A 288,358-nucleotide genomic window follows, 5' to 3' on the forward strand; every position below is an offset into this window, starting at 1 on the left:
TTGAGACTGGCCCTGTCCAACTTTCAGGCACACCCAGGATGGTTTTAGTGGTTCTTTTCATACAGACCCCTTGCCTTGGCTCAAGCTGCAGACTTTTCTAGGGTCTATCAAAGATTCGCAGAACCCAGATAAGCAGCATCTGGCTTGAGTATGTCCTGTACCTCTAGCTGAGCAGTACTAAGCCAGCACTAGCGGCAGCCGGCCTTGATTTGCATTTGGCCTCTCAAGGTGCTTCCAAGCACAGCACGGGCAGCATAGATCTACGGATTTCTTTCTGGCTCCTGCTAGGTGGCTGAAGTAGACCCACAGTGGATCCCCTCCAAGGTGGTCCTGGGGTTGGCGCCCCTAGTGGCCAGCTTCAAAATTAGCTGGAGCATCACACCCAAGGGGCGGATTGTGCAGACGCCAGAGTCCTGCTGAGAGTCCTGCTGAGATCAGTCCCTGCACAACAAGTCTTCCACTGTAGTCAAGACCAGTCCTCACAACCAGTGAGCCCAAGTGTCAGTCCCTCAAATTGATGTGCAATTATCAACCAAGGCTCAACAACAAGAGGAGGGCACACATAACACACACAAGGGATGCACCTGGAGCACATGGCTCGGGTAACCTGAAAGACTGTGCCACTGAACCCCACAGCACACCTACTTCATAAGTCCACTCTGCTAAAACCGGAAAACAGCAGCCCTACATAATGCATGGAAACAAACACAAGGAGGCAGCCAAAATGGGGAGACAAAGAAACATGTCCCAAATAAAAGAACAGAACAAAACTCCAGAAAAAGAACTGAGGGAAATGGAGACAAGCACTCTATCAGACACAGTGTTCCAAACACTGGTTATAAGAATGTTCAATGATCTCAGGGAGAACTTCAACAGAGAGATAGGAAGCATAAAAATGGAGATGGAAACCATGAAAAAGAACCGGTCAGAAATAAAGGATACTATAACAGAAATAAAGACTATATTACACGGAATCAACAGTATATTAGAGGATCCAACCAGCGATGGTAGAAGATAAGGTAGCAGAAAACACCCAACCAGAACAGCAAAAAGTAAAAAGAATCCAAAAAAATTGAAGAGAGTTTAAGGGGACTACAGGACAATATCAAGTGTACCAACATCACATTATAGGGATAACAGAAGGAGAAGAGAAAGAGCAAGGAATTGAAAACCTATTGGAAGAAATAAAAACAAAAAATTTCACTAACCTGGTGAAGGAAATAGACATACAAGCCCAGGAAGCATAGAGTCCCAAACAAGATGAACCCAACAGGCCCACACCAAGACACAGCATAATTAAAATGCCAAAGGTTCAATACAAAGAAAGAACCTTAAAAGCAGCAAGAGAAAAGCAGTTAGTTACCTACAAGGGAGCTCTCATGAGACTGTCAGCTGATTTCTCAACAGAAACTTTGCAAGCCAGAAGGGATTGGCATGAAGTATATTCAAAGTGATAAAAAGCAAGGACATAAACCAAGATTACTCTACCCAACAAAGCTATCATTTAAAATCAAAGGACAGATAAAGAGCTTCCCAGACAAGAAAAAGCTAAAGGAGTTCATCATCACCAAACCAGTATTACAAGGAATCTTAGAGAGACTTCTTTAAGATGGAAAAAAAGAAATAAGATTAAAAATATGATGAATAACAAAATGGCAATAATTACACTTCTATCAATATCACTTTAAATGTAAATGGATTAAATGCTCCAATCAAAAAACAGGGTGGCTGAATGGATAAAAAAAACAAGACCCTTACATATGCTGCCTACAAGAGACTCACTTCAGATCTAAAGACACACACAGACTGACAGTAAAGGGATGGAAAAAATATTTCATGAAAATGGAAACAAACAAACAAATAAAAAGATGGGGTAGCAATACATATACCAGACAAAATAGACTTTAAAACAAGGACTGTAACAAGTGACAAAGAAGGACCCAGTAACCCCACTTCTGGGTATTTATCTGAAGAAACCCAAAATGTTACTTCTAGAGGACCTGTGCATCCATATGTCCATATGTTCATTGCAGCATTGTTTACATTGGCAAGATGTGGAGGCAGCCTGGGTTTCCGTTGATGGATGAATGGATAAAGAAGGGGTCATGTGTATATACAATGGCATATTGCTTGGCCATGGAAGGGAATGGGTTCTTGCCATTGGATGGACTTGGAGGGTATTGTGGCGAGTGGAGTACGTCAGGTAAAGACAGATACAATGTGATTTTACTTATATGTGGAATATGAAGAACAAAATGAACAATCAAACAAAACAGAAACAAACTCATTGATGCAGAGAATGTTTTGTGGTTGCCAGATGGGAGGGAGGTTCAGGGTGAGTGAAAAAGGGGAAGAGATTAAGAAGTACAAATTAGTTGTTACACAGTAGTCATGGGGATATAGTGTATAGCATATGGGATATAGTCAATAATATTATAATAACTATGTATAGTGTCAGATGGGTACTAGATTTATCAGGGTGGGAGGGAGTTTGGGGGACAAGGTGAAAAAGTTGAAGAGATTAAAAAATACAATTTGGTAGTTACAAAATAGTCACGGAATGTAAAGCACAGGGATTATAGTCAATAATATGGTAATAACTATGTATAGTGCCATGTGGGTACTAGACTATTCAGGGGTATCACTTCTTAAACTATATAACTGTTAACCACTATGCTGTACACCTAAAATTAATATAAAACAATATTGAATAAATGAATAAAGTGTAAAAAAATAAAAATATAAAGAGTACATAAAACCAAATTAAAAATAAACAGGACAAGAGATAACACATGTTGGCGAGAATGTGGATAAAAGGGAAACTTGATAACTGCCGGTGGGAATGTAAATTGGTGTAGCCAATGGAGGTTCCTCAAAAAACTAAAAATAGAACAAGGTTCAGTAATTTCACTTTTGGGTATTTATCCAAAGAAAATGAAAATACTAACTCAAAAGAATATATGTATGTTCATTGCATCATTATTTACAATAGCCAAGAGATGGAAACAACTTACGTGTCCATTCATGGATGAATGGGAAGAAAAAGTGGTACTATCTAGGATCGAATATTATTCAGTCACAAAAAAGGAAATGTTGCCATTTGTGACAACATAGATGGATTGAGAGAGCATTATGTTAAGTGAAATAAGTCAAAGAAAGACAAAAACCATACGATTTAACTTAAATGTAAAAACAAACAAACAAAACAAAACCCCAAACCCAAGCTTATAGGTATAGAGAACAGATTGGTGGTAGCCAGAGGTGGGGGTAGGGGAGTGGAAGAAAAAGGTGAAGGGGTCAAAGGTATTAACTTCCAGCAACAAACTGTGATGCCTCTTCAAGATAGTTTGCAGAGCTATGAAATGCATAGTTCTAATATTTATTAGTTGTGTAGCTTTGTCTTTCATTAAATTTCTTGGGTTGGGAGGAACTCTTTATTCTTAAATCGCCATTATCTAATCAATTTCTTTCCCATAATGCTAACTTGTTTCCTGAACTAAATTGGGTGGATTAACAATGTGAGATTCAAACATTTGATGTGCTTGTTCAAGTTTTATATCTCTTCCCTGTATTTCTTTAAGGATGCAATCTGCTGTGTAGGTCAGAGAGCAAACATATAATTAATTGATACCTGCACTGGGAAGTAAAAAAATCCTGTGGCAATTAAACATTCAGAGCACCAAGCGGAACTTTGCAAAGGGTTACCTTTTTATAGATAACACTCCCCATGTCAGTGTGCACCAAACATGGGAGCTACATACATAATAACTATCTGTGGTGGTTTCAAGTGATTGACTAAGGATAAGAAAATCCTGTTGCAGTTCAGCAATTATTTGAGAATCCATTAAAGTGCCGGATACTAGGGAAATAAAAATGACAGGTTCTTTTCCTCCAGCGGAATGGAGTCTGACTGAACCTCCTATGAAAATGCATCTCTTGGCTGGGAGGGAGTTCGGCTGTACACAGAGATCGAATTCTCTCAGTAAAGAATCAGTGCCCCACTGTATTTTGTAGGCACTGGTTTAAATTTAGGCATTTTAAAAATCAGATTGCTCCAAAGTGCCACATGATTCTTGATGACTGAAACATCATCTTTGAATCCTCCTACCATTACGAGAATATCTGCGGACATAACCTGAAGGTAGTTTACCAGAAACAGAGGCTTTTGAACTGTGAGACCTGTGTGGTTGGAAAGGGTAGTTCTACGGTGATAAGAAGGCCTCTGTCCTCCAAATCCCAACGTGGTATCTCTGGGTGATACTGCACTGTCTTACCTTCTGGTCCCAGGATGCACCTGCTGGAGAAGAGCAGCATGCAGAGGTCAGAGCAGGTGCTCTCGCAGTGTAAAGATTGTCAGAGAAATGCAGGTAATCTGGCAAACTCAGAGCAAACCACCCTTGGACAGACAGACTTCCTGAGAGTCAGAGGTGCAAGTTCTTTCAGCTGCCACGCACTAACCTGACTCAGGCTCTCGTAAGTGGATGAGCCTGGGGCATAAGGTGACGTCAATGGTAAGCTTCCTGCCATGATGTAAATGTAGGTAATCAAGCATGCCTAGCAATAACCAGCTCTCAGTACACATGATGTATAACAATTTATTTTAATCATATGATTGATTAGAACAACAACTATTAACATACAAAGTACCATTCAGCTCAATTGCAGGAATGGGCTGTCACAAGTATCTAATTCGTAGAGGCTTCACTCACACAACCTGTCCAGACACATTAACCTAAGGACACATTTATAAATAGCAAACCCGGTTTTCACATTGCAGCTTTCTCAAGCACATATACAGGTGTGTAGTCTTGTTGATATGTCGTTTCCACAGTTCTTTCTGTTCTTGATGCATTCATTCTGTTCACATCGGTAGAGGTATTGCTTTCTGCAGACTAGTTTTTTTTTTTGTCGTCCACCATTTACAATACTCTGGGAATTAGTATTCCTCTTTTCACTTTTGTAATATTTGAACTGGAATATCTCTGCAGTACCATTCCTTGTGTCTTCTGGTAAGTTCCACCTTTGTCAAAGAGCTTTTGGTTGTAATCACTCTCTTGCAACAACAGCCCAACTCTACTAATGGGTTTCAGTGTAACATACCCTCTTCATAGCTTGTGTTAACCCCTGGCTTTGAGTCCTGTAAGGTAATGAGGGTGTGGTGTACTGTGTACTGACAATCAGTACAATTCCTTATCACTATTTACAGCCATTCAAAATCATGCCGTGATTAATCCAAGTCTGACATACCTTTTCTGAAATGTTCACAGTGCAGTATTTTTATGGCCTAACAAAAGTTATCTTGTATCATTAAAAATAAACATTTTTATAAAAATATAATACTTTAAATGTTCATATAGACAAAATCACTAGAGTATCCTGTGCCCCGTGCACTATACAGTAGTAAGCACAAACTCTCACGGAACAAAACGTCACCAAGTGCTGCTCAGGGTAACAACTGTTCATCCCGGGGAAACAGCCAGAACTTTGAATTGCCTTTTTTTTTTTTTCTACAACATGTTTTGCTTAACACAGAACATGTCCTAAAGCAAAACTAGACTCCCCAAAAGTTTTATTGTCTCCCCTTGTTTGTGGGATAGGAAGTTGCCACCTGAGAGAGAGGCTAATACTTCCAGTCAGTTGATCATTACTTTGCCATACATATGATCTGTGATTAGGACCAATAAACCTTTCAGTCAGATGCATTCTGCTTTACAAACATGCTAAGTTACCTTTAAAAACACATCATCACAAAGTACTTGTTTTATTTTCAGTCTCCATTTAAAAAAAATACAGACAAAACATTTAAATGTCCACATCCATTAGATTAGAATAGCATCATTCTCAAGTTGATTTTTAAATGACAATTAAATATTTCATTGTGACTAAACTATTTTATGAAAACCTTCTCAATGTCATCTATGTACAATTCGCAAATATCCCTATTAAATTATAAACATTTTGTGTTGAAACACTAACTGCATTGTCTATGGATATTTCGCCAATAAAAGGAATGTGTATGCAAAATTTAAATGGGAATGTTTGCCTAATGGGCAAATGACAACATCAGTAATAAAAAATGTTAGAGACCATATAACACATGAAAGCTCTTTGAAACACTAATTCTAAATGAGTGGCCCGGTCCCATGGCTGCCGTTTGTCCTGGACATTACCACTTCTGAATTTTCTGTGATCACGAAGCCCTCAAAATTCAATGCCTCAGTTCCCCATATAAAAGCAGGTGGGATCCTGATTTTTAAAAATTTCAACCCAGAAATCAGGTTTGGGCCTGAATTCAACAGGAGGGTGATCCCAGCTACAGGGTTGCCATCGGTCACTGGTCTGTGGGACCAAGCTTCTGGCTCTGATGCTGTGTCAGATGATAAATTCCTCACAGTCTAGTCATTTAAAATAGCAATATAAGGTCCTATAGTAGTGCAATTTTGGCAAAAGCAAAAAATATCTGGTGGCCTTTCAATGGCCAGGCAGTGAAAAACTATCGGACGAAGTATGGACTGTTGTTTGGATAGTTCTATGATGTTTCTCAGAAGGGGCTTGATGGTGCATCCATCCGTCATGTATCTCCCTCACCATCAACGTGATCTTGTGATGACAACAGACAAGGGTATGGAGCGACACATTTGACGTTCACATAAGTGGCATTCACGTGGACATAATGCTCCCCGATGAAAGCAGAGAATATCGCTGATATCCTGGAGACCAGCTCAGCAAAGGAAGGGCGCTGCTCGGCTTTCGGGTGCCAGCATTTTAGCATCACTTCATACCTGTTTCAGAAAGGAAGAAATGCTGTGAAAAACACTTTGAAGGCACGCATTTCTGTACAAGTAAAGAATATAAGAGCTACCAAAGATTCTGAAGGAATTCCTACTTACAAGGGATCTGGGCAGTACTCGGGTTGCAAGAGCCTTCTGCCTTGCAACAAGTAAACTGTTATATCAAAGGTGTTGACATCAGGATAAGGTGGGGCACCTCTTGTCATCAGTTCCCAGAGGAGCACGCCAAAGGACCACTGGTCAAACAATGGAAGGGAGAATCCAGGTGAGAAATATGAACACACAAATAGGAAAGGTGATCAGTAGAGCTTAATAACTCAATGTGGGTTAGTGTAGTCAATACTCTTGCTGTTTTCAGCAAAAATTTCCTTAAAGGCAATTAGTAAACCATACATTTTATGACTTGTTTAAATGAGATTTGGATAAAGTTTAGATTACAAGTAAATGTAACATTTTCAAAAAGAATACCAGAAGTCCCATGGTGATTAAGATTTCATCTGTAGTTAGCACAGCAGGATTTCCAAGTTCTCTCGTGTAGAGTCAAGCATTAACAGGTTTCTATCCTGCTCTTTTCCAATAGCTTCACTGCAATTTTAGACTATTTGTAAAAGAAGAAGACACATAAGCCTTCCAAAATTTAAATTTTGGGGATTTCCAAATGAATGTAAATAGTCTTTAAGAAATGCAACCATATCTAAAAGTTAATGTTAAAAAAGAAGATCTAAGTCAATATAAGTAAAAATCCATATTAAAAATAAGAAATAACAAAACTGCTAGGCAACAAGGCTCTCTATTGAAAACAAATTTTAATAAAATAACTGTGATTTGAAAATGTTAAAAGAGGAGATTAATAAAAACAGCTGTAACTGTACTTGATAGGAGACTGCAGGGACATGGAGAGATTAAGCGACTTGCTAAAAGCTCCCCAATAAGTCTGAATTCACACTGGGATGAACAATTAAGAGCTCTTGGCTCCTGGGTCTTGCTTGGTCTACTGAACTTCACTAAATATGCAATTCCTTGATTTAAAGCACGCTACTCGGAATACATCCGGTCATACACATTATTGCCTCCTGGACATGCACCAAGGTGAGAACGACACAAACAGAGTAAGTCAGCATGTGCAGGTCACCTCTGGGCAGAGGACCCAGGAAATCAGTTCTTGTTTAGCCACACTCCCAGGACACTTACACACTAGGACATATGTGGGGGGAGAAATGAGGACCCAAGAAAAAGAAGTTTGGAGGACGAGAAGGATGCAGAATAGACGGGTGGAGTAGGAGAATATGCTCTTAAGAGGCACGTGTGGCTCGTAATATTCAGCAAGGAGAATAAAACATGTCTTCAAACACTGTGGCTGACAGAACGGAAGCAGGTAGATGCTGTGGTTGATGATACAAATCTCCAGTAATGGCTTGTCCCCTCTGCCCAACTGCAAGAACTCTTCAAGGCCGTTGCCGGCCTCAATCCAAACTGAGCAAAGAAACTCCTCCCCAGCTGGGAACTAGGTAACTTTGCTGCCTTCTACAGTGTTTCAAAACCAGTTTTTAAACCTGAAAATCATGAGTCACTCCTGACAACTCCACTGTGTTAACCTTCAATTTCCAGAATTTGCATTAAAATTTAAATCAATGTAACAAGCACCTAGTGACCTTGATGGCGCACAAGTAGGTTACTGTCCAAGTGACTAGATAAGCCCTAAGGCTGATGTAACAGGGTTAAGTATTATGCAATTAACTGTCAAGTGGAACAATAAGATATAATCACCATAATTTAGAGCAATAATAGAAAGGAGGTACAAATGTTGTGCAAAGTCAAGGAGATAATAGTAGCGTACTGAGAACGCTTCAGGAAGAAAGTGACAGTGAAATGGATCTTGAAAAACAGGGAGCATTTGTGTTCTAGGTACATGCCATGTGAGAGAAGAGAGAGTTACAGAGGGAGTGGCCACTGCCCAGGGCTGACAGTGTATGTGTGCTCTCAGTGAACTGCAAGTACAATAGGTCACTGTGCCTGGCGTGTGGACCATGTGAAGGGATGGGGGATTGGTAGGTGGAGAGGGGCCATGCTGTGGGGTTGGTGAAGGTCGAAAGTGGGCTAAACTGAAATCGATGGGACATGACTGGAGTTGAGCTCCAGGAGGTTATGTCTGTAAACACTGTGCTTTAGGCAAACAGGAGAAGCTGAGGCGCAAGGCAGAGGCCAGTTCGGAGGTTTCTGAACCAGAGGTGAGGGTTGCTGCCCTGACAACATGAGACTGAACTCCTGAATTAGGTGGAGGGAGAGGGTGTGTGTCACATAATGAGCTGGGTATGGGCATCGCACCTGCAAGAAAAGATGATCTTGTCTAATCCTTATAAACCCCGTTAAGATCCTGTCATTGGTTTTGTAGATGCTTACGGATGAAGAAACCCAAGTTCTGAGAGGCTGATTAGTTGTTTGTGATCAGGTCTCCCGAACCCGTAGCCTAGGCTGTAGGTTTATTTGGGGGCAAGTTCACAAAAAAGGACAGAGTTGGGGAAATTTCTGAGCAATAATGTAGATTCAGAGACGAGTTGGAGGACTCATGGGACAAGAGAGGTGAGAGGGGGGCAGTTCCCAGGAAAAGCACTGTCCCATCTGCATTCCAAATTCCGTTTAAGGACTTCGGACTGACAGGATAATGGGGGGAGGGGGAGCAAAGCAGGAGAATGATGCCAGCTGACAGAGGCTGGGGGGGTGGGCAGGAAGGAGGGAGAAGGGGAAGTGGGGGGAAGAGAGAGAGAGACAGACAGACAGAGAAGGAGGTGTGCAATACGTGTGCATTAGGAATGATGGCAATAAGTTGGTTTTAGTTTCAAGGCAGGAAGCTCTACCATTCACAATGACTGCGTGGAGGGTCAAACAATTCTGAACATCAGCACCAGGAGTGAGCTCATCTGAAGAATCTCTGCCTAACTTTATAAACGGTGAAGATCAAAGCAGTTATTAGATGTGAGATTGTTAGAAGCTATAAAAAGTTATAAAAGGTCACTGCTGAGGTGAGCAGGGAATGGGGACAGCTACAGTTGAGCATTCAAGAGTAGGTAAACTGAGATACAACACAATCGTTACTGTCTTTTTTGTAAAAAAAAAAAATCACCATTCATAAAAATTGATACATTTTCAATAAAAGTATAAATTTCTGCTCTTTGATACTTGTAAAATAATGAAGAGGCAAGCCACAGACTAGAAAAATGTATTTGCAGAAACACGTACCTGATAACACATACCTGCACCCCCCAAAAATAAAGAGCTCTCAATAATTCAATAATTAAAAAACAACCCAATAACAACAACAAAAAAACCCAGAAAATGAATTCTAAAACTAAAAAAAAATGGGCAAAGCATAAAAAAAATAGGCACTTCATTAAAGGAGGTAAGAGGACAGCCAAGCAGCACATGAAAAGATGCTCAACATCATTAGTCCTTCGGATAGTAAATGGATAAACAAAATGTGGTACATTTGTACAATGCAATACTACTCAGAAACAGAAAGGAACCAATTACTCTGCTATGGAAAACAGTACAAAGTTTCCTTAAAACATCAAAAATAGAACTACTATATGATCCAGCAATCCCACTTCTGGGTATATGCCCCAAAGCACTGAAAACAGAATCTTGAAGAGATATTTGCACACTCATGTTCATAGCCACATTATTCCAATAACCAAGCAACCTGAATGTCGAGCCACAGATGAACAGATACAGAAAATGTGGGATGTACACACAATGGAGTATTACGCAGCCTTAAATCAGAAGGAAATCTTCCCAAAAGCTACAACACTGATGAACCTTGAAGACATTACGAGTATATACACTAAGTGAAATACGCCAGTCACAAACAGAGAGATAATACGTGATTCTACTTATGGATATGACGTATCTAAAGTAGTCAGACTTTTAGAAACAGAAAGTATAACGGTGGTTGCCAAAGAGGCTGGGGGAGGGGAAATGGGAGCTGTTCAGTGGACATAGAATTTCAGTTTTGCAAGATGAAGAAGATCTAGAGATCTGCGGCACAACATCTGCACATAGTAAACCCAACTGTACTGCGCACTCGCAAATGGCTAAGCCAGTCAGTTTTGTTATGTGTGTGTGTGAATGAATCACTGACACAACACCATGGATAACTGTCAAGTGCATTATGGGAAGTGAAAGGAGACAGACCCAAATGCTACTTACCGTACAATTCCATTTACATGACACTCTAGAAAAGGTACAACTATAGTGACAGAAAACAGACTAGTGGTTTCCAGGCCCTAAGCGTAGGTTAGGGGTTGACTACAAAGGGGCACAAGGAAATTTTCCAGAATGATAGAAGTGTTCTACGTCCTGGCTGTGGTGCTGGAGGTAGTCACACAGCCTTGGTAAACTGCAGAATGGTGATGCCATGAGTAGAGATAAAGAAGTGAGGAACTGAGAACTGGCAGGAAAGAATTTGACTTTGAACATGGTAAATTTGTGGCACTGATTGAGAACATCCAGGAAGAGAGATTTCAGAGGTGAATGTTGATGGGAATGGTTGCAATGGTTAAGGGAAGCTGACACCCAAAGACCAAAATCCTGGGGGCTAGTTGCATGCAGGATGTGAGAGAAGGAAGAGAAGTCATTAAGGGTAAAGAAAACAACCGAGAAGCAAGAGGAAAACCAGGTGGTGCAGTGTCCCAGAAACCAAAGGAGGAGGAAATTTCAAGAAGGAAGGAGTGGTCAAGTGTTAAATGCTGCAGAATGCTGAAGCAGGATGAAAAAGCCAGCTGACTGAACACCTGAGAAGCCAATACTGACTTTAATGGAAGCAGCTGTGCTAAGTGTGAAACACTGTACAGGACTGGATATGAGGAACTGAAGTGTAATGACACCCCCGTTTGTGTGAATAGGTCTTTGGCCGAACTCCCTCTGGGCATCTGCAAGAAAGTGGACCTTTCTACAAGCAGCAAGTTTTCGCTTGTAGATTTTAATATACATACAGCTTATTACATGCTTTCGGAAATGTTCCATGCCAACATTCAGAAGCTCGTGCTATCCTGGACATGAAACTTCATGCAAATATATCCATGTAATCAATAACTACTGGCCAAAGCAGCGCTGTGATGGACAACCCAGGGCACCCATTATGTAGTGCAACGAGGGAGGAGACATAGCACTTCAGATCTGCAGAAGCCTACGTACACTTCCAGTCAAATATTTGAGTGACAGTTGCTCTGTGAAAAGTGGTGGCCTCCATGTGGTCTATGTGTATTTGTGGCGGTAGTGGTGTGTGTGTCGGGGGGAGGGGTTGTCAAAAAGCTCAGAATCATGATGTATTACAGAATTGTACACCTGAAATCTATGTAATTTTACTAACAATTGTCACCCCAATAAATTTAATCAAAAAAAAAAAAAAAAAAAAAAAAAAAAAAAAGCTCAGAATCATAACTCTCACCTTGAACATCCAAAATTTCATCGGGCTCTTTTTGTTTTGTTTTAACAGCTTTGATGAGGTATAATTTATATATCATAAAATTTGCCAGTTGTAAGTGTATACTTGATGATATTTACTAAAGTTATATAGTTTTGCAGCTACCATCACAATTAAGTTTTAGATTAATTCCAACACCCCAAAAGTTCCCTCATGCCCGTTTATAGTCAATCTTCACTCCCACTATCAGCCCCAGGTTCTACAGCTTTCTGTCTCTATAGTTTTGTATCTTTCTAGAAATTTTATGTAAATGGAATCATTCAACATGTAATCTTTTGAGTCTGCCTTCTTTCACGTAACATAATGTTTTTGAGGTTTACCCATGTTGCAGTATGGATCAGTAGTTCTTTGTATCGCTGAGGTTCCACTCCTATTGTGGATACATGCCGTATTTTGTTAGCCATTCACCAGTGGATGGACCTTGGGGTTGCTCCTGCGTTTTGGCTATTATGAGTCCTACTACTGTGAATATTCATGTATCTGACTTTGTGCGGGTGCATGTTTTCATGCACTTATTAGCTAGCTTATCTTCCATCACTTTGGTAAAATGTCTATTCAAATCTTTTGACTATTTTAAGAAATTGAGTATTCTCCTGATTGAGTTGTAAGTTAGTTCTGGCTCTTAATGGTAGACTAACTGTTGGGTCTGAATGAACAGTATGCTCTTTGAGGATGGGTTAAGTCCCTACCTTCTGCCTCTACCTGCCACCATCACAAACATGTCCCCAGCCGACCTCTCTAGTATCCACTTCTTTCATCTGTTTCAGAGCATTTCAGAACCAGGAACTCAGGCATTTGCTCCACCATGTGCTACCACTTTCTCTTAGCAGTCTTGGCTGCCCTGAAGTCCCATTCCTCCACCACGACCTGTGACATTCTTATTGAAAACAAACTCCCCAGTCACCTCACCTTATTTCTAATGTATCCCCACCTCCTCATAGTAACTGAAGCTTGGCTTTCACTTGAAGATCACGATTTCTCTGAAACTCTCACCAGTAGAGGCCACGCCTCTCCGTCTTGCTAACCCAGAGGGAGGAGGGTAAGGTGGTTTCTCGCTTGCCCATCCAGGCTGCATTTCAGTCCCGCCCCTCGCAATCTCTCAAGAGCTGCCAACCCTTTCTCTTCTGAAGTCCATGTTCTCCATCAGCATTAGTTTTTGCTGATGTCATGGGTTTGTACTTTTTCTTTTCCAGTTGTCCTCAAAGGCCGAAACGTCAATGCTTCTCTACGTGCAGACATCGGTCTTCTTGGCTTATCGTGTGCAGACAGAGACAGAATAAGTGCACTCTCCCCCAGCTGACCCCCGGCCTCCCCTCACACCTCGGCCTCTGCAGACCCCAGCTCCTGAGGCACCCTTGTCTGACAGCAGGGCGCCCTGCTGAGCTTCCTGGCTCTGCTTCAAACTTGCTCTTCTCTGGCTTCCCTAACAGCCTCTGCTCCTGGATCTCCCACCTCTCCGCTTTCCCCCCTCACTTCGTAGATGGAGGTTCTCCCAAATAACTGCTTTCACACTCTCAAAAGCATTCCAACCTTGATCTCTGTCACGGACTGAATTGTGTCCTCCCCACATTCGTATGTTGAAGCTCTGACTGTCAGTGTGAGGGTGTGAGGAGGTGGGGCTTTGGGGAGGAGGTGAAGGTGGGGCCTTGTTGCTGGGATCAGTGCCTGTGGGAAGAGATGGCTGAGATGGCCGAGACCTTGCCCTTGCTCTCTCCTCACAGGAGGACACAGTGAGAAGAAGGGGGCCATGTCACGTCAGGAAGAGGGCTCTCATCAGAAGCGAACCACGCTGGCAGCCTCCAGCCTCCAGAACTGTGAGAAGTAAATATGTGTTGTCTCAGCCACCCAGTCTGTGGTGTTGTGTCAGGCAGCCCAGAGAGACTAACACAATGGCAGAGGCTGCACAGGCGGCAGCTCCGTATGTCTCACGGCGTGATGGACCCCTCGGCCTAGCTTCCTGCTGTCACGTCAGACTCAGCGCGTTCCAGGTGGAGCTTCCTGTCTTTCTTCCTGAACCAGCTTCGGCTCCTGCGCTTCACGTGCCTGTTCCTGCACCAGTGCATGACTCGCTCATCTTTAACTTTCATCAATTTCTTGCTGAATAGTGTTGATTTTACCTCCCAGGTGCCCTTTCCTTCTTTTCTAGTCTCACAGTTTCCATGTTATTTCAGGTTCTGTCTCTCACTTTCTCTTTCTGTATCTAGCTCCTCCTCAGTCATTTTACAGAATGAAGAACGTCTGTAGTAATCTAATCTGATTACACTTTACTGTTTGCTTGTGACCAGAGGATACATTCCAGACTCCCTAGCTGGCTTTCCAAGGACCTCTATGATCTGGCATGAATATATTTTTCTTACTTTATTCTCATAAGTCCCCTGTGCGCCCTGCATTTTGGCCAAATCACCCCGTTTACTCTTTCCCTAGAACTTGAAAGGTGTGTACACTTTCCTGTACCTTCGCCTCCCCTGGATTGGTATTGCTTAGCTCATTGCCCATTCCATCCTTTAGGGACCCTTTCGAGCACTGTCCCTTCCACCAAGGGGAAGGGCAGGTGTGGCTGGCAGGTGAGTGTCTCCTGCTCTCAGTACTCAGGGCATGCCTTCTGACATTTGTTCTGAGGGGAGGATGATCCTCGCAGACAAAGGAAAGCATGTTTCTAGCTAGTGCGGGAATAATGACTTCCCTGCTGGACCTGCCTCAGCGATGGCCTCCAGCTTGAGCTATGAGTGGCTGGGCTAATCCCAGTCCACTTTGTGACGGTTACTGATGGCCACGCCTTCTTCCCTGCCGAGCTGACTCCAGGTTCACACCTGGTTCAGCACTGGGCTTGTCAGGCTCCAGCCTGGGGCTCTGCCGAACAAATGTGTTTGAATGAATGAATTTATGGAAACGTCCTATGGGTGCCTGTCAGACGATCCAGCTTTTACTTATGAAGAAAACTAAATTAGTAGCATTAATGGTTTCTCCTCCTTATAAAAATATTAAGTAGCCATAAAACCACTAAAAAAGTTGGGTATGCAAGTGAAAGAGGAGAAAGGTCAGGGGCGATCCGTGCGTTACCACATCTGACTTGGTGGTGAACTTCTGAGTCTGCAGACTTTCCAAAGCCATCCACTTCACGGGCAGCTTGGCGCCTGTTTTGTTGTGGACACTGTAGTATTCTTTATCATACACGTCTCTGGCAAGACCAAAATCAGCAACCTTGACAGTGAAGTTTTCATCCAGCCTACAGAAAGGACAAAAATTATTGCTGGTGGCTGAAACAGAATAATTTACAGCGATGCTGCATAGCTCTGGATTAGAACAAGCGACTTCAGTATTTGAAATCCAAAAATCTGTAATTTCTGCCGTGAGGCTTCCTCTGGCCTCAACTGACTAACACTGAATTACAGAGGAATTCTTGAATAAAAATGCTTGGCATGCCCATTACAAATTCAACAGGCCAAGGAAAGAGACCATGAATGATGTGGCAGAAGAAAATTCATTTGGCTTTAAATCTGGGGAAACGGTAAAATTGGACCCCTCCCAGCTTTCCTTCATTGCTAAATCAAGTATGCCACCTGACTAACCAAAAGCAATGGCCAATATTCACTTGTCAACTACCAGTAATACTTAGTTTTATGGGACAAACATGACAGGGGACTGTTATTTTCCTTTTTCATTCTCAACTGCGCTTGGTTAGTACATAAAACTGATATATCCCACCACTGAGGGAACAGAGAAACAGGATGCATAGTCAAGGCAGTTCACTGTATCTGAGGCTATGAATCCTTTGCTTAAGCCAGCTTTTATGTTGTTACATTGACCAAAACCAAGGTAGGAAATTAACAGCACGCTCTCTCATTCACACACACGGTGAGTCATGAACCAGTGCTACGCACCCAGTGCTGCATCAATAACAGACTGGACTGCTGCATTATACAGCCCAGGCAGCCAGGTGCAAAGTTCTTCTGTATATTCATTCCCAAACACCATTTTTGGTAGGGCGTCTGCAAGCTGACTTCAGATCCACCCTTGGGAAGTGACAATAGGTTGGTGTTTGTGTTATCAACCTTTTCCTTTTCACTGTAACAGGCTGAATCAAATTCTACCTCCCAATGCTAATGCAGCGTGAGACCACAACACTGGGGGCTACTTTGGAAGAACGAAGAAAAGCGAAAGCACACAACAGCTGCTCAGATCCCCTCTGGAGAATCTTTTAAATTCTCCATTGACAAAGCCTGAAAGGGCCGCCTACATCTCCTGTGCTCATACACCGATTTAAAACTGCAATGGAAGCAAAGAGTTTTGCAGAAGAAGAGCAAACTTCCTTGCTAGCCTCCACCAGTGGGACCCACATTCCTCCCGGTCACTTAGTTTGGACGGTGGGCATCGAAATTCTGATACTTACATACAGTTTCTTGCGGCCAAGTCTCTGTGGACAAACTTTTTGCTTGCAAGATATTTCATGCCTTTGGCTACTTGAAGACCAAAGCCAATAAGATCTTTTACAGTTGGGTTCTGCAATCAAAGAGAATTGGAAACGCATAAACTAAGCATCTACTGTGCCAGCTATGATCTCAGAATTCTGAAATGTTTATAAGAACGATCTTGCTTCAAATAATAACTTGTGCCCTGTTGATGACAGCAATCATTGATTAAGTATCTACTGTTTGCAAAGCACCAGGCTAGATGTTTTTTAAAAATAAATTTTGGCTAATCCTTATACACGTCTGTAAGGCAGGTTATAGGGGCTCCATTTTTCAGATGGGACATTGAAGGAGTTTTAAAATGTAGGTTTTGTTATTATTTAAGTATGTTGAGGCCAACCGATGGGAGACAACTGCCATTGAAAAGATAGTTTGTTACAATTCCCAAGGGAAGGGGACATGCCCTGCCATGCGAGTGCACACAGGAAACACTCGGGTTGGGTTGGTCGGGAGGAGTCTTTACTGGGGCTTCTGCGGGAAAAAATGGGCAAGGCAGGGTAAACAGGCACGTCTGAATGATTTCAGCAGGCAGGCTTCGGGGTGTAGGGCTGTCCCTGGCTGTCTGGACCCTGCCCTTAAGCGATTAGGGCAGGTGGATAGTGACAGCATGTGAGAGCCCTTTAAAGGAGGCAGCTGGGGTGTAAAGGAGGTAGCAGGGATTGGCTGGTTTGCATGCTCTTTGAAGGTGAGTTGTTTACCATCCCTGGGAATTTGCCAGTCCTGGGAGGGCCAGTCCCGCCAGAGCCAGCAAGGCCCCAGACGTCTGAGCATTGGAAATATGTGGTTAATACAGGAAGTTCAGAATGGAAGAAATCACCCCAAACCACTCAGATGGTAAGTGGTGGAGTCAGGATTTGAACCTCAATCTTTTAGGCTCCAAAGCCCACACCGCAGTGAAATCAATCACATCAGACGCCCTCCTCATGGTACTGAAGCACCAGCTCACCACCCGGGGGCCTGCACCTACGTGGAGAACAGGAAATCTCATACTTCAGAAACTCCACCCACAAAACTGGATGGACAGAGGAGTGCCTACAGTAACTAGAAGAAGAGTATCTGAAGTTGTACCCATGTCACCGTGGCATCAGCCTGGCTGAGGCCTGGCCATCAGGAACAGCACATCTCTTCCTCAGCAGCTGCTGTGGAGTTCGTGAGCCCAAGAGCCGGACAGTCGGGGTCTGCCAGGAAGGCTGCAGCCCTGCTTAGTGCACACTGTGTGGAAAGGCCAGCTCCCTGCATTTTAGGATTCTCTCTAAGACGCATCTACGTCCATGGTTGTCATCAGTATGGACTCCCTGGGTTCTAACAGGCCATGGAACTGCACAGTAAGACATTTCTATCATGTTTTAACCCTGGGGGAATAATACGCTAGAGAAGGCAGCATATTCAACCAGATGGGCTTATCAGGGTAATGACAAGAATTAAAGTGGAAAAGTGGGACCTGTCAGGGCAGCTTTGTACTTCGTCAGGTCAAGTCACCCATCACAAACATTCACTGCCAGGGAGCTTTTTATTATTGTGGCTGAACACAAGTATGACTTCCTGTGCCATCCCAGAGCTCCTTCTTCTGAAAATGCCCCCATGTTTACGAAGTTGTTTTCCACCAAGAGTAAAGCTACCCCATTAACTCCTCCAGGGGCCTGAACACAGGAGCCAGAAAGGAGCCCGAGGCCCCTGGGACTTCAGTTCGGGGCACCCTTTTCTTCCCTCTCCAGCTCTGCTCTGGCCATCACCTGCTCACCCTTGAGGTGCCATAAATGTCACTAAGAAACTCCCACTTGCAGGAGCCTATGAACTTCTTTTGTAACTCTGAGCTAAACATGTTCACTAAGAGTTTACGTGCCAAACACTATTGCAAGTGTGGGGGCCACAGCAGAGAATAAACACACAGAAGGCCCTACCCTCATGAGCCGGTATTTCAATGGGATGTGTGTATGTTTGTGTGCACACATCCATATATATATATGTATATATATATATATATATATATATATATATATATATATGCATGTAGCTGTTATTCATTCATTTATTGTCTAGTGCAGCAGTGTTCAATGGAAATATAATGCAAGCCACAAATGTAATACAAAATTTTCTAATAGTCATATTTAAAAGTAAAAAGAAACAGATGAAATTAATTTTCATTATATATTTATCAACCCACATATCCAAAATATTATCATTTCGATAAGTAATCAACAGAACCAATTATTAATATTTTACCTTTTTATACCAAATATTCAAAACCTGGGATGTAGTCTACACTTACAGCACATCTCAGTTTAGACTGGCCACATTTCACACGTGGCTCATGGTCACAGAAATGGACCGCTCAGGCCTCAGCCCTAGTGTATAGAAAGATAAGTGTGTTGGAGAAAAATAAAGCAGGGGAGAGGAGACAGATGGAAGGCATAAGGATGGGGTGAGTCAGGTACAATTTTAGACAGGTCAGGAAAGGCTCATTTTGAAGATCAGATTAGGGCAAAAAGCTGAAGTTAATGAGTAAGTGAGATGTGTGGATATTTTGGGGAAGAGTGGTTCAGGCAGAGGGAACAAGTGCAAACGTCCTGAGGTAGGAGAGTGGTTGTTAAGTTTGAAGACTAACAAGGGACTCATTTATAACTAATTCTTTAATGTCTTTCCTTCTAGAGTTAAATCTTCATGTGGGCTGAGGCTAATGTGCCTTTATGTCTCCTGTGCTGTTTCTTGCACACAGTAGGTACTCAAAGATGACTAAATGTACCAATGAGGGAGATGGTAGAGGAAGGCTGTTTGCAGGCTGGGAAGAATCATGGACCCTGGGGAAACCCTGCTAGGTATTACCATCTTCCCACCAGAATATTTGCAGGTACAACTGAGTTGAATCGGTCTCTGTATACTGGAATGTTGCTAACATTTTACGGGTACTGCTTTGGCTAAAAGCTTTTAAAAAGGTTCAAAACAGGCACCTTTTGGAAGGCTGCCTTACAGCTAGTTCATCAGTTCGTTAGCTTGGTGATATACTTACATGAGTCTCATTTCTAATGAAATTTCGAAGATCTCCATGTTTCATGTAAGGTAAGACCACCAGTGGGGACCCCTCACTGCGAAGGCAGATTCCCAAGAGTGAGAGAACATTGGGATGACTGAAATCTTTCATGATGATCCCTTCAGTCAGAAACTGGGAAACTTCTCCTATGTCAGTGATTCCTGAGAAAGCAGCAGAGAGTGATTTCATTACGGAACAATGAATATTTTGTCATGTTTGGATAGGGAGAGCAATGGGATGTAAACCCACAGGGCTCCACCCTCACGGTGTTTTTGCAATACATTGAGTACCATGTTTTGCCGTGTATAATGTGCTCCTGTGTATAATGCGCACCCACGTTTTTGGCCCAAACTTTCACGGAAAATTCTTTCCTTGTAATTTTTCAATTGAAATTTTTATTTGTTTACATTTAGGTACTTGCTTTTGTATTATAAAGAATTTTAGCATTAATTTTTAACATAGTATTTTATAAGAAATGTTATGTAGCAAATAATTACAAAACACAAGAACAGATACAAGGTACAAAAAATTTTATGTACCAGTAACACATTTTCAATATTTACACATCATAGAAGGCCAAGAAATCCTCATTATTCCAAATTCCTCATAAGTTCAACAAAACCAACTATCATATTCCAGGGTATTATTCTGCATACGGATATCGTTATTGATTTCTAGAGTTGCACTTTTAACTCACAAGCATAAGTAAAAGAATTAAAAACATTTATATAGATACAGAATTAGTACTACCCATGTATAATGAGCATCCTTATTTTCTCTTACAAATTTTGGGGAAAAGGTGCGCATTATACACGGCAAAATATGGTACGTGATGTCACCTTGCATTGTGCCTTCCAGGCACCACCTACTCCCAGTTTCGTAAACAGTTTGTCTCCTAGAGAACCAGTCTGTCTCATACAGTAAAACGAGAGGGAAGCAGGCCAGTCCGTTTCTGTAGTGACTGTTGAGGGCAGGGGTGGGCAACTTTTTTGTGAAGAGCCAGATAGCAAATGTTTTCTGGCTTTGTGGGCCATATGGTTTCTGTTGCAAATACTCAAACTTGCCTTCACGGTGCAAAAGCAGCCACGGCAAGAGGCAGCTAAGTCTCAATAAACTTTATTTCAGAAACCAGGTAGTGGGCCATAGTTTCCGATCTGGGGACTGGGAGGATTTGAAGACCAATCGCTGTCATATATCTAAGTAGATTTTTTGTTTATTTGTTTGTTTCTAATAGTTTCTAATCACTTCCAGACAGAGAGCCCGAGGGCTTGACACCAGTCAGTATTAATGAAGAGTGAACAATCTTTAATTTATTTATCTGACTAGTGTCAGTGTTGGTGATGATATTCTTTTACAAATGCAGTACATTCTGAAACCTGGAAGTCCAGAGAGATCAACACACCCCAGGGACAGGGAAAGCTTTCTTGGCATCAGGACTGTCCTTTGTATAATTGGCAGTGATGCTCTCTCATGAGGCAAATTTATTGACAATCATACTTAATCCATCACAGTTTGTTGTTAGGTTTTATATAAACTGTCCCTTTTATCACCTCCTGGTCAGACTTCCAACCAAATCAACCATATAGAACATGAGATTTATGTGTAAGAAAAGGCTGAAATAGTTCTGACAATAAAACTTATCTTGCAGAAAAACCTTTCACTTGTGCATTTAAAGCTTATTAATTCCAATGTAAACTTGTAATGTAACTGGCTAACATTTTTCAGCATACTGCAAATTTTGAGCACAAACTTGGACATTTAGGAAACGCCAGAAATGACTTGGCGTGTGAGACCTATCAGCAAAATGGAGCCAGGAAAACGCTAGAATGAATACATTGGGTTGTCCAAGATAGTAATTCATGCCACAGTTATGGCTCTGGGTCATCAGTAAAGTCTGAGTTTATGTTTGGAAGCACTCTTTGTTTTTTAAGCAGAGTATGCATTCCATTTAAAAAAGATTTTTGCTAAAATTTGAGAAAATGTTCTAGCATTAAAAGGGGGGTAAGTTTCACTTGTTTAGGAAGTTCATTTACGTGGAATACCTCACTCCCTAAAAATGCGGATAAATGAGGTATTACCACATTTTCAATTTTTCAATTTTCTGCCAGCATATTGTTCTCCTATTTGTCTTATTTCATTTTTTTATCTTTTTAATGGAAGTTGTGGTGAAAAAATAATTATAGTAATGCCTCTGGGTAAAATGAGTCATTACTATTGAATGTGCCAACATGCTTCCAATACTTTCCATAAATGTCACTTGCATAACAAATATTATAAGCCAAACAGAGTTAAATGATACTTAGCTCATCCAGGAACCTCATTTCTCCTACACAGACTTATGAGGGCTCTGAGGGACAATTTCTGAGGAAATATTTCAATAAGAATTTAGACCAAAGTTTCAGGATTAGATCCATAATTGCAGCAGTAGCTGATTTTTCCACAAGGGAAAGTGTAAATTTACACTTTATTATGAACTATCAGTTTGCAAACCACGAAAGTGTACTTAAATAAAATGTGACTTACTATTCAAGGATTTCACAGCACAGTGAATTTTCTTGTCATCATTATCCAACAAAGTCCCATGATACACACAACCAAAATGTCCTACATGAAAGAGGGAGTTTGGTTAGTGCTGCATTACTTTTAATTATGCAATAATTATTTATGAATCCCTTTATGATCTTCATTTCTTTTTCTACATGACAAAATGGTATATATATATTTTTTCTACTTTTCATTAACAATATCACTCTGTGTGTGTGTTTGTGAATACATGTAGATGTAATACATTTTACCCAAAGTTACAAGCAATGTTATTCAATACATGACAAAAATTTAGATGATATAACTGCTACTAAAGGCTATTATAATAAAGTATTCAACAAGTGAAACCAGAGAAACAAGAGTAACATCTGCCTCATAAAAAAATTTATTATTTTTAAGGATCAAAAAATATCTTTTAAATGTAAAAATAAAATTTTACCCACATGAAAAAATGCAATAAAATAAGCTCCCTATATTCCAATAAACTAAAATGAAACAAAAATTTTTCTCCTGTTTGTCTTATTGTGACCATTGGAAATAAGATCAGCATTATAGAAGGATTTCCCCCCTTAGTCACCAGTTAATATGTAACCCAGGTTGGCTGAAACTGAAAGGAAATTGCCCAGATGAAGCAAATTCACTCTGAGTCACTTCATCTAGTTCTGTCTGGCTCTGGCCACATCACTTTCCCAGTAGTAACCTTTCCTCGGGTGGCAGTAATTTTCCCCAGAGGTGCCAAGCATTGGATAGCTGTGTAAGTCATTCATTAATTAATTCATCCATCCAGCCAAGACTCCCCGAGTGCCTGGTATGTGAGCGTCAGACATTGGTCTACCCTCTCGTACTGCAAAGATGAATGAAATAAAACCTACGCTCTCAAGGGCTCACATTCTACTGAGGAAAAACATGAATAACCAATAGTTAATATTTATAGAATCGTGAATGATTATTCCTTTGTAAGAGAAATAATTACCATTTTTTTGCACCTTCATGATTAAAAAATAATTCTAATTTTACGATATGCAGAATTAGAACATAATTAGTGAAGCCACAGGCTCTAAAACTGGTGCAGTTACTGGAATTTCTAGGCTGGTGACAGAACTATGCGTTCCTCTGCTGTGAAACATGTTTACTGACAGCGAAGCTGCTACCAGGGGCGGGGAGCAGCTGAGGACGGAAGTCTGGAGTGTGTGACGAGGAACGTGTGGCTGCTGTGGCAGCAGGGGATGGGCAGACCTGGTGCTCATACAGGGCAGCCCGCCTGCCTCTGCATCGTGCTGCCCAGGCCTGTGCGAGCTTTGGCAGCACAGGTTGAATAAAAGGGATCAGAGGCCAGACAGTATGAAAGGTAAAAGCTTTTTAGAAACCAGGGAAGAGTGGAGTTCATTTTCTGGCTTCTGGTGGCTACTCTTGCCGCTCTGTCTGGCTTTACAAGTATTCATTCCCCTCCGTATAAAGAAATTGAAGTGCATTGTAGAGATGATATATGGTGTGTCAGGGTGGGAGAATGCTATAAATTCCCTGCCTTCTGATGCCGCCCAGAAGGGTACAAACTGCTACAAACCAGGACTTCAGAGTCAGTGTTTTCAGAGTAAAGAAAGACTGGAAGGAAGTAGGAGTAAAAATATTGAAACGTAAAAGAATGATTTATAGAAAGAGGTAAAAGGTACCTTTCAAGAAATTAGAATTGTCATTATGAAAAAGGTGAGGAAGGAATGTGACTTATTTCTCGTGTGTTTGGGAGATTATCAAATTGCCTCCAGGTCCAGGGGCAAATCCCCATGGCTATGATTTGCAGGCCTGTTTTTCTGCAGAACAGAGACCAAGTGCCCTTGTTATCACCGTCCTGTCGGTTGCTTTCACCATTGTCTAAGTCTCTAATCTGCAAAGGCCGAAGACAAAATGCTGACTGGAAAATCGTCTTGAACAAAGAGCTGAGTGGAAACACTGACCTCTTCCTATGACCTCATTGAAATGCACAATCAGGCTGCTAGGCCCAATCACCACGTGCTGGACCGCCTGAACCAGCTCCGGATTCAGTGCGCTGAGGTCAATGCGAACGGTATTTTGCAGCAACGGACTGGATATGTCAGAGTCTCCACCAGGCAGGATGGGGGAGAGGTCCATCAGAGGGCACTGCACTTGTCTGCAGGATCCATTCTGGGATGAGTTAGCAAATTGGTCTGCAAGATAAAGCAAAGTATTAGAAAACAAGAGCAAAAACTCACTGCAACAGGGAGAGGTAGCAAATTGAATTAATAATGAAGCCTGAATTTTAAAATGACAGAAATGACGGTTTTATCATTGACTGAGGCTAGGAAGAGCGTTTACAAAGGAACTGGTTTAATAAAAATGGTAAGTTGGAAAAAGATGCTGCCTTTTACACACACACAGACACACGTTTTAAAAAATGTTTATACATTTTCTTTTAAGTAGACTAAGCACTGACTTTGACAGTTTGTTTACTCTCATTTCCTTAGACTTTCCTTTTTATATATAACAAAAAGCCACACTTGAGGTTTATTTTTAATATACTATATTCTTAAGAATGGGAAGCAGCAAAAGTAGTCTGCCTTTTGAGAGACTTAGTGTTTATTAATGGAATTAATTAGTGTTGCTCAAAATCTAGATGGTTTCCTGGCCAAAGAAAAACATGTGTAATTAATTATTTTACATATATATGATTAGAAATATAATGGCTAAATTTTCAGAACTGAAAAATTTTCACATTAGCGGTCAATTGTCCATCATGTGATGCTGGCAGATTTAGTGTTACGGCTGTTTAGAGAAGGCAGATTAGAAGGGGGCTAGTGGGCCATCGGCACAGCTTAGCTGAGGGCATTGGAAAGGGCACAGCATGCCAGTAGGAGCCTTTAGGCAAGGCGTTTCATTTCAGGGTGGAGGAATTGCAGGGTTGACAATAAATTTCTTAATGTCAAATAGGGCAGAGAGGCCACCGGTTGCTTTCCCCTTTCCACTGGGAACCCATACACTTCAGGGAGAGGGTATCACGTCCACAGCCACACACCTGAGATAAACAAGGCAGAGCACTGAACTGTATTAGTACATAATGTGGGGAAAGGGCCAGGGTTATGTGGGCAGACCTCATCGGTACCAAAGAGTATTTGTTTGCAAAAGAGCAGGAACATCAGAACTTGAGAGAGGGGCATAACAAGGAAGTTCACGGCTCCCGGACTATTCCTAACCCCACTTAAGCAGTTTTCCACATTGCACAGTTTGGTTAATAACAAATCAATTTGGCCAGAGCAGGAAATCTCAACAGTGGTTCAGAAAAGCGTCAGTGCCACCTGTAGTGACAGTATAATCACTATCTGGAAATCAGACAAATGCTACCTGAAGGGAAGGATGTACAAACAGGCAGAATCTCTGAATGTTGGACGGGTGAGGGAAGAGGAGGGCCTAGCGGCCTGCCTGCTCCATTAATGCCAAAGTCAAGGTCTCCAAACCCTCCCCACAAAGGAGAGGCAGATGAGCCTCTCTAAGCTCAGTCCCTTCACTTTCACTCCCCAAACCTGGAGATCAGGGAGTTTGAGGGAAATTCTTGGTGAGACATGGAAAAAAGTCCTTGGGCGTGGAAATTCTACCGACTCTGGGATTAAACGTAAATACGTGTGCAAACCACTGAAACCATTAATATGTGATTCTGGTGTGACCCTGCAGAGAACCCTAGGTCCCCATAAAAGACTGATGAGAGGCTGGCCCCAGCAGACAGAAGCTCTGTACTCGTCTCTTCCTTAGGTGTGCGCTGTGCATTCCCTTTCTCTCTGGATGACCTATTCCTGCCTGTTCACTTTTCCATGTCTTCAAGGGTTCAGTGTAGAAAAGAGGATGGAGCTCAAGCTTCTTAGCAATGATGACAGAGGTCTGGTGAGCAACCAGGTTGAAAGAAGATTAAGTAAACTTCAGAAAAAATTACTTGTGAATTTTAATGATCTCAGATTAGAGCTATTACATGTGAATACGAGATAATCAAAGCTCTAAATTTCAAAACTGTAAATTGGATTTGATCTGTCCATGGATTTTTAAAGGCAAAAAGGACTCAGGTGGGCAAAGACAATACTTACGTGTATCTCTACAGAACTAATAGAAACTTCAAACAATAAGAGGCAGTCAGTGTTAAAAAAAAGTTAAAATGTTAAGTGCCTTACTGCTCTTGTATTTATTTTGAGGAGCAACTTCTAAGTTTTCCAGTATCCTCAACCGTCTGTGACTCATTTTATTTGTCCAGTGGTAAATATTCAACCAGGGAAATGCTTGTATTTGACTCACGTCCTGTAACTTCTAAAGATAATGGAGCAGATATGATATGGACATTTTGCCTTTACCAGGCGATTTTAGATAAAACAATGTGAAATGCTCTGGTTAACCTGACCATAAGCAGATGACGCTAACACCTCCTTTTTAAATAGCATAACTGAAGGTTTTTATTGGATAAGACTCAAAATGGATGCAAGTGCTGGAATGCTGTGGGTAAAAGGTTGTGTACTAACAGTCCACTGAGATTCCTCCGAAGGATTACTACAAGTATAGTTTAAATGTTTCAGGATCAACATTTTGAGCTAAAAAAAGTAGCAGTGCCCACTTTTATTTATATAAGTTTTGTATCTTAATTCTTTCTGGGTTGCTATAGAGAGCATGACAATTTCTTAACATTGCACTCACACGATAAACACCTGCCTTTGCTCAAATGATTTCAATATTAACCTTTTTGTGAGAAAAGAATCTAAAAACCTAACATAATCGGTAAATATGTTCATTTTAAAATAAAATCCCTGTAATTCTGTGTCAATTTAAATACTTCTTTGGCCAAAGAGGAGGTAAATACTTCTTTTATGTTTTTATAAAAATATAAAGGCAAAACCCAAAATAAGCAACAATGCCACAACCCACTGAGGTATATGCACAGGTATTTCTCAGAACAAAAAACTGAAATATACCTTCTGGAAAAGTAGCTCGGTAGTCTACAGATTCATTTGAGACCATTTCTGTGGTTGGGCTTACACTTCGGGCACTTACGAGCCTATCCAAGTGAGGCGTGTGTATTCGTGCATCATAGCGAACTAATTCACTGCCCAGATCTTAAAACAGAGAGAGAGAAAGAGCTCGTTAAAGACTTGGCTAGCATGGGTCCCAGCAGACCTGGACCAAGTGACAGAATTCATGGATTTTTATGGATGGCATATATGACAGGGCACATGAATCTATGACAAGTTTAAACTCTAGTGACTGTATTCTTAAGGTAACTCCTTAAAACAAGCAAGTAAAAAAAACGTACCTTTAATTTGCTTTCTCCTTTTCAGCCACAGGAAAAGCCCGAACAATAACGAGAGTAGTACCGATATGGAGATAACACCAACAATCAATCCTGTGAAATTCTGATCTGGTTGCACTATTACTTTTCCAAGGACAGTCGAAGAAACTGCTTGCTTCCACTAAAAATGACAAAGAAAAGGCAGCATTTGGCTGGCTGTTTTAGATCGACACAAAATACGCCGCACAGGGAGGATTAGTCTCCTGGGGCCCCACACACGACCCGGTTACTACTGTTCTAGAAGTGATATGAGCGCGTAATAAGACTCCTCGATTCTGCTTCAGAGTTTGAATAAGTAGGAGCTACTGCTCTCTGAGGGACTTACATAGCACTTACCTGTTTGTACTTGTCATTAGCTATTAGGGAGAAAAAGATAAACAAAGAGTTGCTGATCTAGAGGAACTGAAGTGTTAAAAGGGGAGACAAACACATAAACAGATGATTACAATTCAATGTGATGTGTCCCGTAGATGTGTAAATAAATACATCTATTTATACATGTAGTATAGTAAGAAACACAGACAATAGGACATTAATTCTGTCGTGGAGAGTGGGGCAGAGGGCAAAGGAGACTTCCCATAAGAAGTAAATAATCATACTATTAAGGGATAATAAAGTCTCAAAATACTTTAATTTCAGTTTTGATACATAGAAGAAATCTTAGAGGTCCCTTCCAGCTTTAACATGGTATAATTTTTAGGATTCATGGCCCTTCTGAATTCCAAGCCCTGATCTCGTAATTCAGCATTAAACTTTCCAAGTTTTTCTGTAGTTTTCCATTTTATAACTTTTTAGAAGATTTCAGGAACCCTTTAAAAAGCACTCATTCTTGGATAAACCAAATGTGGTATACAATGGAATATTCAGCCTTAAAAGTAATGAGGTTCTGACACATACTACAACATAGATAATCCTGAAAACATGCTAATAAGCCAGACACAAGACAACCATTATACGATTCCATTTATATGAAGTGTCCAGAACAGGCAAATTCATAAATACAGAAAGTAGATTAGAGGTTCCCAGGGGCTGGGGAAGAGGAGGGAATGTTACGGCAATGCTTAATCATTCCAGTGTTTCGTTTTGGGTAATAAAGTTTTAGAATTAGATAGTGGTGATGGTTGCAATTAAAGTGAATGCAATTAATGCCACTGAATGCAATTAATGCCACTGAATTGTACACTAAGAAATGGTGTACAATTGTGAATGTAATTAATGCCACTGAATTGTATACTAAAAAATGGCTAAAATGGGAAATTTTAATCTTATATGTATTTTCCACAAATTAAAAAGAAATAATAATGTAATATACCCCAAACCACTGAACTGTACATTTTAAATGTGTTAATTATATGGTATGTGAGTTAATCTTAATAAAGCTCTTCAAGGAAAAAAAATGCCAAAAAAAAATTACTCACTCTGGTTCCAGGTTATCTGATTTAGCTGTCTACATGCAGAAGCTATTGTCATATAGTTTAATTTCTCTTTTCTTTTGTCTAGTGCATACATATTCTTTTCTTATGAGGCCGAGGCCCATGCCTTTGAGATCACTGAGGATGGCAGTGGGATGTTAGCTCCAGCCTCCTGGGTGGTAAGAGGTAGGGGAGGGGCAATCTTGGATGTGTCCTTATCGCTCCTGAGAATGATAGCAAATTTTGGCAAGAGTGTGGCATGACAGAGAGGGAGCGTTGCTAGGAAGGGCTTTTGAGATCTATCCTCTCGGGCTTGGGAAGGAGACAGTACAACAAAAAACTCACTATTTCTAAAATAACAACTAAGAATCAAGGCTGAGCTGATGAGCCAAAGCCAACACACAAATGAGCTGTAATGATTTATTTTAGGTCTGCAAGTGACATAATTACACTGGCATCTTTATTTACATCATGAGAGGAATGCAGGAATCCCACCTCTATATTTAGCTCGCTGTTCAGCTTCAGCAGGTCACTGGGGACGGTACACAAAACGGCTTCCGAATGTGAGTGTATATTCTCACAGCTCTTATTTCCCACTTTTAACACCTCACCTTTAACTGCTTCAGGGTCAATGTCATTTCCCTGGAATTAGAAAAAAGAGGTTGTTAACACTTCACAGTTTTGCAGGAATGCTAACAATTGGGAAGGAACATAAACAATTGGGAAGGAATATAAATACGCTGCAAACAGGGCTGTGTTGTCTGCCAAGGGACATGATACTCAGTTTATGACACTCTTTTTCATGGGAATTTGGACGGTTGAGAGAGCACAGAGAGCACGACCATTTCAGGGCACTAATTAGTTAGGAATCACAGCATATAGCTTTTCTATTGAATTGGATTTTAGAGAAAAGGAGAGTCTTGGTTCCCATCCTTACATGGAATGACCTATTACCCATAATCACCTTATTAATGTTTTCAGGGGTGTTGATGGTTGGCAAACAGGAAGCAATTTAGAGATTCAGTTGTTGCACTGCCTAACACTTCCATGACGTAGTGATACCCAGGTTTGGCTTCACCTCTAGAATCACAGTAAGAACTTAATAAAATACTGATGCCTGGATCCCATCTCCAGAGATTCTGATTTCATTCATCTATGTTCATATATTCCTTTTGTGTTTGAGTGGGGCGGTTTCTTTTCATCGTACTTGCACAGTTAAGTCCTTTACATAAATGGTTTCATTTTTAGAGAAATGATTGCAAGATGCCATGTATCCTGCATTATGATTTGAGGGCACGAGTATGTTATTTTGAACAATTATAAAGGTACCTGAGGATTTAAAAAACTTATCCAATGTGACATATTCAGTTAACTGAAGTTACCATTAGGCATTTGTGAAATATTAATGTTTTGTTGAAGAAACCAGTAATTAGCCTTGGGAAAGAAGTGAAAACAGAGGAACAGTTTTTCATATCAACACTTAATGAGCACAGTTATTATTAAAAAGCCATTACTTGGAGGAAAGACTTATCCGAACATATCACTGTTTTCCTTATGGACACAGCAGCCAGCAACAACCACACCGTAGCTCCTCTGTTTTACATGACCTCTAATACTCGGCAAACTGCTTTTACGTTCATTGTTCATGGATCTTAATAGGTCAGTAGGGCAGATATTATTGTAGGAAAAGAAGGTGGGAGAAAATACTTTTTCCAACACGAACCTGGAGTTTAAGAAAAAATAGATACAGACAAACCCTGTCCATATGCTATTTCTAGAGGCAGCGTGGGTGCTGCATTGAATCAGGTCGGCCATACAGGGCAATTCAACACACAAGGACGTAAATCTAATAGGTCACTTTGGGGCTTCAGATGACAACTTGTTGGTTAGGTCTGAGGAGGATTAAGGCACTCACTCACAGACTGGAGGGAATTCAGGGGATGACAAAGAAAAGAGATTAAAGAGCTGGAGGGCTTGATTTATGAGGGAATGACTAAAATGTGTCCTGCTTGCTTAGATCATACCAAAGCTGGGGGAGGGGTGGACATCCTGCATGATGTTGCCAGGGCTCCTTTTGGGGTCAGGAGCTCCTGGAGGCTGCGTAACGGCTTCCCTAAAACAACACAGCCGTACAGCCGAACCCCTTCTCATTGGTGCCCACCAAGGAACATGTGCCAAGCAATGACTTCCATAAGAAATCACTATCGGCTCCATAGGTTTAGTAATTATCTTAGAAGTCACAAACCCAAGGTATCACAAAAGTGACACCAGCAGCCCACCATGATGTAACAGAGGGGCTTGAGTAAAGAAAAATATATAAATTTTTATCATTTAAAATAAACATAGCTTTATGGAGCTGTGGGAAGAAAAGGTATATATTTAGAACTTTCATTATTTACTTTTTCACTATTTAAGTATTATCAAATAGAACATATTTACAAAATTGGCTCAGTTCTTCAGTCACTGAAATGGCAATATATGTGTTTTTAAATAAAACAACAAAGAAGAAACTTTCTGGTCTTGAATCCCCCCCACAGAGCAATGTAGAGGCAAAATGACCCCATTTGATCCTGTAAAGACACCCTCCTGAGGTCAGTATTATTGTTACTCGTGCTTTACACATTGAGAAGGTTCAAGAAAGGATCTGATCATGAAGCAAATCTAATTCCATTTGATACAAAATGTCCTTGCTACTCACTCACTATGCATACCCCTAACCTTAACCCTAACCCTAACCCTAACCCTAACCATAACACTAACGAGAATATAAAGGGGAGGACGGGTAGCTTTCTCTCACTGCGGTGTTAGCACGAATGCCTTTTTAAAGTGAAAACGAAGCACTCCCAATGTGTCAGCCATACCAGGATGTTCCTTGTTCCCTCTCTTCCCAACTCTTGCCTGGTGTGACATCTTTCTATGTGGGATTCAGGCTCAGGGACCCAGGGGCAAGCTGCACACAACAGGGCAGATGGGAGTGGAAGCGCGTGGGATATGGAGAACAGCTTTGTAACAGAAGGGGCCTTGCAAGTTTTCATACATCAAGGTGGCCACAAGATTGAGTCTAGGGAAGTCAGCTAAGGGGGTAGGGGGTACAAGCTGGTACAGGACTCAGCCAGGCAGCAGTCCAGAGAGGCTGGCAGGAGAGAACCAGTGAGTTGGTGGCCGTGGGTCGGGGGGAGACTTATACGTTATCCAGAGGACATGAGTCCCTCGGCTTAGGAAGCAGGCCAGAGAACCTTTACAGAAAGCTTCAAGCCGAGTCCACAGGATGCTAATAGGCCTTTGGGAAAAAAGTTCCCAGGTCATTTGAGAAAAGCTGGGTGAACCAAAATGAAACTGGTTTCTTCAATGGCTACTTGGGCACTGTGAAACCACAAGTACTGCCTATGTGCCCTGGAATTAAAAAAAAAAAAAAAAAAAAAAAGAATATATATATATATTTAACAGAATGCACATTAACATGCACAGTATAGGGAACTACTAGTTTATAAGTACCATCAAGAAGAATAGGTCTTGACCTTGGGCCAGATGACCTCTAAGTAAAGAGTCCTTCACCTCCATCCTGCCTGGAGACAGAATTGTCCTCCGTGGTTGTGGTGGGGCCTGGGCCTATAGTTGCAGGTAAATTAGTCAGCAGGGTGAAGAAGCCAACCTCTGACTGGCTCTGGGCAGCAAGTAAGCTGGGTTAGCTCAGAACTACGCTCCCTTCTAGACACTTCTTACACCCAGACACTGACGCAGGCCTCTTCCTGACCCCCCACCTTTGCTCTTGAACTCGCAGTTCTATACCCGAGACCCTGCTCCCCCCTGAGCTGATCTTCCTGCCATCTTTTTCCTGTTTAGTTGACTTCTCCAGACTGAATTTCTGGAGGATCTCTGTTACCATCTACACCCATACGCTACAGAATAAGACAAACCCCAGGGCAGTGTCAGACGGTACTTGTTCCAGCATTAAATACTGTACTTCTCTAGTTCTGTAAAATATGCTCATACACAAAAAGTCATACAATTAGGGAAAAATAGAGGGCTCCTTTAAACAGAATTGATTTTTAGATATTTGTAAAGAATTTAGAGCTATTTCATTTAAAGAACTGTGTAGCTAGATAACTACATATACCATGAAAGAAAAGTTTCTCTATTATGAAAGGTATTTCAGTATACATTAAATAAAAGTTAATATGAAAGCATTGTAATGTAGTGGAAAGAAGACCAAATTTGGAATCAAGAAACAGAGGGTGAGCCCTAGTTGTTTGCCCCCCAGGTGACCCAAGACCTAATCTTTTTAAACTGTTGCTCACTCATCTGTAAATGGGGATTATCATCACTGACCTCCCAAACCTCACAGGCACATGTGACTCTCAGATGAAATAATATAGGTCAAAGTATTGTGTTAACACAAATGCCACCCACATGTGAGCTGCCTGTGACATAAACTTGGTGCCCTCATGTGAACTGCTGAGGAGATGGCGACTTCTGGCGACCACTGCTCACCACTGGGGTGGGCAGACTCGAAGCTCGGTCAGAAGCTCCCTCCCACATTGATGAGGTTTCCGATTTGCTCTGAGGAGTGGCTGATCCTTGGTCTCTATGACATTCTCCAGATCCAAACTTGGCTGACCCCTGGCCATGGAGTAGTCACTGGGCCAACTGCTGACTGAGGCAATTCTCACAACTCGGACTGGAAACTATCACCGTCTCTTTGCAGCCAAGGAATTCTTGTCCGCATGGCTGCTCAAGGAGCGTGAACTCTTCCAGGCAACAAGGGGCCAATCTCACTGTAAACACGTGCTTCTCTCCAGAGTGCATTCATTGAGAGCATACAAACATCCTTCACACTCAGGTTTTGAAGGGTAATTGAACAAGCACAACGGGAAGTAAAATGGTATCCTTTCTTTTGGAAAAAACAGTCCACTGCTTGTCCAGAAGAGGACTTTTCTTTTCTCATGTTTTGCTTTCATTTGTTTTTGCCGTAAGAGAGGTAAAGGTTTTAATGGGATCAACTTTAGAGACTGATAAAGGGTTAAACTGCTGTCACACAAATGTTCTCTTATACCTTAGATTTTCTCTTATACGAAAGGAAAATGAAGTATGGGAAAAGACTGAATCATGATACCTAAATAGTTCCTAAACTGGCCCTTTTCCCCCAAGATTGTCACTCCGTAACATGACAGGTGTTACACACTTGTTAGAGAAGGGAGTCATTCTCTATAGAGGGAGAAGAAGAAACTGTTTTGTGCCTGTTTCCAGACACCCCTTGGGCCATGTTGGGAATAGTACTGAAAGGCTGAGGGTGATGGCAAATCATGTTTTTCTTGGTGCAACAATTTTGCAGGACATTGAAAAATGGATACTTAATTTACAGGAAAAGAAGTGTTCTCAATGTCAGACTGTGTTTGGAAAGGTAGATAAAAAGCCATTTATTGCTAATCCATCCATCATAGATACAGGAATAGAAAAATAGAGTTTATCTGGGCATAGAAATATTTGCAAATAAACCTTTGTTTTCATCAAGAAAAACCAACTGGAATCTTTCAAATGGCAAACACAGTAATTGTTGAAAGCAAAAGGTCACACTAGATTAGTTTTATTGAAAAAAAGAAAACGAGGAGAGATAAAAGCTCTTTCTCCCTTTCTAAAACTAATTAAAGAAGTAGATGAAAGATTCTGCTGTGGTAAACATGCTGTTCGTTGAAGCAGGCTTCCATTTCATTTCACGCTGGGCTTGCTTAATTATTGTACAAAACACAATTGTGAGATTAGTAAACTTGTATGAGTGTGAATGTGTGCATGGGTTTGGCTGTAAATAAAATCTTGTTGAAAAATAAAATTTTCAGTACAAAAATATTATTGCTTTGAAGACGATCTATGAGAACATATATTACATCTAAGTAAGGACTATCCTATTACTTTGTGTTTGTTCTTGTTTGCATCCTGGCAATCGTTTAGGGAAAAAAAATTCTAATTGTCTCAAACATGTTGAAGGATAATTTTGCTGTTTCTAGCGGAAGGCTATAGATAATGAAGGTCTTAATAATTTTGCCTGTTTTATTACTATTTGAAGACAAAATGACTGAAGCGACATAAGAGAGCTGTATTCTAGTCTTTGTTCTGCCACTATTTCATCACTTGTCAAACTTCTCTGGGCTTTAGTATTCTTTGTTTGCAACCGGCTGGGTTAGAAAAGATGATCTGCTATTCTCCAATTAAATTGTATTTAGAAGCTAATCTATTCCTAAGGTAGAGGAAACCCAGCTCCATTTATAAATCACCTTAGAAATAACCACACCCAGATACAAAATTCCAAGTGTTACAAGGAAGCACAGACCCATAATTGCTGCATTTACTTTCATGGCTCTTCCCTTTCATCTTATAATGAGCACAGTTAGGTGTCCAGGAAAATACGTACATAATATTGGCAGGATAATGCATCACAGGCAGCCTACTTAATGGATTTGTGTTCTATGTTTGCTACTTAATATACACACAAAAAGAGCTGTTAAATGCTTCATTAAAAAGCAGTCCACAATTATACTTACCCTTTAGTCTTATACCCAAATGATTTGTTTTTCAGAGCTTAGATATTTGCTGATGTAGGATATGATAATGACCAACAAAGTACAACAATTCTATTCCCATAGCTATAAAGTCAATTAAGTGCCAGCTGATGATTTAAGAGAGCATTTAAAGCATTTCTTACCTTAATTTCCAGGACATTTTCATTGCCTATTGAGATCATCACTGGTTTTTCAAAAAGCTTAAACACAGGATCGTGTACGTAAATGAGATCAAAGTATTTGGAATGGATCCCGTCTAACATGAAAAAGGCTTTGGTTGTCAGGGGGAGCTGCAGATCCAGCTGTTGGAGTGAAGGAGTTGTACAGCAGATTATCTCGGAATTAGAGCGGTGTTGACATGCCTATAGCGAGACACAATTATCCACCGTAAACACGATACAGCTTGACAACAGCCACAGCAACGTTCATGTTTCACTGCTTTACACCATCAATCGAAAGATAGAATTTTTGAAAAAAATCTGCCTTTAACTTCCTAAGGTTGAAGAACACATTTCTGGAAGCACAACCAATGCAGAATTATCCAAACAGTGCAGATTGCAAAGAAACACAGAGCTTCACTTCTCCAGAACAAGCTAAGTTGGTCTAGGCTGGCTCCCTCTCCATCACTCTGTCTTCCTTAAGAAGACAGGACAGTTACCTGCAAGGACTGCTGTCTTGTTTCTGAGACAGCTTTGGCAGAGAGGAAGCTGAACTTTGTGCGATGAGAAGTCCTCATGCACATCCTAGCTTTAAACCAAGCTGTGAGAATCAGGGCAAAACCCTTATTAGAGACACAGTGTCCTCATTTAGGAAATAAGATTAAAGCATCATTAACAGTGTGGGACACAACATGGTAAAGTTCACCTCACGGTTTACATTATAGCTGTGTAGTCAGGTCATGTTATCAGCATGTTTTAAGCTATTAATTACTTAGTGCCAGGTTTTGTGCAAAATATTTTACAAGGTTGGTCTCAGTTAATTCTCACAATAATTCTGTAAGGTATGTACTATGATTACCCACATTTACGGATGAAGGAACTGAGCTTTTCGAGTTTGCGACATCAAATCAGGCCACACAGCTTTGAGTGGCAGAGTAAGAAACATAAATCTTGGGCCATTGGCTCCAAAACTCAGTCTTAACTCCTATGCTGTCCACACTGCTTCTTGATCACTCTGTGTCTATGATGGCGAATCTTTTCCTATGCTCTCTATTTTACAAAGGCTCTGCTGTTATTATTTATGCTCTTTCACCTCTCATTTCAAATCTCCCCCTTTGGAAATCTGATTTATGGAAGTTTGGAAAATCTGGTTTCCTCTGGATTGTGCTTAGACTAAACCAGCAACACAAAGTGGCACATTTAAGGTTAAATGGTTGTGGTTTTTCTTCCTTTTTTTCCCTCCCTTAAGGAAAAGACAAACAAGCAACAACATCCCTTAGATTTCCTTTTCTTTGACAAGTAGAGTTGGAGATGAAACAATTACTTATGCCCACAATAGAAAAAGGACTCAGGATATACATAAAAAGCACAAACAAAATTGGGTATTTGATATTTTTTAAAAAAATAATTTTCTAAATTATCCTACATTTTAAAGTGTACGCTGTAAGCAGATAAATAAAATTGATACACAAATATAATATGAATAAAATATCACTTAGTTTTATATCAAATTCATATTATAATGCTAAAAGGGATTTATTCCCATCATCCTGAAAAACGGAAATGAACAATTTTACTGCTATCACAATCATTCTGTACATAACAAGAAATTTGAAAACTATAGATAAAACTGCTGGCTTCTGAGATATAATGTACATTAGCAAATTAATATACATTCTGTTGAGCTGATTAATATTTTTACTTTTAAAGATTCAAGTTGATTGAACTTAAAGTTATTATGGCTGGATCAATATATCTAAATCAGACCCCAACAAGAGTTTTTACTTATTAAATAATGAATGGATTCAATTTATCACAGTCAATTTTAAATTCTACGAGCAGCAGGGAACACGGAAGGAATGCAAATCTCTTTATGAAGTAGTTTTCACAAACAATAGTCAAAGAGACCCACTGAATTTTTCATTCTTGTCCAATTCTTATGCATAGTTCTACTGTACTAATATGTTTGTGCCTAAACAAACAACAGAAGTTTACATTTCCAGATATGTAAACAGATAACATTTTTATCTTCTAGCATTGTTTGAATCCCCCTTGGGATATACCACTCTTATGTCTCACACCTAGAAGGTTTTTAAATAAATATTTGGTTACAAATGAAAGAAGAAAGCCAAGAGGAATTCTACATATTATAATGCTTGTGAGAGAGAAAGAAGGAAATTTAGCCATCTTTTTATAACATAGGCTTAGTGTGAATTAGATAAACTAATAATTTCTCAGAATCTACTTTAAAAAGTCACATGCTAACACCAAAGAGGGTTCTTGTCATTCTTATTTGGACAATAAAATAATGTTACACTTGGTTATGGAGAACTGGTGTCCTTCAATTTCATAGCAGCGGTATTCTAACTTGGTTTGTGGCCGTGTGTGGGGATGGTTTCAATGCTCTCTACTTCATACCGTGACTCCCTGGAGGACAATCTCTCAGGAATATGATAAAAATCTAATAACACTCTTTAGAGGTGATGCAATGTGGCTGACTGAGCAGGTCAAGAAAAATCTCATTTGAGGTGACCTTAGTGTTTGGTGATTTGGCTTGACATTTTCAGCCCCAAATTGTTTTTTGTAATTAAAGAACACTGGCCTTACTCTTCAAGAAATATTGAATGGGTAATCTAAAAGAAAGTGCTGTCATTCAATCTATTACCTGCCCAATGAAAACCCTGCTGGAGAGGAGTCACTAGGTAATTTCATGTCAAGTTGAGGGCACAAGCCCAACAAGCTTATGGTCTTTTATGCCAGAGAAAGACAACGAAAATATGAAATCTTTGTAAATAACTTCAACTTTCTTAAGGTCTAAGCAAAAACTACCATTTTAATGTGATCTATATAGTTAGAACACAAAATAGGTCAATCACTTTTTAGGAGGCATTCCCTTAAATTTTACTTGCCCTTACAAATAAAAGAAGGTGGAGAAATACCAAAGAACATACACCCTCTAAGACATGGCAGAAGTATTCTAATGCTCATTCTCAGGACTTGATAAGTGTTAACAAAGGGACAAGAAGAATGGTAAGAAGAGGGTGTAAGAAAATGTCGTGTGCCTGCCACTTAGAAAGACAAAGATGCTGCTGCAAGACTGGACACTTTACCTGTGGGTTTTATTAGCCCCAAAGGGTTGATGTTCCATAGGACATTAAAAAAGGGGCGTAGAGGAATGCTATGAACTGAATATTTGTGTCCCCCCTCTCCCCGCACTTCATATGTTGGAACCCTAATTCCCAATGGACTGGTATTTGGAGGTGAGGCTTTGGGAGGTAATTAAGTCATGAGGGTGGAGCTCTCTCATAGTGCCCTTAGAAGAAGATACAAGAGAGCTTGCCTCCTCTTTCTCTCTAACCCACGAGAGGCTACAGAGAGAAGATGGCCTTCTGCAATGAGGGGAAGTGTCCTCACCAGATGCCTGGATCTGCTGACACCTTGATCTTGAACTTCCCAGCCTCCAGAACTGGGAAATAAATGTATGCTGTTTAAGCCACCCAGTCTATGGTCTTTTTGCAATAGCAGCCCTAACTCACTAAGACAGGAAATGATGTGGTGTGCACATGTACTGACTGTCTTTAAAAACACTGCCTCAAGTTGCTAATCATCATTTTTGTCTAAACGTGTGTGTATTTTTTTTTTTACAATGTTAGGCCGAGACTAGATAATTTTAGTTGTTGAATAAAAAATATTACTTGACCTACACTGCAAGGAAGGTGCAAACATTCAAGGCAAACTGAAACATCCTATGAAGCATGGTAGAGGCAGAGAAGCAGAACTTGAAGCATAACTATCACTCAAAGGACTTACCACAGTAAAGTTCCTTCCTGCTTCACGCACACTTATTACCATCCTCAGGCCACTAACTGAATTCAGGTTTTTTCCAACACCTGTTATTGTGCTCCCACCACTAGCAAAATAAAATAGAAAAACAACATTAAGAGGTCCTTTTCCTACCAAGTATTTTAAGAGAGAAGTTCAATTAAATGACATGTAGTGACTGCAAGTTACAGCCACAGCCAAAGGCAATGGGAACTCTTCTTTGGAAACTTATTTAACTTGAAAATATTTTTAAAAATTTATATTTGGTAAGCTGAAGAAATAGACTTGTCTTTTTAATCACCAAATATGCAAAAGAAAGCTTTTATCTCGCTGAAAAAAATACAAAGAAAAACAAAATTCACTATTGTTGCTAGACTGATAGAATTAATGGAAACAAGACAGACTGAACTGGGTCCAAAGAGATATTGATTCAAAGGGACCCTGATATAAGTAACAGCTGTGTGTAAAGCAGGCAGGACAAAAATTGACACGTACATAATGTAAGTGCATAAATATTATGGTGCCACGTTAAATTGTTTTACTGAAATCCATTCAAAATGTAATAGAATAGGATAAAATGCTTCTTGGCATGAACTAGCACTGATAACGTCAAACTGCACTCAGGACCAGAATGTAGTTTTCAGTCCGGAATTGGAAAGGCAGCCTTTAAAAGAAAAGCAACAGCATCAAAGTCACAGATAAAACTACAACTCGTCTTCAATACTTAACAGCCAAATCATCCTTACGTTCATTATTTTCTTATACCTATAAGAAGTTTTTACTTACCTAATAAAAGATTTGGTTGGATGAATTTCATCGACAATGGGGTCTTCCCGGTAACTGAAGCTGTTCGTCTCTCGGTTGGCTAAGTCAATTTTTAATTTAATAGGAAACTCAGTTGTAGTGGTTTGGGCTGGGGTATAACATTCAAGAATATTCTCGGACACACTGTACAAAAATTTTAAGAAAATGGACCTTAGCTATTAAAGATACACATATTCTAAAATTATATCCATAATAAAGAAGATGTGCTACATATACACAATGGAATACTACTCAGCTGTAAGAAAAGATGAATTAGTGCCATTTGCGACAATATGGATGGATCTTGAGATTATTATGCTAAGTGATATAAGTCAGACAGAAAAAGTCCAGAATCATATGACTTCACTCATATGTGGGATACAAAACTGAAAGCAACAAACAAACAAGACAAGCAAGCTAACAAAAACTCATAGACACAGACAATAGTTTAGTGGTTATGAGAGGTTAAGGGGGAGAGGGGTGGTAAAGGGGGTCAAATATATGGTGATACAAGGAGAATTGACACTGGGTGATGAAAACACAATTGATATATAGATGATGTATTACAGAAACGTACACTTGAAACCTATGTAATTTTACTAACTAATGTCACCCCAACAAATTTAATTAAAAAAAGTCAAGAAAAAAATTATATCCATAAAAGGATATCACTCAGTGGCTCCTACATGGGAATTTCCTGATGAAGTCTAGAAAACAGCTCTTTCTAATGTAGCCTGTTTACATTTGACTAGATCCCAAATTTAGTCTTGTCTGGGCAAGCCATCCTTTAATTCAAAACATTTAGGATTTTAAGCAATTTAAAGGTATCCTTTTAGTATTTGATTAAAGTGAGCTCTTCCAACTCTATGAAGCAAAAATATCTTCCCTCCAAACCCTATGTTTCCCATGTTTCTCACTTCCCCAGAATGATTTAGTCTAATTGTAAATCTTGATGGAAATGTTTATTTTAATTAATTGTCAATTACCCGAATCTCACAGCTTACGGCGTAGGTAGGACACTAAGATATAACAGGAGAGAAGGTGAATGGAAAGATAAAACTCAAAAGTGGGATTAATAAACAATAAGGTAGAAAAATGGCAAAAGGGAGTAGATGGGCTTGAGAAGGAAGAAGTTTTATCAGCAGGAGAGTAAATGATAAATATCTTGATTTTTTGCTACAAAAAAAGAGTAAATTTTTTTTGATTTGTTAGATGTAGATATTAATCCTGCATTACTGATGCAACAAAAAATAAATTTACACCACCTTTTTAAAGAACATGTTTTTCCACCAATTGAGATGTGTCTAGAATTCCCACTGTTTAGGTACTTTCCAGTTAAAGTAAGTAAAGTGCCACCAGTCTTAGGACCATAACTTGGAGAAATACTTGCTATGATAGGATCCTGAATGAGAGATAAAAACAAAAAGACCAATAACTTGTTAATTTGGTAACTCTAAATAGATTAAGTAGCAATTAAATACCCCACTTCATGAGAAAAGTAACGCTGAGACTTACCACATAAGAAAATGCAGTATATTGTGCTGTGCCTCTACCGCTGGAAATAATTATGGGCAGATTGAGGTGCTCGCTCATTGCAGGACCAACTGTGCATTTCAACCTGAAAAAAAACCCACAAAGTTTAATCCATTACAAATCCAAAGCCAGTTTCTGGTTTGCCTGATTTATATGAAGGGACATTAACTCTAAATCGTGAGCTGACTTCTGACTAGCAAGCAGAGTTTTGTGGTAAACATTAGGACTGACAATTGTATAATTATATTCCTATATTTTTATGTTAAACTTCATAGTAGTAACGTGTTATATTACTTCTACAGACAAAACAGGAAATGGTAGACCTCATCAATGGAAAAGTTCGTAATAATCTAAGTCTAATCCTATAAAACTGTAGGCATAATGTTTGGCATACTTAACTATAGACTAACAGTATGTCAACAGCATATGAAACAATGGTTGATTATAAATAAGCCAAATCTCTTCATTAAAGTATGTCAACAGGTACAGTTCTATGGTTCCAGGCTCCAATTTATAATGCTATGAGTAAGAACTTACAAAATTCATTTCCAGAATGAATTTGTTTTGCCATTCGGCTAAACAAGTATGACATTAATGGATGTTTTGGTCTCAGTAAAATTAATAGATTTAGACCTTTGTGTAACCCTTAGAAGAATTCCACTGCGTATAAAATACCCACTTGATAGGCTAGGTTCAACCATAAAACTTTAAATGTTTGGTTGTTGTTACTACATAACTAAAAATTTCTGGATTCTCATTCATTATGGGATTCAGATTTTACAGGAGGTATGTGTAGCATACAGTAGCATGAGCACGGGTCTCAGATAAGGAAAGCTGAGTTCCAAGGCCTGCTCAGCTCTTACTCTTGGGATTACCTCTGGAACCTATACTCCACCTCTCTGAACTTCCGGAACCACCTTTGTGAAATAGGACTGGTATTGCTACCTCCTGGGATTTGAGAATGGTTAAATAAGATACAGTCCTTACATTACAGTGCCATTAAATATCAGCTGAATGTAAATTTAAACTCATCAGAAAAATGAGTCTCAAAAGTGTGATTCAGCTGCTCCACTCACAGGTTTAGAAAGTGAGTGTAGAAGAGAGGATCCATATTGAGCTATTTACTGATTTTTATAGAAAAAGCCATTGGATACTATCTTTGAAGACTTTAAAGATGGAGTGATCCCAGCCAGTGCTTTCAAATCTACCCAAATAGTTTCTGAAGAGTTGTTACAAAATTGGCTGAAAAAATCCGATGTTGGATTCTTCTTTTCTTCACCCAGGTAATGTCACCTTTCTCTCTCCTGAATCCTGGTAGTAAATAGGATTCAAAAACAAAACAGGACAAATCCACAAGGATATGTCATAGGCCAAAACTCTTTTTAATTTAAGAGATGAACTTTTAGGGCAATTTTTACAAGCACTCATTCAAAAGCAAAACCTGTTTTCCAACCACACCCCAGGGAAGCATTCAAGTTCCTTACATATTTGCTGTACTCTCACTTAAGGTCAAGGTGCAGCTCTCATTTCCAAGGAGAATTCTGGTTTTCTTTAAATCAAATTTATTATTCCTCCTAAATCCAAAGTCCCAGCCACATATTGTCAGCGTTGTCCCTCCTTCCAGGGGGGCAGTAGTCGGGAAAACCTACAAGGACAACACAGAAGTTAAAAAACCCAATATATTCTTTCATATGTGTTGAAAACAAACAAAATATATATCCTCAAATAGTCTGAAATTCTTCCATTCTCCCACTACCTAAAGAAATGTAATTTTCACTAAAGGAATAATGGTCACAAATGTCAGATCACCTGGAACAAATATTAAAACTCTCACATGCTGATGAAATGCATTTTCAGCAGACCCAGTGAAGGGATAGAGAGCAGATTGAGCCTGGGCGGGAACGAAGGACCTCTTTGCGCCACCCTGAACTGAATCCATCTTCTAGGCAACTCCTGGGCTGGAGAAGACACACTTTGGGCCCCGACTTTTACATGCTGATAACGTTGATTATGACTCATTCACGGGCCTCCAGATCAAACTCTGCTCAAAACCCCTTCATGGGCCCTAGAAGCCAAGTGCCAACCTATGCCTCCCTCTGCGTACCATCTGGTCCCATGCCAGCCGCTGTGGTAGCCCCACCCAGAGAGGAAAGTCACAGGGTCAAAATACCAGTGGCTTTCCTACTATCGAACACACATAGATGGTATTCAATACATACCTGCCATTTATTCATTCTTTGTCTATTTATGTATAAATCATTTATTATGTGCTAGGCATCAACATACTCGTATGAGTAAGTGACTCTGTGTCTTTATACTTGTTAATTCACATTTATTACTGATTTACGATTTTTCTTTTTTTCTTTAAATATGGTCACTATTTGATATGTACAGTTGGTTGGTTGATACACCCAGCCTTTAAAAAATGATGTAATATTTAATACATTCAATATATTATTTCGTTAGAAAGAGATAAACACAGGACCAGAGAGAGCCCCAAGTGTGATCTGCAATTGTAGTAATGTTTCTAATTATCTCCCTTGGTATCATTTTACATCTCATTTCTTGGACAGATTCCCCCCACCCAACCTTGTTCAATGTTAAATAAATAACATGTTCATTTTATTATTGCAGGTTCATTTTCAGAGTGTTAAAAGTAAAATTTGAATTTATTAGTAAAACTCTGGCAACTGTAATATAAGACAGCATTAGGCTCTTAGGATTCTATAAGAAAACAATTCTTGTATTAATACTAAAACTATTAAAACAAAACAAATTTCCAAGTTAAAAATAAGCTTCTCCTCAGCAGCTTTGTGACAATTGAGAAAGGAAATGCTGTTTTGGGAGGACATATTGTAAATTGTGCTGTAAATTACAATGGTGGGAAAACATAACACCACTACAGAGACAACTCAAAAACCAGTAAAGGCATTTGTTTAAGGCTAATTAGTGAAAGTCTAAAAGTGATTCTTTTACAACTTAAAACGGCTTTTAGCAAAATTCAAATTTACAAAGATTCCCATCCCTCCCAAGTAAATAATCACAAACCAAAGTCTTACCTTTTGTTTACCACACCCCTTTAAAGTCTTAGCTCAATGCTTTTATGATGGCTAATTTACCCATTAAAATACATTACACAGTTGTGCCTTTCATGAAAACTTACCTCGTCTGTGTCTAGTCAAATGAGAACTGCTAGGGAAAAAATATGTTTATTATTACGTTAGAAATCCAGTAGGAGATAATAAGACACCTAACCTTCCCCGACTCTCTTCAGCCTGAGGCAGTCACACAGCTACTGTTTTTTTTTTTTTTTTAAAGATTTTATTGGGGAAGGAGAACAGGACTTTATCGGGGAAGAGTGTGTACTTCCAGGACTTTTTTTTCCAAGTCAAGTTGTTGTCCTTTCAATCTTAGTTGTGGAGGGTGCCGTTCAGCTTCAAGTTGTTGTCCTTTCAGTCTTAGTTGTGGAGGGCGCAGCTCAGCTCCAGGCCCAGTTGCCGTTACTAGTTGCAGGGGGCGCAACCAAGGTGCCGTGTTCAATCTTAGTTGCAGGGGGCGCTGCCCACCATCCCTTGTGGGACTCGAGGAATTGAACTGGCAACCTTGTGGTTGAGAGCCCACTGGCCCACGTGGGAATCGAACCAGCAGCCTTCGGAGTTAGGAGCATGGAGCTCTAACCGCCTGAGCCACCAGCCCGGCCCCCTACAAAACAGCTGCCCAAGGCCTGATCTACTGCCTATATCCTCGCACCTTCTGTATAAAAATTGAAGTCTGTCCCTCTGCATACATCATCACTTTCTATCCAAAGCAAAGGGATCGGTGACAATTTGAGAAAAGACACTGAGAGGTGTTCAACTGGTGTCCTGGCAATAGAAATGGATTTTATAAAAACTCAGCTAGACCGTCCATGAGGTTTCGAAAGACCAGCTCTACTTAGCTTTTCTCTCCAGGCTGAAATACTAAAGGAGGGAGTCTGAGGATTTTTCCTAGCTTACGGGGTAATGTTCACTCTTCCAGGGAAAAAGGAAGGAAGCAGGATTGGACTACACACCCTTGCACAGAACTAACAAAGGGCCAGCAAATTCAGCTGTACTGAAGGGCAGAGGAACTCTGGGAAGGAAATGAGTGTCTGGCATAACGCTGGGTCTTCCACCTGTCTGGATAGGGGAGAAACAGCCACAAAGGTAGCGAGCGTCCTCTCACAGGTGAAAATGATTTAAATGATCATATTTTCAAAACCTATGAAGATAACACACAAGAAAACTAGAAACAACAAAAAAGCCTTGGAAAATTAAAATGGGCAATGTATCATAGTAATGTAAGGTATTAACTATAGGGGAAACCGGGTGAAGAGTATATAGGGAAACAACAACAAAAGAACTTGGAAAATTAAAATTTGCCTCTTCAGTAGGAAAAACGTCACAAATACATTGGTGGTAGTGTATGGCCTGCATGACCTCTGCCCCCATAAGACGGTGCTTCTTATCTGAGTCGTCTCATCAATTAATAAACTGTTTTACTGTCTCACTGGGATGGAATTCAATCCTACAAGAGATGACAATTTTATCCTTATAAATTCAGAATACATTCGAAAGTGCTCTTCCTTTTCAGAAGCATTTCTCATTGCTCTTTAAGTACAAGATCAGATAACATGTTTGACACAAAATAATGGGCTCGCAATCCTGAAATCTCTCATTTGTGCAACTGCAAAGAGTTTCAGCCACCAAACATCATGTGCCTTGAAAAGCAGGTTAACTTACATTTATTGGAAAGTGAAACTCTATACATTAGCTGGGTTTTGTGCCTCTGGAGTTTAAGACAGATAAGGAAAAGATGAATAATCTGTCTTATTTTTTGCAGTAAGAATGCTGAATGTCACGCTCTAGTGCAGCATGAAATCTTTCTAACAACTATGAACCGCACAGCTTGAGACTCACCGACTTGTGCATGATACAACGCAATCTTTTAAAATTGCCAACTAGAGCGTTGGAGTTGGGAAAGGTGAAAGAGGAGGAAGATGCAAACCTTAGGAAAGATTTTCTGGTTCCAGAAAATTCTAAAATATTTACTCTGTTTTTTAACAATGTTAACATAGCTTGACTAATAAAAGGAAGCACATTGGTCAAAATTTAATGTTTCATTTATACAGGTTCTCAACCTGCTTTTCATTTAAAACACCAATGTGGCTATTTTTGATATCAAATTGTGATTTAACTACACACACACACACACACACACACACACATACACCTCATATCTCTTACATGGAATAAATAGCTCAGCTCAGCTTTCTAATGTCTCAAGTTGCCAAGGCTGTGTGTTTAAAAGAGTGTAAAATTGCATGTGGTTTTAAAAGTATATTAAAGAACAACAAAAAGGGGGTACATAAACACTACAGTACAGATTTAAATTTGTTTTCTTATTATCTTCTAGTTTATTCTCTGGCTAATCAAGCTAAGTCTTAATAATTGTCACACCCAACAGAAACTGATTTGGTTGAAAACCCAGTCACCCCACAAACCGTGTCCCAAACCGTAACTAAATGAAAACAGCCATGCGCTTGGAGTGGTTTCCTGCTCTGAATCGTACACTCTGTTTACTTGGGCTTGAACCAGGCGTCTACGACCTTTAACTTGAATTTTTCACAAGCACCACTTACTAAAGTCCAACTTTTCTACATGCAGGAAGAGAAAATACACACTGGGTCCTCACCAGGAAGTATTTTCAAGCAAAATGTATTGGCATTAAGACATCTTAAAGAATTGTCAGGGAGATTTTCATTGTGCCAAATACAGAGGGTGCTAACAAAATGTATACATATTTTAAGAAAGGAAAAAAACTGTATTAAAATTGTAATACTCAGTATATACCAACAACAAAAGATGAATACAAGTCACATTTGACTTCTGCAATTATAAGAGGTGCTCAAAGTGGTGACCATCAGCGTCTGGACACTTCTGATTACCGCGAACTACTGCTAGAGCAATGTTGACCAAAGTGTCCACTTGTATACACTTTTTTTTTGGCATCCCCGGTATATGCCGAAGGAAGTAGGGCAACAAGGAATGATGGTGGCTGCAGTGTCGTGGCTGAAGCCCACGACTGGAAGCTCGGTTCTCTGACAGCAGAAGGTACTTGGCCCTGTTCTGACTGGATCTCCCCAGTGTCTGGGGAGTGCCTGCTGGGTAGTATGCACTCAGTGTATATTTTTGGAATGAATTAAAGAATGGGATGGGATGGCTCACAGAGAAGAGATATTAGTATAGTCAACAGCTGCACCCTTATGGCTCTTCCAGGAATTCTGAGAGGAGGTGCAAGCCACCCCTGGGTGTCGACCAGCTACACTGCCCTGGGAAGTAGCCGCCAGTCTCACCTGTGATGAGACAAGGCTACCACCCTGGCATCAGACAGAAGAAGCCTTCTGTCCTGTCTGCCCCAGCACGGCTGGGCCCTCCAGCTTCCATGGTGCGCTTAGGGTTCTGGGTGATGCCATGAGCAGATCTCTGAGCATAGAGGAGCTCGCGTCTGGGCACCTGGTATATGAAGTAGGTGGTAAGGAATTAGGGAATGGGTGAGTCAGGGGGAACAGGTCCCGTGGGAGGAAGTGGGGTGTGATGCGGCTTACTAACCACCACTCCTACTCACAGAGCACCAAGGAGGCACAATCGCCCAAGGACAGAATGTACCTAGTGAGTGTGAAGGAGCATGTCAGGAGAGACTTGGGGGACGGGCCCAAACGCCAGCCAGAAGGGGCACCTGGAGGGAGGGGGCTTTGGCTGAGGTCTCACAGCTCAGTCAGTAAACTGATTTTTTTTTTTTTTGCATTAGTGAGATGTGTGTTTACCAAGAAATACTGATAGCTGCCAGAGACTCTTACCTCGTAGATTGTAGGATGACAGACATCTTGAGTCCATACTCCACTGGGGCATTCCTCCAATCGCACACATTTGTTGTGGCACCAGCCACACTGCACAAAGGGAGGGGCGGAGAGACACTGGCTGCAGGACTGGAAGTGTTCACAGCCCAGCCCATTCAGCGGGATCTTGGTGATCTGGGAACAAAAGGGATGGAAATAGCTTCCAGAGGGGTTTTGTTTGTTTGTCATATAAAACTAAACACACCAAAGATACAAGTAAATACAATTTTCTAGGATCTACTAGAGATAGCACCCATGTGTGCAAATCATGGAATAATGATAAAGTGAAAAAAAAAAAAATCAAACCCCTTTCTTCCCTCTACTCTTGGCACATATGTAATAGAAGTTACCACTACCGACCAGTGAATGCAAGCACTGTCATGCAATGCTAGAGGTTCTGTTTCGTAGGGACATTTTGCTCTGCCTGGGACGATTTTAAAATAACAAGAGAGTATAATTTAAGCAGCTGGATAACACACTTGAACCCCAGGGACATTCTAAGTAAGTTTACATATCATTCTGGTATCGAGATGTACATCCTTCTCTCAGAGAAAAGGGGTTACTGGCTGGTGTCAGATTCCAATATGAATTTTAGGATTTATCTGCCTGCACTGGAGTTCTTCCCTTAGGACTGTAATTCTAATTCTCTGTGTTTGTTTTTCTCATTGAGAAATATAGGACAAAAGGAGAAGCACACATTATGAGCAGGCCCTCCCTTAGGTCCAGTCTTCCCTAAATAAAAATTTAAAATGGTTTCAGAAGATCTCTGAAATACTCAAGAAGGAGCTTGCTAGAGGAGAGGTGAATCCAAGATAAAGAGAGAAGTTAAACAGGACCACGTGGTACTGGCTATAGCTACCCACATAGGAAGAATTGTGTCTGTGGCATCTACTGTGGGAACTCGGCTTACCGTCTTCCCAGTGACGACTAGTGTGTAGCCATTTTGGTTTAATGGGTGCTCCACAATCATTTCTGGAGACACGGGGTGGGAATCCAGGCGAAAATTCACATGAGGGGTTGATGATCCTGATCGAAAAAGCACAACCTGGGAAACGAAACAGAAAACACCTTTGTTCCAACAAGTTCAGTTTAAACATAAGTGGAAAATGTGGACAATAATGGTGGTAATAGATTAGGAGAGCTTGTGGGTGTTTGAACTAAAGGTGTTTAGTTTATCTCATTGTAAATCAATATGGCATCTTCTAATCTCCTGCCTTGAAGACAATTCATCTGAACCCCCAAGACAGACTTTTGCTGCGATCTCTTAACAGTTTCTGGGGAGGGAGGTCTCCCAGTCAATCAGCCAGCACATGCAGACAAACCCTCATGATTGCTCTGGGAAACTGGAGGAGCCCAAACTCTCCCCAGAGCAGAAGACCTCACTTATGCTACAAGGATTTTGGATTATTTTTTAATGTATCCTCCCAACCCTCCCCACCAGGCAGCTTCCCTTGACGTAATGGGAAGTGCAGTGGACGGGGATTCTGGAGACTCGAATCTAGTGTCAGCTTTGCTACTCTTAAGCCATATTTATAGATCTTTGGAGGTGAAAATAGGCCCTCAGCTACTTTGAAATGATGTGCTGTTGTTTTTATAAACCATTGTCCCAGCATCTGCTTTTACTTGGATTATAAATAAAGTTCTGCTTCTCAGTCTGGTTTTATAATAAGGCCTGATGGTTTTAACAATGCCTTGGAAATGAGGCTTGATAACTGGTGTCATTCTTGCTTACAGGTATCTCTAATTTGGGATGCTTCTCAACTATGTAATTTTCATCTGGCCTGTTGCAAAACTCAGCAATAATGAAATCCAGGGGTCAAATCAGGATGATGATCTGAAATGAACACTAAGACTCAGGGAGAGTTGAGTGATGCTCAGAGAAACGTTCGTTCTTAAACAAGGGTGTAGGAGGCTGAACACGGCTCTGGGCTTGAAATTCACTTTGTGAAATTTCCCCACATCCCAAATACCCTCGTAGGTCACACTGAAAGTGTATGTATTTGCCATGGGTATGAAATCACAGGACAAACATGGGCATGTGTGAGACTAGGATTAAATAACCACTCCTTCTACCTTAGCTTTCTCATGCGTAAAATGGGAGAGAAAATTATAGGAGTAACTGACTGCTGAGCACATTAACAAACTCACACACAACATATAAATGTTCTGGGGAACCAGCAGTACATTTTTCCTTCAACACAATAAAGGAGTCAAGTAGCCTGGAACAATTTGGGAAGATTCCCTAATACCTAATTTGCTCCAGAGAATGGACCATTGGTAGAGAAACTAACGAAGCTTTTATAGACCAGACACATGAAGCATCATGACATTTTTTTCCTAACATTTGTTACCCAAAATGTTCAACACCTTCAAAACAGCTCTACTAAGCATGGTGACAGTATTTGCACAGAAGTTAAATGACAGACCAAAGGTCATTTGGTCAGGATGAGAAAGGATGGAAATTATTATTTCTAAATTGGGGGCCAAATAGGTATTTGTGACTTTTGCAGGCAAAGTAAAAAGAAGTCCAATGACCAGTCCTGCCTCCCTCTGGGTTCTGGTTACAAGCAGAGAATCAGGACTTCAGTCTTCTAAAGCTTCCATCCCAAATGATCCAGCTTTTGGTTATCCAATTTTCAATCTTAACTCACTTCTGGTGTTCACCACCTCTCGTTTTTCCTACCCAACCCCATTTTAAATATTTTCATGATGGTTCCCAATTACTTCAAACTGCAAAGATTAAAGATGAACAAACAAAGCACTCTTTTTCTCACACACGTGTCAAAAACAAAACAGAACAGCAGCCTCTCTTACTACCCTGACTGTCTCTGCCTCATCCCTTGCTTTCCACTTCACTGACGATCCCTGGGAACCTTCCTGGGATAGCTGCATTTTGTTTCTGTCTCTCTTGTATCTTTCATTCTATTCAGACCTGCTACATAACAGTTACCTCATAGTTCCCTTTTTACCCTGTCTTCTTGATCTTTTAAATATCATTTCCCTTATCTATAATAAGCAATCTCTTAATTACTAGGTCATCATCCTTGACTTTATCACATATCTGACCCCCATGCAAATACTCATTTCCCGAAGAGAGTTAACCTTTCCCTCTCTTTCCCTAAAGAATCTCTTTGCACCTCTAACACTTGGATAGGTTCATTTGGTGCATCCCTGTTAACATTCTGTACCTGGTAAACATGAAACAAACAAAAAACAAAACAAAACAAAACAAAACAAAAGACTTTTTGTCTGGAGAGCACCATAGAAATGATACTCTCATAATAGGTAACTGAGCTAAGTACCTTAAATGTATATTTTGCTTACTTCTTACAATAATCCTCCAAGGTTGGTACTATCATTTTCCATAAAGAAAATACGACAGAGAATTTTAACTAGAAAGTACAAGAGTCAGGTTCCCAAGGAGCTTTACCTAATGTTTGAATTGTGTGCTTGACCTCTCCTTAAACACTCAACTGCTACACTCTTGGAGCACCAGAGTCAATACCAATAAAAAGCTTCAACTCTGAGCTTCTAAGAGCCACTCGTGAGTCAAAGCATTAAAACAAATTTCACAATATTTTTGCCTGCCAAACGCTCCTTGTTTCAGTAATATTGGCTGCACAAGTTAAGTGTGCCTAAGGAGAAAGACTCCACATCTGAATAGCTTCTGAGGGCACAGGGAATGCCACCAGCACAGCTGGCAAGCTTTACTTTTGATCATGAGCTGGGATGTGTGACTTGGTACAGAACACAAAACTAACCAGAGAAGACAGGAAGGCAGTGTGGAAAAGTGAGACGACTGTTTGGAATTTTGAGCAGAGGTCATATCACAGATGCAAATACCTTTTGAGTTGATCATTAGCCCTTTCTCTGCAGGAATACCTACGGCTATACAATGCCAAGAATGCTTTTCTATCTGTTAATTCCTCACTTTCTCTCATTTCCCGAATTCTAAATAGAGTAACCACTTTAACTCTCACAATACCCCTGAAGCAATGTTTGCAAGAAATTAGGAGTTTCTTTTGGTTGTCATAGAGATATTTCTAGGGACAGAACTGAATTTAGCGTCTAAATTTAATTCTTATGACAAATCACCTGGCAATCTTAGGTCAATTAGTATGAAATAGAACGTTTTGAGTTTCTGCGGTGTCGACAACCAATCTTTAGTGTTTAGGTCTCAAAATCTTTTTCTTTAATGCTCTTGAAAACATAAGACTAATACACTTTGGGGTGGAGGAGTAGGGAGGAGTCTGAATTTACTTAATTGTGGTGGTGATCTCAAATTACCTAGGACAGGACATGGGGAAAAAATACATGTACAAATAAAATCAAACCTTTGCGGCTGGGCCCCAAAATTCATAGCCTGAACAAAGTAATTTTGTGTGATTTAGCTACAAATACAAAGGCTAGAGACCCTCATCCCATACATAGACTTTTGTTTTTAATTAAGCTGTTTTAGAATTTAATTTTCCTTAAGAATGATGAGTTTAACATGAGATATTTTATATAGCTTTGTCTAGTCTCCCCATTTCTTAAAATAGTGGATTGTTTTTGGTATATTCACATATTTGTGCAACCATCACCAAAACTGGTTTTGGAATATTTTCATCACCTCACCCAGAATCCCACACCCCTAAGCCACCATCCCCCAGGGCCTCATATCCTCCAGTCCCTGGCAACCACTAATCTGCTTTATGTCTCTATAGATTTTCCTATTCTTGGCATTTGGTGTAAATGGAATTCTACAGTATGTGGTCTTTGTGTCTGACTTCCTTCACTCAGCGTAATGTTTTCAGGGTTCATCTGTGTTGGAATGTGTGTCAGTACTCACTCCTTTGATTGCCAAACAATATTCCATCGTATGGATAGACTATATCTTATTTATCCATTCATTGGTTGATGGATTTCTGGGTTGTTCCCACTTTTTGGCTATTGTGAATAATGCTGCTATGAACACTCATGTACAAATTTTTGTGTGATTATGTATTTCCACTTCTCCTGGGTAGATACCTGGGGTGGACGTGTTGGGTCTTATGGTAACACTGTTTAACCTTTTGAGGAACTGTCAGACAAGTTTCCACAGGGGCTGCATGATTCTACATTGCCACCAGCAACGTATGAGGGTTGGTTCCAATTTCTCAATATCTTCACCGGCATTTATTTTCTATTTTCTTCATTATAGCCATCCCAGTGGGTGTGAGCGGTATTTCATTGTGGTTTTGTTTTTTATTTCTCTGCCAAATGTTTTATTAAATTAAGGAAAAGGTAAGTTTACTTCTGGAGGTTCTACAGCCTTCCATTCATTCCTTCTCCCCGAGACTGAGTAGTTGGTTGGCATCACCTGCTCAGCCTCCCAAACAGTGTTCTAGAGAGCAGCCCTCATGGTCAGACTGGACTTTTGTAAAACAGGGTCCCAGAGAGGCTGGAGGTGAGGGAAGGGCACAAGGAACAAACATGGATTCTCACTAGAAGAACCAGTCAGAGTGGGAGATGTACCACACTCCCCAAGAGCCACTGTTTTTCGAAGATCAAAGTGAATTTTCCTTTTATTCAGAAAATATGCTGAATGGGACCTTTGCTACTAATTTAGATTGATTTTTAATTTAAAAGTTAAGAAAAATAGTGGATTTCTATGAAGGAATAAAGAAAACTTCATTTTTAATGAAAGATGGTGCAAATTATTGGAGAAAAAATGTGAGCTGAGAGGGAAAAATGTGAGTGAAGGTGATGACACCACTCAGAAACAGACTGGGTTATAACTGGATACCATCTTAATCCAGGGAAGGGGTCTGCTTTCCCAGCTCCCAGTAAAGTCTGGCACATACTAGATCCCACAGGATTACCTATCGCCTAAATATATGAATAGATTGAAATAAGCTCACTTAAGCCATAATGTCTTCATGGGGTTTTAAAATATTTCAGATATTTAAATAACCTTCATGAGTTTGATGTGCATTTTCAAATCATGGCTCCTGATGCCTCTTGCTTCTTGCTTGCTACAACAGACTGAATGTGTCCTTCCAAAATTTATATGTTGAAATACTAACCCCAATTTGATGGTATTAGGAGGTGAGACCTTTGGGAGGTGATTAGGTCATGATGGTGGGGCCCTCCTGAATAAGATTAGTGCCCTTATCAAAAGGACCCCAGGAAGCTCTCTTGCCCTCAGCAAGAAGATGACATTCTATGCACCAAGAAGCAGATCTTCACCAGATACCAGATCTGTTGGCACCTTGGGCTTGGACTTCCCAGCCTCCAGCACTCTAAATGTTTGCTGTTTAGGCCACCCAGTCTCTGGTAATTTGTTGTAGCAGTCTGGACTGACCAAGACCTTTCTTTGGGTTTACTATTTTCTTCAGTACGTGAGAGACATTGGTATTTGTTTAGAACAAAATCCAATGTGAAGAGTTATTTGTTTCAATCAAGCTAAACATCTAGTTTCCTAGAATAGAAAAAAGATAAAACATGAGAAGAAGTAGAAATTCCTGATTGGTACTGTAAACTCAAAATTAAAAGTGGTAAGACAAAATATCAGGTAGCAAATGTTGAATTAAATGAAGCTTTACTCCGTTCTTTGCTTCACTCTTTTTGTACAGGGCACAAGTGTTTCTACACCAACTTGATACTACAAAGGAAAGGTACATACAAAAAGCAAAACAATTTTCCTTACTATTATAATACTGATATGTGTGTGTTTCAACTTTTTGAAATGAGTCAAAGTGAGTCGAAATGAGTCAATACCAAACTAAGCCCTTTGTAAAAAAAAAAAAAAAAAAAAAAATCAACTATCTAAAAACCAAATAGTCTAGTAAATTTCTAAAAATTTAAAAACAACTAATACTTTCAAATCAATATTTCAAATACAATGATTGTAGAATTAGCCAGTCTACACTCAGAGTATATTTGTTTCTGAATTTTAAGTGATAAAATTTAAAAGACTACTGATACATATATATCTATATCTATATCTATCTATCTATATCCATAGATATATATATCAGTAGTTTTTAAAACTATTATATATGATATATATATAAAACATGATGTATATACATATATATCTGTATACATATTTATATATATCATGTCTTAAAATGTCTCTCCACTCTTTCAAAAAAGCACCCAAACAAGAAATCTGGGCTATTATATCCTAACCAAAACAAACACACAAAAGTTTAGCGTTTTTTCATGGTTTCAAATATTTATAATGCTTTAAATTTCTATGCATGTAACGGTGTATAAGATAAATGTATTTGAAGGCATGCATTAATGCATTTTAGTAGACTATTCATGAACTGGGTTTAATTTTTAGTTATGGATATAACTGAAATTATTATTTATAATAGGTTCTTTTTTGCACAAAATAATTTCAGAACTTATTAGTATCTTTTCTTCTAGAGAAATATACTAAAGCTACCATTCTTTAGGGCTATAACTAAGTCAATAACATGAACATTAAAAAAAGGCTGATGATATTTTTATCTGAGCGTTTTATAAAGGAGACAGACAGGTAAGTCAGCAATCCATAAAGAGAAATGTTGCTCAAGTTCAAACTTCATTTGGCTGTGTCTCTTGCCAGATGCTCACAGCATTGATGAATTAATGATCTGTGTCTACATGCACTAAAACAGCAGTAATCCCAAACGTAATGCATGCCACCGGCTTCCAACACAGAGCATTGATGTGCCATGATGGTGGCACAGGAGCTGAAGGAATCTGGATAGGAGGTCAATAGATGCATTGATTCTTGTTACTGGAAGTGAGTACTCTCAAGTTTACTGATTACTAACATAATCCTTTCAGTAATGGGCATGCAAGGTAATGATCACGACCTAAGGGTGTCTTTTTAGGTCATCCCTACCTCTTTAAATTTCTTGCTTAAGACCCAACTAGTCCAGTAAAAAAGCACAAGAGAAACGGGGTGATGCATGGTAAGAGCATTAAAGAATTGGGGATAGGGAAAAAGGGGATTGGAGAAGAGCCAGGAAGATGCCCAAGGGCCTAATGACAGCTGTGATAGTGCCCAGGTGGCCACTGTATGTGCACAAGGTAGCTGCCCAGTGCGTGTTAGTGGAGCTGAACTTGAAACCAGTCTCGAATGGGACTCCCCACCCCCAACCCATCCTGACCCACTCACTCTCTGGCCTGACAGTCATGCACAAATATTTTAATAGCAATGCCTCACATCTAGAGATTAAAGCCCTTATATAAGTGCTGTAAAAAAATCAAGCAGGCATTGTTTTTGGATGTAGATTAGACGAGGAGCTCAGAAGGGGAGACGCGGGCAATCCCTGTGATTAGTCCCGTGGTCTTCATGCGGCTCCCTCCCCTCGCCCACGTCGCTGCGCACGGCACTAATGTGCCTGAGCCTCGTTCTCGTCTACATCCTCCCCCTTCAAAGTGTAAGACAGCGCATTCTCCTTGTTTATTCATACGCTCGAATATTGCATATCGTGTTATTTTACTTCAAAGCATCCCAAGAGAGTGATCACAAAAATAAAAACTGTTTCTGAAATCTATATCTATATCGACGTAGCTCTACAGATAGGCTTGGATATATGTACCGATCAGAGTATTTAGACGTAGCTGCACCTGCATGAGATAAGTTACACCATGTTTAAATGTTAGAAACATGTCAAAAATGTCTTCACTGCCATATATAATATTGTTAGCTAAACAATATAATTCTTTCTAATCAAATAACCACTGTGAAATACCTGATTCACTTTGCACCCGACAGCTGGGGCTGTAGCTTGGATTCCCAGCCGGAGCTGAACAGAAGCACAATAGGAAAGGCAGAAACAGCTGCAAACTCTTGGGAGAAAACATTTGTAAAGCAACTTTGCCTTTAGGCTTCAGGCTAGGAAGGAAGTAAAATCATTTTTCTTTTCCTTTTCATGTATGGCAGCTGTTTTTGGAAAAAAAAAAAAGTCTATTCTATTTTGTAACAGAAACTCCACAGTATTATTAAAATACAAGTTGTGGAAGCTTAGGCCTGGCCCTAGATTTAGAACTTTAGGGCAGCCAAAACATTTACAGAGCTTGGTGGGTAGTTCCGTTCAGCTAGATTAAGCTGGAAGGTCCTCCGGTCTGTGCTCAGAACTGACTCCTCCCCTAACATTATTTGCTGTAAACAAACATGATTTCAGTGATATTGACTGTTTGATCCTTCCAATGCGTTAGGTTTATTTATGTAAAATTTCATGGAATGGGATTCTCTTTGGCAGGTGTCAGAGAAATAGATCCTCTGTGGCTGTCAATAGTCCTTTGTGCGCCATTGTTTGCGGTCTTTGTATCAGGTACATGTTTTCATCTCCTCTACCACAATTTTAGTTCCTTAAAGGCAAGTTCTGTGTCACTTCTTTCCTTGCTTCATTTATTTGCCTAGTAAAGCAAAGTTAGTAAGTTCTGACATATATATTTGATGAATTAAGAGCCACCTGAGTTTTTTTAAAAATCAGTAATACTTTTCATAAATAAGTATCTACTTGTTTCCTTCTTTTTATCTTTAATGTTTTGGATGCACAGGTAATGGGCATACTATAGCTTCTTCTATGAAAATGCTGAGAGACAAGAATAAAACATTTGCCACAGCGTTTCTGTGATAATGAGCCTGATGTATGACATAACACTTGGGTGGAGGAATCTGTCACACAGCAGAATTTACTCAGTGATTAAAGCAACCTATCTAAAAATGGGATTTTATAAGAACTGTAGAATCTGGAAATAGGCCAGGAACCTTTTGATGTAAGAAAGTGTCAGATCTAAAGTGACTGTAGAAAGCTTATTAATATGGAACTGGATTGGCAAGGTAATAGACAATTTAGAAAAGAAAAGCAGAAATAACAATAAAGGGAAGCAAATCGACACAGCGAACACATTGAGAATGCAATAGATGCTAGCTTCTTCCATCCTCTTCCAATTATTTTGGAATTCTATAGAATAACACCAACATAAACTGAGAAAAAAACACCACATAAACACAACATAATACCACACATTTTACAAGGATAATAGATGCGGCCATATTTCAAGTATGTTCAAGTGCTTGTCTGTGTGGGTGGGGACTGGGCATTCCTCCTTCAGATCTGAGGAGTTTAGGACAGAATTAAATGGTCTGAGGTGGGTATATAAAAACATTAGGCTGGGAGCCGGAGGGACGGGGGAGAAAGAGCTTCGTTAACTGTGACCCATGGGAGGAGGGGACTGAGTGTGGGAATATTTAGATAACAGGGTCTATATGATTCACTTTGAGCTAGGAAGGATTTATTGACATGTTTTAGGCCCGAAAAAATTCCACCATGCCCACTAGTATAAGAAAAACATGATTTAAAATGTGGCAATGATCACCATGCAGACTGCTACAAAGACAGTGGTAATTAAAAAAAAATATGTTTGGAAAAGAATACTGAAAAAGGATGTAGAGCCAGGCAAGTCACAAGAAAACATCATCCTCAACTGGTTCACTACAAGTCATTGTCTGACTAGGATGTTAATTATGTCAGATACTTATGAAACGAGCATCACTTTTTAAAAGAGACTTCTAGTCTTTGTAGGAATTCAGCCTTTCCACAGTATTATTAAAATACAAGTTGTGAATAATATAAGAAAATACAAGAATCACAATAGATGCCATTGTGATTCTGCGTTAGTTAAGAATCTGATGAGGAACTCATGTTGAAAGCACTAGGCCGTAACTATTAAAGCAGTAAAAGAGCCAACACAAGAGCATTTTAATCTCCGCAAAGTGCTATGATTCTTGTATCTAGGAAACACAAATTCTGAAATGTGAACTTTTATTGGATGGAAACACTGTTGCTATCCATTAAAAGCATTTCTTAACAAAATCCAGATTTTTTTTTAGTATTTGAACTTCTTTGTATCTGGCCCCATCGTTTTGCAGAATCAGGAGAGTTGAAGTTACAATGGGATTTTGATGATAACGTCCCTTCCTAACTGCTGCCAACATTTCTCAGTGATGTGAATGTTTCTTCTCATGGAGACGCGCGGTTCACACAATAGCTTTCCTTTGATGTGAAGCTTCCCTTGAAATAGGAAAACATCGCCTGGAAGTGCTTTAATTGTTTCATTTTATTTTCCAATCATGTGATAGAAATCATGAATGGAAAAGGGAAAAAAATACCAACAAACCATTTTTGGCAAAGGAATGAAAAGCAACCACATTTAAATCGAAAGCTTCAAGAATTTAACAAAAATAGGCCATAGACTTCATAAAACGTAAACCAGCCTTCTTTGTTTGGCTTTCAGTTTTGTCTCTAGCTTCTATTATGATCCCCACTTTACAATATTTGCAAGTATTTTACTGCAAAACCAAAAACCAATTAAGTGCAGGCTACCAGATGAAATTGACACGGCCGGGCTCAGAAAGCACTTACCTGCATGAAGCGGCCCTCCAACGTCCCGAGGTTGGCGATGGTGAGGTCGCCTGCAATGAACGTCGACACAGACGTCAGGAGGACTCGGTTGAACTGGCCCATGAATAAGTCCACCCGCTGCAAAGCGGTGGTGAACTCCGTCCGATACTCGTTACTGCGCACTTCACAGCCTGATGGAATTCTCAGAAGCGTCTGGAATAAAATATGGTCCTGGAATTAATGCGAGCAAGCTGGTAAGAAACGTTTCGGTGTGTCTTTTCAGAGCTTGGAGGGGGATGGCAGGGAGAACTGTGCCAACAGACCAAGATGGCCAGAGGCATTCCCAGGGACCTAAGTGGCTCCAGCATCGTCAGGCACCTTCGCACGTGTGTGGTCTCTGAGCTGGGGCAAACCATACCGTCCTGGTTCGAACCACGGTTCATCCCGTGCTGAAAGATGGAGCTTAGCTGGTGCAATTTAAAGGAAAATAAAGCTGTACATGTCTCAGCCCTTGACATAAAGATAATGCTTCTTAGCAGGCAAGTCCAATGAGATGAATTTTACCTGGAATAGTCCTAAATGTTAGAGTCACATGGGGACAATATATTTTAACATGTGTGCCCGTGTGCACCTGTGTGCGGGACGGGGTGTGATGGGTCATTCTGGGGAGGCTCCAGGGTGCAAACCCCAGGCCCGAGTGTGCACATCCCATCCCAAATCCAATCCGGGAGCGGGTGCTCATTTACTTCCTGGAGTCCTGTAATCTGTCTCCATCTGTGAAATTCATGTTATCTGTTTCAGCTCCCCATCTGTAAAATTGAGAGCATTATATGAGTGTGCCTACCTTCGAGAAAGAACTGCTGTAAAGATGAAATGAGCTGCTTCCTAGAAATCTCTAACAACAGAGCCGAGTGTGCAGAGAACACAGCACCACCTATGTATTTGTCATCATTACTTGGAAGGCTCAAAAAATGCCAGTGTTGAACATCAACTACATCAGTAACCAATGCACTAAAAGGCAATCACCACTCAATCAGGTGTTTGTGCTTTAGCTTCAATGTTGAATGGAAGGATTTTAGAAAATATTGTTAGTAACGTGTGACAGTTATGCGCTGTGGGTCCTCCCTCCTCCTTGACACTCCAGTCTCCCACTTTCCCTTCTGCCTTCTGGCTGCAGTGTCTGTATCTCCTTCGCAGGACAGCTTGCTCTTTCCACTCTCCCAGGGCGATCAGTCTCTCCAGTGCCGTTCAGTGATATTTAGTTGACACCTTTGTACCTCCAGGCTACCCCTCAGCTCTGAGCGGACTGTGCCTACATTACACCATTAAATCTGCTCGCAGATATCTCAAAGACCTCAGGTCAACATGGCCACCGTAGAAAGCACAGCCTTTCCCTGTTCCACCAGGTGCAAAGTCAGAAACCTAAGTGTCAGCCCTGACTCTCCCCATATACTGTCCATTACCAAGTCCCTTCAGTATCTCCTGGGCCCATCCAGATGTCTCTTTTCCACATCAACCTTCATCCTAGCTGTTCCCACCCTTTCCTGGGCCACTACGATGGCCTCCTCAGTGGACCTGCCACACCCAATCTCATCTAATCTCTTTCCAGATCCAGTCTCTAGAGTGCAGCCAGATTTTCTTTATAAAACATAAATCTCATCATGTCCTCTGTTTAAAACACTTAGTATGTCTCCCGTTGCTCTTCGCATAAAGGACAAAAATGTCAACAGTACCCGTGGAGCCCTGCATTATCTGGGTCCTGACCAGCTTCTCCAGACTCGCCCTGCACCCGCTCTCCTGTGTCCCCTGAGCCCCAGGGAGCTGGCTGCCTTTCAGTTCTCCAGCTATGCCACGTGTCCTCCCATCGCGGGGTCTCTGCATACCGTGCCCTTTGCCTGAAATGCTCCTTTCACCTCCATGCACCTTGAACCGCGATGCCTCCTTCAGATCTCAGCTTGTCATCATTTGCGCAGGAGGTCTGTCCTGACCCCAATATCTAGGTCAAATCCTTCTATTATTTATACACATATGTATTATGTTATAGCCCTTGTTACAGCTGCAACTGCTACTTGGTTGTACGATTATATGGCCGACGTCAGACTTCTCCAAGTGGCTGCCTGGGATCGGGGAGCCTGCGTGTTCACTGCTGCAATTGCTTAGAGTAGATGAAATATCACACACAATAAACCGTCGGTAAATATTAATTCAATGAATGAACAACTGAATTAGTTACAGGTAGCTGGGAAATGGGTGTGGAGATATGAGCCAATATTACTAAAGTTATCATTTTCAGGAATAGAGGTAGCTAAGAGTTTATAAGGGACAAATACAGTGTATGGCTCCTGACAAGAGAGTTTTGAATTGGTAAATTTGGGGCAGATAACATGGAGCAAGAGGAAACTGAAGGCGCACTTGGAAGAAAAAGAGAAAAAAATTCATTCTTATACGTCTTTGTGTATAATTACAACTCCAGAAAAGGATTTGAAAATTAGATATGCTCTATTATTATCCTACTATAGCAATTAGAAAATTGTCATACTATATTTCAAACCAACTTAGTTTAAGAACAAATTGAAATACAAACTTTAGTTATCCTTATATAAAATAATCTTCTCCGTAAGGTCAAACTTCTGTCACATGGACTGCAAAAGTCTTACATCTATTGACTTTTATGTTCAAAAATCACCTAAAATACTGTTTTATATAGCAACTCCGTCTTCATTTTAAATGGTGATAAATTAGCAAACGGAATCTCTGAGATGCCAAACCTACTGACTCATAATTAATGAAATGTTTCAGTTCTAGACATTTATTTTGATATATTAATGAGTGCTATTTCGCTATTTAATTAGAAGCTTTTTTTCACCAAAGTACTATAGATTGCTCTGAGGAGTAGCAGATAACTGAGATGTACCAGCAATTCAATAGTAACCAATTAATTGGTAATTAAGTTTCTATTGGTGATCAATCATCCATTTCGCAGAGATAGCCAGAACTAAGGGAATCTGCTTAAAGGATTCTAAATCAAAGGCCATCGCAAGTATTCTGTTAAAGAGGTGACTCTTTTCAGGGTCAGTTTCTGTGGGTATTTTGTTCCTTCTCTTGCTTGATCTTAGCCTTTTTTTCTATATCTGGGTGGCATCCTGGGAACTTTAAAGCCTCAAACTTGACCCTGAGTTCGGTGCTGGCAGAGATGTGATGAATTCATTGGGATATGAAACAGTTTGCTGTGTGTGGAGTCGTCTTTGACTGTAAACTAGTAGCAGCCTTCTATCAACAAGAGACCAGGAATTGTCTTATTTATCTTTTACTCCCCACGGTGTTTTGTGCCCAGCACACGATCCGTACTTAACCACAGCTTGCTGAGAAATGAGGGCATCCGTGAAGTAACCAGACTTATGGCCCCGCTGCCCCCCAGCTCGCTCTGTGGTCTGCTTTGCTGACCAGGGCCAACACGAGCATGAGGTGAGACAGATCTGTGTCTGTCAACCTGCAGGGACTTGCTAGTGTTTTTCAACTGAAGGAAGAGCAACACGACCAGAACGTTAGGCGCTTGTTTCCTCACGTGTGAGGCATAAATGCAGAACTCTGCATCAGAGTTAAAGAAGCGTTTATATTGTGCACCTCAAAATTTCCCCTTCAGGAAGTGGTAAGGTCTCCAAATGGTACCTCCTCAGCGACTGCTGGGATGAAGTTATGTCTCTCTTTGGCCCCCAAACAAAGTCCTAAGTATAGGAACATTGCAACTACAGAACTCCTTGATTTTGAAAAACTGCATTTTGGAGCCCCAAACCAAATATGATGTCAGGTTCAGGTGACATTCATAAGTCAGGGGACCCCAACCTTTTTCTTTTTCATTTTCTCCCTAACAGATCTGCAGGAGATGGGTTAGGGGCATTAGCTTCCAGGAAAAAGTAACATTCCAGGGTTGACGGCAGGAGAGGTAACGACTCCTTGCCTCTTCCTGTTGAGAATCCTGATAAACTCGACCACTGGGGTCAGGGTGACAGAAACTGGCTCCCGCAGCTGCATGCTGTCTTCAAGCTTGGATAGTAGAACTTTAACTATTAGAGAGCCTCAGTTCCAGCTCTCAGCAACGCAAAGATAAAGCGCTGTGCAAATGCAACTAAATCTCAGCCGGAGGAACCGTGTCCCTTAAAGACAATGAGTGAATGCGTTTGCTGCTTGTTTGTACAGGAAAGGTGGGTGGGGGGGGGAGGGGGTGTCTTCACAGTGCTTCAGACAAAGTTAGCTCCTGGCTATGGCATTTGGGGTGAGGCTGGGTCCAGCTGGAAAAGCAACTACAGACCTGCTGCCAGGGGTCTCCTTGCCACTCTGACTTCCCTCAAAGGCATGAGGTCTGGAAGCCGGGCTGGTGGAAGCAGTTCTCTGGTATGGCAGCTGCTTGGGGCACCACAGAGGTTTCACCCCAGCACTAGTTGGGAAGCCAGACTAACGCTCTCCCTTTAGTAACAAAGGGAGGAAGAAGGAAGGAAGGAAGGAAGGGAGGGAGGGAGGAAATCTATCTTTTTCCTGCACCTACACTGTGCCAGGCACCGAGGTGGGCATTTTCCCATACAGCCAGACTCTCAGCAGCCCCGGGAGCTGCCGTTAAACTCAGTTTTCAGGAGGAGGAGACTCACCGGGCCCAAGGTGCGGCCACAGTGCCCGGGCACGCTGGAACTGACACACTGGGGTTTAGTTCTCCCTGATTTTCATGGTCATGAATTTCTTTTGCTACTGCATACTATTCTGGGCAAAGTTCTGAGAATTGCACAATTGGAAAAGTGGAAAGGGCCTTGGAGACCATCTTATTCCAGCCCCTAATTTATTGTGTGAGAAACTGAAAGTCAGGAAAGTTGTAACTGTCAGAGTTGGAACCATTAAACAAAAGTTTACCATTTAACATAAAAAACCTGTAACTCTTGAAAGTAGGAAATGTAGATTCACCCGTCTCTAATTCCTTTGCTGAGAGAAAGGCTGGAATTAATCATTATTTTCTGGATAATGGCACAGAGATGACCACTAGCATTTTGGATTGTTCTAATCAGCTTTGCTATCAAATTTACCTGTTTTTATTACTTATTTTGTTAATTAACATTGCTCTCTTTTCATCCAGGTAACTTTAACGTTTCAGTCATTACTTCTTTCTCTAGCATTTCCCACATCCCACTAGGTGTGAAATCCCACTAAACCCCTTCCATGCACAGTGTCTCTCCTGTCAGCCCCCCCCCACACACCTGCACCACTGCCCCAGGCTAGGTGTTTCTTCTGTCTCCCATCTCATCTGCCCTGAAGCAGTTATGAGTTGTCACTCCCATCTTTAAACCTCAGTTGCTGCCCAAAGGCCTACAGGAAATGTCTAAATTCCTTAGCAGGGCCTGCCTTGACTTACATTTTTAGACTTTTTTCCATTAAGATGAAAGGTCAGGTGACCATCTAAGATGCCAAATGAATCTCAAGAGTGGCTCTGACACATGACCCTCCAATTCCTGGATTGTTGCATTTGCTCTGGCAATTGATGTCCCACCTCCAGGTAGGTCACCGACACCCACTCCTTGCTCAGGTCAACCTGAAGCCTGACTCTGCAAAGTCTCTGTCTATAAGGTCCTTTGAATGACAGAAGTAACGTGTTTTAATGAGTGAGGGAGGGGACATAGTGACAAAGAATGAGGTGGATAGTATAAGGGTACAGGAAGACACCACACAGCTTGAGATATTTGAGTCAAGAGGGGAAAAGAAATAAGAAAAACAAATTCTCCCAATACATTGTTTAGGTAGAGACACTTGTGTGGTACAGCTACACACAAGGGAAAGATGAACCAACACTGCACGACAGTTGTTCATCCACTTCTCTGGGCTGGAGAGGGCATCTGACTGGGGTGGGACACACAGTGCCTTCACAGACCTGGTAACGTTCTCTTTTTAAAGCCCAGTGGTAGAGAAATCAGTATGTGTTTAATTTTTCATACACACACAGCACAATACATATGTATAGCACGTGATTCTTTTGTGTATATGGCTATAGTTTAATAAATTTTAAAGAAAACAATGAATAAATAGGAAGTGAGAAAGTGGAGAGAGCCTATTTTGAACTTCTCCCCACCCCAAGTTCTCGATGTCCTAAGCAAATTTTAAACATTCACAGTTTATCTCAGCTTGTAGGAGGTCCCAATAATGTTAAATAACTTCTGCAGAGCGGGTCATAGTTTTCAAAGTACATTACTTCATTGGATCCTCTCAAGTTTGTGGGCTGGGCTTGTTATGGTCATCGTATTTCTATATATGAAGAAACTGAGGTTCAGAGAGTTGTCAGTAAATACCACAGCTTGAATCTTAGTTGTTGGTTTCAAATCCTATATTCTTTACCCTGCATCATGCTCTTATTTACAAGCTCCTACAGTATTTCTGAGACAAACACATGCTCCGGGGCTGGTCTGGGACCTGGGAGAGAAAAGAAGCTAGCACCCGACAGGACTGGTTCCACCCCAACCAGGATCTGATGAGTTGCATGACCTCAGGCAAATCACTTGAGCTCTCTGGGTCTGAGTATTATTTTACTATTACTTAACAAACATGTACTCATAGTGTTTACGACGTGTCACTGTTCTAAGCACTTTCCGAATATTAATTTAGTGAATCCTCATAACAGTCCGGGAGGAGACTGAAGCACTGCGTGGTTATATAACCAGCACCTGCAGAACCAGGACCAGACCTCGGCCCCCGGGCCCCAGGGTCTTCACTCTAGTACCAGGCTATGTGCTTGTCTGTACAGCAAGGGGTTGGGTGAGCTGACCTCAAAGTTCCCTTCCAGCTCTTCCAAGCAATGGGTCTATGGAGGGCTTCCCAAAGACTCCCCTGAGCCCGCAGCCGGAACAAATGAGTGCTCAGGATGTTCAGGATATCAGGAGGAAACAGTCCCCCAACCACCAGAGGTTACTCCAAAACACAGATTCTGGATACATGTGTCTAGTCTATAAGAAGTTTAGAAAAACATTTATTTTTTTCAAGGTTTATCCTATTTTAAAATAATTATATGATGTCAACTCTGAGATCCAATGATAAACAACCTGTTGTTGTTTTTTTAATTTTTAAAACTTGTTACAAATTGCTTCCTTAACTCAAAAGCTTAAATATTGTCAGAGGGCTAACTGCAAGGTGTGATCAAACAATATGGTTAATGTTGAAACAAACAAACAAACAAATAAAACTTACGGTAAAAGACACATTGCCATGAATCCTCCTCAAAGTACTCCCCTTCACTTCAAATACACTTATCCCATCATTCTGGCCACTTTCTTAAGCAGTTCTGGAAGTTCTCTTTCATGAGTGTCTTTAGTTGCGCTGTCATGGCTACCTCGATGTCCTCAATCATTTTGACTTTGGTGAAGAGCCAGAAGTCACATGGGCCAGATCCAGTGAATAAGGTGGATGAGGACACACTGTAATGTTTTTATTTGACAGAAATTGTGGTATACCAGAAGTGACATGTGACATGGAGTGTTTTCATGATGGAGGATGAAACCATTTGCCCATTTCATGTTAATGCACTGTTCGTAATCCATGATTTATGGCGCACTTTAAAACACACCTTCTCTCAACTGTAGCTCCCCCATGACTGACTGCACTGAACAAGCTGAAACTTGTCACACACGGTTACTAAAGTTCAACCTGCTGCTTCTGGTAGTGAAGATCCCTGCTTTTCTGTTGGACGGCACACGGCAGTGGCATTCACAGTATGTTTTGATCATAACGGAAAGGCTCCATGTCACACATCGCTTCTGGTATATGGCAATTTCTGTCAAATAAAAACATTATGGTGTGTCCTCATCCACCTTATTCACTGGATCTGGCCCATGTGACTTCTGGCTCTTCCCCAAAGTAAAAATGATTCAGGACATTGAGGCAGCCACGGCAGCGCAACTAAAGACACTCATGAAAGAGGACTTCCAGAACAGCTTCAGAAAGTGGCAAGAATGATGGGATAAGTGTGTTCAAAATGGGGGTGGGGGGATTTTAAGAGGGATTAATGGCAATGTGTCTTTTACTGTAATAATTTTTTTATTTAAACATTTACTGTAACTTTTGATCACACCTCGTAATAAGAATTACTCTACATTTTGTAAGCCTTGAAATAATACTTTAATTATTCTAGTCTTTCTTTGCTTTTTCATGAATACTTGCCAGACTTTTTTACTTGACTCAGACATATACCTGTTTTATAAAACGAAAACTGTATTTGCTTCAAAATGTTTCCCCTAATTAACATTATGATTCATGCAGTGAATATGCAATTACATTTAATTCAGTATAATTAAGGATGTGATATATTTAAAATAGTGATTCTTTTAATTGATCTATAGGACAGATTTAGCTCATCTATAGATAATTTAAATCAGTCTTGCAGATAGAATTTTTTAAATGTACTATCTTGTAAAATCTTTACCAGTTCACTCATACCAGCTCTCTTCCCTCCTTGCCCATGACTAAATTAACAGAAGCAATTTAACATAAACTTTATTCATAATTATACTTTGTACAGACTCTGTGGACATGTAGTTATGGCTTTCAGGGGGATACATATTTCAAAATGGAAAAGTCCTCTTTGCCCAGGGCTTTTCATATAGTTGGCTAAAAACTCAACTGCTTTAATTTCAGGAATTCCACTTAGCATATTTATCTAAATTTTAAGTATGTCCTCTCTTCTCTTTACTAAGTGGGATTGGGAGAGTGGTGGTCTGGAACTGACAACAGACTGAGACATAGAGCTTTGAACTTCAGTGTCAGGTTATGTTTCTTTCAGAGCTATTTTTAACTTCTCTGAGTCTGTACTCAAATGTCTAAGATAATCAACATTGAAGCCTGATTCTTTGTAAAATGCAGAAGAGTCAGCTCTCTTGGGCAGACTGCTAGGGTGCTGTGGTCAAACCCTGAGAATCTGATTAGGTTGCTTTGTGTTATGAAGAGGACTCAGCCGGATGATGTACAGTTTAAAAGAAAGATCCTTCCTCAATAGTTCTGCTGCCACAAACTCCCCTTGAAGTAATCCTGTCTCACAGCTTCAATAGCCATGGGGTTCATGACAACCTCAGAGCTCAGAGTTCTAGCTGGGGAGGAGAGCTGGGGAGCAGATAAAGAAGAGTTGATTCGTCTCTGGGAAGGCAGAAAGGGCATCCTCTCTGGCTATGTGTTCATTCTCAGAAGGCCACGAATGTAGCACAACTAGGCGTCTGGCCAGCCAGCTGCTGGCCCAACACCGGTGACTCACGAGATGATGGATGCCGCCTCGTGGTGATGACCTAACTTCACACACCCAGTGGCATTCTCTCTTCTGAGGACCAGCCCTGTCTCTGAAACTGCCTTCAGGCCAAGTTTAAATATACCATCGATGACATTCAAACTCATCGTTTGTCTTTCCGAACTGACTCCCTCTTCTAGCTTCCTATTTCTATATGGCCTCAATAGCTACCTCATCCTAAGTGTGAGGTCTCAGCCATCTTTGACTCTTCCTTTTATTGTTTGTATCTACCCACTGATATACTTTTTTAAAATTTGAATTAAGGGAAATCTAGAACTTGGCCTTTTACAATCTGATTTCCTTGATTCCAGAATCTCTTTTCTCAGTTCCACCTGTACAAATATTTAGTGTAATGTTCCCCAAGCACCTTCTTCATCCTGTCCAGTGGTAATCCCCCTGGCCTAGCGGACAGGCCTAGTGGAGAGGAGCATGGGATCCAGGTGGGCCTGCCCTGACCAGCTGTTCAGACTTAGAGAGGATACTCACATCTCCACGCCTCAGTTCTTCACTTGTAAATGGAAAAACACATACCTACTAACACAATTGTTTTAAGGTCTAAATGAAAGGAATGTAGTGACAATACTATATTGAAGGGTTACTTCCTTCATTCATTTCGTCATTTAAAAATATTTAAGACCTTACTAGGTTGACTAATGTCCACCCCAATGACTGATATTCACTTGGAACTTCAGAAGGTGATCTTACTTAGAAAGGCTCTTTTCTATGTAATTCATTAAGAATCTTGAGGTAAAATCACCCTGGACTCAGTGTGAACCTAAGTCCACAGACTGCTACCTTTACAAGAAGAGGAGAGGCCATGTAGACACACCCAGGAAAGATGGTTCTATGAGAATGGGGAGAGACTGAAGTGATGCTGCTACAATCCAAGGCATGCCTGGGACCACCAAAACTGCAGGAGGAAGGAAGGTTCTTCCCTGGAGCCTTCAGAGACAGCATAAGCTTGGCTGACACCGTGATTTCAAACTCTGGCCTCCAGATTGCATGAGAATAAATTTCTGTTGTTTTAAGCCACAAAGTTTGTGGTGATTTGTTATGGCAGCCCCAGGAAACTAATGCAAACCCATACCATGTGGCAGATAGTATTCTGTGTGCTAGAAGGATACAGCAGCAAACAAAAGACCTCAGTGCCTGGCCATGTGCAACTTAAATAGTTATGATTAATATCACTGTTGTTGGTCTAGCGATTCCTCATAATGCCCATAAGGCTAAAGTCCAGGGTTCTCATTATTTAGATTAACAAGCCTCGGGTTCTTCATCTGTTAAATGGAAACACTCGTACCTATCAAATAGAATTACTTACAGCAAGTGAGGTTGGCTGGGTTATCTGTCCACTATTAATTTTCACTATCCTCTAAAGCAGGTGGGTGCCCTTCTTTTACAGAGGGCGAGGTAGCAAGTATGTTAGGCTTTGGGTACCAGACGCTCTATGGAATATATGTTGGTTTGTGTGTTATTTTCTAACCCTTTCAAAATATAAAAACCGTTCTTAACTTGCTGGATGCACAGACACAGGCCATAGGATGCCAGCCCTGGCAAATGCTTCTACCGACAGCCAGTCAGTGGCACATGGTGCACACTGGGAGGGGAGAGATAAGACACGCAAAACAGCTAATTCATAAGGCAAAGGACCAAGAACTAGCTAACAGATCGGTCCTGAAAATGTTGGTACAGGTAGCAGATGCTGTAGGATGTGGAAAAGGATAAGATCCCTGTGGCTGGAGAGGCTCACGTGGGGCGAGGTGGGGCCAGGTCTCGACAGAAGCTGGATTAATGAAGAGGAAAGAGAAATACTTGGCGCAGAGTATGTTTCGTATATATGTGTTATGGGTTTCCACACATGTGTACAAATGCATTTATATATAAATGACATGGATACACATCCATTCGAGGTCTGTCATGTAGCTCCTCTCGAGGTGTCCTCAGGGTTCAGAAGACAGCGTTCTACAATGGGAGGAGCTTTGGAATTCCAAGAGCTAAAATGTTTGCTTCTGTAGCATCGCTTGCTAAGGTGAGTCAGCTCTAAGGCAGACCAAGTTCATGTGGTTTCGGTTAGCAGCCTTCCGTCACATCCAGGAGTGACAGACTGATTCATCGGGAAAGTTGCTCCAAGTGAGGCAGATCTTAATGCTTAGTGTGTAGAGGTGTTCTGTTTTTCTCTATTTCGTGAACAGACAGGAATTTTAATGTACTTACTCACAGGAGTATGAGAGACACTCAAAGACAGCACACAGACTTCCGTACACTAACGAGAACACAGACGCGGCTCTCCCTGTCAGTGACAAGAGCCATCCACGCCTGCTGATGTGCCTAAGTGTCACACTCCATAGAAATGGGCCGATGAATGCCTTAGCGGAGGCCAGGAGAGGTGAAAGATGGATGAAGCCTGAGTCCTTCAACTGGGCCCCAGCATACTGTTTAAAGCCATGACTGTGGTCCAGTCTGCCACCTCTTATCCCTCCTTTCCATCTTTCCATTGTGCAGTGAGACTCTACTCACCTTCTCCCCTGGCACCTGACTAGAACCGCTTATCAGAAACCTCCGTTTGTGGGCCGTGCTTCCCACTGGCCAAAGTCCCTGAGGCGCTTCCCAAACTCACTTCTAATCTGACTGCATCTACATGGAGGCCAAGCTCAAGGAAGTTTCTCTCTGCACCAAGCACGCTCTTCGTGCCTGCGAGTGCGCCCTTTGGATTCCAACCATGTGGCCACAGGAAGGCTGGTATTTCAAACACCTTCACCCTAACCCACTTCTTTTCTTTAACCAATCATTGTCTTCAACCTGAAATCAGAGATTGGTGGTCAAGAGTGAAAATCTGTGGATTCCAAATGCAGACTTCATGGGGGTGGGGACACCTCTGCTGGAACATCACCCCAAGTTGTTGCCACAAGTCCCTCATACAGACAGTATCACCCACTCAAAGGGGGAGCTCAGTGGACAAGCTCCAGAAAGTCTCACGGAGCAGAGATACTGCTCTTCCGTCTTTTTCCTATTAATGGCGTGTGTTTTCCCAGTTTTATTTACAAAGCTTGGAATTCCTGTCTGTTGACCTCTCTATCTTCATCTTTCCTTCTCCTCTTTGTTCTGATCCATCTTCATTCCAAACTAGTGGATGGAGGAGGGTGTGAGGGTGTGTGTGTGTGTGTGTGTGTGTGTGAATTTATTCAGTTGCCAATTTAATTTTTGGGAACTCCTCAGTTCCATATACTAGTTTTTAGAGATTTGGAGGAGAGATTTAAAAACTATTTTATCTAAATATTATTTTTACTAATCAGCATTTTATTACATTATTTGAAAATGGGGGCTTCGTCATAATTGTTCACTCAATTGATAAACACATATTTTGTTCAAGCTATTGTGTCAGGTAATGGGGATGTGGAGATAAAAGTCAAAGTCAGTATCTTCAGGGGGCTGATAAGGGAACCAGTGAACATGTTACCAGAGTGTGGTAAGAGACATGGTAGAAATAATTAAAGGGTGCTACTCAGTACTCAGGAAAGACAGCTTATCCAGAATGGGGCTGCAGGAAAAGCTAGAGAAGATTTCCTGGGGAAGAAAATGCCTGACTGGAGTTGTAAAGAATAGGGAGAAAGTGTTAACCTGACAAAAGAAACAAAACCATTATCTTGAAGAGATGTCTAGACTCCCATGTTCATTCAAGCACTATTTATAATAGCCAAGGGATGGAAGCAACCTAAGTATCTGTCAACGGATGAATGGATAAAGAAGATGTGGCATATATATATTAGGTTGGTGCAAAAGTAATTGTGGTTTTTGCAATTATTTTTAACCTTTTAAACCACAATTACTTTTGCACCAACCTAATAGAATATTATTCAGCCTTAAAAATGAAGGAAGTCCTGTCATTTGAGACAATATGGGCGAAGCTTTTATGCTAAATGAAATAAGCCAGATAGAGAAAGGCAAATAGTGCATGGTATCATTTACATGTAGAATCTAAAAAAGAAAAGAAAAGTCAAACTCAGAAAGTGAGAGTAGAAAGATGGTTGCCAGGGGCTGGGGCATGGGTTGAGGGAGAGGCTGGTAAAACAGTACAAACTTACCATTAAAAGATGAGTAAGGTCCGAGGGTCTAATACACGCAATATGGTGACCATAGTTGATAACACTGTTGTATAACTGAAATCTGCTGAGAGTAGAACTTAAATGTCCCGTGGCCCACACACACAAAGAACGACAGGCTGAGGGTAGGGTAGGGTGGCAGTGGTGTGCGTAGGCCGTTTTGTACCAGATTGCAGAGCCAACTGTAAACATTTCTTCCTAATTGTTGTTCAGTGACTTTACCTTTGTAGCTCGAATTTGGCTCGGTGGGAGTACTTCCACCAAGGAAGGAATGGAAATTTGCAAACACTGCAAATCAGGGCTTCTGCTCCTTCTTCTCTCACAGTAAAACGTCTACCAGCATACCACCTGGTGTGAGAAGGACCAAGAAATGGCCAGTGCGAAGGTGAGGAACTCCTTGAATATCGTACTAAAGAGTGTGGATTTGACTTTGAAACCATTGGGACGCCCTCAAATTATTTTAGTGGACGTAATTACACAAATGGGTGTGTTCTGGGGAAAGAGTACGTACTCCAGCAGCATTATGGAGACTAAGAGGTTGGCTGGAGCTGAGGATGGGGACAGGGATTCTAGGTTTATCTTACAGGTATTATTCTCAACACACTCATCACACAAAACCTGTCTGGAATGCTAACCTGCAATTTTCTCTCTCTGCTTTGCTTATATGTAGAAGGAAAGAAGAAGATTTTTAAACTTAGTATTTACTGTGAATGAGACCAGGTTTTATTCTCAAGAAGGAATGTAAGCAGCAGATTGAAATAGATTGTGCTAATGAAGAAGGCTGAGATGGGCTGAATGATTCTCTAGAAACATTAAGTTTCTTGATTAAATAGGTGTTGTTCATTGCACCCAAACCAGCAGCGGAATAAGGTGCTTACGAAAGTCTTAAATAAGGCTGGTGCACGGAATGAAAATGTCAACATGTATTAATGAATGAGAGAGGTTGTGTAAACCATTGCTTAATCCCAGCTGAGGGTTTCCTGAGCCACTGGGGAACTGGGTTGAGGCTGATAGACAAGAACAAGGCGAGAAGGAAGCAGAGCATTAAACAAGCAATAGTTCATTTTCACTTGTGATTTACCCAGAGTTTAGAGTATAGAATGAAGGCCTTGCCAGTGGCAGAAAAGGTGAAATAAAGCTATGCCAACATTGTTCTTAAAATAATTGTCCAGTCATTCGCTGGAAGAGAGATTTTATTACATATTGGCAGAGAAAATAGAAAATTTGACTGTTTCCTAACTACTTCTTGAATCCCCAGCATTTAGAGTATTAAATAAGGCATTGGGAGTTAGAACAGCTGGTTCCAAGGACCCGGAGAATGCAAGGGAAACTTTAATATCTAAAGCTCACACAAGTACTAAATTAATATTTACTTATGAAAATGTAGGTGTTTACTTTCCAAACATTTCATAGTCCTTCTTTTTTCATGAATTCATCTGCATTCAGTTGGAATATTATCACCAGGGTCATAAGATACTCAATATTATATAGTTTTCACTACGGCTACCCTAGATCCCACAATAATTTGGAGGGTTTTTTTTTTCTTTTTTTTAAATAAAAATTTTTCTTTTTTTTAGGTGTGGTAAAGTCCTGGTATATAATTTTTTATGATCTGTAACAGTGCCACCAATGTTGAACTTCAGATTTTCAATACTGACGCGAATATGTTTTCCTGTACAGAAGCTATTAAAAAGGCCTGGGGGTGATTCGTATGCCACTGTGCCACATGCCCAGGGTCATAAAAAGCATTGCATGCCTTAAAATATGAAATTTCTACTTATGTTTCCATAAGCATTTGATTCTAAAACAGTAAATAGAAAATATAATCATTTTCACAATTTGCCATAACATATCATCATTTTTAAAAAGTAGGCATGTATCTTAGTCCTCTTTGTACACGCCAAAAAGCTGTACTTTGACCTTTCAAGGCTAATTACTCATTATACCTGCTATTGTTAAACTACCATTATATATTACTCATCATTTTGCAAACACTGACTAATATCTTTAATATTGGGCCAGTAACAGAATCGATCTTGTGCTTTGTCTGCCCAATTCTACGTGGAATCAATACCTTTTCTGTGACTCTTCTGAAATGAGAAATGAAAGAGAATGTAGTTGAGAATAAGAAACACTGCCCTTTTTTTTTTTCCATATCAGGTCTAGATAAACTCAACATAACTGGTGTTTCGCAAATTAGAAATATTTCTCAATTACTCTTACTAACATGTTTACTGATTCTTGTTTACCATGATGCTGGAGCCACAAATAAGTTTACATTTAATGAATCATCAGATAGATTGTATTCTATTCTAAATTCCTCTTCTTTATTCATTTAATTCGGTTCCTTAAGTACCAGGATCACCTAATTTGACCTCATATTCACCTCTATTATTGGACTTTCTCCTATTAGTGAATATATGAAGAAAAATAATCTCGCCTCCCTATTATCTTTCTTGAGGTTTTATATAACCCTTACACACATGGTACTCTTATAAACAATCTCTTACATTCAAGATTATGGTCACATTACTGGAAAGTAAATAGTCCTCTGCTTGTAATTACAGCCTCCAGGAAGGGGCAAGCCAGTGACCTCTGACATGTAGGCACAAGAATAAGCTCTGAAGATTAAGTACCTCCTGTTCCCTCATTTTTCCCTTGGCAAACTCCACTTCTTTCTTGGCTAAACACATGTGAACACAGAAGAACGTATTTCTTTTGATTCTACATACATACATACATACATACATACATACATACATATTTTGTACCTGCATTTCACATCTCTGTGGTTTGTGGAAATGACAAAAACAAAGCCTTTTATGATCCAGTCATAAAAATGCATTTGTAGATTTATCGAGGACTTTTATCCAAACATTTCATCAATTCAGATGGTCTCTGTTTACTTTGTAAATATACAGACTTCTTTTGGGAGACACCATTTTTTGTCAAGTAAAATCAACACTACTGTCTACAATCTGTAAAGCACATGCATAAGCTTAGGCACAAAGAAGCATGACAAACTGCCTGCCCTCTAAGATCTTAAAGTTACTTAGATATTTACACGATTAAACATAGATAGATGGATACATGGATAGATAGACAGACAGACAGATAGATACAGATAAACGTGATTAAAATGAGAGACAAAGGCAAAAACGTGTCTGCAGCTAAAGATGCACTAGAACAACATGAAGGCAGCTTGAACCAGCTAGCAAAGCCTGTACACTCAGCAGGCGCCCCTGACATCCCCGTGAGTCCCCGGAACACTCATCTCACGTGGCTGCAAGATTCACAAGAGAAGGAAATCATCCAAAATGGATGCCATTGTGCAGAGGACAGTGCACAGATGCAGAAGGACAATATAATATGATGGGCCCACCTCAGCATCACATTCCCTTGAATTCAATCAACTTTTATAATTTTGATAGTTTCAAAAGAGCTGATTCTGTGTGTTCTCAGGAGTATACGATTCACTTTGTCATAGGACTTACTGGTAACAGGATAATCCTTTCCACTCTCAAGCAACACAGGTTCTTCTGACAAATAGGGTCCCAAGTGTTAGCCAAAGAAGAAAGGAAGGGGTACCAGGAAAGAAACAACTTGAACCGACATAAGCACTATTTGTTTTCAGAGAAGCTGATAAGGTGACAGGCTGAGAGGCAGTGAGAGCGAGCACTCCTTACTTCTGTCCTAGCGTCTAGAAATCTACACTTTCTCTTCTTCAGACTAAAAATCACTCAATGAAAAGTAACAATTCATTCAGAAGTCAAAAAAAAGGCAGTTTGAACACAGTGACAACTATTTAAAAAACAACAACACAAAAACTGTTAAAAAAGTTAAATGGTCTAGCAGAGCTCTACTCCTTGTGACATGTTTTTGTAAGTGCAGAGTGATACGAGCTCACAGCCAGAACCCACTGTAAAAAGCTGCTTAAATGCCGCAGCATGTAGATCAGACCTATAGCCTGTGAAATAGGTCATAATTATTAGTTAATTACATACTGGCTATGTACCGGCCCATGTACTAAAGATATATTACTTTTTCTAAAATTTTGAGTTTTACGTAAAGGTGATTTTTAGCCTTATGTAAAAGTTAACTTTCACCTCCTCAGGGTGGCTTTTTGCGACGATACTACCAAATTAACATATTCCTCCTCATTTGCATGTACAGCTGTTTATTTCTCTCACTATATTGCATACATCATCATGATGTATTTGCTTGTTGGTGTGACTGATCATTTATGGTCATGTCCTCCCCTCGTGTGTTTGCTTCATAAAGACAAGAGCCATGCCTGCCTATGTCACTCACCACTCTAATACCAATAGGGTTAGGCACTCAATAAATATCTGCTGAATTTCTTGTTGAATCTTGGTTGTATGAACAAATCCTTTCCTCTGTCTCTTGCTGAAAACAATGATTATAAATTCTTGGCCATTTTATGCACTAAATAAAGTAGGCTTCTAGCACTTGGCTTAAACTAATAAGATGAAAGAACAAGAATATAACGTAATTAGCTTAAAATAAATGGAAAGTATTGCACATTTTATTGTCAAGATAATTTTAGAGATATTCGTTTTTGCTATTGACTGCCACTCAGTAGCGCTTGTAATCTGCTTAGTGCATTAGCACTAAACACTATTGATTCACTCGGCTCACAGACCAATTTAATCTCTGCATTCTTCCCATTTCTTGAACACCACTTCACCTATAGTTTATTTAGTAGACCGGTTGCTGGATGCAAGTGTTAATAGGATTTTAAATTTCAAATGTCATTAGAAAATTTAATATCATACAGATTTACACATTTCTCCTACACGAACACAAATTCTAGCAAATTATGACTAACCTATGTATTTTGAAATGACAACGCAGCAAACTTAATTTTCATGAAATCAGTTCCAGAGAAGAACACTTTACAAATCACAACTGACCTTAATTCATCCCTTTTGCCTAGAGCACAATGTGAAATATCATCTACCCTTTTCATCTCTGATTAATAAATATTTTGGTGATTTACCCACTTAAGACAACTAAAGTCAGATTTTAATCTGAATTCATGATTTCTATTTTTTGTTTTATATTTATATTATCCACAAACCATTTCTCCCTATTTGTGAACATTAAGAATGGTTAAAATAGCCTTTATTCTATATTGGCATGCAGTTGTAAGACATTTTTTGTGTCCTCTTGTTTAAAAACTAGAGAACATATTTGAAGCGGAGAAGGTAGGTGCATTCCATCTGCTCCAATGTTAGCTCAGTTCTAGGGTGAGGTGCTCTATGCCTCTTCCTCAAGGGTTTGGGGATGGAAGTCAACACCGCTCAGCCAGTAACTGACATGCAAACGAACCTGCCTGGAATATTTCAGTTAGGAAATTATTTAATTAGCAGACTGGAATGTATCTAGCTGGGATCCTAGAATCACTTACCACGTTCACTATTATTAAAAACACACAAACAAAAGAACAAGTCAGGAGAGTTTTAGTGGCTGCAGGAGCAGTTGAGTCCTGGTTTCTTTTCCCTGGTAACAGCCCGTGCAGCCCTCCCCGGCTGCAGATGGGGCTTGCAGCACGTAGCTGGGCACTTAGTCATTGTGGACTTGTGTGCCCACTAACTCAGCATCTGTGCCAATCCAGGAATAAGCCACAGCAGAATTTCCTAGTGGGTCTCCTATCCCAGTTCTGACAGCTTCTTATTTTTCTTATTAGGGTGGGATGGCAGTCGAGAAGAGAGAATTCTGAAGTAAGGGTGTAACACCCCAAATCTGATATCCATTCTGACTCAAGGAGATTAATATTCTTATCGACATGCAGGACGCACAGGCTTTCAGAAGTCCCTCACCATGTGGTGGTGTGGCCATGACGATCATGGACTAGAGCTGTGGCTTCAAGATGTTACTAGCACTTCAGCTTTTCAAAACGCAACTTGAAGATTTTTTTGCATGAACTCCTTCTTGTTTACTACATTAATTTTACCAGATGAATCTCCGCATAGAAACCAACTACTTAAATCTAACACAGAGCTCGCCACCTGCTTCCAAAAACGTTATGAAGAATGAAGAATGAATTTTGATGCATGTGGCATAGTGCCCTCTTAAAAACCCACACACGGGCAAAAACATCCATCACATCATGAGTCAGTATAACACACAGGTAAGGCCTACCTATGCTGTTGGTGACTGTTTCTGCATTTACTGTTGCTCTTTGCTGTTAGCGTATAAAAACATCATGCTTTTGCTTCTTCATTCTTTCCTGGGGTAGACCAGTGAATAAGCTATGACATGGTTTCGAGACAAGTTGGGAAGAGGAAGAGAAAAAAGCAAAAGTCATTAATGGCTCACTCTGCAATGCATTTTCTCATACTCTCAGGGTGTGCCCAGTGAACTCAGAGAGTGTTACAAAATTCTGGAGAAAAAGTAATTTAAAATTCCTTTTCATAAAACAATGCAATATGCCACTTTTCATGGGACGGGTTCAAAAAAGTAAGTTAAGGAACAGTGACTCCCTGAGCCTGGGAAATAAAGAAGAGTTTACAGAAGGAAAGGCATCAAGTATAAAATTAATAAATTTCTACTTTGATTTTAAAAAAAAAGTATATATTGAATGCTTAGACCTCAAAGATTTTCTTTCTTGCAATATTTTGCTTTGGTAGCTATTACATTTGGCACATGGCCAAGATATTTGGAGTTTAGAATGAAGAATCCTCAATAACATTTTTCATATAGGATAACATTCTCTCATTTCGGAGCACAGGAAGTAAAAAAACCCTGAAATCTGACTTCACATTTTTCATCCCTAACACAAAATGCATTCTCTTGAGAGGCTGGATTGTTTAAATAAGACATGCCAAACCAGTATAATTACATGGATATTATTTGTAACACTGACTCCACATTCCCAGTTCAAATGGTGGGGTGTGGGAGATTATAGATATACGGCCTATAAAGAATTATAAATCTTTGTTTATTTTATTAAATATTACGAGACATGCCCTGAGGATGACAGATCAATAATGGTCCTTGTGGTTTCCTGATGGAAGGCTGCAATTATTTTCTTCCATTACAACTTAAATGTAACCCAATTTTACTCATCTATCATCTTTATACTAGTAATAAAGAAACATCACTGTGTGCTTACTTTTCTGCCTATTCCTATTATTCCTTGTTTGCATCTTGTTTTGCTTTTGTTTTCATTCAAAATTGTTCTAATCACTTTGCTTTCTTCCTTTGATGGTTCTGAGTGGTGACCCTTTAACTTTGGCACTCTTTGAGGGAGATGGAAAATTACTACTTTAAGTTTCCTTTTTTTGGGGAAGCGGTTGGCTACCTTTGAATTTGAGTATAAATGATAATTAAAAACAAGGAAGCTTGATAAAAACATCCTGTGAGGTTCAGTTCTTTTTTTAATTGCATTATGTGCAAATTTTTGAATGCACAGTATAACTAAATTACATGAGCACAGTATCTTAAAGGGCCATGGGCAGGTAGAATTGAAAGTTGGGGAAAGCAGCACACTTTGTACTTTGTAGCTTGGCTACCATACATTTCTGATTCAATTGTCTTTCTCTCTGCCCCCCAAACACCACCACTCCTCACCTCTCCTTTCTTTCTTTTTCTTTTCTTTTCTTTTCTTTTCTTTTTTTAGCTATTGTTTTAAGAAATTAAGCATTATGGAGGTGGGTCACTCATAACAGGTAGGGAGAGCCTCATGAGCAATAAAATCACAATGTACCTCTTCCAGAAAGCAACCCAGTCATTTGAATTTGCCTTTCTTTACAAAAGTATTTCTCACAGTAATCGCTGCTATTTATTATGTGCCCTGGACTGAGTTAGGGTCTTTTACAAACATTGTTACACTTGTTCACACAGTAGTCCTGCATGGAAGAAAACCGGTCCAGAGAGAGTTTAAATGATGCTCTCCTGGCAGGCAGGTAGAAAATCGCGGGGTACGCATCTGAACCCAGATCTCTTTGACTTTAGTCTTGTGCCATTTGACCATGCCGCCTCCCAAGGAACTCAATTTATGGTCACCTTATTGTGCTAGGCACGTTCAATAGATTATCCCAGATTTTTACAAAACTGTGCGAAGTATTGTCACTTGCATGTTACAAAAGAAGAGACCGAGGCTCTAAAAAGTTAAGTAATATGGCAGCCGTCGCACAGCTGGTATGCAGCAGGCCAGGACTTCATTCAGATGTGTCTGCACCAAACGGCATGCCCTCCCCCTTCAACTGGTCAATCATTGGTCAGGAAGATGACCAAGATGTTGATGAAAATATCTGCCACAAGTCTCCACTTATTCTTTCAAATGCTTACAGACAGAGCAAAACTTTGACAATGAGATTGTACAAAAAACATATGACTGCATTTTCTGGGTAGGTGAGAGAACCCTTTTTAATTTCAAATTTGATCACAAGTCTTTCCAAATATATCATTCTACTTCTCTTAGTAAGTGTGCTAGAATTAGGGAACAGGGTCTTCGCAGACTTGGGGCTTAAAAAAGTCCCTTATTCAATATTCTCATTCTTAGGAGATAGGGCCAATGTGTACTGATTCTAGTTTTTTCCTGGAATAATTGTCATGTTAATAAATCCTTTACATGATACTGTGGGAGATTCCAGTAAATGTGCTTAAAATTAACTGAATTTTTAATCCTGTTTGTCCCAGATAGAATGTGAGGTATTTGTTTGTTTGTTTGTTTTTTCCTACCCAAACTTGGGGCTTTACAAAGTCTCCATATTGAGTCGTGGGGCATTTTCTCGGTTACTTTATTTTGAATAATAATGTGCTGTTAGGGACTAATGCATTAGTCTAAAACAACTTCAATTAATACTAGTTTCAGATGCTTACAGAGGTCCACTGATGAATGGGTGAAAAATGGAGGGTAAGATATTTAAGATATTTGGGGGTATATAATCTCATAATTCTAAGTGTTGGAAGTCACATTAAACAAACCCTTTAAGAATAACTTTCAAAAGCAACACAAAAAAATGGTAACATTGTGAAGATCAAGAATAAACTCTTACAGAACAACTGATACAATCGACGCTAATATTATACCTGTGGCTTGAGATAAGTTTCCAGAAACAGCGTCATATGTGGAAGCAAAGAGTTCTGAAGCACAAAGAACTTGGAGGTAAAGATGATGTGCTCTGGAAACTATCAGATGACTCAAAAGAGGGCTTTAGTGATATCTTCAATATGAGAAGATGTATATGAAGAATTTGTACAACTAGTGCTTTATAAAATGTCAGAGAGGGAAAAGCAACATAATGAGTGATCTTAAATGAGCAAGTCAGGCCTGATACACCTACCCTTTCTTGGCACTCTCTCTGTCTGATCCTGTGATAGAAACCCTTCTTGCACAGGAAGGGAAGCTCAAGGAGGGCCAGAAAACCCCTTCTGTGGCTGTGCTCATATTCTAAGGACCGGGCAGACCTCAGCGGGAAATCACTGCCACAGCTTTCTTAACCTTCTCCCCAGAGCACACGGCAGCCCCTCCATAAAGATCTGATTGATTAGACTTGCTAACAAAAACTACAATGTACATGTCTATTCACCAAACTTTATGACAAAATAAAAACTCAGTTCCAAGAAATTGTTAGAAGCGTCACCTGATAGCTTGCCAAGTAAATTTGCAAAGACAAAATGGAGTTATCTTATTGCTTAGAGTCTTTCCAAACTGGTTTGATTTTGTAAATCATTTTGTTTTTGTGTGAGTAATGGCTCTAGGTGCCTTGTTTTGAAATGAAGCTGGAAATGACTGTATGCTGATTATTGGTACGATCTGGGGTTTTCTGTGGAACGGGCATATGAAAACTGGGAATGTGGGTAGTCTCATTCTTGGAAGAATTCTGATCTTCAGTAACCAGGGAAGATAAACAGGCAAATAAATAGAGGAGGTTTGAAGGTATTTGTCTTTATGGAATCTGGCCAGTATAGAAGTTGGCTTCCTTGTAAGAAGACTGCGTTGGCGAGTTCCATCTTGTTTCCCACAAAAATTTGTGTGATGGGAGTGATAATGGTTTTAGGTGTGGCTGGAGCATTTTGGGCATTTTTCCTGAGTGATAAAACTGACCTGTATTTCATTGGATAAGCCTGTCTTTTTGTTCCCCTTGGAACACTAAAAAAGTCAAAGGTGTACGATAAAGTTCAGATATGTTTTGGGAATTTCTAGAATTGATAAATACTTTTACATCTGGGGGCTGACATGAACAAAACAAAATAATAAGATATCAATATAAACTCATAAGTTAGGTCTCTTTTCAATTTTTAAGAAAACAAGATTTAAATAGCAAAGTCATGTGCTCTAGAAGACGTGGAGAAATTCCTAACAGACATTTTTTAAACTTGTGTTTCTGAAGCAATTCATTGGATGCAGGAAAAGTGTTTTTTTCTGGAATGCTATTAATATTGCACTTTTATTTCCTAACTCCAGGCTTCTGAAAGTCCTTTCATTTCCTTTCATTCTTTTGTATTTTCTAGTGAAGGAAAGGGGCAGCCTCACTAGCAATCCCATTGCTTCTTACGCAGTTTGCAACATATATTAAACACATGCAGGGAAGAGTAAGTCATAGTTGGGATATATGCATATGCATATTATGTGTATTCATAGGCTTTGGAAGGGGAAGGAGGGAAGTTATGTTTGTAATTCCCCAAAAGATGAATTCATTTTTGCAGAAGTTTCTAAACGTTATTAAAAAAAAAAATTACTTGGAGCTTCCATCTGGGGAAGTACCCCAGACATTTCAGCAAAAGTGAACCAAATGTTTCTGAATTCACATGCCCTTGGTACCCCTCAGCAAATGACATACTTCCTTTCACCAAGGACGTGTTTCAAGTTCTACTTACTTGCAATTATAACCTTTATTACTCAGATTGAAAACTGCTAGAATAAGAGAGATGTACATTTCTACAGTCAAATCGTCTTTAGAAAAGCTATACTATTTGTTCATTCAATTATGATCACGAGTGGCATAGCCAGGTCTGTATGTTCAAATCTGGTTGCAAGCCAAGAAAGGCCAAGGCCATTGTGGAGTCTCAATTTTGTGCTCTTCCTTCGGCACCAAGATCTGATGACTAGCAGGGTAAATCCCCAGGCATAGCTGGTAGCTTTTACTACACCGAAATCAACGCAAAAGAGAGTTTCCTTAATACGTCCTGTGAAAATACCACTCCATGGAAGGATAAACAATCACTGATCAAAAATATTCATATTTATATGTATCAGTACCAGCCAGATAGAAAGTATTAACCTACAACTGGGTAGACACATGTCTATTCAAGTGGGAAGTTCATGACTGATGTTAAGATCCAAGGGAGGGATTTGGGAGCAAAGGTTTCCTCTCTAGTTTTCTATGTTATTTAGAGAAGTATATTAGTTCATTTATTTACCAACATTTTAGAAGAGATTTTGTTTTGTTTCGTTTTCACTTAAGTTTCTTTAAGTAATGCCAACAATATTGACCATTTATTTGCATATTTGTGAGGGAATTGGGGCCTCATAAGAGAAACGCCTTCCAAAGCCACAAATTAACTTGAGCGCCTAATTTTAAATGTTGTAAAGACTGCATTGGGATCTCAATAATCATGTTTTATAGGAATTGGTGTTGTGTTACACTTTGTGTAAATCTGACCAGAACGGCTAAAGCTTATGAGAAGTTTAATAATCTGGTGTTGGCAAATGTGCAAACCCAAATTGTAAAAATATTTTATTTTTTCTTTTAGTTACCGCATTTTTTCTCAAGCTGTGATTTGACTTTTAAGTGAAGATTCCATTTCTAAATTTTCTTGGAAAGGATTTGCCAATATTTTGGATTAAGACCATTTCCCAAGTAGCAAGAAGCCCTTAATATTCTTCTCTAGACCGATACTTGTTCTGATTTATATCTCATAATTTGTAAGTGGGGAACCTGAGTGACTTACCCTATTAAAGCAGGGCTCGTGGTTCGGTCCATAAAAATGCTGCAGACATCGCACATTGTTTTTGTTGACTATCTTGTTGAAGAATTCATTGACCAACTTGATCGGGAACGCACAGACGGCGGAGCGATTCATGGGTTCGGCGGAGTCGGGCTTGCTTTGCGCGAACACGGCGTAGAGAATGTCATCATCCAGGTTGACCCCTATTTGGTTGGCGAGGTGGGTCCCAGGCTTACCGACGTAGGCCGCTTGGAGGATGTTAAACACTTCCTGCCTTGCGGATCTCCTTCTCCTCTTTTCTGTGAGAATACACTCCAGGGGCATTTCCACGTAGGAATGCAAGCCCGAGTCTACGGAACAGAACCTGATGATTCTCGTGTGGAAAGTCTGAGCATCGAGAGTTTCCCGTTGGACCGTCAAAAAGTAAATAAAATGGTTGCTTTCAAAGGCGTGGACATACTTAATGGGGTAAGAATCTCGGAACTCGGGTAAAACATCAATATAGGACTGGTCTGTCAGAAACTTAAAGCCGTCTTGCGTCTCCTTCAGCCGTCTCACCGATATCGAGTGCAACGCGCGGGCCGGGAGGTCAGCGGAGCTCACCGTGTTGCCCACGAAGAAGTTGATGAAGCGGTCCTTCTCGGAGAGCAGCACTTTGGTGCCCAGGGCGCTCACCACGCAGTCGGGGCACCGGCCGGGCTCGTCGTCCGCCTGCGGCGAGTACATGCAGTGCACGTCGGCCTGGATGTCCGCGGCGTGGGCGGCCGGCAGCACGTGCCGCTGGCAGGTGCCTCTGCGGACGCTGCCGCAGCTGATGAGCTGGTCGTCGTAGTACGTGTCCACGAGCAGGGCCATGTTGACGTTATCTGTCCACACGGCCCCCGAGGCATTGGCCTTGTGGCTGCAGTCCTGACACGGCAAGCAATCCGGGTGTTCCAGCACCGGCCCGGTCTTATACTCAGCAACCTTCTGAAGGTCCCTGTCATTCAAGACGTAGATGTAGTTAACGGCTCCGAGGTAAACGTAGTGCTCGTGCACGACGAAGTTCTGGATGGGCGTTTCCGCGGTGAAGTTGGGGAGCTGGTACTTCATGTCCACGTTCATGGCAGACTTCACGAGCGCCTCTTTGCACTCCCCAGCGCTCGTCTGCACCAAGGTCAACAGGTGCACGAGGAGGCCGGGTGCAAGCACAGCCAGGGCCTTCATGGTGAGACGTGTATCTGCCAAAACATGTCCAAGGCGAGAGCAATTCAGCTGTCATTAGAAACGAAGAAGAGATGGAAAGAACTATACCAGTTAAACTATTACAAACAGAGCTTCCTAACCAGACATTTTAATCGAATGAAAACAACAAAAAATCTCTAGCTGTTTCACATAAAGGTGCCTTGTGCAGTTGGACATGACTCTACATAGTTTAATTTTAGAACTCAGACCACGACGGAGGCATTTTAGTGAACTATGTGAGACGCAAACAATGCTCTGTATTAAGGGCCTGAGAACCACTGGGTCAGATTCACTCAGCAATGAAGTCAGACACATCGCAAGTACCGTTCTTAGCCCCTTGCTGGTTTGTCATGTGGTTTAATATCGGTGGCTAATGACTACGTTGATATTTAAACGTTCTCAGTTAGTCAAGTAAAGGAATTGTGGTTCAGATTCATTTATTCTAGAAATCACAGCAGGCATTGTTTCCTTGGGAGCATGCAGAATTACTAGGCTAAATTTAGCTTCCTTTTGGAAGAAAACAATCATAAATTCTAGAAGCAATATGATCACATGCTGTTTATAATGGAATTCTGTGTGCAGAGGAAAGGTATGGTTATAACTTGGCTATAGCTGACCTATTGTTTTGGATAAACAAATGCTTAACTTAATGTAAGATCATTGGGAACATAAAAACAGCAAGCTGAAAATGTATAAAATAAAATATAATCTTCAGGACTAAAGTCCTAGAATTATTTCTCAGGGAAAAACAACATATTGTTCATTACCAAGTCAAAAGCTATTTAGTAAAAAGAACATTATTTTAACATTCTGTTTTATGCACATGGACAATATTTCTACTAGGAAGCATGAGTGGACTTGTTATTCAGTTTTTAGAAACTTAAGGTGCCCAAGTTATAAACACTGTGAGTTCAGCTTATAATGGTTATCGGCTGGGTTATTGGCTGGGTAGTAGGTTGGAAGGAGAGGCCTTAGAGCAAATAGAAACTAAATAGGTATTACTTTGTTCCTTTTTTTAATGCATAATTCTGACAGGACAAAGGGAGCATCTAAAAACATACTACACATTGTAACTATTCCGTAGTCTAACCCTGGGTCTACAAAAGCACAACAGAACTCACTGAGCAACTAGTAGTATGTGCACAGCTCTGTTTGCACTATGGAAATGGGAGATGGCCCCTACCTTCAGCGAACTGACAATGTGGTTGAAAGAGAACACACATATGCAAATAACTTTAATACATGGCAGGGTATTAGAATGCCATGCGAAGCACAAACCAAAAGCTAAAAGCATCAAGAGATGGAGGCATGGCCTGTTCTTAGGTTTACTACGATTATGAAAAATAGGGGTAAGTCTACTGTGCTGTAATTACGGTCCAGCAGAGCAAGGACCTTACCTGTTTGGCTTATCACTTTATCCCAAGTACCTGGCATGGAGTCTAGAACACAGTAGGTGTTAAATAAATATGTGCTGAATAAATGCGTGAATAAAATTTAAGCAATGAGTTTAAAGTCACAGAACAGGTAAATATAGTAGCCAGACTTGAATCCAAATCCTTTTGACTCCAAAATCAAAGATAGTTTTACTCTATTGAATTTGATAGCAATTGGGGCTTTATTTAAAGTTGATAGAAAGTCATTGACAGGTTTTGGGCTGGAGACCCACATAACCAAGATTTTACTCTAGGAAGGCAAGGTGGCTTAGAGCAGGGAGAACCCGGCAATGGGAAGACCAGATGACAAGCTATTATTACAGCCCATGACCAGGTAATAAGAGCCAGCCAAGATGGTGGCCCCAAGAATAGAAAGAAAGGGATAAATGAGAGACATCATTGAATAAATAAGATCGACACCTAAATTGGGGACGTACAAAGGAGAAGGCGAAGATGATTAGCGGTCATCTGGGAAAAAGTAGAACAACTTACAGAGCTGGGGTGGTCAGTAGGAGGAAACCAGGCTGAAGATTGGGGAACGCAATTAGCTGGTTTTACACGTTGAGTTTGATGTGATACTGAGACAGGAGTGAAAATGTTCTACTCCAGGGATGACTAGTACATTTTACATTGTTCACCAGGAAGCAGGTGTCTGGCATAAGTGAAGAATGAAGATTTCAAGCCTAGAGAACATTTGTGTCAAACAATAGAGGAGAATAATGAGAAGGATTCCTTGGAGAAGCCTGCCCTTCCTGGGAAATAGGCACAATTGGTCTTGGGGGATACAATGTCCATCGTGGGTGAGACAATACCCATCGTGGGCGAGACCACATCCGTCGTGGGTGAGACAGTGCCAAGTGGAAGTGTGAGTGCCAAGTGACTGCCATCTCTGCACTACAAGGCATGGTGTTGGTGGAGTAACTGGATTCTAGTTGGACTAGAAGTAAACTTGGCATGTTATTTGTACAGAGGTGATGGTTAAAACCAAGGGTGTTCAAGGAGAGACAAAGTGAAAGAAGAGAAGGCAAATGAACCAAATCTTGGGAAAACCAGTGAAGGAGTCAGTGAAATTATAATAAGTTTAGTGAGGCATCAAGTGAATGTCCACTGCGCAGTCACAGAAGCCAGGCCAAGAGAGAGGCTTGGGGCAAGGTGTGGGGGTATGTGGTCCACACGAGGCTCTTTGTGCATCTTCGTGAGTAGTTTCAGTGGGTTCAGTAGTGGTATTTGATGCTGAATTGCAAGGAACGTGGTGAGGAAGTAGAATGATTGTCAAAGGAAGAACAAGCAGAAGGCAATGTCAGGGTCAAGAGGAGTTTATTCTTAAATTGTAGGAAAGACATATGCTGATGTGTAGACCGCCCTTGCTTCCGCTAACATTTATTGGTGTTTACTACAGGCCAGGCAGTGTCGGGTGCTGGGAGCGCAGAGACAGGACACCTTTCCCCAGGAGGCTCACACACACTTGGTGGTGGCCGTGTGCTGATGGACAGTTATGGGAATGTGAGGAAGGGCAGCCAACCTGACTGGAAAAGATGCTAGAGCTGAGTCTTGAAGGGCCCTGGAGGATGGAAATTCCTAGAAGGCAGAACAATCTGTGTGAAGATATGGAGGCAGGCATGAGCATATGGCCCGGTTGGGAGAACTGCAAGTAGCTGACCCTGGAGAGCTGGGGAAACCAGAGGTCAAATGAGGGAGAAACAAATTACTGGGGCGACATTCCAAAGGAGCAAAGAGAGGCATTTCCAAGAGCCCTGGCACATAAGACAAGTCAGTGCATCTGAGACAGAGGAGAGGATGAGAAGTCAGATGAAGTACAAGGACCCGGAGGGAGTTCAGGGCACATGATCCCAATGTTTTAAAAATAAATCGGAGTATATGACCATCTGCTGAAAGTGATGGACGTCGAGAGGGGTTAGGGACTTCAGGGAGAGGATGCGATTTAGAATAGCTGCAGCAGGGCATGCGAACAGGTCAGCAAGAAATGAAAGAAAAGATTGCTCAGTACCTCTGAGGGCTCCTTTGAGATAAACTACCATGTATTATGATTTCCTCTCCACATTTATGAGATACGGAAGAAACCAAGGCAGAAGGTCAAGGATATAGTGATTTCAGGATCCAAATGAAGGCATGTGATTGGGGATACAGGCTTTGAAGACTGGAAAACTGGAGGAGTTCTGAAGGGCAAAACAAAGCTTCATTAAGGTGAAGAAGTAGAAGATAAATCATAAAATAATAACATGTATTGAGTACTTATCATGCGCCAGGCATTCAGCTAAACCCTCTGCATTACTCTTCCTAAACACCCCGTGATGTACGAAGCTTATTATTCTCCTCTTCTAGTTGAGCAAACTTGCCAAAGTCACACAGTTAGAACCAGGTTCAGGGTCACACCTGGCTCACAGGCACCTGTCCAGGCCCTTAAATGCTTCCTGACCACTGATGCTGCGTCCCCGGCAGCCAGTTGAGCTCTGGTCCCCGCCCTGCCCCTCTCCAGTTGTGACTTCAGGGGATTCACCAACCTCTTGGGTTCCAGGGTTTGATTCCCTCACATGATGGTTTTAAATATCAAGAAGAGCTCTCATCTCTGAAAACACTTTGTTATACAGTATATATAAATATACACGTAGGGTGTTGTACTTGCTCTTTTTATATCTAATTCTCATTGTTTTGAAATGGAGTAGAAAATTTGGGGCACTGGTGGCGGGGATGACAAGGAGTAGAAGTAAAGGATTTGGGACAAATTGTCCCATGAGAAGACAAATACGAACTGCAAATATGTATCTAAACCTTCTAGACTAGATTACGCAGAAAAATTAAATACTCTTCTCAATATGGTACTGGTGTAGCTTTTAAATTGGGAACATTAGCCTAATACATTATTTATCACCATATTTTTTCTCGGAGAAAATAATAAAGGAAGAAAATAAATGAACCATTACTGTCAAAAGGAAAAAAAGCCCAACAACCAAGCTGTATCTCAGTTGATGCCCATTAATGTAGGACAAAGGGCAAATGCCTTTTTTTCTTCCGGTTTTTGAAGGAGCCTTCAAAATGATCTTTCTTTTTTTTTTTTCAGTCTGAGGTATCATATTAAATCATGTTTTAAAAATAATGTTCATATGTCAAGGTTGGTACATTAGTTCACTCACAGTACTAAACCTCAATTAACTAGAATCCAACAAAATGTACAAATGCACTAGTGGGCTTGTTTGTTATCTCATTTGATGAGACAGCAAATCGTAGGAAAACCAGCAGGGAAGGAGGATAGTTTTTCTATTTCAAGAAAAAAATCTTGCAGAACACCCCTGAAGCCAGTAACCCAGTCTCCTACACCTTCTTCACATTCTTTTGATAGCAAATGGTGATGCCATTTCTCAGACTGAAAAATCAAAGAAAAGGTTCATTTTTAAATTAAAGCAAAAAAATGAAACTACGGACAATTGTCAACAATTGGATTTTTAATTAAAATACGGGTTTCTGTTTAATCCTCAATGGGAAAACATAAACACCCCATTTCCTTAATCATTTCAACTAATGTAGGCCCTCCCCCATTAACAAAGGGGTTTGTTGGTCGGACCAGATCTGCTCTGGGAAATGTTTGTGTCATTCATAAGGAAAGGAGGGAGACTTTTGGGAAGTATTTTTTTGCTGAGCTGTGTACCCTTATGACACTGCCAGTTTACTGAGTGACAGGTGACTGGTCAAGTGCACAGGCTCTGGAGACAGAATCCATTCACTGCCTGTGTGACCTTGGCAAGTAATTTCTCTGAACCTCTATTTCCTCGTCGGGAATATGGGAGGAGTATAGTACCTGCCTCACTTGAGGATTCCACGAGTTAATGCAAGCACAGCAAGAGCAGTGGGTGGCACACAGTAGGCCAGTAAGTGTTTATTATTATTTGTTCATGCCTTCAACACACTTTTTGAGCATCAATTATATTCCAGATACTGTGCAGAGGGCTGACGACACAAAAATGACTAAAAGAGTTGTCAGTGAGATCTCAGACGAGTAGGGAAGTAGATAAACAGACCACAGTTTAAACTCAATGTGAAAAGGTCTGTGAGGACCCTGAAAGGGGACCTTGACCAGGCTAGGGGAGTCATGTGGGCTGACCAGTCAGTCAGTCACAGTCCTTTCCTCCTGATGCATCACAACAGAGGGGCAGCAAGGGGCAGAAGCTGAGTGTCAGTAGTGGCAGTGCCGCTACATAGTTGTATGGCCCAAAGCCAGCCGCCAACTCCTCTGGCCTCAGTTGCTTTCTTACGTGTAAAATTATAGTGTTGAGCCAGTCATGTGCTGGAGCCTATGGGTGCATCTCTTCCCAACTCACGTTCAGTGACCTTATCTCAGTAGCTTGAAATTGGTCGTGGTGGGTGTATTTACACCATAGAAATAGGCTAGCACTACAAATCAGGGCTTTTTATCTCCCCTGAAGGGATGGGTATTAAATATTTACAAGAATACGCCTGGGTTGAACTAATGAATTCTAAAGTATTTTCCAACTCTAATAATTTTCAACTTCTGAGATGGTTTTCTGCAATTACATTTTACTTCACTGCCATTGAGTTGGCATACACTGCTTTCTCTTCTCTCTCTCTCTCTCTCTCTCTCTCTCTATATATATATATATATATATATATATATATATATATATATATATATATATTTATTTATTTATATATATATGTTCTGCCAAATCGAACTATGTGAGCAAAATACTTTCAATTTTCATATACTTTTATCTTGATACATTTATTCCTGTGATGTGCCTGGATCAGGTTTTCAATATACAATGTCTTTTTACTGTTTCTTTTTTTTTTTTCCCCTTTCTTTCTGAAATAATCCTGGGCATTTAACCAACTTTAAGTTCTTTACTAAAAGGAACACTTAAAGATGATTCATATAGACTAATTAATTCTCACATGGCAAGTGAAACTGAGTCATGCATGAAACATTTATTTCTTTTCAGTTGATAGCTAAGATAATTTCACCGGCAAAACATTTCCTGGGAGTGATTGTCTCCATGGCACCTTGGTCATTAAACCACGGGAATTTAGGAGTGTTTCCTATGAAGAGGACCCTCTGTTAGCTACAAATACTGGCCGAACCCCCAGGCCAGTTACTCTGTCTGCCATCGACTGCCTCTGGTTTTATCATTACACTAGCTTCCATTGGTCTTTTCATTCCTTAGAAATCTAGTGATACGTTTAACTCTCTAAGAATTTATCGAATAGCTTACCTGTGCCTATCTTCACTACTATTGTCCTCATCAACAAAACCTGTCTCAAGGCGAGTCTGTGAGTTTATTCAAGTACTAATTCCTCAGGAAAAAACTCAACAGGTGTAATGGCATACATTTTATAAGAGAGAGACTTTCCAAACTTTGACATAGGTGAGTTTGCTTTCTTTAGGAATTAATTTTCTTAGAAATCATAATATTTTATAACTATATAGATAGCACTTTATAGTGTACAAGATACTGTCAATTACATCATTTCTTCTAATCTGCATTTCTTTGAAAGTAAGCATTATTCCCATGTTTTCAAATGACCAAACTGAGATTCAGTGAAACCAAAATATTACCTAAAATGTGATAAATATGTAATCTAGTTCTTCTGAATGTATTTCTAATTTTTTAAACTATGATACTTATTTGAATTGTTTCAAATTATTTGCATTTCTTGGAAAATATTTTTAGTCAAAAGGGATAATAATTTAGTAAACATGTGTGTTCACCTGCCCAGCAGCCACTGTCTCTACTACGGGCAAGTCTTTTGAAAACTCTCTCTGCTATGTCATGGGATGTCAATCACATGGCCTCCCCACAGGTGAGCTGGTGAACCAGGCTGGCCTTTCAGTGAACTCTATTCCTTGGACCCGCAGCTTGGTCAGGGGTGAGCAGGTGACCAAAGCAAGGCCAATCAGAATCTTTTTAGGGACTCAATATAGATACTGTGAGAGGACCTATCTCCTTCAAAGATCACACGAACTAAAGATGATAACTTGGAGTGTCTGATGAGCATCTCTGCCACTGTGAGGAGAAAGCATGCCTGCGCAGGACACGGACCCAAGGAGCCGCGATCTCGGACGTGGAGGAAAGCGGGTTCCTGATGGGACTGCTTGAGCATCTGCACCCGCCACGTCGTAAGCTAATGGGAAATGGCAATGTTTTCTTCCTTCTTTTCCTTCTCTTTCTTTTTTTCATCAGCAGTTTCATTGTGATTTTTTTATTCCTTGCTCCTAAAAAAAGTCCTGACTAAAGAATGTGCACTCAAAGATACTACAAACCTATGAATTCAAACACAAAGGTAGGTGTATAAACCACTTCATGTATTCAAGTAATTAGAAAATGGTGGTTTATTTTTCTAAGAATTACTTTAAATATTTCACTTTGCATGTGGGCACATCTATTAAAGTTTCTGAGGTGTTATACTAGTTTTTATTTTCTGCTATATAATTTCAAATTCTCCCACAATATTTGCTTAACATAATCTCAAGATAGAAATAATGTATCAAAGTGAAATCAAAATATAAAAAGTAGCAAACATTCAATCCTGCTTTTAAGTGTATAAAAGGGATTTATGATGATGGAAAATGGCTGAGGTCCCATATTACGGAAATTAGTCATAAAAACAGTCATGGCTAACTCTCCAGGAGAACATGCCAGAGTGAAATCCTAAGGCAAACCCTTAGACCTCTCTACATAGATATGATTTCCATGAACTTTAAAAGTAGGCCTATAAAAACAAAGTTAAGGGAAGAAGATCCAATAAGAGATTTCTGATGTCATTTACAATATTGTATTTAAAAACAGTCACTACTTATGTCATATTATATTATGTCAACAATATTAATCACATATTTGTGAGCACTCATTGCATACCATACCCTTGTCGAGATACCGAAAGTTTCTACCCTCAGAAAGTGTACAGTCTACAGATTTGAAGATAGCGAGTTAAATGCTTAAAATTGAAACGTGTAACCTCAATTGAAAAGTGAATGGATCTACCAGACTGTTGAGAAAGTGAATTTTAACATGTTTTGTTGAACATTTGATTCTTATGCCTAAAGATTTAACACAGTGATATGATCATCAAAAAGTCTAAACCGACATTAGAAAGATAAGACAATACAGTATGTCAAAAATCTCTTCTAATGTAGCCTGACATTGTCTTGACAATGATTTCTAACACTAAGTTGAAGGGATGAAGAAATCTTCAGGATTTTTCAGCCCATCCAATTGCTCTTTTATTTTTTTAAAGATTTTTATTAAAAATATAGCTAACATACAATATTATATTAGTTTCAGGGGTACAAGTGATCACCATGATAAGTCCAGCAACCATCTGACACCGTACCACGCTATCCCAGTGTTATTGACTATATTCCCTGTGCTGTATATTACATCCCCATGAGTTACTTGTTTTATACCTGGAAATTTGGACCTTTTATTCCCCTTCACCATCCATTTTTCACCCTTTTAAAATTTTCAATTATAGTTGATTCAATTTTATATTAATTTCAGGTGTATAACATAGTAATTAGACATTTATATAATTTAAGAAGTGATTCCCCCACCCCGACTAGTCTGTACCCACCTAGCATTATACATAATTATTACATTATTGACTACGTTTCCTGTGCTTTACTTTATATCCCCATGAGTAGCTTATAACTACCAACTTGTACTTAATCCCTTCAACTTTTTCACCCTGCTGCCCAACCTCTCTCCTATCAATACCCTGATAAATCTAGTACCCATTTGACTATATTCCTGTGCTATACCCTACACCCCTATGACTACTTTGTAAAAACCAATTTGTACTTTTTAATCCCTTCACCCTTTTCACCTACCTCCCAACCACTTCCATTTTGGCAACCATCAAAATGTTCTCTATATCTATGGGTTTGGTTCCGTTTTGTTTATTTTGTTCTTTAGATTCCACATTTAAATGAAATCACATTGCATCTGTCTTTTGCTGTCTGACATACTCCATTCAGCACAATATCATCCAGGTCCATCCATGCCACTGCAGATGGCAAGAACCCATTCCCTTCCATGGCCGAGCAATGTTCCACTGTATGTATGTACCACCTGCTCTTTATCCATTCATCCATCAACAGACACCCAGGCTGCTTCCACATCTTGGCCATTGTAAACAAACCTGCAATGAACATATAGATGCACAGGTCCCCCTGAAGTAGCATTTTGGGTTTCTTTAGATAAATGCCCTGAAGTGGGATCACTGGGTACTTTGTTTGTTTGTTTCCATTTTCATGAAATATCTTTTTCCATCCCTTTACTTTCCATGTGTGTCCTTCCATCTGAAGCAAGTCTCTTGTAGGCAGCATATGGAAGGGTTTTATTTTCTTATCCATTCAACCCTCCTATTTTTTGAGTGGAGCATTTAATCTATTTACATTGAAAGTAATTGTTAATAGATATGTAGCTATTGCCATTTGGTTATTCAAAATTTTGATTTTTTTTCCATGTTAAAGAAGTCCCTCTAACATTCCTTGTAATACTGATTTGGTGGTGATGAACCCCTTTAGCTTTTTTTTTGTCTGGGGAGCTCTTAATCTGTCCTTCGATTTTAAATGACATCCTTGCTGAGTAGGTCCTTACTTTTTATCAGTTTGAATATTTCATGCCAATCACTTCTGGCTTGCAACGCTTCTGCTGACAAACCAGCTGACAATCTTATGGGAGCTCCCTTGTAAGTAGCTAGTTGCCTTTTCTTGCCTTTTAGGATTCTCTCTTTGTCTTTTAACCCTTGCCACTTTAATTATGATGTGTCTTGGTGTGGGCCTGTTTGGGTTAATCGTGTTTGGGACTCTCCGTGCTTCTTGGGCTTGTATGTTTATTTCCTTCACCAGGTTACAAAAGTTTCAGTCATTATTTCTTCCAATAGATTTGCAATTCCTTGCACTCTCTTCTCTTTCTGGTACCCCTATGATGTGAATTTTGGTATACTTGATATTGTCCCAGAGGCCTCTTAAACTATCCTCTGGGTTTTTTTTTTTTCTTTTTTCTTTTTTTCTTTTTGCCTTTCCTATTGGGTGTTTTCTTCCAAATCACTAATAAGATCCTCTGCTTCATGTAGTCTGTTAGTGTTTACTTCTAGTACACTCTTCATTTCTGTTATTGTATAATTTATTTCCGAGTGGTTCTTTTTTATGGTTTCTGTATTCTTTTTTATGCTTACTATCTCTTTGTTGAAGTTCTCAATAAGCATCCTTATAACCACTGTTTTTGTTTGTTTGTTTGTTTGTATTAGTTTCAGGTACACAAGACAAAGTAATACTTAGATGTTTATCATTTATATCCCTCACACTGTGTGAACCCCCCTCCCCCCATCCACTATCCCTCTGACATCGCACAGAGCCATTACATTTCCACTGTCTCTATTCCAAGTGCTGTACTCCGCTTCTTGTAAGATTATACATACATATATATATACATACATACACACACACACACACACACATAAAATTACAGTTGGCATTCATTATTGTTCAGCTTCAGGTGTACAGTGCAGTGATCAGGCATCTACGTCATCCCTGAGGTGGTCTCCCAAATGGGACAAGTGTCCATTGGATACCCTACAAAACTTATAACCACTGTTTTGAACTATGTACCTGGTAGGTTGTTTGCCTCCATTTCATTTAGTTCTTTTTCTGGAGTTTTTCCTTGTTCTTTCATTTGGAATGTATTAATTCCCTCATTTTGGCTGCCTCGCTGTATTAGGTAGGGCTGCTATGTCTCCCAGCCTTGGCTGGGTGGCCTTATATAGTAGATGCCCTGTGGGGCCCTGGCACAGTCCTCCTGGTCACCTGCTCCAGGAGAGTTCCTTGTGTAGATTGTGTGTGCCCTCCTGATATAATTGAACCTTGATTGCTATTGGCAAGGCAGTAGGTGGGATTGACCCTCAGGATGACTTGCTGTGTGGTTTGGCCACATCCACAGCTTAAGGGCTGCTGGGTGGGGGTGGGGGTGGGGGCTTACTCTTCTGAGTGGGATTCGTCCCAGTGGGCTCTAGTTCCTGTTGAGACCGCCCTTTGTGTGTGCCACTTATGGGGCTTGTTGAGTAGCTCTCTGTTGTGGTATGAAGCCAACCTCCAAATATGTTCATTCTGGGGCCTCTTGGGAGAGGCTCCAGTGCAGGCTCAGGTTACCTCATCCCTATGACTGGCAGAGGACTCCCTGGTAGGAGTTACAAAGTGATCTGGGGTTGGTCACTGCCTGTGCTAAACCTGGAGGCACGTGAAAGAGGCCATGCTGAGAACAGAGGATGGTTGCCACTGGTACCAGGCCTAGGATAGCTCCGCAAAAAGCAAGGACACGCTAAAGTCTGTTGCCACCTGCCTCCTCCTATAAAATTCAGTCATTGATGAAGTCTCATGTGGTACAGAATTGGGTGAGGTGGGGTCTCCGGGAGTCACCAGAGTGGAAAAGTTGTGGTCATCAGGCTAATGTAGATTCTGGTTTGGTGCTAGTGCTGAGCCTGGAGCTACTCAGCAAAAGTTTCAGAGCACACCGAGGCCAGTGGCTTCCCTCCTGGAGTCTGCAGATCACTGGCAGTTGTCCAAGAAAGAGAGCAATGCACGCAGGGCTGGCTGCTCACTAAGTGTCTCAGGCATGGAGTGAATTGGGTGGGGAAGGGTCCCAGGGAGTCTCCAGGGTGGAACGAGCAGAGCTCACCAAACCAATTCTGATTCAGATTTGTCTGTGTAGGGGGAGGGCTCAACACAGGAAAGATGGTGCCCACCTGCTGGCTACATGAGAGAAGGACCCCACACATGGAAAATGGTGACTGTTCCTCCAGTCCCCACCTCGAAGCCACACAACTCAAGTCTCTCCCCGTATGTCTCTGATACCTTCTGTGTTGCCGTCCCTCTGCCAGAGCCCAAGGTGAGTGCCTACAAGCGAGTGAGTCAGTGTGTGGGCCCTTTAAGAAGACATCTGGGTTTCCTGCAGCCTTCCATCCCACTGGACAGTCAGAATCCCACTGTTTTTCAAAGCCAGATGTGGTGGGGGTTTCTTTTCCCAGCACCAGTATTCTGGGCTGGGGAGCCTGGTGTGGGGCTAGGGGCCCTCGCTCCTCCAGTACAGGGGACTTTAGTGGCAGAGATATCCCTTCCTATTCTCAACTGCCACCTGTTAAGTGTGGGGCCACCTGTTCTGCATCTCTGTCTCTCCTACCAGTCTCAATGGGGCTTCTTCTTTATAGCCTTAGTTATAAAACTATTGGTAAGCTAGACTTCAGATGGCTCTCCAGGTTGATTGTTCTATACTTTTTGTAATTTTAATGTGTTCGTGGAAGGACACAAGCACAGGTTTACCTTCTCCAGTTTGGATCTCTCAGGTCCCAATTGCCCTTTTATACAACTACATTTAAGTGACCCAAATATCCATGAGTCAATCTTATGTCTAATATTTAGACTAGTTTGCTTGACAATATTCTTCCTAATAGTTCATAAAACCTTCTGGAGAAGAGGTAGGGGGTAGCAGAGAGAGTATGGGCTTTGGTGTCAGACAGACTTTGATGTGATATGAATCTGGGCTTTACCATTTACATACCTTCTGACTCCAAGTGTCAATTTCCTTATTTAAAACATGGGGATAATGGTATATATCTTGCAGGTTGGCCATGAGGGTAAGAGATAAATTATGAGACACAGGCATTCAATTATGTCACATACACTGGTATTCAATAAATGTAGCTACCATGCTTATCATCTTAAGTTGTGTTTTAGCCAGTTTTTGCCTGCCCTTGTCAAAAATGAGGAACTTGGCACAGTCCTGGGTGAGCCTACTCCAAATACTTGATGACTGTTTCATCACCACAGTTCTCTCATCTACAGATTAAATAGTGTTATTTCTTATTTCCCACCCTTTGGCTATCTTGCGGTTTTCCTTAAACCCATTTCAAGTTCTTGAAGTCCCTCTTAAGTTGTCCTCCAAGAAAAAGGCCATGGTAAGGGCCTTCTATACTTAGGAAGAACAAATAAGTAACCATTACTTTACCTCTTTAGAGAAGAATAAACCCATATCCCCACGGAGGTTTAGCAAATAAAGACATAGGATGCCCAGTTAAATTTGAATTTCAGATAAACAACATATACGTTTTTTTTAGTACAAGTATGTCCCATGAATATATTTTATATGACAATCTTAGTTGTAAGCAAATAAAGAAAAATAAAGGAACAATAACCCTTTTTACTAACAGAACTCTGATTAAAAAGATTTTGGCTGAACCTAATTATCTGTTGGGGTAGAACAGTATTTTTAAGGTTTTTATAGCACATACATGCTGTGAAACTGCATGCAGTTTTGTTGTTGTTGCTGTTTTGTTGCTGTGTGTCTCAAACATGCTGTTTCCCAAGTGATTATCAGGTTAACCTGTTCCTAACAGGTGGTTTTAAATATCATGAGAATGTATAACTGTGAAAGGGAGTAGATTCTTTTCTTTTTTTACTAAAAATCAAGGAAAAGATTGTGTGCTTGTGTAGAAAAATTGTTCTGTATATGGCAACTTGTCACTGACATGAAATTTCTGAAACAAAAAATATTCCTAGATTAATTTGCATACTTCATTTATAATAAACCAGCTTATTAAAAATTCAAACATAGTTGGCTATAGGAGAAAACAAGGTAAACATGGTAGAGGAATAATTTTCATGTGTTATAATTAATGTTTCTAGGGGCTCCTCTAAATAATGATTCTTGATTATTACACAGATGTTGTTACTTTGAATAAGACCAAAATAGTGCTTTTATTCAGATTCTTACCTAATATTGCATCCTTTCTTCTTCCAATAAACATTTTAAAAAGTTGAAAATGGAGGGCAGCGGATGGCTCAACTGATTAGAGCGTGAGCTCTCAACAATAAGATCGCCGGTTCAATTCCCGCATGGGACGGTGGGCTGCGCTCCCTGCAACTAAAGATTGAAAATGGCAACTGGACTTGGAGCTGAGTGAGCTGCGCCCTCCACAACTAGATTGAAGGACAATGACTTGGAGCTGATGGGCCCTGGAAAAACAAACTGTTCTCCAATATTCCCCAATTAAAAAAAAAAAAAAAGTTATCTATCCAAAATGTCCTTAAAAAAAAAAAAAGTTGAAAATGACTGAATCATAGCACAAGAAAAAGCCAACTATGCATTTTCCAGTTGTAACATATGATTGAGGTCATTGTCCAACTCTGCCGTAGTAAAAGATAAAAAGAATAGAATTCCATTATATTGTCGAGATTATCCCTCATACATTCATAATATGTTAGTAAACATCTTTGTCCTTTTAAGAATGGCTGAAAGTATTCAACTTCTGGGAAAGGAGAATAAATGGACATTTGTTTTATCATTGTGCACATTGTAAAAAGTCCTATTCAGAAAGCATATTGAAGTCAGAGTTCTGACTGATGGACAGGCTTTTGTCCCATTAATATGTTGCAGGTCAGGCAAGAATGTTTCATTGCTCTTGAAAATGTGAAGATTGAACTTTCAATATTAAGAGCGTGCCAACAAGCTTGAAATCCTTTAAAATTATTTTCAGCTCAATGGGTAGATGTAATTTTATAGTTCAGATTGTGCAGAAGTGCTACCAGATCTTGTTCAATTAGTCCAGGGACACAGAATAACATGAATCTGTAAATTGCATTTGAACACCATCTAAATATGTAAGTTAAAATAAGTCTAGCAACTTTCCCCAGTTGCATTCAAATACAGGGTTTGAATAGGTTAAACCTGACTGAAACCATCAGAATGTGAACCACTGAAAGGAGACGAGTTGTGGAGGAAGCTGGTACATTACTCACTAATGAATCAGACATTTCCCTCCCTCCATGTTTGAAAATGTCCTCAGCATAAGTCACGGTAAATTCCAAAAGGGAGAAACCATGTTCAGGACTGGGTTTATATAACTGACAAATCTCCTTTGGTGTTACCTAAAGCAGAAATCAAATGGCTGCAGAGGAATGCTGCTGGTGAGTGGACCCCTTTCTTGTCATGGTGGCTGTCATGTAAAGAGGAAGCAACATCCAGAGAGACAGAAAGAGGCCTGAGGGTACCACAGGCCAGGCCCTGACCCTGAAACACAGAGCGGTCAAATGAAGTGGGTGTTCTCCTGTAACAATACTTCCACTTAGTTCTTGGGGTCTGTCTGAATTTTATTTGGCTCACACCTGGGAACTTTTCTCAGAAATCAAAGTTAGCAAGTAGACTCTCTGGCAGTCGAATGAGCTAGGAATCTTTTTCAAGGTGTATTTTGTCAGTATATTACCTTTTCTTTTTCAGGCAAAGGAGGAAAAAAAGTTTTAGAAATCATGAAAATACTGTGAATGGAAGGAAAGCCAAACATAGCCATGTTTTTGTATAGATGTGAACTCCTTGAGTGAACATAATGCAATTCTAACAGTATTGGGAGAAAATTTTAAAGCATATATCACTATGCTGAGATCAATAGTAATTAGAGAATAAAGAACCAAACCAAAGCTTTCTACAAATATCTTAAATACTTTCAAATGAACAGAGAAGGGCAAACAAAGTTATCCTAACAAAAATAGAACAGTACAGAAAAATAAGTACATAAGTACGGAATCCAATTTCTAAAACTCAGTAAACACTCTGGATCCTTGAAAAATCAATAAACCAAAAGGTTAGGACACCTTAAAAACAACTGTGCGCAGGTCTGCATTTATATAACTGATCAATTCAAGGAAAACTAATTCAGACAGGGGTGTGTGTGTGTGTGTGTGTGTGTGTGTGTAGAACCTATGTGTGCTTGAGGGAGAGGAGAAACAGAAAGAGGGAGGATGAGATATTTATAAAAATAAGTTTTCAACCATACAGGTGTTGCCCACTGGCTGGCGGTCCCAGCCTCCTGCCCCACCGCATTCCAGGTGGTGCTGTAAAGATGGGTGCACATGCCTAGAGGAGCAGAGGGAAGAACTAACTGGGAGACAGAGGTGGAGTATTTCAGAGTGGAGATATTACTTGATCTTGAGCTTGCAGGACAAGCTGGAAGTGCTCAGGCACAGCAAGGGACAGACCATTTGGACAGAGGACCCACACACAGGCACCTCTGGAGAACACGCAAGGCTGCTCGGGAAGCTGTAACGAGGACAGAAGCTGTGTGAGCTGGGCTTGGTTTGGAAGAAGCTGGAAGGTTAGTCTGGGGCCACATCACAGCAAACTGGGTAGGTTCTGTTGAGGGTCTGCACCTCACCTGTAGAGGTGAGTCACTGGGAGGTTTGAAGCAGGAGATGAAAATCGGTATACTTATATCTATAATCAGAAAATGTTGTGATGGTCTGGAGAGTGGCTTGGACTGCAAAGGAGCGAGACACCAGAAGACATGATGGAAAGTCACTGCATCTGTCCAGGCAACAGAGGATGAAGATCAAGAACAGACTGAAGACTCATATCTGTATCTTCATCTCAGAACCACCAAAGCCCAGAAATCCATCCCTCAAGCATCAGCTTTGTATGCCCAACAGCTACTTGAGACTAAATTTGACATGGATTTACTGAGGCCCTACTATGTGTGAGGTGCTTGGGTACATCAGTAAACAAAATAAACATTCTTGCTTTTGTAGAACTTACTTTCAGCAGGTGTATTCAAACAGCAAATTATATAACAAGTAGATCATCTATGTATTAGAAGCTGATTAGTGTTATGGGCAAAAAAAAATAAAAATAGAGAAGAGCAGGGTTGGGGGATCAGGCACATCTAGAGGGAAGGTGGTGGGAGAGATTTGTAGCTTTGAGAAGCGGGGAAGGCGACCTGTAAGGAGAGGGCAGAGGAGGAGAGGACTTAGCCATCTAAGATGTGAAAAGGGATTTCTGAGCAGAGGCAAGAAGGTCCTACTGAGAGCATGCCCAGGATGTTTGAGGTACAGCAAAGGGCCAGGAAGTCTGGGCATCGGTGACCAGAAGATCAGATCAGAGGACAAAGAATCAGAGCTCGTAGGGCCTGTGGGCTGCTGAGAGGCCTGTGCTTTTAGTGGAGTGACACGGAGCCAGTTCAGGGCGTTGATTGATCAGAGCAAGGCAGTAATTGATTAGGACGGAAGGGAACCACCTTGACATTGTGTTGGGGGAGATTGCTGGTGGTGGGGGGTGTTGCAGGGCAAAGGGGGGAAGTGAGACCGGTTGGGGGCTGCTGTAGAAGCCCATGGGAGTGATGGTGGTAGCCTGGGGCAGAAGGAAGTGGCGAATGACAAGAGGTGGCTGAATTCAGGTTACAGGTTGAAGACAGAACAGGATTTACTGATGGATTTGAATATGAGGTATGTGAGAAAACAAGAAGTCATGAATACTCCAAGGAGTTTGGCTTTTTAACCGGGAGAATGGCTTTGCCATTTCCTGACATGGAGAAGCTGGAGGGTACAGCGAGTCAGGCAGGGACACGAGACTATCAGGGGTTTCGTTCGTGTTTGAGATACTTTTCAGGAATCCAAGTGGAGCGTATGCAGTTGAATCTTTGAATCCTAGAGTTAAGGAGAAAAGTCCCGGCTAGAGAGTTAAATTAGGAAGTTGTCTGCATGTCAATGGCACGGAAAGCCTTGAGCTTGGATGAGACCACCCAACAAATGCGTGTAGGGAATGAAGAGAAGAGGCCACACCTGGGCACACCAAGGCCAACAGGCTGGGCAGAAGAGGGTGGATGCGACAGAGACTAAGAAGGAGCAGTCAGATAGCCTTTTGGCACATTCATCTACTCAGTGACTAACATTTCCCATATTTACAGGACATCCTCCTTGACTCCCACCGACAGGTGTTTTAAACATGTCCATCTGCTTCCATCCCGACTGCCATCTGTAGTTCAGGGCAGTGTCACTTCTTGCTTGGATTCCTACAACAGCTTCCTACCTGATCTTCCCTCATCATTCCTGCCCCTGATCATCCGCTACTCAATGTACCAGAGATATCTTTCTAAAATGACAATCTGATTATGTCATTATTCTGTTTAAAAACAATCCAACTCCTTAGCACATCTTAAGAGCCATGTATGATCTGGCTTCTGCCTTAACCCTCCAGCCTTGCCTCTTGCCATCACCCCACTAGAAATCTGGGCTCTAGCCATCCTGCCCTTCTTCACATTGTTGAAGCAAGCCATGTGCTCCCCCATTCTGAGTCTCAGCACATGTGGCTCCCTCTTTATGGACACTCTTGCTCTAACCTTCATCTGGTTAACACTTACTCTCGTTTCAAGTCTCACCTTAGGGAACACTTCTTTTAGGAAGCCTTCTCCAATGCCTCTCTTACCCTCTGGTAAGAAATTAGGAACTCTCCCATGTGCTCATACATCAAAACTGCCTTCCCCTTATCTAGACATTATCATGTTGTGTTATAATTTACTTATCTGTATCTCCCACTAGACTCAGTTTTCAGCCCCTAGCATAGTGCCATAATTTGACAGTTGGTAAAAATTTGTTGAAGAATGGATAACAGAATGAATTAATACATGAAAGAATGATCCTGAACAAAGACTCTGGACATATGAACATGACAGAAAGGAAGGACGAGATTAGAAAGATACTAGAGAGATAAAATTTATGTGACAATGATTCAACATGGATTTCATTTATAAGGGAGACTGAGAAGTCAAGGATGACTAAAAATGTCTAACGGTGTCATAAATGGTAAGGAAGATAGGCAAAGAAAAGTACTGGAGTAAAAATGGCTGGTCAGTGAATATCTCTGAGGTGTGGGATGGTCATCTGAGTAGAAAAGTCTATCAGGTAGCTAATGACATTGGCATTGTGGTTAGAGTAAAGAGGGAGTCAGAGATATCAGGTTGTGAACCACTGGTCCCTCAGTGTATCTGAAGTCATAGAGGTAAGTGAGCTCACCCATGGGCAAGTTCAGTAAGTAGAAACCCTAAGGAAGACCAGAATCTACCCTTTATATTCTAAAGGTAAACAGTTTGAGTGGTATTTCAGAAACTTAAGGAGAAATTTCAATAAAGGAACAGCAAGATGTATAGTATCAAACGTCAGAGGAGTCAAGTGCGATAGAAAGAATCAGTCATATTTGGGAATGAGGAGGTTACTGGTGATTACAAAGAGGACACTTTCTTGGGAGTGTAGAACACACTGCTTGAGTTGAATGAGGTAAGGAACACATAGGAGTAGAGAAAAAGAGTTAGAAATTTATTTTCAAGAATTCTTTATTTAAAGGATATGGCAGAAATAGGAGTGAATACTTAAGGTAGTTGTGTATTAAGGTTCCTACCAGGATATTGGACATGTGTGTTTTCTTTCTCTCCAAAAGAAGAAGTTGACTAAGGGCTGAATGAAAAAAAGTGAGAGAGACTTTAAAAGATGGGAAGGGTTGGTAGGAAGGTGGGACAGATGGAGCAAAGTGCCTGACGACATGGGAAAAAATGGAATCAAGACCAGAGGTTGAAAAGACCATATTATCATTTGAGACAGAAACAGGGATCTAAAAATGGGTGACATGGAGACCACTTTGGCTTCTGTTTACTATCTAAACTATAAAGATGTTATGCTGAGAGGAGCCATAGAGATTCAAGAGCTTGAGAGAATGGTGAACGTTTGCAATCATTGGAATGGGAAGAGGGAAAATGGAAAATGACCAAAACAAGAATACAAGTTCGACTGAGGTAAAACTCATCCTAATGTCCATTCTCATTGTCTAAGCAGTTTGCAAGGCAGATTTGGGAATTAAATGGTTCCAGAATCATGACCTCTGTAGTGAAATCCTTGTAATGTTTACATAATTCAACAGATCTATAAGTCTTTATTAAGAGGAAATGCCAGGATTTGATTGTTTTTATTTCAAAATGAGGTTTATTGAAATCTGCAAGGAATAACTTCAGGGGAAAAAAAAACATATTGAAACAGATACTCTGCTCTTTTCAATAAAACCAACAGTCTAAAGATGCTAAACAAATGAATTAGATATAATGATCATCTAACTCTGAAAATTAAAACCCATTTAGGAATTGTGAGGGAGTCTTGATCCCAAATACCAGTCTTGTTATTCATTCAGAATCTTTAATAACGTTTGGAAAGTAATTAATCAACTCATGACACAGATTCAAGGGCTGTCACCTTTCATTGTTAATGAAACTGTCTGGAGTTTCATCTGCACTTTTCTGGTGACTTAAAGAACATCATTTTGTTTTTGGTAAGCTCTCTGAAGAGCAGACGATTGTTTAAAATCATTGGACCTTGATGTGCAGATTTCACTGAACAATCTAAGTATGTGTTAGTGAGACTGAAATAAAATTTAGAAGTATCTTAATTCTCACATGACAGAAAGTGAATGTTTGAAAAGTCCAAAATGCATATTCATTTCTGTTAGGAGGAAGCTTTTTCTGTCAACAAACTTTGCTTTGGCTGCTTTTTTATATACTTACTTCAGCAGAACTTAAAATATTTATACTATTTTACCTTCAATTAAAAATAAACAACTAGGGTAATATTTGAAGCTCAAAGGTTTACATGGGACCTAAATGATTCCATTTACCTGCTCACTTTGTCTTAACTAGATACGTAGTAGTCGGACCACAAGCTCACTTTGGATGGATCGCTAGGAGCTGGAGGGACTCTGCCTGAACGTGAGTCTAGAGTCAGGTGACAGCTGCTCACCTATGACTCTGAGCGGAGCAAAAAGACAGGAAGTGAAGGCAGGCCCTGACATGAGCTTTCCTCAAATCTTGAGACCACTGTCTGAGTTTGTGTTTAGAACATGACAAATATATGACAATTCCTTTGCACACTCCAGTATGCACAAACACTGTATAATCAAGGCCCAAAGAAATGGCCTCAAGATAATATCCATAAGACAAGCTAATATGAAAAGCTAACATCCACAGCAGATGATATCCCAAAGGAAAGTAAATGTGGATACAGTTTTTAGGGACAGAACTTTTGGTCCCAACAGTAATAGATGCATTATAAGCACTGATATGCTAGAAAATTTTAGTCATGAAAATGGTGTAAAACATTTATAAGTCTTTTTTTTTTAATACTATGGTTTCATCTGAGAACCTGGAATTTCAGAGTGTTTGTGACTAGCTAAGAGAGGACTTAGGACACACCTCGTACATTCAGAATAAAAGTTCTTTCTGCTTCCGCTACGTGTCCCTGCTATTCTTACTGCTGGCTGAGGGTAGGGTAGACCAAGGGGCCTAATGTCAGACTGGATAGATGACAGTCTAGCTTCTCCCGGAGTCAGACCCCTGTGATAGAGTTGGGGGAAATTTCAATTTTGCTTGTCATGTGCCCTACCATTTTTCTGTGTGCCTCCCTTGATTCCCCACTCAGTTTTGACCAGGGTTCTCCTATTTGGAAGCAGCAACCTGATTCCTAATGGGACACTCTTCATGACTTGCAATGCACCCAACCCATGACTCTTTCAGTACATCCACCCACCTCACCTCTTGTTCAACCTCACAGATCCAATACTCTGTCAAAACCTTAAGGTCTCCTTCTTATCTATCTTCTATATCTGTGGCATTAGAGTTATCTCAAAAATTTTCTTAAATTGAACTACATTTTTCGAAAAGTACAATTAGAAGCATTTGACTGCTCATTTATCCAATTGTGACACCTTTTAATTGAAGTTAAAATCATCTAAAGATGAATTTGTAAAAACACATTAATATATGATTATTACTGATGCTCTGGCTAACCACTGAAATAAAAATTAAGCATGTCAAAACTACATAAATAAGTTACTCCTTACACAGTGCTATCTATAATTAAATTTCAAAACAAACTTTACTAATGATATACGTATTCCACAAACCTTCTGGTTCACCTAGGAGAACCTCCATTTCAAGACCATAATAACATAATTTTCCTTTATCTCCCCACCAAGATATAAGAAATGGCCAAATTCTGGTACCCCAGTGTCACACAAAAACAAGACACCTTTGATCAGGAGGTTTTCCGGGGAACAAACGTGATGAGTTGTGAGAAATTCACAACATGATATCAAAAAGATCTCAGTGACCATGTTTCACTATGCCTTCTAAATTCTTTCTTTCTTTTAGACAGAAGGAGTTGCTGTTTCCATAGCCATCAATACTGCATAATCATAGGTATTTCAAATGCACTTAAAGTTACATATCTGAGCCGAGTCAATATGGAAAGTCTAGTTACCAGAAAATAGACTCACAAACAGGAAATCTAACTACAGTAAGATAGTGTTTTTCTCCACACAATAGAGTTTAAAGATGTGTCATCTATGGAATTTGGAGCAAAACCCAACACCAGTGTTATTGTTGCGTATCCGTCTCTCCCCTCCTATATTAGGGCAACTTATGATTATAGCATTATGTTTTCTAAGCTTGTTTAAACTTGCTGCTCTTGTGTAGAGATACAAATGACCTGCCCTTTTCTGTACATAGCTTTCAATCAGTAAGCATGTCAAGGTGGGAGGAAGGATGGCAGGATCGGAGAAAGTGAAAAAAAAATTCAATTTTCAGAAAGCATACGGTAACAACTGAATACTTAATCAAATTAGCCTAGAAATTCCTCCCTATTTTCAGCACTCTGTGCAAGGCAGTTGCTTCATGGTACAGAATGAATTTCAATAAACGTCATATATTTAGTTAGATGGCTTATTTAAAAAATTTGTTGAACCAGGTCATTGACTCAGAATAGCTCTCATTCCAAGACATGACAGATGGATATTGATATTGAATAGAAAGATTGACATTAGCTGGGCAGAAGAAAAAGCCATTCGTTTAACATTCAATGACATATATACTGAGTACCTACTGTGTGCCAGGATAAAATTATAATAAATATTTGAGCTTTATTTTATATTACAATAGAAAGAGGAGTTGTGCCAAAATAATTTCTTTGGGGGTTAGGAAGGATTATAAGGGAATACCACTGGTAAGCGAGATCTTTAAAAGTACTTATATTTTTCACATTGCATCAGAAAAATGCATTAGTACTCATTCAAAAATCCATTCTGTCATGGTTGCAGGATTTTAGACCCAACTCAGATTTTTGAAGATGATGTTTACTGACCCTCAGTAAAAACCAACTTCCTATTTTTCTGGAACAAAAGGGGCCTTACATGGTTTCAAAGATTTCTTAGACATCAAAGAGCTTAGAGAGACATACAGTTTATGGGTAATGATTTAGGATTTAGTGAATCAAAAACACATGGATTAAATTTCTTTTAAAAGACCCCTAGGTTTAAATTTTAAGAGCTAAAATGTTGGTCTAAACACATGTGAGTCACAAGCAAAGCCAAAATTTATTTGTGAAGATAGTCTGAATTGTCTCATAGACCCAAAGCTTGGCTGGGCTTTTCTTTCCCACATGATTAGGCCTCACAGGAGAGAACCTGCCTTCTGCTAACCAAGTATCCCCCACCTCTCTCTCTGACTTGTGAAAACCACTACATTATTTCAAAGGTCTCCAGCTTTGAATACTCTTCTTGAGATTTTCAAAAACATATTAAAAGCCCAAAATATCCCACGGTCTTATTGAACAACTGGAGTACTTTTTAATTCCTTCAAGTCATTTCTTTTTTTTTTAACATTCAATTTTAAAATTGAACCCGAGATTCTAGGTGCTGCCTCAGATTTCCAACTATCGGGAAACACAAGATCATTTCAAAACAGGAAAAGGCCACTGATCTTAATATGTGCACTGTTTCACGATATATGATTATATTTGCATTTAAAATAGTAGAAAGAAATACAGCACATAATCTTCCAGTCTCACACAATGGCTTCCGGAAGGCTCCAGCCTGGACATTTCACCGAGTTTTTAGGATTAAAAGAAACAAGTTAGTGTACAACCTGTGGGCTTTTATTCCTTTGGAAAAATAGATTGCAACACTGATCTGATGTCTTTTAAAGGGCGCTGGAAACCAAAGCAGTGCGCGTGTTGAATTTCAATGGTAGAGGAATAACAACTGGTGAAGTTCAGGCAGATCTAAAAACAAAACAAAACAAAAACAAAACCAAACCAAGAAAGTGCCAGTATTCCAAAGAGAGAGTTTATTCTGAATGAGAATTTGGAAATGAAATATGACATCCACATATAAAGATATGATGAATTTAGGTTTCAGAAAGTGATTGCTTCAGTTTAAGAATGAACTAGCTAGATTACCGTTTCAAAACACAAATAGCTTGATAGAAAGTGTGTGGGCTGAGTTTAGAAAAGTAAGTATGTGCCAATATACAATGAAATACAAACCGTATTTTTCTTTTTTAAATTGCTAAGCTAATATTCCAGAGAAGAAAAAAAATCTGAGAACTCTAAAAGATAAAATACTTTGCAGAAGTGGTCCTGGGGATCTTTGGCCATGTGCTGCTGGATTCAACAGCACCTGAAGGTCCCACACGGGATCACTTGGCAGGTACAGTCATGGCCACAATTGCAAACAGGACCACCAGAAGCCAAATCTGGCCCACACACATTTTGTCTCTGCCGCCACAGTTTTAAAGATGCCGAGTCAACATTTTAATATTGTGAGATTTCTAGCTCCTCTTGAAAATCTGAAAGACAACACCACATGGGTGCACATCACACACTGATTCTCACAGCAACTCTGGTGGTGAAGCCAAGCAGTGTGCCCTGCTACCCCCTTAGGTGGGGCTTTTTCTGAGCAGGTTGTTGGTCCCTAGTGAAAGGGTTAGTTTCACTCATTCAGGTTAGCTGTTTGCAAATCTCGATACAGGATACAGACAGGGCATAAGAAAGAAGAAAGAAAAGACAAAGAAAATCCAACACAATGGTTCCTCACAGGAAAGGGGTATTGAAGGTGACAGAGAAAAGAAAGACGTGCACAACAGACAGAAGCTTATACCATCAGCAACTGCCACCCTTGCTGTCCCCGGATTTACGCTATGGAAGGGATCTGTGATGAAGTCTATGGGCATTACTCTCAACAAATCCCATTGGGCCAGGCTCACAGCAGAGAAGAAGGAAAATTGTCCAAAGGGAGCAATATCCCTGATCAAGGATGGAGTCTAGGGATGGGACCAGGCAAATGGAGGAAAACACCGTGGATTCTCTTCTTCCATACCCCATAAACCAGGGGATGTGGGCCACAACTTCAAATTCAGGTGCATCCCATTAGAAAACCAGAGACCTCATGTACAGCTGTGTAGGCTGTGGACTGCACAATTCACAGAAAACAAAATGAGAATGGCACTCCTGAGGAACGCAAAGTAGAAGCCCTGCTCCAAATCACCAGATGGGTCACTTTCTCGTCTCCTTCAGGCTCTAGCTCAAAAGTCCCCTGTGAAGTGCGGCCTTCTGACCCCACCACCGGATTTTCAATCACCACTCCATCCCCTTATCCTTGACAGTACCTACTCCCCTTCATCACGTTATGTGTCCTTTTAGCTCTTATCAGCACCTCATATGCAACACATTTTATTTACATATTGTATTTATTGTTTGCCGTCCTCAATATAGAACAGAACATCATAAAGTTAGATACTTTCGTCTATTTTATTCTCTGCTGCATTGCCTATTCCTGGTAGGTGCACAACAAATTATCCTGAATGACTAAACCCTCCCACAGTCTTAGAGTACAGGAACTTAGCTTTCACTACAACCTGTGATTCTCTTTATCACATTATATAATTGCTTTGACCACATTTCATAATAATCCTTTATTATATTTGGAGAAACACATTTTCAAATCCTATGGACCATTATATAATTTATACAGCTCATAAGCTCTTATATAATTTCTATAGGCCTTTTAGCTACATAATTTATTACAGAAATTAAAAACAACAGGAGTATCCTCCATAAACATATTCGCACAAATTCACACAATCACAGAAGAAATATGTATACCTGGGTATGTAATTAGCAAGTTAACTTTTTAAAAAATTTTCACTGTGTTTACACCTCCTGCTACAAATGCCACACACATGATTTTTCTCTCAATTATGTTTTACAGCTTATAAAAACACTTTTTTATTTTGTCCCTTAAAAAGCAAAGTATTCAGATTTTACTGGATGTTTTTATTGAAACAAATCCCAAGGGGGATATACTCTGTTAAACAGAGCTGAAGAGAGATCTGAGAATGGGATTTCTGATAGAAGGGGAGATCACAAAATTACTCACAACTCTTAATCTGATAATAGGAGAATGCCCCACACATATGAATGGAGCCTTTCTTGGTATGCTTTACTCTAAAAAGAGAACACAAGAAAAAGAGAACTGGAGAAAGAGAAGGTGAGAAAAACCCCAGAGCCTAGAAATGCACATTCATCATTTATTACTAACCTAAAGACGCCAACCTATTTCTCAGTGGAAATGGCTTCAAATAGTTAACCTTTCCTGCTGTCTGGGCAGAGGCTGTGGGTGCTGTTGAGACAGCATGGGGACCAGACTCAAGCACACACTTCGTCGTCTATCACGTGTGAGGTTAAGATAGTGCCTATCTGGTAAGGCTGTTGTGGCATCGGAAAGATGATATACTTAGAAGCAGCTTGAAAATTTTAAGAGGTCTTTAAGTTGCCATCTTTTGATTGAAAAAAATTCTACTATTTAAAAAGCAAATGGGGTGATTTCTAACGATGACATTCTCGTGGGACAGCCCTTTAATAACTATGGGTCTTGGTTCCTTTTTATATGTGTATTATTTATCTGTATATCTAGACTGTAAACGCCTCTAGGGCAGCATTTCTTCCTCTTTAAAAATGTCTCCCTAGTACCAAACATGTATGATACTCTATGTGCAGTTCTTAGCTATTTTTGGTGAGGGAAATGTGGGCCTTGCCAGCAACTCAGTGTCTGTTAAATCAAAGTGATGCTGAATTGACACGAGTCAGTATACACATCATTTATTACCAAGAGGTGACTGTTTATTTTGCATTGAGCAAAGACCATGAAAAAATTCTGTCCTGAAGGCTCAGAATCAAAGACAACAGTTTCAACATACACCAGGGAGGTGTACTCCCTGGCACTTGAATTTCTGCATATTTTCTCCCCTTAAGGTTAGAAAACTTGGGGTCCCATGAACAAAGACAGCAACCCAAGGAAAATATTAGGGATGATGGGGAAAAGAAAGCATAGATGGTTCTGGTGAGAGTCATTAGGTGTAATGACAGTGAAGAGGAAACCCTGAGAACAGAGTGGACAAATGGGGGCACAAAAGGTTTTGGAAGGAGCTCTGACCAAACCAAGGGGAAAGGATGAGGAGGAAGTGGGTGGGGAGATGGGAGGTGCTCAGCATGTGTAGGGAGCTGGGTACTCATCATGGCGTGTCACCAGAGGCATTGCTGCAGCCACTTAGAGAAAGGTGCATGTCCTGAGAAAATGTTAGCCTTTTGGGTTATTCACTGTATTCTGAGATGACCACATTTGAGAAAAAGTTTATTTGAGGTTATTATATAGATTTGTTAAAGGAAAATTAGACTAATGCTATTTTGGACTTTTTTGTTTTACTAACAGCTGAGAAAATTGATTCCTGAAATGTATCTCTTAGTCTAACCCTCACTAAAACAACCCCCAAAAATCAAGATTATTAGTGGAACATATGCTTATATAGTCTTAAAATGAATTAGTAAGATAAGGGTATTTTTTCCTGCTTAGAAAAGTGTCATTTTTCTTTTATTGTAGATTTAAAAGTCATGAAAATACTAGTTATGAGCTTTCATATGGGCTGTGGCTAATCTTGTACATCTTTATCATTCAGAGAAATCTCACCCACTAATTCTGAAGGCATAGGGTGTACATCTAATGTAAACCCCTGTTGTGATGTATTAAGAACAAAGCAATCTTTGAAAAAGCAGTAGTCAGCAGACCATCTTCTATATGCCATAAATTCAATTATGTTAAAATAAAAATGTATTTAGGTTAATAACTGTAGACTTGTGCACTGATAAGTGTGAAACCTGAACAGATTTTTAAAAACACCAGTATATTTTGTAGGCAATCAGACACATTTCTGTACTACAGAAATTTCTTATAAGTAATGCAAATTTCACCTGTGTTATTCAGCATTTCAGAAAGAGTGAACACTGAATACACCACAGACATAATTGGAACCAAAGCACCTCACTTTTGTTCCATTACGGAAGGTTACATGTTAAAACAAAGTCTAATAAGCTTAGAGCTAGAAAGTAAAGAAAGCTATGTACCTGTAAATAATCCAAGCACCACTTACACTTTACATAAAAGCACAATTTATGCCCCAGTAGCACAGAGAAACACGATGTACATCATTCTCAGATCATCTTCATGCAGAAAAAAATCATTAGTCAGCTATAATAGTTTAGCTGTAAAGCAGAATAATGTTTTTCTGAATCCATTTGCATGGCAATATACATGTGTCTGGCTGATGGAAACAAGAGAATAAACCTCCATGCAACTCTACAAAATGTGAACAGTCTTCTTAAAATTCAGGAGACGGTCCAGATAGTCTACACTCTCTCCAATGTCCGTTTTTACAATCCTCCTATATTCATCGACCATCGTAACTTGGCAATTAAAGTATGCTGATTATTTTGCCTAAGAGAGTTGACAATATTTCATTCTACCACAGGGCTCCTTTGAACATAAAACTGTGATAAGAAAAAATACATTGGGTAACTATTCATGCATGAGCCACTGGAACCCTCTTCAACTGCCAAATCTGTAAATGGCTCTTTTAAAACATGAAAGGTATGAAATGGGAAACCGTACTCTGGAGTAAATTCTGCATTGGCAATAGTCAGTAAGATTACTTTCATTAGTGCTTTTATTATTGGGTCAGTAACAGTACTGGCCAGACTACCGACCTCTGGTTATAACCTATTTCACCTAATAAGATAGATGCCCTCCCCAGAGCCCCAGCAAAGAGCTAAGGTACAACTGAAAATGATGGATCACAAGTCCTGTGTATTTGCCAGACATGAACAATTCAGACCTTTACAGAAACACCTGTCCCTTGGAAGGACTCCCACGTAATACAGATGAAGCAGAGCTGGGAACAAGGAAACCTCTGGGTTCCAACCTTGCCAGCTGCATCACCGTGGGACAGGGTGACCAGATCCCTCTCTTAAGGGATGAGTCAGACTGCAGTCTTGAAACTGGCCTGGCCATAAACAGTCATATATCACCCCCTCCCCAGCCCTCCTCTCTCCTGAGTCACACAGGTGGCCGGCAGAAGCGACCCCCTAAAACGAATAGCCCCATTACAGTTTCGACCTCCCCCAGACCATATCCCTTGAGTTTCTCGAGCCTCTGAACTCTCGCCTACCTCTCTGGTCTCGTCTTCCGCAACAGCAGTCAGGTCTCTTACGGGAACAAAGAGAGCAGAAGCGCGAGGGGTGGAGTGCGGGATCGGAAGAGGGTGTAGTTTACCTTGCGGGGCCCGGGAACCCGCGGCCGAGAAGTCAATGGCGCAGGGACCACCCGCGCACTCCGTGCCTCCCCGCCGCCTCCTCGCAGCGAGTCAGCTGTCGTCCCGCATCTGGCTCGCGCCCTCCGCTGGGCTCCGCATCTGGTCACAAAGCGCTCGGCGAGAGCCTCGGGTCACCTGCGGCCCGGCCCGCGAGCGGCGCTCGCCGGCGGCGCTCCCTCCGTCTCTTCCCACCCGCGCCTGACCCGTCCGTGACTCAGCCGGGTATGGGCGCGCGCACCGCCCGCGGAGGCCCGGGCACGTCCAGGCGGGAGGCACGGCCCTGCCACCCGACCCAGGCGCTCGGCCTCCCGCCCGCCCCAGCACGTGTCCGTCTGTCTGGCGCTCTGTCCGTTCGCCTCGTCCGCGGGTTCAAAGACCGCTGAGGTGAGGACTGGCACCACCCACAGGGGGAAATCGGCCCCCGCCCTTCCTGCCGCTGCGCCGCGCCTGGCCCCACGGGGGTCGCGTTTCCTTCCACCCCTCCCCCGCCCACGGCAAGGTGAAACTTTCTAGGTGGAGAAGTTTTCTAGCCCTGGCTGCGCGCTCTCTCCTCACCCCCCCAGCTCGGGCAGTTAGAAGTTAGCACAGCGGCAGATAAGCGGGACCGCGTCTCCCCCTCCTGGTGCTCGCGGGGCGAGCGTCACCCGGTGCGCAGAGACCCCCGCGCCCACACTCCGCGCGCAACCGGCGGGAAGAGCGCGCGGCTCTGCCCGTCCCACGTCCCGGTTAACCACCGGGCACTGACCCGGGCAGAGAAAGATTTGGGCACCACGGAAACAAGGAATTCATTGTCAGAGACGGAGGTTGGAGTGGATAGAAGAATTGTCCCAATGATCTCATTAGGCAGCGATTATCCCTACTATAATAACTCGGATTTCTGGAAGGAAGAACAATGCAGGAGTGTAACCCTGAGGAAACCTCGGTTTCTTTAAGGTTTTTTTCTTTTTTTTCCCCCACAGCAGGAAACAGGCTGATTAAATAACTAGGCAAACATCAATGAACAAGCAAAACAGAACAAAAGTTTAATTCTTGAGTGTTGAAATCTTATGATTAAAAAAAGATGAGGGCTTGGTGAGTTGTGTTAGTATCAATTGTTTTAGGATAACTTTTTATATCTCACATGTCTGAATGTAAAAATTGACATTACCCTTCAAAAGAAAATAAATACTCAAAGGTAAAGAGACCTGAGCAGCAGCGTCCTCCTTTCTGACGCCTACAGGCTTGTTGGGATAATGGCATCCGCTAGTTATTTAAGTCATGGGACAATTTACAACTTACTATGCAGGTTCAGGAATTATTTACCTGCAGAATGAAAAATATAAAAATATAGTAAGAACAGCTAGCGTTTTCCTGAGAGCTTACTATGTGCCACTTTACCAGGGACTACACACTCCAGTTTCCATCCTAAAAAGTGATTACCTCATGATTCCTTAATTTTATGGAAAAGGGATGTTCCCGTTACATAACAATAGAGCCCTGCATTGAAACATTTTGCAAACAAGGAAACTGATTGCCTAAGAGTCCTAACAGGGTCACACAGCTGGTTAGTATGAGAAGACAGGTTAGAACCCAGCCCTCAATTCCCAGTCAGGTGTTCTTCATACTGCAAGAGGCCTCAGCCTGGCAGGGCTAAATAAACAATGTAGTCCTACCCAACATTTCCTGATATCACATGGCATAATTTAATAATGATTATGGTTCATATCAAAATGCTGATTTAGTGGCTGGAGGACATTGAGTCTAGTATGAACAAATCAATTATAGATTTGGGGTTCAGTATGAACTTTCAATAAAAGGTGAATCAACTGACGAATTATTTCACACACACACACACACACACACACACGAATAATTAGCCATAGTTGTCCAAAGGAATGATTAGAGTGCTGTTTCTATTTTCTGGTTTCCATAGCAATATGTTAACTGGATTTTAGATTGCATTATGTAGTTGCCTTAACAGGTTTTCTGAGTTTGTCTGCCATGATAAAAATATAAAAGAAAAAAATTACAACTAAAGTGGTAGAAAGACCTAGACAAACCATTGCAAACTGGAAAATAAAATAGATTATAAACTCAAATAACATGTTATATATTTTCAGCACTGATGTTTCCTAGTTTCTAGTTATTGACAAATTTCAATCCAATTTTGAAACGGTATAAAAATCGTCATTTTGACTTTATTAACCATAAATAAGGAGATAACATTTTATAAAAATAACTAAGAAGAGCATAACTAAGAATCTCTCTGTGTGTGAAAAATCGAATAATTAGGTTTAAACAACACCTAGATAGGTTTGATCAAGAAAAGGGGTAAAAGTAATTTCAAATATTTGGAAATGGATAGAAGCAGATCTTTTAAAAAGGCAACAGGAGTTCTACCTTCAGTTTTGGTTTTGTGGCAAACTTCAATTGTTGCTGTTTCACTTTCCATGATACAGTGTGTCCATGACATGGGTGACACACTGTGTGATGAAGTTTTGTTGGCATTTCCCTAAACAAACCAAACCCCTGTGGTTGGCTAAGCCAACACCTGTTCCCAAACCAGATGCTCCCTTGTCTGCCTCCACTTCTGGAGCTGGAAAGCAGAAAGCTGACTTTCCCAGACTCCTTTGTAGCCAAACAAGGCCACGTGATGTCATTCTGGCAGTGAGGTTAAGCTGAAGTCTGTCGGGCACTTCTGTGAAAGAGTGTGGTGTCCTGATGAAAGGGACCTAATACGCTGGTGCCAGCCCTTCTCACTTCTTGCTTTCTTGATTTCATACGTAGCGTCCAGCAGAGAGCTAGCAATTTTGCGACTGAGGAGAGAAGTTGGGTCTGATATTGCTGAGCTACAGCGCCAGTGACAGTAGACACCTGCTTTCAGATTTCTTGCTTTGTGGAAAAATACTTGTTCAAGGCACTGTTAGCTGGGGTTTCTGTCACCTGTGTCCAAAAAATATTTAAAATTGATATACCCCTCAAATGGGAAGCAAGATATCTCCAAGACTGAGTTTAGTGTTGTAGCTAAGAATATGGGTTGTAGAGCCAGACAGCCTGGATTGAAATCCCAGTTGTGAGGTTGCTAGCTGTGTAACTATAGGCCAGTGGCATCAGCCCTCTGTGCCTTATCTGTAAAATGGGAACAATCATAGGATGACTGTGAGGACGAAATGAGGAGCTACGAGGAAAGCACGTGGAAGGAGGCCTGGTAAAATATAAGGGCTTGAAAGGTGTGAGCTATCCTTATCCACATACTTGTGGATAACATACTGTGTTTCCCTGAAAATAAGACTGTCGTGCAGGGTGGCTTGTGGGTTCTCAGCTCCCACTCCCCACACAAGAACGCAGGATATGCTGAGGCCAAAAAGGAACACCACGGAGCCATAGGTAGGGGAGTCATACCACTATAGTCTCACTGGAGTCTGGGTTCACATGACATGCGACCTGCTGTCCACTTTTCTGCCAACCGACCGACTCTGCTCGACTCACCAACTAGTGCAGCTGCTGCAGTTATATCAGCGGCCAATTGGTTAACTGGCTACAGCTGATGGCCAACTAGCCACAGCCGACGGCCATCTACTACCCGAGCCAGCACCCCTCCATGTGAGGCCGAGAGCCTGGAAACTGCTCTCTGGGGCTCTGTCCCCACAAAAACCTAACCAGGAAATAAGCCCTAGCATGATTTTTCAGGATGACATCCCCTGAACATAAGCCCTAATGTGTCTTTTGGAGTAAGAATTAATATAAGACCTGGTCTTATTTTTGGGGAAACACGGTAGTGTCAAACTATCCGCGGGATCCGACCTCTTAACCCTACGATAGACCCAATGGTCGCCATGGTCAGTAGAGAGGAACAGCAGTGTCTTGCCGCATCCTTTCTGCTCTCCCTTTATCACATGGAAATTTGCATCGTAGAAGGTACTCTTTCTTTAAGTTCATTCACATGGTGCTATTTTTGAAACAAAAGTGAAAGCTGTCTTAGAACAGGGGCTTAATGCTGGCAACCTGTGGCAGGCAGGGCCCACAGACACACACAGGCCCACAGAGTGTTTTTTAAAAGCTGGAATCACTGTGGCCAGAACCTGTGTTCTGCAGTTTGCTGTTGTCCTACCATCTTCTCTTGTGATGCATCCAGCATCCCGATGATCTTGATATCACCTTAATCTACAGGACTTGTGAGCATTAAGTTTTGTGACACCTGTCAGAGAGTACTTATTCTTGGATTCTATCTCTGCTCTCCCCAACTCTCTGGCCCCGTTACCCCTATTACTGTGTTTATGGAAAATGTCTCCGCAAAAGGACAAGAAGAGTAATTCAGGTGATGGTTCCTCAAGTCATTTCTGTGGGCATTTTGGAGATGTAGGAATCTTTTTACCTTTTAGAGATACATTAGCTGCATCAGAATATTGAAGATTCTGAAAATACACAGGGAAAAACAGAACAACAACAACAAAAGACACGCTTTTTTTTCCGTCTTAACAGTTTCAGTAGCAATTTTCCTTAAAATTAGTTTAATAGGTAACATACTTTGGGAAACCTCACCTTAAAGAATGGAAATGCCAGCCATAAAGGGTTAGAACAGGGCAATTTCCATATGAACTGCTTTTATGTTGATTTATATTGGTCATTTGCTTGTGGCTGGGTTCTCTAAAAATAAAATATGCAACATTAAGTTATCTAAAAATATGACTAAGCTTATTCGATATCTTGGACAAGTAAAAGACAGCCATGCTCTTGAAGCTACAAGTGTCCCAATTTTACTCAGGAAGCCTAGGAAACTGGATGCAGGAAAATTAAAAATAAATTACCATCTCCAACAGGGTGCAGCGATTTTGTTAGTGATTTGGTTCATTTTCACACCCAGCTTATACCTCTCTTATAAACCACGTGAATGTATAATGTATTTAGCTCCCATTTATTAAATGTCTGCCATGTATCAGTCATGTTTTTGATTTCTACTTGTGTCCTCATAACAAACTCCAGGAAGGTATCATCCTCTAGTTTACATCCAGGGCAAGGAGGCTCAGAGAGATCATGTGGTTCATGCAAGGTCACAACAGCTGGCCTCAGTCTGGCTGTTTCCAGAACTGCTCTTTCTTTGGCAACTGTTTATCAACTGGTCCTCCTGCTCTGGTGAGCCGTGCAGTCATTTTACAGAGACCAGTAGAACTTAAGCCTTCTTCTCATTTTCCCTTCTTCTCTGCAACTTAAGGCATGGAACCTCTGTTTGTTTGCCTTGGGGACTGGTTGTTGCAGTGCAGAATAAACCTTTGTTGCCCATCTGTAAAGCACTGTGCATTTTGGAACAAGGGTCCCAGACAGTCAGAGTGTCCTGGGGGTGGGCTGTAGGTGAGTATGACCACGATGTCCCCCACGTGGAAAGGAACTGGAATGTTCTTTCCCCATTGTCTCTGTTTTCACAACCCCTGAGCTCTTCATTGGGACTTAGGGAATGTGAGAGAGAAAGGGAAGGCCCAGGTAACAAAGCCTGGAGTCTTTAAGAGAGGGTCTTTTGGAGTCTCTGAAATAAAGGCAAGAACTTCCAGAAAGGCTGCCCTCGTAATTCTCCTATCAATACTTCATGAAGCCACGTTCATTTCTTATCCTTTTGTTTTCTGTTCTTGTCTTTTCCTTTTCTGTCTTTTACCTTGTGGTAAATTGTAAAAGCATTTTGGGAAAGAAAATGGGAAAAATCTTTCATTTTTTATACAACATAGTATAGCATTATTTCCCAACTAGTATATCCATTCCATCTGTTCATTTAAACTGTTTGGCACTAATACAAGTGGATTAGCCTATCTGGGAAATAATGCACTAACAAAAATAAACGTGTCCTTCATTGAACAGCATTTCTTTATGATTAACCCTTTAAAAATGAGTGTGTGTGTGTGTGTGTGTGTGTGTGTGTGTGTGTGTGTAATTACTGCAATCCTAAATTTTACCACTAACTTAATCAGTGCTTTGGCACTTAACCCCTGTGGATCAGTTTCTTCAGCTATAAAAACAGTTCCAAAGTCTGATGAAAATGATTATAAAAATTAAGTATCAACTAAAATTTTACTGAAACCAGTCCTTTCAAAGCAAATACATCAAACAATTTGCTAATTGTATTGTATATAAGGAGACATTGTATTAGAAAGAAAGTACTCCCAGGTGTGGTTCATATTACTATTCCCTTATTCAAATAGGATAAAATTCCTTTTTCTGTTCCAATCATTGATTGGTTTAATAACCAACTTAGGGATAGTATACTTGATGAGTCCAAAAGTAAATTAGGCAATTTAGAAATGGCTACAATATTTAACAGTTAAAGAGGTAATATATAGGTCTTAGTGGCATTGAAAAACTGATGGAATGAAAGGTTTGATTAGAATCGTTGTAAGTATTGCACATGGCTAAAGTGTACTGAAGTATAATAACGGTGGTTCCAATGCCTTTGCACTGACCAGATTTCCACCTTTTGTTTAACAACCTCAGAGTCTAAACATAATTACTATTAATGTGGATTCAAAACACACAGAAGAAATGGCAATCACTCTGGATTAACCTTGGTTTGCCAACGAAAAAAATGTTTAAGTGGCACATTAAAAAAATAACGCAGCCAAATTGCGACCAGTCAGGGGTCATACTCAGAGAGTCACTCGTGATGCAAACTGCTTCAGACTTCCAGTTCGCTGGTCTATTATAAACATTCTTGCCTTTACCTATTTTGAAAAACACAATCCAACCAAACTGCCCCCAAGAGGCAATTGCAAACTAACCTCCAGACAGAACTGTCAGAGACAATAAAATCAACTGCAAACTTTCTCACTTATGTTGAACTTTCAAGGAGTGTGTAACCTGAATTAGAAAAGACATCTTTTTCGAGCTTTCCCTGAAGTGTCTGGGCATCTGTTTTGGCCCAAGCTTCCCATGTTAGAACTGTTATCAAGTACTGTCGGCTCTCCCATTGCTACTGTTAACAAATGGATTTGTCACCCAAAGTTAAGAAAAACCAGATGTTTCCTTTGTTGTTCTGTATTCCAATGGCGGGTCAAGAGTGTGTTTAAACAGCACCAGTGAAACTGAGATTTAGAAATAATCTCATTAATCTGATCAATGAGGTCATATGATTTAGGACCATTTCAAGATTTGGACTGAATTTCAATATCTGGCCATCTAAGTTTATCAGATTACCCCCAAATTAATCCGGGTGGGTTTTTTTTGGTAAATATAAACCTATATTTTATGGGAATCATAATTTGTATGGAAGCAGTTATAAATATAGAATAAAATATTTAAACATGTCAGGACTTGTAATCCATCAATTAATTTCTTAACCCAATGTTTATTGAGCCCCTGCCACGTCCCAGGGAAGTTTTAGTGTCTGGGCTACACAGACGAACGAGATGTGACCCTGCCACTGAGGGGCTCATTGTCCAGCACAGAAAGCCCGCACGTAGCTGAGCAGGCAAACACCAGCCACTGTTAGGAGAGTGACATGGCCCCCACTGTGGTGACTGGGAGGAGGTGAGAGAATGTGGAAGACTCTGCAAGGGGGGCCACATGTCATCCACCTCCGAAAGGGTGAGAAGGAGTTTGCCAGGAGAGGAAATGAATTCTTAGTAGAGGGAGCAAGCACACAGGCTTGAAATATTAAGTTGGTGCAAAAGTCATTGCAGTTTAAAAGGTTAAAGATAAGTATAAAAACCGCAATGACTTTTGCACCAATCTACTAATTACATGTTCAGTAGTCCAGAACAGTTGGGGGCATGTGTTTGGGGTAGGGGAGGAAATATGGCTAAAAAAGTAGTTGAGAATCAGAATATGAGGGGTCTTCTATACCACACCAAGACAGAAAATCGGTTTGGGAGGCCATAAGGTGTCACTAAAATATTTTAGGTAAAAAGAATTGGAATTTTACATGTTAGAAAGATCACTCTGGTTTAATGGAAGGTTTGGAGCAGGGTGAGATTGGAGGCAGGGTGGCGAGAGGGAAGGCTGTTTCTTTTATGCAGGACAACAATGAGGGAAGCTTGATGTAAGGCTGCGATGGCTGGGATGCAGGGCAGGGAGGAAAGTTGACAGATGCTGAGTGCGTGACAAGACCACTCCGAGGTAAGAGAAATTGACCCATACTCAGAAAGGTTGCCTTTGGTTTGTTTTATTTATTTTTTGTTGTTTAATGGATGTCTGGGGCACAGTAATGCGTTCATTTTGGACTTGGTGAGCTTGAGATGGTATTTACGTGGTCCTGCACAGTGAGTTATAGTAGTTAAGGTCAAAACACCAACGTGTCAATTGTTCTATTGCCTACTTGGTTATGTTGGCAACTACGGTTTTCACTCTCTTTCTCCATGTCATTCCAGGTTGGCACTGCCCCAAAGGGAAGCTGTGTGAGTTCTGGGAATCAGAAGAGAAGCAGCTGTCATCATGTTCTGGAGGTTACCGTCCAACCCAAGGGTGCTGCTGCGTTCCAGGATGTGCTTTCTCTTTCCTCCTTCCCGATGCTGGCCTTGCCCACTAAAAGTGACCCTAGGCCTCCACTGGATTCTTTGGCAACAACTCACAGAGGTGACAGCCAGGAAGAACCCACAGCCTTCATAGAGCTTGTGCCCCCCTGTCCCCAGCAGCAGTGTGTGCTGGTTTACACACACAGCTCCTGCAAGTTCTGGCTCGTTCATGACTTGTCTCTGTTGCTTCAACAACATTTTTCAGATATTTATCTCCCCAGTTCTTCCAACAATTAAGTATGAATTCCTACCATAAATTCCTTCTCCTGTATTGTTCATGGCGGTTCTGCTTACCTGATTGAAGTTTTTTTCAAAACTACAACCAACGTGTATTTTCAAACAGAACCCCTTAAAAATACTATATTTAAAAACACTTAATACTTTTTATTTCTTGAAATTATTTGATTTTTTTCATTTTTAAAGATTTTTATTAAAAAACAGCTAACGTACAATATTGTATTATTTTCAGGGACACACCATAGTTATTCCTCATTTATAGACCTAAAGAAGTGATCACCGTAAGTCCATCCAGTATCTGACACTGTACCAGCTTTCACAATATTATTGACTATACTCCCTATTCTGTACCCATTATTTGTTTCATGCCTAGAAATTTGAACCTCTTATTCCCCTTCACCTTTCCCCCCTTTTTAAATTGATCAACTACGGTTGGCATTCAATATTATTTTGCATTCAATATTATTTTGCAATATTATTTTACAACATAGTGTTAGACATTTATATAATTTAAGAAGTGATCCCCTGACTAGTCTAGTACCCACTTGGCACTATGCATAGTTATTACCATATTATTGATATTCCCTATGCTTTACTTACATCCCCATGACTATTTTGTAACTACCAATTTGTACTTTGTAATGCCTTCATCTTTTTCAACCTCTCCCAACCCAACCCCCTCCCATCTATCTCCCCAACATATCTAGTACCCATTGACACCATACATAGTTATTACAATATTATTGACTATATTCCTTATGCTATACTGTATGTCTCCATAACTACTTTGTAACAACCAATTTGTACTTATTAATCCCTCCCCCTTTCCTCACCCACACCCCGAAACTCCTTCCCATCTGGCAACCATCAAATGTTTTTTGTATCTATGAGTTTGTTTCTGTTTTGTCTGTTATTTTTTTTTCTTAGATTCCACATATAAGTGAAATCACATTGTATCTGTCTTTCTCTATCTGACATACTTCACTCAGCACAATACCCTCCATGTCCATCCATGTTGCTGCAGATGACAAGAAGCCATTCCCTTCCATGGCTGAGCAATATTCCATTGCATATATGTACCACCTGCTCTTTATCCATTCATCCATTGACGGACACCCAGGCTGCTTCCATATCTTGGCCATTGTAAACAATGCTGCAATGAACATGTGAAGGCACACGTCCCCTTGAAGCAGCATTATGGGTTTCTTCAAATAAATATCCTGAAGTGGGATTACTGGGTCCTTCTTTGTCTCTTGTTATAGCCTTTGTTTTAAAGTCTACTTTGTTTGGTATAAGTATTGGTACAGCAGCTTTTTTGTTTTTTGCTTTTTTCATTTCGATTTTCATGAAATGTCTTTTCCCATACCTTTTCTTTCAGTATGTGTGTGTCTTTCAATCTGAAGTGAGTCTCTCATAGGCAGCATATGTAAGGGTTTTGTTTTCTTATCCACTCAGCCCTTCTGTGTCTTTTGATTGGAGCATTTAATCTATTTACTTTGAAAGTAATTGTTGGGAGATATGTAGCTATTTTGTTATTCATAATTTTTATGTTTTTTTTTCCATGTTAAAGAAGTTCCTCTAACATTTCTTATAATATTGGTTTGGTGGTGATGAACTCTTTTAGCTTTTTCTTGTCTGCAAAGCTCTTTATTTGTTCTTCAATTCTAAATTATAGCTTTGCTGGGTAGAATAGTCTTGATTGTAGGTCCTTGCTTTTCATCACGTTGAATATTTTGTGCCAATTCCTTCTGGCTTGCAAAGTTTCTGTTGAGAAATCAGCTGAAAACCTTATGGGGGCTCCCTTATTAGTTACCAGTTGCCTTTCTCTTGCTGCTTTTAGGATTCTCTCTTGGTCTTTAACTTTGCCATTTTAATTATAATGCGCTGGTATGGGCCTGTTTGGGTTCATCCTGTTTGGGACTCTCTGCACTTCCTGGGCTTGTATGTCTATTTCCTTCGCCAGATGAGGAAGGTTTTCAGTCATTATTTCTTCAAATAGGTTCTCAGTCCCTTGCTTTCTCTCTTCTCCTTCTGGTATCCCTATGATGTGAATGTTGTTATGCTTGATGCTGTCCCAGAAGTTTCTTAAACTATCCTCATTTCTAAAAATTCTTTTTCTTTCTTTCCTTCTTTTTTTTTTTTTTTCTGTTCCACTTGGGTGTTTTCTGCTATTTTGTCTTCCAAATTTCTGATTCAATTCTCTGCTTTATCTCGTCTGCTGGTGATTTCTCCTAGTGCATTCTTCATTTCAGTTATTGTAGTTTTCACTTCTGACTCATTCTTATTTGTGGTTTCGATGTCCCTTTTTATGCTGGCAATCTTTCTGTTGAAGTTCTCACTAAGTTCCTTGAGCATCCTTATAACCATTGTTTTGAACTCTGTCTCTGGTAGGTTGCTTGCCTCCATTTAGGTTAGTTCTTTTTCTGGATTTTTCTCCTGTTATTTCCTTTGGGACACATATCTTTGTTTCCTCATTTTGGTTGCTTCTCTGTCTTTGTTTCTATGTATTATGTCAATCTGCTGTGTCTCCCCGTCTTGGCTGAGTGGCTTTATGTAGTAGGTACCCTGTGGGGCCCAGTGGCACAGTCTTCCTGGTCACCTGAGCTTGGTGCCCCAGGAGTGCCCCTTATGTGGGCTGTATGTGCCCTCCTGTTATAGTTGAGCCTTGTTTGCTATTAGCACATAAGTGGGTGGAATTGTCTCCTAGGCTGACTGGCTATGGGTTTGGGTAAGTCCACAGCTTATGGGATGCTGTGTGGGAGGCTGACCCCACCAAGTGGGATTCACCCCAGTAGGCTCTGGTGCCTGTTGAGACCACCCTTTTTGTGTGCCACTTGTGGGGCTAATTGGGCAGTGCTATGCTGTGGTATGAAGCCAAGGTCCAAGTATGTTGGTTCTGGGGCCTCTTGGGAGGGGATGCGGTGCAGATGCGGTCACCCACTGCCTGTGACTGGCCAGGGGCTACCTGGTAGGAGCTACAAAGTGATCTGTAGTTTTTCGCTGCCTGTGCTAAACCTGACGTGTGTGGAAGAGGTCATGCTGTGAGCTGAGGACAACTGCCACCAGTACGAGGCCTATGGTAACTTTGCAAAAAGGAAGGACACCCAGAGGTCTACTGCCACCTGCCCATTCCCTTAAGGTTCAGCCACTGATAAATCCTCTCTTGGTATGCAAGTTGGATGAGGCAGGGTCACTAGAGGGGGAAGAGCTGCAGTCAGCAGGTTAATGTAGACTCTAGTTGGTGCCAGTGTTGAGCCTGAAGCTACTCAGCAAAAGTCTCAGAGCACACTGAGGTCAGTCACTGTCCACGTGGGGCTCATGAACTCTGATAGTTTTCCAAGAAAGAGTATAATGCAGGAGAGGCTGGCTGCTTGTGGAAAAAGTGCCTCCAGTGTTTCATGATTTGGGTGTGTTAGGGTCCCAGCTGAGTCATCAGGGCGGAGCAGGGAGCTCACCAGGTCAATCAGATTCAGATTTGGCCTGTGGGGGTGGGCTCCACATAGTAAAGATGGTGTCCACCTGCTGGCTGCACAGGAGAAGGACCCCTCACTGGGAGAATGCCAACTGTCTTCCAGTCCTCTCCTGAAGCTATACTCCTCAGTCTATCTCCTGGACATCTCCAAGGCCACCCCGAATGGCCCTCCCTCTGCTGGAGCCCAAGGTGAGTGCCCGTGAGTGAGTCTGTGTGCTGGCTGTTTAAGAGTAGGTCTGGGTTTCCTTCAGCCTTCCATCTCACCAGAACAGTCGGAATCCCCACTGTTTTTCACAGCCAGATATTGTGGTGCCTCCTCTTCCCAGCCACCTCTTCTTCTCAGTACTCCAGGCTGGGGAGCCTGGTATGGGGGGCTGGAGTCCCTCACTTCTCAGAGGAATCTCTGTGGCTGAGATATCCCTCCTGATTCTCAATCACCACACAGAGGTTTGGGGCCCATGCCATGTCTCGGCCCCTGCTACCAGTCTCAACAGGGCTTCTGTTTTATATTTTTAGTTATTGGACTTCTGTTTGGCTAGATTTCAGCTGGTTCTCCCAATTGATTGTTGTATAATTTAGTTGTAATTTTAATGTGTTCATGGAAGGGCACAGGCACGGTGTTTATTTACTCCAACATCTTGGATCTCTCTGGAATTATTTTGATTTTGAGAGTCTGATTTTTTCTGATTTCTTGATAGTGGTCACTTGAGTAGAATGATGATCTCAATGTGTCCAAACAGGAGAAATTGTCAGGATAGCTATGAGGAATTTTAAGAAAATTCAACATTTGGTTCATATGCTGTTGAAAGAAATCATCATTATTATTATTATTATTATTTTGTATGTGAACATTTTAATATGATGTAGTGCTGTGGAATTATCTGGGCCATAGAGAGCCAGACATGAAAGATCTTAGGTGCTGTGGAGACAGGCAGGGAGGACCAGGGCAGATTATAACAGGAAAAGAGGAGTTCCTCCTGCTAGCAGGTGAAGCCGTCTTGGGGTGAAGTGGGATGAAGCTGGTTGAGAACGCAGCTGTGGGGCAGGGATCCTCATGCTATTGGTTTGGTGAGGATCCCGTCATGAGCAGGTTGAGAACAGGAGTGAGTGGGGGATACTGTCCAGAACCGGAGAATAAATGTTTGGGCTGTTCTTCTCCATCCTCTCCTACCCTGGGAAAAGGGTGGAGTTTAAGTGCAAAGATGGTAAGGAAGAGGTATTGACTTAGTTGCCAGTACTGGGAAATGAGACTTGACCTAGAAAGGTGTGTGCCTTGAGGAGTCCTTTCTTGTGTTTGTTCTGCTTTTTGCCTTTCTTCCAAAGCCGGCAAAGGAGAACATGGGTGTCTCCTACTCCAAGAAGAGAGCAGCAAAGGAGGCCTTGTTGGGAGCCTTGTCAAAAAGGCAATGGTATTCGCTCTGTTTATTCCTTTGGTGGGAATGACCTTCCTTCTTATATTTGCATGGCAAACTCTGATTCATTTTACAAGGTCCAAACCTCATGTGGGAAGGCTTCCATGACTGGCCGGCCCTCTCCTTCCCTGCCCTGTCCCACACACTGAGCAGGCTGACAGCTTGCTTCATCTTTCTCCAGTGGCATTTCATACTCCTAATTTAGTATATCTTGCACTGTATTATAATTAGTTTTTTTTGACCACATGACCCAATGATATATTAATTTGTGTGTTTTTTCCCTGTCTTCTACTTTGTGACTCAGAAAGAATTAAGGCAAATAAAATAAGCTGTCACTGGAGCCAGAGGGAGGTAGGGAGCTTACATCACTTAGAGTGTTGTGTATTCAGAAGGAGTTGCCTTGCTGCAAGTATAGGATAACCCAGCTTTACCTTAGCTTGGTTGGACAAGGCCCCAGAAGCAGCACCCCTTCAATCTGTTTAACTAAAAACCTTGACATCTCTATGCTTACAAAGTTTTAAGAATTCATAATAAGCAAGTGTGGAAGTTGGGCTGTGTCCTTTGTAGACAGCTCTGCAGGCTTAGCAGGAGTTCATGCTCTGGGGGCAGACCCTTCACAGGCAACCCGCTTTATGGGACTGATGACCCCCAACCTGTGTTGTGCAATTAATAACCTTTCCCTCCTCCTGAGAAACAAATGGGATTAACAAGCTGTGGCAGTTTCTATTATTCTTAATGAAGTCACACTGAGATGGTGTCTCTTCCTCAAATGACATATTATACATACTGCACAAAGAGAGAGTCATGCAATATGTGCAAAACTCTCATCACAATTTTCTCTTTGTCCAGATAGCATGCCTACCAATAAAGTGGCCATTTTACTAGATATTTGAAAGGTGTCCACCACTTAGTGCCTCACATGAGGCAAAAACATTGGGATTGGATGTGTCTGTAAAGTCTGTCACAAATAAGGTAAAGCATATGATTGGAGGGTACTAGTAAACCCATCTTGTGGGCCTGAGGGAGGAGAGTTTTACCTGGGTGTCACCCAGGACTCATAGTACACCTGTCGCCTTGGAATCATTTACTGATCATGCCCATTGCTATTGGCTGTAAGGTGGGGAGAAGCCCTTTTGTCTCTTTAACCAAGTGAGCCATGCCCACCAGGGGTCTGTCAGCAAGTGAGTCCATGTGCAGTCCCTTTAAGAGGAGCGCCTGGGACTCCAGCAACCCTCCTTCTCTCTCAGTCATAATTTCCACTGGTTTTCACAGCCAGAAGTTATGGGGCCTTCTTTCCGCAGCACTGGAACCCTGGGCTGGGGAGCCTGTTATGAGGCTGGGACCCTTCATTCTTTTGAGGGTGGGACCTCCATTGCCAAGATATCCCTCCTGATTTTTAATGGTCACACGTAGGTGTGGGATGAGCCAGTTCTGTGTCTCTGCCCCTCCTACCAGTCTCAAGGTGGCTTCTTCTGTGTGTCCTTAGTTGTAGGGCTTCAGTTCAGCTAGATTTCAGGTGATTCCCAATGATATTGTTCCGTAGTTTAGTTGTAATTTTGATGTGGTCAGGAGAGAAGGTGAGCACAGCGTTTACCTGCTCTGCCATCTTGACCGGAAATCCTATTCTGTCTTTAATGACTATCATATTTTCTATTCCATCTTTATAATTAGCAGAGACTTCGCACGTTTATCAGGTTTTGATGATCAAGATTCTTTTCCTTTGGTAAGTCATTAAAGTTAAATTTGATATTCCTTTAGAAACCCCTCCCACTACACACACTCCCTCACAACCAAACAAAATAGCCCATAAGGTTAAACTATTGGCTTTGAAATAGTTTTCCTTAGTTAGCTGGCTTATAACTTTAATGTTTTGAGTTTGTCAATCCACCCAAAAGAGTGAGCCAGGTGGAATGTAAGCCCAGTTTCCCCCTCTTTATTAGCCTGGCCTGGATAAATGCCCTAGGAAAATTTTCCCAAAAATTTATTTAAAGTTTCTTGCAATGTGGAAGAAGACCAGTAACTTCAAAAGATTTTTTTTGGGGATATTGTCCTATATCTAATCTTTAGATAGACCTTATTTGAAGGGTTTTAAAAAATCTATTTAAGGAGCTCTTTGGAAAGATTACTGATATAGGTTTGAGCTAAAAGTCATTGGTTCATATTTCATTAGTCATTCCGCTTGTCACCAGTAAATCTTGCACTGGACACTTGTCCAGTCCTATGAAAATAACACTCTTGCCTTTATTTCTATATTTTAGCTTCCATTAAACTGAGGCTTAGAGCTCATTCTTTTTATTCAGACAGAGGATAAGATTACCAGAAATATAATGTTGAAACGTCTATTTAGTGACTAAAATAAGTTATAGGCTTTTAAAGGGACCATGGTTATATCTTCTTGGTTATTTGGAAAATTCCTTTGAACATATGAAATGTATATTGTGAATTTCTGCAATGAATAACAACAATGTAAAAAAAACCTTGGGATTTTAAATATTGTCAAGATGTTTTAATAGTCCATTTACAATAATCATGTATTTTACCATCACTTATATTATTTATTCATGACACTTACTCTAAGATCAGTTCAGATAATACACATAATATACATTTGTATGTAATTTGATTATTTCATTCAAAGAAATCTGATATGTGTTATTCTTTTCTGACACGTGAATTGAATAACTTATTTTTAGCAGCTGTGTTTTTCAAATTTAATCTAGAAACAAATTGCATCAAGCCTGGTGCTAAAACTCTATCTGATGAGAATCTTTCCAATTTTATTTTTATATTTAGATTTACAGATAGAAGGTTATACATCAGTCACATTTAAATTGAAGCAGCATTTCAAAATAAAGATTTCTTTTTATGTTTGTTTTGGTAATGTAGCTTTGCTTGTATTGAATAGAGGGTAACAATCACTCGCTAATCTAGAAGGAGCTAAATACCAAATTTTCAGATTAACGTTGAATTTCCGGTACTTTCTTTTTGATGTCCTTACATGGCTGTAACCAAGTAAGTTCCATATTGCTTGATTGTAATATTCTCCTGGCTTCCTGCCATGTAAAGGGATGTATTAATAGTTCTCAAGAGTGTTGTAAAGTTCAGCTAATTAACATTTATAAAAGCTTCTTGAGATTGTCTGCTGAAAGATACTTTGTAAATTAAAATTATAGAAAAAGCAAACATGTAGAGCACTCTAGAAATTGTTGCTTAGCACAGATAAATGTGTCCTGAATATCTATTCGCCATGTCTGATTCAATGAGTTCTGGTTTCTTTAATTTATTGTAGTAGTTTATGGTTAGTACATAAAGAGGACTTAAAGATGCATCATCTCTTGTCATAGTGAAGAATTCTTTGTGAAATTTTGGTCAGAGAAGTTTAGGTTAAGCATTTGTCTGGTGCTCATTAGGGCAGAACATTCAAATCAAAGATCTCATTAAAAGTAAAATGTTAGCCAGAAGAAGAATTCTTGGTCCTGAGGGAGTGAGCCTGGTGGTAGGCATTCCAGCCAATGGGATGAGAGCAGAATTGATTTGTGGAACTTCTGGGTTGCATTCTTAAAAGGAGAGTATGCCCTTTTTATATCTCACTGTTTGGAATGTAGATGTGATGACAAGCCACCTCGAACTTGCAGGTGAAGAAAACAACCTAAAGATGGAAGAGCAACAAAACAAAAGGAGCTTGAGTCCCTGAACAACTCACATCACAAAGCTGCCAACCCAGCCTTCTAATGCCTGCCTGTGGATGTGTTTAAGACACGATTAGTTTGATCCTTGGTTATAAGCCACCAGCTTATGGCTATCTTTATAGAAAGCAAAGGGAAAAAAACCGGATTCAATTTTCAGATCGTATACAAATTACCCACTCATGGATCAGGTCTCATTAACCAATCAACTGTAATTTTTATTTATGTGCTGAACACAGTAAAAGTTTTCATCTGGGGATGTGACTCCCCATCCTAAAATGGATAAAGAACAATTTCTTAAGTTGCACCTCCAAATAGACTAGGGAACTCTACTTTGAAATGACTGCATTCTCTGAAAGCCCTAAACATTATGAAAGTAGTAATATTGGAGAGAAAATATTTTAACTAAAATTATGCAATTCCAATACAGTGGAAAGATAAACCATCTTGATGGTGCATTGCTCTCTGTCCTTCTCTATCTCATTCTGATGCTTATCAGCTAAGTGGCAGTAACTGGTTTCTCTAAATGGTGAACACCCACCAGCGCTGACTGCACATTGTTAAAAAACAAACAAACAAACTGTGATCTCTGTTTAAAATTCCTTCTGTTTACAATTTATTCAGAGCTCAGGGTAGTATAGCAGATGCTTTTCAGGTATAGTTTCCATTTGCTCCATAAATTCTTTTTGCTTTCATGTAAATGGGGAATATACCCTCCCCCATTTTTTTCACCAAATATTTAAGTTGTGCCTCTATACATATAGCTAGATAAACTACAGTCAAGTATTAATGATAAATACATTTCTGGCTTGTACTAAATAAAGAGAAGTGGCATATTCATGATGATATTTATATTCGTTACACTTTTTGACCACTAGAAAGTCATTCATATTTACATTTCATGAAGGTATCACTAATTTCTTTTACTGAAAGTAATCTATTGCTGTGTGGTAAACTGGCTTAAAACCATAACGATTACTTCTTTTGCTTGCAGATCTGGAATTTGGGCATTGTTCGTTTCTGCTCCATGAGGCATCAGTTAGGACAGTGCGACTGAGACTGAAGGAGCTGCTTCTAAAATGGCTCACTAAAATGGTAGGCAAGTTGGTGCCAGCTTTGAGCTGGGAGGTCAGCCAGGGCTCTAAGTTAGTGGTTTACATTTATTTCCCTAATGACCTGTGGGGACAGAGCCCCAGAGAGTAGTTTACAGGCTCTCGGCCTCACGTGGAAGGGTGCTGGCTCAGGTGATGGATGGCCGTCGGCTGTGGCTGATTGGCCTTCGGCTGTGGCTGGTTAGCCGATTGGCCGCTGGTATAACTGCTGCGGCTACGGAGGAGAGCCGAGGACTGTCAAGGACTACCGAGGATTGCCGAGGAGCCAAGCAGAGCCAAGGAGAGCGGAAGAGGAGAGCAGAGGAGAGCGAAAGAGGAGAGGACAGAGTCGAGAGAGTGGAGGAGGAGAGTCGTCGGTCGGTTGGCGGAAAGGCTGACGGCAGGTCGCGCGTCAGGTGGGCCCAGCCTCCAGTGAGACCGTAGTGGTATGACTCCCCTACCTATGGCTCCGTGGGTGTTCCTTTTTGGCCTCACCATATCCTGCGTTCTTGTGTGGGGAGCGGGAGCAGAGACCCCGCAGGCCGCCCCGCCTGAAAAATGGCGCCGTGAGCAGGGTCTCCCGCACGACATGACCTTTCCATGATGTTGCTTGAACTTCCCCCAGAACATGGTGACTGGTTTCTAAGAAAAGAGCGTTGGCTTAATCACCTTAAGACTGGAGCGTTAGTCGGGAAGACTCCCAGCCTGTTAGCTAGCGGCCCCGTGTCCCACTGCTTCTGAGTTGCCAGAAGAATGTTCCCGCCATGTGTGTTCCGCTCCTCCTCAACTACTCATAAATCACCCACTGTCTCTTCTGAAATCTAAGACCCTGTGCCCTGCTTTTCTCCTTTGTCCAAAATCTCGTATATACCCAATGTTGCCTCACTGTCGTTGGGATTTTCGACTATATGAATCCCCGTGTGCATGTATTAAAACTTTGATGTGCTCCTATGAATCTGTCTGTTAATTGGACTATTACCCCAGCTAGAAGAACTTAGAGGGTGGGAGGAAAAGTATTAATTTTTTGGTCCCCACAAACAGAAATGTTGCTTTTCTAACTGCCCTCTCCCCTCTACTCATGAGGGAAAGTTTTAGCATTTTTGAGAAGTGTGGGCTCTTTGTGCTAGCATTACATTATGACATATTTCTTATCTCCATAATGGGCAACATGGTCCACTCAGCAAAACATTCTGTCTAATAGAAGTACTGCATTTGGTTACAGCAAAAATCAATCCAGTGATGGGCTTCCAGGAGATCAGTAATGGAACCGTTGTTATAACTAGTGAGGGACAATTCTGGCTAAGTTTGGAAGATATTTCATATTACATAATTTTAAGAGCTATACCCAAAAAGTGGAGTAATATCAATAGGTGAATATATATTTTAAGTAGAGGGTATGGATTTGGCTGCTTTAACAGAGACCAAAAACAGTGCCTTAAACATTATAGTTCACTTTTCTGTCATGTAAAAGTCTGAGTTGGTAGGTCAGGGGAGGGAGGTTAGGCAGCTCTAGGTCCCGGACATTTAGGAAATTCAGTCTTGGCCACCAGATTACTGTGTTGTCATTAACCACATGGCCAAAGCTGGCTCTCTACCACCATGTCCGTATTCTAGGCTTCGGGGAAGGGGAGATTATAAGCAATGGGCAGTAGCCTTCCATGAGAATATGATCTAGGCGGAAATTGCCCACATCCTTTCTGCTTACATCTCATTGGCCACTTGTTGATAAGCCACAACCAGCTGAATGCTCTGTTAGGAAATGGCTCTAGTTGGGACTCCATGTGTCTAGCTGAAAAGGGAGAGGTTTTATAACTACAAAGAAGGTGGGACGTGGATGATGGGTGACAATTACCTGCCTCTTTCATCATGAGTGTTACCTGCTTTCAGAAGAGAGGTGGTCTAGCAGGCTGACACTGTTAGCCTTTGCCTTTTACAAGGAGGTGTTCATCTGGTATTGAAAGCCTGTGGACCTACCCTCAGTCAGCATTGTTTTTTGCTTTCCACTTTGCATTCGTTAAAACCAGTGGCTTACAATCTCCTGATTCCTTTTTCTTGGCTTCTGGATTCCTCACATTCTGTCACCATCTCACCCTAACTGCATCTTGACCAAAACTAAGCACTTCTTTGCTTTCAATATAGGTGTTTAAATACCCAAAGCAACTACTAGCTCAGAAAACTTCACTAAGCCTGGGGGTGGTGGGAGCTGATGAGGGATGGCTTGTTCTCGGCTTTCCTCCTCCTTGGTGGCTTTTACTCTCCCTCGTTTCCCTTCCCACCTCAGCTTTTCACCCATTCATTTCCAAATAGCCCTGTGGCTTCCAAATTCCTTTACTTCTATTAGGCAGCACTATTTTCCTGTTCCTCTCAAGCCTTCACAATCCACTCCAGAAGCTTAGAGGGTCCATTTCTGCTCCAAGGGTTGTTCCCAGCAAAAGTTGTTTGCTCCCTTAAAGGAATTATAGTACCAGTTGTTTAAATAATAAATTTTCCCACCTCATTATAAAGTGAAATCAACTTCTGCATTTGCTGTAAAAATGTTGTGGGGAACATTGTCCATTACATCACTCAATTTCCTCTCTATAAAGCTCCACATCAGAAAGTTCTTTTAGATTTCGGTGCCAGAAAAAACTTTGCTTCTCCTAAACATGCATCCTCCTTTCTGATATCAAGAGTTATATAACGTTTCACTCTTTCTGAACCATATAACTCAGCCAAATTTGCAGCTCCATCATTGCAGTTATGTTACATACAATTAGGACCTTTGTATTTCCTTTATTTGTTTGGCCCATTTTATATGTCATTCATATTGGCCTGCCTTTTGTTATAGGCCATTTCAAATCCTTTTAAAAGGAGTTGATTGTAAATCAGTTAAGTAAATAAGCTGCTTAGAGTTTATCTAAGGCAATAGTATGCAGTGTTTTTGACCTCTTAACCAACCCCACAACTACTTAGATAAGGCAAAAGGCCCTGGAAGGCAAAACTCACTTCAGGAAGCACCAGACATTTTAGATCCTTCAGGTCACCTGTCTACAAAAGCCTTTGTCACCACAATAGTGACCATTTCAATAAAGTTTCAATGGATTTCAAGAAAGTACAACCCAACAGCACCTTTCCTTCTGCCGATTCATGCACTACTCACCTTCTTCCCTGAGGCTCCTTGTTCATGGAGGAAGAAGAAAGACACTATGGGGTCTGCTTGTGTCCGTGTATCTGCATCCTAGGAATGAGCAGCACCTGACGCCTGGGCCACTCACTAAGCAAGAAATCAGGCCATCGAAAGTTCTGACCAAGAATGAAGGAATCTAGAATGGATGGTGGAAAGAGAAAGATGTGGTGATGAATATCAGTTATGACCTTGGTTAATATGGGACCAGCAGGCAGAGGGACTGAAGCTGGTATCGCTAATTTTCCTGCCATAAGCTGCTTTACTAGATTGCACTCGGTAATAAAGCAGGTGCATGTATACTTTTGCTTCTGTCTCTGCTTTCTGGGGAACCAGCTAAGATAGCAGGTTTGCAAAACTGGCCCTTGGTCATATATATAAATGGAAATCTGTGAAGACTCATCTCATTCTGTGAAGAGACTAGGGAAGGATTTTTGTCCTTTCTTGGTCCTCATTGCCCACTCGCTGTGGACCACACACCATTCTCTGAGAGTCACTGGTCCATGGGATTTGATCAAGGATTGTCTTACAGAGCTTGGGAGGTTCTAGAGCTGGAAATCTTTGGATGGCTTATATAGCTTAGTTTTCTAACAACATTGGTTGATGAAGTAGGTATTTGGAAAATAATGCTACACTATCTAAAATTCTCAGTAGAAGTTCCAAGAAGGCACACAGCTCTGGGGCAGCATTCTTATTGCTGTTTTTGGGGGGCAAGTGATCACATTTGACCTGGGAATGACAGCAGATTGGAATGGCGGGTTTGGAAGATAGATTGGGTTAGTTTAAAGCAGCATCGAGAGTGAAGTTTATGGGAATTATCAGAATTAAGAAATCACAGAAACTTGGGTGAGAACACAGCAGATGCTCTGCCATGAGACCAGCAGCCCAGGGCCAGGAAGCAGGTCGGGCTCAGAGGTCAGGAGTGGACAAAGCCATGGGCTGAGCTGGTGCCCTCAGTCATAGTCTGGCAGCAGTGAGGACATCAGGCTAAGATGCTTGGAAGCTGAGCTGAGGCTCTGCAGACAGCCAACCTTTTATGGAGACTTCCAGAGAATTAGTGGGCCAGGGTCTGAGGTTCGACGGCTGAGGAAGGACAGCAATTCCCTACACCAGGCAAACTGTGAGAATTTTAAAGAAAAATAACTTTTTCTCTTCTGAAAAAATCTTAGTGACTTAGAGTAGGTTCCTGTCAAAGAGAAAGCAATGCAGAGTCAACACAGATGGCAGTTCTGAGCCTCTCCCTCTTCTACTTTGAAGCCCTTGGGGTTTTATCTCCAGCTTCTTCTTTGAGGTGCAGACAGCTCTTTGGGGAGCACAGCATGGATGTGAGCAATTGCTTACCACTTAGTTAACTGATACGAACTAGTTTAGGTAAGACTGCTAGCTATTTGCTTTCTCCTTGGTTTATGTTATAAACTGTCTACCCTCTACTCCTGATGACTCCTGTTATCAGAAAGTAACTCACCAGAAGAAATGGGAAGTGTTTTAGAAGACAGACCATCTATAGTACGTCAATCATTATTTCTCGTAAGAAGGAAAAAGCATGGACATCCTTAGATTCTGAGAGAGAGAAGAACTTACCTTTTCTTGTCTATTCTTGTCTCCTTTAATTGTAAGAGTTGTTAATCATCATCCCCATCTGGTAGATGAGGAAAGTGGAGCCCAGAGAGCTAAGCAACATGTAGAGTTAGGAAGAGTGGATTTGAAGCCACGTCTGTCAGGCCCCTGAGCTTCGTCACTTCATCACATCCCTCTGCGTATGCTTATGGGCTGTCTGCCCACAAATGACAAGGAAATCTTTATGGAGTTATTCTTTTGAGACACCCACTCTTTTATCACCACTCTAAAATTAATGTGCACTTGATTTGGAAAATTAAAATGAGGCAATATCATGACATTCTTTAAAATTATTTAGTACTTTCTATTCAAGTATTGATTGTATTTAGAGAAGAAAAAAGGGCAAAGCCCCTTAAAAACCAATTTGGTTTTAACAGAAACTCACATTGTAAAGTACAAAGTCTAGCTAAAAAAATGCCTTTTTTGTATAGTGGAGACATTCACAGGAAATTAATGTTTAAGAAAAGGAATGAAGAGAGATACACTCAGTTTAAAGGAAGAATTATGAAATCTTGGCTACTAGAGGTCTGAAAAGTCTGAAGGATTCTACCATTGCAGTAAATAACTTAAACTCTTGGAAATTTAATCACAAACAAACAGTACCATAAATGGAAGCTACCACAATAAACTGACCCAGGAAAGGAAAGGCACACCAACCTCTAGGACTTCCTAAGCAAATCCAATCCTATTAGAAATGTTCCAGTTAAAAGCCAAACATATCTAGATACTTTTTGCAACATTTTTTGTGATCCATAAATAACAGTGGTCTGCAAATATATTATAGTTAGATCTATTCTACAATAGAATGAGTTAATTAGATGCTTTCTAATCCAGAGAAATTGGCCATTAAAATAATTAGGAGCTAAATTTTAAAGAAATTAAAACTATTATAACAGGTGCCTCATTAATTACCTTTATTGGAGACTATTCTCCTTTCCATATCTTTAAGAGTAACATAACCTCTATTTTCAACATACAGCTCATTTCATGGTTTAGTTATATCATGTATCAAATCATATCTTCAGCTATATTCAACTGTAGATAAAAACGTTTAATATTACACATTTCTTACAGTTCAGCTGTAAGAAATATAGAAGGATTTATGTTTGCCACTGGAAAGTTTTTAGTTCTAATCACGGAAATATTTTTCCCCAGAAAATGTTGCCAAAAATTTTGCAGGATAACTTTTTAAAAATAATCAAATAGACAACATGGCATAATATACATAAAGAGATTCTTTATTAGAAAGTTATTTAGGGGGTTTTCTTTTAAAAATTCCCAGAAAAGAGACAGCTGAAATGACTTGTAGGACACAGGAGTAAGCAAAAGTTTCTACGGAATTCTAGGGAAAAGAGCTGAGGGGAAGGTTACTCATGTGTGTTAATTATTATGTAGGTAAGTTTTCTTTTTCCAAAATAATAGCATTGAAGAATATTATTAGGATTTACTTATATTCTTCTTTCATTCTTACAATTCCCAATTATTTTTTAATAGTATGTATTCTGATGTAGGGCCCATATTATTAAAAAGTCAACTTGAAAATGGCGTCATTGATTTCTTTATCATGTCAAAAGATAATGTTTTCTGCAAGTTTTCTCAAGGTGAATTAAATGTACAATCTAATTTTAAAACATGTATAGGAAACAATTTCAGAAAACTGAAACATTCCATTAAATAATACTCTAATAGGAAGATGGTAGAGAAATGCCTCAGTTGATGGAAATATTTGGGTAAGATGCTGTTTTGTTGAATTACTTTTTAATTTTTAATTTAAAATTAAATGCTTTATTTTCAATTTCTACTGAAAATCTTTAAAAAATGAATTCATGTCTTTACTGTCATGGGAAGTACAAAAGTATATTAATCTTTCTTCGGTCACTGTGAATTTCCAGTGTCTGATATTGATCTTCCTGAATGTCAATAATCACTGTATGGTCAGAGATGGGGATGGATGTATGTAACCTCAGCACATAACCAGGGTATTTATTATTTGAACAAATCCTTTATTTAAACGTCTTTTCCCAAGATGTGCTTCCTTTTTTCTTTTCCTCAAAATAGGCTTCTAGCAATGGTTTGGGATTGGAAATGTTTAATTAGGGGCTCTAATTCATTAGATATTTGTTAAAATAAGATTTTACTGTATGCTTGATGGGATTTTGCTGACTACAGGAGGTAGACTGCTGAGGTTTCCTCCATCAGCGGGCAGTGCTTCACTCAATGAGGTGTATCTCACAGTTGGGGACCGGATAGGAGGAAGTATTCCGGATGTAGAAAAGGGCCTTGAATGAGGATAGTCTGTTTAGCATCCAACCACTACAACTTCTGGCTCGACTTTGGAAATTGGGGTTCGAATATGGTGGGACTGTTACAACCAGGAAATCTGATCAGATGAATAATGGTTGATTGGTTCTGGAAGACCTTTTTATCGTGGTGTTTGTGAGTGGAGAATTCAACTTGGGAAGAAAGGCTAGAAGGAGACATTAGGGCCCATATGTACTAGCTGGATTTAGAATAGGGTCCAAATCTAAAAGGGGTCTGGGCCACTCAATAGGATCACCAGATGTAAACTATACAGTAGAAAATCAATGCATAGACTTCTTATCAATATGGTGAAAGGAGATAATGGTGAAAGTCTCTTCCTCTTGCTCTTAGTTACAGGAATACTTTAACATATGTAGATTTTTAAAAGTAAATAACCCAACTTGAGAGAAAGAAAGTAAAAATCCCTGGTACCACAGAGGAAGGAGGAATACAAAGTCAGATCTCCAAGGAGAAGATGAAGGCTTGGAGACTTACAGGGGTTTCCCAGGCAGACTGAGATTTGAGAGATGGGACTAGAGTTCAGTTCAGAGACAGGAGATGAGGCCCCAGACTTGTCTGAGAGAGGCACTGGGACAGGTCCCTCCATCGCGAAGTCTTGAAGGGCTGCCCATGGAAGAAATAGGGCAACAGAAACTCTATCCTCTGGGGTGGGCCTGGGGAGGGTTGGGTCAAGAAGTCTGCAAAGAACTGGAAACTTAAGTCGGCACAAACAGGTGTGAGTCTGGAGTTTACACCACTCCTGAGGTGCTGGAATCCCAAATTGAGAAATTAACACCATTGTTGGCACTAGAATTTCTGAACCTCCCAGGCCCCTGGAAGAAACAGGAGTAGAACAACTCTGAAAGGATCATCCCACAAAACAGAGCACATGGGAATTAAAAAAAAAAATAAAAAAAATTGAAAACTCCATGAGGAAGGAAAAACAGCTGCAATAACCAGGAGAATTTGCACTCCAAGAACTGGAGATTGTAGAACAATCTGAAACATAATAGGTACATTACAAAAGCTTAAAGAGATATAAAGAATAAAAACCATAACAAAAATAAACAAAGTGGTGGTGAAAAAAGGAAAGCATAACTATAAAGCACATATAGTAAGTGAAATGAAAACTCAACAAACATTAAATAGCAAATTAGGCACAGCTGAAGAGAGGATTAGTGAATTGGGAGCTAGTCTACAAAAAGGCAATCAGAATATAGCACAGAAAAATAAAGAAATATATTAAAATGATGAAAAGAGATGGAGGAAAGATAAGAAGCTTCAGTATAGTCCTAGAAGCATAAAATTAAGATAATAAGAAACAGGTTGTATGGTTGTACATTTACCTGAAGCAAGACAGGGTCCCTCATTTTAACAGAATATGTTAATATCCAGTGAGATACATCAAAATAAATCCAAATCTAGGCTCTTCAAAAACTAAACAGAAAACCTTAAAAGCTATCAGAGGGAAATGAAAGAAAATGTAAAAGAAGTGATAATTAAACTGAAAGCAATTTTCTCACTGAAAAACTAGATATTAGGAAACAATAAAATGCATTTTTAAATGTTGAAGGCAAAAAGGGTATTTCTCTACTCCTTGATTCTGGGCTCAGCCATGTGACTTGCTGTAACCAATAGAATGAAGTGAAAATGACAATGTGCCCTTGTCAAACCTAGGCCCTGAATGTGCGTTTCTTCTGGGCTTGTGTCATTGCCATGGTAAGAGTATTCCTGGGCCACCTCGGTGGTCCGAGGAGGAGTGTGAGAGATCTGAAGAGCATAACAACCCCAAATTAAGCATAGAGGAGATGAGCTGACCCACAGATCCAAGAGAACAAATCACTGTTTTTCAAGTTTTTGCATTTTGGGGTGGATTATTATGCTATTTTCCTATTACTGAAGTAACTATCACAAACTTAGTGACTTAAAACAGCACTAACTGATTTTCTTACAGTTCTGGAGGTCCAAAATGCGCCCTAAAGGGCTCAAATCAAAGGGCTGTTTTTACTGGATGCTCTAGGGAAGAATTCCTTTCCTTGACTTTTCCAGCTTCTGGGGACCTCCCACATTCTTTGGCCCAGGAAGCCTTCCTTGTATCACGCCAATCTTTACTTGTGTTGTCACGTCTCCTACCTCTGTGTCAAATCTCTTTCTGCTTTCCTCTGAGAAAGGTACGTGTGATCACTTTTAGAGCCTACCTGGATAATCCAGGATAATTTTACCACCTCTGGAACCTTAATTTACTCACAGCTACAATGTCCCTTTGGCTGTATAAGGTAACACTCACAGGTTCTGGGATATAGGATGTGGTCATCTGGGGAGGGGGCATTGGTATGCAGACCACAATTGTTATGTAAGGTTTTATTTTTATTTATTTATTTAAACAAGAGCCATTTCTTAGAGAATTAAAGTCCAAGAGACTTACTAGGCAGAGGTCAATCCTGAAAGAACTACTAAAGGATGTAGTAAGTAGACAGCATTAAATCGTGATTAAGCGCATGGATATTGTTAGGCAGACTGCCTTGGTTCAAGTACAACTTCTGCCACTTTTTATTTGTGTAATCTTGAGCAAGTTACCTTTCTGTGATCAGGTTCTTCCTTGGAGTCTGGGCTCGCCCTTCTTATAACATTTCTGCTTGACTCTCAGCTCTCTTAAGGTAGAGGCAGTGTTGGCCATCATGGACCCTCCAGCAATGTGTCCAGATTCAGGGCCATCTTTCCGTTGGAGGCCAACAAATATACTTGTGTCAAGAGTTCTTTGTTTCTGAACCAAAAATCCCAGAATGATTTCTGTGTAACTTGAATCCTTCAAGATGTTCTGTGAAAAAGGGGTATTACAGTCAAACATTTTAGGAAATGCTATATGCCATATTTCCTTCTTGAGGATTTATAAGTCAATTAACAGGTGAAAATTATCTAAATGAATTAAAGGAAAGAAACACATAAAGAAACTTTGCATCTCCCCACATTATTTGACACCAAAATGAATCTTTTTTTGGGGGAGGGTCCTTTAGTGTTTTGTAGAATTCGTTTTGGTCCTCTGTTTGTATTTATGTTATTATTTTCCTAACTCTTCAGAAATATTTCTAAAAGATTTATTTAAAATTAAATTATACCTTCATTCCAGTGTTTCTATATGTTTAAACTCCAAATTGTTCTTAAAATATTAACCAGAGGTTTAGTATAGTCATTTTGTTTGACTCTGTAGGAAGAACTAATACCATGAAGTTTTCTGCAAGTTATTTTAGCTCTTCAAAATAGTATTAAGGCAGTGCATTTATGATGGACATATAGACCATTATACTTTTTGTAATTAGATTTTATGGTACCTCCTTTAAATGTCCAGTATCACGCTCAGTCTTCAGTCTTTTGAACAAATATATCAATAGCTTTAAATCAAACTACCATGCTAAAATATATTACTGTGTCATGACCATTTGCAGTTATCCACTTAATTGCATCCTATAAAATGAACCAGGAGGTATAAGTTTACAAACATAACATCTGAGGTGGTGGTAAGATTAGAGCTAAACAACATATGTAGTTTAAATTCTCAATATAAAGTCACGAAGGGCTGTAATTTTAATATATTGTTGACAAGGGGCATTCAAAGATTTCCAATAAATATTTTCAGTATTAGAGGACATAATACAGCTTCAGTTTTATATATAATGTTCACACACACACACACACACACACACACACGTATTTTGCATCTTTTGCTGGAGCATGGGAGTATTCAACTAGTGTATTGTCTAAACTTAAGGAAGTAATAAAAAATATTGTACTCCGTAAGATAATTTTTGGCACAAAATAGTTTCTCTGTAGCTGTTTATTATGTGATTGAAGTTTATTTTGTTTGATTAATTTAACCCTCTCCTCCCAGAAATTACAACAGAATTAATTAAATATGGCATATGAAACAATTTCCATTTGATGAAATGTACTGTTATTCTTTTTTTTTTTCATTTTCACAATTACGTATTTTCAGTAAGTCTCTCAAGTTTCTCAAGTTAGTGAAAATTTCTCTTGTATGTGTGTGACCTTGAGTTGGGTGGCCTTGGAAAAATTAACCTTTTAATGTCTGTTTCTTTGTGTGTAAAACAGGGATGCTAATAGAATTGTGATTATAAAAGTTAATGTAATATACATAGTGTTTAGAATACATGAAAGTGTATGGCACATAGAAGTCCACCATTCATGTTAGCTATTATTATCTTGAGTGTACACTGAACAGACTAAATAATTAGCAATACACCACTTTTTCCACCAGAATCTATAATCACAGTTCAGCATGATCAGATCTATTAGCCTAACTTATAAAACCAGATAGTCTACATTAGATCTTATTCATAGTTGCTTATTTGGTTCTTTTTAATTGGAAAATTAACATAAAGAAATTGGCTAAGTGTTTAAGTTTGGAGGGGAGGAGAAGGCTATTGATGGGTAAGGCACACAGATGCTAAAATCCCTCCTATTCTTTGCTCTGCTTTAAAGTCTGTACATTACTTTTTAGTTAGTATCAGGAGTACAAGAGCCCACCAGCTCACCCCCCAAACTTCCCTCATCTACATCCATTCTCTGATTCTTTTTTACTCCCAATTGGCAGATAGACCAGTAGGCAGAATCAACAAGTGTTGGGATGTAGGTGGTGGTGGTGGTGATTTGAGCAAGGGTTGTATAAACGGTATGTTCTGGCTGAGAGTGGAGCCTGAAGAAAAAGGTTGCCTTCTTTTCATCCTCCCATTTAAATCTCTTAACTTTTCAAAATGTTTCTTCATGTATTTTATAGTCATGATAAGTATATGTAATTTTGTTTATATTTTCAAGGCCATACTCTTAGAAGGCAGAAAAGTTATACAGAAACTTTGCTCACTAAACTTTAAAAGAAATTAACAATTGATACTATTGATCAAAAAAGTAGAGCAATGAGTAGAACTAGTAATGGCTATTTCCAAAAAGTTTTAAAAAGCTGGATTAAGAGATGAGTTGCAGTGTGCAAAAATATAAAAAGAACCATAAAAAATGTCTTACATATATTAGGGAACACGTTCCTTAACTAAATGGAAAAAGATAAGAAAAACAACAAATAGATTCCTACAATAATATGTATTTGGATATACCACGCATCAATTTGTACCTCTATAATCATGAACACATACATACTAAAATACACAAATATATTGTCTTCAGGCCACTGTTCAAGACACACTTAGAGTGTAAGGCAGAGCTTGGGATGAGAGTTAAAATGGGTGAAAAATAAAATGTTATAATCCTCATACTGTACTTTCTTTCCAGCTTCCATTCTAAAACTATTGAGACAAGAGTAGGGCAGGAAGCATACATTTTAGAAGTGGAAAATCAAGATAAGATTTGGAGGACCTAGCCCTAGGCTATTAAATAAAATATATTAAAATATTTAGGCTGTTTAGCATTTTAATCAATAAACTAAATAATTATAGTGATACGCGTTACCAGTTTTGAGGACATAGGACAGAGAGGTTATTGTATGCAGATACACACATACACACACACAATATTATAGACATATTTTACAGCTAAGAGGGAAAATATACATTAGCAAGATTGTAAGTCATGGAGAAATACACACGACAATGATTTTAAATATTATACTGTCTGCACAAGCAACACAGACCTAGATTCTTATTTTATTCCTATAACCATGCAGCTGACATGAGTACAAAGTCCCATTCAAGGTCATTGGAAACTTTGAACTTGGATTGGCTCCAGGAGGACATTGGATAACACAATAATTGTTCCCCTGAGTGCCAGAAGATTCAAAAATGGTAATATTTTTTTATAGAAACTTAGCTTACTGTTTCCTACCATTGAGCAATTTCCAAAATTTATTTTTTATAAATTAAAACAGTAACAACAAAAAAGACATGATACAGAGGCCATAAGTACAAGTTTGTGCTTTAAAACCCCTGAGAAGTTAATTTCCATGCCGAAGATAATGTTTCAAAGAGATTTCTTTTCAATGTGTTTTCTTAGGAGGGCAAGATTTCAAAGAGGAAAATTAGCAAAGCAAGGTAACTGTGATACTGCCATCTGGAGTTTTCAATTAGCATTTCTGACTAATACTTGGACAAAATTACTCACAAATACTTGCAGAGTTGAGAAATAATCTTGTGGCACGTTCTGTTCTTATAATAAGGACACCGGGGCATATAAAATAATGCAAAGAAGTTTGTGAAGTCCAGCTACAGGGCGCTGGAGCATTCTGCTTTTACTATCATGCTTAGTTTTTCCATGTTGCTCGTATGAAAAACAACATTACTTAGAAATGGTAAGGAACATGATTGGCGCACAATTCTTGTAATTCAATGACTAAAGGATGGTCACATATAAGCAATTGTGTAAGAATGAACATCTTAGACCAAGAGATGATTTCAAATATAGTATTACTGGATATTAATTAAAAAAATTAAACCTGTTGACATGAGCAAAATGAAAAACCTTAGAAACACAGATTGTGGAAGTGGAACAGGACCTTAGAGATCGTTTGCAATCACCTCATTTTACAGAAGCGAAATCTGAGGACCTGGAAAATGAAGTCACTTTCCTGAGGTCGCATGGAAAGTCAACAGCAGAGCTGTGATGACACTTAGATCTCTTACCCGCCTGCTATGCTCACTCAGGAGAGTGCTTCAAAGAGGGTTTACAGCCTTTAGTCACAGTTTATCTTGTGGTTAATGCCACATTATTCCTACATTTGTGCTGCAAAAATAGCCCAGAGTGATACAATTTGCTCCAGGTCAAACACATATTAAGACGAAAGGCAAAGCGTTCCCTAGTATTCTTCTCCTGTGTAGTTCTTTGGTGTGTGTGTATGTCCAATCCCTCTTCCACTATTCCCAAATCCAAAAGCTCTGAAAACTAAGTTTTTCATATTTGTGCCAAACTCCATTGATGGCAAAACCTGATGTGAATCAATGAGAGGCTATTTATAAACTTCATATATACCAAGTGTGACCCCTGAGGCATTTCAAATATTTCAGACATAGTCATGTGTTTGGTTATGGGACGCTGCCCCAGACTCTGGAGATGATACACAACACAAGCTCCATATACTGTATTACATTTTCAAATCCTGAAAAATTCTGAATTTTGGCCCCAATGGTTTTGGAAAAGTGATTGTGGATCTTGAATTTGTCCATAATGTAATTTCATTACATTAATTTAGACAGTTTGACTTACAACCAGGCAACTCAGAAAACACTTTACAGATATTATTCCTGTTGTTCAAAGCATGTGAACCAAAGATAATTAAATGGCATGTGCTACCTATGTGGTAGTAAATATATAAAAATAGGAAGCTTAGTTTCACCCCTCTTATTTGTGGTCAGGAAGTCTGGGATAAACCCAGTGTTCAGCTGAGGCAACTGCCTCATCCCAGGTTTCTGCTAAAAATATGTGTCTTTTTCCTTTTCTCCCCTTTTTTGAAAACTTTATTTTATAGTCTTCTTTTATATATGTTTTTTTATTCCAACCTACATCGAATGTTAGCATATATGTGGGGAATGAATTAAATGTTTTCTACCCCACGTCTCACAGCAACTGTGTTCTATCATATACTTAGTAGCGAAGTGGAAGGCTAGTCAGTCAGCTAATGTTTATAGTTTAGCCTGTGTAGTTTAGAATGTGCTGAGCAGGTTAGAGTTTAAATGGATTTGACCATACCTGACACGATATATGTTTCCTTTATGTTATAACCCTTACATTTAACCAAGGTCTAGATAAGCTCAGTGTCCTGTGAATCAGGGCTCAGCCTAAACAACAAGTGCAGAGCCCATGGCACTGGATTTCATCCCAGCTGGAGTTGCAGTTTGACCAACTGCAGATGGAAAGGAAGGGGCAGTCATTAGGGCAAACTCAGAACAGGCCAGCCCTTTCCTTGTTTGCAGGAAGCTTCATCAATCGAAAATTTTGACCTGTCATACACTGTCAGGATAAACACACACACACTCCACACACGGGTAACAGTTCACAACGTCTTAGATTTTTCTATGTCCCTAGTCAGGATCCTAAAAGTAAATTTTATAGATAAAAGTGAGACTTATGGGTAAGCATTACTCCCATGACAATTTCAAATGTGTTCCTAGAGACATTCATTCAATTTCTAGACAATCAAGTTAAATGTAAAACATTTGCCTATTTCAATGTATGCAGATGTTAATGGCTAGGGTATGCCCTCTTTTTGTTACAGTCCCTCTAATATTGTATTAACTTAGGTTGTATTATTTAAAGGGACATGTGTGACATAACACAACACTCTCTTCACCCAGGGTCAAGCAGAAACAGACTAGTAAGAGCCATGAAACGACAAAAGACCAGGAATCAGGTCCCCCCAGCTACACCGGGACTTGGCTGTGTGACCTCAGACAAGCCATCAGCCTCTCTGGGCCCGTTTCCTCCTCTATGAAGTGAGAGGACGGTACCCTGACGCGCTCCAACATGTTCTGATTTAAGAGAGACGAGCATCCATAGGCTCCACAGGCTCTGAGTCTGTTTTGGATCTTCACCAGGAGGAGACCTCTTAATAGCAAATGTCTTGCAACTAACGGCTAACTTTCTTTGCTTGAGGAGAAATTTTTAAGCATGGTGCTTAATCTGAAATGGCAGGAGGAGAAGGCAGAGGCTTGCTGATGAGCCCATTTCAAGAGTTCTCTTCCCTAAGAGCACGCATTGTAGTCTTGTGACTAATGCATGACCCAGGGGGAGGGGCAAGCCCAGTGAGGCAGCCTGTGAAGCAGCGACTGACTGGATCACTGACTGGATTCTCTGCCAGTGCGTGGTCGGTCGGAAGAGCCCACGAACGCGGCCGCGCTGCGCCTGAGGGCTGGAGGGGAGCGGGCAGGGTGGGCACCCCCTCCTTTGTGGCAGAGGCAGGAATGGGGAGGTACCAGAGGAACGGGGTCCAAAGGGACCTTCTGAAGGAACAGGGCAGTGAGATTTGTTTAAGTAGTGGGAGGAATGACCACCTGCTTACGATGATCAAAGAGTAAAACCTTTCAGAAAGAACCCATTTTATAGATTCCATCAGATGTAACAGATGTCCATTAGGTCAGGAGTAAAGATGGACTATTTGATATATTTATTTGCTACCATAATAGCATTTAATGTTTACCGAGTACCATTGCCAGACACTCTGGAAAGTGCTTTATATCCATTAGGTCTTCTAAAAACCATTATAACCATATGAAGTAGGAACCATTATTTCCATCTTTCAGAAAGAGACTCAGTTTTAGGGGACTCAAATAATGCCCATTGCCACACAGCTATGAAATGGGGGGATCTGAGATTTAAACCTGGATAATGTACTTCTCTATACTGCCTCCCTCTGTCTTGTTTTCAGAGTATGAGAGGATGTCTGTGGAGTCTATTCCTTTCTCCTCTCCTCTTTTCTCTTTCTCATTTTAATTCATTCTCTCTCTCTCTCTCTCTCTCTCCCTCCATCCCTCTCTCTGTCTCTCCCCCCATCCCTCTCTCTGTCTCTCCCTCCCTCGCTCTCATTCCCTACAGCAGCATCATATGTGAACTTGTCTGTTGTTGTAGGGTGGCAAACTCTCACATTTATTGGACAAGATAATTACAGAAAATCTTCTTTCCTAGACATTCTTAAGGATTATTTCCAGTTATTCCTCCTGAAAATGTAAAACTGAGATGTAAAAGAATTGCTAAAATCAATTAATAGAAAGTTCATCCTCTATAAACTAACCCTCACTGCACCCTGTTAAAGATATTCTTCATCATTATTGTCCAAAAGATTTTAATAGCTACAAACCAAGGTTAGTTGTAATCTCACTAATTAAAATACTGTTAATTCATACTCCCCAGAAACGAAACTGAGATTTATGCTGTCGTTTATATAAATTAGAAAATATGATGAGATTTTTTTGCTTCATTGGGGGAGAAAGAATAACAAAGCCATAAAAGCCTTCTTCTTTTCCTCTTGTTGTGTAGGCCTTACTCTCTCGGTAGAAGGATAAAGTAGTTACTTTTACCTTGAGTTCCCATCTTGCCCACAGAGAGACTATCCTCCTGAGACAACCACCAGAAGCTCCCTCGCTCCATAACTGTGTTTGGGTTAGTTCTAGGCATCCCCACTAAGGATGAAGGATGCTATGTCCCCCGCCCCCCACCAAGAGGCATAGACTGCAGCTATTCCTCTTGTTTGTATAGCCACTGATACTGGTTTTGGTCTTCCCCAGGGCACTGTGATCTTCAGGGTGCTGAGGGGAAAGTCTCATCTTCTTCTGCTTCCCCCATCCCACCTGCCCTAGCCCCAGAAGTTCATGTGCAGAGCCACTCCTTTGTGGCACAAGCATGTCCAAAAGCGCAGGGCTGGGCAGTCTGACTTTAGTCCCGTCGTAAACCTAGAACCGTCATTCCCATCAGACTCCCTGACTCAGCATTAGGTCAGCTCATTGGGCCAGGCTGTATTCTACCTCCAAAGTAACTTTATTTTGGCAATCTGTTGCCCTTTCCTGTGTTTGGGATTTAGCTGAAGCCATGTTGCTCTGTCACAGCCTATTTCAATAATTTTGAATGCTAGGAGAATGGATTGATCATTGAACGCTTCTTCCCAGAATGCCCTGTTCTCAGGTTGCTACTCCTCTAGTGTCCCTCTTGGTACCTTAACTCCTTTCAGAAGGATAAAAGAAGTTTCTAGATCCCAGAGTATGCACAGGCAGAAACCAAGACCTCTACCTCATGCAAATCTCTCTGTACACATTCCTTCACCAACACGTCTAAGCCAGTTGGATGTGGCTCTAGGTCAATGTCGGGTCTTTTCTACAGGCTTGTCATCTCCCCTGACTGCACTGAGTAAGTAGTCTACTGCTGGAGTTTCCTATGTTCTTCCATTTCCTTCAGGGCATTGTTAGAGCAAACCCTTTTCTAATCAAGATGTTAGGATAGAGAGGTTATGGCATGGAGTATGGAATAGCTCACTCAACCCCGAATCTCAACCACCTCCTGTCTTGCCTTCCTGGGCCACAGGTATTGGGGAACTCAATACTCAGGCTTCCTAGTCATCTGGTCACAGCTGGCCATGGGACAGATCTGGCAAAAAGATGTAGCAGAGGGGTTTCCTTTCTTAAATGAAAAAAACAAAAACAAAAACACACACAAAAAACAAACAAAGCCTTAAGAGGGAAAGGTTTTTGACTTCTTCACCTTCAACCCTGTCTGAAACATCGACATACTGCTGTCTCTGAAGACTGAGAGAGAGAGATGAGAGGAAGCTGCAGGACAAGGATAGGAGAGCAAAAAGATAAAAAGTTTCTGGATACGTGATGATGTAGGTGACGACGTAGGCAGCAGCATCACCCGCAGTTGTCTACATCAGTGCTTCTTGTTATGAGGAAAGAAAACTGTTTAAATCACTATAATGTATTGTTTTGTTATATGGGACCAAATGCCTTCCTGATCGATACAATGGGGAGATCAGGATAAGTGTGTCTGTTTGATTGTTTCTATTTACTTTCTCTCATCACTCCTTATATACATCTTAGAACTCTAAGCTCAGGGTTTTCCTTCTCTCTTATAGTGACAGTTTGAATTATTGTGCAGCAAATATCACTCTCCTTCTATCCCATTGGGGGCAGAGTGTGCGTCCCTTAACTGCTGACATAGGGCCTGAGTATGTGACATGCTGTAGCCATGGAATATTATGGACATGATGTGGACAGAAGCTTTAAATACGCTTGTGGAACATGGTCGGTCTCTCGCTTTCTCATGAACCGCCGTGACAAGAAGGAGCCATGGCTAGTTACTGCTTCATTAGCCTGGGGCCCAGAATGAGCAGACGAGCAAACTGGAATGAACCCATAACCTGGAGCACAGCCTAAAGCTCGGGCAGCCAGCTGAGCCCAAGCTGGAGTGCCTGAACCACAGGTGCCCTACAGACCCCTAAGATGAGGGTAAATTTTTAGCATTGTAAGCCTCTGAGACTTAAGGTGGTTTGTTATTCAGCATTAATGTGGCCATAGCTGAGATATCACCCAGCAGAGACGTCCCCAGAGATGTACTGCTAACTCTGTTTTTGGCTTTGTTAAATTGGAGGTACCAGTCAAACCTGACTCTTGGTATGTAAATAGGAATTCAAGTAATCAAAAAAAACAAATTCACTCTGCTGTGCTTGGCTTCAATATTCTGGCCTTATTTGGAACTGAAAATGTTTATTTTGGTAGTCAATAGTAAAGCATTGATTCTTTCTCTCTATTGTCATGTCTGTTAAACAATTCTAATCCACTCCCAAAGCAAATGAATGCCTTTGGCCAATCAAGAAGGTAAAAAAAAAATAAAATGTGAAATAAAGAAGCACATAAATATATTTCAGAAAAACTGTAAATTACAGTTTCTGTTGTTATGGTCTTTGCTTCTGCTTTTTAACTCTACCAAGGCGTCAGTAAAAAGTCTTATAGTCAACTATGGTCTGCAGGCCACATTTGGCCATCTGATTTTTTATAGCCTATGAGCTAATGATGGTTTTTACAGATGAATATTTGTATGACTTGATGATAGCGAGCTCTAACTTTTATTCCCCAATTAAGTGAATTATCCCCCTAGAATGAACCTTTTTGTTTATCCTTAAATATCATTATAGTTATTTCATGGTTGATATTGTATAGTTTGGTTGTACTGATTTGGTACATCATAATTATGGAATTACTTCACATTCACGTTTTTAATTTAGTAAGTTTTTTTTAAAGTTGCACTCAGTATCCTGCTAGGATCTTCAAAAATTACTTGTGCTTTAAATTCCATTTTTGCTTTCTATTATTTTACTTTCTTAGTATGTGTTTGATAATAGTAATACTTACTATAGTAACATTTCAGTCACTCTAGATTTACCCAGTGCTCAGAAATGCGCTGGGAACTCTACCAAAGATGGAGAGAAATCTGTTAGAGGAAGAAGTCCGGGAGGAGGTTGGTAGGCGCTTCCAAGAGCGCCTCAAGGGCTCTGCGGGCTCAACCTACAGAGACTGCCTGTTCTGATCCAGAGGGAAGAATTGATGTAGCTCCTACATTTATGTCTTTATTATTGTGTCTTTAACGCTTATAATCTTTATAATACCTCCCATGTGCCCACTGCTTTTCAGAGCCAGCACTCATGCTTTTATTTTGTAATCACATTTTCTCTTTAGATTCCTATTATTTCTCCTGGGCTTCTGAAGCTTTCTATGTTAGGAAGAGACTATGCATGTAAAGAGCTGAGCCCAGAGCCAAGCACCTAATAAGTGCTCAATAAATGGTAGTTGTTGTTAAAATTTGATTTTATTTGGCTTAAAATCCCTGTGCATTTTTACAAACATTCGTTGAAAATATTTTTACATTGAAATTCAAAAGTCTGGTTATAAGACTGAAGATCTGTAGTGGGTAAAATTCTGTATTTCTCAAGACCTCTAACGGGAATGCACTAATATCACTGTAAGCATTTAAGACAATTGTTTTGATTGCTGTTTTATAAATCCTTTGTAGAGATATTCTTGCCCGGATTTGTTCTATAATAAAAATAGGTTATTTTCAAAAAACTATGTACTTAATTAGAATACTTATTTCTTGGTACCAGTGGGTAGCTGAAGAGTTACTGTGTATTTATACTGTATGGATAAGTATTAATTTTAGTAGATCTCTGTGGTGTTCCTGAAGCTGCATAGAAAGGCCCAGAAGGAGGCTTATAGTTTTTCTGCATGATAGAAACTTTCCCCTAGTATTTGTCTACTATTGTGATACCAGTACTGAATCCCAGGAACCCTGGATCTCAGTTTACTTCTGTAACTACCAGTTCACATGACCTTCCGTCAATACCCTGGACTGTAACTAGAATTTTAACAAATCACAATTAAATTAAGTCACAATGAAAAATGTATATTCGTAAAACTATTCCACTAATGAAGTTATAATTAATTAATAATTAATTAATGAAGTTACAAATAATTAGTTTTAAGGAGTATAATTTTGTGACCTCATTATTATCTTCCTTTTTTTCTTTGTGATATCAAAACAACTCAGCAAATCAAACCCAAAGAATATTAGTTAAATTCATTTATTTTGGTAAATAATTGCCTCTCTTGTTTTACAAGTGAGATATGGTTTGGTTTGGGCAACATTTAGCAAGACCATTTCCCGCAGGCTCAGTTCAAATCGGTACAAAGCTCTGGAAGAAATGGAAGATTATGGCAGATCTGTTTATTCCCAAAGCCTCCACACCCCTCCTCGAAGCTGCCTTTCAGGTTTAGATACCACATATTACAACCTCTTTAGAATGTTCCCAGAAGTGCTGTTGGCAAAAGTAGAATTTCTCAGGGTTGGTTCAGTCTCTGTGCCCTGAGTTGAGTTTTTTATGTTTCTATCCTTCCTTCCCTAGGCTTTTGTGAAGGGGAAAAATACATCTCATGATACTCAATTGCTTGTGCTAATATTAAGCATCTCAAGATAGATGAAACTCTCCCCGTCCTTTCCTCCCCGCCTTCCCCAACCCAGGATATGGCTTGGCTGGCCAGTGGTTTGCAACTGTACATCCGGCAGCCTGGGGTGTGGCAGGCTACAGAAAAGTGAGTTGAGATCCTAGATAACTGCTTAAGGATTGTGTATGCTTCCCAGTCAACACATACTTTCTGGTCACAACATAACAGTAGTAGTAATAATAATAACAACAATAACTTTTATATGATTCGTGTGCAAGACACTGTTCTAAACATTTTAACTATAATATAAGCTCTATGAGGACAGAGATTTTTGCCTGTTTTACTCACTGTTGTATCGCAGGTGCCTAGCATGGCACCAGGCCCACAGAAGGCAATCAACAAGTCTTTTCTGAGATTATTTATTAAATGATCACCATAACACTCTGAGGCAGATACTATTATTGTCTCCATTTTTCAGATGAGAAAACTGAGGCACCGCCTACTTAAACCATTTGTTAAATTTGCACAGCTGGAAAGTGGCAGAGCCAAGTTTTGAACCAGGCAGAACTGCTGCTTTGCAAAAATGTGAAGTCAGTTTACATAACAATCACACAAAAAAGGCTAAGCAGTATGCACAATGGAATGTACTTAGATAGCCTCCCTTTTGAATAACCCAGCATTGAACAAATTATATTGAGTCCTTTACTGTATTTTTTCCACATGCTGAGTTAATTTAATAGCCTTAGTTGTTTTTTGAAGTAACTTATATTTTTCACACTAACATTTTTCAGCCCTTAAGAATATACCTCATTTTGTTAGTCCAGATGGCATTTCTTGAGACTGCCAAAATACACAAACAACATAAAAATATTAACCTCATTTTAAAGGGAAAACTATCCCCCTCTTCTGACATTCTGGAAGCCTGAAAATGCAAATCATCAGCAAGTTCACTTACTGGCCATCCAGAAGACACGCCCCTTTAAAAGCATCACATTCCAAAACACACACCTGATTTCCAAAAGTGTGGGAAATGAGAGGTGCCATGCTTCTCCATATTTAGGAGTTTCCAAAGACTGTATCACAGCAAATGTTGTAAGTAGCATTTAAAAGATGAAGTAATGAAATGACACTTCTTGATAGTTGAAATTAAAGATAAGTTTGGTGTGTTGTTGGAAAGAAAAATACTTGACAGCTCAGTTCTGGCACTTCAGGGAATAATGACTCTTGCAGGGCACTCCCGTTGTCAAGATTTATTTGTAGCAACCCAAAGGAATTAGCAAAATTATTTCAAGAAACATGGAAACATTGGAAACCAATCTTTATTCGCAGTTCTGGAGTACAGAGATGAGAGATTCTGCACCTGCCCCTCAAATAACTCACAACCTAGAGGAGAAGCAGAAAAGAAGGCGAACAGACACATAAAACCCAGACTGTAATACAACACAAGGCAGGTGTGCTGGGTCCAGGGTGTGGGAAGGGCCGTGCACAAGGGGCTCCCACAGTGGGGGGCATGCCTCCAGGGCTCATGGTGGACTTGTTATCTGAAGGAATTTTGAAAGACAAATCTAGGTGTTTCTAAGATGGAACACAGTAAAAAAGTAGAAGGCAAGTGGGAGGAAAATGCTGGCAGGAAGCTGCCAGTACACAGGGAAGTCTGGAAAAAAGTTTTGGGGGGTAGGGGAGGAGAAACGGGTGGCAAGCCTGAGAAGCCATCAAAGCCACATTGGGAAGGACAGTGCCCAAATGCAGGGACACTGAATTTTGTCCTAGGGACAACTGAGAAATAACGAAGGATAGTAAGCAAGGAAGGGACAAATTAAATTTGCATTTGTGGAAGGATGATTTATTGAATGTCTAGTGGGATAATACAAGGTGGGATCAAAAACTGCAGTGAATGCTGCTGCAGAGTGCCATCTAACGGAAAGGCGGGGTCTTCAATACGGGAAGCGATGCGTAGAACCTTAGTAACAGCATGTGACACGTTTCAACTTGTTTGGTGCTGTCAGTTGGGTGAGAGAAGGTGTGTTTTAAAGTGTGTCATATATCATCCTCCATCATGACAACACTCTATGTCACATATCACTTCTGGTATACCACAATTTCTGTCAGATAAAAACATTACGGTGTGTCCTCATCCACCTTATTCACCAGATCTGGCACCATGGGACTTCTGGCTCTTTCCCAAAGTCAAAATGATTCAGGACATCGAGGCAGCCATGACAGCACAACTAAAGACATTCACAAAAGAGGACTTCCAGAACTGCTTCAGAAAGTGGCAAGAACAATGGGATAAGTGTGTTTGAAGTGACTGGGAGTATTTTGAGGGGGATTAGTGTCTTCTACTGTAATAATTTTTTTATTTAAACAATCACCATATTTTTTGATCATGCCTCATATTTTGAGATATTAGCTGATGTTTTATTTATCCCCGCACTTCCCCCTTTCTCTACTGTTTATCTGTTTCAATCTGCCAAATTCAGTCTGCTGGCCTGTGCTCACTGCCTTAGAGTTTTAGCAAGTAATAAAGTACCAGAGATCTGAGAAATTTTGTCTCTGAAATCTAATCCTTTGACTGAGAGTTTTAGAGGATTTGTGGAAAAGGTAAAAGGAGTTTAAGAAGATACAGCATATATTTAAAATGTCTTGGCCAGAAACATAAAGGGCTGAAAATTCTTTTCTAGCCTAAAAGATTCTGACCCTGTGTGATATACTAATTTCTGCTTTGTTCTCCATATATCTCTCTCCTTTCTTGTTTCTAGAAGGTAGTTGGGATTTTATGTTTCTTGGCATGAGGGAGTTTGGGGTCTTAGTGTCTAAAACAGAGTCGCCAGAAGAAACAAATCTTACACGGAGGAAACCTCACCTTGTTCAGGGAAGAGGAAGAGAGAGACAAGAGGTCCTCCAATCTGGGAAGGGGTGAAGGTCCACGAGGTCCATGCAAACCTGTGCTCCATACCCTAGTGTCCCAGGAAGCTGGCCCAGTTTAAGAGGGGGATAGAAAGCTGAACTCACGGTAATGGGCCTGCCAGCTTCAGCAAAGATTCCTGTGCTTCAGGAGAGCACGCTGTGCCACCCACTATCGAGGGATTGTATTTTAATCTATAGAAGACTCTTGGGATCCTCACACAATCCTGGAGGGAAAGAGATGGGGAGTTGAGAACAAACTCAATAATAACTAAGAATAAGATTTTCTATGCAGAGTTAGATTGAATTAGGTTTCAGGAAAAATAGCTTGACATTTCATCCACACTTGGGTTGGTGAATCAAACTGTATACACATTGCACGTTATAGAATGATTGTCTGGGGTTGATGAAGAACTGCTAGAAAACGTCTAAACTGGAAGAAGGCAACTGCGTGGGAGGCTTATGCTAAGAGCTAAACAGGGAATGACAAGGGTCTAAGCTCAGGCAGGGACTCTGGGACTGGAGAGGAATTGCTAGAGCTGAGAAATGCTTAGGAAATGGGAAGGGACTACAGTCAGGCTCCCATCAGAAGACAGAGACCACACAGTGATCTGAACAGGGCAAGTTTAATAGGAAGAATTAGTAACTAATAACAGGGGATTAATTACTAAGGGATAAGAGAACTTCAAACAGCACAGAAACAGCAGTTATGAAAAGCAGCCACTGCCCCTGGGGACACGGCATAGCCGCCAAGGAAGAAAAAATTTGGAAATGCTCTTACCTCCTTCAAGGTGAAACTCAGATCTCCTTGGAGAGGGCATTTCTGCTGCCCACCGGATGGTGAACAAGCTTGCTGAGGCTGGCAAGCAGAAACCCCTGCGAGGTGCAGGTAAAACTGGCCTCTGGGTGCTGGTAGAATTTGTTGGGAAGCTATCTGGAGGGTTGTTGCTGAACTTGCGGGGAAGCCACCTCGCAGCTGACCCTACGGGGAAGCCGGTTGTGGCTCCAGTGGTGCTCGCTGGGAAGCGGTCCGTGGGAAGGCTGCTGAAACTGCCTGGGAACGAGCCCCACGGCATGTCCTCCAAACTGCACAAGCAGCACAGGAGCAAGAAGAGAGAAGAGAAAACTGGAATTAGGAAGAGAAGCCCCTTCTCTTCTGCAATGTCCCTCCACTTTCCACTGAGAACTGAGAAAGCTTAACTGTGGGCCAGTCGGCAAGGGACAAATGTCCACAGGTTCGGCTTCAATGTCACAAGCAAGACAATGGAGGGTAGATTTAGAGCTCAGAAGCAAGAGGTTGATAGCTGGCATGAGTTTGGGGGAAATTCTAAGATGACACAGGTTTTTGCCTTGAGTGATTAATTTTATTAATTCAATAAGAAAGGAAGTTGGCGGAAAGAACTTGATGGACTCAGGTCACATTTTGTGAGTCAATAATAATGAAAAGGAGACATAACTAATAATTGAAACATGAGCATGTCGATATTTTAGGGATGGTGGGGAAGAGAGCCCCACAAAAGAAACTGAGAAGAAGGAACGTTGTATTAGGAAGGAGGAAAATTGGGGGGGGGTATTATGGAAGCCAATAGAAGAGACATTTAAAGAAGGGACACAATGGTGAACAGTGCTAAATGCTTCAGAGATGCAAAGTGAAAATAAGAACTGAAATGAGTCAACACAATTTAGGAGCTAGGAGATCTTGTGTAGAACCTTATCATACACAGCTGAAGTGTTACAAGTGGACAAAGGAGTAAGGGGATTAGACCCTGCAGTTTGAAAAAGTCATTGCTCTAGAATTTTGTGAGATGGAGAAATATGTAAGATGCTAACACTAGTTCCAGGGAGTTTACTGTAGAAGGGGAGGAAAGATATATAAACATAACTCCAATACAAGGTGTACTAAAGTGAACTTTCTATGCAACTGTAAATGGAGTGTAATTGGAACACGAGGGAAGGAGAGGTTATCTCATGCTGAGAGCATCATAAGAAGCTTGATTTGAAGGAGGATGCATTTAAAATGGTTTTTGCAGAATTAGGAGAGTTTCAGGAGGTAGAGAATGGCACACGTGAGGACAGTAGAAAGGTACAGGACAGGTGGGAAGATTGTGAAGTTTGACCTCTGTGTGATATGTCTAATAGCAAATATTGAGAGTGCTACTGGAAACGGAGGTGCAAAGAGAGGAATTTTTACATGGCAGTTGGCCATGTAATGAGTACTCAGTAATCGGTGGGAAGCCAATGAGTTAAGTCAGGGCTTAACCAGCTCTGTGCTTAGGAAGATTGTTGTGAACAGTTGTGTGGACCAATTGGATGAATGATAAAACTGGAAAGAAATATACCAAATCAGGGGACTACTGAGATAGGCAGGGGACGAGGTCAGCTCTGAAACCAAGAGCTTTCCTTGGGGAGTAGCTGAGGAGATGTCTCAGAGTGTAAGGCAGGGATTATGCCAAAGAAGTGACAAGAAGTAGTGTCCATATGTTGGAATCTAGTGGTGGAGGAAATGGAAAAAGACTCTAGAGCTCTCAGAGATGGTTTGGTGAACGATGACACCATTAGTAGACATGCAGAAGAAAAAAGGCGGGCAGTTTGGGTTGGGAGGAGCGTTAGTTCTGGAAAAGTGAGCAATCTTAGGAGGTTACGAAATGTTGACTCTCATCCTTGCAGTCTCCAATGTAGTAACCACAACCTAGTGGGTGCTTAATTTATAAACTGCACTCAGGGCTTTGAGAATGGGCTCTCATCGAGTTTTCAGGACCGCCTGTGATAGTATTCTTTGTTTTACCTGTAGGGAAGTGGGGACTTAGAGAAGCTGTTATGTGACAGACGTCCTAGAGTCAGTAAGCGGCAGAGCCAGGTTTCGAGGTTGGTTTCTCTGTTTCCAGACCCAGGCTCTTAACTGGTACATAAGACTCTACTTGCATATATATCTTCTCCCCTCAGTCAGCTAACCTGTCATTCCTGGTGACCAGGAGCCACATCTTGATAGCTCTCAGATTGCTAAGGACGAGACTTGCTCAATTTAAGTATTCAATTAGTATCAGTTGAATAATGAATGCTGAAATCCACTTAATGGGCTCCAAGGGACGTGAAGAAGTTGAAACTTCCACATTTACCAAATAAATATGTGCTTGGATTTAAGAAAATACAGCTGGCGAACTCAGTTGATCTGAGCATGATACCAGTGAGGCCAAGGTCGTACGTTTAATCCCCTCGTGGGCCAGTTCACTTGGCACTATTTTCATGCTTTTAATCCTAAACAGACTTTCTACCGACTGCAATACACGCACATGGTCCCAACGGAACCAGCAGAAGGAAGGAGAAAGAGGGACTCAGTAAATATCCATCACCAGCGCTGGAAAAACACCTTGAATACTATTACCCACTTACGGCTGGTCCCTCGTGTCATTTATGTTTACATATGAAGGATTGTTTGTAATTACTGTGTACCCTGCTGGAATTTGTTATATTGAAGTCCAAATTAGGATATGTACCTTAAATAAAAGAGGATTTAATAATGTAAACAAAACATTATTAAAATGATTTGTCAAATAATTTATAGCAGCAGAAAACATCTTGGGTTCAGTTAAAATTTTATTTATACACAAGAACATCTTTACTAAATTAAGTGATGTGTTCCTGAATAGTCCCCTTGTCATTGTGATACGAGAAACTTGCTTTTGAATTAAAAAAAAAAAAAGAAAAGAAAGGCAAGAAAGAGAAGTCTAGGGAATGATGTGTGGAAAAGTTACGATGGCAGATTTTCCTGGGTTCAAATGCTGAACTCACAGGTGACTATCTTTGTGATCTGGGACTACTGTCTCTCTGAGTCTCAGTCTCTCATCTGTCAGATGCTCCTATGTACCCTGCAGGGTTGTTTTGAGAATCTTGGGAAATGATGTATCTAAAGCACCTTGTATACAGGAGAGTCTTAAAAAAATATTGTTCCTCTCACTGTTTATTTCTCAAAATACCTCTGAGTTTATTCCTCTGAATTGTAAGTGGTGTGAGTAATTCGAGAAATTGTTGTAAATTAAAGGGTAGCATTTAAAAAATATCTGTTATCATATTAGCTTCAAATATATATATACATATATACATATATGTACATATATATGTACATATATGTATATATGTATATATATATATGAAGGTACTGATTAATTTTTCCAAGAAATTTTTAATTTAGCTGGTTCATGTTCTCTTTGTGGAAAATATTTGTCTTAGAAATAAGGAAGTACAACTTCCTGTAATGATTTTGTCTTTTCTTTGGCAAAGATGAATTTTGCTTTTTTTCTGATGTAGTATAAATGGAATTGCAATTAGTAAAATGGTAGCTCCTTTGAGGAACAATAACTCTTCTCAAAAGGGACAGTAGGGTGCAGAGGTTTTCATGCATTACATGCTAGAACCATCACTGTGAGTCACCCTCCAGTGCAGAGTTTACTTTACTCCCTGTCTGTCAAGGACAGACTGCAGGACCAGGCATTATATGATTGCTGGGGTCACCCACCCTCTTTATAGTAGCAACAATATTCTCTCCAACAAACAGGCACATTGGCAACTTTGTAAAATTAGATTAGTCACAGACTCCAATGGAAAACATCGATTCATTTAAGACTTTGCTACCTAAATAAGGTATTTGGAAACATTCATAGAAAGGAAGGAATAAACCCACATCTACTTTTGGGTACCTGTCTCTCTAGGTTTCTAATATGCTTCCATTCTTCAGGGCAGAACACCCATTGCACTGAGCCACTAGCCTCCAAGTGGTGTCTATTAATCTCTGTTACTTATATTCTCATTTTTCTAGCTGATGTTGCTCTTGTCTAAGGAAATTTAGCAGAAGAATAAAAATGTAGTCTGTGGGGGGAGGGACGGCGACAAATGTATGAAATAGATGGAAGAATCAGAAAAAAAATCAAAGTGGAAGCATTAAGATGAAGAATTTATGGAGTACAATTTGTCATGAGTTGTATTGACCAATAAAGAAAATGAGAAGTTTGTGGATTAATATTTTAAACTCATACCCTGAATTAGAACCCAGCAAATCAATGCCAGGAACCAGAAAATGTACTTAGCAATTAGCAGGAGGGGAAAAAAAAAGTGGGCTAGTTAATCAGCTCTGGAACTTACCGTGGTTCAATTTTGCATTCTGATGAAACCATTTTAATCTAGTTGTTGTTTACTTTTAAAGTGCTGGTACAAGGAATTTGCTGGAAATAGCAATACTAATTGCACAGCCTTGAGCCAAGCACACATTCTGTGCGCTGTGTGTTTGTCTTTTGTTGTGTGGCTCTGCCAACGAATTCCTCCTCTGCTCCCACATTTTCCTTCCTTGGGCACAGCACACCAATTGACTAGGTTCTCTGGTGTGTATGGAGGTGTGAACATGTGAGTGTGTGGTATGTGTGCATATATTCTAAGTGAAAAATAGTACAAGCTTTCAAAACAATTCCTTTTTATTTATTCCTAGGCCTTCAGATTCCGTTTTCCAAAATGTGAAAACTCACTGAACGAGCCTAAGGAGCCACCTGGTTTCACTTTCACTCTTTTATAGATGGCTTTCGTTTCTCTTCCTTCCTTATTTCCCCTAAAAGTACAGAAGGATTCGCCATCACATGGCTGTGCATTTCCACCTCAAGCTGCTGCTTGTCATGGCCTCACTGAGCTGTAACTGAGGAACCCTCCATGCTGACTCCATGGGTAATTGGGGGACTGGTGGATCAGGTCTCAGGTTGGATCAAGACCGAAACCTGTGCTGAAACTGAAAAAGGCGTAACCATCTAAATCTAACCACATCTACACTTCCAGGAAATTCTTGGAATGTGAACTTGGTAAGTTATGAAAAGAATTGTGAAGAAAGGCTTCACACACATCACATACCAATTGGCAAGACAGGATGCTCATTCTTTTCTTTTCTTAAATCAGGTTTACTAAAAGTATTTTCATAACATGGACTAACTGCAGCCCATCAAGGATGAACAAGCATGTGGGAGAATTAACACCAAACCTTGCTCTGACTGTTGGTGAGGAAGGCACGCTTACCCTCATTTTCCCATCAGGGAAAAGGTGAAGCATACAAAACATGCATTCTTTACTGTTTATTTCAAAAGTGCTTTATTTTATTACGGTGTGCAGCATTCATCACCTGAACAACCAGCTCCTTGGGAAGGTGGTGCCAATAAAGACCGTCAAGATAAAGCTCAGAGTCAATATTGTGAGTACAGCATTCAAGTCAAATGAAAGAAGCACTGCTGAACTGCCAGCCATTGGACCTGTCTATTGTGTAGGTAGAACTCAGACACCAGGCACCATGACATTGTACATATTTCTTTTCCATAGTCACCTGCATGCCCCTTAAATGAACTATGTATATATTGGGACCAGAATTGAGTTCTCCCTCATTGTTAATAAACTTAACAGTTTAACACTACCGTCATCATTTAAACGTGTTTTCCCCCTTAGTCTACCCTGGGAGCATAGAGGAGACTCCTAAACTCTATCCTGCGTGGGCACAAAGGCAACGCCGGTCTCAGGAAGACCACTCTCTGGCTGTTCTGCTGCTGGTTGGCATGGGAGGGGGAGGGGCGGCAGCCTGTGCTCCTGCGACCTCAGCCGGCAGAAGCAGCGCCCCCTTCCGGCTTACTTGGTGCTAACTGGGGGCGAAGGAGTCAACCTTGGCAATCTGATGGTCTAAGCCACATGTTTCGGCAAATGAATTATGGCCTTGTACATCTTCTTATTTAATTGGGACTGTTAGGGGATCCTTTCTTCAGGTTCCTGTCTGTACTGTAAATAAGGATTATCTGGGAGAATCACAAGTACCATCCAAGGGAAAGGAAACCGGGGCTGATGGTGTAACTCTCCCATCCATGCTGCACATGTACACATTTTGACTATTAGCTCAGGCCCTGGAAACGGAAGGGAAGGTGACATCTGTCCCATCAGACACGTCATCATTTATCAAGGGACTTCCCGCTTATGTTTTTGGTTATATTTGAGATGCTGTTACTTTGAAAAATGGGAAGCTGCAAAGGAGAAGCGCCGGGGTTTTTGTTGTTGTTGTTGCTTGTTTGTTTTTTTAAACAGTTATTTAGTGGAAAGCTGTGTTTTCTGACACTAAAATTTAGAGTCAAGGGGAAAATAAGAATTATTTTCCCTTGGCCATTCACATTTGTGATAAATGTGTGCGGTTTTATCAGGAACATCATATCTTACCACGAAGGATATAAACACAGACAGTCAGGAGAGCATATCGGTTTCCCTTCATTTTGTAGAGCTGGTTTCACATTGATGTTTCTAAATGTGCAAGCCTAGACTGTATATAATCGAATGAATTAACAACATATTTTTTAAAAGTCAAAGTATTTAATTTTACTCCTTTTTACTCTTTCTTTCAAATATTATAAATAATATTTATCTAAATCAGTTACTACATGTAAACAATCCACATTTTACACCCTCATTCAGAAGCAGTTCTTCCATTGCTACCCATTAGCTTTTCATAGTTACCTTTTAGTCATCACGATGTTCTTACATATAGAAAATAGTTCAGATCTCTTCTCTTTGATCAGGTCCTACCGCCTTGATAGTGTTTGACAAAGTGGACACCCACCCTCTGCTTATTTAACCGTTATGCCCTGTGGCCATGACGCCCTTGGCTCTTTCCTTATTCTTCCCTTGTAAAACCATTTTGGGCATTTGCAGTGATTCCTTACTTACCCAGAAGTCCTGAGCGGAGGTGGGCAGTGCGGTGGCAGGCAGTGGATAGCCACAGAGCCTTACCAAATCCTTACCATGGTGGGGTAGACGTTGCCCAGGGCCTGTGGGATTAGAAATCTGATACCAGTTTCCAAACTGACTTAACAAACATTGCCCCCTCGGAAAATTTCACCAGAAATAGATGCTTATAAACTTGGTTAAATTAAACAACAGTGGAATATGAAAGAGCCTCATGGGTGGGTATGCCTGTCTTCTGGTCAGCAAGTTCTCTCTTTAAGGCAAAATGTGAGAAAGCTATGTTACCCTCCGCGGGCTGCATAGTGTGCCTGGGACAGGAAAACAAAGGGCAGTATCTGTCACTGATCTCCACAAGGGGATGTAGCTTCCTGGTCTGCGTTTGGAAAGGGTGAGTTTGCGAGCCAGTGTTCTTCTCACTGTGGGTGGTGCTTGCAAGCTTTGATGAGCACTGCCACTATTTGTCCCTGTGCTTCTCGCTCATCTCTGCTTCATCAGCTGCTTCCCATCATGCCATGTCCCACTTTATGGCCCCTCAGACCTTGTACCCACGCCCACACCCTCATTGTTCCTTGTTAATAATTTCCTTTACAGATATGAGAATCCTTCTATCCTCTGAGCTATTGAGAAGCAGATAAGTTAAAGGATCATTAATTCAATTTATATAAAGTTGTCATTTGCAATCTTATTTCCATGATTTCCATGATTTCCAAAGAAAATAATGATTGTCATAGATGCCCCGTCCCTTCTTTCTCTCACACAATGTTGTCACGTGGCCAAAATAGCACTGTCTTTGCAGTCACAAAATTTCAGAGGGAAATCTTTCTGTCTCTGGTTAGTTCTGAGATCTTGGGTGGGTTATTTATACCAACTGACCTTCAGTTGTTCATTAATAAAATGGGTAATAATAATAATAATAATACCTAACTTTGAATGACTTCAGCGATGTAACTCATTTCCAAGTTCACCGCTCTAGCCCCCACCTGTCTCTTGAGGTCCGCAGCCCTATTGCCAAGTGCCCACTAGGAAACCCTACCTGGAAGTCTGTCTAGCAACTTAAACTCAAAATGTCCTGGAGGTGAATCTTCTCTCCCTTCAATCTGTGGCTGCTTCTCTGGAACAGGATGGTAGTAGGCACTGAGTGGGACTTATTTCAAAGCTGTGATTACGGCTCAAAGCTGGAAACAGAACATTCTAAACAGTCTGCATTCTAAGTGCAGAGAGCAGACCGTTGTAGGAGTTGGGCACTTCTTCTCAGGGCTTGATGAGTGGTTTCAGTGGCATCATTGTATGCCAAGCCCTCTCCAAGCCCCTAACCTTGCACCTGCCTCCTTCTCTTTTCCCATCTTTGTCCTAGCAGAAGAGTAGATTGTAAAATTTGGTCTGGAGCCATTAAGTAAGGATACTTCTGCTCCTCCTCTGTTTTTCCTCCCTACCCTAAGACCCAAGAGGAAGCACGGAGAATGGGGGGTGAGGTAGGGAAAAAGAGGCCATGATCCAACCTCCACCCCAAGTTACTAGAATTGCAGGTCTATCATGGCATGGTGGGAAAGGGGTGTCAAAAGAGCCATAAATCCATGTGATATTGAGGTTTCCAAATTACCAGGACTGAATTGAAAGAAGTAGAATGAGACTGTTCTGATAGTAGAAAGTGTGGGAAAAAAGTCAGATCCCCTCTAATATCTCTCTAGAAGGAGGTAAATGAATAAACTGCCCGGAATTATCTTATGATATTGAACATAAGCACACCCTATGACCCAGTAATTCTACTCGTAGGTATGTATCCAAGATACACTCACAAATATGTATACAGGACACCACTACAAAAATGTTTGTAGCAACAGTCATAGCAAAAACAAACAAAAGCCTGTAGATTACTAGAATGTTCAAGGCAAAAAAAAAAAAAAAAAAAAGCATAAATAAACTGCAGTTGTTCACACAGTGGAATATTACACAGCAGTGAAAATTAATTTCACCATATCCAAAACTGGGGATGAGTAGTAATAATATAATGTTGAGTTTAAAAAGAAGCCAGCCCTAAAAGGTTATACAGAGCTTGGTCACTTTGTTCTAAACCAGCATTTGCTGTAAGTTATTTTTTAAAAAGCAGGGAATTGATAAACATAATTTGGGGTAATAGTCATAAGACAAGGCAAGACTTAGAATGAAGAGGCAAACATAGATTGATGTAAGTTTTTCCTCACTGTTTTATGATTATGTTATTAACATGTGTTAAATAAAAAGAGGGCCATGAATGATGACAGTATTTAATGAAACAAGTATCATGCTTTATCTAATGTTGTACTCCTCAAGTCCATTAACAATAAATAAAAAGAAAAGCTATGAATTTGGGTGGGGATAAAGTGCGTGGCTGAGCAGAACTGAAGGAAGTTACTGGAAAAACATTCAGTTGTTATATTTTTATTCCCCAGCAAGTTGAGACTTCTCAATAAAATATTTTGAAATGTTCAAAACCACCATTCTCCTAGTTGCCCAGGTTTGAATCTGAGTCATCTTCTTTATTACTGTTATCCCGTTCACAGGTCATGACCCAACAGATTACGAAATCAGTTTAGTGGTTTACTCTCAGTTTTGAAATAAAACAAGGAAGGGAATAAAAAATAGAAAATATTAGTGTGCATCACACATAGTAAGGGGCGTGTTTTTTTGAAACTTTGTTTCTGTTATTTATGCATATGTATATGTGTTGAATTACAATGCAATTAGAGGATGTATTAAAAAAGTAGTTGGTGGCTAAATTCTGTAGGTCTGTAACAAATCTATTCTCTCCTTTAGTCTCACTGCCTACACCTTTGGGCAGATTCTCCATTACCTCACTTGGGTATAATACCTGCAATTAATTGGTATCTTTTTTTCTTCTTCTTTGTTTTAGGAGGGCACAGATCACAGTGGCCCAGGCAGGGATCGAATCGGCAACTTTGGTGTTATTAGTACCACTCTCTAACCAACAGAGCTAACCGGCCGCCCCTATTGGTATCTTAATTCCAAGCTATCCTGTTGTCAATCTGCTAAACCTCTGGAAGAATCTAGCTAAACACAGTTCTGATCATCACTTCCGTCCTCAAAATGCTTCAGTGATTTCCCTTTCATTATTTTTTGAACTCAGTGGAGACCCCGCTGTTAAAAAACCCTCTGAAATATATTCCAAACACACTTTTGTAGGCTTATCCACGATACTTTTCTTCCTGAGGCCTCTCCTGATATACTCAACTTCACATTATTCTTATAGCATCTTTACTTTTTATAGTAATAATTTACATACATGATTTGTTGTGCTGTCAGAGTTCAAGCCACATGACCTCAGTGCCTGGAAAGTGCTTTGCACATGGTGGTTGTCCAATCAATATTTGTTCATGTGAAGAATAGAACTTAAAATACAGTCTTGGATTTCTATTTTTAATACAAGAATGTTCATAGCTTTATTGATAACATCCCCAAACCCAGATATCCATCAATAAGGGAGTATATAAACATACTGTGGTACATTCATACAAAATAAATGCTTCTCAACAGCAAAGGAGAATGATCAATACATGTAACAACATGGATGAATCTCAAAAACATTATGATGAACGAAAAATGTTCGACACAAAAGAGTATATACTCTCTGATCCTATATTTATGAGTTTCTTGAACAAGTGAAACTAATTTGTGGAGGAAAAGAAATCATACCAGTGGTTGCTTCTGGTATGATGAGAGACGAGATGAGGATTGACTGGGAAGAAACATGGGAATTCTAGGGTAATGGAAATGCCCGACTGATAAAGTTTGGATGCATTTGTCAAAACTCATTGAATGGAAGGCCAAACTATGGAGACAGTAAAAAGATCAGTGATTGCCAGGGGTTGGGGAGGGGGAAGGGATGAATAGACAGAATACGGAGGATTTTTAGGGCAGTGAAAATGCTGTGTATGATACTATAATGATAGATATATGTCATTATACATTTGTCCAAATCCACAGAGTGTACAACACCAAGAGTGAACTATAATGTAAACCGTGGACTTTGGGTGACTAGGTTCATTAGTTGTAACAAACGTATCATTCTGGTGCGGGAGGCTGGGAATAGGGGAAGCTATGCAAGTGCAAAGGCAGGGAGTAGCTGGGAAATCTCTACCTTCTCCATTTACTGTGAAACTTAATCTTCTCTAAAAAGATCAAGTTTAAAAATTACAACAATCACAACAATAACAACAACAACAAAAATACAAAACCTCATTAAATGGTACACTTAAGATTTGGGCATTTCACTGTATGAAATTTTCCTTAAAAAAGCTATGAACAAATATTAAATTCTAATTAATGATGCAATGTTGAAGCATTTAGGGAGAAGGATATTGATGTCTGCAACTTACTTTGAAATAACATCAAAAATAAGATGGGTTGATGGATGAGTAGATGGATACATGGATGGACAAATAACAGATGAAGTAAGAGCAAAAAAAAATGTTAGTGGTAGAATGTAGGTTATACGGGGTTTACTATGAAAATTTTCAAATTTTCTGTACTTTGAAGATTTTTATAATGAAATATTGGGGATGGGAGAAGTCAAGTAGAAAAGTCTAAAATCCCTCATGGTTTAAATTTGCTCATTACTAATGGATTTTTCTCTCTATGATATGTTTTCCTTTGTGGTGTCTGGGAAGATTGGAGGGTGAGATGTAAGGAAAGTTTTTTCAAGAGAGGAAAAGGGTGGAAGATTGGGTGGGGAAGCAGACGGTAAGACTGTTGGGGGTTCAGCCAGAGAAACAATCAGTATAAGATCTATATTAAAGGTTTAGCACAAGGAATTGACTTACCACAGTTGCGGGGGCTGGCCGGGCAACTCCCAAATCAGTAGGAGAGGCCAGTAAGAAGGGCAGGCTGGAAATTGGCAAGGGCTGAAGCCACAGTTCCCGGTCAGAATTTCTTCTTCTTGGGCCTCAGTTCTTCATGGTTTAAAATTTGAGTTATTTAATTATTGAAGCAGTGGGAAATCTTTAAATGAATATACCCAGTTATAAATTCTCAAATTTGTTGCTTATACAATTATATTAAGTGACTCGAATGTTAATGTCATCTGACTCCCAATTATTGTTAATTTACAGTGCATATAGAAAAAATTATTAAAAATGAGAAAAATCTCTAAAAATGTTTTACAGTGGATGTTGTATTTACATAGATAAAATAAAGTAAAAGTACAGAAAACTGCAAGTGCTAGAATATTTTAGGTGAAATAGCATTTGTATTGATGAATTTGTGCCTTTTTAGGTTATCCTGATTGACTATATGATTATGTTATTTGAAAGTGACTTTCTTTCATTTTGCTTAAATAGGAAAATATCTAAAATTTTTCATTGTAAAGTTAATACAAATAACTCCAACCTTTTTCCCTTAACAAACAGTAACAGAAGAACAGTGAAATAATATAACATAAAAACAAAAAATCTGGAAACCCACGTTATTACATGGTTAAGATTTTCCCATCAAGCAGCCAAGTAATTACATAAAGACTGAGTAAGATTTTTTGAGTTAGCTCTTCTCTTGTACTCCTTTCCCAAACCCAGTGGTTGAGACAAAAAGCAGAAAAATGGCCAAAATGCAGCCAAGGAAAGATTTCAGAAAAACAAGGTCCTTAAAAAAATTATGACTTGAATCATCAATTACTAAATCATCAAGAATACTAATCTATAAATAGTATTTAAATGTTATTTAAATTCATCAATTCTTGATGTATTTAAGTGAGCTTAAAAACAACTTTGTAGTCTACTTGTTTTTCTAAATCCTTTCCAGTTCTGTTAAGTGAGACTTTGCAGTTTATATGGTAGCATTTTCAAGGTTTTTTAGCTTTGGTTTATATGAAAATTTCCTGAATGATTTCTGGGCACCAGGTTTTTCATTTAGATAAGAAATTATTTACTACCCTGTCTTCCTTTTGTTTTTTTGAAGAAAAAAAAATGCTAATGAAGGCTTCTGAAAGGTATTTTTATATGGGCATTACATTTTTTTTTCCCGTTCTGTATACAGGCCAGCTCTAAGTCAAGCTATTTCAGCTAATGAAATTTGCTTTGATCAGAGAAGGCCAATCATCCTTCAAAGCACTGCTGTGTTTTGAAATGCAAGGAAGTACCTAATAAATCGAGGGTGCTGCAGCAGCAACAGATCAAAATAGAGGTTGATGTTTCGTTAGATCACATTAATACCTGACAGAAAGAATGACTCCAAATCAATGGGGAGACCTTCTACTCCTATTGACTTTCTTCTCCCTCTCTTTCCTGCCTCCCTCCCATCTTTTTTCTCCTCTCCTTCATCTAGGTCCCACTTTTGCCAAAGTAATTTATACTACGGATGTAGTGACGTAAGGCCAAGCATTCTTTTATCTTTCATTAGACATTTACAGTGCTAAATATTGCAGAGGGCTCTAAGATAGTAAGTTGTAGACAGAACATTTTAAAAATAAATATTTATATAATACATTTTTCTCATTATATAAAATCTTTTAAAACCCTCTCCCATTATACACATATCTATTTTCTCCAGAGGAAACAATTTTTAAATAAATTTTTCAGAAAATACAAATTCTTCATGAAAAATCTCAAATATGGTTTTTATAATAAATTATATATCTTCTCATTCAAACTAGGGTCAGATGACTGAGCAAGCAATATTGGGGAAATTCCTATATTATGCCATAAGAATTTTTTTTTCTCTAATTGCTAGAAATACAGGTTACCTCACAAGTCACAGAGCAAATTATACCACTCCCTTTTAGAGTTATCTGTCTCTGACCCTGAATTTGATTTTGCCAATTAATTAGCCAGTGGGGATACTCTTTGTTTTTCTTTTCAACAACAACCAACTGGGTATGCTAGAATTCAATTTAGTTCTGACATTACCTGGAGTTAACACAAACCCTACAAGTTAAGGGCTCAGTTCTACAAGACTGCCCTCCCTTCAGACACCAGCTGCAAGTGGGGCCCCCAGGCCACCCACAGTTCTGCCTGGCAACTAAAAATTCAGAGATTCCCATCATTCCCCCTCTAGTTCAATAATTTCCTAGAAGTAGAAATGTCACATGTGGTGTCTTGCGGGGTCTCTGGTCACGCTCCCCACATAAGAACGCAGGATATGGTGAGGCCAAAAAGGAACACCCACGGAGTCATACGTAGGGGTATCATACCACTATATTCTTGCTGGTGGCTGGGTTGCAGACACAGGAGCCACACTGTCCGCAATCCGCCGTCCTAACTGCCATCCGCGCTTGCCAGCCACCATCTTCTTGCTAGCCACCATTTTGCTGCTAGCGTAGCCACGGCAGTTATATTAGTGGCCAATGGCTCACTGGTCATGGCTGACAGCCAACCAGCCACAGCTGATGACCATTTACTAGTTGAGCCAGCACCTTTCTATGTGAGGCCAAAAGCTTGGAAACTGCTCTCTGGCGTTCTGTCCCCACACTCCACCCCTACAGGGTCTCGCCTTACAATCTACACGACAAGCGTCTTCTACGAGGGGCCCTATGGAGGCATCTGGAGGTGAATGCAATATCCTGGACACAGCCAGGCTCTCTGGGCACAGCCAGGTTTCTCAGGGCACCACCAGTCCCTCTGGGAACAGCCAGACTTCCTGGGCTTCTTAGGGTACCACCAGTCTCCCCGGGCATAGCCAGGGCCTCTCAGGGCACTGCCACTCTCTCTGGGCCTCTCAGGGTACTGTGCTGGAACAACAGTGACTCACAGTCAAGGTGCTTACATATTCTCGATGGCGCCGGTCAAGACACAAAAGCAAACATCTGCCAGTTCCACTACCTGGTGGTATGTTCCCAAACAGTCAAGTGGGCCATTAAATTAGGGATGGAAGGCCATTCCCCATGGTCCACAGTCATTTGCCAGGGCTGTCCTGGGGTGAGGGACGACCTTGACCTCACCCTTATCTCCCAAGGAGGACTCAGAAAGTGTTTCCTCCTGGGACTACAAGTTCTGTGTCCGGGCTGCCTCAGCAAGAACTTTCCAGCTCACAGGGCCACAACGACCTTCGCTTTCTCCGGCCTATGCTGGTTGGGGAACCATCCACGTCTTCCCACCCCTCCACGGGGGCCCAGCTCTCCGGCAGCTGCTCCTCCTAGTCTTCCTCAGACTCACGCACAAACTGCTCCACCACACTTCAGAGAGCTTTCGCCGGCACCGTACCCTGCTAGCTGTGCCATTTGTCATGCGGGGTGTCATGCAGGGTCTCTGATCCCGCTCCCCACATAAGAACGCAGGATATGGCTAGGCCAAAAAGGAGCACCCACGGAACCATAGGTAGGAGTGTCATACCACTATATTCTTGCTGGCGGCTGGGTTGGAGACACAGGAGCCACACTGTCCACAACCCGCTGTCCTAACAGCAATCCATGCTTGCCAGCCACCATCTTCTTGCTAGCCCCCATTTTGCTGCTAGCGTAGCCACAGCAGTTATATTAGTGGCCAATGGCTCACTGGTTACAGCTGACGGCCAACTAGCCACAGCTGATGGCCATCCAATCCCAGTTGATGGCCATTTACTAGCTGAGCCATCACCTTTCTATGTGAGGCCGAGAGCCTGGAAACTGCTCTCTGGGGCCCTCTCCCCACAAGAAGGGTGATGGTATACTTTTCAGGACTTAACCATGTAGTTTCTTGTTTCTCTTTCCCTCCTACCTGATTAAATAACTGTTTTCCTGAGGCTACATGAATACCTTGTTAATCCAGTTCATCGGCAAAATGCTGACTTCAAAGAAACTGAGTCAGACCTCAGCCATCCAGACACTGGCAACCCGGCTGCAGTTCTGGGCTGCAGTTTTCCATCAGATGGCATGTGAATCACCCCTCAGACCTGGTCCAAGATAATCATCACAGAACAAACCAGACCCCAGGAGACATTCTCCCAGATGAATCGCATGACTAACTCCCCCTTTCCTTTGTTCTGCTTCTTCTTTGTACCTATAAAACCCCCTGATGGTTCTGGGAAGAGGGAAGGTGGTCTGTGAGACAGAAGTCCACCATCTTTCAGGAATGCTGGCCATTTGAATAAACCTACTTTTCGTTCCATCAACCCTTGTCTCTCAATCTTGGGCTCACAAGTGACAAGCAGCCGAACAGAACTACTCATGGAACTCAGGAAAATGCTATACTTAACAATTACAGTCTTACTCTCAAAGACACAACTCAGGAACAGTAGAAAGGAAGAGATGCATAGGGCAAGGTATGGGGGTGCGTGGTCCAGAGCTCCCACACTCTCTCTGGGCACACCATCCTCCAGCACCTCAGTGTGTTCACCAACCAGGAAGTTCCGCAAATATCCTTGTTCAAGAGTGTGGGGACAGAGCCAGGAGTGCAGTTTCCAGGCTCTTGGCCTCACGTGGAAAGGTTCTGGCTCAGGTAGTAAATGGCCATCAATGGCGATTGGATGGCCATCACCTGTGGCTAGTTGGCCTTCAGCTGTAACCAGTGAGCCACTGGCCACTAATATAACTGCCATGGCTACGCTAGCAGCAAATGGGGGCTAGAAAGAAGATGGTGGCTGAGCTAGCAAGAGCAGATTGCAGTTAGCACAGCGGATTGCAGCTAGCAAGTGAGATTGGTTGGCAGAGAACTGGATGGCAGGTTGCGGATCATGTGGAACCTGCTTCCTGTGTCTCCAACCCAGCTGCCAGCAAGAATATAGTGGTATGACTCCCCTATCTATGTCTCACTGGTTATTCCCTTTTGGTCTCACCATGTCCTGTGTGGGGAGCAGGACAGGGGACCCCGCCTGCCACCCTGCATGACAAAGAGTTATTATTGAAGTTTCATTGTGTAAACATGATGGATTAAAGCACTGGCTATTGGTGATTGAACTCAATCTCTAGCCCACAGTTTCTTCCCCAGAGATTGAGGGGTGGGACTAAAGCTCCAAGCCTCTAACTGTGTGCTTGGACTTTCTGGTGAGCAGCTCTCCACCTGAAGCTCTCTAAGGGCCCTACTATGCGTCACCTCATTACCAGCTCAGTATGGTCGAGAGGGGCTGCCTATGAAGAGCAAGACACTCATTACTCAGGAAATCCCAAGGGTTTTAGGAGCTCTGTGCAAAACATCAGGGCAAAGGCCGCACTTTACATTTTCATTATCCCATGGACTACCTCCTGTGTGAAGCATCCTGGTGCTAGTTTCTGTGTTGCATTGTAAGGCCTATTCCCTTCGCTGGCACCATTTGAGATCAACTCCATGTATTTGTAAGAGATGAGTTAAGATGGCCTGAGACCTGAGGCGGCTGGGAGGAGGGCAGTTGAACAGTCCTCTCATCCGGTTGCTCTGAGTATCAGTGAGTTACACATATGAATTGCTCAGCCAGCGGCCTGGCAGACAGTGACTGCTATGTAAGATTTGCTGTTATTATTATTGTCTTTTTTGTTGTTATCATCACCTTTGTCTTCCCTTTGCAAAGGAGAACACTGAAGCTCACGAAATGCAGTGACTCACACAAGGCCCCAGCAAGCCTTTCCCACCTGGAGCTGAGGTATAAACTCTGCTTCCTAGATGAGAATTGGAAGTGGCACCTGTAAGAGCTGGATTCATCTGGGGGCCTCATTTTGGCTATGTTCTAAGCAGCCACAGAAACACACATTGTGTAGCACTTACTAGGCACCAAGTGAGACCACAGCTCATGGTGGGGTTTTATAGCCACTCTCAGTGTAGGTAATGCGCTGAAGTGGTACAACACCGTGTTTGGGGCTCTGCAGAACAAGAAGTTCTCTGCATTGCCAATAGAGTTTCATCGTAAAGCCAGTAACGTGTACTGTGGTGAAAATGAGTCTGTGATGATAGTAATTTAATGGGCAAGTTACACTGGAAGCCAAATTCACTTTCAGCTGCCTTAAATTTTACCTTTATTGTTTCATTGCCTTTTGCATCTAAGCCAGGAGTTAATGGTCTCTGTAATAAATTCAAAGGCAGGAGTTTAAAACAATGGGTGCTGAATAGTCTGTTTTTGTGTCTATATAAGACCATAATGCTACTGTTACTTAGATTCTGCTCTAGTAAGTTTCACCAACTTGATAATTTTATCTTTCTGGCTGTATAATTAATAATTAATTAAAATTGGGATTGGGTATCAATAGCAGATAGCAATTTACATTTAAGAATTCGAAGTCTCTTAGCTCTGTTTTCTGTTTTGTTGCTACTTCCCTTACCAACTTCTAAAACTTCAAAAAATACAAATTCAAATACAAGAGAGACTCATATCTGTAACCTCTTATTTTGTGACTATTAAACTTAACTTCAAGCTCGTGGAAATTATTGAAAATGGGAGCCTTGGAAATACTTTTGCCTGGTGAGGAATGTTTTAAACCACCTCTGTGTTTGAGAGGAATTGAAGACGAGGGTCATCATTCTGAATGTGCTAAATATCACGTCTCTGCTGTATTCAGCCCAGAAACCTCTACCTGGTGCCTCAATCCTTTGCATGGTTTCTTTATGAACAGAAGTGGATAGAATTGGAGGGACAAAGAGGAGATACCCAGTCTCCTTCTGGTTGATTTGATTCTGTCTCTCTCCTGATCTTCTGAACAGAAATGAATAGCTATGAATGCCCCCCACCTACATTGCGTCCTTTTTCCCTCTGTCTTTATCCTCTTCCTGTCAGTAAGGGATATGTGGGCAGACATTCCAATTTCCTTTTTATCTGCACCTCAAATATTGACAAATTGATAGTCCCAATTAAAGAAAAAACTCAACCACACAGCCTAGCGTCAGGAAAACAGAACTTACTGAAAATAATGACCATTGTGGCCTTTTTCTCAGATTACCTTTAAGGGGCTCTGTCCATTGAAAAATCACGTGCAATATTTTGTCTTTATTGGGCTTCTATTTGTAAATAACTGCCAAAAAAGTATCTTGCATGCACGAAATAATGTGCTCAGATGTTTAGAATTCATTGGGAGAAAGATGCTCTATTAATTGAAACAGTCACTGCTACCATCGATAGCATAATGTTAATTCTCAAATGGAAAGCGGTTCTTTCACTGAGGGATTGCACCCTAGCTATCTCAAGGGACCATCACCAAGCAACTATCACAGACTGAAGTGTGGCCGTGCGTGGCAGGAGGGAGTGTAAAACATAAGCTCTGCGCTGAAGGACCTAGCTGGGGAGGAAAACTTTAATCATAACACATAAATCAAACAAGAATTATTAGGAGGATACCAAAATGAATACCAATGTGATTTAGTGGAGGCAGGAGCCGACTGGGAAAAGCTTTAGGGAAGAAAAAGCAAAAGATGTGAAGCAGAAGGTATTGGAGAGACCATCTATTTCAAAAGCTACAGTTTCCGGGTGTCAGCAGAGGTGCCTGACGGCAGGCTTCTCTGCCTACTGTGAGCAGAAGGCAGGTCACTGGGCTGGCGTGTGAGTCAGGGGGTGGGGGGGTTGTGGATGCTGGGAAATTTCAGCGGTTTTCATGGCGCTAGTCTGTGTGATTGAGCTCGAGCTTTGTTTCTTTAATTGCCTGTCATTTTATCATTTTATTGACTACCATTTTATCAGTATTTGAGGGGTGGATGTTTCAAACTTGCAGAATAACACAGGACAAAAGGGCCAGGCTTGGAAGAGGAAGAAGGAAGAGATTATGGCACTTTAGGTTGAGAAAAGGAAAAAACAACAGTATATTAATCAGGGTTTTTCAGAGAAACAGAACCAATAGGATACGTGTGTGTGTGTGTGTGTGTGTGTGTGTGTGTATGTATAGATAGATGCATACATGTATATACATAGATACATGCATATTCACAGTCTAGCCAAGTTGACACATAAAATTAACCATCACACATGGCAGGACCCTCTTTGCAGGTGAGGCCTGGTTAGCCTGTCACTGTTGAGACCTGGGTGGAATCTGTCAGTTGAGAATCTGTCGTGCTTGGTCACATCTCAGTCACATGCCTGTCCCTCTACAGCAGGTGAGGAGAAGGAGCTGCTTGCCCCTTGGTTTCCACAGTGGGAGACGGGCAGTGTCTCTATCAGGGGGCTCCACTTAAAGGGAGACCAAGTTGTTCAGGGGAAGGGAGGTGATATTCTGACAGCTGAAAAACAAATGTCGACTACGCTTCTGTGATGTATAACTCATTTTTCAAAAATTCTTTGTCTAACCTATTTTTCCTTAAATTCTCAGAGGCAATAGACCCTGTTATTTATTTACTTGTTTATCATGAACCCCCCCGCCCCCACACACACCAGATGTAAACATAACAAGAGAGGGGGATCCTGTGTCTTTTGTCCACCACTATTCTATCTAGTACCTAGAACCAGGCCTGAAACATGGTCAGTGTTCAATATATATTTTCTCAATACATAAATACATGAATAAATGTTAGACAGTGGACAGTAGACATTCTATACTATACGATGACTGTATTGTATTGTATAGCATAGAAGGTCTACTGTCCCCCTCAGATTCATCTGATGAAACCTAACCCCAGGGTGTGGGCATCTGGAGTGGAGCCTTTGGGGAGTCTGATTAGATCAAGAGAGTAGAACCCTCAGGAATGAGATTAGTACCCTTAAAAAGAGACCCCAGCGAGCTCCCTGCCCCTTCCACCATGTTAGGACACAACGAAAAGATAGCCGTCTAGGAACTAGGAAGGATCTCTCACCAGACACAATCTCCTAGTGCCTTCATCTTGGACTTCCAGCCTCCCAAATGGCAAGAAAGAAATCTCGTATGTATTATAAGCTGCTCAGTCTATGGTATTGTTACAGCACCTCAAATAATCTAAGACAGTCTATAAATAAATGTTTATGGTTACAAGTCTATAAATATATGTGTAAGTTTATATGTCTTGCTTGACTTTAACTGCTTGATACTGTGATAAAAAATGATGAAAATAGGGCTATCAAAAATTTTATCCTTATGTTTTAATTCCACAGAACCAAGAGATTTAGCAGACGTTCATTTTGCTTATTTTGTTTCATAGCCATAAAATTCTTTTTCTCTCTCTCCTCTTTCTCCTCTCTTTCTGAACTCTCTCTCTCTCTCTCTCTCTCTCTCTCTCTCTCACACACACACACACACACACACACACACACTACTTATATGATATATGACACTCCTTCTATGTGAAACAAACAAATATAAAAGTTAATCCCATATTTATGAGCCTTTTTCTTACACTTTTTAGATTTATTTAATCTTTCCCATAATTTGGACAGTTTCTCATCTCTTGGGCACTGTTATCTTCATAATGGGGTCTATTTATTAAAAGTTCTGAACATAACCTATACCTGGGAAAAATTGATTTTGCCTTATAAGAAAATAAAAATATTACTAAGGTACTGATAAAGCTTTTTCTAGATGATCTGAGTTTTTCACTAAAGAATGTTGTTGTATTTTGTATTTTCCACGGCAGAGAATTCCACATCCAAATGTCCCACCGTTGCCAGTAAAGCTTTTCCCAGCCCAGCATCAATAATACTCGGTTAACAATAACCTGGTAATGTGTATGTTGAGTCCCTCAGCCAAACATTATAATGTGAGGTACTTGCACTTGCATGACTTACGTGACAGGAGGCCCTTTCCAGCACTTTGATGCTATTTGTCTAGGATGAAAACCTTGGCCTTGTAGGGTCTTGGATTTTCTAGCCCTCCTGATGAATTTCCCCAGGTTATCTACTGCTGTATAACAAGACACACCAAGCTCTGGGGATGAAGTGGCAACCATTGCATTGTGCTCATTGATTCTGTGGTCAGAAATTCAGACAAGGTGCATGCAGGGACGGCTTCTCTGTTCTCAGGTGTCTGGGACCTCAGCTAGGAAGACTCAAACAGCTGAGGGTGCCTGGAATGGCTGGGGGCTCGAACCATGTTTACACCAGATACCTGGGCTGGGTGACTAAGAGGCTGGGCTCACCTGGGACCATGGGCTACAGTTCCCACCAGGGGCCTCTCCATGTGGCTTGGGCCTCTCACATGGTGGCTGGGTCCCCAACGGAACACCTCACTAATGAAGTGCCACATTTTGAATCTCAGAGAATGATTTTCTTTGAGGCACATAGCATTATAGAATCAAACATGGGTTTGAATCTCTGCTATCTCACTAAGTAGCTAAAATAACTACTTTCCTTTTTTGTCCTCCTTTTCCTTCTTTGTTGACAAATTCTATGAGTTTCAGTTTCTTCATCTATGTAGGGAGAGTCTGGCAAAACGGAAGGTAAATGTTTCCCCCTGTGAAATGAATAATTAACTATTTGGCAATAGAGTAGGTAGTGTTGAAATTTTGCATGAGGAGGAGCCCAGAAGACTTCTCAGAGGAGAGACACCAGGGTTACTCACTGGTGTGTCACTGCCCTCTGATTTCAATCTTTCTGTGATTCAAGTCAGCAAACCTGTCAGAGTGGACCAGGGTTGCCTTGAGCCAGGCTCAGGGACAGGAGCAGATGATACAACTTCTAAAATAAAATAATGAGGAGTGTGGAAAGAGAGGACCCCTGGGCTGACGCTTCCGGCTGGGGGAAGCAACGAGGAGCATGCTTTTGCTTTGGTGAGATTTTCATGTGATCCACTTGAAAAGGCCGCAAGGTTGAGCCTGGGCTACTTTGGCTTGGAGTCCCTGTGACTGAAATTTTCTCTATGAGAGAGGAGGGCAGATACCTTCTGCTCTTCCTTGACAGCACTTGGGAAGTGGAGTATGTGTTGGTGGCAGAAATACAAGCATGGCCAAAACGGGAACGAATGCCCTCTAGTGGTGCAGGAGACACTCTTTTGGCTGCCCACTCTGTTCAGTGGCCTCTCATGTTTGAGGCACCTCCAGAAGCACTGGTTTATTCCAGAGCAGTGCGCTTCTCCTGTCAACTGTGAGATTCCTCAGCCTTAAGGTGACTCTGGTGTTGTAGCTTCAGAGAAATCCATAAGTCTGGGCCTTTGAATCCTTTAGGTACTGGCTGTAACCCTTGAGCGTACCAGACAGGGGAGCCTGGGGTGGGTGAAAAGTGACAGGGTGAGGCTAAAACGCTGTGGGATCCTCAAACTTACACAAGAAACCACAGTTACAGATGTGACACAGAACAAAAGTACCAATTGTTTCTGTTGTTGTAAAGACTACATAACAAAAATAATTTCACATGTAAATTGCCCACCGTAGTACTTGGACTATTTTAGTAACTAAATTAACATTAACTTTCTTTCCCATTTTTCTCCATTTTTCATCTCTCTCTTCTTTCTTACAGGGGAAAAGCCTGGATTTGGGGGTCAGACATACTTGGTTTTTGAATTCTGACTCCTTTATTTGCTAGTTGTGATGTTGAGCTAATCTCTTAATTTTTCTGAGGCTTAGTTTTGTCATTGGTAAAATGACCCAAAAATAAGTTCACTAGTTTAGTAAAGTTAAAATAAAGTTATAAAAACTGAATAAAATGATATGCCCGTCCCTTTTCTAAATATTTATCTTACCTCCCCTTTATTACGCACTCGACAAAAAGCCATGGCCATTTTGTAGTTCTAACTTTCAGGGGAATTTCGAATGTGTTCCTCTCTGCCTTTCCTGATTGGCACTGGCCTTGATAAGCATTTCTTTGGGACCACCCATGTTTCCTAGACTGAATTTCCCCAAATCTACCCTAGTGAACACCCAAGGGGCCATACTCACTTCCTTCCTTTATGCAGGAACAAGGTCACCTCCTGTAAATTTTTGGAATGTGTCCATTTGAGGCTTACTCTGCCTTTCTGTTCATCATTCAACTTCTACCTCAGAGGAACTATGTAGATAGGCCACAGAGTTAAGCTTGAGAGTTTTTTTCCACTTAGATGGCAAAGTATTATTACTCAGGGCCATGAAAACAATTAGGTATCCCAGAGAAGTGGCCAAGTTCTAAGCATATGCCACATATTTATTGGGTGACCAGGAGTGAAGGCCTGCCTGTGACCAAAGCACTTGGGCTCAAAGTGTTGACCTGGTCCCAACCCCTAGACTCAAATGTTTCCTGGAACTGAGAACAACTTCACTTCAGAATCAGTGCCCCATCATGGCAGAAAATCCACTCAGACTTTAGAATTCTCCACCTGAAACCCTGGGGTTGTTTTAGAGCTTTCCAGAGCTGCCCTACCATTGGACCACATTTGTTACATAGCACGTAATTGACATTAAGGGGAATCCACCTTGTCTCCCTTCTAGCTCCTGTCCAAATACGACTCCGCTGAGATAGCACAAATTGCTCACTGATCCTAGTAGCTACTCTGTCTTTTATTTTGGTGTTGACTTCACAGAGTCTTCAAAGTTTTCAGATGAAAAGTTGTGGTGAACGAACGGTGTTAGAGTAACATTGTTAGAATAACTGTTATCTAGGTTTCTCATAATTACCGAGCTCAAGTACTGGAGATAAGAACCATTGAAACTCACACGCACACACACAACCTTAGACAGAGACCAGGTAGCAGGAAACCTGCTTACTCTTCTCAATCCTTTCTTTTTCTGACACGACGAATGAGAGAAGCGTGACCCGCTGATAAAGGGGCACATACTTTGAGGCCGATCCCCTTTGCAGCTTGCTCCGGATCTCTCATGGGCTAGTAATAATGAGCAGCTGAAGGTCACTTAATTTGACTTGTTCTGCTTGGCTCCAGGTGGTTGATGGTGAAAAATGGATAGAGCATCAAGGTGATAGATACTTGGTTTCCTTTAAGAAAGGGTGTTTCCTAATAAAGATGTAATGGAGGATCCGAGAGTAAATTTTCTGTCATTGGGGGTATTCACTCATAAGCTCCATTACAGTGGGGATGTAGGCATAGCAAGCATGGTTGGATTAATAACCTCTAAGCTCCTCTCGAAGCTGGAAATCCTGAATATATGATTCTGAAATTGCTATGTCTAACTGCACATTTGTTACTCATGAGACATTTGAATCGTCATGAGGAAGAAGGCCCAAACCCAAATTTTGGAACATGAGATTTGAACACTGATCTGAGTAATTAGCCCAAGGTTGTTGGTAGTTTAGAACATGTGATGGGACTGTATTTTATGACGGTGGTTCTGAGTTCCAGTTCTGGTGTCTCCACTAATGAGCTGTGCAAAAGTGTGCTGGGCTGGCTCACACCAGCTTGGGAGAGGTAACTGAGCACGTTTCTTTCCAACTTTGCGTTCAGAGACTTATGTTGGCAGCTTGACACTAGCCATACAGGGAGTACTTAACTCTCCAAAGAGGAATTGCAATAATACCCAAATGATATTTGTGGGGACAGAGCCCCAGAGAGCAATTTCCAGGTCTCGGCCTCATGTGGAAAGGTGCTGGCTCAGGTAGTAGATGGCTGTCAGCTGTGGCTAGTTGGCCATCAGCTGTAACCATTGAGCTGTTGGCCACTAGTATAACTGCCGCGGCTGCGCTGGGGAGTTGAAGGGAGTCGAGGAGAGTCTGTCGGTTGGCAGAAAAATGGTCAGCAGGTCGCACGTCATGTGAATCCAGCCTCTGGTGAGACTATAGTGGTATGACGCCCCCACCTATGGCTCCGTGAGTGTTCCTTTTTGGCTTAGCCACATCCTGCATTCTTATGTGGGGAGTGGGAGCAGAGACCCCACAGGCTGCCCCGTATGACAATATTGATTACCAAATTGATGCCCCCTGGAGGAAAAGCAACTTGATATCGGCTGTACTGGCACTACTTACACCATAAAAGTGGAAATCTACAAATTAGGGCTTTTTGTATTCTCTGGAAAGCTGGTTGTTAAACATTTATCAGTAGAACCATTAAAATTTTTTTTTTATATGCACTCCAGTGTATAAAACAGACAAAGGAAGACTGAACTGGGGAGTGGGGCCTACACCATACCACCTTCGCCCCCCTCCCCACCAGTGCATGTCCTCCCCCCACAGAAGGCTCTCAGGAACCTGTGTGGCACTCTGTAACTCCATGGGGTTTAAAAACCTCTGGAAAAACAATCCTTTCTGCTCACGCTATGATGGTATCCTTCTAACTATTATTTTCCTTTTCCTAGATCTAGGAGTCCAGACATAAAACAGCAGGGTTTCCCTCTGCTTTATGAGATTGTTTTTAAAATGCAATGCCAAAGGGATCAGTTTGAGAACAGTGGAAATCTGATTCCTCGATATACAAGAAGAAATGTACATAGGAAACAGTGAGTTTCCTCGCTTTATAAGTATTCTTAATGTAATTGTGGATTTTCTCCTGTGACACAGGGCCAGCCCTATGTGTAGCCCTAAGTTTACATGTTATAAAGATACCCCAGACCTTTCCATTAGCATGTCACTTTTATTTTCTTTGTTAGACTAGAAACTTGATACCCTGAGGGAATAAGATTTAGTAGAATGTTGTAATGTGTGGAGGGTGGGAGCAATGGAAAGGCAGGTTTAAATGATCAATAGGCCTTTACATGGGCTCCTAAAAAAGGTGAAAGGGTATTGAAAGGACAGCTCTCCAAGTGGATAACTTTGTCCACTTGCTTTTTTTTTTGTACTTCATGGCTTGTTTCCTGCGGTGCCTGAAAATTGTCCTGGGAGGACCACATAGGCTGTCAGGCAGCTAGAATGCAAGTCCAGGCATCTTTGTGATATGCTTGAGGTGACCCCAATGTTCCCAGGGTGCCTGTAAACTGGCCATGACTTGCTGTGAGAAACTTTTCAAGTCAAATCAACTTTATCACCTATTGTGGAATTCCTTTTCTTCTCAAAAGAAGTGATATCTTCTGCACATGTTTTGTGTCGAATATTTCATCTGAATTTCTCTTGTGCTCTGAACTCTGATTTTTTTAATGTCACCCTTTCCATTCTTCCCAGAATTACAATGGTTTCATTTTCCATTCAAGGTCTTCCAGTTCCATTGCCTCTTTCCTTGACTTTGGCCCCTGATTTCCCTCATATCAGGTTCTCATCTTAAGAGGGGCAGAGTCATGGCCGGCTGGGTTGTAGCCTTTATCTCTATTCACACTCCTTCCTGTTTTCTTCTCTGCCAAGCTTCCCTCTTTACTCTGTCCGTCAGTCCCTGAGCTGGCTTTGGACTCGGAGCCTTTTCTGCCATATGCTCCTCTTGTTAGAACCCGTCTCCTAATGTACACCACCAACAACCCTCTCTCTCCTCTGTCGAAATCCTTCCCTTGTCTCCCTAGTCTTCAACTTGCTATATTGTCTCCTACCAGCTGCGATCAAACCTCTATTTCCTGGCTTACATTTGTGTCTTTCCCTTAAATTACCTAAAGGAAACAGTTTTATATTATATTTGCACTGAAGTTATGTCACTGTCAGATATTAAGCACAGAACATAAGATGAAGTATAATGCCACTTTAAGTTGCTTTACAGTTAAGTACTATTGAATATTTTGGTTTCTTCGCAAATACAGAGAACAACAATTAAAGATGTCCCAAATATTTAACAATAATCAATGTAGACTTACGAAAAGTATTATTCTCTTCTTAGAACACAGGTCAGAAGTAGTGACTGACTGATTATATTGTTCCAGTTCGCATGGATAATCAGGTCGCAAAGCTACTTTAGCAGCAGTGTAGTTTCCAATGAACTTGGAAAGTCAGATAATTTTTTATCAAACAGAAACTGTTCATCAGGTTTAACTTTTCAAATCTAATGATCTGACACCTAGTGTTAATTTTGAGTACTGCTAAATATCCGGGGTGCCAAAAATAAATGTACACAAGTAGACACTTTTGTCAACGTTGCTCAAGCAGTAGCTCGTGGTAATCAGACGTGTCTGGACGCTGACGGGAACCACTTTGAGCACCTCTTGTAATTGTAGACGTCAACTGTGACTTGTATTCTTCTTTTGTTATCAGTATATATTGAGTATTACAATTTTAACACATTTTTCCTTTCTTAAAATGTGTGTACATTTTTGGGCACCCTCTATATTTCACAATGAAGAGTCTGCATTTAAAAAATTCAATTTAGTTTCATTATAGACCCTGAAAGATTTATGATATAGTCTCAGGCTATGGTATAGTCTCAGGACAAATATAATTTACTCTTTGTTATTCAAACGGCACACAGGCCTTGACATCAGGAAGCTGGGTTCTAGTTGTGGAGCTGACTTGCTCCTGTGACCTTGTGTAAGTTATTTTCTTCTTCCAGTCTGTCTGAGCACCCTCACTGGTAAAATACGAGTGATGTGAACTCTTATTTATCTCCAGGTCTTTTCAAACTCTAGCACCTTGGAGATATCTTTCTAAAGAAATGGATATGTATGCCAGCTGTATTTTGAAGCTTGGAATATGTTTGCTGAATTAACTAGCAAATAAAGTAGTTGTTATTTGGAAGAGTGTGGTTATTCTTTTGCTAAAATAAGCCCCAAAACTGATGTTCCAAGTTACAACAAAGAACTAAAATAGGATTTTATTGACTTATAGTAACACTGCCTGATAGAACTTCTGTGCTGATGCAAATGTTTCTGTATCTGCACTGCCCAATACTTGGTACTTGGAATGTAGCTAGCGAGACTAAGGAACGAAAATTGTGTTTTATTAATGTAAGATTAATTTAAAGTTAAATAGCCAAATGTGGCTAATGGGTACTGATTCGGACAATACAGATTTATAGAGTATAGAAATGTGGGAGTTTCTTGATGAATTTGGGATGGTATTCATCAATATACGTAATTTCCTTCTATGCTGACTGGCTCTACATTACTCTTGTAACTAAGGGTTTTGCTTTCCTATTCCCGAATCCCGAGATATAAATTGTTTTCTGTTCTGCACGATGAATCATTTCCACAAAGTTACGGCCAATGCTACCAACCACCTGGGTTCAAGGAGCCGATTTTCCTGATTTCCCAACTAACTTTTCTCGGGATTCGGGAACGGGAAACCTAAAAAAAAAATTCCAAATGGGCGGGGATTCCTTCCCGGAAACCCTAGCGATAAACAGGAGAAATGTCTAAGAGATACACTGTGAGTAGTACGTTTATTTCCCATTGTGGGTATTACTGGGTTCAAAGAACTGATTTTACCGATTTCCTGACTAACTTTTCTTGGGATTCGGAAATGGGAAAGCGAAAAAAATTCACGAGAACGGGTGAGAATTCCGGCCCGGAAACCCTACTCTTGTTATTACACATTCACCAGTTCCATTGTTTGCTGGAATTCACCATACAAGTGCTTTAGGATTCATTCCATAGTTGTGTTTTCTCTCATGGTTTCAGCTATGAGGTCTGGTTTAATTGAATTTAGGTAGAGCAAAGATGTTTTGTTCTGGATCACAAACAAGAATTAAGACATGCAAAATCACTGGGACACTTTGTAATGCTTAGTGAGGGTAAATTTCAAAGCCTAACAGTTATTTTTCTAAGCTAATTTTCTGTGTTTGAGAGTTTTGTTTAAAAAAATGGCTATGAGTCTCATGAGATATTGAAATATATTTATTTTCTATTTACTATGTTGTCTAAAAAGAAATACTTGGACAATTTCTTTTAATTTTACTTTACTTAAAATTTAGCTTTCTTAAAATCTACCCTGAAAACACCCAAGGATTTTGAATAGAAACCTCATCCCATTTTATTCATTTCAAATTATTTATCATTAGCCATACTTTCTTTTGTGCTCTCACAATTAAAATTAGACCCACTAAACTAACTCATTCTTTAGCACATAATCTGTCTTGATTTCTATTATTGGCATCATAGAAAACACTTTCATTTAATACCTATTGCCATGTAATGCCTCCAACAACAACTGCGCATGCGCACACACAGACATTACGCAGACACATTCACACACACACACACACACACACACACACACACACACACACACACACACCTTTCTAAGATTTAAAGTGACTGCTAGCAATTTTTTAATTTGTTGTTGAAAGGGCGCCTCTTTCAACAACCAAGTATCACTATGGTGCATGTGCACGGGAGGTTCTGACCCAAAATAAGTAGAAAAATGACACGTGACTTATAAAGGTTGGTTTTAACACCTATAATGAATTTTACCTTTCCACACCTACGCCTGCCACATTCTCAATTTATGCCTTATTATAAAATTACTATGTAAAAAACGCTTGACACTCCCAGAGGTATGTCCAACATCCAGAATGAGTTACTTTGTACATTTAAAAATGCAAAACAACCCATGTATTTTTCTGCCATCTAATCAAAGGATAGCATTTATCTATCCAGAGTAACAACAGATCAAAGCTCAACTAACTATATTTTTTACAATATTATACGAAGATAATTGTTTTCAAGAATGACCATCAGTACCGCAAAGCCCGGAACTGCCTTCTGAAATGAAGACTGAACTTTGTTTATGAAGAGTTCAGCATTGTGAATGCAGTTGAGTTCAGTTCCTTAAAAATCCGCAAGGTTTTGTAAATGTATGTAACTGTACATGCATTTTGTAACGTATATTTTCAGACTGTGTGATTAGACATAAGGTCCTAATCTGAAATCTTTTTGGGGAAGAGTTCCACATATGTACCTTTAATTTAGTATAAGAAGCATGATATGAATTATCTCTGCTCTCTGACCATAACAAGGAACCACAGTTTGGAAATCATTTTCTGAGAATGAATGCCACGATTCTATGTTCACCAGAGTGGAAAACAAACATTACTCTGTGGATGGAAATTAAAACTCCTTAGTAGCGAGTATTTCCAGGCAGAATATTCCTGCAACTGCATGCTATATTGATTTGTTCCATGCATATATCTAGATATTTATCTTTATTATAAAAATTAATATCTGTAACGGTAATTTTCTATTACAATCCTGCTTCAGTTATTAAACAGCTTAACTAGTTTTATATCATAAATGTCCAGTAGATGGCAGTATAGGCACTAGAATTCACAGGACATTGTCTTAAACCCTGATAGCAGTTATTATTTTTTGAAAGTCTGCATTTTGGAAACTTTAATAAAGCTCACACAATGATGTGGAAAGTCAACTTTAAACTACTTAATTCTTCATTTTTAGCTTTAAAGAACCAATATAAATGGAACATATATTTGCTTTTTTTTATTTTGCTTGAGAAAGATTTTGTCACAATGAAACAAAAGAAATTATTAACTTAAAATATCCAAAAACACTAGAATAATAAAGGCAATAAATCAATTTTCTGTCAGTGTTCTTGATGTTGTAGAGAGGAGCAGACTGGAGGATGTGATTTGTGGCCAAGTATCCTTTAAATGTGACAAGCAACATACCAGGTGATGCTTTGTTCTAGAAAGTTTCCTTTCTCTTTTGAAGACACGCTGATGAGTAATTGTAGGCATTGTCATTAATGTTAAATACTGAAAAGTGGCTGTTACATGGGCTGCCAATCTGATTTGTCAAAGAGGACATTTTGGGGGGCAAAAGAGAGAAAAATAAATGTTTTCCCCTAAGAGACAGGGATTTCCAAGGGGACCTCCTCCTTGGTGGTGGTAGTTCTTGTTCACCTGAAAAGACCTGGGCAAGATAAAGAACCTGTCCTGCCCACTGGGGAGCAGAGCGGGGGAGTCATTGCTTCTGGAACTCGCCGTGGGTTTGTCAGAAATAAGCAAAGGTGAGGCTGCTGGATGTGGTGAGCTCACCCAAGTCCGAGGAAGACTGAGGAGAAAGCTTTTGCCTGGTCAAAGATCAGGAAGGTACCAGGTGAGATTATTGGCTCTGTCTCAAGCCAAGGGGCACGTGGCCTAATGTAGAAGAGCGTGTAGTAAAAACTCAGAGAAAGTGGGAGGAGGTGAACCAAGTGGGGGGGGAAGAGCTCAGCTCCCAGGCTTCCCCCTCCATTTTCACCAGATCATCACCTTCTCAGTCTCATAGCAAATACTTCTTCAATCAATGGGTGACCATGCAAAGAAAATTATTGGAATATTCCAAGTCCAAGAGTGTGAAGGTACAACGATACAGGAAGTACAGCCATGGTAGAAGCAACAGGAGAGAGCATGTCTGTGGGAAGGGTAGCAAGTTCTTGACACCCCCAGAAAAACCAGAGTCTCTGTGGCCTAGTATAAGGAGACACAGAGGTCAGGGTAAGAGCTTAAGAAGAGATCAAGACAATTCCAATTCTGGATATTTATCCAAAATAATTGAAAGCAGGGTTTTGAAGAGATATTTGTACTTTAATGTTCATAGAAGCATTCGTTTTTTTAAAGGTCTCACATATTTATTACTGAACCAACCTACTAGTGTAGAAACATATTAACACAGAGAAAACTTATTTTTCCAATAATTTCTCGATAAAACACGCCCAACTACCCAAGTGGTAGTGTTCCTTTTAGTGGTATGGTAAAATGCAAGCAACCTGGATATGGCATAAATATGAAGCTTGACAATTAAGTTCCGCGAACTTGTGGCAACGAAGTTTCTAACCTTTCTTGATATCAGAGGGATTATTAATTATGAATTTGTACCAACTGGACAAACAGTTAACCAAGTTTACTCTCTGGAAGTGCTGAAAAGGCTGTGTGTAAAAGTTAGACGACCTAAACTTTTTGTCAACAATTCATGGGTCTTGCATCACGACAATGCACCAGCTCACATGGCACTGTCTGTGAGGGGGGTTTTAGCCAGTAAACAAATAACTGTATTGGATCACCCTCCCTACTCACCTGATCTGGCCCCCAGTGACTTCTGTATTTACCCAAAGATAAAGAAAATATTGAAAGGAAGACATTTTGATGACATTTAGGACATCAAGAGTAATACGACGAAAGCTCTGATGGCCATTCCAGAAAAAGTTCCAAAATTGCTTTGAAGGGTGAACTAGGTGCTGGCATCAGTGCATAGCTTCCCAAGGAGAGTACTTCGAAGGTGACCATAGTGATATTCAGCAATGAGGTATGTAGTGCTTTTTCTAGGGTGAGTCATTGAATGTAATTGTCCGACCTTGTATGTGTGCCATCTCATACGTGATCACAGATCCAGCTTGGCTCTTCTCCAGTGTCTCCTCTTGGAGTTGTACCTGATTTTATTTCCAGTTTTCATCAAATCCATTGGAGAATGGGTTAATTCTGTCCTGGCCAGGAACTGCTTGATCCTGAAAGTTTTGTAAGAAGACTTGGCGAGGAAGTCAATCACACACACCACATGGCGGAGAAAGAGAGCCATAGCAGCACTATTCACAATCGCCAAGGGCTGGAAGTATCCAAACGTCCATTGATGCATGAATGGATAAACAATATGTGGTCTATGCACACAATAGAGTATTATTCAGCCTTAAGAAGGAAGGAAATTCTGACACATGCTGCAACATGGATGGACCTTGAGGCCATTCTACTACCTAAAATAAGCCAGTCACAAAAAACACAAATACTTTATGTTATGATTCCACTACACGAGGCATCTGGAGTAGTCAGACTCATAAAGACAGAAAATAGAATGGTGGTTGCAAGACACAGAGGGTGGGGGAAATGGGGAGTTGTGGTTCAATGGTTATAGAGCTCCAGTTTTACAAGATCAAAAGGTTCTGGAGATTGGTTGCACAACAATGTTAATATTCTTAACACTACTGAATTGTACACTTAAAACTGGTGAGGAAGGTAATTTTTATATTGTGTATATTTACCACAATTAAAAATGTAAAAAATCAGTTTCTAATTTCACACATCATCCTAAGATTTATTGAAATTCAGTTTACGATATCCATCTTGTCTTATGACAGTCTTTTAAAACTCATCAAAATGGATTCAATGCCTACTGAAATACTTCCTTTGGAGGATTTTTATCTGGGTTAAGTAATTCTGTTCCCATGTTTTAAAATGTGCAGATAGGAAAGTTGTTATAGGTGATACATATCACTCTAACAACACAGCCCATAATGATGAAAATATTCTTAATATCCACTTTCAGGATCTTTTTTTTCTGTAGTTTCTTTGGAAAATTCGCCAATTCCTCACTTAGCATTGAAACATTGCATTTAACTTAAAGAGAGAGATTTTGTTTACTTATTAATTTAAAAAAAGTATCTTCAAATGTGCTTTCTACTGATAGCTACATGTCATTAAAGGAATGTTCAGCAAAAAAAAAAAAAAAAAAAAAAAAAGTAAAAAAAACAGGGGGGGATGTCAAGAGCAGATCCTGCAGGGCAAGGGGCTTCAGCCAGCATCTGTACTTCATTTCCTTGGGGCTGAGACCTCCATATATAGTTCAGTGTGTTTAGATTTTCAGGATTTGAGCATTTTTAGCTCAATATTCATGCTACCTATTGGAATTTGCCATTATAATTGCCTTCTGGAATTCCAGTTTTGTTAACTAGGTTCTTGCATCCCTTGCAAGGCACTGGCCTGTTGTCTCCAGGGCTGGGGTCCTGCCTGGTTCTTGTAGTCCCTTCTCTTCTCGAAACATCCTTGTCCAGGAGCCTAACCTTGAGACTGACTTCCTGCTAATCAACTTCCTTAAAGATAACTCCTTTCTGCAATGATTTTCTGGATGTTCGACTAGGGTGACCAACCATTCTGGTAGCGCAGGACTGTCTTGCTTTTAATACTGAAATTCCCCCATCCTGGGAAACTCCTTCATCCTGAGCAAACTGGGCCAGTTGCTCATGCTACCTGTAACTGTCTTCTGTCTGCAGTGTGTTCTTTAGTGTTGGACCCTTCAATGCCTGTCCCATGGTCTTTGGTGGAGGCAATGAGCCTGGACAAGCCACCAACTACACAGCTTGGAGTCAGAGGTGGTGCCTGGAGCCATAACAAAGCAACTTGATACAGGACAACATAGGGGATGAGGAAAAGCTAAAGATTTGGGAGGCTCTAAGATTTAAAACTGGGAAGACAAGAGGAAACTTGATGCTAAGAAATAATGTTTAAGAACTGTGCTGAGATTTTGACATGAATTAACTCACTCCATCCTTACAACTTTATAAATTAGACACTAGATTATTACCATTTTACAGATGAGGAAACTGAGACTCAGAGAGAATGGATAATTGGCTTTGCTGAACTTTGAATCCTGGCTATCTAATTTTAATCAATCGCCCAGGGAACTTTAAAACAGACTAACAACTTGGTTTCAAACCTATGATAGAAATCATTTATGTTGTCTAGGGTGTGGCCTCAGCACTGGAATTTTCACAGACTCCCCAGGTGGTTTTAATCCCTTCACCTTTTCATCCCTCCTCCCAACCCCGCCCCCTACCTGGCAACCATCAGTTTGTTCTCTGTATCTATGAGTTTGTTTCTGTTTTGTTCATTTATCTTGTTTTTTAGATTCCACATATAAGTGAAATCATATGGTATTTGTTTTTCCCTGTCTGACTTATTTCACTTAGCATAATACACTCTAGGTCCATCCATGTTGTTGCAAATGGTAAAATTTCATTCTTTTTTATGGCCAAGTAATATTCCAGTGTATATACGAGGTCTGACAATTATGTTCATGAACTCATCCTAGAAAAACTGCTACATGCTTCATTGCTGAATATCACTATGGTCACCCCTTGGGAAGCTATGCACTGATACCAGTGCCTAGTCCACGCTTCAAAGCAATTTTAGAAATCTTTAAATGGCCATCAGAGCTGTCATCTTATTACCCTTGATGTCCTGAATGTCATCAAAATGTCTTCCTTTCAATATTTCCTTTATCTTCGGGTAAAGAAAGAAGTCATTGGGGGTCAGATCAGGTGAGTAGGGAGGGTGTTCCAATACAGTTATTTGTTTACTGGCTAAAAACTCCCTCACAGATAGTGCTGTGTGAGCTGGTGCATTGTCCTGATGCAAGAGCCCTGAATTGTTGGCGAAAAGTTTAGGTCGTCTAACTTTTTCAAGCAGCCTTTTCAGCACTTCCAAATAGTAAACTTGGTTAACTGTTTGTCCAGTTGGTACTAATTCACAATGAACAATCCCTCTGATATCAAAAAAAGGTTAGCAACATCATTGCAACAAGTTTGTGAACTTACTTGTCAGACTCGTATGTAATACCTCTTCTTTATCCATGTATCTTTTGATTGCAGTATTTAATCCATTTACATATAAAGTAAATATTGATAGGTATGTAGTTATTTCCATTTTATTAATTGTTTTCTGGCTGTTTTTGTAGTTCTGTGTTCCTTTTTATTCACTTGCTCGCTTCTCTTACATGTTGATGTTTGTTTTGGATTCCTTTCTCTTTATGTCTTGTTTATTGCTTGTAGATTTTTGATTTGTGGTTACCATGTGCTTCATATATGCCAAGATATATTTATAGCAGTCTATTTTAAGTTGATATTTGCTTAAGTTAGAAAACATTCTAAAATCATTACCATTTTTCTCACCCCTCCATGTTTGTTTTTGTCATTTTTTATTATACTTCTTTTATGTGTGTGTGTGTTTGTGTGCACCCCTTAAGTTACTGTTGTAATTACACATGATCTCACTTTTGTCTTTAACCTTTGTACTAGCTTTAGTGTTTGTTGATCTACTGCTTTTATTGTGTGTTTGCCTTTGTCAGTGAGAATATTTTTTCTTTGCAAAATTTTCTTATTATTATTTATTAATATTTGTTTATTTTCTCCTTCTTCTTAAAGAAGTCCCTTTAACATTTCTTGTATTACTGATTTGGTGGTAATGAACTCCCTCAGCTTTTTTCTTGTCTAGAAAGCTCTTTATCTGTCCTTTGATTCTAAATGACTGGGTGGAGTAATTTTGGTTGTAGGTCCTCGTTTCTCATCACTTTGAATATTTCCTGCCAATCCCTTCTGGCCTGAAGAGTTTCTGTTGAGAAATCACCTGACAGTCTTATGGGGGCTTCCGTGTATGTAACTAACTGCTTTTCTCTTGCTGCTTTTAAGATTCTCTTTTTGTATTTAACCTTTGGCATTTCATTTATGATGTGTCTTGGTGTGGGCCTGTTTGGGTTCATCTTGCTTGGAACGCTCTGTGCTTCCTGGACTTGTGTGTCCTTCGCCAGGTTAGGGAGGTTTTCAGTCATTGTTTCTTCATTGAAAATAGGTTTTCAATTCCTTTCTCTCTTCTCCTTCTGATACCCCTAAGATGTGAATGTTGGTATGCTTGATCTTGTCCCAGAGGTCCCTTAAACTGCCCTCATTTTAAAAAAGTTCTTAGTTTATTAATCATATCATGAAAAATCTGCACAATCACCACAGATATAGTCACTGAAGAATCTTTACTTCTTCTGTTGTCTATTCTCCAGCTCACTTTTTGCCAGCCTTTGCTGTCTCCATTTCTTCATTCTGTTCTTGTGTTCCTTTTGCCATTGTCTTGAAATCTTCTTATACAGACCATGTCTTGCAAGTCTATCTTTGGGTTCATTTTTCTTTGTGTAATCCAAGGAATCCTAAATCATGCCAAAGCCAGTTGTCTTCCCACCACCAAAATGGGTTGTGAATCCAAATACAAAGATGACACCTAGTGTGGTCTTGTACCTTTTGGCTAATTTTTCTCGAATTTCTGTCTTAGGTACTGTTGCCCTCCCAGGGTGAAGAACATCATAACCATTGGTTTCTGTTGAGGTAGTCTGTTGGTCACAAACTTCCTAGTCTAGAGAGTTACTGTGTCATTCATGATGCCATCCAATCCTCAAACAGCCAGGAAAAAGAAGCTATCTTCATTTTTTAAAATTCCTTTTTCTTTGTACTGTTCTGATTGGGTGTTTTCCGCTGCCTTACCTTTCAATTAGCTGATTTGATCTTCTGCTTCATCTAACCTGCTGTTGATTTCATCTAATGTATTCTTCATTTCAGTTATGGTAGTCTCCATTTCTGACTGGTTCTTTTTTAAATATTTGCTATCTCCTATTTTATATTTCCTATCTCTTTGTTGGCATTCTCCCTGAGATCATTGAGCATCCTTCCAATGAGTGTTTTGAACTCTGTGTCTAGTAGAGCACTTGCCTCCATTTTGTTTAGTTCTTTCTCTGAAGTTTTGTCCTGGAGTTCTTTCATTTGAAATATATTTCTTTGTCTCCTGATTTTGGCTGCCTCCCTGCGTTTATTTCTATGTATTAGGTAGATTAGGTAGAGCTACTATGTATCCCAGTCTTGGCAGAGTGGCCTTATATGTAAGTTCTTGTGGGCCCAGTGGTGCTGTCTCTCTGTTCACCTGAGTCAGGTGCTCCAGGAGTGTCCCTTGTGTGGATTGTGTGTGCCCTCCTGTTGTAATTGAGCCTTGATTGATATTGGCATGTCAGCAGATGAGACTGACATCAGGCTGACTGATTGTGAGGACTGGCTGTGGCTACAGCAGATGAGTTGTTGTGCAGGAGCTGATCCCACAGAACAGGATTTGCTTTAGTGGGACTCTGGTGCCTGCCCAGTGTGTCCTTTGGGTGTGTCATTTGTGGCACTAATTGGATGGTGCTCTCTGGTCTGAAGCCAGCCACCAGGTGTGTTGATTCTGGGGCTTGTTGGGATGGACTCTTGTGCAGGCCAAGGTCTGCTGCTGTCCATGTCTGGCCTAAGTCCACCTGGTAGCAGCTAAAAAGTGATTTGTGGTTAGTAGCAGCCTGTGCTGGGCTTAGAGACACCTGGGTGTAGTTAGGCTGTGAACCAAGGCTGGCTGCCACTAGTGCTGGGCTTGGGGCCACTTAGCAAGAGGTACAGGGCTTGCCAAGGCCAGCCACTGCTTGTTTCTGGTTTGTGTACCTTTTAGAGATTTTAGGAAAGTCCACAGCATGGGCAAAGGCCAGCCACTTGTGTGGATAAGCCTCTGAAAGAGGTTCGAGCTGGGTGTGTGAATTGGGTGGGTCAGGGTGTCAGGGAATCACCACAGTGGGGCAAGAGCAGTATTAGCCAAGTTAATAGACACTCAGACTTGATGCCTACCTGTGCCTGAAGGCTGTGTGGGGGAGTGCTCAACAGAGGAACAATGGTAGCTGCTGGCTTGTTAGACTTGGAGGAGCTGCCCCTCCAGCCCTTGTCCTGAAGCCAGACAATTCAGTTCCTCCCTGTATTTCCCTGGCACTTTTCAAGCTGCTGACACTTTTCTGGAGCTTAGGGCAAGTGTTTGTGAAGGAGTGAGTTTGTGTTTGGGCCCTTTAAGATGACACCTGTGTCTACAGCAGACTTCCATCTCACCTGGACTGAGTCCCTACTGATTTTCACAGCCAGATGTTTTTGGGACTCCTCTTCCTGGCACTGTTGCTCTGGGCTAGGGAGCTCAGTGTGGGTCTGGGACCCCTTGCTTTTCAGTGAGAAACTTCGCAGCCCAGATATCCCTCTTGATTCTTAACTGCCACATGTGGGTGTGGGACCAGCCTGTTTTGTATCTTTGCCCTTCCTACTAGTCTCGATCTGGCTTCTTCTTTATATCCTTAGTTATAGGAGTTCTAGTCAGCTAGACTTCAGGTGGTTCTCAAGGGTGGTTGTTCTAAAATTTAATTGTAATTTTGATGGGGTCATGGGAGGAGGTGAGTACATCATTTACCTACTCTGCCATCTTGACTGGAAGTCCCACCCAAGGTTTAGCACCACTGCATTAAAGCCCAGTTTCTAATAGGTGAAGTTTCAGAAGATGGGCAGAGCTGGGGAAGTTGAACTGAGAGCAAGAATGGAGAGATGAGAAAAGGTACTCAGGTGATCAGCGTGAACACAGCCACATGCTGTTGCTTTCTTCTACTGGCTACTGATGATTGGTGGGTCACACAGATTTAGACATAGGTGGTCAGGATAAACACCACTGGTCTGTTTATTGTCTCTTGACGTCTTCCCCTGATGTCATGTCCTACTTGCATTTGAGGCTGGGTGTGCCCAACTCTGTGCCTGCCCTTCATAAGGGGGCTGGATCAAAATCAAAACCTGGTCTCTTATAGAATTACTGTCTTATCAAAGTTATCCTGACTTAGGAAAAAATGAGAATCTTCTTCTTTCTCATCCAACCCCATGCTTTTTGTCCCATTAAAAGAGACAGAATCAGGTCCGAGATTTTGAGATTTTACTTGGGATGTTAAGATATTACTATTTCTTTGTGGAAAATGTATTAGATATACGGGCCTTGTTTATAAGCCTTCATGCCATTATCAGGTAGGTAATTTGTTTTGTAATTTTCCTAAAGAACTTCAACCATGTACTAGGGAAGCACAAATGTCCACCCTTGGGTGGCCACTCAACCAGCCACTAACATTTGTGCGTAGGCGAGAAGCAATTGAGTGTACAAGACCCCCGAAGTCCACAAATGGTCCTCACACAGCTCTCTGTGTGAGTACTTCCTAGAAACCAAATTTTACATAATCGCCCCAGAACATGGTCATTCTATAATCATGAAAACCAGTTCTTACAAAGGACCAACATCAGTAAAGTTGGCTAAGAGTACAATTCCCGTAGGTGGATGCAGGAGTTTCCAGAATGTTTAGTCCCTCTTCAGGTTTAAACTTAAAAGAATACGCAGAAAAATTTAGATTTCCAGTAACTTTCTGTTTCCTAAATAGTTAGAATTTGAGTTAATTACCTTGTGGTTCTGATAGAGACACAGGGATACCGTGTTTCCCCAAGAATAAGACCTAGCCAGGCTATCAGCTCTAACATGTATTTTGGAGCAAAAATGAATATAAGACCCGGTCTTAATATAATATAAGACCAGGTCTTATACAGTATAATATAATATAAGGCCAGGTCTTACATTCATTTTTGCTCCAAAAGACGCATTAGAGCTGATGGTCCGGCTAGATCTTATTTTCGGGGAAACACGGTAGCTTCACCCTCTTTTGCTTCGTGTTACATGTCCAAGAGAGGGCTTTTGAAACAGACTACTGGATTGGGGTGTGGGGACATCTCTGGCCATACAACAAGGTGAAGCCCTGGGTAGTGTTTGTGAGCCTGGTCTCATCAACACTGGCTCTGATCACTGAGTCAGGGGTCAGAAAGCCATGGCCACAGGCCAAACCCAGCTGGCCGCGTTTTTTCTAATAAATACAGTTTTATTGGAACATAGCCAATGCGTGAAATGACAAAGTTGACTAGTTACGACAAAGACCATATGTCTTGCAAAGCCTAAAAATATTTACTATCTGGCCAAGAAAAGCTTGCCAAACCCTACAGTAAGTTATTCACAGATTTTGAAGAGAATTGGTTGAAAAATATTCAATTTGTCTCTAACCTCTTTTGGGGTCAAGACCAAACCAAAACAGGCCACAGCTTGGCTTGAATGTGGTACCCCTGTAATCTGCAGTCAGCCCCTCAAAGGCCATTATTGTCAGTGAGAAACTGTGCTGGTCTGTAGTCGGCGCTAACATTTCAGTTTTACAAACACTCGTAAAAATAGGCTTGTGTTTTTCAGAAGTCATTGGAAATTATAAACTAGTGTTTGCTGCAATTTGGATTTGTGCTCTAGCAAGAAAAAAAAAGAAAAACAAGCAACAAAAAAAAGAGCTATTGGAGGCCTCCTGGAAAAGTTTTCCGGGACCGTCATACTTTTATTCAGCCTACAGGAATGCTTGACTGTTTCTTTTATTATTGTTATTTTTTGGAACACTCTTGTCCCCTTGGGTCTTATTGTTCTCATATATATTTTTTTTAAACTAGTGAGTCAGAGCCTTGCTACAATGAGAAAAACATTTGGTCTCACAGACCTTTGCTAGCTAGCGTGAGAGATGGCGCTGAGGTGCAACGATGTCACTGGATGAACTAAATATAGAGCTCGCAAGGCCCTCCCAGGCCCCACCATCTCTCTGTAGCCAGAGGCCTGCTGCATGTCATGAGTCTCCTCCCCATTTCTTTGCCTTGGGCCTTGTGCCTTTTGCACGGCTCCTCAGGATAGAGCTGAGGAAGTGTTCCTAACTTCCCTGAGGGCACAGAAACTGTGGGGAGCTGCTGCGTGAACTCGTTTCTGGAGGAAACATGCTGGCCGTGGTGACCAGGCACAGAGTAGGGTGCCTCCAGATGCTGTGTTAGGGCTGGTGATCTTCCCAGTTTTTAAGCGAATTTGCTATGCATTGGGTGGCAGCACTTAGCTGCTCAGTGTGGAGACACCATCAGGTGGAAAGAACTTCTCAATTTACTTCTTCATACAAATAAGTTGGGCAAAGTAGTTTACAGATTAGACAATGGGAATGTGCGTTTCTAATGACATGAAAGGCTGAGGAGATAGTCACTGGCAGGGGAAGTGAACAGTACTATTTTTAAGCTGAAGGGGGATTGTCCAGCTGACTTAACTCTCTTCCTTGTCTGAGGCTCGTGGGCTTAAAGTCTTCTCAGTGGTCTACGGCAGAAGGTAGGATCCTGACTTCATGACCCCACTTGTGATTGATCCTCCACTTTCCTCAGCACAGAGTCTAGACCCTATTTTGCAGGAGGAGAGATGCCCCAGCAGAGGGGGAAGAAGAATCTGTGATTCGCCTCTGACTCACTGTGTAACCATGGGAAATTCTGATTACAAAACATGAAAAAGTCAAAGTTTTTCCCTTGAGAGTCATCTCCTTGACTCTGTCTGCCACCCGTCTACACACCCTATCTGTGTAAAACTGCCTCCTTGGGCGGTAAGGAAACCTGGGACCTCCACAACCACGAGGGAGAGGGGACCAGGCTACAGACGGCTGGGGTAATGAACTTGGCTGCAAGCCTGGCCTTTGTCGTCAGTGGCTGCATTGGTTCATGGAAGTGCAGCTGCTGTAACAGGTAAACCCTGGAATCTCAGTAGTCAGCTTTTACTCGTGTAAGTGCCCATGGTGCTGGCGGGCGAGGGGCAGCACAGCACTTTACACAGTCTCTGGAAGACCAAAGTTGAGAGAACCGCTGCCATTTCAACACATGGTTTTCATAGATGCCCTTGGTCTAGAAATCCAGCCAACAGATGGAGGAGCACATGGGAGGTTACTATGGCTCATGCCTGGAAATACAGCACATAATTTCTGCCCAAATTCCAGTGCCAGATCGAAGTCACATGGTCATGCAAGAAAAGCTGTGGAATGTAGTCTAACTGTGTGTCCAGGAGGAAAGATAAACATTTTGTGCACAAACTAGCTGGTGTCTGCGACACTTCCCAGTGTGGCTAGTGTTGATACCAGGACCTGGTGGCTTCAGTACATGGGTGGGCCTTTAATGGGGAGCCGGGAAGTCAGATGATGAACTGTATCTGCTTCTGAGAGACGCTGCTTAGTGTGAAGCGGCCAGTGGCAGAGGCCTGGAAAACAGGGCTTAGTCCCCTGAGATGGGAGAAGACTTGAAAGAACCAGGCAGGACTGCAGGGTGGAAGATCACAGCCAGACAATCGGGACCCAAACAGGTTTCAACCCCGGAAGAAGCCAACGTGATCCCAGGAAACCCGAGGTGGAAACTCAGTCAGGATTTCGTGGCCAATACAATAGATTAGAAGCTGTGGCCTGGGCTCTGGTCGGTGCTTAGGGTCTGGGACAGACATTCTGCACATGATGTGGAAAGTCAAACTCTACACCACCTGGAGGTGAGGGGTCTCCAGTGCTGTGCCAGACTCAATGGAACAAACCATGAAGCCAAACAAAGGTCTCAAGTTTCTTCAATTGATTGGGGCTGAGGAATGCAGAGTTACATACACCAGTTTTTTCTCTTTCCTTGAATCTAGGAAACATTGTGATTGAGTCTCCAAGGTCTATTTTACTATAGATCTAAACCAATCTTGGTCAATCCATTCATGTATCTGTCCAGGTAACTTGGCAGAGTCAGGAAGCCCCATGTGACTCTGCAGTTCTATGACTGATAAGAAAGTGTGGAATTACATGTCCCCTTGGTAGCCCTCTGGAATAGCTCCACACCTGTGAGTAATTCCTCCCCCAGGTGGGACATTTCCCAGCACAAGATATAGGCATGCCTTGGATCTGTCCATCCCAGCTCTGAATCCAATTGACCATGGAGTTGAGCAAATTCCCCACGCACTCATGGTGGCAGGGACCCGGGGGCAGGATTGGCACCACTCGGGCACCAGTCCTGGGGGTAAGTGGGAAGGATGATCTAAGAGGCTGAGCACTCCAGCTGGCCAGCCTCTTTCCTCTAGCTGGCTGGGGACACTGAGACCAGGGGAGCAGGCTGCTTCCGAAGCCACACAGGAGCTCAAGGCCCAGAATTTCAGCCTGCACACTACATCCTACAGGGGCAGATTAAGAGCATGCAAAGTTGGAGTATGTGGCTTAACTGGTGTAAAATCTACCAAAATTAGGGCTTTCCTCTTAGATCTATGCAGGCTTTGTTTCTCTCATCGCAAGACAGTGGAAATTTTAGGGTAACCCAAGGGTTTTACCCACTTTTCACAAGCTTCCAAACACTAGAGCAAAAACAATACTTCACATCACTCATACATCTTTCCACCCTCAGCTGCACCAGGCTGCTCAACTCAGAACTAGCACTGTATCCAAGGTGAGTGTGAGTGGACACGGTGGAGAGCATGTCATGGCCTTTCAGGTGAGTCTCTGCAGGAGGAGCCCACCTAAGCACTCCACCCAGGTCTTTCAGTACCTGCATCTTGGGGTCTGAGGGCTTTTTTTGTTTGTTTGTTTGTTTGTTTTTTTGGTGGTGAGGGTGTGGGCATTTCTGTGTTTCACTCTGCCCAGGAGCAGGGCATGCTGGAGGTGCCAGTCCCATCCTTAGCTCCTGTCACCAGCAGCGAGTCTCAGCTAACTTGGGAAATGGATGTAAATGCTGCTCTCTTGCCCGTTGGGGAGGGGGGATAATTCTGCAGCATGTGCTGTACACCATTTCCCCAAGATAACCTGTGCACAGAAGCTGACCATGGTAGCTGACTCCACGCTACTCTTATAGCTGCCTGCCCTTCCCTTTCTCCCTTTCTCAGTTCTCAGCTGACACTCCCTGCTCTTCTAAATAAACTATTTGCATGTGAATCCTTGTGTCAGAGTCCGCTTCTGAGAGAAAGCAAACTAAGCCTCTACTTTCCCAGAACATAGCCTGGGCTGCAGGAGGGGTCATCTGACACTTTAAAAATAATGTTGTCTCAGGCAGATATTTTGGGATCACGATGGAATTTACTCCCAACCTTCCTGTCTTGCTAATCTCTTTAGACACATGGCAAGTTCCCATCAGAATTTTCTTTATTTTATTTGAGACCCAAAGACAAATTATCTCCATGTAAATTATGGAAATGACTTGAGAGATTTTTTTGGTATTATCCTCAGTAAGAATATGCTCTATATTGCAAATCATTACTCATTACACACATACTCATAAAAGTGAAACAAGACTTATCATCCTATTTCCCTTGCTATCTGTGATGTACTCTGATATTCCTATTCCATTCCATCCCATTCCATCTCATCCCATCATCCCATCTCAATCATCCCATCCATCCCATTCCATCCCATCCCATCCATCCCATCTCATCCCATCCCATCCCATCCCATTCCATCCCATCCCATCCCATCCCATCCATCCCATCATCTCATCCCATCATCCCATCCCATCATTCCCATCCCATCCCATCCCATCCCATCCCATCCCATCCCATCCCATCCCATCCCATCCCATCCCATCCCATCCCATCCCATCCCATCCCATCCCATCCCATCCATCCCATCCCATCCCATCCCATCATCCCATCCCATCCCATCCATTTCATCCATCCCATCATCTCATCCCATCATCCCATCCCATCCATCCCATCCCATCCCATCCCATGCCATCCCATCCCATCCCATCCCATCCCATCCCATCCCATCCCATCCATCCCATCCCATCTCATCCCATCATCCCATCCCATCATCCCATCCCATCCCATCCATCCCATCCATCCCATCATCTCATCCCATCATCCCATCCCATCCATCTCATCCCATCCATCCCATCCCATCCCATCCCATCCATTTCATCCCATCCATCTCAGCCCATCCCATCCACCTCATCTCATTCCATCCATTTCATCCCATCCCATGCCCTCTCATCCCATCCATCCCATCCCATCCATCCCTTCCCATCTTATTCTATTCTGTTACATTTTTATTTAAAAATAAAAGCCATTACCCACGAAATCAGTTTTATAGCTCTATAATAGGTCAGCACTCACAGTTTGAGAAACAGTAGCTGAAGGAGACAGACATTTCAAAATGGAGACCAGCAAAAGAGGGTTCTTAAAGGAAGAAAGTTTAAGAAGGGGATTTACAAACTGTTATTTGTTGTCCCTCACATAGCTATCCAGTGACTTTGTTTGTAGAACCCAAAACTTTTTAAGATCCTCTGTTCCTAGAATAAAGATAAAATATCAATATATTGCAGATATCAGTATTCTCAATGTAGGGATTTTTCCAGAAATCCTTATTGCAGTGAGAAGAAACACTGTGGGGTCAAATGGAACAAATAGATAGCCAGACATTAGGGTCTCCTGAAGGTTTGGAACAGCACTACTGTGTTTGCACTTGCTTTTCTTTTCTTTTTTTTAAAGATTTTATTAACATACAATCTTATATTAATTTCAGGGGTACATCATAATTATTCACATTTATATACCTAAAGAAGTGATCACCATAAGTCCAGCAACCATCTGACACCGCACCACACTATCACAATATTATTGACTATATTCCCTATGCTGTACGTTACATCCCCATGACTTATTTGTTTTATACCTGGAAATCTGGACCTCTTATTCCTATTCCCCTTTTCTCCTCTTTTCAAATTTTTAAATTACAGTTGACATTCAATATTATTTTATATTAATTTCAAGTGTACAGCATAGTGGTTAGACATTTGTGTAATTTAAGAAGTGATCCCCCTGACTTGTCTAGTACCCACCTGGTACTATACACAGTTATTACCTTATTATTGACTGTATTCCCTAGGCTTTACTTTACATCCCCATGACTATTTTGTAACTATCAGTTTGTACATCTTAATCACTTCATCTTTTTCACCCTGCCCTCCAACCCCCTCCCATCTATCACCCCCCTAAATCTAGGATCCATATGAAACCATACATAGTTATTACAATATTACTGACTATATTCCTTATGCTGTACCCCACATCCCCATGACTACTGTGTAACAACCAATTTGTACTTCTTAATCTCTTCCCCTTTTTTACCTCTACACTCCCAAACCCCCTCCCATCTGGCAACCATCAAAATGCCTTCTGTACCTATGAGTTTGTTTCTGTTTTTATTTGTTTGTTTGTTTTGTTTTGTTCTTTAGATTGCCTATATAAGTGAAATCACATTGCATCTGTCTTTCTCTGTCTGAAATACTTCACTCAACACAACACCCTCCAGGTTCATCCATGACACCACAGATGGCAAGAACCCATTCCCTTCCCTAACTGAGCAATATTCTATCGTATATATGTACCACTTCCTCTTTATCCATGCTTCTATCGACAAACACACCCAGGCTACCTCCACATCTGGGTCATTGTAAACAATATTGCAGTGAACATATGGATGCACAGGTTCCCTCAAAGTAGTATTTTGGGTTTCTTCAGATAAACATCCAGAAGTGGGATTACTGGGTCCTTCTTTGTCTCTTGTTTTAAAGTCTATTTTGTCAGGTATAAGTATTATTAACCCAGCTTTTTTTTGTTTGTTTTTGTTTTGTTTCCATTTTCATGAAATAACTTTCCCCATCCCTTTATTTTCAGTCTCTGTCTTTCAATCTGAAGTGAGCCTTTTGTAGGCAGCATATGTAAGGGTTTTGTTTTCCTATCCATTTAACTTTCTATGTCTTTGATTGGAGCATTTAAGCCATTTACACGGAAAATAATTGTTGATAGATAAATAGCTATTGCTATTTGATTATTCATAATTTTTATTTTTGTTTTCCACGTTAAAGAAGTCCCTCTAACATTCCTTGTAATACTGGTTTGGTGGCAATGCACTCCTTTAGCTTTTTCTTGTCTGGGAAGCTCCTTATCGGTCCTTCAATTCTAAATGAAAGCTTTGCTGAGTAGAGTAGTCTTGTAGGTGCTTGGTTCTCATCATTTTGAATATTTTGTGCCAATCCTTGCTGGCCTGCAAAGTTTCTGTTGAGAAATCAGCTGACAATCTTATAGGAGTTCCCTTAAAAGTTACTAGTTGCCTTTCTCTTGCTTTTAGGATTCCCTCTTTGTCTTTAACCTTTTAATTATATAATGTGTCTTTGTGTGGGCCTGTTTGGGTTCATCTTATTTGGGACTCTCTGTTTTTCCTGGACTTGTATGTCTACTTCCTTCACCAGGTTAGGAAAGTTTTTAGTCATTATTTCTTTAAATAGGTTTTCAATCCCTTGCTTTCTCTCTTCTCTTTCTGGTACCCCTTTGATGCAAATGTTTTACGCTTGATGTTGTCCCAGAGGCCCCTTAAACTCTCCTTATTTTTTTGGATTCTTTTTTCTTTTTGCTGTTCTGATTCAGTGTTTTCTGCTACCTTGTCTTCCAAATCACTGATTTGATCTTCTGCTTTACCTAGTTTTCTGGTGATTCCTTCTAGTGCATTCTTCATTTTAATTATTGTATCCTTCACTTGTAACTGGTTCTTTTTTATGGTTTCTGTGTCCTTTTTTATGCTTGGTATCTCTCTGTTGAAGTTCTCATTAAGTTCCTTGAGCATCCTTTTAACCCTTGTTTTGAACTTTGTCTTTGGTAGGTCACTTGCCTCCATTTTCTGTAGTTCTTTTTCTGGAGTTTTCTCCTTTTCTTTCATTTGGGATGTACTTCTTTGTTTCCTCATTTTGATTACTTTTCTGTTTGTTTTCTATGTATTAGGTAGATCTGTGATGTCTCCCACTCTTGGCCAGGTGGCCTTATGTAGTAGGTGCCCTGTGGGGCCCTGGCACAGTCTCCCTCATCACCTGCTCTGGGTGCCCCAGGAGTACCTTTGTGTGGGTTGTGTGTGTCCTCCTACTATAATTGAGCCTTGATTACTATTGGCACAACAGTGGGTGACATTGGTGCTCAGGCTGATTGGCTATGGGATTTGGCCATGTCCACAGCTTATGGGCTGCTGTGTGGCAGGCTTACCCCACTGAGTGGGATTTTCCCCAACAGGCTCTAGTGCTCATTGGGACTGGCTTTTGTGTGTGCCACTTGTAGGGCTAATTGGACAGTGTTCTGCTGTGGTCTGAAGCCATCCTCCAAATAAGTTTGTTCTGTGGCCTCTTGGGAAGGGTTCTGGTGCAGGCCCAGGTCACCCACTGCCTGTAACCAGACAGAGGTTACCTAGTAGGAGCTGCAAAGTGATCTGCAGTGTTTGCTGCCTGTGCTAAACCTGGAGGCACGTGGGAAAGGGCATGCTGCAAACTGAGGATGTCTGCCACCAGTACAAGGCCTAGGGTAGCTCTACAAAAAGCCAGGACACCTTCAGGCCTGCTGCCCCCTGACAACTCCCTTAAGGTTTAGCCACTAATAAAGCCTCATTCAGTATGCAAGTTGGGTGAGGCAGGGTCTCAGGGAGTCACTAGAGTAGGAAGAGTTGTGTCACCAGGTTAATGTAAGACTCTGGTTTGGTGCCAGTGCTGAGCCTGGAGCTACTCAGCAAAAGTCTCAGAGCACACCGAGGCTGGTCGCCATCTGTCTGGGGCACAGGGACTCTGATAGTGTTCCAAGAAAGAGTGCAAGTGGGTGGGGCTGGCTGCTCTCAGAGAAAGTGGTCTGTCTGGTGTTGGGAGAGTTGGGTGGGGTAGGGTCCTGGGGAGTAAGCAGGGTGGAGCAGTGGATCTCCCCAGACCAATCAGATTCAGATTTGGCCAGAGAGGGCAGGCTCAACACATTAAAGATGGTGGCTGCTTGCTGGAGGAGGACCCCACACAGGATAAATGCTGACTCTTCTACAGCCCTTGTCCTGGAGTGGTGTGGGGATAGAGCCCCAGAGAACAGTTTCCAGGCTCTCAGCCTCATGTGGAAAGGTGCTGGCTCAGGTAGTAAATGGCCATCAACTATGATTGGATGGCTATCAGCTGTGGCTAGTTGGCCGTCAGCTGTAACCAGTGAGCCATTGGCCACTAATATAACTGCCGCAGCTATGTTGGGGAGTCGAGGAGAATCGAGGAGAGTCGGTCGGTTGGCAGCAAAGCGGACAGCAGGTCGCACGTCGTGTGAACCCAGCTTCCAGTGAGACCATAGTGGTATGACTCCCCTACCTATGGCTCCGTGGGTGGTCCTTTTTGGCCTCACCACATCCTGCGTTCTTATGTGGGGAGCGAGAACAGAGACCCCGCAGGCTGCCCTGCACAATAAGCGGCATGCCTCAATGTGTCCCCTGCATGTTTCTGATGCTCCTGAATCACCGTTTCTCCATCAGAGACCAAGGTGAGTGTCTTTGTGTGAGTGAGTCTGTGCATGGATGTTTAAGAGGATGTCTGGGTGTTACACAGCCTCCTGGATGGTCAGAATCCCCACTGTTTTCACAGCCAGATGTTGTGGGGGCTCTTCTTCCTGGCACCACTATTCTGGGCTAGGGAGGCTGGTGTGGGGATGGGGTTTCTCTCTATTCCAGGGGGAACCTTCATGGCCAAGGTATCTCACTTTTGATTCTCAACCACTACACTGTGGTTTGGGGCCTGTTTAGTGTCTCTGCCCTGCCTACCAGCCTGGACGTTTATATCCTTGTGTCGTGCAGGAGACCCTGCTCGCTGCGCCATTTGTCGTGCAGGGCGGCCTGCGGGGTCTGGTCCCGCTCCCCACATAAGAACGCAGGATATGGTGAGGCCAAAAAGGAACACCCACGGAGCCATAGGTAGGGGAGTCATACCACTATGGTCTCACTGGAGGCTGGGCCCACCGGACGCGTGACCTGCTGTCAGCCTTTCCGCCAACCGACCGACGACTCTCCTCCACTCTCCTCGACTCTGTTCCTCTGCTCTCTTCCGCTCTTCTCGGCTCCTCAGCAGTCCTCGGCTCTCCTCCGTAACCACAGCAGTTATACTAGTGGCCAATTGGCCAACCGGCCACAGCCGACAGCCATCCACTACCCAAGCCAGCACCCCTCCACGTGAGGCCGAGAGCCTGTAAACTACTCTCTGGGGCTCTGTCCCCACGCCTTGTTATAAAACGTTGGTCCAGCCAGACTGCAGATGGCTCTCCTTGTTGATTTTTCTGTAATTTAGTTGTGTTAATGCGTTCATGGAAGGAGGCAGGCAGTGTTTATCTACTCTTTGGATATCTCTGCACTTGCTTTTAAGAATGACTAGTGTTTGGCTGTTGGAAAAGCCAGAAGGAAGACGTGAACAGCCTGCATCCTCACTGTGATCTCATATATCACATTTCCCCAAAAAGAAGACCCAGCCGGACCATCAGCTCTAATGCGTCCTTTGGAGCAACAATTAATATTAAGACCTGGTCTTATTTTACTATAACATAAAACCTGGTATAACATAACATAACATAACATAACATAACATAACATAACATAACATAACATAACATAACATAACACCGGGTCTTATATTAATTTTTGCTCCAAAAGATGCATGAGAGCTGATGGTCTGGCTAGGTCTTAATTTTGGGGAAACACAGTATGTGTGGTTATCTATAGCCACACCTGTGGGTTCACCAGAGGCTTATTTGTATAGGAGAACTAGAAAAAAGACACTGAACTTCAAGGTTAAGCCCTATTATTGAGAAGAAGCAAGACTTCAAACCTCTCAGCCATTCAGGGGGAGAGTTCTCCTGAAGGGAACACAATGCTGTTATATTCTCTGTAAATTGCTTTATAGTTCTTTAGCACAAACAGAGGTGTGTGTGTGTATGTGTGTGTATTTTTAGATAACACCTTAGCAGTGGGTAGTTAACTTCTGAAATACTGGACTAAGGAATTCACACTTCAGGGATACTCAACTAGCACCGGAAAGCAATAACCCACAATTCTATTATAACTTTATCTTCAATGAGCACAAGAATATATGCTGGTTAGCATAAGGGATTTTAGAATAATTTTTCATTGATAGAATGAGTGGTGATCAAGTTAACCACTTGATTAGTGGAAAATATTGTACAGGGCCTCTGTCCTTGTGTGAACAACAGGGAGTAAGGCTCCAGAGAGAGCCCTGCCCTCTGCCCTCTTCACAGGGGCCTTCATGGAGCAGGACTTCATTCAGGCTTCGTCCAACAGCTCAATGGACGATCCTGGGGCCTGACTTCTGACCAGGAGTTTAGCGGAATTTTCCCCAGGTCACTGGTGCTTCTGTTGCCTGGGACTTCATTGCACTAATTGTCTCAGGTGATCTAGCTGTTTCTGGGCCTGCTTGTAATGGGTATTTGAACAAGTGGCTTCTTTGTTTCAACATGTGCTTTCAATATCATACATCAGTCAGTAATGAGATTGTGGGGGAGGAGAATTATAATTCTCACCTGTGATAGGTCACTGGCGGTGACTGATATCTGCCAGAATAACCTAAAACTCATGAGCAACCAAATTTGCTTATGTCAGCTCTCTAGGTAAACTCACTTGATCTAAGGAAATTGTTTGAGGGTCAGAGAGAAATACTGCTTTTCAAACACAGCGTAGTGAGTGCAACAGGACTTGTCTCCAACTCAGTCCTCACAGTTCTACGGAGATGGAGCCTGTGACAAAGGATGAGTCAAAAAACCATCTGACTATAGACTCTGTGAAAAATGTGAAGTGGAAAGTAGCCCTGCTTTGAAGCACAATCATAAAATGGGTAACAAGCATGACTTTCCTCCAAAACACAGGATGTGAGTAATATTATATTTCTTTCCTTTCTCTCAATAAATTTGATCTGCTCCAAGCCCCCACTCAGCTTGGCTGGGGGAAAGGTCAAACCCTGCATGACAGACTTTTTCCTGGTGCCATGTGTGGGCAGTAGGGCTATTTGGTCCCTGAAGATCACAGCCGATGTAGTCGGTGTTTAGAACTATACTATCTCTCAAGGACGGGGCTCTCCTAGGAGTCTGGGGTCATTGCCTAGGCCAGAGCCCAGTGCTCAGGGTCCAGCCTCCTTAGGCACTCCAGGTGGCTGTCCTATTCTGAGGTCCTGTCCCATCTTGTGCATTGCAAGGCACCAGGGCAGAGGCTCCCAGGGCTTGTGGAGCCCACACATCTTGCTGTCTCCCGAGTCATGGAGGACACTTCCCAAATTGCCTTCTGGTCTTGCTTTTTCCATTCCTTTTATTTCCGAGAGGACTCCATATAGTCACTGTGGTTGGAAACACAATATGAAATCTCCTTGGAGGAGTGGTGGGAAAATAATATGCCAGTACTAGTCTTTTTCCTACAAACACAGTTCCTACAACATAACCGTGTTGTGCAACGGCCACATTCAACAATGTCGATAGAGGGGTGAGAGGAATAGCTGCAGAATTGTCTCTTGAGGCTATCCAGCAAGCAGGATGTGACCTTAGGAGATATGAAGTGGCAGAGAAAAAAAAAAAGGAAATCAACTTAAAGTGGAAAAAAGTAATTTGACCTTTTTTCATATGTCTTTTCTGTGCAAGGAAATACATACTCAATTATTTGCTAATAACATAAGCACCATTACTATGATAATCACTATTTGAAACATTATTTAATTCAAAATGAGTACATTTTAATAGTACATTTGTTTAGCATTATATATTAATAGTACATTTAAATAGTACATTTTAATAGTACATTTGTTTAGCATTATGTATTTTCACACTTGTGCTCTCATTTGCTGTTGACCATATCCTGGGAAAAGGGTATGGTAGAGAAGATTTCCCCATTTTGTAGCTGAGAAAAGTCAAGTGCTTTTCATATTCATTGAGCTCCAAAATCTGTCAGCCAGTAGACAGCTGAGTGAGTGGGACTAGGACTCAAGTGGATTGTTTTTCCACTTGACCACTCTGTCCTAAGTTGTAAGACGGGGAATAAAAATATGGTTTATAGATGAATTATTCTTAAGCAAATCAGTTATTTTGAAGTGACTCTTTCAAATTAGCCACAGAAGACTTTCCTCACAATACCCTGTGAATAACCAAATTCTCTCTTCTTTTAGGCCACACATTTAACTCCAACTGAACTCGCTGGGCAAGTGAGTAGTATTGAATGCTCAGGTGCTCTGCAGCTGAGAGCTGTTTGGAAGGAGGTCGGTGTATGGAAGGCTCAGGCATGTGCGGTCGTTCATTCACTCAGAAACATTCAATTAGCAATTGTTATGTGCCCAACACCACCCTGGACTCCAGTGCTGTTCTGTCCAACAGGGTCGTCATGAACCACATGCGGTGATTTCAATTTATATTAAATGCAACTAGATGCAGTTTAAAAATTCAGCTCAGAGTCACACCAGCCACACTTCAAATGCTCAATAGCCACATGCGGCTAGTAGTTACTATTGGAAAGAGCAAGTATCGATTCATAAATAAATAAAGTTTCTTTAAAAGCTTTTCATTTATTATAATAGAAATAGAGCATTTCTATAATTGCAGTGAATTCTATTGGACAACACTGTTCCACAGGTATAAAGATGTAAAGGGATCAGACCTGGTCCCTCCCTTTTAAGAGCTAATGATTATCATATGCCTATTGCAGAACTCAGGATGCTTCATGGTAAATTCTATAACAGAGTATTAGTTCAGTGGAGTGGCTACTTACTGTGCTAGGCCCTGTGATAAAGTGGACAAAGTTTGGTGCTGCCCCCAGTAGCTTACAGCTCAGTAGAGATATGAATGAAATGCCTCAGGGCCTCAAGGATCAAAGCAACTTTCTCCTCCTGGGAAAGAGACAAGAGGAAAACACAGTTATGCCCATATCCATGTGCATGCCTTATTTCTTGAACAACACAGAAAATACTTTAATAACTGTATTATGTAATAAGCAATTATTATAATTTTGTGTTGACATTCTCAAAGTACTGTCTCCCTTTGCTCTGTTTCACAAATGTGCCTGGACCATAGGTAGGAACCGTGACAATCCTGAATTTGCTTGGCAACATTACTCATAAGGCAGGCGACTGGACCTCATGCCAGTGACACTTCTCTTTGCACTCTGCTGCCCCAAGCTGAGACTGCCTCCCTCCCAACACCGCCTTGCCCACGGGTCAGGTGCAGGAGAAATTTATGTTTAATGATGGCCCCACAGCTCTAAGAATGGTGGTGATCTTTTAGTGAAACTTCTGGCAGCAGCTGTTTTGTCTCTTCTCCTTTTATTGTATCTCATTTAAGTTACACAAATAAAAACATAGTTTTGCTTTTGACACTAAGATAACTTCTCATTTAGTTTGCTAGCAGTGGCTGAGTACTCTTTTCCGAGACTTGTAGGAAGGGGACATCTATTCATTGGCTCAATTATGGGGGAAACGCTCTCCATTGCCATCGAGGGTTGGTGCCCAGGATTTAAACCTCAGGTACTCTCCTACTGACATTAATGTTACTCTACAGAGAGGAAGCTGCCCAGGAGTGAGAGCATGATGGTGTTGAGACAGAAGTCTATTTCAAGCTGGCTTATTCCCTCATTTTAGTGACTTTGGATAGTTAGCTCCTTCTTCTATCTGTGCCTGTGTTTCTGCCTCTACACTTGGTACTGATGCATCATTTGTTACTGTATGTTTTGAAATCTTTGCAATCTTAATTGTTAAAGAGAAACCAGGCAGCCTAAGCTCTCAGAAAATCTGGATTTATTTTTCGCTCCATCAGTCACTCATTAAGTGACCCTAAGTTAGTCATTTGTCCTCAGTGTTTTAGTCTCCCCATCTGTAAAATGGGGTTATGAGGATACCTCCCTTCCTATCTCATGAGAATGAGAGGACAGATATAGGGAAGACTTTGGAAAATCAGAGTTTTACACTTAGATTGTAATGCTAGACATGTTACATCCCTTTTTCTAATTAGCTACCCCTTGCTTCCATAACTCCTTGAATGGGCAACCTTTCAAACCAACGTACTCTGCTGTCATAGCTGCTACTGACTGAACCAGGAAGGAGCACAAATGTAAGAGGAGCCAATCTATAATCTAGTCTGAGGTAATTAGATGTCCCCTGTGAGTCTGTGAATACAGAGACAGAGACGTGGGAGTCAGGTGGTAATGGATCCTTGAAGTAAAAGTTCAGGTAGATTTTGGGCATTTTGACTCAGTTCATATTGGTGAGGACAAAATGAAATATGCTGTCTGGAGACAGGCAAGAGAATGGCCTGGATGTGTTAAGAAAGCAGGTAAGTGACCCAAAGGCACTAGAAAGAATGAGATACGTGATGGAGTCTGTCTGTACCTTTTAAATTCCCACGAGGTCTGGTTCTGTTTTAGGCATTTTCACTTTTCATTCGAACCACAGTCTAATGAGGTAGAAGACACCATGGCTGCTGGTTTAAGAGAACGTATTCAGTTATGAGACTCACCCAAAGCCACACAGACGGTTCTCAGATTGGTTGGGGAATTAATTTCAGGTTCCTGCTTCTCAGTTCAAAGTTTATTTTTTGTTTTTTTGTTTTTGCTCTAAGATGGTTTATTATTTGCATTTATTACTGTTTAAGGTTGAAGGTAACATAAGAAGATCTAGAGAAACCGTTCTAGCCCAATGTGGATACCGAAGGCTGATATTCTGTTTGTAAACGCCTGAGCAATGCTTGACGTCATCCCAGACATTTTTCCTAACGCCTAAAACCTCACTGCTATTTCCTCCTCAGGAATCTAAATGCCACTACAGATGTTTTCCTGCTCATCCCACTCAAATCATTACTCACTCATTTCTATTAGAAATGGAGTGTGAAAGTTTGCATAGCTTCATATATTTTAATTGGTATTTATTCATGGTTTTAATAGATATTTTCTGAGTTTGATCATCTTCTAAGTTGAGCCTGAATCTTCAAAAAACATTATTAGAACATATTTGAGTGACAATCACAAAAGCAAGCCAATTTAAGATCTAAGTTGGTATAAGAAAATGTATTTATTTTACCAATTTAATCAATAGTTTTCAAATTTTCTTAGCGATGGAACTATTTAGTCCAACAAAATACCATGCTGATAATTAATATGATAAGAAATTAAAATGAGGCTTGTCTGTTTGAAGGAAAATGGTCGATGCTATTCCTCTCATCTCTACCCCTAGCCCACCTCTGTTCTCTTCGGGGAGCTACTCAATATTTTTGGATTCTATAGGGCACAGTTTTAAAGTCCCTATACTAAACCATAAAATGTATTGTCAATTTTTATTTTACAAAAAGCTATTTTCTTAGCAAAAAATAGCAAAATATTAGCTTCATCTTAGAGTTGATTTCATTAACGCTTCACTGAGCTTCCTGGAAGACAAAGGCCTTCGTCTGAAGCATCTGTGTTTACTTACCTTTCAATTCCCCGCTACACCAAACAGTTGCTCCACAAATGCCCGTTGAAGGAATAAAGTGAACAACTGTACAAACAGAACCTTGGACTAGAGAATCTATTATCTGCATGGCTTTTTACTATTTACTGTTCTTGGTGCTCCTTGGTGACACACGATGCTGTTGTAATACGCCAGTGGTATTCCACATTTGCAATTTCGCTCAAGAATGCAGTGAGTTTCTTCCTAAGGAAGAGCTTTGGAGCTAATAATTGTGGCTGTTAAACTCGTTGAGGAACCTTAAGTCAGTTACTTAACCCCTCTGAGCTCCTATTTTCTGATCTCAGAAACAGAGGAATGGTGTTCGCTCGATCAAGGTAATTACACATAAGCCATAGGGCTGTTGTTAGGAGAATTGTTTGTAAGATGCTTAGTGCACAGCTTGGCATATGACATGTGCTCAGTAAATGAAAGCTACTTTTATTTTGAGGGCAGCATGAAAGACAATGAAGCAAAGAACGAAATCATGATGAAAATGCAAAGTCAGTGTCGAGCCAACTGATCTCCATCAATGTGGATGCTGTGCTATGCGTTTCACAGAGCTCTCTCTTGTGTTGTGCACCTGACAGAACTTTCTGTTTTAGAGTTGGCAGGTAACTAAACCTCATCTTTTCCAAGAGGTTGTGCAATGTGATGAAGAATTTAAAAAACAGCCTTTCTAAGAGGACTTTGGCTAATGCCTGGGATAATTATGATCTCATTAATAGTTGGCATCATATTAGTAAAATGAAAGAGAGGAGTTGGCTTCTTTGTTGGGCATTCATACAGTGGTTCAGAATGGCAGCTGTTGCCTTTTCTCTTTTTTTTATATGACTGCCTTCTTCATGTTACATATACCCCATGCTTTACGCCAGTTTTCACATGTTTTTTCAGTTGTTTCATTGAATCAATAGGTAGGTATATAGTTTTTTTCCCTTTGGCATATAAATTACTCAACTTTCTATAGCATACAATCCTCATTGCAGTTGATTTTATTCACTTGCCCATGTCTAACTCTTCCCACTTCTCTTTTAAGGGAGAAAAAAAAGATTCTCTTCCTTACTTGTAACTTTCTAGCTCTGGGAAAGTTTGAGTGACTCATCACATAGTGAAATTGATGAAATCAGCAGCTGCTGGAAAATCATTTTTCCCCCTTAATAACTGTATCAACACATGTTTGCTATTATTCATGCAAGAAAAATATGTATATCAAATATCCATAGTAGCCCTTGCTAAAATTTTTATTGGGGAAACTCATGTTTTGATGTATCAAAATGTTCAAATGTGTACAGTAGAGAAAGTTTTGATGGGGGAACAAAATTATGGAAATATAAAGTGAAGTGGGAGAAGAAAAAATGACAAGTATATTATTGATAATGCTGGAATTTATTTCAGAACAGGATGGGTGACTTTCTTCATGACACTATTAGTGGTAAAGCAGAAATGTAGCACCTTGTGCCTTCATAATCTCCAGGGTGGTCTGATCTTCTAGCCATTCACCCATCCATCTATCCATCCCTGATATTAATTTTGTGTCTATTGTGGTAAAATCTCTGCTTCATGGAGTTTATATCCTAAGAGAGATAAAGACTACAAAATTATTAATGACAAAATAATTATTCAATATGATATGTGCCGTGAAGGAAATAGGCAGCAGGCTAAGACAGAGATTAATAAGGTAGCACTTGCTTCAGCTGGGGAAGACAGGGATGACCTCTCTGAGGAGCGACATGCAGGCTGAAGGATGAGAAGGAGGTAGCAAAGAAGAGAGAAAGGTGAAGAGCATTCCAGTCAGAGGCAACATCAGTGCAAAGTCCTGTGACCAGATAGGCTTAATATGTTCATGGGACTGAAAGAAGATGAGTGTGTTTGGAGCCCCAATATGAAGAGGTGGTGGTATGAGTTAAGATGGGAGAGAAAGGCAGGGGATGGGTCATGTAAGACTTTGCAGGCCTTGGCAAAGGGTTTAGACTTTATACTGAATACAATGAGAAGTTACTGGAGGGTTTTAAACTGTGTGTGTGTGTGTGTGTCTACTTACATGTGTGACAGTTTGTGTTGTTGTATAGCAAAATGGTGAGGTGAGTTAGAATGTGGACAGGTGGGGGGCAAGAGTATAAACAGAAAGACTAGCTAAAACCAGGATGTAAATAATCGTTGCTCATGCTGAAGTAGTGACAGTGGAGATGAAGCAGGACTTCAAAAACAAGATACATAGGTAGAGATGGAACTGACAGAATCCAATGAATCAATGATAAAAATAAAGAAAAAAATTGCTAAATGACATGGGAAGTCATTTCACAGAAGAGGAAGCCCACATGACTAATAAACATATGAAAGAAATGCTCAACCTCATTGGTAATAAGAAAGTTATAAACCAAGACAAAAATAATATACTAATTGATATCCATTTGATTAACAAAATGTAAGAAATGTGACAGTTCCAAATGCTAATGGGAATATAAATTGCTATCATTACTTTGAAAAGCCATTTGTCATTATCTAGGAAAGTTGGGAATATGTCATATGTCAGGACCGAACAATTCAGTCTTAATGATAACCCTTAGAAGAACTTAGGCCCATAAGCCCCCTCAGGAGAAACGTACAAATATGATTATAGCAGCATCCCAAAGGTCCATCAAAAAGTAACTGGATTAATAGTGGTATATTCAAACAATGAACTAGTATATAGCAGTGCAAATGAATGAACTGGAACTATATTCAATAATATGGATGAATCTTAAATAATGTTAAGTGAAAAAAATCAAGTGTCACAATATTCCATTTCACATGATACTCTTTTTAAAGAAAAACATAAAAATAGCTAAAATTCAGTAATTTTCTGCTTGTGATTTTTTTTTAAGGAAAGAAAATGATAAATACAAGATTTAGGAAAATGATTAATTCATATGGTTGGAGGGGGTCAGGTGAATGGCAAAGAGAAGGATCTAATGTGTGTGAATTTTTATGCTGTCCTAGTTCTTTGATTAGGTGATGAATTCACGGGTGATAATTAATGATAACTAAATAAAAAATAAATAAAATCAAATAAAAGAGTCACACATAGATCAATGATGACATTAACCTATGACTATGCCTCTGCCTATGTCTAGGCACCTGAAGTAAAAACCTCTTTAGTGAGAATGAAAATATGACATATCAAAAATTGGGATGCAGCCAAAGCAGTAATAAAGGGAAGCTTATATTATTACAGGCCTATCTCAAGAAACAAGAAAAATCCCAAATAAACAACCTAACATTGCATATTAGAGAACTAGAAAAGAAGAACAAATGAAGCCCAAAGTTAGTGGAAGGAAGGAAATAATAAAAATTAGAGCAGAGTTAAATGAAATAGACAATAGAAATGAAAAAGACAATAGAAAAAATTAAGCTATTACTTTTGGTTAATTTTGTGTGTCAAGTTGACTAGGATTCCCAAATATTTGGTCAAACATTATTCTGAGTGTTCCTGTGAAGGTGTTTTTGGATGAGATTAACATTTAAATCTATAGACTGACTAATGCCGATTGCTCTCCTCTCTGTGGGTGGGCCTCATCCAATCAGTTGAAGGGCTGAGTAGGAAAAAGGCTGATCTTTTCCTGAGTAGGAGAATTCTTCCTGCCTGACTGCTTTGAACTGGAACATTGTTTTTTTCCTGCCTTTGAACTCACAGTGAAACATCATCTTTTCCTGGGTCTGGAGTCTGTAAGGTACACTAGCAGCTTTCCTGGGCCTCCAGCTTCTTGACTCACCCTGGAGACCTTGAGACTTCTTAGCCTCCAAAAATCATGCAAACCAATTTCTTATAATAAATCTCTTTAAATACATATTATTCCTTACATATTCATATATGTTTCATATATATATAATTCCTACTGGTTCTGTTTCTCTGGAGAACCCTGACTATTACAGGAACTCTGATTATAAACTTACCCAAGGCCCCAAAATAAATTGTTTCTGAAATGTGCCTTTTAAAAAATTCCAGTTAAGACATGGCAAAATTCAAGGCATTATCACCTGAAAGTGTCATTCACTAAAGGAGAATATTAATATCCATCACACAAAGATCTTAGGGGCTCAAATGACATGACATGTAATAAAGCATTGGGTAGACTCCAATCTTTCTTATTAATTATAACTTTTATCTGAAGTAACTCATGAATGGTGATGGCCTTAGAAGAAAGATCACACCTAAATTACTTTGTAGTAGTTGAAAAGTGGAAGACCACCCCCCACAAACACCCTCCAAATATGTACACACTGTATATGCACACTGCACACACACACACACACACACACACACACACACACACACACACAGGCACTGACACACACACATCTATTTGGGGAAAAATAATTAAGCTGACCGTTGAACTGTTAAACATTTTTATTGTGTAGATTTGTAACCTTTATAGGACATGCAGGATATAAAAGTGTAAAATACATCAGTAAGCATATAAAATTGCAGCAATCTTTTGGACCAGCATTTGATTTGCACAAGATACTAAGCATCTATGTAGAACAGACATGTCTTGGGATGCACAGTTTACAGGTTGAATCATAAAGCAATTTCCCAAGTGATTTTCCTCATATAAAGATAAAACTATCTTTACACTTTAAAGTATGCAGTATAGTATATTTTCAATTATGTACACAGTTTAAAAGTAAAACTATGTTCATGCCAGTGTCTGTTTTAAATGCAAAAAATCAAAGTAGGTAACACATTGGTAACTAAAGTGTCAGGGAAACTGGAAAAGGCAAAAAAAAAAAAAAGGAAAAATCTAGCAGAGTTCCAACAGGTGTATGAAACTAAAGTAAAGGCATAACTAAAGGTTGAAAATAAATTCCCAAGGGCAGAGTCTTAATATGAGCAGGAGGAATGAAAAGCTTTTGGATGTACCATGCAGCTTTCTGTATGACTCAGGTTTACAGGTAACATTCCTCAGTTTAAGTTCAGAAGAATCCAAATTTATTCCAGCAAAACGACCTCAATCTTTTATTATTTTCTCCTTCCCCATTTTCTGTCTGAGCAATGCAGTGCTTGGATTAGGTCCAAAGCTCCTGGTGGGGGAAGGGCCATGTGTCACAGCATAACAGACTATTGCAAGTGCTTTACTTTAAAAGGGTCACGTTTGCAACAACTCTGACAGTCTCACACAATGGCCTCCATTTTATGAGCCCTTCCCGGGAGGCCCACTGATCAGCTGAAAATGAAACACAATGTCCAGCCACTAAACCACCCCAGTGATGGATTAGTTTGGAGTCAGGAAAGCGTGATTATTCTTGAAAATAAAGGAAGCTGAATAGCCATGCTGACCTCACTCAGCTGATGAAAGGCAGTGAGAGTTGGCTTCCACTCCTGCCAGCTCAGAAAAGGCTCAGCCCCATTTGTTCACCTTAATTCATTTCATGGGACTGATGGACTCTACCCGATATGGATAAAGATGATGCCTGGTCAGGAGCAGACATGAACTTCATCTGACTCTGTGTCTTAGAGTCAGAAACAAGTGTGGGGAACTAGGAAACGGATTGTCTAGTTTTGGTCTCGAAGGAAGTTGCTGACCTAATGAAAGTTGACCATTTGGACCCTGTTTGAAGAGGAAAATGTGAAGAACAGGAAGGCACTTAGGTCCCATTATCTATATAACAAATATTCAGGCACAGAAAGTATCACAGGTTAAAATTTCAAGAAGGGTAAGAGGCATTAGTTGCATTGTGTGAATGTAGAGTATGTTTTCTAATTTGATAACCATCATTAGATCTCACTGGATCGTTAAACTGGATGGCAGCAATCCACTAACACTTCAGACGGCGAGGGAAGATGTGCTCAAAAGCAGCCCACATACCTGTACAATCAATGGCCATAACCTGGGAGTCTTCCCTTACCATAAAAATGATCATTTTAGAATAGGCAGTTGAGGTTGTTGGTTCTTATTTTTCCTTCTCAGTTCTTCAGATGTCTCTCAAATTATCTTTCAACAATAGATTCATATCTCAGGCAATAAAACAATGATCCACAATCAAATAAAAATGTAAGGAAAACATTTTAGATGGGTTTAAAAAATTCAGACCACCCAAAAAAAAATAGGTGAAATAACTCAGAAGAGACAAATAATAGTTATGAAAACTGAGAGAGTGATTTCTTTGTTCTGAACCAAGAAAATTCATATATTGTTGCTGTACTAGCAACATAAAACTTGAAATTGGCACCAAGAAAATTAAAAGGAAAAAAAAAATCAGGTGTACGTCTATCCTTGAAATGTCATTTATATTTCTTTCTGCGTGTTGATGCGGATATTGCTGAATACTTTGCCAAAAGCCTCAAAGAGCGGGTCACAGAAGGTGTGGATGTAGATGGAATAGACACGGCTGATGCACTGAATCTCAATCAGGAAGCTCTTAATGTAGGGCACGACCACCCAGATGTGCAGGAAGGACACGATGGCAAAGTAAATGCCCCAGATGAGTGCCATTGGGATGCCAAAGACGGCGGACAGCAGGCGGTAAAACCAGTACTTTGTCACAGTGAAGGTGGTGAAGCTGGCCTTCCAGATGCCGTCAAAACTGTGTGTCCCTTCTGGCTCTGCAATCACATCTTCAAAATCAATCTGAAAGGAAGAAGTGACAGAACATGAGCTTGAAATAGAAGGAAAGAGAAGAAACAGCCACTGCTGAGTATCCATGCGTATGTATTAGCTTCTGTGGGCAGGTTCTGTGTGAGAACCTTGGAGGCACCTGGCAGCAGCAGCCTCACTTGGAATGTGCTGGAAAAGCAGACATTTGGGCCCCACCCAGGCCTTATTGCATCTCTGGGGGTGGAATCCAGGAAAGCTTTTAGCATATTCTCCAGGCGTTTCTTGGGCCTTATTGCATCTCTGGGGGTGGAATCCAGGAAAGCTTTTAACATGTTCTCCAGGTGTTTCTTTACCATGTGCAAAGTTGAGAACCACTGTTGTTGGGGAAGCCAAAAGGATATGATAAAGTTCCTGCCTTCAAGTCCAACCAGGCAACATGGATAAGCACACAAGGCACTCAGTAGAATGTAAAGGACACAACCTAAGTTAATTGCACACCACGACAACTACACACACAAAATGTTAAAGGGCTGTTAGTTTACTGATTACAACTCTGCAAACATTCCACTGGTGCAATTTCTTCAAGAAATTAGATCAATTTGAGCTGTGAGGACTCAAGAAGTCTTCATGTCATGGTGGGTCTCGAGCAGGGCTTGGAAAATGAAGTATGATTTGGAGAGGAAGGAAGAAGGGACCTTGGAAACGGTGTGAGCAGGGCCCCAGGAACAGGAAGGATGATACAGGGAGTGGGTTGTCATTTCACAAAAGAAGATAGAGAGGTTCAGAGGGGTGAAGGTGACTTGCTAAAGTCAAACACGCAGCAAAAGTGGGGCCAGAACGCAAACTCAGCCCCTTTCCCAGCAGCACTCTTTCCCATCGTACATGTTCACCTAAACAATTAATTCTCAGGAGCTCTTAACACTTTGGAAGGATTTACATAGACAAAACTGAAGCATAGGATAAAAAAAAAAAAAAAAAAAAAAAGACTCCCAGGAGAGTGGGACAGAGCCAGCTCAAGTGCTTGGTGTTGACAGATATATGAAGGGACCTAATGTAGTCTGAAGTCCAAACAAGTTGATGACTGCTCGCAGCAATACAGCCAAGCGCAGGATTAGGGAACGAAAACTTGGGTGACTCCGGGGAGGCTCTCAGTGCCAAGGAGCCACCTTGGATTCAACACAATAAAACTTCATTTGGAAAAGCGCATGGTGCTTACCAATAGTTAAAGTTAACTTTCTAGAACATTCTGTTGTTTGATCTATTGTCCAGTATCCTAATGTAATATGAAAAACTGGTGTGTCCACAATTATGTAAATGAAGTTAAATAGATTTATTGTCATTCTAATGCTTTCTTCGCTCATTTAGATCTAGACTGACATAAACAGTAATGTGTATTTTAAAAGGTTGTATGAAATATGCGGCAAGTCAGATCAATCATTCACTGATGTGTCTGTGCAATTTGCTTAATTGCCTATTGTGGGATTTTGTGCTAACACTGCATTTTCCCAAAGCTATTAAAAATACAGGCCTGCAATTTTCCTTCCCTCAACTGCAAGACACTTAATGAATTTTATTTTTTAAAGATGACCTTATTTTGTAAGAGGATTTGGTGAAGTCAAAATTAATACACTAGAGAAGGCTTTCTTAATTTGGGTCAAAGGATGAGCAATGACGGTCCATGAATGTCATGAAATGGGTACATATGTTTTGAGTGCACAACGGGAGAGGTTCCATTATTTCCATTTAAAAATAAAGAGTCTATTATCAAAGCAGCTTGGGAAGCACTTTACTGCTCTCTTTACAGAACAGATTTCAAGCACATCTGCCTTGAGATTCTTTTGCAAGGGAAGAGGTGGTTACCAACATTTGTTGATTGGCTATTATGATCACACACTGTTCTCATTTAACTCACAGAAACTCGGTAATATATTACTCTCATTTCATAGAAAAAAGATGTGAGGTACCAAATGTTAATAAATTGAGGTAAATAAGAAGTAGATTTAAGTTTCGAATCTGGTCTGAAAGATACTGACTTTCTCTTCAATACCACATCACTTTAAAAACATTTTTAAAAATTTTCTCTAAGGCAATTATAATATTTCACAATGAAAAGGGACATTAACAAAGAAGAGTTTGCTGAATTTAACCCTTCTGGTAACTGTAAGAACTCCCACAGCATAGTGTTAGATGAGGTCATATACATCATACGCGTGTGGGTAAGATTTATTAATTTTATTTTTCTAAGCATAAATAGGAATGCTTTTTTCAATGAACATTATTGGAAATCCTTAAGCTTTAATTGCTTAGAAAATTTCAGGGTGGCTGATTTTTCAGTGTTTTCCAAAAACTGCCAGTCAGTATGATTTATCTTCAAATATGCAAGTGAATTTAGAGCAGGTCTCCAGGGGTTGGACAGCAGCATGACAAAAATAACATGTCGTATAAATATACTCAGTTAGTTAGTCATTGCTTTAGTCTTGAAAATCTAATCTGGCTTCAAAGAATAAATACTAAAAGTACAGCCAATTAGATGTAGCTGAGAAACAAAAAGCAAGGTAGGTGAAGAAAACACAGTGGAGCCAGAAATAAAACTTAGTTTCTTTCTACCTCCATTTCTGCAGCAGGAATAGTAATAGGTTTTTGTGAGGAGTACATGAGATAATTTATGTAAAGTGCCTAGCATGGGGATAAAGCATTGCAGTATAGTAAATGCTCAGTAGATAGTAGCCTTAAAAAATCCCTTGCTCTGGATGACTAAGATATTTAATAGATAATTATAGTAATAGAAACTACCAGCTGCATAGTACATAGTAGCTGTGAATTCAACCTCACCAGTGGCTCAGAAGAACTAACTTCCATTTGCAATCATCTTTACCACAACCCTCGGAGATGAATGGTGTGGGTACTGTGGGAAGTTGAAAAACCACTCAAGGTCACAACAATGCTAAGTGGCAAAACTGGAACTTGTCCTACTTCAAATCTGGTCTCTTTTTGCTTATGTATTGCTGGGGCGACAAGCCCTTAGAATAATCTTACTTGCTAAATTTTCACCTAGTAGATGTGCTTCCTAAAACATTCACATTTTGATTGCTAAAGGAATTACTCTTGTTAACGTTTCCATTTTAAGTTAGGACTTCTAGTAACTAGATGTTTTCCATTTTGGAGACTGGTTGTATTTTCATGGCCCTGCACAGTACGTTCTTACAATCCTGGGCACCCAGCCAAGGACTCTCACTCTAATTGGCAGATAAGGAAACTGAGGCACAGAACAATTAAAATGACATTCTCAAGGTCCCAAGGGAATCCGTGGGAAAGCGAAAATTAGAACTCTAGTTTCCTGATGCCCAGGTCTAGGTCAAGCCCTGTGTCCACATTATTTCCCCAGGAACATACGTCTCTCTCCCCACGTCCCTTCTCTGCCTACCCCATTCATGTCTCTAGGTCTCCCATAAGTCTCTCACTGACGTCTAAGAAATTGACTTGAAAGCCATCTCTGTGTGAGGTTAGGAGAAATGTCCTTTTCACAACATGACTACGGACATTTCTGTACATCTACACAGGGTGAAGAAAAATGGAGGGGACTTTTAAATAAAATATCCTCATTGTACCTTTTGACGTGTATTCATAATACATTGAACTCAACAAAGGTCTGCTAGTAATCAATCATTCCACTTAAAGGCAGTTCAAATTTCCACACCAATCAAAACACAGTTGCTTCAGCAGATTCATAGATATTTAAAGCCGAAGGGATCCTTAAAAAAATGAAGCCCCATTTAAAACAGAGAAATTGATGGTCACAGCTGTCAGGTGACTGGACCTAGGGTGCCTTCCCATTTAATGGGAGACACAGGATTGGATTTCAGGCTTCGGAACTGTCCTGGGTTCTTCCGCTACCAGCACACTCTCAGTCGGGCAGGCTGCTACATGCCATAGGCAAAGCAAAAGTCAGCCAGGCTTGTATCTGAACGTGAACATCATCTTGCTCTCCAGAAATCCTGCAGGTCTGTTGCTGCATGAATGATGGTGTCTCTCTCTGACTATCCCCAATATGCTCATCGTCCCCATGCATGTTCCATTTGATCCACCCTTCATCAAAACTATCACTCTGGACTTCCATTTCCTCCGGGACTCATTCCTTTTACCCCTGATAGGAGGGCAGGTCTTGCCTGGAGCAGAACTTTACCTGCTCACTTAGATTTGCAGAACAGGCATTAGAGACTTGATTTTAAAACAACAAACAAACAAAAAAGAGGTGCAGGTGCCATTCAGTTTGTTAGAATAAGATGCCTCAAATGAACTACTGCTCCAAGAAACAGTTTTCTGTCCTGTAATCTATGGAACAAGTTATCCTTCTGGCAAGAATAATTATGCAGACATCCAGACCAGAGGCATAAATGTGCTGCAGGGATATTTCTCTGTCATATTAGATGCTTTATAAGGAGTCAACAGTTTATATTACTAGGTTTTTATAAATGACATTAAATACCTTTGTGCAACATTGACTTACGATGCTACAATTTCAAAAACATAAGTTAACATAAATCTTGCAGCAGACGTCAGGAAAAGCAATCTGTCTTGTTGTGTTTTGATAATACTGGACTAATACAGTAAATCTCAGAAGCTTTCATCTTGTTAAATGTATCTGATGGCAATATTTTAAAACATTTTATATGTACACAGGATTAAAAAAAACATGGGGTCATTTTTTGTCTCAAAATCTGGACATTTTATTTCTGAATAAGGAATTGTTGAGAAGGAAACTTTAAGTACACTTAGGATTTCATAAGCATTGATGCTTGCATATTCTGTTCCTATTGGAAAATATCTTTTTAGGCTCTTGGTAGAAATTGTGATAGTATTGGATATGTAGAACACATAAATATCAACACACGAGGTGTTTACAGAAGACTTGCGTGTTGCCTGCCCAATATCCACAGTCAACTTCTCTGCCAACAGAATCTTCATTATCCAGGTAATAGCAATAATCCTGTGATCTCAGAGATAAGTCATGGTTCGTTTAGATTGCCATGGTGATGTTAGTCTCCTTGGTGAGTGATTGGTTTATGGTAGACATGTGACTCAGTTGTGGCCAATGAGACCTAAGTGAAAATCTGCTGGGTGGGGCTTCAAGAAAAGTATTACCTTCCTTAAGGGACAGAGGCCTATGAAGTTGCTCTTTGCCCCTTTCATGCTGCTTAGAACATGATATGTAGAGAAGTTATCTTGTGACAATGAAGTGATATGCAGGATAAACCCCATTTGTGAGAGCAGATACAGATGCTGTAAAAACGTCAGTAGCTGTCCATCGCTAGACTTTTCGTTATGTGATATATTCACCCTTATTTTTAAGCCACAGAGATTCAGATTTTTAGTTACCTGAAGCAGAAGCATTCCTATGTGATACAGTAAGTAGTACATCTCCTTTTTTAGAAACCTGAGTTCAATGTCTAACCTCAACGGAGCTTTCCAACACTACTAGACTTAATTCCAGAATACGCTGCCTAACCTATATCAGAAAATATTTGCTTTGCATGAACATTTAACTTTAGCAAAAAATAAATAGGATTTTAAATTGACTATGAAAGAAACACGTGTGTTCCGTGAGTGGCAGCATGTAAGGTGGCTTCCTGTGATGCCCTGCCCCCATTCCTGGTGTTCATGTCTTGTGCAGTGCCCTCCCCTGGACTGTGTGCTGGACTTAGTGATTTGCTTTTGTTTTTAAACAACAGATCAGGCATTTAATTAGGTTCTTCATAATAAATTTAGAATTCCAGCTTGTGAGGATAAACCTCACTTGTGAGAGCAAACCCAGAGCCGAGGCAGCTCCTGCAGCTGAGGAACAGCTGGCAGAATTTGTGAGGCCGCGGCTTTCTGGTCAATTTTGCGCTGCTCTGTAATCTCGGATTTCTCTTTCTCTGCGTGGAAGACCTCCCCCTCCTGGTGTCTGGGCTTATGCAGCTTCTTCTGAAGTAAGTATCGGTGGGATGTTTGGGGATTTTCACACCACTGGTATCAATGTTGGTGGAGGTGGTGATGACAAATTTCTGGTGTGTTCTCCACAGAGGAACTCGATTGAGGGACAGAGGTGCAGTCACAGCTGCTTCAGGAAAACCACCGTCTTGCCTCTGTGGCATCCAGTGAGGGTGATGAGAATGGTCTCCGGGAGTGATGCTGGCCCCAAGTTGTCTCACCTGCTGACTGAAAGGTTTCTTGCCGTGGCTCAGCAGCTTTCCAGGCACATCTTCAGTTGGACAGTATCTAGGCCTTTTGTGAAGTTTAACCGCTCAGGTGCCACCATTGTGTCACCACTGACTAGTTTTGTGACAGTAGCAAGAATCTTCTCCTTCTTTTGCTTTTCAATCCTGGCTTCAGCTGCTGAATACTTCCTCTTATACCTGGCCTTTCGGGAACACATAGCCAATGGGAAATATCTGCCAATTCCTCTGACAGGACAGGGTTCGGCTGCAGTGGGGCTGCCCCTTCTGAGGCATTTTGGCCTGGAGGTTACCCTTCTTAACCTGCCACCAGTGTCAGCCTTCTTAGCTTCAGTTTTCTTCTCCTTAGTGTCCAGCTTCTGAGAGTTTTCGCCCTCCATCTTGCAAGATGGGAAAGCAGTGATTTGCTTTTAAATAATAAAACATGGCAAAACGGATAGGGTGTCACTTCCAAAATCAAGTTATAAAAATCTATGTATCCATTTTACTTCTTTTCTTGCTCTTTTGCTTGCTTTCTTGCTGGCAGCCAGCTGCCATATTGTGAATTGTCTTTGGAGAAACTGAGGGAGGATTCTGGCCAACAACCATTGAGAAAGTGAGGTCCTCAGTCCAACCCTCCGGAAGGGACAGAATCTTGTCATTGGCCATGTGAGTGACCTTGTGAGCATGTCCTCTCTCACTTGACCCTTGAGATATCTCCATCTCTGATGGCTGGGTTGCAGCCTGTGAGGGGGCCTGGGCCAGAACCACTCAGCTAAGTCACACTTGGATTCCTGACACACTGTAAGATGATAAATGTTTATTGTTTTAAGCCTCTCAATTTTGGAGTAATTTGTTATGCAGTTAAGGAAAACTAGTATGATTACAAAACAACTGCTTTTATTTTGATTATCATTTCTTATTCTCTATCTTATTGCTCTTTTCTACTGGTTAATTCAACGTTCATGCTTATAGAAAAATGTATACAATGAATGCATATAAATACTCAAGAATTTGGTCCTGGGGCAAAGTCTAGAAATATATGTGAGAAGGAAATATAGCATATTCAACTTTCTACGACTCGGGTCAAACAGAATATTAGGAAAGTTTTAGGCTATTGACAATGTAGTCAGCTCACACACCTAAAGTGGCTTGGTTTTATGCTGAGATGAACACCAAACACTAAGACCCACCTCCATCTGGAAAACCTATCACTGGGTTTGGATTCGTGAGTATAATACACTAGCACAGGGCCCGCAGTTCCTGGGGGTTCTCAGCAGGACCAGTGCGGCAAAGGGATCAGCTGTGGGGGTGGGCGTGGGGTGCTGTTAAAGGGAAGATGCTCAGGCCCCAGTTCAGACTCAGACCAGACTCTCTGGGTCGGTGCCCTGGGAATCTGTGTTTTTAACAAATTTTTTCCTTTTTCTCTCTTGCAAAGGACTAGAGGATGCCATGCCCCTTTGGATTTATTGACAGCTCCTGTTTGTCTGTGGGGCTCACTCCCGCCATGCCCCGCCATGCCTCCAAGCCCTGGTTCACTTCCTGCTTCTTTCTGGGAGCTCCTCAGGGCTGGATGGCATCTGGAAGTTGGTGGATAATGAATGGAAATTCTCTTAGAAAAGCTTTTCCTAACTTGAGCTTATAAATATGTATTAGTGAACAAGGATAAATGACTATTACTTATTATGGAAAACATAGAAACTGGCAATAGAAATTCCAATTTATATTATGATTCTAAACCCAGTGAAACAAATGCATGTTTTAAAAATATCCAAATACCCACATCTAAAATCCTAATGTATGTAGTAAACCCAGTCATACAGAAAGAGGGTTTAGATGAATTTCAAACTCCCTTCACTGCTCTCACACATATTTCCAACATATTGAGCGGCCTTTGAAATCAATGGAGTAAATGTTGTGTGTGAGCGTGTGGGTGTAGAGAGGGTTGGGAACTAGCACAATAAATGTTCCCAGAACACAGGAACTTTGCTCTAATGCCCGTGTGTTTACTGGGCCAAACTGGCACTGCTGTGGGGACAGGCTGCAGCGTTCTTCCAGCCCTGACTGGGCTGTTAATGCCTGGAGGACATGGATTCCCAGAGGCTCCCCACGGGCCCAGGAGCCCTGCTGGGAACACTGACTGTTCTTGGGCTGCCTGAGGTGGCAGGTATTAGGGAGTTCACTTTGCACAAGAGCGCAGGATTGCCTCATGGGGAGGAGGGCAGGGGCTGCATTACTGCCCAGGGTTTCAGTCTGCAGAGAGTAAAAGTGGGTGTTCACCTAGCTCTGTGAAGAGAGGGGGCTTAGGGTGTGGGGGAGGCATGTGGAAGGTTCTGCACTCCCTGGCCTGGGCCTCTTCCCAAGACCTTGAGCCTGTCCCTTCCCGCTGACAACCCTCTTGTTGCTTTCCAGACTTTACAGAGACCTCAGCATAATGCTATTTTACATTTAGAGTGCCTTGTTTCACTCATCTGCTTCTCTTCAAAACTTGCGAAGTTCTAGATTATCTTTATAATAAGAATAGAAAATAGTTTTTTCATTTTCCCACTAAGGAAAGATCACTTAAATAATAAATGACTGGACCAACCAGAGCTGAGGGTGGGTCTGTGCTTGTTGCCCGCATCTTGGTATCCTCCACAGTATCTAGTAGTACTATGCACGCATTAATTAGCAAATAAATATTTCTTCTATATATATAATATCTTAAAGAAGCTGTGAGTGTCCACTGAAAAGATGTAGGCATATATATAACATGTCACTAATCATCATATTATCTATGAATTCTTTGCCTGGTATCACAAGCATGTTTTAATTAATTATTTTTAGTATCCCATTTTATTCAAAATGATGTTCTTACTCACCATAGCTCCATAATACCACAACCATTCTGACCAAAATGAACTGGAGAGTTGGTTATCATTTAGGTGACTTGGGCACAATGGAAAGCCCATAGAAGAGAGGGACATTTCAAATCAGAACTCTTCACCTTTAAGGAAAACGATTTAGAAAATACTGATCAAAGCATGTGTTTGCTTGGTTGGATTTTGCCCCCATGATCTGAACAAGTACAGCCCTGTAGAGCTGGCCCCAAAGCATGGGGCACACACTGGAATAGAATGAAGAGAGACCCCCAAGAGGAAGCAGGGGTGCAGCCTGGCCCAGCCCTGAGGGATCGGCAGAGCACCCCGATGGGAAAGGGAAGGGATAGGAGAGCACATTTGTTCTTTAGATCCTCTAGTGTCCACTTTTCTCATGTGTGTGGTCCCCAGTGTGGGAAAGGAGGCCTAAAGTAATCTGTACTTTGGAATGACTTGGGGTAATGGTTTTCTTTCCTGGTAGGGGTGAGGGGGGCATGTACAGAGCCAGACAGAGCATCGTCGCCAACTGTCCTTTATGTGTTGTTAATGGATGTCGGGCATCAGTGTGGCAGATAGCTTCGAGGCAGACTTTTTAAAGAGGCCTGGGAATAGTAGTAAATCCTATTATGCACAGCATACCTCAGTGGGTCCGTATCGCATCCTGTACATGAGGACCTGCAAGGCACGTGTTACCTCCTCCATTTAACAGACTAGGAGACTGAGCCTCAGGGAGCTGTGATCAGTGACTGGATCAAACCAGGGCTTCGGTATCTTGGTTCCTCATTCAGTTCTCCTGCCATCACACCACGCTCTTTAACCTCACACCAGAGTCCATTCTGTTGATGCAACCCTGCTCATTCAGAGTCATGTAGCGATTCCTGAACCGTGCTCTGCCTGCTTTCCCTTGCTGCACCCATGCTTCCCATCCCAACTGGTAGAAAACGCCTCCCCTGACTCAGCAAATAACCATTTCCACCAGGAAAGGGTGTGTGATCCCAGAGGATGCAGCTGGCCTCCTGCAGTCAAGTCTCCACGCTCAGTGTTATTCTCACTCCCCAGCCACCAAGCTCCTCTCGGGCCGGGACCCCATGGTCATCTGACTGACCAGGGTTCCCAATGCCTTCTGATCTCTCCCAGGCTTTTCCTGGTTTACCATAATGTTGTGCCTTTTCCTTATTCCATTCCTTTAGTAGTTCTCAAACGTTAATATACTCAATAATTTTCTGGGGATGTTTGTTAAAATAAAGATTCTGTATCATGTTCTGAAGGTCCAGATATCTGGACCTCCTCCTCACTTTTGCTTCCAGTGGCCTGGGAAGGGCTCTTTGAGAAACAGAAGCTGCCTTAGGCTTCATTCTCTGTGAGGTGAGAGGACCTGATGGGAATGATAGCAGGTCAGTCAGTGTGTTGCTCCCGACTTTTGAAAAGCAATGTGGTGGCCTGGTTGAGAGTATAGGGGCTGGGTTTGAATCCCAACTCTGCTGTGTTATCTCACATATGCTACTAAACTTCTCTGTGCCTAGTTTCCAATCTGTAAAATGTGGGTCTCATAGTACCCACATCAGGATTGTTCTGCGTATTAAATAACACATAAAATGTTTAGGGCATTGCCTGGTGGAATGCTACATCAGGAGCTTCTGGCCCAGACATCCCGACCAGAAGTGGGAAAATGTCAGAGATTTCAGTAAGCATTGAGAGGACAGAGGAAATGTTTTTGAAAAGGAGAACCTCTTGGTCTTCCCGAAATTGTTTCATTCAGGTGGCAGCTTATTTTGCATTCTGCCATTAAGTGCACAAGGATTAGCTCATTCCTAGCAAGCACGTCAGCCTTCCAGAGTTTACTATAAACAGGAGGCACACAGCCACCAAATGTCCTGGGGGACAAGACGCTGCATCTGACTGAGCACCTGGTTATGTTGGAAGGTGGCAACACCAACTAGATGGGACTCTCTTAGCTTTAAATTCATTCCTTTTTGCTTGCTTTCTTTCCTTTCATTTGAAGGTAACCACCAGGTTTGTCTTGGTTTCTTTTGTTCTTCTTAGAAAGGAGTATGAATTATCCTAGTGTTTATATTACACTTTGAAAATTTAAGCTAAATTTTCCAATTTTGATAATAAAGATATGCATTCCTAGTTCACATCTTATCGTGCATTGAACTGAGTCCCCCTCAAAAAGATATGTTGAAGACTTAATCCCCAGTACATAATCCCCAGTACGTTAGAATGTGACCTTATTTGGAGACAGGGTCTTGCAGATGTAATTAGGATGAGGTCACACTGAAGTAGGGTGGCCCCTCATCCAACATGGCTGGCGTCCTTACAGGAGGATGGCAATGTGAAGACACAAAGGAAGAAGGCCACGCGATTGGAGTTATATAGCTACAAGCCAGCTATACCAAAGACTGCCAGCAAACCCCCAGGAACTAGGAAGAGATGAAGAAGGATTCCCTTACAGTTTTCAGAGGGAGTGTTGCTCTCCTGACACATTGAATTTGGACGTCTAGCCTCCAGAAATGTGAGACTATACATTTCTGTTGTTTGAAGCCACCCACTTTGCGATCTTTTTTAAGGCAATCCTGGGGAATGTATATACGTATACGTCCCTTTGAAATCACTGGAAACGATCCTCAATGATGAGATGCTATCAGGCTCCAGAGTGTTTTCATACCTCCTTGAGGAGGCGGGCCCGCCCTTTCTTATGGGAATCCTAGGCAGGAGCAGAAAACCACATTTGGTGCACTTAAGACCAGCTGGACGTGAGCCTTCTTAAGGAAGCTGGCATCTCTGGTCCACACGGCCTCACATTTTCATTATTACAAACAGTGCCTAGTTGCGGATGGCTCAGTACAAAGCAGGCTGCATATCCTTTGATCCCTTTTTTTAAAATCTTCAGGCTTCTGGTATCAATTCGGTGGCACTTGATGTTGAGTGTCACCACACAAGTGACGTGAAACAGTGAACAGTGTAAAAATAGGCCACACAAGGGCTAGTGACAGGAGCATTGAACTTGAACAGGGAGGAACAGTCCTTTGGGGGCACTTATGTTGCCATCCTTGGGGAAAAATACCTACAGCCCAAGTGTTGAGAGTTCTCTTCCCAAATAGAAAAATCCTGCACTGTTTAATGCATGGAAATCTTATTTTATCCAAACACGAAATTATAAGGATTCATCCAGAGGACTTACTCACAAAATTCTGTGTTTACACTTGGGAGTTTGTTATTCTTTAAACTGGGTGTGACATGGGACAAACATGAATGATTACCAAACTAAAGAAAAGAATAGCTCTTTCCATTCTGTCAAAGACACAAGAAACGGAAGCATCTTCACCGTTCTCAGGCTACCCAGTGGTCTGCAATGACGCCTGTTTGAACCAGAGCTTTTTAAACACTATTAACTTCTTCTCAGTTTCCACAGTTTACTTCCTGATAGCAAAGGTTGTTTCCTACCATTCAGTTAAGTCAAACTAGGGTTACTAATAGCTCTCGTCTTACCTCACTGCTGGAATATTTTTCCCTCTAGTGTTTTGAGTCTGTTTATTAAACAGATAGAAAATGAATGAAATAAATCTCTGCAGGTTTGAACATTACTTGGCAAGTAAGGAAAAGGATCTGCACCAAGGTTCTTGCAAGGTCTAAGCAAGAATAATCACAGCTCATTATGTGTCTCACGACAGCCTCCAACCTCTACCACAGGGTTTCGTTATCTGGTACTATGGACATTCTGTCATTAGAGTGAGGGTGGGTTCTGTCCTATGCACTGTAGCAATCTTTCCTCTATGCACTAGATGCCAATAACACCCCCTATATTATTTCCAGACATTGCCAAATGTACCCTGGGTGGGGTGGGGGTTTCCCTTATTGAAAACTACGGCTTTAGAAAATCAAATATAATATAATGAGACAGGACCTTAAATTTAGAAAAATTTGTAGCCTAGAATGCTGGCTTATTATTCCAGAAAATTTTTGTTTGTAGTTCTGTGGCCTTGTAAGTTCATTCGTTCATTCATTCAATATTTTTTGAGGATGGAATAAATGAAATGAGAATACAGAGCCAGGACAGGGTTGATGAACTGGCTATGCATCATTGAAAGCGATACAGTGCAAATAAAATAGAGACAGTCTCTGGCTGCTGAAGTTCACTCAGGAATCATTACCAAGGAGGGGTGATCTCCTTGCTGGGGGCACTCCTTTATTTTCAAGATAATAGAGGAAATCACTTTCTTGCACCGCTCTAAATCACTAACCTCTTAAATTTAGACTGGAATCTTGAATAATTTCTCCCAGGACAAAGGCCCAAACCCTTTCCTACTTCAGGGCCTTCCCGGTTGCCATTGGTTTTGCTTGGAACACAACTCCCTTTACACTTGGCTAACTCTTAGTTATTTGTAATGTCTTAACCTAAATGTTCTTTCTTCAGAGATTTCTTTCTGGTCCCCACTCCTTTTCTACCTGGACCTTTTTTTCATCCAGCCTCATACACAACTAATGGTGTGATTGTGTGTGTGTGCGTGTGTGTGCGATTTTCTTTCCTGCTGCTCGACTGTAAACTCCCTAAAATTTAGTAGGTACTCAGTTAATATTTTTGAATAAATGAATGAATTAGTGAATGCTGCCATTTGCTAAGTTACATTTCTCCCTTTCTCCTATTTACAAGAGCACCAACCTGATAAAATCCCCTTCAGGAAATAAATTTCTGAATGTGTTATTATCCATCTGAAATGTTAGTAATTGCATTCATCGATTTCATTCATTTATTCTAACCCAGTCACAGTAATTTTGGTAAAAGAGTGAACAAAAGGTGACATGACAGAAGACAGATCAAGTCAGCTTTTGCTTATCATGAAATTTGGGTTCACACATACAAATTTTGACAGAGCTTAGCTTAAGGAGCTGATGAGTTCCGTAAGAATGTTCAGTTGTCCTGGAATTCAGACAACTTCATGTTTACCTTCAGAATCGTACAGCTGGGGTGCTAAGTGATGGGATTAAATTTATACAGGGCCCTCTCAGCTGAACATGATGTGGGTCAGAGAGACACAAACTCTTTAGAGCTGGGTAATGGGGAAATCTGACTCAAAGTAACAGTGCTTCTGCCTGTAGTTCTTAGTCGTCTGATCCTACTGCTCACAGCTCACCTGTTAGAAGAACTTCAGAAATGTGGCCACATGAGCTAGGTGAGTTTGACAACTCTTGGCACTCAGGAAATGGGAAGCTTTTCTGGTTAGCGAGATTTTTTGATGATCATTGCTCTAACTAAAGTTGCTCTGCTCTATTATAGAAACTAAGAGTAATTGGCTGTTTCCAAAAAAATTACCGAAAGCTTGTAACCAACTTTGGAACTGATTTTCTGATCCATCTTGGGACACAGATGGCCAATTTGGAGGTAAGGGCAGTGAAAGGGAAGACTGCAGAGCTCTGAGCGCTTCAGTACCAAACACTCATTTGTGGTATATCTGCAGTCAGCGTGCCATCCGTGGATAGCTCAGTATTTCAGAGGATTTAATTAAGTTCCACAGCCTGAATATTAAGAGTGAGAAGGACAATTGGTAAAGTCTAAGAAGAAGGTTTTTTATTCTTTTATGAATACTGGTTAATCAGAATCAAAGATTTTAGAAATGAAAGTGACTTAGAGGTCTTTAAGTTCAAGCTCTTGTTTGCTCTAGAGCAGGGGTGTCCAAACTGCAGCCCGCAGGCCAACTGTGGCCCGCAATCCATTTTTAATTGGCCCGCAGCAAATTCCAAAAATATATTTAGTTTACTTAAATAAACCAGGTGAGGCAATATGTACTTCACCTCGAGTGAGTGGCCTGGCTGTTTGTGTATTTTACCACATATGGCCCTTGGTGAAAAATATTGAAAAAAGTTTGGACACCCCTGCTCTAGTGGGTACAAGTGACTTTTTCAAGACCCAGAGTAACACTCAGTATCAGTGTCTGGACACTTCCTCTTGGGCTTAGTTTTCCATCTGTTCTGAGCAGTGACTGGCATTAGTAGAGCACGTCTCAGTGACTTGGGGTCTCTCCTCTGTGCCAGGCACCTGCTTGTCCCTCCATCCAGGGCAGCTTCTCGTGGCCCATGGAAACACAGGAATTTTGTTGCACAGTTAGGACAAAACCAGTGCATGTTGTGTGCTCCATTCCTAGTTATACCTGAGCTATGAACCCAGGAATCAAAGGGGGATGGAGATGGCATGCCTATACTCTCATCAGCCCATCTTCCTCTTTGGGGAATAGAAAGAATGAGAAAAGGAAGGGAAAAACAACAGGACTAGGTTACGTAAGCGACATGAAATTTATCCCACATACAACGTCTATCTTATGCAGTTGCTATAGCAGAGTTCCACAAAGCGTTTTTTTTTTTTTTTTTTTTTTTGTAACAGGAATTTGAGTAACAAATATCATATTCCAATAAAATGCTAAGGACTCCCCAAAATGAGGACACAGAGAAACAATAATTTCCTCGCTGTGGCTCTTATGGTCCCGAAAGTTATCATGGCACAGTTTTACTATTAAGAAATTTTGAGTGTCTAAACCAGACTCAATTCTGCCTGTACGTTAGCATCATCTAGGAGCTTTAAAAAAAGAAAAAAATACATAGGCCTGGGCCCCATCACAGACCAATTCAATCAGAATTTCTAAGGATGAGGTGTGCACAACTGGTTTTCAACATTCCCCAGATGATTTGCAACCAGGGTAAAGAACCACTTGTTTAAAGTCACAAAACAGCCACCCTTTGCAGAAAGCAAACTCTCGCATGAGTTAAAATCACAATAAGGGTTTATATGAGCTGCAAAATTGTGCGAATATGCAACGTGTAGGAGGAAGTGGACAGCGGGCTTGCCATAAAGATAGTGTTTCATGCTGACCTTTTGGGCCATACAATGCATGCATTTTGCAGTGTTGTACTGTCAGATGTTTACCACTTGCATTCCCAACCACTGCTAAGTTGCCATAGCAACTCCTCTTTGCCCCCAAACCATATCCTCTTGGAATAGAGGATAGTGTTCATACCTATACCTAGCTTATTACGAGGCTGTGTGTCAGTGTAGTTACACACCAAATTGTAACTGTAGAAGTGAAAGGACTGAGAAGTCACACAGACAGGTAGGGAATGTAACACACAACTATTACAAAACAACCTGCTGTGACACATTCCTGACACTAACCACTTACTACTTGGAATTTCTTCTCCCATGTAAATCAACACCAAAAAAAAAAAAAAAAAAAAGGAAGAAAATAACCCCAATACTAAGTGTACGCCCCTTCCTCCTTTTTCCTTGTCTGAATGGTGATTATGTCTGAGCAGTATTTTTCTTGTACGTCTTATAACAACCTGACAATAAACAAAGACAGTTGTAATTCCATGTTCCCTTTCAACTCTCGTAACAAATCATCCAGACAAAATAGTCCCTCCCCAGACATACCTTGGGGGTTCTTTTCATTCCTTATCTCCTTCCTGTTGCTCTTCCCTAAGATCTTTCCAGCATCTCTACCTCCCTCATAAGATCAAAACAGGAATCCATTCTTGTTTTTCTCTTTTAAAAATATTTTTATTAAAATATAGCTAACATACAATATATTAGTTTCAGGTATACACTATACTTATTCAACATTTATGTACCTAAAAAGTGATCACCATGATAAATCCAGCAACCATCTGACACCGTACCACGCTATCACAATATTATTGACTATATTCCCTATGCTGTATGTTACATCCCCATGAGTTATTTGTTTTGCACCTGGAACTTTGGACCTCTTATTCCTATTCATCTTTCCTCCCCTTTTTAAATTTTTCAATGAGAGTTGACATTCAATATTATTTTATATTAATTACAGTTGTATAGCATAATGGTTAGACATTTACATAATTTAAGAAATTATCCCCCTGACTAGTATAGTACTCACCTGGCACTATACATGGTTATTACCATATTATTGACTATATTCCCTATGCTTTACTTTATATCTCCATGACTATTTGTAACCATCAGTTTGTACATCTTGATCCCTTCACCTTTTTTACCCCTGCCCCCCACCCCCATCTATAACCCCCATAAATCTAGTATCCATACTACACCATACATAGTTGTAACAATATTATTGACGATATTCCTTATGCTATACCCTACATCCCCATGACTACTGTGTAACAACCAATTTGTACTTAATCCCTTCCCCCCTTTCGCCCCCGTTACCCTCCTCCCACCTGGCAACCATCAAAATGTTTTCTGTACCTATGAATTTGTTTTTATGTTGTTTGTTAATTTTGTTCTTTAAATTCCATATATAAGTGAAATCACATTGCATCTGTTTTTCTCTGACACTCCACTCAGCACAATACCCTTCCAGGTCCATCCATGCTGTTGCAGATGGTGAAAACCCATTCCCTTCCATGACTGAGCAATATTCCATCGTATATATGTACCACCTTCTCTTTATCCATTCATCCATCAACAGACACCCAAGCTGCCTCCACGTCTTGGCCATTGTAAACAATGCTGCAATGAACGTATGGATGCACAGATCCCCTTGAAGTAGCATTTTGGGTTTCTTCAGATAAATACCCTGAAGTGGGATTACTGGGTCTTTCTATGTCTCTTGTTGTAGCCTTTGTTTTGAAGTCTGTTTTGTATGCTACTGCAGTTTTGCTACTGCAGCTTTACTTTTTTTTTTTTTTAATTTCCATTTTCATGAAACATCTTTTTTCCATACCCTTATTTCCCATCTGTGTGTGCCTTTCAACCTGAAGTGAGTCTCTTGTAGGCAGCATATGCAAGGGTCTTGTTTTCTTATCCATTCAGTCCTGCTATGTCTTTTGGTTGGAACCCTTAATCCATTAAATTGAAAATACTTGTTGGTAGATATATAACTATTGCCATTTTATTATTCATAATTTTGAATTTTTTTTTCCATCATGAAGTCCCTCTAACATTCCTTGTAATACTGGTTTGGTGGTGATGAGCTCCTTTAGCTTTAACTTGTCTGGAAAGCTCTGATCTGTCCTTCAATTTTAAATAATAGCTTTGCTGGGTAGAGTAATCTTGGTTATAGATACTTGCTTTACATCATGTTGAATATTTTGTGCCAATCCCCTCTGTCCTGCAAAGTTTCTGTTGAGAAATCAGCTGACAGTCTAATGGGAGCTCCCTTATAAGTTATTAGTTACCTTTTTCTTGCTTTTTAGGATTCTGTCTTTGTCTTTAACATTTGCCATTTTAATTATAATGTGTCTTGGTGTGGGCTTGTTTGGGTTCATCCTGTTAGGGACTCTCTGCACTTCCTGGACTTGTATCTATTTTCTTCACCAGGTTAGGAAAGTTTGAAGCCATTATTTCTTCCAGTGGGTTCTCAATCTCTTGCTTTTTCTCTTCTCCTTCTGGTATCCCTGTGATGCAAATGTTGTTACCATGGATGTTGTCCCAGTGGTCTCTTAAAGTATCCTCATTTTTTTGGTTCTTTATTCTTTTTGCTATTCCAAATGGGTGTTTTCTGTTACCTTGTCTTCTACCAAGTCGCTAATTTGATCCTCTGCTTCATCTAGTCTGCTGGTGATTCCTCCTACTGCAGTCTTCATTTTAGTTATTACATTCTTCACCTCTGACTTGTTCTTTTTTATGGTTTCTATGTCCTTTGTAATGCTTGCAATCACTTTATTGAAATCCTCTCTAAGTTCCCTGAGCATCCTTATAACCATTGTTTTGAACTCTGTATCTGTTAGATTGCTTACCTCCATTTTGTTTAGTTCTTTTACTGGCACTTCTTCCTGTTCTTTCATTTGTGACACATTTCTCTGTTGTCTCATTTTGGCTGCCACTCTGTGTTCATTTTTATGCATTAGGTAGATCTGTTACGTCTCCCAGTCTTGGCCGGGTGGCCTTATGTAGTAGGTGCTCTGTGGGGCCCTGGCAAGGTCTCCATGGTCACCTGTGCCAAGTGCTCCAGGAGTGTCCCTTGTGTAGGTTGTGTGTGTCCTCATGTTATAGTTGAGCCTTGATGTCTATTGGCACATCAGTGGGTGGGATTGACCCTCAGGCTGATTGGCTGTGGGGTTGGACCATGTCTACAGCTTATGGGCTACTGTGTGGGGGGCTTATTCCACTGAGTGGGATTCACCCCAGTGGATTCTGGTGCCTGTTGAGATCACCCTTTAGGTGTTCCACTTGTGGGGCTAATTGGACAGTGTTCTGCTGTGGTCTGAAGCCATCCTCTAAGAATGTTTGTTCGGGGGCATCTTGAGAGGGCCTCTGATATAGGCCCAGGTCATCCACAGCCTGTGACTGGCTGGGGGCTACGTCATAGGAGCTACAAAGTGATCTGCGGTTGCTTGCTGCTTGTGTTAAACCTGGAGGCATATAGGAGAAGCCAAGCTGTGAACTGAGGACATCGACCACCAGTCCCAGGCCTCAGTTAACTGCAAAATGCCAGCAAACCCTGAGGCCTGCTGCCACCTGCAGCTCACTTAAGGTTTAGCCACTGGTAGAGCCTCATGTGGTATGCAAGTTGGGTGAAGCAGGGCTTCAGGGAATCACTAGAGTGGGAAGAGTTGTGGTCACCAAGGTAAATGTAGACTTTGGGTTGGTGCCAGTGCTGAGCCTGGAACTACTCAGCAAAAGTCTCAGATTGTAATGAAAATGCCTCTGGTGTTTGGCAAAGTTGGATGGGGCAGGTTCCCAGTCAATCAGCAGAGTAAAGCTGTGAACTCACCAGACCAATTAGATTCAGATTTGGGTGTTGTGGGGGTGGGATCAACACAGGAAAGATGGTGCCCACCTGCCAGCTGCACAGGAGGAGGACCCTTCACAGGAAAAATAGTGACTGTCCTCCAGATTTTGCTTTGAAGTGACACACCTCAGTCTGCCCCCCATATGCCTCCTATACCCCGAGTCACCATCCCTCCGCTGGACCAGTGAGTCTCTGTGCGGGTTATTTAAGAAGACCTCTGGATTTCACACAGCCTTCTGTTCCAGCGGGATGGTTGGAATCTGTACTGTTTTTCACAGCCAGATATTATGGGGTTTCCTTTTCCCAGCACCAGTACTCCAGGCTGGGGAGCTTGGTGTGGGGCTGTGGTTCCTGACTCCTCTGTTGGGAACCTCCATGGCTGAGGTATCCCTCCTAATTCTCAACTGCCACACAGGCTTTGGTCCCATTCTGTGTCTCTGCCCCTCCTACCAGTCCTGACATGGCTTCTTCTTTATATCCTTGGTTATAAAACTTCTGTTCAGCTAGACTTCAGATGGTTCTCCAGGTTGATCATTCTATGATTTAGTTGTAATTTTAATGTGTTCATGGAAGGACACAAGCACAGTGTTTATCATCTCTGCCATCTTGGATCTCTTTAAACAGGAATCCACTCTTAATAAGTCTGACCAAGAGCAAATAGAGAATTTTGTATATGACATTACTTTTCATCACATTGTCCTTTGGATTCCATTCATTATGCTTCCTTTAGAATATCATTAAATTATTGAGATGTTTAATGTTCAGGAACAATCAGCAAACTTAATTTGGGTGCCCTAAGGGGTATGGAGCATGGTGAATGCATTTAAGGGTGAGTTTGTAATAGTGATTTTAACCTTGGGGATCTTGGTCCATTAGAGTGTGTGGAATTATTATAAGAGGCTCCATATCCATTATGTACACTAAGCATTTTGGTTTTCCACATCACAAGCTCCTACAGAAATGACAACCCTCTCCTGGTATTTTCTTATTTTTCGTATATTTACCTATTTGCTTCCTACTTAATATGTCGACATTTTATTTCTACTCATAAAACATTATCTTATTTTGTATTAGTTTTTATCTTATTTTTATAGGCTATTTGTAATTTGTCAAAATCACTTTGATGTTATTTTTATCACAGATGCTAACAAGATCATTGTAATTGGTGTCATTTGCAAGTTTAGAGTCCTCTTAACTTATTCATTCCAGTCCTTGACAAAATATAAATGTACAAGGACTGTGGCCTGGCTGTATATTAGATACCAGTCACACCTAAAATACACCCTTTTTTTGATGGCTACTTCCTAATCCTACCTGTTCTTACGTGAATACTGATCCTGATTTCCTATACTTAGCTTGCTAGTAGTGACGCTATGACAAGTCAAATTGAAAAATCTTACTTTTCTACGTATTACAGTAAATCCACCTCCTATCATGGTAGACGAGACAAAGAAACACATCTGGAAAAGGAGCTAACAGCCACTTCACTTGGCACAGACATCAATAATGAAATGAATGATGTCTGACCCCTTCTAAAAGCACTTAAATATGTTGCCTGTTTTTGTGTGTGTTTTTTTTCTTCTTTTTTTCCTGAGAGGAGATCTGAGATCTATAAGAGACCACCTCTGAGGTACAAAGAAACTTTTATGTTGTTGGAATTGTGGATTAATGGTCACCACCTCCCAGCTAGTAAAACCACAGAGCTCTGTGTACTTAACATCTAGAAGTAGTAAAGCCAAAAAGAAGAGGTTTTGGTTCTCAAAGCTGTTGTCTCCTTTATGTGTGGAAGGTTTTGTTTTTTTCTTCAGGGTTGTCTCTGGACCTAGTCATTCCTCTGATGCTTGGCATTGTCTAGGGGCACATGGGGGTTCCGACAAGGAGTCCTTTTATGTATTTCTTGGCAGGGGGCTTCTCCTGTGACCTAAGAGCCATCTCTTCGCCTTCACACCTCTGGCCCCAGGGGGCACTGCCCAGTAGCACAGTGCATCTCTTGGCATGCTGGGAATTTGCTTGGCTGCCCTGGCCCAAGATACTTAGGAGATGAGCCTTATCCTCTTGGCCCGGGATGCCATAGGCTGCTTCCTGGAAGGCTCAGGACACACATATTTGTGTCCTCCTCAAACTACAGGTTAAAACAGAAATCCTAATAAACGTATACACATATTAAACCATGCTTTCTCTTTACCTTAGTAAATAGAGTGGATGTTTTGGGGATTATTTATTAATTCCATTTTTTCTTACAAGATTTTAAATGTGGCTTTTATAGAGAAAAGGGGCAAAGAGAGAAAGGCAATAATGAATCCTACTGTCTTTGCGCTCACAGGAGACCTTCAGTTACTTAAAGAAGAATCTCAGATTCTTTCTGGCAGATTCAATTTGGCATCCATTTTCTGATGGCAAACTCAGTGTGGAACCCTGGGGTGGGCACTGGGCAGCTCTGAGGGACTCGGGGAGGACGTGGGAAGAGAGGCATGGGGAAAGAGAAGTAGAATGTTTAGAAGGCTTAGATGCGTGCTAAAATAGAAATAAAAACAAATTGTGGTGGAAGCCAAGAGAAAAGATGACCAATTCTGATGAGGGCAGTCCGGGAAGGCCTACAGGCCATGTGTGTGAGGCGGCCTGGGCGAGGGCCGTGGTTCTGTCAGTGCGGCTCTCGTGCAGCAGGACTCATGGCATACTCCTGTGGAGTAAATGCTTCCTAAACATTCATCGGATGGTCTCTCTGGGGAGCACATTATCTGAGAATGACTCTCATTCCTACCTTTATAAGTAGAGTAGTAGAGGGCCTTACTCAAAACAGTTTGGTGAACGGATGGTTATCAACTGTTTTAGACAAACCATTTCTTCCCACTAACAAGCCTGATGCTTAGGAACAAGCGAGGAAGCGCAATCTGCTGACCTGACCGTGACTGGTGCTGCAATCCAGTGACTGCAATACATTTCCTTGCCATATTTTGGTATGCCCATTTCCAGCTAGGTATTATTACTGCTAATAATATGGAAAAGGCTAACCGTGAGCCATGAGTCACAGGCCATTGTAATTGTTCTGCAGAAGATAAACGGTGCCTTGTAACATGTGCTGTTAAGTCTACTCCCTACTTCTGGTGTTTGTTTTTGAGAACAAGTACAGAATTACTAGGGAGGAAGTCTCAGAGAAACTACTTTCAGGACTGAATAGGCATTTCTCCCACTAGCATAAGACTAAGGTTTGTTCTCAATTGTTTCCTGTTTTCACAGCGCATTGCTGTAAGAGCACGAAAGTCTGGAGAAATCCAAAAAATCCAGGCAAACTGAGTGCCTTACATGAAGCTGTGGATGCAGAGCGCCTGTCAGGCCTGCGTTATTCTGTGACACCCACCCCTCCCAGCGTCCAGGCAGGATCAGCTACACCCCAGGCGCTGTGGCCGACCTGGGCAATCGGGATGCTCTAAGAGTCGGGCGATTCGACACAAGCCAGGACTGCAGCTTGTCTGGCGCTGAGAGCTGCTCCGCCTCTAATCACTGAGACCACACCCCCACCTTGAGCCCCACTTCCGGTCTTTGGGACTTGACCGTCCCTGTCTTGTTGGGAGCTCACCCAGCACGCACACTTCATGAGGTCTCAGGTTTTACCTTTGTCTTTAGTCGGTGTTCCCCTCTTCCCCAACCCACCTGCCAGGACGTAGCATCTGACTTAGAACTGCGGGCCTGTCACTCCCAAAACAGACGACTTCTGGATTTCCCCTTGCCAAGTGCCGCCCACCCGCCGTGGGAACAGTCAGGGTTTTCAGCGCTATGGAGACACCACTGTCTGCGTGGGTCATGGCCAGTTATTACAGAGAGGCACTGGAGCGCAGTGTGGAAGAACCATGGCCTTGAGGTCTCGCTGTCTGAGTTCAAACCCTGACTACCCCTCCTGTGTAATTCTGAGCGAACGTCTCAACCTGAGTTTCCTTATCTGCAGAATGAATGTGATTGTGGACCATCATAATAGCACCCTCCTCGAAGGGCCATTGGAAGAGTCAGTAATCTGTGCCTCGGAGCTGGCCTGGGGGAAGTGCTGGAGGAAGCAGCCCTCCCCTGCTTTGCTCCTGCCGGCACATTCAGCACCCCTTGCTTTGGCCCAGGGTGCTGAGATCAGGCCTTTCTATTAGTGCAGGCCATGTCTCATCGGGTCACTCCCTGGCCTAAAAACCGCTGTGTGAGTCGCTGGGACCTGCAAGGAGACAAATGCCTCGGCTGGGCATGAAGGACCCTGTCGATCTGGCTCCTGCTTGGGTCCCTGGCTCTGGCCACACTGTCCCGCCACTGCTGCTTAGAACATGCCAAGTGCCCTCAGGTCTTTGGGCCTCTACTGCTGGTTCCGTCTGCTGGGTCCCCTTTACTGCCTCTAGTGCCTGGGGAACACGTGTGGCTGTGGAGACTGCCGAGAATTCTCTGCTTTGTGCCCAGTTGTGACCTATCCTGTAGTTACATGATTTCACTCAGATTTGTTTACATGTGTGCAGGAGTAGTGAGTTACTACTCCGTCCGCTCCTGAGCCCCATCGCATCATCAGACACGCAGCGCAGTGCGACACAATGGCCGTGGGATCCTGGATCCAGCACGCGCAAAGCCCAGGCTCGCAGAGAGGGCAGCAGGATGGGGAGAAGCGGCCTTTTGTGTTCCTCTTTATCTTTGCTTCTTTTCCTCCCCATCTCCTACTTTCTTACTTCTTGGGTCCAGAAATCAGTATCTTTTCCAGTTAATCATTGTGAATGTGAGAAAACTTAATTGTGTTGGATACCTGCAACATACATGAGATGCAATCTCCAGAAGCAATTTATCTTTTTCTATAGAATCTATCAATGTCCATTTGTATTACAATATCCTTGTTGGGCTCAGGAAAGGTTTATATATTGAATGCACCATTAAAAAATGTTACTTTTAAGTTGCCATGAGATTAAACACATATATACATGATCTAAATGTATTATGCCTGGTTCTTAATTACCTAAACAGCTCACGATTGCTAAGAGGAAGCTTGGTTGTGTCTTTCGGATATATACTTCCCCTGCATGAAATAATAGCCAACAAGAGACATCTCCTCAATTTTGATAAAGAAAACAAGATGTATTTTATATCTGAAACATCAGCACGGTTCCCATAACAGGCAGGAAATATGTACTCTGCGCAGGTATAAATCTGTTGTACCAATTAATTCCTTTGGTACTTGCATAGTACATGGGTCATGCAGATTTCCTTTAAGACAAAATTAAAAACACTTCCCCCACCTGAAACAATGGTTCTGTGAAAGCATGCTATTTTGTGTTTCCTGAACTAATAGAAAAATAGTTTAAACCATTTTAAACACTTTAATCTTTGATTAAGTTGTTGACAAAATATGTGACGGAAGGAGATGAGCTTTATTAACCCTGTGTTGCAAGGAAAGAAGCTCAGGTCTGAGTGAGAGTAGATTGACAGTTAAAAGCTCCTCCTCCAAGTTATGGTGGAGTTTGATGGCTGCGTTGAAGGGCAGGAGAGAGCTGACCCTGGAGAGTGGAGATGAAAGAAAAGCAGGACATGTTTGGAATGTGGAAATTTTGATCATTGAATTAAAAAATATGCATTTCAGGTACAGGAATCAATGACAGGTCACTGCTAATCCATTTGTGACCATATAATTTTTCTTCCAAACTGGGACACTTGTAAGCATGAAAGGCGGAACTATTAATAGTTACTTAGGGACGGCCAGTATTAACTGGTCTGTATGGGACAACCCAGGACACATGACCACCCACTCCTAGGTCGCCATGAGGCTCTAAGCTTGTACTTAGCTCTGAGGCAAAGTGGCCTGGAATGATGGAAAACCAAGAGCAGATTGACCTGGGAACCCTCTATGGTGTTTCCAAACTCCCTGGTGTGGTTTACATTGGCCTGACTCTCAGAATTCTGGCGGGAAGAACATCTAGAACATCTAGAACTCACAGCGTGACTCATCTGTTATCTTAGGGTGGAACAACTGAGGGTGTGTGTCTCTAAGCTAACTTGGGCACAGTTACTTCTGAATGTGACTTCACAAATGTAATCATCAAGGGAGCTTTGAGAAACACAGATCCTAGGATCTATCCCTAGATATGCTAGTTTAGTACATGTGCAATGGGCCCAGGCATCTGTATTTTAAAAATTCCTCTGGTAATTCTGATGCCCAGCCAAATTTGAAAGCCCTCTGTATTTGTAGAGATGCTATAATGTTTTAAAAAGGCTGAAAATTTCAAATTTTCAATAGGAAGATTAGAAATTGAACACCAATATGGGAAGAGAGCATATTAGAGAACTGAAATATTGTCCATAATTTAATTAGAACTTTTTATAGAACCAAAATAGGGTACATTGGTTAAAAAAGTGTTTCTCATTTTGTCCCAAACTTATTTACTGGCTCAGAAACAATGAGAGGCAGTACAGATGCAGCATTTTTTGAATTAAGCCCTGAAAGTTATAGTGTTTCAACAGACAGTAGACTTTGGTAAAGGAATTTTAGGACAAGTTTTCGAAGGAACCTGCATGAAGAGAGGCAAGGAGGTAGCCATATAGTCTGTGTGGGTAGGACTCCTATCTTGTTCCTAATTGTAGCCCATGGCACATTAGAGTAGATACATAATAAACATTCTTGGAAAGGTGAATAGCTTTGGTGGAGGGTGCTATTATACGAGACTGACTCTCATTCTTTTCCTTATAGTTAGAGAAATTGAAGCATAGAAACATAAAATAACTTGCCCCAAATAGTCTTAAGGCTGGGGTTTATTAGCTTTTATTATCCAAGCAAGTTTGCACCTTGTTTGTAGGTCAGAGTCTCAGAGACTTCTGAGGAGGAGAAATCTATTGCCTTGACGTCTTTCTCCTCGGTGTCCAGTCCCACATGAATGAGACTAGACACCTTCTAGTTGAAAGAGCACGAACACATTAGGTCCTTAAGTGGAAACCTAAACTGATCTGACTACTATGTGCATGCCTTTTTCTCACTTAAAGAAAAAGAAAGGAAAAGAATTTTGTGCCTGCATATTTAAGAATCATTACATTCAAGTTTTAGAGAAAAAAGTTAAAAAGTTGAAAAAATATCTTTTTTTTATCTTGGCATAATACTCTTTCCACTCTATCAGGGTTTCTCTGGGCAACTATGTGTTAGGCATATTAGGGTTTGAGGTCTTCTTTTTTTTGGAACTTCTTTTAAAAGAAGTATAGTATGCAAATCTTTTTCTCCAGGGCCTCTGTGTCCAGTGAAAAAGATGATATATATATCATTTTTTCTCCTACATTCTGAACCATATATATATATGGTTCCGAATGTAGGAGAAAAAAGAGTGTGTTTCTTGGCATAAACCATCTTTGTATGAAAATAGCAGCTCTGCCCTTCCCCCACTACAAACCCAGCCAGTTGAATCATGAAAGAGCCCAGACCCCTCAAATCAGTGCCCTTCTAGGGACCAGCTCTCCATCAGCATTTCACTATAAAGAACTTCAGTTTGTTGAAACTAGAGCAAACTAAAAAGCAGTTCCACTTGGAATATGAAAGTGTCTGTTATTTTATGGACTCAAATGAGCAGTATGATGCATAAGCAGGTGGTTTCTGAAATCACTGGACTCTCCAGATGCTGCTAACCATTGCAGCTGTTCTTACTTTAAGCCCCTTAGAAAGTAGCCAACACTACTGTTAATTGGAAGAATTACCCACATCACAATTTTTTTTCACAATTTAAGGATATTTGGTGTGTCTCGTCTTAAATTTTAATAAATATGATATTTATTCAGTCAGAACCAAAGTTGAGCTACTTCTTCAAAGTCTTTTGACCCCAATTAGAAGGTGGAGAAGATAAAAATACTTTCTTTCAATATGCATTTAAAATATATATCATTGTTGGCTGAACTTGAAAGTGTATCCGATGCTTAAGAATGAATTATATCCCCCATTTTACTGTCGTTCTTTGCTCAGTAATATGGGAATAATTTCCCACCAAAGATCACCATAATGCTTTTTTACAAGCTGGGGATTCTGAATTCCATGAATGATCTCACGTGTAGTAGAATATTAATCACCATCTTGTGATGCTACCTCCTAAACAAACAAACAAACCTGACACCAGTTCCAACAGAACAGAGTATTACCATGGTGCTAAGTGCTTGAGAAAATCTGATCTCTTAAATCTCATGCTTTGATTATAGGTTACTAAATAAACACAAAGTTAAAAATCACTATTATATTGATATTAATCAGCAATCACTCTGGAATGCATTCCATTTGAAAGGGATCACAGAGTCCGTTGTTTTGAAACCCAAACAGATCTTATTACTATGTGCATGCCTCCTCTTGGCTGCTAAAAAAAAGTTCATGTATATTTAAGAATCATTGCATTCAAGTTTTTAAAAAGTTATGCATATTTTTATTTTCTAATAATATCTCCTCTCAGATGTCTTTATTTGTCTCAGAATTAACCTCAGAATCATCTCAACTTATCGCTCCCCTCATGACAATAGTCCACAAGAATCACATAACCTTGTCTATTTTTCCCTTGTGATACATTTCAAAATATCTGTTTTGGATGGTAACCATGTGAGAGTAGCTTGGTATAACCATTACGTTCTCTTCTAATTCTAAAATTCTGTCATTCTGTGCTATATGGTTTTATCCCCAATGCCAATATATACTGTTCTCATTGCATGTCTGGACCACCCTGAAATACATTGTACCTGTTCTCTGTGCATCTAGACTAGTTATGGTTTATTGCATCCTTTACCTTAACAGTCATCTTCCAAAATGCCCACCTTCATCATGCCATCCTCATGCTGAAGTCTTCCTGGCTTTTTACTGCTGACATGATAAAGTCCAAACTTATCTTGAATGCTGGATTCAGGACTGTACCATATGACCACGATGAGTCTTTTCATCTTTGTGACCTGCCACTCAGCCACATGAACTCTAATTCCAATCAAAACGGGATACTAAACCTTTCAGACTCAGGCCCTTAGTGAGACCTTCCCATTTCCATGGTTTGCTCATGTAGAATGAATGCCCTCTGTGCTTTTCTCAGCTATACGCATTCCATCTGTCTTTTACAACCCAACTCAGACTGCATCTCCTTTATACTCCTCTCCTTTAAACTCTCTAATGCTTTCTCCTTCTCCCACTTCAATGCCCTATCCATGGTAGGGTCTTCCTGACACTTACTGTATTTCGCCATGTATAATGTGCACTTTTTTGCCCAAATTTATGAGGGAAAAATAAAGATGCACATTATACCTAGGTAGTACTAATTCCATATATATAAAAATGTTTTTAATTCTTTTATTTACGCTTATGAGTTAAACATGTAACGCTAGAAATCAATAACGATATTTGTACGGAAAATAATACCCTGGAATACAATAATCAGTTTTGTTGAACTTACAACGAACTTGCAATGAAAAAGAGTTCTTGGTTTTCTATGATGCATAGATATAGTAAATTTGTTACCGGTACATAAAATTTCTTATACCTTGTACCTGTTCTTGTGTTTGGTAATTATCTGTTTCATAAAATTTCTTATACCATAATATGTTAAAACATAAATGCTAAAATTCCTTTATAATACAAAACAGTACCTAAATGTAAACAAATGAAAATTTGAATTAAAAAATTAAAATGAAAGATTATTTCCCTGTAAGTTTGGGCCAAAAACGTGGGTGTGCATTATACATGGCAAAATACGGTAATATCAACACTATTCACCTAAAAGAACTTGACTTAGGAATAATTGACAAATATAATTGTATATATTTGAAGTGTACAATGTGATCATTTGATATACATCTACATTGTAGAATGACTACCAAGACCAAGATAATTAATGCAATTTACTTTTTGAAAACCTTTTTATTATGCAATATTTAATATTACTTTTGATTTATCTTAGAATTTATTTGGTCTACATCCAAAATGATGATAAGAGGGCTTAAAATAGAGACTACAGAAAACAGCATGCCGATTGTAAAAGAAAAAAGAAAGTGAAAATTCTAAACTATATGTGGGAGAGAATAAGTAACATAAATTAATGAAACTTAAAATCTATTAATAGTTTTGTTTCCTGGAAGTCAAAGTAAAAAAGAACCTATTAGTTACCATTTGGCAATGACTTACTATTGTGATATTGTATGTGTGTAGATTTAAAACTGTTTATCTATATGTATCTTGTCTCATTAACTCTAATCTTTGTGATTGCTAGGACTTATTTTAGGAATTACCATTTGTAGTATGCAGCACAGTGTTTAGTTTAGAATATGATAAGACTTAAATAGATGAATTGATTGGTGGCCAATGTGTTATCAGAATCATAGATTTGAAGCCATTTTACTTATCTAGAAATTCCAAATAATTACATAATAAACATATGAATGAAAATAAGACAGAACTCTTGGAAGGAAAATGAAGGGTCTGAAGTTGGGATCAGTTTAATTAGAGGAAATTTTAAAAAGCATTCGTAGCCTACTCTTTTGGGATAAATGTCTACACAGGTATCTCATAATATGGTGCAGAAACCTTTAGTAAGGTAAGAAACTAATTTAATGGAACAAATGGTATAAACTAATTCATGTCACTATCACCAGAGGAATAGGTGATGATACTCCACTTTCTTGAAATATAAATTCATGACATACCTAGCTTCTGGGTTTTCTTTCCTTCCCTAAACAGCTGTTTTATGGACTGAGAGGATCCTATGTTCCTCACACTGTACATCAGCGTTTAATGTCTTCTCCATCTAGAGTTATTTTTCTAAGTTTGGTACAGGAACCTTTTCAAATTCAGGAAACACTCTAGACTGGTGCTGTCCAGTAGCCATTTCCGTGAAGACAGAAAAGTTCTATGACTGTGCTGTCCAATAGACAAGCCACCAGTCTTGTGCTGAGAACTCCAAATGTGGCCAGTGTGACTGAGGAATTGGATTTTAGATTTTATTTAACGTAAATTACTTTAAATTTAAATTTAAATAGTCACAGTGGATAATGACTACAGAAGCAGACAGAGCCACTTTACAGAGCTGTTGGTCTTTAGGACAGATATTTCCTTCCCTGATTTGGTACCTTTAATAGTAGATTCTTTATTATCACATGAAGTTTTAAGCTGCCATACATTAGCAGCGAAACTCTGGATGTCTTTATGTCATCAAAATATTTTTTTTTCTTTTCTGTCATGGTAACATGGAGAGGTATATCCTTGTTTCTGTCATTATGTTTGTGCTTGGACTCAAAGAAAAAAATTATAAGCTAAGAGACTCCAAAGGGTGTGACCCCCCTTTCCAGCCCTCCTGGCAGAGGGCACCCTTTGGGTTTCTCCGCAGGGCATTCTGAGTCCTCTTTAGGTGAGGCATCTGAGTAAGCGGGCCTACCAAATTCTTCTCAAGGTCCACTTTTCTGACTGTTGTTTGGTCACATGTCTGTGAGCAGGTGGGCGGGGTTTGCTCTCTCTAGGCCAGCAGGAGCATGCTCTAACTCTTCCTCTGAATTTCTTTAATATGAGGATCCGCACCCTTGCTCTTTGAAATGCCATTTGGTAAACTGCTGTTTCCTCTGAGGCTGTTATGCCTTTTTTCCATCTGCATTGAAGTCTCTTTTCCCAGCGGGCCTTTCTTCCTCAGCTTAGTCATGCTGTGTGTGGAGACCCACAGCCACGCTGCTGGCCTCTCTGACTCACTCGAGCTTTGCTTGCTCCAGGAACCTCACTCGCCCTGCCATGGGACAACAGGGAGGCTCCGTGCAGCCAGCCCTTTCTGAAATCTGCCTCTTTTCCTGGCTTCTCTCCTTGTGTCCAAAGCCACATGAGAAGGGGGAAAAAGCAAAAATGCCCTTACCCCTTTTAAGGTAATGTTTTCAGTAAATAGCTTTTAGCAATTCTAATTTTCCGTTTATAAGGTACTTCTGTTATTGCTGCTGCTTTTAAATATTCCATAATCTGGCTATTAGAAAAACTTGCTAACACTCCAGCTTCCCTTTTTCCTCCACCGGAGAGCCAAGAGAGTCAATTCTGACAGTTACAGAGAGTCATTTTCCTTCCAGTTACAGATTAAATTGTTCCCCTTTTTGAAATATATTATTCATAAATGTGAACAGTCTCTGCCCTGTTGCTCCTTCCATCTGCAGGTAGGAGGGCTGGTGGGTGGGAATTGCTCACGTACCCCATTGGCTACTCTGGGATGGTACAGAACTGGGTCTTTGCACTCCATCTTCCAGCTGAGGACTTCCCTGGGCCCTCCTGGCCTCTCAAAGCAAACCCTCTGCCAAGGATGGCTCAGGCCCATGACTTCACAGTCCAGATGGGTTCAGACAATAAATTCCTCTGACTTGATTTGCTGAAAGGGTCAAAGTTGAATAACATAATGAAATAGAAAACTGACCCCCAAGTCAGATCTAAGTTTGGCCAATAACCTGTTTAATTAACCTGTTTTGAATCTCACAAGCACATCGTGAAAATATAGAAAGGAACTCCAACCTGAGTGTCCCATTAACTCAGGGAAGGCTGACCCAGGCAGTCACTAAAGAAGCAACTTTCCACACCTACCTAGAGGTGCCTATGGGAGAAACCAAGAGGTGCATGTTACTTTTGATTTTGTAAATTTGCTAACTGTGCACAGTGCCATCTTTTTCCACTTAAAATAGCATAGATGTAGATGTAGATATATACGTGTATGTGGATTTGTGTAACCTGTCTTTAGTTGGAAGCACTTCTACCCACTTTATTATTTGAAAGAAATCACTTCAGGTTACTTAATTTTAGCTGAGGGAATTTGCCCACTCCGTGTTCTGGCTTTCACCTTTGGCACAAGACCTTACAAAATGACCTTACTGCTTTAATTCTGTGTGCAGTGGGCACACCCTTCACTGGACTTTCAACCTGGGAACGGAGAAAGGGTGACCTGTAGTGTAACCATCTCACCCTTCCAAGGAGTGCAAGTCTGTTGCTGAGATCAGGGGTTCATTTGCCAGGAGAAGAGTGCAGTTGTATGAAAGCCTACAAAACTCAAGTTCACTAAATTCCAGCTGAACTAACCAGCAGGAGGGGGGAGGGGAGATGAGCTATTTCTGACGACCGCTGGAGCTCCCACACATGGAGCCCAGGAGACGGTGTGTGTGTGTGTGTGTGTGTGTGTGTGTGTGTGTGTCAAAGGTGGAGAAGCAAGCACAGGCTGCTTGCCAAAGCAGAGCTGCTCTGGCCCTGACAGCGTCCCCTTGGGGCACATCCCTTCCTCGCTGGCCGCGTCACCTTACCTTGACCACGTCGTCGTTGAGATGCTTGGGGTCGCGGTTGACCAGGTCGATCTCCTTGGTGTGCGCGTCGTACACTTGCTTTTCGTTCATTTCGTCTGCCATGGTCTTGTTGTTGGGCTTGTAGATGTTGCCCTGTTCCCGGATGGGGACAGTGTAGAGATGTCCCTGCAGAGGGCGGACGGCCAGGAGAGGGAGAGTGGCACCGGCGGTGGGAAGAAATGTTCAAAAAGAAAAACAAGCGATCAGAAGTCAGCCTGGAGGAGGAACAAGCCCCAAGGCTCAAAATCTAACGAAACACTTCTACCAGTGGCTCCGCGCGCAGCCAGCCCCTTGGCGCCGCAGCTTTTTAAGAGGATCGGGGAGAGGACACCACACCCCTTCGTACCAGGCAGGGAGCGCCTGCCTCCCCCGCCCGCCGCCAGGGGTCAGGGCAAATCCCGCCGCGCAGTCCACCCTGGCCCCCGCCTAGCGCACGCCCAGCCACTGTACCCTGCAGAGACCCCGGCAGCTGGGGTGTGGGGGACGGGACCCACCTCTGACTTCTTTCCAGCCCCTCTCCCTCACTCCGAGTGCTTCACCTGCTCCATTTTCCGGTCCCTGGACCCCATTCCCCCCCTCTCCATAATCTTTCCAGCTTCATCCTTAAGATTCAACTTGAACTCCCTGAACCATGGAGTATCCCCATTTCGTTGCTTCCTGCCGCGTCTCCCAGCACCTGCCCGCACTACCCACCCTCCCTGTGCCCTTTGTCCTTCCACAGCTCCTCCAACCCCCGTGGTGCTTACAGGCCGCATGCCCCGTCTCTGGGCGTACCCAAGTGTCAGATCCCAAAACCTCCCTGGAACGATTATCTCACCTGCACTACTTCCCCGACCCACCCTCAGGTCACTCCCAGGCTGCCGACCGGTGGCTAAACGGCGGCTGCGTTTTAGGATAACGAGGTCTCTACTCCCGGCGGGAGGGAGGTTGGAAGGGGTGGTGGTAGTTGGGGGAAGGGAAGTGCGTCCCTCTCCAAACACCCCTGCCAGGCGCAGAGTTGCGGGAAGAGTTCTTGAGGTGGCCTAAGAGCTTTGGAAAGTGCAAACACCGCGCACGCCGTCGCGGGGCCAGGCGGTCCAGGCGCCTGGCGGGGAGTCGCTGGGACAGTCCTCAGGACTGCGGGTGAATGACCTCCCACCCGGATTCAGCTCTCCGCCTCCCAGCAGGCACGGGCCGGACCGTGGGGGTCCTGCAGTAAGGCAGCACATGGGACCCCACCCAGAAACGCATCCTGGGTCAGGGAAATCCAACTTCAGGATCCCGAATCCCCTTTTCCCTCTAGCTTAGCTCCCCCTGACCCCTCATCCCGAGCCCGTTCCCAGTAGGAAAACAGAACATTCCCGCCTCCTCTTCACCTCCCCGCCCAGGCCCATTCCTCAGCAGTGCCAGCGCGAGAGGAGTGCCCCGAAGTCGAGAGAGGGCTGGGGCGAGGAAAGCAGCCGGGGTATTTGGAGTGGGCGATAGCAGAAGCAGGCACTCTTGGCGTGCCCGGCCCGGCGCGCACCCACCCGAGCCTACCTCGGAGTCTACGTATTTGCCCCCAGACATGCTGGCCCGTAGCTGGATGAAGGCTCTGAGCAGATTTCCCTGTGCTGTGATTTAAGGAAACTGAGAAAGGAAGATCTTGTATTGTATGGGGGGAAAAAAAAAGGCGCTGGCGGGGGCGGTGGCTGGGAGGGAGCCTCCTGGCCGCGGGCCAAGGGTTTGTTCGGCTGGGGGTTGGCTGGGACGTGCGCAGCGCCGGGTCTGGGCACATCCCAGAGGTTCTGGCAGCAGAGGGCGAGAATCGCCCGCCGGGGCCACAGAGCAGTGAGAAAGCGTTTCACTCTCGCTGGGCTGCTTGGGCGGGTATTGTAAACCCAGGGCAACATTTTCCTAGCTAGGAGCCGCTGAGAGGAGTCCTGGGGAGAGCGAGTCTTTTCTCAGTGCATCATCCCACCAGGGGTGGCGAGTGGAGAGAGCCCAGAATAGGCACCCGAGCTTCAACAAGAATCCTGCGCGGTTCTAAGCCGTGTCTTCCTATCGCCCTAAGCCATGTCTGTTCATCGCTGCCTCAGACACAACTATTACCCCGTTTCACAGAGGAAGGGATGAAAAATGGCTCGGAACCTTTAGGTGCATTTCACATCTAAACACTAGGAAGGAATCTGTGTGGGTGCGCTGTGGGGTGTGCTTTCGGTGACACTGGTTTACATTTAGTCGTTGTGGATGGAAACTTGGAGGAAGCAGGCATGGCATGCAGAATTGAAAGTTTCCCAGCGCCTTCTGAAACGCTCCCAAACGATTTGAAATAAGAAATAAAAATATTAAACTTTTCTATAATTTTATTACTGATCTTTTCTGGAACAAAGGAAATTCATGCCAAAAGGTCAGGCCATCGTTACAAAACAGGTGAAATATTTTCAATTGTAGGAATATTTCATTGGAGCTTCAGGTTTACTAGAGATGATTTTTTTTTAAAAAAATATGCTTGGTTGTGAGCTGAGGGAGAGTTAACTTTTCTACTAATTGATTAGAATTTTAAAAATTGTTAGTAATTAAAATATTTTATCTATTCCTGAATTGGGGGCTTCTTTCTTTACCTTATTATAAAGTAGCACAAGATGAATTAAACAAGAATCAGTCACTTTTACTTTGGGATTATAGTAAATCAGGAAATTCATTATCCAAAAGTGGAAAGGATTTTTTTTACTTAAGTTTCCATATACCATAAAAAGTCAAATTATGAGTTAAAATAAAAAACCTGGGCATATACCTAAAGGGACACATGTTACATTTAAAATACTGGCAGCCTAGAAAAGGGAATGTGGGAGGGCACAAAAGGAGGAGGAAAAGGAGAAAGAGAGGATGGAACCCCTAGAGTTAATTATCTAGTTATAGAGATGACATGAATGTATAAGAACTACAAAAGACAGCCTCTTATTTATAGCAAAAAGGCAACACATTTTAAGAAAAGAATCAGTTTCATCTATGTAGCTGGGAGCAGGTCACAAATGTTGGCATGAATTTAATTATGCTGGCTAATCATCATGAGAATACTAAAGATTTTCCAAAGTTGGTCTTTCTTCATTTTATTTCTGCCAAATTGTATTTCTAAATTCTTTGAACAAATTGTGTGTTAACAAACATGATATGCTAGAAAAGGGTGGTGTCAGGGTCCATGTGTTGTGTAGTGCCCAGTCTACCTCTAATGATTGCTAGGAGATTGCTGTTCATCTAACTCTTCCTTCATAAATGCTGGCTGCAAAGCAGTTGGGGTTATGTTCTATGGAAAAATGTGGAAACCGTTTCCCATCTATTGTTATTCAGTCTTCAGCTGCGATGAGTAATCTTGACTGTGAAAAAAGTCAACAGGAACAGGGAGAAAGCATGTCCTGCATTCCAGCAAGAAATGGACTTTCTGGGGAGGCCTGTGAGTGAATGCTTAACTAGTACTCAAAGGAGGGCCTTCTTGGCCTCTTGGCCAGCCTTCTTGGCCAAGTCCAAGGCCAAGTGGAATCAACAGCAGCACACAGGATCATAATGATCAGTGAAGCGTTGTCAATGCCAAAATGAATTCTTAATGAGAGGAAAACCCACAGATCTTCATTAACCTGCCTCAACAAGAAGCTGGCACCAGGGAGAAACAGATCTTAGTCTGGTTATAATAGCTGAGAATTGGTTCACACTTTATGAGAAATTTAAAACAAAATGAAGCATTATTAGCATAGTACAAGCATTGAAATGAATAGGTGATGTAAAGAAGAACAAATATTTTTTCTTTGATACCCACACAGATAACTTTAGGCTTGGAGGCAAGTTAATAACTTTCTCCAAATCATTTACTAAAAAATGGCTACATGGCAATGCATTTGCCCTCTTTTTTTTTTTTAGAACCAGGGTTAAAGGTCAACTCGTATATTATGTGTTACTAAAAATACAGAGCTAAAGGGGACACATCCAAACGAGCCATCTTAGAGATGAGAAAACTGAAGTTTAAATACACAAAAATGATTTGTTCTTACAGAGTTTTGTGGGGCAATGCAACATTGCAGGTTGGTAGATAACTGTAGCACCTGTTAATTTAGGGGACATGGACTCCTAAGTGGTCTGGGGAGGGCCTGCTCAGGGCAAGATGATGATCTTAGCTGCCTTTTGTGTTCTCCCTCTCCTCTCAAGACCCCCTTACTCCATGGTACAGCTTTCTCTCTCCCTTCCCACCACCGTTCCCAGGTCCTCTTCCCAGGTCCTCTTCGTACTCTCAGGTGGCCCATCTAATTCCCACTTTAGGATTAGGAATCTAAGGTGTGATCACTTATAATGATAATCAAGGTTTTAAGAAGCAGGCATCTTTCCAACATTTTCCAATATTCAGAAGCTGAGGCTGCTCAAATGTGCCTTTGTTGATGAGTTCAGAAGAAGGAGTATAGCTTGGATTATAAGTAGAATTATCACTAGGTATGATATAAAAAAATTAATAACCAATATGGCAGAACCATCTAGCAGTCATTCCATACTTGGGTCCCCACACTGGAGCTGTGCCTCCAGTCTTGCTTGGCTGGTTGCTAGCTCATTGGGAGGGTGGGGGCCCTTAGAAGAAGGGTGACAGGGGAGGGGGTTCAGAGAGTGACTATTTACATGCAAGTACACAAATGTCAATAGTTTTACAATCTGTGTTCAGCTGAATATTTACCCTGATTGTCACCATCACCACCTCTCACACCTTCCCCTATTCACCTCCATTCACTGAATTCCATTCGGGCCTTCTTCCCATACCGGCCATACTTCTTCCATATTTTCCATTTTACGAGGTGTGATCAAAAGATATGGTGAATGTTTAAATTATAAAAAATTTATTACAGTAAAAGACACACTGCCATTAATCCCCCTCACTTTGAACACATTTATCCTGTCGTTCTTGCCACTTTCTGAAGCAGCTCTGGAAGTCCTGTTTTGTGAATGTCGTTAGTTGCACTGTCGTGGCTGCCTCGATGTCCTGAATCATTTTGACTTTGGGGAAGAGCCAGAAGTCACAGGTGCCAGGTCCAGTGAGTAAGGAGGATAAGGACACATTGTAATGTTTTTATTTGACAGAAATTGCCGTACTGGAAGCGATATGTGACATGGAGTATTGTCATGATGGAAACTGCCCATTTCTCAGGTCATTTTCTACACACATTGTTTTTTAAAGGCTCTAATAAGATGATCTTCATGGTCACTGCAGCATCACCATGAAATAATTTTAACACTCCTGTGTGTCTTTAGCACTTTTTTGCAGTTTGAAACAAAATTTCATGTTAATACGTTGTTCGTGATCCATGATTTATGGCACACTTTAAAACACACCTCTCTATCGTAGCTCACACCCACCGACAGCACCGAACAAGTTGAAACTTGTCACACACTGTTACTAAGGTTCCATGCGCTGCTTCCCATTTGATGGCACTTGGCAGCAGCATTCGCCATAGTTTTTTTTTTTTTTTTTTTTAAGATTTTATTGGGGGAGGGGAACAGGACTTTATTGGGGAACAGTGTGTACTTCTGGAACTTTTCCAAGTCAAGTTGTTGTCCTTTCAATCTTAGTTGTGGAGGGCGCAGCTCAGCTCCAGGTCCAGTTGCCATTGTTAGTTGCAGGGAGCACAGCCCACCATCCCTTGTGGGAGTCGAACAGGCAACCTTATGGTTGAGAGCCCGTCCTCTAACCAACTGAGCCACCCGCCCTCCCCTCACTGTAGTTTTTGATCACACCTCGTATACATGGAAAAATACTATTTTTTAGAAGAAACCTTGCCTCATCAGCTGACCCTTTCCTATTTTGGTTCTGACTTGAAGCGTCCACTGGAATCGTCCTCGATTTGAGCCTTTCCATTTTCAGTATTTTAAATGATATTTTAAATTTTATTTTCTTTAAAAAAATAAACAACTATTTCTATATTTTTAAAAAAAGCAAACCAAGGTGTCTGAGAAAGTATTCTTTTCATGCTATCTCTTTAATTTAGTTCGACTTTTTAAATTTGTAAAATGAAAAAATGTAATTGACATTTACCCAATAGGGTGCTGTGAACAGCTGATAAGATGACACTTTTAAAGCCTGAGGACACTGCCAAGCTTATAACAGATATAGGCTTAAGGGTATAAATTTCAGTCTACAGATTCAGGATTGGAATAAATATATTTAAAGTATTCTTATCGTAATTAGTTCACCATCCAAATACAGAAAATAGTATGATGAACACCTACCATCAAGCCTGGTCAAATAATATCATTTTGCCTTACTTGCTTCAGACTTTTTAAAGTGGAAACATTCTAGATACTATCAAAGTCCCTTGTGATGTGAAAGTTTCTCTTTTTCTGTAACTGAATTTAATTTCTTTAACAAACTCCAATTCCTTCAGGTGGCAGAACCTTCATCTCGGTCAATTCCTAGTTTCTTCCAGTTTGCTGGGGTTGCATCTCCATTCCAGAGGCATAATTAATGAATTGCCAGGAAATCTCGGGGTGGGTCTGGGGAGAGGCTCTTCCTTAGCTGTGCATCTTGGGTTTGCAGATAGGTACATCATTCTACCTGTCCTTGGTCACTGATCCATTCAAGACCCTGATACAAGGTCCTTCATACGTGCCCAGGGCTAGAGACACTTTTTGCTCCTTCTGTCCTTCTCTTGGGACTCTGTGCGAGTCTGACTGATGACTCCACATGGGCAGGCAGGGTGCAATATCACAGAGCCTCCCATGGTGAAGGTGGTGTGGAGAGAATAACCACTGGGCCGTGGTGCAGAGAAACCTGGGAGGTTGCTGCTTCCGGGGACCCTCCTCAGAAGCAGGAGGCATGGTATCTCTGCTCTTCGATCCTCCTAACTAATCTGGGCACGTGCTAAGGACACACAAAGTGTCAAAAATTACTTTGCTTATTTTCCCAATTTCCTCTCTATTGAGCAGAAATCCTTGCTCATGCATCACCCAACAAATTTTTATGTCCTGAATTCTCCCAGGACCAAGGCTTTTGGAATCAAGATTTTCTTCTGTAATAATCCTTCCCTAGACATGGGGATGGGTGGGGCAGGGGAAGGCACAGGGGCACCCAGTGAAGAACATCAGTAAGCATTTCAAAACTAGCATTGTTCACCAGGTTTCTTCTTTCCTTTCAACTCAATCCTGTCAAGATTTTGCCAGTAACATCTCTTAAGATATATCTGGTATTTCTGCAATATAACAAACCTTCAAATGAAATTCCAAATACATAATTGTAGAATTTCTGCCAATATTTATATTTCACTGATAGCCTTGCATTAGGGCTTTTATCGTTCCAATTATCTCAAAATATTGATAGTGGAAAACTATGTCTGGCCTTTAGCTATTGCTATGTCAGTTTGCTTTAAATTTTCTTTTCAAATCTATTGTTAGTCAAAACCAAATTGATCTGACTGGGTATTTAACTTCCTTGGGAAAACTTTTGGGTAGCCAATCCTGTGTAGAAAAGTGCAATTCTTTCTGGTGTGCTAACTAAATCTGGTAAAGGTATTATAAGTACTGCATCAGTGCAGATGAAGCTTTATAGCTGTGTCTGAATGATATCATAACAGCTAATTAAAAGTGAAAGATGATGAGACAACACTTTTTTCATCATATATTTAACAGACATTTTCAAACTGAAATTTAGGGTGTATCAATCAATTATTGCTGCAATAATTTGGCACAAAGTACTACAAAACTCAGTGGCTCTAAACAACCATGCATTCTCACAGATTTACGGGTGGAATGGACTGGGGCTAGGCTGATCTAGGCTGTGGTGGCGGGGGCAGCTCGGCTGCTCACTGCAGGCTGTGCTGGCTCTGCTCCCTGCGTCTCTCATACTCCTGGATCAGCAAGCTATTTGGAGTAGGTTCTCCTCATGATCCAAGAAGTGGCAGCTGCACAAGAGGAAAACTATGCAAGGCTCCTAGAAGCCTAGATTTGGAAATAGCATGTTGTCACTTCTGCCCACTTCTGTTGGCCAAGGCAAGTCCAGTGTGACCCAGCCCAAAGTCAAGGGTGGGGGAGGTAAATACATCAATGACGAGGCAGGCCCTGGCAAAGGTGTGAATACAGCAAGGTGTGAAAAGCCTAAATCTACATCAAATGTGTGTCGTTAGGGGCTGGTTTTTGGCTTTCAGTTTTAATCTGAATACTGAGATATATCCTTTGCCATCTTTTATTTCATTCTCAGGAAGCTTTATATAGCATTAAAAATGTTTCCATTAAACAGTTGATAAGGGGGAAAAAATCCCCTAACCTTAAATTAAATACAACTTCTATATGAAGACTCTCAAATACGATGTTTGACAGAGGGTCCAGATAGGTCACAAAATATATTCTCTTATCTTAAAACAATGTGATTTTCAAGGCAGCTGACAATTTATCCTACTTTCAAAAAATTAGGCCATCATCTTATTATTATCATCATTATTATTGTTCTGGATTTAGAACTCAATCTGATGAAATTTGTGATTTTCTTTAGAAATTTTATTTCTAAAAGTAGGTATTCAACATTTATAGACTTGCTTTTTTCTTTTATCTGAAAATATTTTTTCTTTGAGATTTTTTTCACAAATTACATTAAAAACAATCATAACAATCTGATTTGTTAGCATGCAAGTAATCTAAATATTGAGAAAATGTTAAATAAGAAAACACAAATCACATTGAGTTCTTTTTAAATTGTGCTCACAGACCAAGCAAAATTGCAAGTCAATTCACCATCTCATCATGATGACATATAAAAATCAAACTACCTGCCATGAAGTCGGATGATCTACCTACCTTGACTATTTTAATAACTGGATTATACCAGCCCTACCAAAATAATTTTTCTAGCATTCTTCAAAGAGAGGAAATCTTAGTCTAAACATTACTATAACCAGGGGTTAAGGTATTCAGAAAGCTTAGAATGAGAGGTAAATAAATATTTGGCACATTTTTTCAGCTAGATAGTTTTATATCAATAATAAAAGTAATAATTACATCCTATCCAATCAAAGACTTAAAATATTTAATATAAGTCTTGCGAATAGCAATTTACATAAAAATTGGAGTCAGGTCTTGAACAGATTATCACACTGCATCGAGTTGGGAGTGTAGCCTTAGGCAGAAAGCATAGGGTTGCGGCAGGGAGAGGGAGGAAAGAAGGCGACAAAGGAGAGAGGAAATGATGTCAGTCTTAAGAAAAGGTGCAGCTACCAGACAGGTGAGACTACATTTTGGGAGCTGAGAGCAGACCAGGACTCCATCTTGCTGCACAGGGTGCACCTTAGGTAATTGTAATGGAGTCTAATATCATTAGTCTTCCAGGCAGGGAAAAGCTCCACCACCTGTGCTGCCATGACAGTTCCAACAAAAGCCAGATAAAGACAAAAATCCCTCCTGACGGGAAGGAGGTCAGTGAAGACCCTCCTGGGAAAGCCTATAATGCCACCGCTAAATTTTGAATATTTCACACCCCCATTTTGAGGGTAATAAATTCCTAAACCCCTTTGCTCTTCTCCAGGCTGCCTGCTCTCCGTTTTTGAGAGTGCACTGTCCTGCTTTAATAACTTCACTGCTTGATTTGCTTATTTGGTGCGCCCTTGAATACTTTCCTGTGGTGTTCACCAGGAACCCATTTTCTGGCAACAAGAGAAGTGGAGTATTTAGGTATGTGGACAATGACCACACATCCTCCTATTCAAGGGAAACAATATCATGACGACACTTCAGAAATATGGAAACTCCATAAATCTTATCCAATGTGATTCTCAGAAAACTTAATAGAACAAATTACAATATAATATGGTATAATATAATGTAATATAATCTGAGATATTTACACTTTATAGTGTACTAGTAGAGTGTTTAAGCAGCATACTAGAAACATCACATTTTATTTTAACAAATAATTAATTTAAACGTCCTATTTTGACTAATGAAATGATGAAAAATAAAAATGACATTAGCCCCTGAATACGACCATGAAATTATATATAAAATTTCTATATATTTCTTAAGTCAATGTAAATGTTTGGGAGGAGTCCTCTAGGAAAGCCCTTTGTTTTGTAGCAACCCATCTGGCTTTAAGTCAGAACTCCATTATTTAACAAAGGAAACTCTCTTTCCTTTTGGCCCTTTCCCTAGTAAATAAACTATTGACCAGGAGTTGTTTTTATTTGGGGGAAATTTATCTCCACTACCACTACCTTCAGCATAACGATGCTTAATCATAAAGTATTTCACTCTTTAAAAAACATATAAGTTCATATTGACTGGTCATTAAGTGGTCTTGTCTTTATGGAGAACTTTACTTTCTTATAATCAGATGATGAGTGTTTTTTCCACTCATTCCAGAGAAAATTTGTGATCGCAACATCAGCTTTTGCATGTACTGAAGAACGGACTTAATTCTGCACTGATGACTTTGCCTCTGATCAATTCAGCTGCTTAGGAGAGAATGGGACTGTGTTTTAAAGCAGGTGTGTGTGTGGAGGTATTATAAAGACCGTAAAAATCTTTTTGTAGGGAAAAAAAAGAAAAGAGATTTCTCTGTCACTCTCTTCATTTCTCTGTCTGCAGCTGCGTCATCTTTGTCTCTCTCTGTGTCTTGCTCAAACTGATTACTAAAGTCTTGCTCCTCAAAGTGTGGCCTGGGGACCTGCAGTGCCAGCATGGCCTGAGCACTTGTTAGAAACCAAAATCTCAGAATCTTCAGATTTATTGAACCCAAATCTGCAGTTTAGTAAGGTCCCCAGTTGTTTGTATGCACATTAAACTCTCATAAGCAGTGATTTACAGGAAACTTGAAAATACACATTTTCTGAAGATGTTTTAAAAGACAGAGGTTGTGCCAGCAGATACCACATTCCTATATAAGAGCTGTAAGTGAAGAAAAACTCCCCACAAATACATGCGGAGCATTTACATCACTGGAAGAGCAGTAGAACTGCAGCTTAGATGACTTGCAGGGAATCCCAACTCCACAGGAGGAAGTTACATACTGTTAAAGAAATATTTGTAAGCAAATTGAAGGAAGCATGTTCAAGGGGGAACCCTACAGGCTAAGTTGGCCAAGTTGCTTGCAGGGAACTGGCAGTTCTTTTCATTTCTATAAACTGAAGGCTTCTTGGAATGTGAAATGAAGAATTACAAACTGGGCAGCAGCCAAAGTGATTTATTTTTCTTTTTTGCTTTTCTTTATTTTTTATTTTCTTTTATATTTATTATTATTATTTCTTTTGCTACGAAGGAGCCTGAGCTATAATAAACTCTAGTTTGGGTATTAGCTGCACCCAAAAGGTATTGGCCTGAGGCAAGAGTTAGGCAGCATTGGCCTATCAAATTTATAAGAGAGCTGTTTCGTAGAGCCTGCTTCGAAGTAGGTAAGCCAAACCCATCCTGCACCATGAAGCATTTCATGCTGGGCAGACTTCCTTGCAGATTTCCAGTTCTGACTATTTCTTCAACTCTAAGAATCATAACACCTTTAAATGAATCCCTAGTTTATCCTGCAGCATAGAATAACCCTGCGTCTGATCTGTCTCAAGTGGATTAATGCTCATTATTCCCAAAGTTTTTCTAGGGAAAATACAATATTCTTTTTGTCATTTCCCTGTTTGAATATATCTATGATCAAATTTTTTTGTGTGTGTGTGTGTGCCTACTCTAACAAGATTACCACTTAAGATAACTCCACTTAAGCTTTCTATCTCAGAAAAAAATATTTTTAATAAAAGTCGTTCTTTGTAGAATATTTTTTCGTGTTGCACGTGGCCATTTAACCACCATTAGGGCAAATGATACCAATAACTCTGGTTCTTTTTTTAGGAGTCTATTTTCAAATTTTTAATCATCATAGAATCTTCCTCTTGTATATAAATAATTCAGTTGATTGCTCACGTGTTTCTTCTACATGATAACAAACGGTTCTTTTGGTGTTTTGTTTCCAATACTTTGATCATGCCCTTTCCTCCACTCCTTCCTCCCCCTTCATGGAGCCTGCACATGGAGCCCATGAGATTGATTGAATATGATCGATACGCTGTGGAGATTTTCATCTTGTTCACATTATGTAACCCTAAATAATGTGTGCTACTGCTATGACTGCCTCAACAAGGTCATATGTAACCAGGAGAGGAAGGGTTGGTTACATCTTATGTTTTTTTATATATATTCCAATGTCATGACTTCTCATTTTCAACATTGCTCCCTATTTTGATACTGACTAGTTTACTGCTATCTTTTTGTGAGAAAACACATATGTAAAAAATATTTGTGATTACAGACATTTTTGTTTGGCAATTTCTTTATTTTGGTGCATTGTAGTTTACACAGTTTCAATCAGAAAGAATATCAAACTTTGTTAGATCGTTTAAGACCAAGTTCTAAAGACAATAAGATCATATTGTGTGATTCAATTCATTTTTCTTTGTCTCGTAGCAAAACATTGTAAACCTTCATCCTTCAAAGCCATAAATAGTCAATTAACTGGACTGGGTGAGAAAGGAAGGAGGAGAAAGAGGAAAGGAAGAGAAGAGTGAAAGGATCTGTGACAGCCATTGTCAGTGACGCAACATACAAAGCCCATGCTCTACGACAGGGGTCCAGCCCAGCCATTATTGCACAGAACAGACAGTGTTAGTATATTCGATGTGAGTGAAAAATTAGAGACAAAATGAGCATGGGGATCACAGTACTAGTAATCCCTATAGAAAAATGTGTATTACATTTTTACATATGTAAAATGGAATACTATAATATTCCATAATACCATCTAATACTTGAGTAAAACTAGCATATATATATACATATATATATAACTTTTTACTGATATACATAAATACATACAAATGCTGATAATGTGTAGAGAAACCATCACACACATACTGCTACTGCAATTACAAATCATACAAAACAATCGAAAAGTAGTATGACAATATATAACCAAGCCATTGATATGACTATATACTGCAATCCAGTTTTTCTGCTTTTGAAAATTTATTATGAGAAAATTACCCTATAGGAGGAAAATAAATTTGCATATGGTTTTCCTTGGGCTTTCCAAGATAAAATCACTGACAATAAGATCACATCACATGTTAAAAGATGTACAAACTGACAAGAAATTTCCAACCAAATGAAGAAAGTTACCAAATATGGCCTCTATCTAGAAAAATACATGCTTAGCCTAAATAGAAATTATTACTGTAATTATTAATATTTGTGTCAAGGAGTCTAGTATTGACAAATATTGTGTTATTTACACATATTAAGAAAGTCTTTGTTAAAGGTAGTAAAAATTTTATGAAATTTTCAAAATATGGGAATAAAGGCACTTGAAAAAAACACGTTTTCTGACAGTAGCTAAGTGTAGGGCCTAGAGCACAGATTACGCAGGAAAGGAGAGCGTGTGCCCGGGAAAGCAGGGTATAGGGCTCGGGAGGGCTCAAGGATGAGATGGGGACAGAACAGAGTGAGGACGGTACAGGGAGCCCAGATACAAGCATGAGGGGAACTCTCACCACTGAGGATCTGGAACTGACTCCACTGATGGGGGAAAAAGGTGCTTCTCGGAGCATGAAAGGTGATATGACTGAATGATAAAGGAAAAGAAGGGAGAACAAGTCACTGAAACGGCCATGGACACATTCTGGAAACAGAATATTTCTAGAAGATAATCTCTATAGGGATCAAGAGGCTGAATTCTGGTGTCAGATTCTCTTGGCTCAAATCCTGACTTCCGGTGTGATCTTGGGAAAATTCTTCAAGTTCAGGGCATCAGTTTCCTCACCTGAGAAACGGGGATGATAATAGATCCCCCATCAAAAGAGTTATTGTGCAGATTAAATACATACCCAGCAGGTAATAAATGTTCAACAAACGTAAATGTTATTGTTTGTACCAGAGATCAGGGTTCCAACAGAGTTCCTCCTCAGTAAGAGAAACATGTTAATCCTTGCTGTTTGACTCACTGGGAAATGCTGTGTTTATCCTTGCAACTTTCCAATGACTCCTTGTTTCACTGCCCCAGTTAGCTGACAGGCAGTTGGCTGGAACTGGTGCGCCATTCAGCTAGAGAAGCAGGTCCTGCCGCCTGCCCTCCTCTCCCCTTTTGTTATTGGCAGCTGCTCGATTACAAGCTACTCAGAGGCAGGGAAAGAAAAGAATGTTCCAAAGATGACCTGTTGCTCCCATCTCTTCCTGATCCGTTTAAGTCTGGGAGAAATATTTGCCCTTGGTTACGTGCTGTTTCCCAGTCTGACTCATGCCTCTTCCTTTCTCTCTTCATTCTCCACCCTTACCTTTTCCTATAATGGCAAAACGACTTCTCCAGCCGTGTAGCCAAGCCGAGTGACCTAACACGTCCTAATGCAGGCAGATAGGTGTCTCTGTCCTATTTTTGGACAATTGTTGAAGTGGTGTCCTCTGATTTCTCTGCTGCATGGTCTTCTTTCTTTGCCACAGATGCATTGCAACAGTCAACAGCACAGAGATGAGAGGTGGAAGAGAGACAGATGGTCACAGGTTGTCGTTCAGTGTTTGTTTCAGATTTGGCTCTTCTGCCACTGTCTTTAGGGTCCTTGGTTTTAGCAGAGCCCCCATGCGCCTTCCCAGGGCCTTTTTCGTTCAATGAGACATAGGCAACTTCCCCTTATGGAAAAGTCTTGAGTGGACTTCCACTCCCTCCACCCCTGTTCAATTTCCATTGCTCCCTTTGCTAGGAGTTTGGAGCACGGGTGTCCAGCAGCAAAACTGTGAAGGCTGAAGAGTGCGTCATTGGAGACGGCTGTGCTCCCTTTTCTGTCCTGATTTTCTCTTTGGTGGGATGTCTTTTAATCAATGTATGGTGCTCTCATAAGGCACTCAGCTCAAGGCCCTTATACTTGAGTCCTTTCCATAATTTTCAATATCTCCCTTTCAGATCGTCCTTTCACATTGAAGTAATGGACAACTGCTAATAGACTGAAATGTTACCCCACCTAAAGGGTATCTTTCACTTAAACATGCATCAGGAATAATGTTCAGATGGTAGCATTTCAGATACAGTCCAAAGAAAGAAGCTAAGGAGTGGGTACAAAATGGCTTAAAAATACAATAGATACCTTCTTTTGCTCATTTGGCTATTTGGGGGTGAACAGGGAAGGGAAATCGGAATGATTAAATTATGGAAGCCCAAATTATTTTTATTCCTAAAAAAAGATAATGGGAACATCTAGCATATCCTTACCCTCTGCCCCACCCTCCTTCCCGTGTTCTCCCTAAATACATACATATATATACCTTGAAGGAAGAAAATATACCAAATCTTGATTTATGATAAATAGCATTAGCAGTGGTAATTTTTCATTGCAGCACTACCTACTTTTTTTTAACTTTCTTAAAATAATATGTAACCTTGTAAAAATTCTTTAGGGCCACTGTTATCTTAATAAACATTCTAAAATGACGAAGTTGCAAGCTAAAGAAATTGAGCTATTATTTATATACTTTCTCCATTATGCTTTTTTGTCCTGGATTCAAATGAGATGATATATGGGACTGTTTTTTAAAATGTAAAACTCTATCAAAACAATGTTTAGTATTATAAATTTCAAAATGGGATAGTAAAAGAAACAGCACCATTTTAAACTGCCAGAAAGCGTTTCCAGACCAGTTTCTAAGTGTTAGTGCTTCCTACCTCTGAAGATGTGAAATAAAATTAAGAGAATTGACAGTAAAGATGGACCTTACCCCAAAGGGTGAAATATACCTGATATGCTTACATCTGTTTTAATTTTCCCAACTTAAAGATTCATGGAAAATGGTGAGATGGAAAATCTTATTAGAATCAGTGCATTTCAAACCTCTGCTGCAAATGAAGAAAATTCTGAGGTCAAAATGTGAAATCATCCCAAGTTTTCTTCAATTATTTATTCACATAGTCATTCATTCAGAAAATATCGACTGAGCTCACTAAGTGCTGGGCACCATTCAGAATCCCAGGAAACAATGACAAAGTCATGTTTTTAGACCTAACTAGCAGTCTCGTGGGGTTAGCTACCAGGGTTAGTTTTACTGTGTGGTAAATGATAATCGGGGTTTGTCAAGATTTTATGTGAAGACACAGAAGAGGCCCTTAATGTGGAGGAGTTTTAGGACCAGGGAGGTTAGACACATGGTGGGAAGGGATGCTGGCTTGTGGCAGGGAGAGACTGGGCAGTCCAGTGAGGGCTGCAGGAGGAAACCTAAGATGACAGTGGATAGAAGTGAGGGCCTTGTATACGGTGCTGGAGTTTGGATGACCTTCTGAGGGCAATCACATACAACTGACAGCTTGAAGCAGGAGAGTGACAGGGGAGTCTGGATGTGATCACTATTTTTTTAATTTTATTTTACTGCATTTAACTTTATTTTATTCTTTTATTTTATTTTATTTTACTATTTAATTTAATTTAATTTATTTTATTTTATGGGAAGATGGATTGGAGAAGATCATACTGAAGGCTGGCAGTGAGGCCAGGTAGGAGGCTGTGGCAACTAGCCAGGCAAAAGATGAAGACAGCAACGATGATAGCAGTGATTTTGGTGGGAAAATACATTTTAATTAATTTAAAATACAGAGTTACATATTATTGGGGGGCGGGGGATGTCACAATAATAAAGACTTAGAATTGTTATAAATCTAGGAATCCCTGTCAAGAAGAATCAAAGCCAGATCACAGTCTCACAATCAAGTGAAGAGTAAAAGGGAATGAATTTATTGTTGTATTTATAGCACACCAACCCTCTGATACAAACTTCATGATTTTTAAAAATTCTTGGACTGAACAGATATTTTGGTTTGCATATACATGGCCTCGTCTTCACCCTACTAAAATGAAGCAGGGTGAAAGCTCCTGCAGGACTTTTAAATCCAATCCTTTCATTAAAGATAAGAAAACTGAGACCTCTGCATTTAAACCATTTGCAGGAGGCGACATGCTTCAGGCACGGCCGTGCTGAGACAGCTTCAGATGTATGACCGGAGGCCGCAGCTCTTCATTACATGCCAACAGCTTCCCAAGAAAGGCCTCTAAATAAATTCATGGGATGTGGATAACTATTGAAAAGAGGGACTTTTTAAGTTCTTTGAAACTATAAAGGGCATTTTGAACAACCAAACACCTGTTTTATTATTAGAGTTTGGTCAACATTCCAGATTAACTGACAATGGCAAAATCTATGCCAATACCAGCAATGACTCCTCACATATTCACTTTCCAAAAATAATTTTGGATATTGGCTTCATGGTACCAGTATCCAAGTACATGTGATTTATATTGTTTTACCTTCTTATTAAAAAAATTCAAAACAGAAATATCAGTTTATTTAGGATTAGCAAGAGATATTATTTCATGAAGAAGATGAAATATGGTGGGTTTGTGAACAAGCTATTCCATACTATTCATCAAATGATAGAAAAAATTATAGGGAACTGCTTTAAGTGGTTCAAAGAATTGAATTACCAGTCTCATCATTTTTGACAAATACATTTCTGAAAAAGCAATAACTCATGCATTTTTATCTATTATGAGTTTTTAATAAAGTAAAATAAGTTTGAAAAGGTTCTTTATTGATCAGTCCTATTTTTAATGTAATAAAAGCAATGAGCATGTTTCATGGGTGTTTAGAAAGTTTATTACGGATATTGGGAAGGTCTTCTTGTCACCTACCTCTCCCCCACACCCAGCTAAAAGAACAAACATGTGTCCACATGAAAACTGGATCCACTTGGTGCAAAATTTCAGTCTTTGAAATAATTAGTGGCAAATCTCAATAAAAATTAATTCTAATAGTATTCAATGCTATTCAGAAATAAGGATGCATGTGTATCACTTGTTAAAAGTTAATTGGTTTTGTTATATAACTATGTGAATATATTTTGGCTTTAAAACTTGCCAATAGCTATTTGAAAAGACAGAATTTCATGATTTATTTAAATAGATATTTTATTAATCAAATACTTTGGCCAACCAACATATCTAATTATATTTAAAGAACACTTTAAATACAAGGTATAATTATAAAGTCATGAGACTGATTAACCTCTTTAACTAACATAATAAAAGCTATACAGTCAAATGGTTGGTAATGCTTTAAGGTAATGATCATGAGGGCTTTTCTAAGGATGCTGTAATGGCCTAAGACTTTTTTGAAAAGTGTCTTTTGAAGCTGCCTTCAAAAACATGAATTTCATAATTTAATCATTCATTTGATTAGGTCCCCAATAGTATTTCAGTTTAATCATCCTTTATATTCACTAGTCCTGACAATTTGGAAAAATAAAATTAATCTTCATTGAATGAAGATTTGTCATCTAGGAAGACATTCAGGAATATCAGATAAAGGAATGTTAATTCAGGTGCTGATAGCAATTCTGAAATTTGATCATTTATACACTTTTAAGATGTGTAAATTATAGTAACTGCTCACATCATAGAGAATTTTTACATATGCCTATCATTTTGCAACAATGAAATTTTTAAAACGACAGCAACTCACAACATTGAATGGGATTCTACAGTTCAAAAATGATAAGAATAATTTTATGCTGTGTAACAAAACCCATATTAGACAACATATTGAAAGTTTGTAGCTGTTAGTGTTTAACTTATATACATAGCTCAGTAGCATTGACCCAACAAATCGACCATTTTCTTGTAAGTCTCTCTACATGAATCACTGTAGGTGAAATCTTACTTAAGTGTCAGCAATAGCCTTTATTGTAAAATGTTATTAAATAGCACCAATATTACTTGAAGGTAAAATGAAACATTAATAAAAATGCAGCATACAGTTTTAATTTCTAACTATAAAAGAGAAAGCATCACCTAGACAAAATAAGAATTAGATACAGATTATTTTAAGATCACAGCCAGATAGACATTACTTATAAAACATTTCAGGGTTTTTTCTTGGAAGAGTTAGAAAGAAAAGCCTAGTATATTGCTCTGTTACATTCTATTCCCAGAGAAGATATAGATGTTTACATAATCAAGACAGTGCAGTTTCACCAATGAACTTCCTTGTGGAAGATACATTTACTAATTCTATATATTAGCTCAACAAGATCACAAATATAATAAAAGTGCTTTAAAGCAATCTGATTAGAGCAACTCTTAATATTAAGTACAAAATATACAGTAAAATGAAACATCTTGTTAAATAGGCCTGTAGGTTAACAATACCTTATTTAAAGGAACTCATTTATATGAATCTATTTTCACATTTGCTTTATTATATTTGATAGTTCCTATCACCACTGTATGCTTTTGTTACTGTAATTTCTAGGATCTTTGAATATTTCATCTCTTAGTATTTCCATGACTTTATCTGCAAAGGCAACTTAAAAAGTATTACTTCCAGAGTAAAAATATAGGAAATCCGGTATTTTTTATCAGCACTTATACATAAAACCATCGCAGTGTTTGAAATGTCCCTGGATCATTGTAAGTTCACCATGGCAAAATGCATATTTTTGTTCTAAAGCAAAAACTGTCTGCCTTTAAAATTAAGTGTTGCCAACCTACTGTATACTTCTGGTTATAAAGTTAGATATGAAATCTTTGGTTATTAATTAGAAAAGCGTTGGGTGAGATCTGAAAAGATTTGCTAATAAACATTTCCAAATGTGGTTGCCCATCTTAACAATTTTCTTAATTAGAACAGTTGGAAACGCACAGAACAGTGGTGCTTTTATGTTATAACAACGAAGAAGTATTACAGTATCCAGATGTCCAGACCTGGGGTGCGAGTGTTCAGTCGCGGCTCAGCTGCACACTGACAGAAGAGAAGCTGCGTCCCATGCTCGCACACAGCGGGGCAATAACCATATCTGTCACGCTCTTCCATATTGTCTGCACGGAAGGCAGGACCATGAGGCATGTCTTTACAAACGGCATTACAATCCTGGAATGAAGGGAGAGGATGTGCAAGGATTATTCGTGTTAACAATTAAGGACATTGACCCTCATACGTGCGTGAAAAGATATAATAATGACCTAATTCCCCTACAGTTGGTTGAACATTTGAAACAAATAAATGAAAGTGACTCACATAGTGATCAGATGCACAGAAGATACATTGCTTAAAAAAATAAACAGAGATGTAGATAATAAACACCAATCTTCTTTCTATTGGTGGCATGCTATCTGAATTCGTAAAACAAAAATAAGTAAAACAGTAAATTTATCTACCTGACCTCTGCCCCTAAACATTAACCTGCCTGACTTCATATTTCCCGGTGATTCTACTTCCTGGTAGCCTTTCCTGCTGCCTTGTCCCACTTCCGTCCCCTTTGGGCCAGGCTGGGTGTGATACTCCTTTGATATGTGTGTGTGTGCGCTTCTAAAGTACTGAAACATACTTCGTAATGCTCAAATTTACCAAAAGTTATCACAAATAAAAGTCCACATTTGAGGACTTTAGTTCATAGCATGTGGTGAATTCCTTTTAATTTTTTTTTCTTTAAGTTGTTCTCTCACTTTGGATCCTCTGATATCAAATTGTGTCCTCAACATCCGAAAGTTTCCCTTCTGAAACTCCAAGCAATTTGGAGTGACCCAATCTTATACTTGATAAGATTATATATTCCTCTATTGGCTAATAAAGCCCTTGGGGCAGAGACTTTTATTTAGCTTTGTATTAGCTGTAGTATCATGCCGATTGCGCTGTCACAGCCACTTGCTGTACTAAAGGCTTCTTGGAAATGAGACTGCTCCCACTGCATTCCCATCTATGGGACCATGTATTTGAATTGAGTCCCAGCAAAAATAAGGGGTAAGGGAGCTTCAGCCATTCTTTGGTATGATTTACGCATGACTGATACCCTGCAGTTGCTAAGTGGCAGCTATCTCAGTTTGAATGTGCTATGTAGTCAAACCCATGCCCTGGATCCTAGTGACCTAAGATTCAACATCATCAGTCTGAGTTTCTGGGTGTCTTTTGTACTTGTTGTTATTTGTTTGTTTAAAGAATCTAAAATCAGATCTGTTATGATGATGTGATGTGGTTGGAAGACCTACTACTTCCTATTTTCATAGCTTCGGTCACCAACTTCTTGGAAAAACAAAAAACTCCCACACTCTGCCAAAAAAGAAAAAGAAAGAAAAGAAAGAAAAAAAGAGACCAAAAAAAAAAAAAAAAAAGCTTACTCAAACAGGTTTGCTCTTCTATAAGGCCTCTCCTTGATCCATTCCTACCATGTCATGGAAATGTAGTCCATTCATGATAAATCTGTTGTATCAAGGAATAAACTAACTTTTAAGGATTTTTGTTTGAAGTTACTCCTCTACTTGCAAATCACAAATGTATGATGGTTAAATATTAATGTCCCATATGAATATAATTTGAAAAACAAACTGAAGTTAAATAATGCATTTTATGTGGCTGAAAAAAACGTGGTTTGATGATTCACCATTGGAAGCGTCACACAAAAACGGTTCTCAGGAGCCACGTGGAGAGAAATATCATCTGGTTAATTGTAGTTTTACTTTGATCTTTCCACCATTTAGGAAATGAAAACCTTTTTACTTTCAATTCTCCCACAAATGCTGTAGGAAAACCTAGCTTTGGTGACTATAAACACGGCACTCTATATTTCCAAATAGCTTCATAGCCAGCATTTCACAATATGCTATGTGGTCACTCAGTTTTTCACATTTTTGAAAGTGAGAAAACTGACATAGAGGTTAGATGACTGGCGTCAGTTAATTAGAATCCAAAATCTTATAGGCCGACTTACGCATCTTAAAAAATCCATGTGCTATTTTCAGAATATGAGTTAACTATACGTATCAGGCTTTTGTGGATCTGCTGATAGATAAAGGCAAAGATTTTCATTCCTTCGGCAGTCTTTTGGCACTTTCAACATAGTTTAGTTGTTTATAACTGTTAGTGATCAACTTCAATTGATGTTCACTCAGTTGGTGGATTTTTATTAATTCTTTAAAAGCCTTTCTACACTCTTTTCTCCACAAAGCCTTCCCCGCGCCTCCCTCCTCCTCCATAGATTTAACCGAGTTGCCTCAGCACGCACTTCTCTACCCAGCCAGCTGCCCTGGGTGTGTTGGGAGGACGCTGAAGGCTTCCTCTTACTCATCCTGGGCCCAGTGCCCTGCACAAACTAAGTACTCAATAAATTTCCTTGGTTGAACTAAACAGCTGGCTAACTGACTAAAGAAATTGATTCAGATGATAAAGGGGAATGGAGAATAATTTTGTAACTTCTAACAGAAGTCTGTGTGAGGGTGTAGCAACACCATATAAAGTGATTAGGAAAGACAGTGAAGCACCTGGGATTATCCATTTCACCTGGATGTCCCAAAAACACAAGCCTGGCACTTGTTGCCATACGAGAGCTGATCTGAATGTCCTGCCTCTCAGAATAAAGTGGATATATTTCAAAGCAACAACAAAACTTCTTGGTAAAATATGACATTTTCCTTAAAAATATTTTAAGGCTTAAAACTGTTCTCGAAAGCTTTATGATGCACTTTGTGTGAATAGTTTCAAAACATCTTATCAATGTCCAGTATATTTCTATATTTATTTTCCCTTGAACTATATGTCACTCCTATTCGCTCCCCATAGGTGAAAAAGTAATTTTCAGTAAAATTAAAAGTAAAATGAGAGGTGGTCTTATTTCATTATCCTGCAGTTTGAGTTTTCATTCCTTTGTGCTGGGGGGGGGGGGCTTCACCTTAAATGCACACACCTCGAATCTCCTCTGGTCTCATCTTTGTCATTTGCCAGGGACGATTGGAGCAGCCCCTCCATAGCACTGACTAACCAGGGCTGACATCCATGTCCAGTGATACTGTCACTGGCATTCTGCCCAGAGATCACTTTTGTTTTACCCCAAGCACAGGTGGTGACTGAATAAACGGTGATGAAAACAATAAGAGCCCTGCCCCAAACCACAGGCACAAGTCCTAACAGCCCTGTCTGCAAGAGGGCAGCCTGTGGCAGGAAGCATGGCTTCCAGGTCTCCACCTCCGCAGTCAGCTGGGCCTTAGCATTCAAAGCAAAATTACACACATAGGAGGACAGGGGGACATTCCCTTGGTTTCAACTCCTCACCCTACCTATGACTCTAAAGAATGCACCCTGCCTGTCGAGGCCTCCCACTCGTGCTACTGTTATTAGGAATTGACTTGAGTTCTCCTGTTCTCCCCAGCAAGCCCACCTGGGAGAAAGGGAGAGCAGGGGGCGGGTGGCAAAGGACATCCTATGTTTCAGAAGCTGGTCCACCCCAGTGTGTCCCTTCTCACCAAATGTGCAGACAGCTGAGGGTGGCAAGGAGAATTCCCGCAGCAAAGGCCAGGGGGATAGCCAGGAACAATGTCAGGAACTTGTAAATCACATATTTGCTGACTTCAAAGAGGGCGTGGCTGCAGATCCATACTTTGTCTAAGGAGTGCGTAGACTCGGGCTCTGCGATCACATCCTCGAAGCCCACCTGGGGGAGAAGCGAGAAGGAAGGACTTGGCTGGGATGTCTCACCTTCTCTTAGGGTCACGGTTGGCGCACAGGAATTTGGCTAAGAATTCCGGGCTACGCAGGCGGCCCGCGGCTGGTGGATTCCGGGTCCGGACCCCGCGGGCTGACCCAGTGGCGAGGGTAGGGTTTGGGGTTGGGGTACAGGGTAGAGGGGCACCCGCACCTCCAGGCCGTTGCGGGGGCTTGGACCAGCCTCAGGCCCAGGTTACAGCCCACCCTGGACTTCACCTTGAGATGCGAGTTGAGCTGGTTCGGATCCCGATCCCCGCCCGCGTCCGCAAACTTCTGGGGGTCGGCGTAGTCGACGCCGCTGTGGCGGCTGTAGGAGTCGTCGTCCATGAAGAGCTGGACGTCCGCCTTCTCGGTCTCCAGCCCCATCGCTGCGTTCGGTGCGCGGCGGCTGCAGCCCGGCTGGTGCGGCGCGGCTCCGGACCCGCTCGGCCTCCCCTTCCCGCCGCGCCGGGCCCCGCCCCGCCTTGCCTCGCCCCGTGTCGCCCGGGCGGCGACCGCTTTCCGCTGCCGGCTCCGGCTCCCGGCCCGGGCGCCACCGGAGCCCCGCCCCGCGCGCCCTGCCGCCCCTCCCTGCCGGGTCCCCGCCCTCCCCCTGGCCGGGAGCGCAGGGAATCGTTCCAACCAAGCACATCCCGGACCTGCCCAGGCGGGCGAAGCGTGTCACGGGACCAGGACCCGTCTTCGGCGCCCAGAGGGGCCGAAAGGCCTGGGTCACATCGCTAGACAACTGGAACTATGATGCTCAAGAGCTGGCAGGTGGTGTAGGGAGGATTAACTTCACGGAAAGGGACAGCGTGGTGGTTAAGAGCGCCGGCAGAGAATCGGAGGGCCTGTCGTCATTTCTTGGCTCTGCCGTTCACGGTGTGGGCTTCGGACCATCTCGGAACCTCAGCTATCACCTTATGAAATGGGAGCAATGGTACCTGCTTCACAGAGCTGTCCCATGAGAATTAAATGGGTTAATTCATGTAAAACTCCCATGGCCCCTAACACACAGTATGCTTCCAATCCACGCTGTTGCTGTTGCGCTGTGAGGTAAGGAGCCTGAATGCCAGGTGACCCCTCCAGTGCCAGGGGACTCAGCAGCCACCAGCTATCCAGTTGTCCCAGTGATCCCCAGTGAGCCCACTGGAAGCGCGTAATTGCGTTGGGAAGCACCCTGCTTTTAGGAGTTTGAACCTTCAGATCAGGGGGGAGGTATGATTTTTCTTTTCTAAATTATACCTCAATTTTCCTTCGAATAGACCCTGTTCAAAGATTTCTGGTATCTCTAAGATGCAATCACATCTGCAACCGCTTTGTAGGAACCAAGGAAACAAACCCAGAGGATAAAGCCACACCTAAAAATAGGTAACCCAGCCGGCTGACTACTCACTCAAAAGCTTTTAGAAGGGAGTGGTTTACATGTTCATCAATGGTTTAAGGTCTGGTGGGTTCAGATGTGGCTTGCTGGAAGAAAATGATTTAGTGAAAATATGCCCACAGCTAAATCGTGGGCCCTGGACTTGAGGGGGTGACGGCAGCGTGCTCCTGGCCTAAGACATAGTAGGAACGGAGGTAAGTGCTGTGGATGTGTGCATTTGGAAGTAGCTGCACATATCAAATCCCCTTGGGTGAACTGGATTTGAAGAATGACCTCTTTTGAAAAAAAAACCACATAATTTTTGAAACGATAACAATTACCAAAAAAGAGCAGGATCTGATTTGGAAAAATATTTTGGAGCCAAAATTCAGTATTGCTAAAAATGAAGTAAAAAGTTCACCTACTGCTACTGCTGAACACACATGGCAGCGTGGGCGCTGCAGAGGGTGACATGGTGGCTCTCGGGCCCAGCGCCCTCCTCTCCCAGGTACTCCTTTCCCTTTTTCGTAGTTTTCTTTCCCTATGTTATTTATGTTCAATTCATTCCAAAGCAACGGCTTACACATTCTCCTTATTGCTCCTTCCGATCTTTTCTACCTCCCCTATTCACTCAACTCGAGAGTTGGGACTCTTCTCGTGTTTTTGCCCAAGGACTGTTTATCAAAGTGAATAGAAGACCTTAATTCTTAAGGAAATCTGTAGTATCAATTACCAGGACATGGAAAAGAAGTGAGTGTACAGCTAACAGTTTGTAAAAAGTTACTTTTCTTAAAATTACAACCCCAAATTGCAAGATGTTTCATCCAAAGAATAATGTCATTGTTGTGCTAGAATGGTCTTAACAGTGGCGGAAAACCTGCCTTAGGACTCCTTTCCTTACTATTATTACTTTTGTGTTCTCCGATCACATTTCCATTTCCAATGGGATTAGTAAGACATTTGCAATAGTTTTTATAATTAATTGACTTTTTTTTTTTTTTTTTTTTTTTTACAGGCAGCAGGCCAGGGGTCCAAAAAGAAGGTAAAATTAACATGGTCTTAATGGGATAACTTAGATTATAGATATTTGTAAAATGATAGCTATCCATGAAAAACTGTCTCTAAAATCTAAGTTAAAAAACAAACAAACATATCTAGGTTTGTTGTATGTAGCACAGAACTTAAAAGAATAGGACACACACATGAATTCATTCCTTTACAGACTTTTTATTGAGCACCTTGCCCCACCCCATGGGTTGGGTCTGTGTGAGGTTCTTATTTTTATGAAATTCTTGTCCATTTCACCATTTTAGTGCATAAGATTTTTGAGAGGAGCTATCAAAAATGATTCTGCTTATCCTACTAGTAAATGCTTAGACAATGTTGACTACTGTTGTTCTCAAGGAGTTTAAACCAGGGATGACCACAGCAAATGGCATCCTGTGTCCAATAACTGGAGGGGAGACCCACCAGGAGAGGAGACCCATCAGGAGGGAGACTCACCAGGAGGGTAGACCCACTAGGAAGGGAGACCTACCCACCAGGAGAGAGACCCACCAGGAGGGGAGACCCACTCGGAGGGGGGGCCTACCAACCAAGAAGGGAGACCCACCAGGAGGGAGACCCCCCCAGGAGGGAGACCCCCCAGGAGGGAGACCCCTCAGAAGAGGTGAGTTAGAGATAAATGGTTGAGCACACTCTAGATGTCCCAGATCACAGGCTTACTCTCCAATAAGCCATTTTTAGTATTTAAAAAAAACTGCCATATGATTAAGGTAAGGGAGCTAAAAAGTTTCATAGTAAATCTATACCAGTGCATTCATCCTCTGGCCATCACAGCTTCTGACAAGAGGGCTGGTTTTCAAATGGTATATTAATGCATATGAAGAATAATAACTCGATAATAGATTAGTATTTGTGAGGATAGTTTATTACTATTTTGATCCTCACTGTTCTCAGCATAGTGTCTAAGAAAGAGGGTTATTTCACTGGCTCATTGAAAATTGTATGTGAATGCCATTATGAATAAAAATATCTAATTCTCCCCCCACCTTTTCTTTTCAAATCACAAATGTGTCATTTATTTTCCTTGTATAGCTTACATACAATTTTAGGCAGAGCCTATTTTTCAAACTGCCTTTGTGCAAATTAGTTATTAATGAAAATATTAATGATTCTTGATTTCACCATTATGGCTTAATGCTATTTAAAGCATTGGGAATAGACCAGGCTTTCTCAGCCTTGACATTGTTGATATGTTGGACTGATCATTCTTTGTTGTGGGGCCGTCCTGTGCATTGCGGGATGTGTAGCAGCATCCCTGGCTCTACCCACATGATGCCAGTAGCACCCACCCAGTCATGACAACCAAAATGTTTCCAGACATTGCCAGATGTCCCCTGGGTGCCAAAATCACCTTTCCCCTTCTTCCCTGTACTGAGAACTATTGCATAAGACATTGTTGAATTAGTTCTTCCTGTGAATGGGGAAAATTATGCTCCAGCAGCTGTTCATTTACAAACCCATGCTGAAATCTCAGAATTGTAATGCCAATTTGTCAGAAACTCCAGGGATTTAGGAAAATAAGTTTAAGGGTATTTGCTTGCCATGTAATATTTTCAGAAGAACCAGTTACCATCGATTAATTGCAAGTTTTCAATACAATGTTGGTATTATCTGAGGGATATGTATACCTCATAAAGGGACTACCAAGAAGCAACTAGCTGCTAGGCCCTGGATGCATTGCAGCCTCCTACACTTTCCTCACAAAGGCCAGGGCTGTTTGAATAATTATAGCTGGAAAAACTGAGATTTGGGACTTCTTGAGTCCATCTCAGGACTCAAAATTACATAATTTTGTAATTTTTGACACTCTTCAGCAACTGAATAGCTTTTGCAAGTTTTAGGTGACCTCAAGTGAGAAATCCATCATAGTGGAACAGCCGGGGGTGCGGGAGAGGGGGACTTACATGTCCTTGGAGGATCCCTTCTCAGACTTGCTCACTGTCAGCAGAACAAAGCCTGAGAATTTGGAAAGACCTGCAGTGTACTGCAGGGGTCCTTCTCTCTGGATAGTGGGCTTTACCTAAACTATTCCTTGCATAACTCCTAATATCCTCCTCTGTTCCTCAGTGTACCTTTTTATCGTCTCCCCCCTCCCCCCTCACCCTCCCCAATGCACAGGACTGCCTCCCACAAAAATGTTTAAAGTAACAGATTAAAAAAAAAAAGTCTGTTATTCAAGTTATTCAATAATCAGCTTTTGGGGAACTGTGCCAGAGTGTTTTATGGCATTTAATGAAATCTTGTTCATTTTTTTCTTACCTGTCATTTGTCTTCTTGTCCACATTCTGGGTAAAATTAGCCTGTACCAGTGAACAGGGAGTTTGTAGTTTAATATTCAGGCACAGTAGCTTTTTTGTAATTGGTGCCAGCTTAATCTCCTGGCTGTTTTAAATAGCACCTCCTCTGGCCAAACACCTCTCTTCATACACAAGAATTTTCAGAATTAGCTGGTGTTTGGAAGTACTTGGCTCTTAGAAATAAATGGGGAGGAAGGCACACTCTTCTAAAGCCTATATTTGTGAATAAAGATGAGAGTCATTCCATTCTCATTCAAAACAATTAATTTTAGATTTATTTTATCCTATTGTCCATAAGGAAAGGATATTCCCGTTTAATCTTTGAGTATTCTATTGGTTTCTGGAAAACTGTATATATAAATAAACCCTTTCCATAGGACTTTGATATTTTATCTTTTCAGAACATGAAATAGGCACTAATTAACTTTTGGTGAGCACTAACTTTCAAATTAAACTCTTAATAAGTACAACTTCCTCTATATTCAAATGGGAACTCATTTCTGCAAAGCTGCATAGTTGAATGTTTTCCAAATACCAACTGAAATGTTCACAATAAGATTACTAGTTACTAAAACAACAGGTCTGAAGGTGGTGTTCTTGATTTTTAGTATTTGATTTTGGACCAGAAAGTTACCATAGCTCAATGTGAAGCCTTTGTTTTGTCTAGCAATTCTTCTTTTTACAAATGTTATTCTACTTTCATTTAGAGTAAATTCCAATTTTTAAAAATAACATAACTAATCTACATTAGTCAAGAGAAAAAAGGTTGAGGAGTTTTTGTTTTGTCATTTATTTATTTATTTACAAATTTTCATCTTCTTGCATATTTCCAATAGAAGAATAAGGACAAAAATGCAGACTACTTTCCACCTTGTTCTTGTATATTACTGTTCTGTGTCTGTTAGGTGACCTTGAATACTTGAGAGAAGACCCTGGGAGTCAAGAGCAAAGGGACTTCCAGTGCACACAGCAGATGGATCATGGGTGCTGCCAATGGGCCGGGCAGGAGAGTTTTTAGATTCTATTTTCCTATTAATAAATATCTGGGAAGAATTTTGTTTCCAGAGAGTTTGCTAAAAGAATGTTTGTCTATTTCTGCCTGTGGTTATATGAAACTGTAAGGCAGGTTTCTACACTACATAAAGGCATAAAATAAATTGGGCATTTCAGGCATCTGTATCTACTCTTTCGGAGCCATCGAATCCCAGGCAGGCCCCCACCCCCGGCCAACTGCTCTGTAGCTTCTAGGTTTTTATTTAGAACAGTGAGAGGATTGATCTAAAGGTAGATATTGACTCTGTTAAATACATTAAAAGTAGGACTATTAACATTCTGTGTGTCTGAATAAAATGATTCTTCCCTAGTTAAACAATTAGCAAATACATGTCTTATTTCAAAGCAATTTTAGTAAATGTTTGTGTTTTCTTAAAAAAGTAGGAATTCTCCAGAGCATTCAGAACATTCTCATCATGCTAACCTCAAAAGAAACAACAAACTTTTCACTGAAATATGTACTGTTTCCTATAATATCTGTATATCACCACTTTATTTTTGGGAAACAATTATTTACCAAATAGAGAGTGACTATTTTCCTCTGAATAATGAGTGAATATAAAATTCTGCTTGTCACTTACTATCACTCTATATACATTCGCATTTTACTAGCAAGTATGCTTTTTTCCATTCTAAAAACTATTGTGGGCATTGGAAGCTCTTGGATAAACAAGCCACTGAAAATAAACTTCAATAGTAAAACACTGCGGTCCTGAAAAACTGCACACTACTTTATTTGGAAATAGTAGAATTTATACAATGTTGCTGTAAAGGGCATGCTGCTCAAATTACTTAGTCTGAAGACTTACTATGAAAGCAAAGTATTTTCTGGAGGAGTAGAGCACAAATAGCTAAATGTTTGGGCAAAAAAATAGAGTTATTATTTTATCATTTTGGAAAAGCCTATTCAATTTCACTCTGAATGTATTCCAAGTCTTTTTCATTAAAAATAGCATGATAGAAGAAATGAGAGGTGACAAATGAATGACTGTTAAGTTTAAATTATTTAGAACTAGAGGATGCCAGTAATCTAACAGAGTTGGACTGTCCTTTAGGAAAAGATTAAAATGCAGTTAAGTTCCTTTTAGGTGTAGGGAGATGTTTTAGGACATTAAAATTTACTTTAGAAGCTCACATTCCTGCCTTGGGTCTCATTTTCCTCTAAGTTTCTTCAGTGTTTTCTTGTTGGTTTGTTTTTTCCTGCTAGATAAAGTGTTTCCTTGAGAGAACCACCCTTTCCTCCTTTTCCTCTCTCTCTTCCTTGCGTTTTTGCTCTCTTCCTTTCCAAAATGTTATTTTCCCCAGTCAGTCTTACTCATTAACAATATCGCAGAGTTGGGAAGAACTTAGAGGTTCCAGGTCAGTGACCACCTATCAGTGAATTTTCATAAGTGACCATACAGGCTCTATTAGAATATTTAGCAAAGGGGAATTACTTTACAAAGCAACCCAAATATGGTTATATGTCATAAAATTCATTATTCGTGCCAGGATCATCTATCTGAAATTCCTTCTTTCCTTCCTTCCTTCCTTCCTTCCTTCCTTCCTTCCTTCCTTCCTTCCTTCCTTCCTTTCTTCTTTCTTCTCCCTCCCCCCCACTCCATTAATCATCTTCTAACTTCTACAGTTTTTTGTTTGTTTGTTTAAGTGTGAAATATCAACCCTTGACATGTTTAAAGGTAGTTTCCAAACACTAACGCCTACCCCTACTGAGGCTCTTTTCTAGCTAAACAGATTCATTTCCTTCAGTTGTTCTTCATGTGTCACTATTTCCAACTGCTTTTTATAATTTTCTTTTTCTCTGAACCTTTACAAGTCTCAAAACTCACACTTAAAGTACCGGTAACCCCCATATGACACGGCACTTCTATAACACGGTTTCTCTCTAACACGGTTTGAGAATTGGGGAAAACCCTTGTACAACACGGCTTCCTAGAACACGGTTTCACTGTAACATGGTTTGAGAATTAGAGAAATCCCCAAACAACACGGAGCATGATAAGAGCTTTTAAGAGCAAAAGAATATCTCATTAGAAATTTTTAATTCAAGCGTGGATGTTGTATCAGATTTGACTGCAGGATTTTAAAGTTCATTAGAATCATAAATTCATTTTGTTTGTGGAGTATTAAGTTCAGAGGATGAAGATATCTTGTCAAAAAGAAAACACCCTCGGTTGCTCAATGTAACACAGCCTTCGAAGAAAGCAGTACATCATCAAAACGGCGGCGTGAGGTGAGCCTCTGGAAATCTCCCCTGGAATTTACAACAAATTGAAAAACTATAACTCCACAAAGGACTCCCTGTACAGCAGACAGGCCAGACGAAGAGGCTCATGATTGAATTCACCTAAAGGTGGGCAAATTGC

General features: G+C 40.8%; 4 protein-coding genes and 2 long non-coding RNA genes across 16 annotated transcripts; 2 read left to right on the forward strand and 4 right to left on the reverse strand.

Annotated features, from left to right (window-relative positions):
• Nucleotides 1–4,579: 4,579 nt before the first annotated feature.
• Nucleotides 4,580–116,912, reverse strand: MET (MET proto-oncogene, receptor tyrosine kinase). Of its 6 annotated transcripts, none has more exons than XM_019743213.2 (21): nucleotides 116,514–116,912; nucleotides 85,541–86,757; nucleotides 60,239–60,430; nucleotides 49,753–49,887; nucleotides 48,804–48,977; nucleotides 43,411–43,571; nucleotides 41,909–42,011; nucleotides 41,659–41,795; nucleotides 40,376–40,537; nucleotides 39,578–39,677; nucleotides 35,753–35,971; nucleotides 29,551–29,697; nucleotides 27,608–27,764; nucleotides 27,270–27,410; nucleotides 24,264–24,494; nucleotides 22,291–22,371; nucleotides 19,747–19,928; nucleotides 16,661–16,770; nucleotides 15,331–15,496; nucleotides 6,891–7,027; nucleotides 4,580–6,782 (listed from the first exon to the last, which is right to left on the reverse strand). In XM_019743213.2, exons 2-21 carry the CDS (start codon nucleotides 86,741–86,743, stop codon nucleotides 6,572–6,574), a joined length of 4,149 nt encoding a protein of 1,382 aa, XP_019598772.2. In that variant the 5' UTR covers nucleotides 86,744–86,757; nucleotides 116,514–116,912; the 3' UTR covers nucleotides 4,580–6,571. The 6 variants fall into 6 exon arrangements, with proteins under 6 accessions (XP_019598772.2, XP_019598770.2, XP_019598774.2 ...); XM_019743211.2 differs by having other exon boundaries at nucleotides 116,410–116,899; XM_019743215.2 differs by having other exon boundaries at nucleotides 85,541–86,791; nucleotides 116,514–116,683.
• LOC109453475 (uncharacterized) lies at nucleotides 94,177–101,562 on the forward strand. The gene is made up of 3 exons (XR_002138294.2): nucleotides 94,177–94,342; nucleotides 98,934–99,110; nucleotides 101,035–101,562. It is a non-coding gene; the product is annotated as an uncharacterized LOC109453475 (long non-coding RNA).
• A 76,008-nt stretch (nucleotides 116,913–192,920) lies between the features above and the next one.
• On the reverse strand, nucleotides 192,921–193,172 carry LOC141567717 (large ribosomal subunit protein eL39-like). The gene has a single exon (XM_074316035.1). It carries the CDS (start codon nucleotides 193,170–193,172, stop codon nucleotides 192,921–192,923), a length of 252 nt encoding a protein of 83 aa, XP_074172136.1.
• A 28,283-nt stretch (nucleotides 193,173–221,455) lies between these two features.
• On the reverse strand, nucleotides 221,456–258,388 carry CAV1 (caveolin 1). 3 transcript variants are annotated; one of them, XM_019743219.2, is made up of 3 exons: nucleotides 258,246–258,388; nucleotides 256,689–256,853; nucleotides 221,456–223,694 (listed from the first exon to the last, which is right to left on the reverse strand). In XM_019743219.2, the coding sequence occupies exons 1-3, from the start codon at nucleotides 258,273–258,275 to the stop codon at nucleotides 223,353–223,355; spliced, it is 537 nt and encodes a 178-aa protein (XP_019598778.1). In that variant the 5' UTR covers nucleotides 258,276–258,388; the 3' UTR covers nucleotides 221,456–223,352. The 3 variants fall into 3 exon arrangements, with proteins under 3 accessions (XP_019598778.1, XP_019598779.1, XP_019598780.1); XM_019743220.2 differs by lacking the exon at nucleotides 258,246–258,388 and adding an exon at nucleotides 257,545–257,847; XM_019743221.2 differs by lacking the exon at nucleotides 258,246–258,388 and adding an exon at nucleotides 257,222–257,411.
• Nucleotides 258,389–274,654: 16,266 nt separating this feature from the next.
• Nucleotides 274,655–280,601, reverse strand: CAV2 (caveolin 2). Of its 2 annotated transcripts, XM_019743227.2 has the most exons (3): nucleotides 280,452–280,601; nucleotides 279,995–280,182; nucleotides 274,655–276,632 (listed from the first exon to the last, which is right to left on the reverse strand). In XM_019743227.2, the coding sequence occupies exons 1-3, from the start codon at nucleotides 280,599–280,601 to the stop codon at nucleotides 276,482–276,484; spliced, it is 489 nt and encodes a 162-aa protein (XP_019598786.2). In that variant the 3' UTR covers nucleotides 274,655–276,481. The 2 variants fall into 2 exon arrangements, with proteins under 2 accessions (XP_019598786.2, XP_019598787.2); XM_019743228.2 differs by lacking the exon at nucleotides 279,995–280,182.
• On the forward strand, nucleotides 280,561–285,981 carry LOC109453463 (uncharacterized). 3 transcript variants are annotated; one of them, XR_012490468.1, is made up of 4 exons: nucleotides 280,561–281,270; nucleotides 281,480–281,792; nucleotides 282,593–282,619; nucleotides 285,845–285,981. It is a non-coding gene; the product is annotated as an uncharacterized LOC109453463 (long non-coding RNA). The 3 variants fall into 3 exon arrangements; XR_002138292.2 differs by having other exon boundaries at nucleotides 281,480–281,585; XR_012490469.1 differs by lacking the exon at nucleotides 281,480–281,792.
• Nucleotides 285,982–288,358: the final 2,377 nt, after the last annotated feature.

The sequence above is a fragment of the Rhinolophus sinicus genome, linkage group LG11 (genome assembly GCF_036562045.2).
Source record: "Rhinolophus sinicus isolate RSC01 linkage group LG11, ASM3656204v1, whole genome shotgun sequence".
Taxonomy (NCBI): Eukaryota; Metazoa; Chordata; class Mammalia; order Chiroptera; family Rhinolophidae; genus Rhinolophus; species Rhinolophus sinicus.

Coding starts and splice junctions, on each gene's coding strand:
- MET (XM_019743213.2), bottom strand. CDS start 86,743: ATGAAGGCCCTGGCTGTGCTTGCACCCGGCCTCCTCGTGCACCTGTTG. Junction 48,978..49,752: donor TAGTCGTCACTGGGAAGACG/GTAAGCCGAGTT, acceptor TTTTGTTCCCAG/ATCACCAAGATCCCGCTGAA. Junction 27,411..27,607: donor AAGGAGAAAGCAAATTAAAG/GTACGTTTTTTT, acceptor CTCTGTTTTAAG/ATCTGGGCAGTGAATTAGTT.
- CAV2 (XM_019743227.2), bottom strand. CDS start 280,601: ATGGGGCTGGAGACCGAGAAGGCGGACGTCCAGCTCTTCATGGACGAC. Junction 280,183..280,451: donor AGCTCAACTCGCATCTCAAG/GTGAAGTCCAGG, acceptor CTTCTCCCCCAG/GTGGGCTTCGAGGATGTGAT. Junction 276,633..279,994: donor CTCAGCTGTCTGCACATTTG/GTGAGAAGGGAC, acceptor CCTTCATTCCAG/GATTGTAATGCCGTTTGTAA.
- LOC141567717 (XM_074316035.1), bottom strand. CDS start 193,172: ATGCATCAATGGACGTTTGGATACTTCCAGCCCTTGGCGATTGTGAAT.
- CAV1 (XM_019743219.2), bottom strand. CDS start 258,275: ATGTCTGGGGGCAAATACGTAGACTCCGAG. Junction 256,854..258,245: donor GCAAATACGTAGACTCCGAG/GTAGGCTCGGGT, acceptor CGCCCTCTGCAG/GGACATCTCTACACTGTCCC. Junction 223,695..256,688: donor TCAACGACGACGTGGTCAAG/GTAAGGTGACGC, acceptor TCTTCCTTTCAG/ATTGATTTTGAAGATGTGAT.